Below are 248,517 nucleotides of genomic sequence, written 5' to 3'. Positions count from 1 at the left end.
GATGCTCCAGGTTCTCTGGTCCTGAGCAATAATTTCAGTTACTGATTAATATCATACTCTGTTGTTAGGGCTGTGTGACATGACCAAATCTCATATCCCGATATTAAGACATCTATCGTCCGATAACGATATAAATCACAAAAATGTAACATTTTCTGTAAATTCTGTGAATCTCGGGCAGCTCAACTTGCGTGAAGTGTTTCCAGTTGGGCGTTGCGTACCTGGAGTCGAGTGTTTTAACTGATGCATGAAACTATACATTTTTAGACATAGGTTGAAACGGCCGCCGTTTTCTTTGTGAGTATGTATTACACAGCGTGCTGCGGGGAAAAGCCTGTTCTAACGTTTGAGTCTAAGGTTTATTTTTAGCACCTGGCGGCTCTTTTTTACTTCTGATCCGTAAAAACTCTGCATCTTTCACGTGATTCAGTTTATTTTGAAAAGTCTCAACAGGATCTTGAGCTTTATTGTGAAAGCTTTATGTGGAAAATAAACAAGCAGACACGCGGTGGTTTTTCCGTTGTTGTTGCTAACGACAACACATAAAAACAAGCGCTTGTCTGTCTGTAGTGTGGTTAAATATAAGAGAAAGAAAGAACTTTAAGAAATTAATATAGTCACTACAGTGGTCGTGTCCAAATTCATGGGCTGCATCCTCCTGAGGACCCAGCCTTGGCGGTCTACGTGGGCCGGGTCCTCAGAAGGTCGGGTAGGGCGGAAGTAAACGGCTGGGGAAATTGGACGGTCTAGCCTTCAGATTAGCGTCACCGCTGTCTCGGTGGAGTTTAATAAACTCAGCCGTCTGCTCCTTGCTATCTAAAATATAACAGGACACTGGCGTCAATTCTCGACCGTCTCACACTTCTGTTTAATAAGTTTTCTGTTTGATGTTTATTCAGTTGTGTAAAAACCGAGGAGGAACCTACCTGGGGATTAATAAAGTTTTATTTTATCTAATCTAATAACTTTAATCTCAGCCAAACCGATTTACTCACGAACAAACAAAACACTGAAAAAAGCCCAACAATAACATTTTTAGGTTTTGTCTTGACCGGGACAACAGGGCAGTTATCTGAGTTTGCCTACATTACAAATAGTTTCTGCTGTACAATTTGCAACCATGTCATTATCTTTTTTTCATTTTTGTTTTAACCTGGACTATGAGTTTATTTTGTGTTAGATTTAAAAGACAGGCTGGTTATAGCATGCTTGTAATAAATCATTTTGACAGCAAGTCACAAAAATCAACATTTTGTGTGTGGACTTCAAAATTGTGCATTTGTATTTGTCAAATATCTAATCAAGTCTAATCAACAGTAGTGACTCCCAGCAGATTCATCCAGGGAGGAGAACGGACAATTACTGTTGTGTTACTGTTTTGGTATTGTATTGCATTTTTAAAATGTTGTGCTCATTAAACTGTATTTTTAATTGGGGACAGTCATTTTATGTGATGTGTTACAACTGTGTTGACTCAAACTTTGTATTTGATATTTTAGTCTTGCTTAAAAAGTAAATTAACTGTGTGGTCTGGTTAGGTACTGGGCTTAAACAAACAAGATTTCACTTGATTCAATTTCATCTGGCTCTTCTATGTTTTACAACATAGCCTTGATATGAGGTTTGCAATGCACTACGTAGATTTCTACACTTTCTGATAATAGCAAAAGATTTAAAAAAAAAAAAAAAAAAGGAAAAAGTGTTTGAGGCCAATAATCTGCTTTAAAAAACAAAAACACAAAGAAACAAAAAAAGGAAGGTCGAGAGCTGTGGCCAATGCATATAAAGTGTCACTTGGCTGTGTACCCAACTAAAATGCTAAAATACTGTTCTGTTTTTTCTCCATGAGGACAAGGTTTCCTGCAAACAGCTGTATTATGAAACTTCCCGTTAGCGCTAGCCTTTCCGCTGCTTTTAGTTTCATTTTCAGGGAAACAGAAACCTAAAGTGAGTTATGTCTGCTCCTACACAGAGAGCTCAGACACTGGCAGAAGCAGGCTAAGGCAGGTAAGCTCTCTTACTTTCTGCTGCTAATTTGAATCATTTGGAGACTGATTAACTCTAGGTTTTATTGTAAAGGCTTCTCTGCTTAGAATTTATTCTGAATGGAAAATTATTTACACGACAGTGCAGCTAACAGCATTGTACGAGGAATTTATATGGAGTAAGTTACAATAAATACTGAGAGTCGACTGTCTCTTTGAGGATTACACACTTCTAATGCACCCTTTCACACAGAAGAAGAAAACCACACAACATACATTCACAAACATAAATTCACCTCGTTCTATGGCTTTATTGACCCACTGAATGCATTTCAATATTTGAAGCAGGCTTTTATGTGATGGATTGTTACTATTGGTCTCTATTACACAGAGTCTACAGAGGACTTTGCGATATTTTGTGTTGTGGATTGTTTTACTTCCTGAAAAGGCAGCAATCATAATAAACACTCCATGAGCAGCAGCATCATTAGAATTGCAGCACAGCTATATCAGTAAGTATATTCTGTGTTAAAAAAACCCAAAAACTGTCAATACAGACATTAATTTGATAATGCTTTTGGAAATATTCAGGTTTACTCATGCAATTGTATTTTAGCAGCTCATGAGCCCACAAACAAACATCAGGACAAAACGTTCTGGCTTAATTAGAAGCAGACAAACTTGTACTTAAGGACCAGGAAAGCTCAAAACGTACACACACCCGGACACACTCACACACACCCGGACACACTCACACAATAACTAGCAAAGCTTACTGCAGGGTTCATATGGAAACATGTCTAATGTTTAAAGACCACTGGGAAAATATGAACAAATGTAAGGTAAAGATGCAGAGATGAATAATGAAACCAGTAACTTCTTAAATCTCTACAGGATGTTGAAGATATCAGGACAAATCAGCTGCTGTGTGGCTCTCCTCCTGACCCTCTCCTCTGTGTCAGCTGTAAGACGAGCGCTCAATTCAATCAGTGACCTGAAGACGGTAGGCTTTGGCCAGTCTGTGCCCGAGTACAGCCTCCGCTTGCTCCACTGGTTTGCCAATGAAATTGACATTAACAACAATGATGATATCCTGCTGACCTTTGACCCAAACAGTGGTGCTTATGGCTCACATTATTATCGCAACAATGAAGAGCTGTTAGACCCACTGCTGAGGGGATACCGATACTACACTGTTGGTAATAGCTACCAAGATGCATCACTGGGACTTCCAGATTATGTCGCCGAGTCAGACATTGAGGACAGTAACAGGGTTCGCATTATAATTAGAGTCAGGCAGCAGAATGCAGCACGGATAATAGATCAAGTCTATATCACACAGCATTATGAGACATATGAAGATCAAGGGACAGATTATGATCCACAACATACATATCCAGTCACCGTCTGCCTCCTAAGAGCGATCAGAAAGTTTTCCTTGGACCGCAATAACATCAACTCAATGAGGTCTCTCAGAGACCACTTTGGAAGCAGTGCTGATGATTCCCAGCTATGGGGAAATTATGGATATCTGGGATGAGCTTGCTTGTCTTGGGACTGTTTTTGTTTATTTGTGATCCCAGAAAAGTATTCCTCTCACAAACACAACAGCAGACGTCAGCCAGCACCAAGAAGGAACACACAACCTGATTTGGAGAGCAGGCAAAAATGTCACTTCTGGGATGTCTGTCAAAAGATCAAGTGGATCATAGAAATGGGAATAAAACTGAAGGTGACAACAGGCAAAAGTGGAAACGCCAGAATTAATTTGGAGCAATGTTCATAGTGACCTTCTTAAACGAAATGTGATGGTGCTACTTACCAGAAATAATCAGGAAGAGAAAGCCCTGACTTCTAAATGTATTGAGAACAATATCGTCAGCAGTTATGACACATCAAGCCGCCCTCCCCTGAATGAAGGCCTTCAGGTACGATTGCATGAGGTTAGGACTCGATTTTTCTTCTGGATTTCAGTAGGAAAGGAGATAGACAGAGGCAGTGAGTTTAAAAATCCCCAAAGCTGTGAATATAACAGGATACAATGCCTAACCTGCAACTCTTTGCAAATGACGGCAAGGCTTGTGCTCGCCTTAACAGTGACAAAGTCTTTCCATAACTGGAAGTCTGAATTTAAAAACGCATGGGGTAGGTTTCTATAGCTCTGAAATAACGCACAAAAACTATTGAATGGTGGCAGTGGCAATGGGCAACAAAATTCAAAGAAAAACAATTCTCAGGACAATTATAATGTATACGAGTTACGAGTCAGACATGACAATTGCCCGGGAGTGCAAGCACGCTTCATACTGCAGGATGAAATTGAGAAAGCAAGAACCTCACCCTGGGCTGAATGAAGAAATTTACTCCTTTAAATACTGATTGAATAATGTTTTTTAAAAAGCCAAAGAAAGAAAGTAGAGACAAGTGTTAGCAGCAGATTTTAATTTCAGGTCATTACCAGCCTCTTAAGAGTGATCAGAAAGGTTTCTAGAGACCACTTTTGAAGAAACAATCATGATTACCAGCTATGGGACATTACAAACATATGGTTGTTGTTTATTGTTGTCAAGAGGCCTGGCCCTATACTATGAAGCAAACCCAGAGTATCTTTCAATTACCTGGATTCAATGGTGATCAGGATACATAGTCATACGAAGCTGTTTATCAACTTGCCAAGTTACCTCCCAGCTTCTTTCACATGAAAAGGGTGGTCTTAGCATCTGATTGATCTCAAAGGAGCATTTCATGGATCATATACACAAAATGATCCCTACGCAACCTAAACCAGACATTATCAAATGGTGATTAAAAATCTGTAAACATAGTAACATTGAAAAAAAAATTAATAAAATTGTATAAATGTTTTTATACTTCACTTTAAATGCTGCTAAATCTTATAATACAGCCACTGGGACACAAAAAGAAAAACACCAAGAATACCTATTCAACAAATCAAAGTCACTTTGATCTGCAGACAAACTGAAGTCATTTCAACTTACTGTGGGACAGTAAGTTTTAATGTTCAAATGCATCTAGTGTAAACAGCTGTAATGTGCATCCATCACCTTAGAAATAATCAACAGCACAGAGCATGCACTCAGCCATAAAATAATTAATGTGAATTAAAATGTTTACTTTACCACTCAGTGCACTAAGTCACAAGATTAATGAGTTTCTCTCATCCTTTTTGCAACAGTGTTGCATTTTACAGTTTATGTTCTTTGCATAATTTTGATCAACATTTATCATCATCTGATAAGGTCTGTGATAGCAACACTCGTAGGGATCATTTTGTGTGGAGGACGAGTCATATGACCCGTGAAACACCCCTTTTAGATTGGTGTTGGCAGCATCTGACCAACCGTTTTATGTGAACATGCAGTGGAAACCCTGGAGTTAATGAGTTGATAACTAGCTTCGTGTAACTGTTTATTCAATTGCTGATGTTAGAGTAAGTAAATCCAAATAACAGAAAGATACCCTGGGTGTGTAGAACTTGCTTCATAGTACAGGCCTCTGAAAAGCTACAACTCTAACCTAAATAACCTATTGCAGGCTGCAACACAAGGAAACAACACAACCATGAGATAGCACCTTTGGAATCAGGGCTTCTCCAACATATGTGTGCAAGGACTAATTTAACTAAAATCAACATCAGCACATAGTTTAAATCGAGCTTCTCTGTTAGAATTGACTGTTACCGACTACAGAATCCTGTTACATCATTATTCTTACTTGCTGTCTTGATACACTCCTAGCAAGTTTTTACTTTTTTCAGCACCTTAGCTCCTGAACGTTTTTTCCTGGTATTTCTTCTGCATCAGTGAAGACTGTATTTTTCAAAAAGGACAAATTCAGATAGTGAGGCCATTAGTAATTATTGGCCTATTTCAAATCTTCCATTTATTGGCAAGATTACGTATTACGATTAAGTAACTGCTTGAAAACAAATTTCTACTATGAAATTTTCCAATCAGGATTTCATCAATGTCACATCACATAAACTGCTCTCATTAAAAAGGTGTTCAATGATATTTACTATCATTGTTTACCTGTTTTACACTATATTTACATATGTTTTTAAATCGGTGTTATATATTTTTTTAACATTTTTAAATTTTAATCATACTTTTCTGTTCATTCATCAATTCATTTTTAATACATATATTTTCTTCAAAAATAAAGTTATTTTAATCCAATTTCGTAAAATACTTTGAATGACTGTTGAGTAAACGCTGATATTTAAACACATTAGCACACTGCCTTGCCTTCAAACCAGTAAATAACACAAAGAGGCACAACATGCTCTAGATATCAACTGAACCAAGCTATAGTCGCCTTACTGTTCACCAAGAAAAGGCCCCGACCACCAGCAGGATGTTTAATTAAACATGGAAACAAAAATCCAGCAGGAGTTGTTACATTGTACGCTTTGCAGCCATCTGTTTAATTTTACTTTGTGCTGTATGGATTTGCTTTCTAAATCTTGCATAGAATGCTTGTAATGAAATGTTTGGGATTTCTAAATATCTTTTTAGCATTTGAACTACATAAAATTGTGCTTACTGTGTATGATGTAGTTGCTCGCCACAGATTTGTAAGAAAAATGGACAATTGCTCTGATCGATGAATCTTGAATAAGACATGCATTTTATAGATGTTTTTTGTATTTCTTCTGTCATCTTGAAAAGTGTGTGTTCATTAAACCATTTTTTCAAGTGTGCAATGGTTATTTTGTGATGTGTCATAACCAACTTTAGAAACACAAACAAGCAGATGCGTAGAATGTAAGGCTCATCAGTGCCTACGCTATAGGGCTGCTCGATTATGGCAAAAATGATAATCACGATTATTTTCACTGAAATTGAGATCACGATTATTTGACGATATTTATTTAACCCTTTAAGACCTACCATAGAACCAAGTCCACCAGAGCTTATATTATTTTTTTTACATGTTGTAGTGCCATTTGTGGGAGCATTTCAAGTTGCTATACATCAATACAACTGTTATAGCCCATATTTTAATAATATGTATGCATTAAGTCCATAGTAACTACATAAATTGCAAAAAAGTGCAATAAACTACAAAAAAAATTGAAAATCGCTTTTGTTTTGTTTACATATATTTCTACTTGGAGAAATTTAAGAGGTTTATCCCTCAAAACTTTAAATACAATAAAGTTGCAAAAAAATAGTTTCCCACCACAGGAAATTTATTTTGAGTGTCTTCATAGTTTTATTTTGGAGATACAGCAATTTTTATATACTGCAGGAAAAACAAAAAACAATCCTATGATGCAAATTTGCAAAGAAAACAGCATGTGCATCATTTCACTGTGGGAAGTGTTACGAACAGCTGATAGGAACGGCAAAGCGTGTTTCTGGAATATTATGTTTTTGTTCCTGCAAGCGCTTTTTATGCAATTTTTGCAAAGCTATATGTGGAACGAAACCGTGACCTAGGACAAGCTGATGGCATCAGATGTAAGTACAACTCCTCCGGTTTCATATGCAAAACAAATTATTGCGCTAGCTTACACGGTTCAGATTCTACAGGGATTTAAAAATAGTTACGCAAAACGGAGCGTGCTGCTCTGACCGGCTTTAAAGGGTTAACAATAACTTTTAAAAAATAATATAAAATAGTGTGCAACACCACTGAAGTTTTTTATTTTATTTTAAACTCTCTTTTCAACCAACGGCAGTCACTCTCCAAATAACTTCTGCTTAGCTTTCCGAGCTTCCCTCGGGTCCTCTTAATCAGCGGTCTCCAACCTTTTTTGCGCCACGGATCGGTTTATGCCCGACAATATTTTCACAGACGGCCTTTAAGGTGTCGCGGATAAATGAGGGAGGGGCTAATAATCGGCTCAGTCATTTTTAATGATCGTTGAAAGCCCAGATCGTAATCGTGATTAAAATTCGATTAATTGAGCAGCCCTACTACGCTATATGACCAGGCTCTGGCTGCTGGGCTGGGGTCAGCATAGAGTCAACTTTATGATCACGATGTGTTCTTGGCTAGCTGTGTGTTATCATGTCATCTGTTCAGATGCTTGCAAAGAGCTGATGATGTGTTAATAGCATAATGCGATTGTTTCTGACATGGGTGCAGTTTACCCTGTGGTGTATGAAATGCATGTCTGTTCCATTTTGCTTCTCAAGCACACGAAATGAATTCACATCCATTTCTTTTATCCGCTCTATCCATTCAGTATGCAGATAACTGAAGAACCTTTGCAACGCAAGTAAAGACAACATTGTAAATGTAATATAATTACTGAGCTAAGTGTATTAACCCATACCTGCCTTGAAGCAGAAGTGTCATTATGTTTGTATTAGATATATTATATTCTCTCAAACATAAACTAAACAAATTAAAAAAAAAAATAAATAAATAAAAAAAAAAGACAAAACAGTGTCCTGGTGACCTACTGACCTAAAAACAATGTATGATTCACTTGCTTTAAATCCTTCTGGGAATGTTCGTTGCACGTCTTCCATGTTTCACAACATGGTTACCTGCTATTTGTTATTCACTAAGTGACTCTTTCTGTTGCCTAATGATGGCAAACGACCAAAAAAGAAAAAAAAATAAAAAATAAAAAAATAAAGAAGTCAAGTGTTTGAGGCTAGTATTCCACATACACATACATATATTAAAAAAAGTGAATAAAAATTAAGACACTGACGTGCAAGTATTTCAATCCACTCTAGGCGGTCAAGAGTTGTGACACATGCATAGAAAAGTACTTACAAAGACCTGATAGACTTGATAAGGCTTCAGGCAATACTGACTAATATTTAACCAAATTTGTCTCAGTCGCTCTCCCAACAGTCACACACTTCATCCTAAACCTGCTCTTAAAAATGACAAATAATCAGTGTTTGTATCTAGAAGCGTGGCTGTAAACCCAGCTAAAATGCTGAAACAGTATTCTGTTGCTCGCTATTACAGGAGGTGGTTTCATGCAGACAACTTCCTGTTAGTACCAGCCTTGCTGGCTGCTTTGGTTTCATTTACACGGAAACAGCAACCTAAAGGGAGTTACCTCTGCTCCTACACAAACAAAGAGCTCAGACACATGACAGCAACAGACTAACGCAGGTAAGTCCTCTTACTTTTTGGTGGGATTTTGAATGAATTTGTGACTGATTAACTCTAGATTTTATTTGTGAAGGCTTCTCTGCTTCTCACGTTATTTTAGTATTGTATGTAGCAAGGTACAAAAATTGAACATTGACAGTCTTTTGTAGCATTATGTACTTCTAATATATCCTTTATCATAAAAGACAACCACACAATTAATATTTACCTCACTTTCTACAGCTTTATTGACCCACAGAATCATTTTCTCTATTTGAAGCAGGACGTTATGCAATTCACTGGTTCTAATGGTCTTTATTACACTGATAGTCTACAGAGCACTTTGTAGCAGCTTGTGTTGTGGATCATTTATTCATTTGACAAAGGCAGTTATCATAAACATTGCATGAGGAACACTGTCATTAGAATTGTAGCAAACAGCCAAGTATGTTCAGTATTAAAAATAATACAGACATTGGTGTTAATGTTTTCAAATTCATGTTTGTAAAAAAAAATAATAATAATTTCAGGTTTACTCATGCAGTTAAATTCAATAATTCCAGTAGTTCATGAGCCCACATATAAAGCTTGGTTCAAAACTTTCTGGCTTAATTTTAAAGAAAAAGCAAAAACAAAAACAGAATTTGTACTCAATGACGAGCCAGGAAAGCGCACTCCTGTTGTTTAACCAAATGATCTGGCTCATGAAAAACACACTGAGACACGATCCTCATGTTAACTTAAGGCAACACTGCATTATGGGATTAGCCAAAGGAAAGATAACTGGCAAAACCTGTTTCACTGTTTATATGAACATGTCTAATGTTTAAAGACCACCAGGAAAAAGATCATCAAAATATGAACAAGTGTAAGGTGAGGATGTAGAGTCTAGATGAATAATGAAACCACCAACTCTTAAATCTCTCTACAGGATGTTGAAGACAGGAAGAATCACGAGCTGCTGTGTGGCTCTCCTCCTGACCCTAACCTCTGTGTTGGCTGGAAAACGGGCACTGAATTCAATCAGTGATCTAAAGTCAATCGACTTTGGACAAACGGTGCCCAAACACAGCCTCCTGTTGCTCCACTGGTTTGCTAATGAAATTGACATAGACAACAACAACATCATCCTGCTGACCTTTGAGCCAAATAGTGGAGACTTCGGCTCACATCATTACGGAAACTACGAGAGGGTGTTAGACCCACTGCCGAGGGGATACCGATACTACACTGTTGGCAACATCAATCAACAAACATCGCTGCCAATGCCATATTATGTCATCCACCCACGGGCGGAGTACCCAGCGAGAAACAGGGACAGGATCATATTCAGGGTCAGAGAGCAGAACGTGGGACGCCAAACTTCACAAAGGATCGATCAAGTGTATATCACACAGCATTATGAGCAATCTGAAAATCAGGGCACGAGGTATAATCCAGAGCATACATATCAGGTGACTACCAATCTGCTGACGGAGATCAGAGAGTTTTCTGTGGAAGAAAATGACATGAGCTCACTGACGTATCTCAGAGACCGCTTTGGAAGCAGTGCTGATGATTCCCAACTATGGCAGATAAGAAACACATGGGGTGAGCTTGCTTGTCTTGGGCTGTTTTTGTTTATTGTGATCCAGGAGAAATATTCCACTCACAAACGCAACAACAGACCTCAGCCAGCACCAAGAAGGAACACACAAACCGATTTTGTGATCAATATCCCAGAGAGCAGGCATAATAATCCTGTTGGAATGTTTGCACAAATTCAAGTGGATCATAGAGATGAGATAAGACTGAAGGTGACAACTGGAAAAAAGGGAAATGCCAGAATTATTTGGAGCGATGTTCCTAGACATCTTCTTAAAGAAGGTGTGATGGTGGCAATTTACAAGAATGATCAGGAAGAGGACGCTCTCACTTATAAATCTATTGGGAACAGAGAGTCGGGCATTTATGATACATCAGTACCCCTGAATGAAGGCCTTCAAGCACGACTGCATGAGGTCAGGACTGTATGTTGCTTCTGGAAATCATTAGGAGATGAGATAGACAGAGGCAGTGAGTTTAAAAACCCCAAAGCTGCGAAAATACCAGGTTATGATGCTAACCTGCAACTCTTTGCAAAAGACGGCAAGGCTTGTGCTCGCTTAATAGTGAATGAGTCTTTCCATAACTGGAAGTCTGAATTTAAAAAGGCGTGGGTAGGCTTCTATAGCTCTGAAAATAAAGCCACAAAAAACCATGAATGGTGGCAGTGGCAGTGGGCAACAAAATTCAAAGAAAACACTGATTTTCAGGACATGTTTTATGATGTGTACGAGTACGAGTCAGGTATGACAATCGCCCCAGGAGTGCAAGCACGCTTCATTATGCAGGATGAAATTGAGAAAGCAAGAACCTCACCCTGGGGGGAATAAAGATATTGAAAAAAAATTTAAGATAGATATATTAAATTAACCTGTACATACGCCCTTTCAAATAATAGCTGAATGATTTTTATTAAATAAAAAAAGGCAAAATAAGATACCAGACTAGTGATGTCCATACTGTATATTTAAAGGTAGATTTTTAGTAAAAACAATCATATAGTAGTAGATGTAAAGGTATTTCAGGTCCTTCATCTCATCTATGCTGTCTTCTGCTGAAAACAGACATGAGCCTGTAAGAGCTCATTGCAGAGATACTGGTACTAATGTGCTGTACTTCATGTGGTCAGACGTTTTTGTAAAGCAGTGATGAACTGGGTTTGAGTCAATCAGAAACAATGTATTCATCAGCCCATAATCACAGAGCAGTGTTAAATGTCCATTTATGGAAAAAGGAAGAAATCCATGGGATCAGAGTTAAGATTTCTATGGGGAATTTTTTATATGTATGTAACGAGATTAATGTGACTGATTTTTTGTTTTTTTACCTAATGGAAAACGGACATAATGGCCATGCTTTTTGTAAAGACTGATTTCAACTGTGTATGGCATGCTTATGTTGATGACCCCTTTACAGCAATGTGGCACTAAGATTTGACTCTTAAGGGTTCAAGCTAAAATCCTGCAGACCTCGCCTATACGGAGAATAGACTGGCCTGGATATCACCTGCTGGGATTAAAGGTCCTAGTGTGTAAATGCATTTTAAAAAACTGTACAAAGTCTTCTGTAACAGCCTTATCGTTCATGATAAAGTGCTGCCCTGCAAAGGCTTTTCAATGCTCCAGCATATCTAGTCAAACAAGCCGCACCTCTGTCTCAGCTGTTTGCACAAGATTGCAAAATATGAATTGCCTGAATGAATAAATGTCATGTGTGTTAAGCTGTAAGTGGGTCTAAAGTTTAATGAAGAACATCCTGTGAAAAAGACTCAAAAATTGTGTTTGTTAAACCTAAGTTTTTTTCTAAAAGTTAGATGTGCATAATTACAGAGACAGGTGTTTCTCTTTTTTCTAATCACAAGACGTTTTTGGGGGTCAGGGATAAATCCTTTCCATCCCTTGTGACATGCACAAGTCGTCGTTTCTAGCCAAGTCCCAGGCAGAACTATCAAAAGGCCTTTATGCTTGAGTGAAAGAGATAAATACTGTTTTAATGCGGTGAAAAGAGGATAGCACTCAGAGGGCCAAGACAAGACCCAAAAGATCATAAGATAATGACTCATCATTAAAAGTGTTGCAGGCTCAGCTTTGCAAAAATAGTAGTACAAAGAACTCTCTAGTGAAGAGACCAGAGCCAAGTTTTAATGACAAACACACTTATTTGTTCCGTCTCTAAAAGTCTGAAAGCTGACACATTTGATCAGCTACTTCCACCATTTTGTAAGAAGAAAGCAGAAGAGCATCAATTTCTGCTATGACTTGAGGTGATTCGGATTAGGAAGAATTAGTAATCGATTAATGACACCTAATCCATGCACATTCGTTAATTTAGTTTTGCTAACAACATTAACAGGTTTCATTTTTGTAAATGAAAGTATGCAAATTCAAAACGCATAGGTGTTTATATAAAATATATACAACACACACACACACACACACACACACACACACACACAAAACAACAAAAAACCCACCCAATATCCAAAAATAAAGCTGCTGTGGATTCACTTTCATACTTCCTCTTTGTACATCCTTTCAATCACATTACATAAAACTAAACACATAATAAAGCAAAAACTGCCTAATGTGTCATTACTGTCCTAAATTCACGCCCCAGTGCATGAAGCTCACACTCAATTACTATGTTAATCTTTAAGCAACCTTAAAATCAGCAAATAGAGCTCACTGCATCAACAGGTTTTTTGTTCCCTTCCTGTGTTCCTTTGTTAACCGAAACATAATGGAATTTTTTTTTTCGTTTCAAGCAAGTAGCAGAAGAAATTATGTTAAATACTTCACAATCCAAGAGACCTCATTAATAATAAGGGAGCAGGTGCACGGCATGGGATGCATTTCAGCATGATGCTGCAAGTTCCGTGTTTGGCTCCACACCTACATAAACACACACCTCTTCAGGAAAGATAGCACATGGAAAGATTGCATTAGAGAGGTGTAATCAACAAAACACCTTTGATATTCACCATTTACAACATGTAAATCATTAGCTGTAAGGCAGGCAGTAAGTATTATGGAACGTGTCGTAGCTATGGCTCCCAGTGGCTCAACAGCTCATTAAACAACAGTTAAAACGCCTTTTTTAAACGGAGTATTTCATGAAAATAGAAATTGTCTTCAGGCCAGTTAAGAACTGGTGTCATCCCTTAAGCAAAACATAAGACAGCGACATAACAGGACAATCAGTTTTGTTTAACTTAAGCATGGTAATCAGTTTTTATATAAATTAGCTCTTATTACTTGAGATTGGTTGTTTTCTGGATAATTTTCTTACAACCAATGTTTTATGTATTTTATATTTTATTTAGGTCGACACAATATTAGTGCCTTAAAACATGCATCCAAAACAGCTTTTTTTCAAGCTGCTTGCTGAAGTGCAAGCTGTTAAGCTCAATGCTACACAATGAATGTGTGACGTGCAGCCAGGACATGGAGATATCTATATTTCTACAATGTTTCTATTTTAGATTTTTTGGGGGAAGATCTAAATGTCAATCATAACAAACGAATGCATCCAGCCAAATAAAACAATAACTTGCCCTGTTTTTTTAATGCTGAATTGCATTCACTTGCCATCATGCCAAGGTATGACATACTTAATTCTGGCCTAAAAAATGGCTTTGTGAACCACAGGTTATTAACTTATTTTTAAACACCTGTACTACGAAGTTTTTGACTACTTAAGTTTAATTTAAAATGACCTGTGGTAGTGTGAATGAGCTGGACTGAGGTTGCCTTTAAAAAGCAGAGGATGGCCTGAGAAAAGCCAAAAAATGTAGCAGGAAATGCAAGTAAATCAATGGCAGGAAGCAAGACACAGCAGACATAACCTAAAACAGTAGATTATATAAGAGTAGATAACAGAATATCTTCAAACTTTTCTTGTGCTTTTTCTCCTTTCAAACTTTCTAGTATTTATGCATAATCTGATGTGAAAATTCTTCTCATTAAGTTAATGCATTTTAAAAGACACTTATACAAACTCGCTGCTGTCAGAGTGAGGCATCCAAAGAAGACCGGAGGCACAAAAAAAAATAAAAAATAAAAGTGAATGGTGTAAAATTTAAAATACACCAAATGTAATATGCACTGATTAACATTGTTACTTAACCACTTATAATTTTTAAATAATGCTATTTATCATTTTTTAAAGCAAAAAGACAGGAAATACCAGTGGTGATATTATTTTGTTGTTTGTATGCATCACAGTGGCTAAACTAATGTATGACAATCACAAAGCAGCAGGTTTAAAGGGATTTCAAGCCTTGGTCTTCCAAGCCTTGGTCTTCCAAGCCTTGGTCTTCCAAGCCTTGGTCTTCCAAGCCTTGGTCTTCCAAGCCTTGGTCTTCCAAGCCTTGGTCTTCCAAGCCTTGGTCTTCCAAGCCTTGGTCTTCCAAGCCTTGGTCTTCCAAGCCTTGGTCTTCCATTGTTGTTTTCTCTGAGAAACAGACCAATAAATCAACATCCTATATAAGGTCTACGCAGCTGTGTGCTGTATGTCAACAGCAAGAAACTGCAGTAAAGTAAGGAGAAACTGGCTTTGAGCCATATAGAAAATGATTTTGCATGCAATAGTTAGTTAATCATAGAGCTCCAACAGGTTTTAAATTGTTAAATATCAATTTATGTCGCAAAACCTCTAACAGATCGGTGTAAAGATACTTCTGTGGTTTGTTTATGGCTGCAGGCATCATCATCAGCAGATAAATGTGATATTTAAATTTAGAATCAGTATCCCCCTCAAAAACACATTACTGAGGGGTGCATTGTTTTGCATCCACAGTTTGAATTCTATTGCATTTATGTGTATTTCTTTTTTCTTACACAGTCCTTCCACATGAAACACATACTCACTGTATTTTCTTTTGCGCTATATAACCAGCAGATACAAATTTATAGGACAGACTCTGTATTGCCTTGCCTTGAACTGTGATCATCCCTTTGTCCATGTAAAGATGCCTGCATTGACAATAAAAAAAGAAACCTTCTGAACTGCCCCTTTACATTGAGCTGTTTGTGAATCAGGGAGCAAAGCATACATGCTGAACACACTTCCACTACATACAGAGTTTCTTTAGATTACTATTTCAAATTTTAAGTCCTGCAAATGTGTTAGCAAACCCACTTCCTGTCAAGTTTTCCATAGCAGCTGGTTCTCTGAAAAGGTGCCTACTGTTGTTGTGGCAATCCTCGCTATCATTCATTAATATGCACGGTGAGAGCAGCTGACTAATTTCCCAGATATTTTTCATAACGCCCTTTGCAAATAAAACTTGCAGGAGAAACTGCATGCAAACAGACATCCCAACCCACAAACTGAATCTAAATCTGGAAATACTATGAAAAAAAAATTGCAGTAAGTTTATGCAAAACAAAGCCTATTTGACTGACTCTGCAACATGTATCGCAGCATCCATGACAAAACAAATCAAGGTCAAGGCCAGGAACAGGAAACTGAGCTGTGTACACAATGAGTGTGCATGTGTGTGTCTCTCTGTGGGTAAACATGAGATCACATCCTGCTTGAGACTGAATACAGCTGCTCATCGTTACAGGCGACAAATCAGCCGACACAAAGCATGTCATTACTACCTCCTGTGCTCTCGAACAGCCACCACAAAACTTCTTATCACCTATCAGCATGTCCATCAGTCACTCTCCCCTGGGCGTGAGGCATTCTTAACCCTCGTCATCCACACAAGGATGAATGTATGCACTCATGGCATGTACATACATGAGCTGACACCCGAAGGTGAGTACGTCCCACTTCATATAAATCAGAAGAGGCTTTAAGTAATAATCTAATGGGTCTCAGAAAAAACACTGACACCCAACTGGATGCAGACCTGACATAGGCGGCAACAGAAGTAAACAAACTGAAAACATTCCCCTTTTCCCCTTCCAAAATAAGTCAAAATATTTACCAACAAAAACAAATGCTTGGCCTGCATCAAAGCTGTGTGGAGTTGTTGAGAAAATGGTAATTAAAATCTGGTTTTGGGCACGATGTTGAACCAGTGTGGTCTAACTGTTTAGATTTATTTCCAAATGACGGGATGCCAAAGTGGGCTTTTCTCATATTGTTTTCTCCCTGCAGACAAACTACAGGAAGCACATCGTCTCTATCCACGCTTCACATCTCCATGCATTTGGCTCTCTCTTTCCTTCTTGTCCACAAACTCTAGACTCTTTCTCCGCCTCCTATCTGCTCACTGCTGGAAGCTTCCCAAGCTTCTTGCAGGGCCTCCCACCACATGCATGGCTGAGCAGGAAGTGTGTAATCTGAGCCAAATGTGGCAGAAGCTGAGATCTAATCCTCTCCCGTTTCCTTGCTTATTTTACATAATTAGAATGCACATGTGCTGAATGATACAACAATGCTGGTATCTAAGAAACAAAAGTTTTAAAGGTCTTTTATATCTTTAGGTAGAAGGACAACCAAAATAAATCTCTAGCTGCCTGCAAGGGAAAAACAGTGGACAGAGTCAAAAACAGGCGAGACACCATGTAAAAAAGTGGAAATTGGAGGCTTTCTATTTTTATGTAAAATGTTTTATGACCTCCAGATTTGGAATGTACCACCTCCCAGCCGCCTACGCCTGCATGCTACTTAAGCAGTGACAGCAACCTATGAGCACAGCTTTCTCCAGATAGCAAAGGCGCACACACACATACCAGTATAGCGATGCGCTGTTTTAGTTAGACAAGATAGGAAAGCAAACAACCAAAACTGAAAAACAAAAAACGTCCTGCACAAATACACATGCTTTCTTCCATTTAAACCAAGAGCCAAGAAGAATATTACAAAAACAAAAAAAACAAAAAAACAAAGCATACAATGACAGTTCAAAAACTGAAAACAGACACTTCCAAAGGCTGACATTTATTATTAAAGCACAGGGTTAAACAAACATATCGGGGGGGGGAGCAGTTCGACTTGAGAGTGGCAGTAAAGAAAAGGTCATAGGTTAACCTTAAACATTAGGTTTAATTAATCCATTAATGATGAGGCATATCCAGAAAGTGCCTCATGGAAATCCACATTCAGTTTTTGGGAAAGTGTTACTGTAGCGCTAAATTCTCCCTGATAATGTGATGAAAGAAAAAGAACATAAGAAAAAGTTCAAAGGCAGTAATGTGTCATCTTTGGGTATGAACCAACATGCTGGATGAGCTGCCTAACCAACCTCTGTCATCACTTTCCCCTGATCGATTGCTCAAAAATGGTCAAGCAAATTAAAAAGTCCTCCATCAAATCATGTTATGATCAACATCAAACACTTGAACTGGTCAGGTTGAGTGGTTAGTCCAAAAAGTGACTGTTTCTCCCTCAGTAAAACCAATACTTAAAGGCACAAGTTACTAGAAAAACATCTGACGCTCAAGTTTGGGCTTGGCATCATCCCTGTACCACATCTGAGAGGTTAGTCAGCTGTGGGTGAAAAGTAAAGCCTCTGAGTGGTCTAGACAGGGATAAATTCACTTGCGCAAATATCCTACTGAGTTTATGTCACAAAAATCCAGAGAATACACAGAAGAAAAAAAAAAGGAGAAGAAATCACAAACCGCACGCAAAGGTCAAAAAACAGCGGCTACCAGACTTCCTCCCGCGTCACATGCATCTTATAAAAATAACAGACCAAATTAACTACAACTGCCTGCTTGTCTGAACTTACAAAGGCTTCAACCAGACTGTGAGTGCTATAAGTTTTTAACTTAAGTTCAGGGAGAGCCAACATATTCAACCGCTTGCCTGAGTCTTTTCTTGTAACCGCTGTCCTGGGAGAAGCTCTGGGATTCTCATCATCACCCTCGCTGACCTACATTTAGATAGTCTATAATGACAAGCTCACAAGGACTGTGAGCTGTATGCCTCCTCTTAACATGACTATGAGTGTGTTGCAAGATAAAATTAAGAAGAAACAGTCAAGCGGAAGAAACAAGTGAAAATCAGATATGGTGGCGCTTTCAAACAAACAAAGAAATCAGAAACAAACTGTTTGATCTCACTGAGGAGTTTACTTCTATAAATCATACACAGGGGTTAGTTTGGAAAACAAGCCCAACTGAGCAGGTACTCACTGTCTGCTGGTCGGCTTGCGGACGCCTCTGTGACAGGCGACTGCACCCTCTCCACCCGGTGCTCTGCAGGTGAAGGCAGGGGGGTGACGGGTGCAGGCGGCTGGTGGCCGTTGTTCTCCACAGGAACCTCTGGCCTCTTGAAGGCCACATCAACTGGGCTAAGGTTGGGCGACGGGGGTTCCGCCCTTCTCTGGGGAGGCTCGGGGATCCTAGACACCGGGGTTGAGGCCATCTGGGAGTCGATCCTCCGGGGAGGGGCGGGTGGCTCGTGGGTCCTCGTCATGTTCAGCTCCCCTCGCCTGCTACTGGTGCTTGAGAAGGAATTGGAGGAGCTCTCCAGGGAGGTGCTCCTGTTGCTCAGGCTGACCTCCGGCCGTTTGAGCCCAAAGCGGGTGATGCCGGCACTGGGCGAGCTATCTATCTGCTTGGAGGAGACTTCAATGGACATCTCGGCACGGCGGGAAGAGGCTGTATCAGCATTACGACCCCCTGACAACTCAATGCGCCTCATGCCGGTCTTCGGGGAGCGTAGACTGGAGGACTCAGAGGGTGAAGATCTGGTGGAGGAGTAATCAGAGTTGCGGGAGCTCAAGTCGTAGCTCCGCTGGCTGGATGTGGAGGAGGTGGATGAGCGGAGGGGGTTGGTGGTCCGGCGAGTCAGGGGCGATGGGTGTGTGGATGTATCCGCTTCCTCCACCTCAAACGAGCGTTTCAGCGCTGAAAGACAAACAACAAACATGGTTACATAAGAAACAACAGCCTGAGCTGACAGATATGGACTTAAATCACTGTTGCACCATTACAGTGTTATCATATGGAGCAAAAAGAAAGTAAAAGCACAAATAAAGAAGAAAACATGAGAGCCAGAGGACACAATAATGCTCATCACTTCCTCTCCAACCCTGTAGCAGGACTCTATAGAGCCTACATCCATTTCTGGTACTTAATGGCCTAGTTTTAGACCATAAATTTTATTTCAAATACTCATTACATTTTTCTTTGAAGCTGAAAAGTTCTGGGGAAACTGCAGAAAAACCAGAGGCTCTAGAGGCCTGGAAGTCCTCAGGTTTACCACTTTAACAAAGGTTTAAACAATAATAGCAAAAACACATGCTGAACAATAACCTATAGAGAAAATAATCAATTTTATCGGAAACATATAAGTTATTAAACGAAATGCAGCGCGCAATGTTAAGGATATCAGCTAACGAGTTGGTTAGCTAACAAACCACTGAAATGAAATAAAGAAAATCCAGAAGAAACTCATCTTACTCGACTTGACACGCTTCATATAGCGCGATAACATGGCGTTTAATTCACTCGATAAAGATACTTCTTTTTCCCCACCAAGCACGTTTTAATAGGATTGCCGAGCTTTCCACTCACACCCAGCCACTGAAAGGAAAGAGTTCAGTTTAACCGGCTACCTACACATCTCTTGCGAGCCTCGCGCACCTGTAGCCAGAACAGCGTATCAGGATGACGTCGTCAGAGCCCAGATTGATCACGTGACACTTAATTCTGAAGCGTTGACGTATGTTCTACCGGAAGTATCAAGATTTTGTAATTTATTTATTTTTTTATTTTATTTTTGCCATAGGGAAAATTTCCTTTTGCTATTATCTCAAAATTCAGATTGGAATTTGCATTTATTTTTTTATTTTACATAATAAAACTTTTCCCAATTTACAATGATTTTCTTAGAAGTTTGAATTAGTAAGTCGAAATACTGATATAATAACCTGAAATTTTGATTTACTTGTATTTTTCCCCAGTAGTCAAAATAAGCTTCCATAGATTTTATTAAAGGATCTATTTAAAACAAAACTCTCACTAATAAACTAACAATGAAATATAGAAATATTTTCTTATATCTACTTTATGTTATATTACCATTTATTCTACACCAAACTAAGCCTCGGAACCTTTGGACTACTTTGAATTTAGCAAGTAATATGTTTTGAAGTTTTGTTAGTTCAAGAAAAGATGCCAAAGAAACTTGGATCCTGCTTTGGTGAGTGGAATTTTAGCATTTTAATGGTATAGACACGTTACAGCAACAAAAGGGTCAGAAAGAAAAAGTCAATAAGACATATATTAGAAAATCATAAGAATAAAATAAAAATAAGTAAATAAAAATGTTGTACAAATAAAATATGTGACTATACAGGCAGTTTGGTAGCTATGCAATGACTTAGCACATCAGTCTCTTTTCTAAATATAGTCAATTCTGGCTCCTGAAAACAAAGATGAGGAAGGCTACAGAGCAAAAGTTGCTCTGAAAAATCCAAATGTGTATATTGACAAACTAGTAAGCCCCTTCCATATCTTTTGAATGAGTCAGTATTTCACCAGCAGCTGTGTTGTTACTGGTTGATAAATTGCATTTTTTTCCTCACTGCAGTGAGCTGCATGTCAGATGTCGATGGTGACACCTGGCTCACCTCAGCTCGGCCCAGAGACAAGAGCAGCCACTAAAATCTGGACCAACACAGCCCCTGTCCCAGATAAACACCCGAGCCCGATCAGGCATCTGGCGTGTTTCAAAGCTGACGAGCCAAGTACCAGCATGGGAGAATCCTCTCTTTCCCCCAACTCAGTGTTTCCACATCCTCGATATGTTTCTGCAGGTTTCTGTGTCTGATATCACAGCGTGTACCGAGAAGAAACTAACAAATAACACTGCCCACCACGAGGTGCTGGGTTAGCTGGTCGTCTGCAACGGTAATGACCTTTTGAGTTGCTAAAGCATGAAATATACATCGCTGCGATCATTTCATCTGTGTCTGACAACAAGCTCTTTGTGTAGAAATAATGAGAAAACTGGCCTTTGAAATGTTCTCAGAAGCAAGGGTAGCAATGCCTGATGTTCTTCTTTAAGTACAAGCACACAGATGGCACACTAGTCACACTGAAGTTATACTAAAATTAATCGAATGCGGTGGGAATTTCTTGTCAGAAATGGAAAGGAGGGGAACCATTAACGAAGCGGCTAATTTAGTGGACATGACTCGCTCTGTTTATAGAGGCCGAGGAGTAAAAGTAAGCACAAAATAGACGCCAAAGATGACTTAAAACTGCATCTGGCTGCTGGTTTGATAAACAGTAATGACCCGTTTGCCTGAAATGGCGCTGAAAGTGCGCTCTGTGGTGACACAAAGCCAACGCAGTGACGTCCTCACAGACACTGTGGAGACAGTGTCAGCTGAGTTACTCTGCGTTATCTCTCACTGGATGTGCATGCATGTGCGCGTGCGTGTGTGTTTAAAGTAAAGCAAACACAACTGGGTTTTTTTTTGTTGTTTTGACGGTCAGTGGGGATTAATCCCTTTTTTTGGTGTGAAGACGATGGCACCATTACTTCTGCATGTCTCAGTGACTCCTTATGTGCCTGCATGTTTACACATGAACGGCGTTGAGCGCGTGTGACGTTTTTAGCTGTATTCCTATGCGTGATGGCTTCAAGCTGCTGCTGCTCTGAGGCGATAGCATTGATCACATACCTTCCAACGAAGCAAAGATATTGACTGATAAGCCCCAACGGGGAACAAAATGCAACCCCTTCTTTTTACCTCTCATTTGAGCTGAATTTAAAGCAGGTTTCTGAGTCCTATTAATCTTGGAAACCCTTCTCACAACCTTAACTGCCAAATAAGGAAGACACTGAGCCAAGCGTGATGTTTTCCACCCGACACTCGGTCAGACATGGGCTGGATCCATGTAGTGCACTGAAACATAGTTAAGCTGCCAGAAAAATCACATGACGCTTCTCCTCTAGCATAGCATGTACCGAATGAGGACCACATTCGATACGCATCTCTGAGCGTGACAGCGGATGAGCTGGACAGGTCAGCAAGAGGTAGTTTGGTCATCTGGAGGTTGACAGTGAGCAAGCTGACAAAACCTAATTAGAGCACCAGCATACCTCCAAACAGACAGTCACATGACAAAGTACCAGCATGCTTGAGGGTAAGTTATAATCCTTGTATCTGTGCATGTACTGTCTACTTTATCATACAGTTGCTGCAGAAGAGTTGGTGGTTTGGTCTGCTAGCAATTCTCAGCAGCTTCCCGCAGTCCCTGTCCTTGTTTCCTGCCGAATTAAGATCCTGCTAATGCAAAAACAATATTTACTTTATTTCAACTGAAGACTTTTTTTGTGAAGTCACAGGAAACACAGCTGAGGTCATCAAAAAGAATCCAGTTATATATATTTTTCATTCTCCCTGACATTGTTCTGATTGGGTCAGCTTATTGGGATTTGAGCTGAACACGCTCATGTGCCAACGCATTCAAGTAGAAAAGCACGTAAAAAAGTGATGAGTATGGCCTGCAGTCATCTTCCATCACAAGATAAGGTCACCTTCCTTATCTTATCTTCTTCACGATCATCTCCCTGAAGGTGGAAATCTATCACCTGTTCCAAGAAGAAGTTGCAGGTATTTATTCTACTTAAGCAGTGTTATCAAAGACCAAATTTTCAGCTTGCAGAGGTTGCCATATGCAGAAAGAACACAGCCAAAGAAAGACAAATCAGGTTAAACTGTTTACCTGTTACAATTTTCATGTGATCAGTTACACTTATTCCCCTGAAATTTTACTTGGCTTGGACCTTTCTAGTCCTACTGAGGTGTTTAAACCAACTACAATAGCAATACTTGGCTCCATGCAAATGTAGCATGTGAGATATTTAACTAACTTTAAACATATTCAACTAGTCAGGCACATCCCATTGTGTTAATGGAGCTGCTCAGTAATGTCAAACCGGAGTGCTGTTACGCTGACAATGAGTGGATACGAATGCTGCAGCCAGGTCTGAGGTCTATAGTTTTACAACTTTAAAGCAGAATTTACAACATTAGATTCAACTTTAGAGATATTTTAGCAGCCTGTTACTTCGCACTAGATACTGCTCTCTTATTTCCCAAGGGGAAGCCACAGCAGATAAACCTTCATGTTTGATTTGGCACAGATTTTGCGCCGGATGTCCGGCCTGATGCAACCTTCCCACCATGGGAGGCCCTGAGACCGGCACTAAGAGTACACTAACTTCCACCTCCCCGAGGCTGGGTTTCTATCTCCTCTCAGTCTTTCACCAGGGATCTTTGGCGTAACAGGCAAACATGATAACCACTACGCCACTTGGGCATGTATGTATCGATGTGATATCCCCGTACAGACACACACCCAGCTTGTTAACCAATTCTTCAAGTGGCACAACGTAAATGGTATATGAACCAGGATTTTATAGTCTTTCTATGCAGGTGATCATCAAAGCCTTGATTTGTACCGCAAGTCTCATTCACCCAATAAAACACACATTCAACTTTGGTAATGTGAACTGAAGGAGTTTGGGAACGACCTTTCAATTGGTAGACAGCCTGCTCTATCATCTGAGCCACAGTTGCCAAATTTCACAGTCCCCCATCTCATCCAAATTTGGTCACTGTTGGCTCCAAAAGAACAAGATGGAAACTACAAAAGTGTTAAAGTAAATGCTTCAAAATGCCAAACGCTGGGTGACATTAAGGGGCAGCATGGCCGTGCATCGGTCCTACACAGTTTTACAGACCATCATTTATGTACATCTTGTAGTTTTTACTGTCACCAGAGGCAGCATATATATAAGAAAAGACAGTGTAGGATAGTCTTGCTTGTGTTTTTGCTCATCTTTCAGCCAAGTAATGCATGTAATAACAGGACAAATAATCATGAATCCCCAACCACCCTGGTAAGAAAAACTGCATAAAATACATAGATACGTAAACCAAGAGTATGGAAAAACCTATGGTTGTTGCCCCAGAACCAACAAGTACCTCCATCCCCTCACAGGGAGTGGTAGGAAGGATGAATCAGCTGGACACAAGCCAGCTGCTGAACAGTAATGCTCATCCACCTGCCCCCAATGTCTAAGATGCAGATAACATTGAGGGACATATAGCATCCTTCTGCACATTTTTTAACCAATCAGCATTGCATGCTGTTGTTTTTCTTTTGTTTTATTAACAGCTGTATGTAAGCACATGTCTGTAGGTTGCATATAAATAACCCTTCACTCTGCAAAGCCAAACGCCTACACAAACGAGTTACAGTGAATTCTGCTGTCCATGCCCATTTTTTATTTACAGCACTGTTTTCGAGCACTTGAGTTTTGCACTCCTCTCTTAAAGACAGGGTGGCCTGCAGGTCAAAATGTTTCTTTGAAAGAGCTGGCATAGGATCATTTGGTCCTTAACGAATCTCAGTCAAAGACATTATTCATTCCCTTACAGGAAAAAAAAACATTTTAGTCAAAGAAAATCTTTCATCGAAGACTAGCTGTTTTTAGCTGTAGCATGGAGTGTGTTCATAACTCTCGGATCTTGCCCGGGGTTGGAATAGGTGCAGCTTTTTTACTCGTCATGTCCAGCTGGGAGGGACAAAAAACTAGGATTAGTTTTAAAACTTAACAAAGACCTGCTGTGTTCACTCTGCAGAGTGACCCTCTGTGGCTTCCAGCAGCACCCCTGCAGTTGGCGTCATTAGCAGGAAACCTGTTGGAGCTGGTGAATACAGAGCAGCCTGATAGTGCTGATAAGGATGGGGACTCCTGAGGGTGGCTCATCAGCCTTTTGTCAGAAAGTTACTTCCTTCCTCTCACACACTCTCTGTTTAGTGTGTCTACTGAGCTTTAATGCTTGCAATCAATATCGTACTAGCCCAGCATACAGTATCTGTTTCTTTGTAGCACAGTTTCAACGCTTTGCTGGCTACAGAGCACCAACTAACACGGTTCCTGAAAAAATCCAAAGCCACATGTAATTGGCAGTTGGCTTACTGTATAATGACTGTTTTCATTTTGACAGGCATTTAAGTTCCTGCTATGATTCCTCGTCGGATTTCTTTCTGTCACCATTAACGAGAATTATCCCACAGAACAAGGTGGGCCGCCTCATTTAGAAACAGATTGTTAAAACTGCCGCACAGACGATGAAACAGAGACTACGAAGCCCACGAATTCTGTAAATGTTAACCTTTTTTTTGTATTACATACCAGGCATACTATATATCTATAGGCTTTTCTTTCAGTTGTTTATAAAAGCCTGCTTTCTTAGCTCGAGATAAGATTTTCCTTTGTCTTATCACCGACTGTCAAAACAAAAAAAAAGTGCCATGCAGGCTGGGCCCCATGCACAAAAAAAAGAAACCCGGCTGTGCTCTGATCCACTCCTCCTCTCCGGCCTACCCCGACATTTTCACCCACCGCAGAAATGTACTCCTGTGGAATTTCCTCTCATTGGACAAGCAAATGCCCTTAACATGCAGTTTGGAGATGCAGAGAGACAAGAGTAGTAGACAGAAATCGCTAAATCACGGTATATCTGGCTATGAGACAGAAAAATAGCCAACTTTTCCCAAGAGAAAAGACAGCACAGATCTCTTGCGATGACCCTGAATTGAATGTGTGTCTGTTTGTGTGCATGTGCTCCATCTGCTCGCAGAAGAGGAGCCCAGTGGCCCGGTCAATGATCTATGTCAGTTAGGGAGGCTGAGGTCACAGCTGAGGTCACCAGCCTCAGGGGCGAGTAAATCCTCTCCTCTGTCTGTTTCAGCCTCTCAATGGTGTCATCAGCCGAGGGCGTGGCAGGCTGAATCACACTCACTGTCCAGCACCAGTGACATGGCAGATACACACACTGATACATATAACGTTCTTGTTACTGTCCGGATTACACAGCGCAAACTCTTTTTCCATCCCATCCAAGCAAAGAACATAATCCGAAGATGGTATCTCAGAGCACTGGGGTTTGTCAGCATATTAATAATTAGCATATTTGACATAAGATAAAGTAAAGTTAACCTATTATTACAGCGCTCATTACACTTTGTTCCCATGTTCAGTCTTGACGTCGTCTCAACTCTGTTTTCTGTAGAAAAGCATGTTTGATTTCCCCCAAACCTCTTGCAACACTTTTGAACAGCTCAACAACAGCGTTAGTCATGTCGATTGGCTCACTACTTGGCTGTTAAACTGGCTGACTGTCTTTTAACCGAGAAATTCCTGATTCATGTCACAGTACCAGTCAGTGCAATGGATGCATTTAAGGTCTGAACCCAGGAAAGATGGGTCCAAACCCAATCAGAGATGTGAAATCACTATGAAAAATGCAAGCTTTCCAAACTTCTTCCAATCTTTGTAGGTGTGATCTGTGGTGGTTAAAATCACCCCCAACTGACCTAAATCCTAAACATTCCCAGCCTTGTGTCTTTTAACCGGAAAAGACCAAAAGCTTGGATGCAGGCCTGTTTTGGAGGCTTACAGTGAAAAGTTCTTGCAGCACACCATTCACCACGTGCCACTTTAGATTACAGAAAAGGCAACAGACTCTTATTACACAGTAATAAACTACCACTGCTGGTCTTTGTATCATAAAATGATGTAAAACCTGAGACAGGGGAGGCTAAAACTGTGGCTACAAGATACAAGCGGGGTGTAATATACTATGCTAAAATAAAACTAGCTGACTCGATCTCACTGGTCCAAGTAAAGTTGAGGCAGCTAAACTCCCCTCAGGGAATAAAGGGTGTGTTGTGTTGCTTTTAAAATTCATCTTTTCAGTCAGAGAAGTGTGTTACGTTTTCTCTCTAAAGTCACAGAGTCTGGCTTTAAGGAGAGTTTGTGACAAAAGCATCATCTAACCTTTAAGGGGGAGATGCCTGTGTTTCCTTGCTTCTGATTTTAAAAGTTCCTCTTACAGCAAATTTCAAATCAAAACCCCTTTGATTGCAGACTGCCCAAAAGCTGTTCTCAAGTGAAGTACAATGTTAAAAAATGTACCAACAAATGAGCTCATTATAATGAAATCTTATCACTTACAGTAAGAGGAGAACTTGTAGTTATTTTTTTTCCAACCCTGATACATATCGGCTCCCACAGGACTCCCGTGCTGCATCGGTGCCATGCTGTGCTCAATGAGCCACACAGAGCAATACATCACGGGGCATGGTGGTGACACAAAGGTATTACCACACAGTTAGCCCAACCACGGACAACACACACACATGCACCACTGACAACCCCAACAGTAGGCCATTATACTGGTGTTACACATGAGCGAGGACCGTCTGAAAGCATGACTTCGAGCTACATGGTTGGAGCACACCTCTTGTTTTCTGAACGCCACTTATCTTTCCGCTCGGTTGCACTGTGTAAGCCGGTGGTTTAAAGACCTAAAGATAGGAAGAGAGCGCGGCAGAGAGATTCCCAGGACATACCACGAGCAAACTCGTGTTGACAGAGACGCAGCTCTGGACAAGTGTGGATGCGTTCCTGATGGCTGTGAGACAGGAGGCATCTAGTGAGACAGGCAAACGGTTTCGTGGGGGAGAGATGTCGGCCTGCCTCACCCATCCCTCTTGTAACCACCACCGGTTAGGCGAAAAGGGGAAGAGGAGAGGGAGCTGTGAATGGACAAGCTGCTGAGAGAGGGAAAGGGGAAGCACAGCCAGAGGACGAGTGGGAGGGGAGAGATGACAGGGGGAATCTGTGTGCCAGGGGCAGAGAGATGAAAAGGAAGAGGGGGGAGGTGGTCCAGGTGTTCACCTCGCAGCCGTACGGTCAATTCGTGCTTCCTGAGCGCTTAAAATATAGTTTCATTTTTTGCCTTTTCTGTCACACGGGTTTGTTGTAAAGTGAAGCAAGAGAAAAAAAATCAGTTACTTTAAAAGCACAAATTTCTCTCTCACACTTCAGAATAAAACACACTCACTCAACACGTCTCGCGACAAAAGTTTAAGAGCAGTTTAAAAAGCAGCAACACTTTCACAAATTTCACTCCCCCCTCCCCTAAAAAAACACCACAGCTCACCGCAGACGTCAACAAAGCCCTCACAACACCCTCCATTTTTCCAGATGCGCTGGGCTCCAATCAAACATGTGGAAATGATCTATAGTGTCCTCATGGCAGGGTTACAGGGAGCCTCACTCCACAGTGACAAGGAGAAGAAGAAGAAGAATCAGCAGAGCACATGAGAGAAACAAACTGACCTTCAAAGTCTGATATGATCCCTTCCAAGTGAGCGTTGACAGTGGAATCAGACATTTTGGGCGTCAAGTGTGTTTGTGCGTGTGTGTAATAAATGCGAGAGAGAGAGAGAGAGAGAGAGAGAGGGAGCAGGGTTCCCTTTCCCTAGCAAGGAAAAGTCTTCCTACGGCGCAGTCCCGCTTTTAAACAAATCCCAAATTAGGAGCCCGAGTAAGGGAGAGGTGGGGAAGGAGAAAAAAAAAGAAAAGAAAAACACACACATATATATGCACACACACACACACACACACACACCAGGCAGGTCACAGATCCAAAACGCTCTGCCTGTCCTATCTCTCCTCTCTTTCTTAAAGCAGCAACTTATTTTTCTCTTCTCCTCCTTCTCAACTTCCAGAGTTTGGAATGAGCAACCAATGACAACCCCCCACCCTCCCGCTCTCTCCCTCCCTCTCTCTCTCTCTGCAGCTCACTGCCTTCCCTCCCTCCCCCCTCCTCCTCCTCTTCCTTCCCTATCTCCCTCCCCTTCTGCAGCCCTCCTCTCTCTGGCTTGCCTCTTCTCTGCGAACCCTCTCATTTTCGACCGGGCAAGTCGAATTATTCACACACCAACGTTCAAAACGCACTTCCTACAGGCCCGATCACATGACTCACACGCTCCGGGCAGCACACTGAAGGGCCTTTGGAGGCTCTGAAAGGGTTGGAAGCCATTAGAGCAGCATCCTGCAAACACGTAGCTCGCTCAGTGTATAGGAAAGATGAGCTCTACGTCCAGTCCTGGAGCGAAAGCTTGCAGACGACACATGAACGACCCAAGAGCGAAGACACAACCACACAATGGACTAATATGGTCAGGACGGGCCCACGCAGGCAGTTTGTAGGTCGTCTGACATGCTCAGTCACTCTGGAGGCAGACATCAATAAATAAGTACCCTAATGACTTAATGACCATGTGAATGAGGCTCTCTGTGGGACAGGTGGGCAGGGGCGCTGGTCAATGTGATCGTGTGTGTTGCTCTGTGCATGCACGGGACCAGGGGGAGAAGAAGCGAGCGGATGTGGCATTTAGGGGCATGTGGATGAATGCATGTTAAGAATGACTGCGCACAGTCGCAGTTAGTTTACTAGAGTGTCTTGGAAATGTTTTTCTAGTAAAGCGCTGCCGCCTAAACTGACAGCTCGCTGCGAACGCAGTTACCTTTTGTGTAAACTAGAGTTACTCCACAATGCTATCACACCCTCAGGCAACTGCTCAGCCACAGGCCTGCGGTGAGAAAACACTGCTGCTGGCCTCGCAACCATTCATTAGTGAAGACAATAAACACCAAAAGTATTATAGTTATGTGTGTGTGTGTGTGCTGAGAGGATCTTTTCTCATAAGGCTCATAACTCTTTCCAATCTGCACGGATGTTGTGCTTGTAAAGTAAAGAGGCAGGCCTTAGAGACAACAGCTGAAGCAAAAATGATTAGGATCTAAACGGCAGTAAATCTTTTCAGAGCGTAAAGGGGCAGGAGACGTTAAGAGGCCCCCTCAACCCCCCCAGCAGTTTCTGCCCGGCGTGTGATTTATCTGGAAAGCCAATTGGTTGCTTACACTAGAATCAAAGTTTGCATTTTCTGTTGATTTAAGCGTGTTTACCTCGCCATAAACACAGATGTGCACGAGTGGCCAAACACACACTAAACACGCTGATTGTGAAAATAAATACGGCGCTTTACTGTACCAAAACCTGCAGTCTGTGGTTAATCTCCACGTCCCCCCCCCTCCCCCAGTGAACCATGAAAACAATTATGTAACCGGAAAAATGTCAGCGAATAATTTTGGTTAATACAGAGAACTTGAAAATTGTGGGACATGTTTTCAAAAGCTTCAATTTTTAATTTTTGGTTTTTGCCCAGATGAACAGAATCAGAATCACTGCCTTACTCACAAGTTTCATAGGGGTTGTTCTCGTCTTACTACCGCCCCACACACTTAGCCTATAAATACACCTAAATATGTTTACTTGAAGTGTGTTTTCCTGGAGATATGAACCCTACAATGTCTCAATTGTGTATCACTTCCTCCAGCAGAGGTCAGCGTTGTACTTATAAATAAAACGTGTCACTATACCAGTCACTATAGCACCCGGTAACATAATCTGGGAACAAATAAAGATGGAGACACGAGGAGAATCCTGCTCGGGACACACCCTCCACCCACACAGCTAATCCTGCCCAGCATGTGTGTAGTGGATTTCTACTCAACCTGGCATAAAAATACACACTGAGCCTTTCTGTGCACACACACACATGCACGCACACACAGATGACTAATACGCGCACAGCTGATGCATGCAAAACCACGAACATGCATGCACACTCAGCACAGCGCCCAGGCCTGTCGCCGTAGCAGCTTTGTATAAGTGTGAGGACACTTACCCCTCACCTTGACTTTTAACAACCCCATACCCAAACCTCACTGTGAGCTACACCCCGATTCTACACAAAACCCTGAAATCAAGTGGTTATCACAATGGTTTTAAGCAAAAAGTGAAGAAAAACAAATGTTCACACAAAGCTAGAAAGACACACACACACACACACACACAGCAATGCACACTTCCTTCCACCACATATCCTTGCAAGCCCCAGCAAGCCCAGACAGCTCTAATCCAATCTGCTGTAACAACTGTCACACTGGGTGAAGAGGGGAATGCTTTTCGCCCTTTAGAGAACTTCATTCACATCATAGCAATCGTGCACTCGCGCTCAGCACATGCAGAGCACTGAGAATCATTTTTATCTGCTTTTTTGCACAACATATGCCTTGGATATGGTATGTGGTAGCCCAAATGTGTGTATGCGTGAGTGTGTGTGGGTGTGTGTGTGTGTGACTGGAAGTTTTTACAAGGACATGTTGTTTCCAGATATCGGTGCAAGCTTTGGGGCCTCCTGTGGTGTCAATTCAGCCACAGCGCCTCTTCTTTCTAGTAAACGTGGCATTGTTTTATGAGCAAAGATGATGTTTTTCATTAATCAGTCATAAACATGTGCATTATTTTCCACAGAATAATTAAATCATCAAGTTAGTCTTGGCAGAGCTGCGTATTTGTTGTAAAAAAAAAAAAAAAAAAACTCCTAAAAAAACAGCAATAATTAGGAACTGGGCCTTCGGGCCTTCTGTACATTTTTGAACTGTAATACATTTGAATAGCGAGCTGTTAATGAAATGTTGCACTGCAGCAAGAAGACAAAGAGTCTGTCGCTTAAAGAAACCCAGACCACCACCACGCTAAAGAGGGTCCTGTCCTTCGAGGAGCTGAAAAATGAGTGGAGCCCAGTGGGAGGAGAAGACGATTGCTTCTATAAACAGATGCCAGCTTGGCGAAGCAGTTGCTGGGGCGATGCCAGGGCAACAGCAGACTGAGATACGCTCCTCTGTAGTCTGGTGAGTGGTAAAGATGCCCTGAAAGTTCAAATCTGAGATAAAACTCCAATAACAATTTCAATAGTAAGCAAAGCCACACTCATCAGGAGGATTCAAGAATGCACCTTAACATCATTGATGACTGCAGCTTTGTTAACTTTTTTTCTACAGATGGCATGTTTTCAAAGCCGTTCCTAAACCCCTCGTACCAGCTTCGATGCGTGAATAATGATCAGTGTTTCTTTCAGCTTGTGTCAGTTGTTATTTCAAACATTTCCAGTACCAGATACAGAGGAAGCTCTGGCTTCCTGCTGAGTTCACTGTATAACAACAGAAAAGCTTTGTCGGCCTCAATGCAGACAAGTCGCCCATGAGTCAGACTGCATCAAACAAGCCATCTGGAAGAGGTAAAGTCGGTGCCTTGCTTGCATTGATCGCGTGTGCTCATTTGTCTGTATTTTTTGGATGCTTCTGTCTAGTTACTGCAACTCTGTTTACATGGCAACCCCCATAATAAGCAGCTGTACCTGGCTCGGGGCTTGAGAGAGGGGGAGAAAGGTGGGGAAAGGTGTGCTTGTTCTCTCTCCCTCTCAGGCAGCGAGGGGAAAATATATATAAATATGTAAAGAGAGAGAGAGGGAAAAAGGGAGATGTGGAGTGACAGTGAACCCCCCATGGCTTTATTGGAAACTAGAAAGCAGGAAGATATCTGTCAGCAGTGTTAGGAAAAAAGCAGTAAACCCCACTGGAAGAGTGCTTTTAGCTAAAAGTGGGAATGAATGGCATGGGAAGGCATCAGAGTGAGAATGTGTGACGGTGCACACACACACACACACACACACACACACACACACACACACACACACAGTAAGAATCTGTAAAGGTTGCCACATTAAAACACACAGATGCACACGTGCACATGTGCACACGGAGCCTGTGGCCCCAGAGATGGCGAAGTGACTTCATGTAAAGTAAAAGCACAGCTGTAGTGATGGCAGCTGCCCCTTAACCAAAATGTTAAACATCAGCACCCGGCCAGGCTCCCCGACCTTTAATCAAAAGCAGCACCTGTTGGAAAATACACGCACACATGCGAGGGAACCCCCCCCACTCGAAAAAACAACTCTGTGGTTTTCTCTGCAGTGTGCACAACCTGTATATGTGACTGCACATGGGGCTGGTGGGGTGATGGCTCGGTAAATACAGAGAGCAGCTCTCCTTCAATGGAGATGACTCTCATTACGCTCGTCTTTCTTTCTCCCACCTACGCCTTCTGCGCCGTGTCACCACTGGGTCGGTAACAGCACTGTTTAATAGGTCAACAAGCCAGCACTGTCATCACGGCCCTAGTTTTTCCCCTGCAGGCATGTTTTGTTTTCACCAAAATCAACTCTGTTGTTTCCTTAAAACCAGTTACTGCGCAGCAGCCTGAAGATGCAGAACAGCACAACAAGTCTCTGAGACTCCAGTGACCGTCGTGTAACTCAGCGCCTCCACCTGGTGGTGAGTGTGTAAATTACACATCAATCAGAGCGCTCCTGCCACAAACAGCCTGCCTGGCGTCTTTCAGTGAGTTACCGCATTGATCACAAAAGCTTGTAGTCACTGTGAAAGTCATGACCCTGAGACTTCAGAGCGGCGTTGACTATGGCTGTGTCATGCAGATGTTTATCAAACCTCATCAGCTGACTTCACTGTGACTGGAAATGATGTGAAACATCAGCTCTGAGGTTCATGGAATGTTTCTGTTGAGGACATCACGGTCGTTGATTCATGAGGGGGGAGGATCACAGGAGACAAAGGGAGCCTTGAAAATCAGCATCAGCACCAGAGGGGTGGGGAAACAGAGCGGATTCATTAAGTGGGGTACACATGATACATATAACAACAAAAAGGGTCGCAGCCTATCTGAGCTAAGATTAAGGCTGCGATAGTCCACACAGAAAGGCCACAGCTGCTTTTCAGAGGCAACTGTGCCTCAGGAGGACGTGTAGGTTGTCTAGTAATTCCAGACATGAGCTTTGGACAATTTCAAGAGAATCAGGTCGAGACTCTTTCAGAAGTCCTTTCTTATATGTGGCACGCGGCAGGAAACTGTCCACTTCAGACACGCTCTCACTCCTGGAAATACTCCGTGGTTTAGGCAAGGGTGGTGCCTGAATGCCACTGCCTTGGATATTTGTGTTTCCCATGTGCCCAAATGCTCCCAGTGGCCGGGGGGTGGGGGAACTTGAATGGAAATTCTGCCACCATGCATCGGTGTGTGAATGAGGAACACACTGTAAAAGGGCTTTTCGGAAGGTTAAAAGGAACTGAATACATAAGCGTGAAACAGCAGGCAACAGAAAAATGAGTCCAGCGCGATACAATGCTTACTAAAAGAGAAACGAGAGGAGCTGTTCACGGGGCGGGAGAAGTGCGATAGGTGTACCACTACTTTACACTTCCACCAAACACTTGTCAATAATCTGAGCTTACTTCAATTCGATTCAACAGACCCTGTAGGTGCTACAAGCTGTGCTCGTTCACACACACACACACACACACACACACACACACACACACACACACACACACACACATATACACACTACCGCACCAACCACATGTATGCTCATTAACATAGACAGTCCCACACACACTCATATAAACATGCTGCTGCCACCACTTGAACGTTTCCACCCTACGTCTCTTGAGCTTTTTTACAGCTCTCACACTAACACCTATAAAAAATACCAGCGAGAAGCAGACAGGGTTCCCTCACTGATGACTTTAGCATAATGTCCAGCTCACATACCAGCACCTGTGCACAGAAAAACGGTTATCAGTTCACTAATGTGTATTGTTTGCCGCATCCAGCAAAGAAAGACATGGCAGAGGTGCAAATTTGGAACGTCGCTGTCAACTGAAAGAGGGACTGACCGATGGCCAAAGAGGGATCAAAGCCACAAGGGACAAGAGTAGTACTGTTCAAACAGAGCTCCTTCCTGTTTTCACACTAAAGAAGAATGCAGGGGATGGAGAGAAATATCTAAGAAATAAGTTCTGTTCTTTGTCACTTTAGCACAAAAAAGTAACTCTCTAAAAAAGTTGCAGCACTCTTGCAACAAATGAAAACGAAGCAAACCAGTCCAAATCCTGACCAACAGCCTGTAAAGACAAAAACATCTAACAGAGGTTTGGTGATACAGATGGTGAGGTGAGTGCAGAGAGACAGAAATACATGAAAGGAAACAGGACAGATAAAAGACAGATAAACCAAAATCGGGTCCGCTAAGCTGCTCCACAAACCCTGCAGAGCTCCTGGTCCCAGCTTCCAAACCCCAAAGAAAACATCCAGTCAGCAAACAGCCCAGAATGAGAGAGTGGAAAATACCATGGAGGGGAAAAATAGACTCTGGCTCATGGAGAAAATAACCCAGCAAAAGAGCCGACGAAGAGCCTTAAACTGCGCTAAAGAACGGATGGCACGGACTCATCTAAGCTCCCCGAGAGTTTGGGCTTACCTGAGAATTTGTCCCCCTCCATAACCGGATCACTCCCTCCACAGCCACATGTAGTGTCTGCTCTTTGACTCCACTCTCCCTCTCTCACCCTCTCCCTCTCTCTCTGCCTTTTTTTAGCCTTCCCTTTCCCCCCCCCCCCCTCTTGCTCCCTCACTCCTTCCCTTTCTCCCTCTGTTCCTCTTCCTCCTCTTCTTACTCTCTCTTTCCTTTCGGGCTCTCTCTCCCTTTCCCCTCCTCCCTCAACACTGATTCCTTCAGTGTGTCTTGCTAATGAATTCAGAATTACGACATCCCCATGTGCTGATCATATGTTGCTCCCTCTCTCTCTCCCTCTCCTTCTTCAGAGCAGACCAAGAGACTGAAGCAGCATTGTGTCTTGAAAATAGAAACCATTAGCTCCACCATGTGACACAGACAAGCTCCTTACAGACAAAAATAAACCGCTGGACTTGAAAACTCCTCTGTCAGCCTGCTTATAATGCTCTCCTCGCGTGTGCGTGCGTGCGCTCCGGCCCTGATTCATTTGATACCAACTGCGATCTCGTCGAGCTGGTAGGACTGTCCTGCCTCAGCCACGTCTGGACTTCCCCACGATGAAACAGTTCTGCCGTTGCGTACGATGTGAAAGGCTGATAGAAATAACACTGAAGCGCGAAAACAATAAGAGCTGGAAGCAAGAAGGGGGAACTTAATTAAAACTTCCCAATTAAAGCTTCCCAGTAACGAGCCTATATAGGTAACGCAGAAGAAGCGCTTGTGCTTTGCTGGTGTAGTGGAACAGCAGCCGTCGTGCTGAAATGTGTGCTCAGGAAACTAAAATGACCTGCGACTGTTGGCATATCCCTCACGCTGCGCCGCAGAGGTCAGGGGTCACATGGCAAGCGTCTGAGCTCTGATAGAGAGCTCAAACACACTTAGACATGCCAGTCAGCTGTCTTGTGCAATACGTAACGTCCCCAGTGACCCAGTATTTGTGCCTTCATAGGAGGCTTCGGAGTGCTTGTGTGTCCTTTGTTTGTCTCAACTCAAATCACTTTTAATCCTTCAGTTAAAACCAGCCTCATTAGGCCCCGAATGGATAAAATCTGGAACTCTGATTAGCTGGAAGCCGATGTAAGCAAAGAGGATAGAGCGCACAATTCTAGCAGGAGGCTCAGACATGATTAGTATTTGTTGCCAAAATAATTAAACGACTAATTAGATGCTGATAGACAATCTAAACAATGGCTGAGCAGATCAAAATTCAGGCCTACTTTCAGACACAGATACTATATATTAGAGATTGACGATGTTCACCTACTCCTGCTGTTGCTGGTTTGCCGATGAGAGAATCTATCAAGTCATTTAAGCGAAATCCGCTCCTTTTGACAGTTCTTGTATATTAATAAGATGATTGTAAGGCTATTTATCCATCCAGACTGATTTTGTACACTTGACTGAGTAAGGTACTGTGCAGCAGTCTTGGCTCACCCTTTATTTCTTTAAACTTTGCTTCTAAGGAGACAGATTTTTTTCAAACCTTTTAAAAGTAGCTTTCTAGAGATCTTTCAAGCTTTTTATTTAGAACTTGGCTCTGCCTGACTATTTTTAGAGGAATGTTTTTCTTGTTTGTTAGACTACTTAACACTGACATGTGAATAATTCAAGGATAAAAAAGGCACCTGTTGTTGTCAATACAAAACAGACAATTGGAAACAAACCATCTTAAACAGTATCTTGAGGCACTTAATTTCGTTAGCTGAATATACAAAACTGCCAAAGATAACAGGCTGATAGGCACCGACTGTATTTGTGCAGTCAAAAAGTTGGCATATGTTAGCACGATGTGCAGTGTGTCCTTAAAAAAAGTGAGGAAACAGGACGAGTGGGGGAACATCTTGACAGAGAACAGAAAGAAAGTGAGCCAACATCCAAGGAAGAACTTCCTTCAGGAAACCTGGAAAACTATTCCTGAAGACTGCTTCAAGAAATTAGATGAAAACACTCCTGGAGGGGTTGAGAATAAAGGTTGTCTTTCAAGCTCATTAGAATTTTACAAACTCTGTTTTGGCCTTATATACTCTATTTACATGTATGTTCGCACATTTCAATAAATCACTGTACATACTTCCCATTTGACAAAACATTTTTGCACAGTACAGTACATCAGGAAACACACATCTAACTGTGGTGAGAGGCTGGTGCTCATAAAAGGCTACAGGATGTAAACATTAGTGGCCCCCTCTAAGCTCAACTGTAAAGTTAGCTTGCTGCATGCTTCTTTGCAATGTTAATAGATAAGAAAGAAAATAGTTCCTACAACCTGAACCTGCTCACATTACAGTTTGCTTTTGAAATGTATTTTGTGGCACTTTGAAAAGACAGGAAATGTGCAGATTTGATATTTGGGTGAACTGTCCCATTAAGTTTAAGATGAGAGTAAATGTCACTCAATGTGTTGCTTTTGCCATAAAAAAATGAAGTGTTAGAATTAAATCCTATCTGGGTTAAGTGCATGTGATTATCCTTCTGGAGGGCTATATCTCTGTAATGTCTCTGTGTGCATGTCCAATAAAATAGGATCTGCTGACTAATAGAGGGGAATTAACCACACACAGACAGACAATGGCAACAGTGTTGGGCAGACCTGTGTGTATGTGTGTGTGTGCTCTAATTGAGTTTACAGTAAAGCATCCTCCCAAACACACGCCTGCTGGCTCGTAAATCTGCTCCGTTGGCAGATGTTTTGTACGGAGCATCTCCCTGTGAATGCCTACACAAACTCCTGCACGCACACACACACACACATACCTGCACACACACACCCTGTGGCAGCTGCATCAGCGTTGGGGGGGGTCTGCTGACAAGCAGGGCCTCTTCTGGAGCCTCAAGCACTGTTTGTAAGTACAGCATGTGGGTATGGAAACATCTAATCAGCCAATCATATGGCATCACGTCACTCTGTGTGGGCATGGTCAAGATGACGTGCTGATGTTCAAACTGAGCATCAAAATGGGGAAGAAAGATGATGGTCGTTGGTGCTTTTCTTTGTTCCCTCAGTGACGTGCTTCGCTGTCATGTTAAACGAAACACCGTCCTTTTAAAACTGAGAGTGAACAGCGGAAAAAACAAGTACTACTGCTTAAAAAGAGCGAAGCCTAAAATCATTGATTACCCTCATGTTGCTGTCCTCACTTGACTCTCTCTACGCTTCCTTTTTCTCTCTTCTCTTTCTCTATATCTCTTAACCGATTGCATTAGATGGCCGCCCCTCCCTGAGCCTGGTTTTCCTGGAGGGTTCTTCCTGCTAAAATGGAGTTCTTCCTTCCCACACTCTCCAAGTGCTTGCTCAACGGGGATCGTTTGGATTTCTGGTCATTTGGTTTTTCTTGAATGATGCTCTATAATTCAACAGAACAATTTTTCAGATACTGTCTGAAGAGTCATTATTCCCCTTTTGTTTTATCCCTTGCTGTCTGTTACACAGAAAAATCCTTTCACAAAAGTGCTGCTGACGCAAAGACTGGTGGGAGAATTCAGTTTGTGCGACTGCAGACTGACGAGTTTCTTTTGAACAGTTAGAGGTATCAAGATAAACAAGTACCTTATCTCATCTTCTAAGCCACAGTTTGCAGCGTGATGTAATCCCCCCAGTCTGAGATGTGGTGTTGATCACGTGATTAGTTGATGGTTTCATAAACAGCCGTGAAAGAGACGGTCAGTATGTGTGGATGTGTTTTTTCTTTCTGTGAAATATTACACATTTTATTTGTGCAAGATTTTTATTTTAAATCTGAAAACTACCATTTAAACAACACTGCAAAAACACTGCTGGCATTGAAGCAAATAAACTGTTTTTTAGGGCTTATTTCTTATAACCTGTATTTTTTAAATAACCTCTAACCTTTAAAATTATGCAGTACAGTGGGAGTGGTCAGAGCCAAGATAACTTATTTTGTTTAAGTATGAAATAAGATCTAAAATAATAATTAAATGACAATCCTTTAAATGTTTTTTGCTAGAGTTTCTTACCCTTGTATGTGTGATCTGCTATTTACTGACTATTAGCCGTTATCTCTGCAGGAAACACGCAGTGTTCGCACCTTCCTCAGCTGATGGTCATTGACGTCGGCTTACATAACACTTCAAAGTAATAGAGAGCAATTTATCGAAGTGGGAAAAAAAACGTTTTTTGCGTCTACCTCCGCCCACAAGAGACAGATTACAATCGATTCTTGGAGATGAATGTACCAAATTATGCAAAACTTTTTAGGCTCTCAATGTTTAGATTTTGTCTTGTCCCTGACTCATTAACAGCAGGGAGGGGTGTGATCAGTCCACACAGTCCTTTCACAGCTCTGAACATGCAGCTAGTCTTTTTATGACTCAGTGATGAGAAGAATAAACGATGTTGCAACAGATGCCACAGAGATCACATCTCTGGGATTACCCGAAGAGAGGCTAAATCCACAGACCAACAGCAAATTCTGCAAACGCTGTGTGCAAGTATACCTACGAGAAATGCAAGGTACCCTGTGGGAATCTTTACCTTATGTTGTTTAGTTTAGAAGCTTGGATGTTTTGAATGTGCGGACACTGGAGTGGTGGAGTCTACTTACTGGGGCTGGTGATGCCGGAGGCCTCTCTCTCGGTTCTCCTCGCTCGAGCACTGGAGGCTCGTGCTGTGGATTGTGACAAGGAAAGAAGGGAAAATGAGTGAAATCTCCTCATCTGGAATGTAGTCAGCATTAGGAAAGAAATATTGCATTACTCACAATTCTCGGCCACAGTTATGGAGTACGAGCAAACATACAATAAAGTCTGCACAAAACCACAGTTTAGGGTTACGCTGTGAAATAATAAGCATTCTCAGTGGCAGGTCTGGTTATGCAGTTTGCCCCTATTCTTCAAAAACGGCAAATTATCAGGGAAAGTCTGCAGTTTAGCTCGCGTTTGCCAGTGTTTCCTTTTAATGGCCAAATCCAAAATGACACATTCGAGCGGATTCACTTTTCCCCACGAGGAACACCTGCTGCCAGTGGCGTTTTGAAAAGACGGGCACCAAATGGAAAAGCATTACTTCACATTCTTCATGAGGCCAAAATAATCTACAGTTGCTATTTGGAAAAACAAAGTAAACCAACAGTTTGAAAGACTGCTATTATTGTCCGACCACAGAGAGAAAAAGCCAGGCTCTTTTTTTTTTTTGTAAATTAGTTTGTCGTTTGTTTCTGGTTTTATAATTGTGTGGATGAAGTAAACCCAGAAGACCAAAGCTGCAGTTAGGAGAAAGTGCATGACAGAGAAGAGAGTAACGGCACAGTGTGACAATTCTACTACATGCGGCCTGTTGCATGTTTTGTTTGCGCATGAATAGACTAAAATTGTGCTGATGGAGTGAATGTATGATGCTTTGGCAGGTGGGTGGAAGCAGTTTGTTTAAATTTAGTAAAGCCAGAGAGAGGGGGGAAAGGGCGTAAACAAAGCAAACCTCAATGGTTAAATTAGAACAGCAGCTGAAAGTATAAATCAGTGCTGATGAAAGTGTGGAAAGATCTGAAAAGTGCAGCTGAAGTTATGATCTCCTGATCCCGTTAAGTGTTCTCCCCGGGGTACCGTATGCTTATTTTCTGGAAAATAAAAGGTTATTCATCCCCATTCATGTTTATCTAAGAGAGATCTCAGTGTCAACAGTCTTGTTCTACATGACGGTGGTTGTTTTAAGAATCAGAGGAATGTTGCTTCCTCTTGGCAGACGGTCCACTGTGTTACTCTGGTGGAACGTTGAAGATAATCTCTCATTGATCGACTCCGGTGTGTGTGTTTGCGTGTGTGTGTGTGTGTGTGTGTGCGCGTTCAGTGCTGCTGAATCACCAGCAATGGCTGGTGGCGTACTGAGCTAAAAAGGATACAGCTGTTTTCTGTTCAAACAGGTGATTCAGCTCCACTACAGGAACAGGGGTGAATATTTTCTTTAACGTACATGACTAACACGTGACTTCAGCCAGTCAAAGGAAGAATGATGTAGAGAGTAAATGAATTATATGTGAGATTAATATTTAAAAATAGTTTTATTCATCACTTAAAATCATGTGTAACATTTTCAGACTGAAAGTTTTGGTTAAATAAACGGCAATGGAGTTTTCTAAAAGATCTCATAAGTGAATACAGCAGCCATCTTTGACTGCTGTCTACCAAAATGGGTTTGCATTGCAGTAACATCAAATGGACCTTATGAGTGAATAACAGATATGCAGACTCTCAGCTTTTATTTAAGGCATTAAAAACAATTGTTGCATTAATCACAGATGAGTTATGGCCATTTTTATACACAGTCCAAAGCTTTAGGGGCTCAAATGTAAAGCTTTTTGTCCTTTACACAGTACTAAGGTCCTGATATTCAGGAAGGAAAATAGGAAGTAGGTGCAGGTACTTATTGAAATGTGTGCAACCATGCATGGAAATACAGGAAATGAGTTTTTATAGTGAAAGTGTAACTCTAATGTTGAGGTCTGGACCCGTTTATGACTGATAGCGTTCTATTGTGTGTTTGGAGTCATTGTTATGTTTAAAAATGAAGCCGTACTTTGCAGATGGTGATGCATGCTGGATCAAAATGTCATGGTACTTTTTTGCACTCATAATTCCATCAGTTGTGACCTAAATAATGACAGAGCCTCCACCTACTTCTTCTTTTGTCCTCCACTCATCCAACTTCCTCAATATTTAATTATTTTAAAGACAAACTACACACCTTTCAGACCCATCCCCAGTTTTCAGCTAATAGCTCTTTATGAAAGACATTAACTTGTGCTTCTAAAACTGTATCATCTTTGGCATCTTCAGGTACCTTTTCATGTTGAATGATTCACAGGTCAGAGTTAGGTGACATAACAAACAAACACAACCAAAAAAAAACCCTTCCTCTGAAACACATTGCTCAAGATTACTTTAGCAATTACAGATAAGCTTAAGAATCCGTTGCAGGCAATGACTGCCTAAACTAAGATACATAAGAAAACATGCATTTCCTCCACTGTCATGTTTATTGCAGCTATATTCAGCTGCTATTTCTTTGTGGGTCTTCCTGCCTTCTGTTTTTTTATCTTCAGCATGTCAAACGCACTGAGATCAGGTCACTGAGCGTTTCTTTAATCACGATCATCCACCAGTGTTTGCTTCACTCACTAAAACCACATCATCTCTAACTTCATTTCATGTGTAGTCAGATTTAATCTCAGAGCGCTCATAGGTTTAAATAGAGTCCCAGTGACTGCGGACTTGTGTTAACCATGTTCAAAGCTTTGGTTGTGGCTTCTCATTTGCTTCATGCAAACAATACAGGATTTACTTGACACAAAATAAAGCATAATAAAGAATAGCTTTGGTTACAGAGAGAATAGCATGATAAAAAAGTGTTGTCCTCCTGGGTCATGCAGTGGCATGGAAACAAGATGCTGCATCTTTGTCTGATCAACCACACTCTCGTCTCCACTTCCCTTAAGCTTCTAGACGTCGCCTGCGTCGACTCGCTTAACGCAGATCAGATGAGGTAGTTCATCCGGTGGATGATGATTCAGTCGTCCCATCCTGTTTTTAATTCTTAGAAGTACTTCCTTCCACAAATTGGTGCACAACATGGGCTTCGTTTTCTTCTAACGCTGCCAGCCAACATAGCGGTTTTCCCTCCTCTGCTGTCACTGATGAACACAAAGACAGCTGGCCCGAGGGAGAGGTAGTGAGTGTGGCGGGTATATGACTGGAATACATGAGTAAAGCTTTTGTAATACGCGAGTGTGCACATGTAGCAGAAGGCGAGAAGGTGCGATGGAGCGTTTGAAGTCATTCCTCACAATGAGGAGAGTAAATGCAGGAAGTGATGATGCAGCCCAGCATCGTCAGCATAATGAAAACAATATGACTGCTTTGTTGGCAAAAATGTTGCCGTCTGCAGATACATTACAGCAGAATTGTATCATTTAGAACAAATCATTAGGCTACAGACAGCACGCTGGTGCGGTGGGGAGCACTGTTTCCTCATAGCAAGAAGGTCAGGACCTTTCTGTGTGGAATTGCATGTTCTCCCGGATACTCAGGCTTCCTCCCACAGTCTAAAGACGTGCACCAACAGACTTTTAGTTGTTAGATTGTCTTGTAGTTAAGCAGTTTTCTCATGTTTTTCTGTGCACACTTGTCCCAGGTCTCAGTAAGTTTTGTTTGTTTGTTTGTTGTTTGTACCTTTGGTTTTCTCATGGTTGGATTCAGCCTCGCCGACTCTCTGCTCCTTTGCCTTTTATTTAAGAATTCAATTTTGAACTTTTACCTGCTCCCAGTGTCCCAGTTTGATTCCCCGCACCCCCAGTCAGACCAGAAAAAGCCCAGGTTTAGCATAGATTATTATAAGCATTTCAGAATTGATTTAACCTGTTTTACACTCAATATTGAGCTACGGTCGATGTAAGTAGCACTACTTGCGCATTCAATGTTGATTTAGGGAGGAAGTCTTACTCTTTAAATCACCAAACAGGAACTCGGGCTGACCATTTGCTGTGAGTGTGAATCATTAATCAGCAACTTTTCATGTCATGACCCAATTGGCCTGCTATGCTGGTGTGTGCACAGAGCTTCAGGTTTGTGGAGTCAAGTCTATCAAGCCTCGGAGCTAAAAAACATGTCTGTACTTATTTATTCTTGGATGCACATGCACACCCTTGCAACTGAACCTCTCCTTCAAATGGGGCGAGCAATGCATATCATCGCAACAAAGTAAAGCGGCACAGAAGCCGCAAAAAAAGCAGCACGAAGTCGCTTTGAAACGCTGGCATTTGGCATAAAGGTGATATAATTCAGCGTAGTTTAAAGTGAGGGCAAAGTACTGACAGACATACAGCAATACAAAGAAAAAGAGGGACACCTGCCAAGTTTACTTCTACACTAGCACAAAAGTGTCTGTGTGCCGAATCTGTTTGTCCTCCTGCACAGTCTTGTCTGAGGCAGCAAACAGAAACGTATACATTCACATGCATCTTTTTTCACCTTTGAAGGCGAGTTTTAATCATCTGATGTCATATTTGCAAATGATACTGTGCGCAAAGGAGGTCAGCGCACGCACAACGCATACATATGAATGTTTGCACAATGTTTGCACATTGACAAATCTGTCTGTGCTTGTGAGTTCGCAGTAAAGTGACTGATGTCAAAACGCAGTGTTTAGCGAAGCCGTGTGTGCGTTCGTGCCAGGTGGCGTTTTTTTAAGCATGACCAATAAAGTGCACGGCTATGCTTGGACAAATGTTTCAGCTGATTGGTTAATGGTGTCAAATGAGTGGAGAAGAGTAAATAACAGAGGAGAGGGTGCAGCACTTCAACATACTTGAGACACAAGAGTGATCGCATGCGGTCACACACGAAGGACGGCCTGCACAGAGACCGGGTAGAGGGATTTACTAAACGTAGGCTATAATTAATGCCGGGACCTGAGATTTTAGTGTTTGCTTAAGGAGGCTGTGCAGAGGAGGCTGTATTGATATTTGTGCAGGAGGACAGAGGAGGGGACGGATCTCCCCCCCCCCCATCCCGTGCTTCTTTGACTTCACTGTTTCCTTTAGTGGTTTGATTTATCAGCAGTCTGATGCAAGACATGTCTTTAGTCACTTTACTAAAAACAGCTGCAGAGCAGTTCCTGAACAATTAATTATCACTGTTGCTTGGAACAGGAAATTATAAATTAGTTCTGTGACATGATACCAGATTTTCACCTATTGATATTTGCACTCATATAAACCAAACACGGACACTGTCTGATTATGATTTTACAAAATATCAGAGTTCCAAAATAAAAGCACTTATAGAGAAAGTTGAGGCGATTTTGAAATGTGCAACCAGATTCATGTCTGCTTAATGCTCCCTTATACACTCGCCAGCCACTTTATTAGGTACACCTTGTTAGTACTGGGTTGTACCCTGTTTTACCCTTTTTTACCGAGCTGCCTTAATCCTTCGTGGCACAGATCCAACTAGGTCCTCCAAACATTCCTCAGATATTTAGTACGGTGAACTCATTGTCGTGTTTAAGAAGGCAGTTTGAGATGATTAGAGCTTTGTTACATGGTGCGTTATCCTGCTTAAAGTAGATGGAAACACTGTGGTCATAAAGGCATAGGCATAGTGAGCAACAGCAATACTCGGGTGGCCTGCGGTGTTTAAACAATGCTCAGATGGTACTATACTAAGGAACCCAAAGTGTGCCAAGCAAATATTCTCCACACAATTACACCACTGGCAGGCGGAAGCATTGATACAAGGCAGGGTGGATCCGCGCTTTCACGTTGTTTATGCTAAATTCTGAGTCTCCGTTTCTTGTTAGCTGACAGGAGCGGCACTCGGTGTGGTCTTCCGCTGCTGTATCACATCTGCTTCAAAGTTTTGTTGTGCATTCAGAGATGCTTTTCTGCATACCTCGATTGTAACAAGAATTTATTTGAGTTACTGTTGTCTTCCTGTCAGCTCGAAGCAGTTTAAGCAGTCTGGCCATTCTCCTGTGACCTCTGACCTCAACAAGTCATTTTTCACCCAGAGAACTGCTGCTCACTGGATATTTTCTCTTTCTTGGACCAAATCTAAAAAAATGGCAGTGTGGGGAAATCCCAGTAGATCAGCAGTTTCTAAAAGACTCAGACCAGCTCATCTGGCACCAACAACTGTGCCACATTTAGAGTCACTTAAATCACATTTCTTTCCTATTCTGATGCTCAGTTTGAAGTTTGCGTTGCCAAATCCTACAAGACTAAAAGCATCGAGTTTCTGCCACATGACTCCCTCGTTTGATATGTGCATTAACAATCAGCTGAACCTAATAAAGGATCCAGCGAGTGAATTACGCTGTATATGCAGGCGTATCATGTTCATTGCTTCATTTACTACCGGTTTATGATTACAATGACTGAGTCTGACAGACACAAGAATACCAGTGTACCTGCACTGCCCTGAACTGTGTACACAGCAAATAAAGATTTTCACTGTGGTGTGTTTGCAGACCTGCATCCATTACTGGAGGATCCACTGGAGAAGTTGACACTACATGAATGAACATCATCTTTTCTTTTTTTAATTTAAATTATGATGTCAAAGAAGGTTAAGCTCACTAAGCCCTCCTTCCTCCCCCTGTGTCTCTCTGCTCAGCCATCTGTTCCACTGTGTTTTATGACCCTCATTACGATGCTGCAAACAGTGTTTCACAACTCTGCCTGTGAAAGAGCTGGGAGTGGATGAAAGAGGGCTGAAGTGAGCGAGCGGAAGAGCTAAAGAAAAGAAAGCAAAGCTGACTGAATGGCTCCACGTCCATTTTTCAAGATTGTTTTTACAGCCCAGGTAAGACCTTTACCCGGCTGCAGGTCTGCCCACACATCGGCAGACTCAACACGCACGCGCAGACACTTTTATCATTTTGGGGAAAGGATTATCCGTGACCCTAAACTGGAACCCATATGAATGGCCGCTGTTCTGATGGCGCCCAAGGCAACACTTTTTCCCAACCTTCTTCTTCACTCACTCCATTCATTGAAAAGCAACACCGTGTTGCCCAACACACAAAAGCCTCTCTGTACTCCTCACAATGCCACACACACAAGTCGGCATTAAATCATATCAAAACGTGTTCTAGACAGCAAACTCATGCAGTCCATAAAATAATACCAGTGTGGTAGATAAGCATCAGCCTTCCTTTTTCCAAGGCTGTTAAAAGCCACGGAGTTAGTCAAATAGCCTGTAGAGCTTTATGAGCTACAGCCTCCCCCAGGAAATACGTGTCACAGGTGAACAGCTCGGCGAGTGACTGGCTGCACAGACGGGATTCTTCAGAAATGTGAGAATGACGGGGAGAAGGAGGAAAGTTTTAAGGGCCTCAGTGTCCGCATGTTTTCTGGGATTTTCTAATTTGTATGAGGGACTTAAGTTCTTCAGGAACTAAACAAACACAGCCACTCCACCTTAACGCTGAAGCCTTAAGCATCATGTGGCCAGCGCATGTGCTTGCTCAGGTGTGTGTGCAAGCAACAGGTCACGTTAAAAAAAAAAAGAGCTTCATCGACTAAAACAAAGCTGATAAACTGAAATAGAAACTAAAAAGCAGATGAAATCCTCTTGCAGCCATGTTATACAGAGCGGTTGTCCCGGAAACTGATTTTCAATAAGAGCAAGACTTTGTACCGACAGCAGAGCTCGCATGCATTTAACATGCATTATCTGGCTAATTCACGAGGGCATTGCCACCCTAATAGGCTCTCCGAACAGATATGAGTCACTAACACTTAAACTGATTGCTACTTGCAATAAAATATTTATTCATGTCACGACAGGACAGGGCTGTTCCTGCCAAGCGGAGGAGCTGCTATCTGTTGCATGGGCTACTGAACAGCATGCTTTCCCCACTCCCCCTTATGGGTTTTGTTTTTCTTCAGGTCTGCATGTTAGCCAGATAACAGTGCAGTAAAAATCTGAAATCTAAACAAATGTACGCGAGTGTCTGTACTTTATCACCCTAATACCCGTCTCTAGATGTCGGCGCACATGTTACTCCACGCATCAGAATGTCTCCGAGCCTGCCATTATCTTTTTACAGGCTCGCTCCTGGCCTCGGGCCTACAGTACAGGCGGTCTGTTGTATCAGTTGACACCCCCAGCAGCAGCACAGCATCACAGAGCTGCATTCTTGGCTGCAGATGATAAACACAAAGCAGAGTGGACACTTCAGAGCAGGCTCTATGCGCCTGAGAGGGGAGGACCATACACAGCGCAGAGACAAGACATAGTAAGTATAGGTCTATGATTTCACACGGAAGTCTTTATTAATAACACAGTGCTGTGGCCTATTTGCCACATACATGTTTATCAGTCTCAAGGTTGCTAAACCTCCACAGAGTTACACAGGTTAGAGATGCCACAGGTCCGCACCCTTGTTTAATAAGCCTTTATCTATGACAAAGATAAAGTGTGTTTCCTGTAGTCACCACCCTTTGTATTTGTGGTTATGGTCAGGTTGTGGTCCAGAGTAGGAGTATTAACTCGTGAGAACCTCCAAGGCCGAAATATAAAGCCACATGAAGTGCAAAATGTGCAGCAGCTCAAATTCGCATAAAACTAAAGATAAAAAGCTACAAGTCTCTAGCGCTAATGCTTCCACTTTTGGCTAATTTGCATAACCCACAGTGTTTATGGTGCTGTTGCCTTTTGGATCATCCATCCATCGTCTCCTGTTTATTCAATTCGGGGTCACATGGTGGGCTGGAGGTTATGAGCTGTCATAGGGCGAGACGCACTGCTAGACAGGATGCCAGTCTATCGCAGGGCTAACACACACACACACGCGCACACGCACACAAATATTCATTCACACTTTGGCACCTATGGTCAATTTAGAACCACCAGCTAAATTAACAACATTTTTAGGCTGTGGGAGGAAACCAAACCACTTAGGGAGAACAACCACACAGAAAAGCCCCCAACTAGAGCCAAACCTTTCTACCTGTGAGGGGCTAATGAGTGCTAATCGCCCCTTTCAGAGGATTTTAAATCAAATTTGCTTTTAATAAGAGGAAGTCTACGCTCTAATTTTGGTGAGAATTTTCACAGCTGACTAATCAGCAAGTCTCAGCAAAGCATAGATATAATCATTTTGTCACTTCTGCTTCTGGAAAACATGAAGATGGAGGTGGCCATAATGACAGAACTGAGGCTTCAAAGTGAGCCTTCACATTCAACTTTTATATACAGTCCATGGTTGGGGTTAGTGTAAAACTGGACCCAGGATCAGGCGAGGGAAGGCACATGCTGACACAACGGTGATATATGAAAACTTGATACTACTAGTACATATGCATCAAGTTGCAAAATCAGTGAACACTGAGTACTTGATGGACCTGCTGTTTCCTACACTGTACCTACAGTACTCAGCGTGGTAAGAGCACTTTACCACGCAGGGTACTGTACATGCATGTCCACATATCCCAATACCTTATCTCTCCATTATCCACAGGCTTCCAAATTGAGGGTTAGACCATCGGCGGCACGCTCTGCTAGATGACAGGGCGAATATGTCTCAACACAGTTTATAGCTCGACTTTCAAGTTGCCATCAAACAATAGCTTTAGGCTCTGAATCAAAGCCCGGCTGACTCTCCAGTGTAAACAGGCTAAAAGCTGTAATGCAGCGGGGAGTGAGGGCTTTGTCACACAGGTGAGAGGAGTGGAATTTGAAGTGTGTGTGTGTGTGTGTTTGTGTCCTGAAGTGAGCTGTTATTCATGCAGGTTACTCATTGATCCAGACAAATTGAGGGAGTGGTGTACAAGCCAGGGATTGGCTCCAGGAGCGGGGTTCATCTGTGCGGGGTTACATGACGGAACACATACACAGAAACACACACACATTTCTACACTGTTAATGTCAGTCTTCAGATGAGCCAGATACACGTTGTACTTGTTTGTGTGTCTACAAGGGTATTTGTGTGCGAAATACACACACACATAAGCTGACACACGGGTCCACCTTCCTCTCTCAGTCACCTATCCACATCTCTGGTGCTTGTCTAAACACTGCTGCGCATTTGTAAGGAAGGCCTTCCACACATGTCAGACTTACAAACACACTTTGTTATTAGACCGCTCCACGAGTGGAAGCTCTGACAAAGAATGTGACAGCTCCGTGCACGTCACATGGCAGACAAAGAAAGAGAGACAAGAAGAGAGAGAACACGCACACACACAGAGGAAGAGGAGGAGGAGAGGCGGCATGACCCAACATGTGCTTGGCTCCGATGGAAAACCATCGGATGCTCCATCGCACAAAGGCTCGGGGAAGAGGAGCCGGGAAAACTGGCATTCCGCGGGATAGGGTTGTGTACATTGGACTGAGCCACTGCTAAGAGAGACAGGATTCATGTGTGTGTGTGTGTCTTGGTGGAAGGAGGGGGTGAGGGAATGTAGAAGATGTGGGCGATAGTAGGCAGTGCCTTAAGAAGAAAGAGGGGGGAATTAAGAGGAAAGCTGCAACAAAGGAAGGTAAAAAAGAGAGCATAGAGGAAGGTCACATGCACTTATGGTGTACTTTCCTTGCGACAGGGGGCATTGTCCTTTAAAGAAGCATCCTCGCTTCAAGTCTTTGCCTCCACAGTGTCACAACAACCATAATCAGGTCCAGCCAGTCCCAAAGTAAACTGAACCACTGAACTTGTCTGATGCACAAATCAGATCACTCTTCAGGCATTAGTTGGGAGGAGTGAAGGAGCTACACTGTAAAACTATCAATCAAGCAGATTAACAAGCCAACTGACGTATAATCTGACTGTAGGGTTTTGTAGTATTTCACTGTGAATGAAATATGACCTGCTTTGGTGACACACAGAGCAGCTTTCATCTTGTTCGTCTAAGCATGAAAGAAACTCACATTTGAAAAAACAAAAAACTGGGCCAGGGTCTGTGCACCACCTTTCTGTCATGACGTCGTAGCCTATTTTTGAAGGGTAAAGTCTGAGAGCACAAACATGCAAGAAATGCTTTACAGCCACACCCACAGATCCATGTGTGGGCCCCCCTCTTTCTTTCTTCTTGCAAAGGGGGAATTCAAAAGGAAAACTTTTAGAAAAAAACGTGGGTTATTAATTGTTAGAGCTGTTTAATGTTTACCTTGTCTCCCTCTTTTTTTCCCCCCATTCTACAGTCACACTGGCACCTAAGCATGCACAGTTTATAAGGCACAGCCTCCTCCCTGCAATCAGGCTATAAAAGGATTTGGTGCTATCTCACGAGATAACGAGTTCCTGAAAGCTGTCACCACATTTAAGAGCTAGACTTACCTGTGAATGAAGATTTCTTCATGATTCTGTGAGATGTTTCCTCTCCTGGTGGTTAAGGGGGTTCTTCACTTTGACAATCTAAGCTTGATTATCCGCTCTGGTTTCTCAGAATGTGTAAAGTTCACTTTTGCATCCGTAACTTTTGCAGGTTGTTTCTCTTTGTGCGTCTCTTGTTCGCCACTGATAGACGGTATACTAAACAACTGCAATAGAGCCTTCGTGGTGCAGCTAATACTAAATTTATTCCGCCTTTATGTCTAACTCTAACTCCTTGGGAAGACACTCTTCTGGAAGTGGATACAATCACACCTGCGCTCCTAACGCACGCCCAATCCATGAGCGGGAGTGGTTTACTGTAACAGTGAGGGCTTTCACCTATCAAAGCTCAGAGGTGGAATAACTGAGCGCGATATTTGGGGAGGTGTGGAGAAGAATTATTTGAAGCACAGTTAACTGGTGAACTGGGAAGCTTGGTGATCCGAAAATTCACCAGTGCGCAGGTTTGGACTATTGCGCAATATGGCACGATAATGAAAAATCTTACAATACCCCCTATCTCTCATTTTCTCTGTGTGTGATAATTTATCAGTTGCTGGCATCTCTCTCTCTCACACACATACAAACACACACACACCACCTCAGGTACTGTGTGGGCAGCTTTGTGTGTGTGTTTCGTGTAAGGATGTGGCCGGGTGGTGCGTGGAGGTGGAGGCGGAGGGGGGGGCTTTTGTTTGTAGTATAAATCTTACGGCTGGGTAGAGACACGCGAGCAGTGGAGCCCACATCAATTCAAGTACTCAGCTGCGCCCGTGACCTTTAGCCTCTCTAAATTCCAAATGTCAAACTGCAGCAACCTGCTTCGTGTTCGTGGGGCCTGACTTCACATCCTGCCTCAAAGACCCGCACGTCTGAGCTGCAGAGACCTCTTGTGGCTGCTGCTGGCTCCTCCTCCTCCTTTTCCGCTCAGGAGTCTGCTCTTATGTACAGCTTAACGTTATTTATTTATTTATTTTAAAGGACGTGGCCTTTCATATCCGGCATGCTAGAGGACACAAAATCTCTGTCCATCTGTGTGTTTGCTTATTTCTTTGTCTAACCACTGCCTTTACACAATAAAGCGTTAAGCAACCAGACTTGGCACACAGGTACCCAGTTGGCAACTGAAGGTTTTTATCTAGATCAGATATTATGGCAGCATCATGTTGTGTGGTAACCTCTTGCAATGGGTTGAAATGACCTGTTTTTAGCATTTACGCACATACGCATCTTATGAAAGCACCCACTTGTTTGAGTTTCACAACAACATCTCATTATGTTCACAAAAGGTGAACTATGCATTATGCATCATGATGCTATTGTGTTGCCTAGCAGCCACCTTGCAGCAGACTATAATGACTTAATTTTAATCTGATAGAAAAAGATATTGCACTCATAAGTCTACCGTGATTAGTGTGTAACTTGTAGTCCAACAAGCTAATACATTCTCATAAACTCAATTCATTAAAAATACACAGAGTTCATGTGTGGAAGCCACTAAGTTTCTCTGCCATCTTGAACACAGCAGCCGAGATGGACATCACTCATCTGCCTAACGTGCCTGGAGACCGGCCGAGGACACAATTCAGCAAAGGTGGAGGTGAAAAAAAGTTGCAGGCGTTCGTGTCCTGTGGAGGCAAATTTTAATTCATGCCTCCTTGATCACCAAATAAGTGAAAATGCGAAGGAAGGAGACAACGTGACAGATAAAACAAGAGTAAATAGTGGCACAGTTACGGAGAGAAGGATTTTAAAAGTGACCTCAAAGTCCCCCGTCTTCTGCTTGACCGCTAATTCAATCCAATGGTCTAAATGTCATGTTTTTGATCATTTGAGGGGATTAAAGCACAGTCATAACACTACAGCTACAGCCATTAGAAAGATTTGTTTGTTTGTTTTTTAAGCAAAAAAATGTTTTTAGCTCCTAAAAATTCTAATTTGCAAATATAATTTCCAAAAATCTAGACAATTAAAACACGTCTGTCCTACACCAGCCACCACAGCTAGGATTACGCACTTAAATTCGGGAGAGGTGGGAAAACAGAACTCAGCTGGATCTACTGACCTCTAGTGGTGGGACTTTACACACTGTACCTTATAAAGTAATGATCAAAACGAAAAACGAATAAAATAATGTTTGTAAAAGTATGTTTGTTTAGAGGATGTCTAACAGTTGAAATTGTACCTAACAGTATGGATGAATACTATAGTAGCTAAATTGCTAAATAAAATTATGAATAAAATAGTAAAAGTGTGGATAAATAAAAAAAAACTGTTAGCTAACCATGAAGGGTAAGTTAAAGTGGTCACATTGACTTAGTGTTAAATGTTGTGGTTATTAAAAGTGGACAAATGGTTTAAATAGTAGTTATACACCATGAATTTTTAAGGTACTCCAGATGAAACTAGTTGAAAAAAGTCTGTCTGTGGGCATAATACCAAAAGTGCTTTAACTGTCAAAACGAGCATGACTTATGTCACATGTTAGCTAATCTTGTACTTCTTGTAACTGACTTGTTGGCTCAGCAGCTTCCACCTTTACCAAAACTGTCCTTTGATAATATTTTTGTTTTAAAAAAAGAAAAAAACAAGGTGTTTTTCAGTGCCTGTTTAAGAGCACCTTTGCTCACTGCGGAAACACGCCTTGCTGATGCTTTGCACTGTGCTGACGGTGACAAGTGGGTGAACGTACAAGCTGTGTGACCCAGAAAAAAAATAAGACTGAACTAGATATATTATCCATCACAAGAATAAGTGCGTACTCTGAACAGATGGGGCCCTATCCTGCATTTTGAGTTTTACTGTAAATTATAGTGTGGTTACATGTTTTTAGCAAGCACCTTTAATAACTACAGCGTTAGAAATGAGGAACTAGAGTGGTGTTATCCTAAAATAAAAAACTGCCAGTCACACTAGACCGAGTAAGGCCAAACCAGCAAAACACAGAAATAAATCTAATAAGTTAAACTGCTGTGTTTTTCACCGCTCACAACTATCTTTAAAATGTAGGTTTTCCAGAGAAGTGGCACAAACAAGTCAAATGAGTCATCTCTGAAACCAAATAAATGTATGGGTGATGCACACTCATGATCAAGTGTTTCTGTTTTTTTCTTCACTTCAAAAGGTTGATGCAGCTCTGTTATGTCAGGTCTCGGAGGCTTTCTTTTTTTCTTTTCTTTTTTTGTCGTCAGTATCTATGCAGATAATAACCTTGGAGAACCCTGAGCCTCAATCACCTGGGTTTAAGCTGCCACTGAAGGTTTGAATAAGAATAAATCTGCAATGTAGGAAAACATAACAGCTTACAGTAAATAAGAAGATAACCAGGTCAGTTTTTAAGTGCTTTAATTTAAAGCAGTTCACTCTGTGTGCGCTGATGTCTTGGCTCACATTAGGAGACATGACCCCTTTGTTTGCCTTCAGCGGCCACAAACCTCATCCGGACTTCGGCAGTTAAGGGATAATGTTCCATAAGTGCTAATTCAGAAGCTCTGTGTACCAGATGGAGCAAACTCGATGGGCCTTCAGGAAGAAAGTGAACTCCACTGTTCAGTGGGATCTTAGACTCCTGCTTTGGCCTTTAACTTTGCTTTTAGTGCAGGACGTTGTGCTCTTTGAGTCGTGAGACTGAACATATCAAACCATTGATTAAGCAGCTTCTAAGAATACAGTTGGGCCGGATGCACCCTCCCCCTTGTTTAGCAATCACGTGATTTTCGCACATTGCATGCCGGGAACTCGTGGCAAAACAATCCAAGTACCGCATCAAATGCAAGCATTTGCAGCACCGCAAAACGTTCATTCTCCGGTTCCAATACCTTCTTGTTTTTTCTTTGCCGCACAACAAAGGAATGTACAAAACAAAAGGAGAAGAATGGAAGAATGACGGTCCGTACAAAGACAGACTCGACGAAAAGACAAAGAAAAGATACGAGGAAAAAATCAAAGGAGTGAAAGGGTCAGACCCTTACGAGCACACAGAGGGACAAAAGACGTCAGCGTGCTGCCCAACTTTCACCACGCTCATATTTATAATTGTACGGTTCTTGGAGTGAGTGCATACACTCATGAAGTTTAGTAACTTCAGGTCACTGCAAGAAGCCCAGGTACAGTTTACCGACGGATGGGTACAGGACCTTGAAATGCACTGTGTAGAACGAAAGACCATCGTACGAACAAAGGTAAATTTACCAGTCTCACAAATCGTCGTCATAAATACACATTCGTTAACCGTTTATTAATAGGACCTTTGAGCTCAATTAATTAGTAGTGGAAATAATTTCTGGTAGCATTACAGAAATGTAGCAGTGACAATAATATTGTATGCTGTAATCGTACTGGGCAATTAGTGATACAAAATACCTGTTTTATCCTGTGAATAAAAGTATATGTTTTTGTCAGTGTACCATGGTAATAACAGAAGCGAAACGCAATATTGTGTCAGGACAATTTACTATTTATGCACAATAAACAAAGAAGCATAGCGCGACAATTTCTGTTCAGCGCCAGACTTGCTTGTAACCTATATCACCAATTATGTTATGAAAATGACGTATTAACTACTACAAAACTCTGACCTTTGTGGGAATGCTTGGAGCAGACTAACCTGTGAGCTGGAGTGTTCTGGGACGTTATATTTGGTATATCCAGACCATCCGTCGGCTCTTACTTCGGATAGCTGACTAACCTGTGAAATATTAAACCGAACTGTTTGCCTTGATCTTCAATCCTTATGCAATATAGACATGACATGGTGTGGTCACACACACACACACACACACACACACACACACACACACACACACACACACACACACACACACACACACACACACACACACACACACACCAGTCTACAACACTATGTTTAGACCATTTTTTTTTTGTTTGTCTGTGATCTCAGCCTTGCTCTCTGCTTCTATTTGCCCCACAGCAAGCTTCAGTTTCACCAATAAATCAGCTTAAAGCTGCTCCAGTCTACCTGCTTTGGCTGCTTTTGGCTGCTTCATCACTGCCAAGTTATCTCAGCAGCACAGCTAGGATGCAGCGTAAAACGTAAATAATAACCAAATGTAAGATGTTAATAAAATGACATGAAACTTTGACACAGACATTGTTTTTGAATTCTGGTGTGTTACATCATCTCTTCCTTTAACAACACCCTGTAAGCATTTCAGAGCTGAGGAGAACAAATGAGGTAGTTCTTTATAATGCAGTGTTTTCCGTGGCTGACAGGTCCGGATGATAACAACACACATAGACTGCTGCTTTTATAACACTTGCAGAATGTGGTTTTGAAACCACAGCATCTTCTTCTTCCTCTTCTATATTTTTTGCTGTCTCCATCTTAAATTGTTTTCTTTTATTCAAAATTGAAATAAATGTATTACAAAATAATTAATAAACAGTTGTATCACATGTGAATTCAATACAAATTTCAAATATTTTAAAAAAGCATTAAAAATGCATTGTGCTTTATTACTTTCCACCATAATAACCCAAAACGACTGGTAAACACTGATGTGTTACGGTTAAATCACACGCGTCACATTATATGGCAGCCACTGTGTGCTAATTACTAAGAAAACATCTCCACCACAGTATACACCGACACAAAGAAGAATCAAATGTCACGGTGACAAGCTTTGCAGCTTTCCTGCCGAGCAGAATCGAGTCGAGCATCTGCAGCAGACACTTTGCCCCAGCTTTCCTGGTTATACGATTGAACGCGCACATGCTGCATCAGCACAATCAGGATAGTGTAAAACCCACACTGCTGGATGTGTAGCTGCTTAATAATGAGTAAATTGTTTTTCTTATTCAGAATCAGAGGAAAACTAATAACAGTGAGTATAAAATTATGATTATACACATTGAATTTTTTTTTAAAAAAAGATCATATTTATGTTGACATTTACAAAACTGGCTGGGCCTCCTCTGGTGTTAGGCCAAAGCCACATCCTGCTACTGAACTTGAGTTCCAGGTGAGTGTTATCGAGGCTGGATCTGTGGGTTCACAGCTGATGCACAAATGAGAGAGCGTTAACTTGAAAACATGGAAAACACCGATCCGAGTGCTATTTTCAGCCACACAGTGCAAATCCAAACCATTCACCCTTCAACACCTGCCTACACATCTTAAAAAAAAACCACCGAGTGAATGTCACCGGTTTCCACTATTACCCTAATTACAGAAAACAGCTTCTGACAAAATGCTGAAGGAAAAAACAAAAAGCACGAGAAGTGAGTAACGAGTTACGTGTCTACAGTTCTTTTATTCCTCAGCGTCTGATCAACAGCTCAGACTCTGAAACCTGAAAGGGAAGTGGGAAGGAGGTTATGTTAAAGCAGACTGTCTGCAGATGGAGCTTCAAGTCGCATCCGTTTTTGTTTTTTTGTAAACACCCACTGGCAGTGTAACACTGCAGCAGATTATTATCTGTTACTGATGTTTTCAGTATTTTAGGACTTCAGGTTTAGAACACATGCTGTTTCCTGTTACAGGTTATGACAGGTACAAAAACCGCCGCAGTTGCTCAATAACAAATTTTTTGTACTTGTGCAAATCTGCCTGAATTCATCCACACTAGTGAACAAGACGGAAGATTGTATTTTTTATTTTTTATTTTTTTTGTAAAGGCCATATGAAACTGTGGTGGAGGGTGCTCTCGGGTTCTTGGCTCTAACTTGTTTTTCTTCGAGCAGTCTCAGTTTCCGTCTCATGCTCACCTCAAAAAGCATGTTTTCCACACCTCGCTGGACTTCTTGAAAGTGGTCTGCCTGTAAACACACACACGCACGCATGCACACAACAGCTTCCACGAGCATACATTGACATTTAACCCACAATCACTTAAACCCAAATTCACACTTGCAGGCTTCGGTTGCCCTTTCGTGCTTCAGAGGCAGACTCGTTTTGTGACCACAGTCATGCTACACAACTACATCCAACTTATAGCGCTTGCACAATAGTGCCAGATGAGATGCTTTCTTTTGTTTTTCTTAGGTTATTGTTGACTCATACGGCACATCTCATCCCTGTGCTTAAGTAAAACTTGTCTTGACTTATTTTGTTTAAAGTGCCACTTCAGTTACAGTGCTTGAAAATCCACCGCTTGCTTAAGAGAACACATGCACTGGCTTGACTCAATGCTGGCAATAAATTATCATGCTGAAGTTTACAAATGGCTGTTTTTTCTTTATTTGGTTTGAGGTTAACTTTAATTTTCTAGGATTTAATACTCTGAATACTGATTTATCCTCGAATAATAAATGAATAGTGGGAGAGGCATTAAAATAAGAAAAAAGTTGGAAAAAAAACACGTTTGATTTGATTTGGGATGTCAGTGACTGAAGACGGGTTTAAATTCAAGCCATGGGACAGTTGTAAAATAGTTATGAAATTATTTAGTATTTAGTATTTATTTATTTATTGTCATTGTCAAGAACAATGAAATTGCGTTTGGGGCTTCCATACAACCCAAAAAAAAAAAAGAAGAAAATAATAAATACCCCTTAAAACCCAAGTGTACATATTTAACCCAGTGTGACTCCAATGCAATAAGACAATCCTTAGCAATAATGTTCGTAGAAATTCAGACAAAGACCTGAGAAACATGACAAAATACAACAATGCAACCCATTCAATATTATTGTACTGTGAGATATGATATCAGATATGATAGTTATCTATTTAAGAAAGAGGGGGGGGGGGGCAGGAGGGGGAAGAGAATAAAGATATGATGCACCAATGCAGACCAGTTCATTGCTATTAAGAAGTTGGATATGGTTATTGTCCGTGAGAGGGGGGCAGAGAGTTCAGGAGCCTCACAGCCTGTGGATACAGGCTGTTGGCCAGTCTGGATGTTCTGGCCTGTATAGACCTGTATTCAAACCTGTATGGCAAGTTGAGCGCTGTGAAGGCAATTTTAGAGATTTTAAAGATTTACCTAAGGATGATGTAGTTAACGTCTAGTAATTTCTTCAGGTGCCCACGTTATCCTGCATTCTTATACCACTTCATTGCACACTGCAAGTCTGAGCATAAACTGAGCTCCGTTTTGCATTAGACCGTGATGCCTGCAGTGGTGTGAAAAAGTGTTTGCCCACTTCCCGATTTTCTTTTTTTTGTATGTTTATCACACTTAAATATTTCAGTTTGTTAACACAAGTAAACACAAAATGCACTTTCTAAAGGAAGGTGTTTATTAGTAAGGGGGGAAAAAATCCAAACTTACATGGCTTGGAAAGATGAGTTCAATTTCTCTAGCCGAACCCAGGCCTGATTACTGCCACACCTGTTCTCAATCAAGAAATCACTTAACTAGGACCTGCCTTACAAAGTAGAGAAGACCAAAAGATCCTCAAAATCCAGACGTCATGCCGCGATCCAAGGAAATTCAGGAACAAATGAGAAACAAAGTAACTGAGATCTCTCAGTCTGGAATAGGTTATAAAGCCATTTCTAAAGCTGTGGGACTCCAGTGAACCACAGTGAGAGCCATTATCCACAACTGGCAAAAACATGGACCAGTGAAGAAGCTTCCCCGGCAGACCAAAATGACCCCAAGAGTGCAGCAATGACTCATCCAAGATATCTCAACAGATCCCAAACCAACATTCAAAGAACTGCAGGCCTCACTTGTCTCAGTTAAGGTCAGTTTTCATGAATCCACAAAAAGAGAGACGCTGGGGAAAAAATGGCCTGCATGACAGATTTCCAAGACTAAACCACTGCTGAGCAAAAGGAACATAAAGGCTCATCTCAGTTTTGTCAGAAAACATTTTTATAATTTCCAGAACTTTTTTGGAAAAATACTCTGACGACACAAAAGTTTTTGGAAGGTGTGTTTCCCATTACATCTGGCGTAAAAGTAAAACAGCATTTTCAAAAAGGAACATCATCAACATCATACTGACGGTAAAATACGGTGGTGGTAGTGTGATGAGCTGGGGCTGATTTTCTGCCTCAGGACCTGGAAAACCATGAATTCTGCTGTCTACCAAAACATCCTGGAGGAGAATGTCCAGCATCTGTTGATGACCTCGAATTAAAGCGCACTTAGCTTCTGCAGCAGGACAATGATCCAAAACACACGAAAAAGTCCCTGGATGGCTTACAAAACTAAATGAAGACTTTGGAGTGGCTTAGTGAAAGTCCTGGCCTGAATCCGACTGAGATGCTGTGGTGTTGCCACAGCATCTCAAGTGGAAACCCTCCACTGTGGCTGAGTGGGGCAAAATTCCTCCACAGAGCTGTAAAAGGCTCATTGCCAGTTATCGCAAATGCTTGATTAAAGCTGTTGCTGTTCAGGCTGGAACAACCAGTTATCAGGTTAGGAGAGGGCAATGACTTATTCACACTGGGCCATGTAGGTTTGCCCCCCCCCCCCCCCTTCATAATAAACACTTTCATTTAGAAACTGCGTTGTGTTTACTCGCATTATCTTTTTCTAATATGTAAATGTGTTTGATGATCTGAAAAATATGACAAATACTTCCCCAAAAAAAGTAAATCAAGAAGGGGGCAAACACTTCTTCACACCACTGCACAGTAAGATACTGTAATATGTGTAAACAGTAAATTACTGCAAATGCCAAAGGAGTGTGGGAAAGTACCTGCTCACTACTGTGATTCCATTCACCGTGGTAACCTGGCTGAGAAAAAATGGCCAATGAGAGAGAAGATTTCTTTTAAAATACTAAAAGGTTGGTATAAAGTATTATTGTTATTCATTTACATGTATCTGAGACATTTGTAAGTGCCCTGTCCTCTGACTTGTTTTGTTGCCCTCTGCCTTGCAGTCTGTGACTATAAAGGAAGCAGGGAGAAAAAAAGTTTTCATGTGGTATTTTGATTAGATTTTTTTCCTCTCAGGGTTGTGGTAGAGAGGGTTTCACAACATCTGATTTTTTTTTAATTACTGTAAATGAAAAATACAATATGTTACTGAAAATACTTTTTACAGTAAGTTACTGACATCCAGCTGCCTGTAAGTTAGGAAATTACTTTAACATTTATAGCAACCCTTGGTAATTTTTTAGTTATTTAATTTTTTTAATTTTTAAATTAACAACCATTTAGAAAAATGACGTTGGTTGTATTATAAATCTTTTACAGTGGAAATGAACACAAGCTTTAAGAGCTAAAGTGTTACTTCTTTGGGATATGATGGAAACATTTTTAAAATTATAACAGTTTTTATCGTCCTAGCATTGCATTAGTTTGACTAGTTTTTTGACTAGTCCTGTTGTTAAAATCACGCTAATGTATGAAGACATGTAGACATTGCACACCAACATATCTGGTGCTGTATTAACACGTGGTAACACTGTTGTATTATGCTGTGAGTTTGTACTGCTGTAGTAATCTCAGTGCCACGTCTTACTAAAAATAAATAAATAAAAACTAACTAAGATTCATATGGATGGCAGATAGTTTATTAAGATGAAAATACACAGTATTTTACAAGACATTCGTGTCTTCATTTACACTAACTGTTTTCTGGCTTATTTCCCTCTTCAGATACTGGAAAAATCAACACATGTACACAAACACATATAAATTCAATTCATTCAGCCCACCCCACCCCAAGTGAATGTCCCACCCACCCTGCCTCACACTGCAGCGACTGTACACCCCAAAGACATCACATATTGCATTAAATTATATATATATATTTTTAAAAACGTTTAGTAAAAAAAGCAAAGTTTTTGAAAAACTGACAACAACGATTAACATATTTACAGTTACAAACAAAAAAAACAACCTCTCCGCCTCCGTCTGGGTACATCCCAAAATACCACTGACAAGCCTCAATGTTGACAATCCTCTTATAAAGATTACAAATAATCTACAGAGCAAGTGTTTTTGTGTTGCACCATTTTACCTCACTGTTGCTCTTTAACAGACACCCACACAGGGCATGAAGCGTGAGAACAGACCGAGCTTACACCACAGTGGTGCCGAGAGTTCACGGAGTTTGGCGTCGACTCTTCAGCGCCTGATTGTGCCGCGCATATCCTCGTAAACATCGTTGACCGGGACTTGTCTTTTTTTCACTGTGCTGCGCAAGGGCTTGGTCTGGGAGGGAAAAGACAATGCCGACTGTTATTTGCAGGTCACGTTAAGCGATTTGATTATTATTCGCTGAATTTTGTGAAGCTTGTTGTTGCTGAGATTTCAGTCTCTCTTCATCTTTGTAACAATACAATTTCTAAAGAGGAATTGTATGATTATACGACTAATGATGTTTTAACATTTACACACAAACACAGATGCTGTCACATCAAAGCACATACCTTGATGATGATCCATATGAGGAAGACCGTGAGGACGACAATGAGCACAGCAGCACAGATGACCACAGAGACCAGGACCAGGTCACCCTGGGACTGCCCAGTGCACACAGGCCGTGGACTTGGTGCTGGTCCGCTTTCTAGAAATTATATTCATATGTTATTAAATTGTTTTTAGTGTAAAGTTGTAAATATTTCTGTTTCATTAGGATTTTTCCCTCCATCTGTATTTTTTCATTCTGACATCACAAATTTAAAAAAAATAATAATTCAGAGAAATCAAATTTAGAGCCACACAAAAGCAGAAACGCTCCATTTCTGTAACACCAGTCTGTTTAAAAATGAAACACTTTCTGCCTCTAATATAAATAACAATAAATATAAACAGTCTGATATTGATTGATCACATGAGTGATTAGTTCTACATCTTCCTCTACAATACTTTGGTGGATTTTGTTGTAAAGCACATGTTGAACTCTTACATGGTTTTTGTATAACATAAATGTCCAGTGGAAAACTTTCAGCTCTATATAAGCTATATATAAGCTCTAAATAAATTGTTCAGACTCACCTGTCACCACCAGCAGCACAGACCCATTGCCTCTTGAGGCTTTGAGCTCATAGTTGCTGCTCACTTTGTACACGCACCAGTACGGTCCTGTATCATCCAGGGTCAAGTTTTTGAGGAGAATATCCACATTGGTGACTTGCCCATGAAACTGAAGTCTGTCAGTAAATTTTTGGTTAATAGTAGGTTTTTTTGAATCTGTCAAATAAAAAATGTCCTCCTCCTCATTGAGGCCTCTCTTCAAATACAGCATCTCCTGATTGGAAGCACTTTTGCACTGGATGGTGACTTGCTTTCCAACTTTTATCCGTATCACCTCATAACCATCTGCATAAAAAAAGACAATACTTACAATCATATCTCACAATACAGTTTGGTCAACATGAATGAACTCTTCCTCCTTACATCATTTACTGTAACACACCTGTCTCAGCCTTACCTGCAGCAGTCCTAGCTGTGCCATAGAAGCAAAGGATGAGAATGAAGAGGCAGACAGCAGACATGCTGACAGTCAGTGTCACTGAAGGCTCAGTCAAAGTCTAACTATTCAACAGGAAATGTGTGCATGTTTTTACCACAGCGCCTGACACACTTCTTGAAAGCAACACGTGACGTAGTGGTAACAGTGAGTGAAAATGAAAATATAAGCACCGTGCATTCATTATCACTGGCAGAGCATTAAAGCCACCTTTAATCTGAGGTCAAACCAATTTAGCATTTTAAACTTCTCTGGTTTTCAGGCGGGGTATTGTCACTGCTTCATATGTTTTAGGAGCTTGCAGTTGCTCAAAGGGGGGAAAGATGCAACAGGACAAAGACACCTGACAAACAAATACATTAATATGCTTTTCTGCAAAAATAAAGAGCTTTTATTTAATGATAAAATTCCTCAGCTCCTCGGGTCACTATAAATGTGTGTGATCTGAATGAAAACGAAACTGTTCTACATCAAACATTTCTTAAGTATTGTCTCTGGGTGATATAGACTATGTATGTTTATGCAGTGTGCACAAATCGTGTCAAAGTAGGCCAGGATATTGTCAACAGAGGCTGGAGGGCCATTTTTAGAACACTTACATCGCCCCCTAGCAGCAGAAAAACAGATATTTGGTGTTAACCACAGACTACTGCAGACTGATATTTATCTTGTGAAGTTTTCACAGCCCTCTGAGTACTTAGCAGGAACTAAGCTCACTGCACAATTCAGGAGCTCATCAAGCCACCTTTTAAAACACTAACTTGAATTAATTGTTTCCTGTATGACTGTATCAGTATTGCACATTGTTGTGGAGGGATTTTGGCCCACTGTTTTTTGCAGTGTAGCTTCAGTTCACTGAGGTTTGTAGACATTTGTTTATGTACAGCAGTCTGAATTTCCCACTAAGCATTTTGATAAGCTTGAGGTCTGAACTCTTACTGGCTCATTCCAGTAGCACTGTTTTCTTTTTAAGTCATTCTGCTTTACATTCTTCCTACTGCATGATATCATTTCAGACGAGCCTTAACAGTCAGACACATGGCCTCACATTTGACTCTAGAATACTTTAGTATACAGAAGAGTTCATGGTTGACTCAGAACAACCAAACCCAAGTCATCACCCCTTCAACAACATGCTTTGTTAAAGATGCAACTTTGCAAACCTGAGCCATGCTGTCACGTTCATTTTACATAGAAGAGACCCTGGCAACCATTTAACACAGGTCATGCTACTGTTAGTGCTTGCTTTCTTTGCAGTTTCTCTGAGCATTGCACAGTCTGACCTTGAGATGAATTCATTGGGAAATCCACTCCAGGAAAAACAATTAATGTGTGCTTCAGATTTCACTAGTGCTTGCCTGGTGGAAGCATCCTCTTTCATCAGTCTGTCATAAACTCCCTGCCTGCTTGCAATCAGCCTTTACTTTACTACCATCTTGTGGCTGCAGTTGCTATAGTCACAGGAAGCAGGCTTGTCTTTGACCCTACTGAGATCCACAGGGTGTCCCGTCAACAAAGGCTTAAGCTTTTCAAGCTGAGATGCAAGCAGGTTTTTTTCTGCTTGCTTTGCACGTGCACATTGTGGATCAACCTCTGGTCCTTGATGGGAGACAAGTAGCTGCTGGCTCTGACTTCACAGCCTAAAGGGGAGTGTCACAGTTAGTGCAAAAGACTCAAAAGCTCTACAAGACTTTAATTAAGACTTCTGTATTCATAACAAGTAAGAATTTATTGCTAATATTACATAATAATATTATCAAAATATTACCAAAGCTGCTGTCCAAACAGTGGTTTTCAAGTCTTTTTCTTTTTGTCAGTTTAAGGCCGATTACCACAGGGTGGTATGACAGGTAAGATTGACTGTTCTCACGGGTTGCTGGCACGTGTTCACTGAGGTTACTTTCATGGGTGTATTCCCAGATGTATTTACTGGGAATGCTTTTCTTCTGCTACTCAGGCTCCAGGTACAGACAAAGTCTCTCCAAATCCACATGTGATTATGTCTTCGTGAGTGCAAAAGCAAGAACAAGTGATTAAAACGAGTCTGAAAGCTGAACTTTTACGAGCCATGGAGACAACCCTGTTAAAACCTCTGCAAAAAACTTCCACCCAGATAGAAATCCACAAATGTTTCTTTTGTTTAATAAGCAGGGAGATTTAAGAACTGCACACATTCATATCCACGGATGACTTCATGGGTATCATAAAGAATGAGTTAATGGTAAAAACGCCACTGCAATTATTTTTGTCCCTCAAGTCTGCTTTGGTCAGGTTTCCCCTGCGTCTTTGTTTGAATTCCTGATAAACGACTTTAAACAAAAATAACAAGAATTTCATGTTTTATTAGAAAAGCAAGCAACTTTAAAAGACAGGGTGCCTGACTCTAAAAGAAAAAAGAAATACATCTCAACAATGAAACAGATTCGTGAACAACACAGGGTCAGATACATAATTAAATCAAATGTCCATCTGAACAGGAACATCTTTGGCTGTTTTGTGTTTTTTTAAAGTTACCTCTAAATCATAAAAACCAAGCTAAGTTTTTCTTTTCTTTTCTTTTCTTTCCTTTTCTTTTCTTTTTTGAGCCACTACCCCAAAAGGCCCAATCTCGATCTGTCCTAAAATGAGTCCTTGTGTTTCCTTACTGAACTTATGCATAAACTTTATGCCTTCAGTATGTATCTACAATGTAGAAAGTAGTAAAATAAAGAAAATACATTGAATGAGAAAGTGTATCTAAAGTTGGTTTGGTTTCTGGATTATTTAAGATCTCAGACGTTTTCAGCGCATCATGACACGAGTGGTGCACACGGGGACTGACACAACCAAGTGGTTTCTTGAGTAATGATTTCAACATGTGGCAAACCCCTGACTTTCTCTGTCTATGTGTGGTTTGGATCACATAATTATTATCACTGGTTTTCGTTTCTACTAGACATGGACCAGCGAACTTGGCTTGCAAGCTGGATCCTACCATAGATAACAACACCAACACTTTCTCTCCAGGCTGGACACTTCTGTTACAGTTTTTTTTGTTTTCATCATAATGAGCCTTTATCTTAGTCTGTGCATGCGTCATATTTTCCTGTGCTAACTGACATGCAAAGTGGAGTCTCTCGCGAAGACTGCTAACCTAATCGAGAGGAAGTTAAGGAAAGTTATTCCTTGGTCAGAATTTTGGGAGCCCAAAGGTAGAAAACAACTTACCGGTAATCAGGTCCTTTATAACAGTTTTGGCTTGTAGTGTACATAATGGGACAGCTTTTGGGAATCTTTTCACTGAGCACCTAGCCATAAATGTTTGAACAATATCAACAACATCATCAAATTTACACGATCGCTCAAGAGTAACCACACAAATAGGGAACACACTTGACACAGGGAAAACTCTCCCACCAGCCGAGTCATTTCCCAGAATAAATGAGACTCCTTTAATCAGTAACTGGTAGGTCACGATGACCTTCACTCTATTGCTATGGGTGAATCTCATACCAATACGTCTGAGTTACAAGCAGTTTTATCCAACAATGGCAGGACAGTGTGCAACATAAATGACTGATGCACACCTGTCAGACCTGTTGAATAGAAAAATCACCTAAACAAAAGCTGTCTGACAAAGTGAGATAGGCTCAAAGATTGAAAAAAATCAACACATCATGCCACAATCTAAAGAAACAAATGAGACATAAAGAGACTGATGTCTATCAGCCTGGAACGGGTTCCAAAGCCATTTCTAAGGTTCTGGACTCCAGAGAACTACGGTGAGAGCCATTATGCACAAATGGGAAAGACCTGGAACAGCAGTGCATCGTCCCAGGAGTGGTCAACCTACTAAGATTATTCCTCACTGGGCTCAGTTAGGTCAGAGTTCACAATTCAACAATAAGAAAGAGACTGGGCAAAAATGGCATCTACTGGAGGATTCCAAAGAGAGAACCACCGCTGAGCAAAAACATCAAAGGTTCGTCTCATATTTGCCAAAAAACCATCTTGTTGATCCCCAAGACTTTTGGATATTCTGTGGACTGACGCTATTTGAACGTTTTGCATCTTGTTACATCCGGTGTCAAATTAACAGCATTTCATAAAAGGAACATCTTGCCACCAGTCAAACATGGTGGTGGTAGTGTGATGGTCTGACGCTGCTTTGCTGCTTCAGGATCTCAGTAAGTTGCTGTAATTGATGAAACCATAAATTCTGCTCTCTGCCTGAAAAGATTATTTCTGGCTATCAGTTTTAAAAAGAACAAAACAAAAAGGTTTTGGAATGGCTTAATCAAAATCTGGACTTAAATTAGATTGAGATGTTTTGGCATGATCAGCCAGGACCTTCATAACCAAAAATCATTTCAACGTGGCTGAATTAAAACAATTCCTGCACAATACGGTTACTGTCACATATTTCAGGTTGGTTTGGATGGATTTTTTCCTTTAATTAAATAGATCATCATTGAAAAACTGCATTAAGTGTTTGTCTTTGTCTATTACTAAAATTTATTTGAGGATCTTAAATAACATACGTGTGAGAAATATGCATAAACCTAAGAAACCAGGAAGTGGGCATACATTTTCACAGTATTGCAGACCACAAAAAACCAAAAAAAACCCAGAGGTCCTCATTCTTTTTAACGCTGGTCTGTTTAATGCTTGCAGACTTGCTGAAATGAAACTCATTAGATGAAACACAGTGACATCCTCTACAATACTTATATTTTCTTGTAAGCCCCTGTGTTGAAATCCTACTTGGTTTTTGGACAAAGAAAAGGTCTGGGGGAATATGTTCAGCTCAAAAGGTCTCTCTAGAAGAATAAATGAACGAATGAGGCTCCCCTGTCACCACGAGGAGCACAGACCCTGAGCTTCTTGTGGTTTTAACTGCATAGTTCCTCTCAGTTATTTTGTACACGCACCTGCACAGTCCTGTATCTTTTAGGGTCATCTTTTTTTTGATGGGGAATTTCCCATGAAGCTGGAGTCTTTCAGTAAATTTTTGGTTAATTGCAGATTTTTGTGTAAATCAGTGAAAAAATGTCCTCTTCCTCATTGAAGCCTCTCTGTGAAGGCTCTGCGCTGGCAGACCTTCACAGAGAGGAGGAGGGACCAAACGCAGACACTTAGAACAAATTATAATTTAACAAGAGGTGAGCCTTTATTTGTGGCTGGGGAAAAGGTACAAAACAAAAGACAGATGGAAAAATGTGGATTCATTGTAACTTTCTGTCAAGTAGTCACACTGTTCTGATGGCAAAGGCAATAATGGAGGAGCTACTCATTACTGAGTTCAGATCTCAGATATGTAAAGTCCACAGAAAATCGAATTCCTCAAAGAAAAACCACTTTTGGTTTCACTGCTTTTTTCACAAAGCACATCACGTTGCAAAACCAGACACTGACTTTAGCTGTAGTCAAAATATACGCAAGTGACAATAAATATCTTTAACTCCAACTTCCAGGTCAGACACTTCAAATTACAAATGTATGTGATGCACATGGACACAGATTATGTCTCATTACACCTCTAAAATATTATCATTGGGTTATTCGGACTATGTTTAGAAAGTCTACAAATCATGCTGGTAGGATGACAGTAGTTCAGTGTCTGAGTCTCCATTTGGGTCAGATTTGATTTCTTGGTTTAAAAAAAAAACAACCAGATTACATTTTATTCAATTAAATATTTATTTTCCATAAACCACAATTATTCAACTTACATAGTTTCCCCTCATTATTTCCCCCCACTCACAGTTGCTCTGAGCCCAACAGAGGGACCCAGGCCACAATCTGAAAACCGCTGATTTACAAAATTAATTATCCACAATCATTTATATGTAAAAAAAAACATGAAATTCAAACCGTGAAAGTGACATGAATTTAAACATGTTCATGTCAGTTCAATAATTAAAAAAAGAAAACAATATTTGAGCTAAACTGTGATGGAGTTATATATCATCTATTTTCATACAAAGCATTTCGAAATATTCTGCAGCGTCAGTGCCAGTGGTTCTTTTGTTGTACTTTTACGTTCTAATTCACTGTTACCCATCTTTCTCTGAGACACATACAAGCACCGAGGAGTGAAAATAGACTGAGTTACCACAAAGCTTGATCTTCAGCACTCTGGTGCAGAGTTTACATGGTCTCATCTCGTCTTCTTCTTGCTTTGTTGTGCAAGCGGTTGTTCTGGAAGAAAAACATATAGTGAATTGTGGGGCTGTTGTACATTATTAAACTATGATTATTAATATAGCCACCAATGGTCTGTGCAAGCTCTGTTTGCTGAGGTTCTCTCTTTTCCTCTTTTTTTGTCATTAGTCTATCTTCCTAAAAGATAATGTCTGGCCAGCAAATTTTTATACATTTGGTGGTCAGACATGTTGTAAAATTGGGAAATGCAAAAAAAGAAAAGAAAAGAAAGAAAAAAATCAGCTTTAATATGAAATTTGTTTCTGGCATGTTGCTGGTCCAGCTGTACAGTCATTTATTGTAATACGTTATTATTCTATTACAGTGATGTGTGGTTCTACTTCTGTGGTTTTAGACATGCTTATACCTTGATGACGATCCAGATGAGAGAGGCGATGAGGATGACAATCAGCACACCAGCACAGATCACCACATAGACCAGGACCATGGGCGTGTCACCCTGTGATTGGTCACACTTAGGCACTGTAGGTGAAGGTCTGTTTTCTAGAAAATATATTTAGATATTACTTCAGTGTTTTTATTGTGAAGTTGCAATTAAGTCTGTCTGTAAAATATCTGTCCACTTCTATTTTTATGTTCCTACGAATACAGCAAATACATTTTGACAGCACTGCCGGCCACACAAAAGAAGAAGTGCTCAGTTTCTGTAAAACAATTTAAGAACATGTGTGAACTTACTGACTCACTCACTTGGTGGATTGTTGCACATATTGTACTCCTGCACAGCTTTTGAATAAAACAAACAAACAAACAAAAAACACTCAGACTCACCTGTCACCACCAGCAGCACAGACCCATTGCCTCTTGAGGTTTTGAGCTCATAGTTGCTGATCACTTTGTACATGCACCAGTACGGTCCTGTATCATCCAGGGTCAAGTTTTTGAGGAGAATATCCACATTGGGGACTTGCCCATGAAACTGAAGTCTGTCAGTAAATTTTTGGTTAATAGTAGGTTTTTTTGAATCTGTCAAATAAAAAATGTCCTCCTCCTCATTGAGGCCTCTCTTCAAATACAGCATCTCCTGATTGGAAGCACTTTTGCACTGGATGGTGACTTGCTTTCCAACTTTTATCCGTATCACCTCATAACCATCTGCATAAAAAAAGACAATACTTACAATCATATCTCACAATACAGTTTGGTCAACATGAATGAACTCTTCCTCCTTACATCATTAACTGTAACACACCTGTCTCAGCCTTACCTGCAGCAGTCCTAGCTGTGCCATAGAGGCAAAGGATGAGAATGAAGAGGCAGACAGCAGACATGCTGACAGTCAGTGTCACTGAAGGCTCAGTCAAAGTCTAACTATTCAACAGGAAATGTGTGCATGTTTTACCCACACCACCTGACATCATTTCTAAAAATACTTTTCATACACAATAGTGTTTGTGGGTAGATTTGTTACATATGTTGTCAGTGGCAGGTCATTAAAATAAGACTGAAGATCCGATTGGTTACACTAGAAGTGAAAGTGGATGTTAGGCTGTCTGTGCTTTTCTTTTGTGCTTTTTACTTGTTAATTTTTTAGAGATTTGGGACATTTTTTAGAGTTTGGAGTAAAGCAAAAGGCCAAAAAAGGAGAAACAGTGTCATGTAGTGATAGAAGCACAAAACAGGTTTCATGCCATTCTTTCAGTTTTCACACAAGGAAAGCAGTTCACTGGCTCAACACAGCTCTACCCAAAGAAAGGCATTAGGCAACTCTTGAGTAAAAGTCAGTCTTACCTGCTCTGCTTGGGGCTCCAAAAGAGAGACAGAGGAGGGTTATCAGCTGTAACCAAACGACAGACATGTTGACACTGATAGTTATGTTTCACACAAAATCGAATTCCTTAAAGAAAAACTGCTTTTGGTTTCACTGCACGTGACATTGTGAATCAGATATTAACTGGTTTCGCAAGTAAGCAAGAAAAAACAGACCAACTGATGGTTTTTTTCAATGTGTTAAATTGTGTTATACTGAATTGCTCATACCTCATATTTGACATACATGAACACAGACCATGTTTCATTAAAGCTCTGAAAAATATCATCATTGAGTTATTTATGGGGGTTTTATTTCTATAAATCATGCTGGAAGGAGTTTAGTGCCCACAGAGGAGCTTGTGCATCGCCCTCTAGTGGCACAAAAACTAACTTTGTTAACTTTGGCACAAGCAGTAATGCTGAATTAGAAGTCTTGCTTTCAAAATCTGAAAGTATTGTGCTAGCAAAGACCTGTTGATTCATCTGCTGTTCACTGAAATGGTCTCAGAGGATGGGTCGTTGTTAAGAAGTCATTTTTAAGAAAGTGAAACAGGGAGAAAAGGGTGACGTATGCCAAATTGCACAACAACTGGGCTGAAAATCTGCTTGAACAGGTCTTATGGATTAATGACTCCAAATTTGAGTGTACTGAGGTCAGGAGAGAAGTGCAACAGTGAGTGTTTTACAGTTATCTGTAAAAAACCGTCGAGGTTCTGTCTGGGCTGCATTTCAGCCAATGATGTTAGGGATTGATTGATCCAATCATGAACACATGAGATTTGTTTCATCATGCAGTACCACCTGGAAAGCATCTGATTGGCCTTCATTTTTCAGTATTCAAACTTGTTAGAATTATACAGTCTTGCCTGTTTGCCTTATTCATTCTATTTCAGTGTATGTTTGCACAGGTTTCAATGAATCACTGATTTCCCATTGTCCAAGGAAAATATAAAGAAATTCGTTTTCTATTAGCATTTTAGGTGAAATGTTGATAAGATCCTTTATTCTGGATTTATACGCACCAAATGTATGTTTTACAAATCATTCATTTAAAGAAAAAAATAGACAAACATTACTCAGTCATAATTTGAAGACATGCTTGTAGTAGGTTTAATATTTTTGAAGTTGGTTAAATGTTTATTGTCACACGCAACAACAAAAATGATTTAAAAAGAATGTTTTGAACATCCTGACTGTCTTTGAAGTAACCGTGTCACGCTCACACTGTCAAACCTTTTTCAAAGGAACAGCAGATTATGTTCACTTTAATTCAGAAAATCGACAATGGCAAATTAATTATTTAAAAAGTGCTTTAAAGCCGACGTTTTTAACAAGCAACAAACAAGATCCTGCCGTTAAAATCCCCACAGGGGCCTCAGTGCAAACCACAACCACACTGGGAAAAAAATGGTTGTGCGTATGGGAGCTCGCCCATAGACCGTTAAATCACAGGGACCGGAGTATGAAGCAGCAAAAAGCGTTAAAAGAAAAAAATCTAACATAGATATTAAAACAGACATATCCAGCCACGTTTTTCAAGGACAGATGGAGAATCATCATTAAGTCCTGCTGCCAAGCCTGTCAGCCATCCCAGGGAGAGTGTAAGATATAAAAAGATGACCTCAAAAAGCACTGACCTGAGAGAACTGTAGGCTCAACCAGTCAATCAATAACTACAGAAAACAGTCCCTCCCCTTTTTGCTCTGTCTGTTTCTCCTCAGGGACGGGATAAAAAAAAAGGTCCCTGTCCACCCCATCACTCTTTTCTCCATCAGTTCCCTTCCTCCAGTCTCATCCAGTTAAGCAGGTTCAATCTGATTGGAAGCAGATGCTGCGAGCAGGGCTTTTATGTGGCCTTTGTGCCTGCGGAAACAGCCCTGCCCCATTTGCCTACCAGTGCTTCCTGTTTGTGCTCCTGGTGAGTGGGAGGTTTTTTGAATTTGCAAGATAATCAGGATGATTTATTTCTGTTCACAGCGACTGCACAAAGGCAGCTCAGCACCTTTAATCGGCTCTTCCATGTATAGTTTTGTGATAATCGCACAATCTTCCTTTAAGCAGCCTAGAAAGGTTGCTGAGTCAGGCCAGTATGACTGCACGGAGGTATTGATTGCCTGATTGTCACTCAGAGATGACTCACCTCACTTTCCCAATCTGCTTCCGTGCTCACGCAGCCTTTCGGATCCTCCCGAGACACAGGAAGGCCTCATCTGGACTGCACATGCTTTAATGGTCCTGTCAATACACTTAAGTTGCAAATGAGCAAGGATGCTGAAACATTCATCGCAGGCATCAGTTAAATAAGTTGGCATATGGCTGTGGGGGAGGAAAATGTAATCTCCCGTCTTTCTATAAAGATTAGTAGGATGATCGGGGGGGATAGAAAGGGGAGTCTGTTTCCAAAGCAGTTTTACTGATTAGCCGCTGACCAGGAGAAAAAAAGGGTGAACCACAACGCTGCAGTTTTTCTTTGCTATGACTCAAATAACGCAAACTCCAAATGAGTGTATTTCTAAAGGGTCTATGAAGTATGAGCACCTCTTGTTTGTAGAAGCAGGAATGTACAGGTAAGAAAATGCAGGAATCCTACATGAGAAAATCTGATAGAAGTATTAGTAAATATTATAATCTCAAAGCACCTGAAGAATTATTATTACATGTGTTGTTTTATCATTAGTATTTATGCACTAACACACTGCATTGTCACAATCTAACCCTCTGCAGCATGACTCAGTTTTATAAACTGTTAAACGTCACTGTCTATGCTTCAAAAGTCATTAGAAATATGTGGTGGAAGAAATATCTAAATGAGTGCACAGCACATTGAAAGACAGTGCTTGAATTGTGTCTTGTTACTTCCCACCGGTGGTCATATGTGCATCAGAAGTAAACTGTGGAAAACACCAAGGATCTGGGCTGATTCTGTGTGATAGGCTGTAACAAAAAGCACAGGACTTTCCCTGTGGATGTAGCACTTAGAGAAAACAAGCCTTCATTGAGTGCACTCCGGCATCCTGGCATTTCTCCAGGGCAGGAAGTTCTTTTCCTGATCTTGAGTGACCCGTGCATGCCTTTCTTGGCAGATGAGGGCTGAAACATACCTCTGTGCCACAGAACTCTACGAACAGCTCACGGTTTGGCTCTGAAGGAGCCAGCGTTGTCAGAAATGCTCGAAATAATCTTGATAACTTGTATTCGGGTCGTAGACCTGCGTAGATACGAGCGATTCACTAAAATGTTGTAGTCTGGTTAATCAGGTGGGCCCAGCAAACACACTAGCCTCAAATACTCTGGTGTGGTCGCCATAAACTTTAAAATGACCCATTTTTGTTGTCTGTTATGGCTGAAGCGTGCTCTGAAAGCCAGAAACTTCAAGTCAGTGAGTAAAGATCAGATTAATCGTGTCTGATCTGTACAGAAGGATCTGCCTTCTAGACCCCCACGGATTCATAGTAAGAGGCTTAGAAAGAGTCATCGAGTCCACAACAGACCACCATTCAATCAAGGCGGGCTGCTGTAATGTATCCTCCCGTATGTTTAGAAGGGATCATTACAGGTAGTGATGTTTCTAGCACCTCATGGCTCAGAATCATGGGTTCTATGTATGTGTGATTATAAATTCCCCTCTTGCACTGAGTGCTCCGATTACCACTGGGCTCACTGTTGCCTTCACCATCCACATCTCCTTGAGCTCTTCTCTCAGCTCTTGGTACTTTTCGAGCTTCTAATCGTCCTTTTTCTCTGATGTTGCTATCACTTGGTATCACCACATATACCATGACAGCTGTCTTCCTCGGCTTGTCTTCCACTTCTATGTCCAGGTGGTTAGCCATCACCACTTTGTCCATCTGGCTCTGTCATTCTTAACCACCCTAGGGCGCGTCTCCCATTTTGACCTCGGGACTTCCAGGCCATACGCAGTACAGATGTTTCTGTATACTATGCCGGCCTTTGCCTGCTAGCATCTTGCACCCTGCTGTGTTGTGCTGAATTGTCTCAGGGGCATCTTTACACAGCCTGCACCTGGGGTCTTGCTTGGTGTGATAGACCCCAGCCTCTATGGATCTTGTGCTCAGAGCTTGTTTCTGTGCTGCCGTGATTATTGCCTCTGTGCTGTCTTTCAGTCCAGCTTTGTCCAGCCATTGGAACGATTTCTGGATCTCAGTCACTGATGTATTTGACAGCACATACCGTGCATGGACGTGTCCTTACATGATGGTCCTTCTCCTTGCTCCGCTTCGGTCTCAGGTTTCTGCTGCCTTATCTATTCACTGAAAAAGTGGTCATCTTCCTCATGTCCTCATGGATGTTCGTTGTCTCATCCTGGATGGTAGTTCTGACACTCACCAGTCCTCTGCCTCCTTTCCGCTTATCGTACAGTCACGGGCTGCTAGACTTTCATTAGTAGGCTGTGGTGTCTACAGCAGCCTGAACCGTTGATCAAAGGCAGGATGTATCCATGCATTCAACCTCTTAATGCCGATTTCTGCCCCTACCATTCAAATGCAGCAGACTCATCAGACCAGGCAACATTTTTGTGATCTTGTCCAAATATTATTGATATCATGCGAATTGTATCCTCAGTGGCACATAGAGTGATCTTCTGCTGCTGTAGCCTGCCTGCTTCAAGGTTGAGCTGCGTACTTTGGTCGTAATGAGTTGGGACCTTTTTTGGAGTTATTTCTTCCTTCTGGTCATCCTGAAACAGTCTGACATCTGGTACAAACAGTATTTTCACCCAGTGAACGGCTTTTAGATATTTGCATTAAAGCGCAGCTAAACAGGTTTTCCTGTATTCCAGGAGAGGACTTCTAATCACTGAAAAAGCAACTGTACTTGCATAGTTGCTGTTAATAACACTTTGAAGCCAGTTCTATTACACTGCATGTATATTTTTACTGTATACCACAAACATCTTCTCAAATACAACAGAACTGTAAATTTCAAACCACTTAATGCGTAAAGCTACCTCTAATTGAGTTGAAGGCAACTTTATTTTCCAAAAAAAAGCATTCCAGCAAATCTAAATCCCTGTGGGTGCAATTCACCAGAACACAATAGGCGAGGTATTTAATTCAGGAGTAAAAGAGCGGAGCTGATATTTTACAAGTCTGATGTGTTTAACAAAACCCCCAAGTGCTTTTTAAGAGAATTACTTCTGTGCTTTGTGTATTACTAATGATGCTTAAGTTAAAGTGCTCAGGTTAAGACCAAATAAAGCCATCTCTGAGCAGTGCTGGTAATGGCCGGGTTCTAAAAGTAACATTACGTCTTGTATGAATCACTTTTCACCTTTCGGGAAAAAAGACTTTTGCTTTAAAAAGTTGGAGTCAGAGCAAAAACACCTCTCCTAAATCAAGCACACTGTAACCACAGCCAAATATCCAGTGTATGATGTCATGAAGAGATAGTGCAGTTTCTCTTTTGACATAACTGGCAGCAGCCATAGTCATTTTTTTCCCTTTTTTCGGCTGGGCAGATTTCCAGACCCAGAGCCTTTCTTTGCTCTCTGTGGCTGCTGCCTTCAGGCTCCATTACAATGAGTATAAATAATACTCAGCGCCTTGCTTTCAGACATCTATGCACTGAAATGGAGACTTAGCAGATCCTTTCATGTCTACATTTTCTATATCTTATCCTAGACTACTATTACAAGATAACAATAAAGAAAAAACAAAACAAGCCACAGCAAATTAATATGAATCTTTATTGTATTTAGAAATCCACGCATCAAATCTTTTTTTTTTTAATCTTTTTTTTACCATTTACACCAGGGGAGAGAATGAGGGACAAGCTAAACGTCATGCCTTTCCCAGCAGGCGAAATGCGCTACAGGATGGGCTGAAATGGAAAGGGGAGATACATAAAGTGCTTTTGTCAACAGTTTTCTTTTTTAATAGAAAAAAGGATCAAAACAAAAGGTTTGCAGGTGGAGGGAGAGGACACGGGGGTCCATGGACGTGACGGCATGAGTGCATGTGAAGGAGGTGGAGAAGGTGGTGGTGTTGGAGGAGGGGGGGAGAAGCAGAGATGTTGATGAGGAGGAAGAGAATGGTGGTTGGGGGTATTTGTCATCAAAAAAACCAAAACAAAAAAACCCAAAGAAAAACAAACTGACTGGTCTCAACCCAGGATGAGGCTGGACTTGCCACCAGGGGGGTTTCTTCGGCCGCCTGAAGCAGCGCTGGCACCTCCCGACGGGTCGGAGGGCTGTGGCACCTCCTTCTGCTGCTGATCTTGCTCCTCTTGCTGATCTTGCACATCTTCAGGATACTCTACAGCAAAAAAAAGAGGGGGGATAATGTGTTATTGTGCAGACCACAACAATGGGTGATGTGGCTCTTATTTTGTTCTGCAGTTTTTCCAGATGTTGCAGTTTGGAGTGGACCTCAAGCTCACAGCGGCTCTCCAGAGCAAAATATGGACTACTGTCAGCAATCTTAGACAGACTATGGAGCAATAACTGGCTCAAGGTGACCCCACTTTTAATATACGAGTGAGGGGACTCTCCAGTAGTAAATGATTATTTTGGATGACTGAAAAACTAAAAAAACAAAACAAACAAAAAAAAAACAAAAAAACAAACCCAACAAAAGCAAACAAACAAAACCCATCCTTCTATCACTGGAAAAACTGGGCCCTATGACAGGAAATCGACATCTATCAAAATTTGACAAAGCAGGCAAAATGGTAACAATAAAAATAATAAGGATAATAATGAATTCATACATCTGTGTTAAATCTACACTGCAGACATGAAATGTGCAAAGAAACATAACTACACACTGGTGATGACACAGGCACAGGTATAACTGCTGCCAATGGCTTGAACTAGATTCACTGCAGAAACATAATTCTTCTGTCCTTTTACTTTTAATGTTGGCTAAGATTTCAAACTGTGTCGCTTCTTTTAAGTATTGCACTTAAGCAATTATGCAAACACATAAATATGATCCTCCTGGTTGGAGCCAGAGCAAACTTATCAGCTAGCTGGATCTATCAGCACTGAACACTGCTGAGATGGAAAGGGTTAAAGCTGGTTTTATGCAAATTCTGGCTAAAAACAGTCTCCACACTTCAGCTCTGTGGGCTCAGCGGAGTAGTTGAGGGCAGCCCTCTTTAAATGAGTAAAATCACAGCATTAAAGCATCGCCGTCTTTTTATCCATTACCGCCTGAATTGGTGCAAAAACATTAGCACATTGCATGGAGACCTTTCATTTAAATCTTAGAAATGAGGGCAACATGTTCCTTTTTGGAACATTTTGAAATCTTTTTTTTTTTTTTAGAGGTATAATACACACTCAACTGCTGAATGTGCTCTGTTTGAACCCTCAGTGTGGAGGGCCTGTAGCGTTAACTCGGGACAACATCAAAGACATTAGGTGTGCTGAATGTCGATCCAGAAGCTGATATATTTAATCTCTGTTCGCCCTTGTCTTATCAAAAGTGTGCACTACTGGCTCGTCTGCTGGGAGAAGAAACTAACTTAGAGGGCAGTAATGAACTGGCTTAAGTGCTTGAAAAGTTTTTGATGGCATGTAATTGCGAATATTTATACACAACACACTTCAAAGTGCGCACACACAAACGCACGTGCATTCCAGTCATTCAAAGGCCGTGCAGAAAGTGAGCTTTGATTTAATTTTCATTATGGTATGCGGTCGAACCTTCCCATTAGCTGTGGAGCCAGGAATTCTGCTGCAAACATGCACCTGGAGGTTAATAAAAAGCTTTTCATACTCAGTGGAGCTTGCTATCAAACAACAGCTGCTCGACTACACACCGACATACCATCATGACAAGGAAAAACCACATCAAAGAGCCCACGTTGTGTTGACTCAGAAAGGGAGAACATGTGTACTCCATGCTTAAAAAAAACAAAAACAAAACAAAACTGTATGCCAGCAGCAGCATACCAGACCAGATCAGTCGCCATAATCTGATCTTTGCAGAGGGGAGAGTGAAATTAACGGATCTGTTCTAGAGCTATACCGAGGAGCTTCTCACGACCAAGTCATGCAGTTCTGTTTAGACATAGTCAGACTGTGACAGAAACCTGAAAGCCTTTTTATAAAAACACCCAAGTGCTCAAGACACTTACCATCATTTCCTTGTTCTTGGCCGTTCTCAACCTGCAATGAAAACACAAGACAGGAATGTCACATCTCTCCCCGACCTGGCTCCTCTGCTAACGTTTCTTCGTTTGAGAAGAAGCGTTTTATATACAACCACAAACCCAAAAAAGAAAAGGAATGCTGCCAGGAAAATAATACTGAACATCCACAAGGCAGTTGCATATACAGGAACTTTTGTGCAAGCACTTGTAATTGCGAATGATTAATGACAGCACTGCTGTGATTTTTGACCCTAGTGATATGTTTCTAGGTTGGCAGGTGGAGTCGGCCGTTGTGTTTTCTCTGCCTGTCTTTATTTGGATTCTACCCATGTCGACAAAACGAGGGCCGCCTCATTCACACATTAAAAGGGATTACAAATGTCAGTGGAGGATATCTACCCAACAACATATCCTGGGTCTGTTTCAAACAGACGATAAACACCAGGGTTTCCACCAATGTATTAACAGCTCGGCAGCGCGCTGGGGACAAGCTGGGGACAAGCTGGCTCAATTGCCAGTCCTAACCACTGGAAACTGGTTTTTTGGACCCAAGTTACACTGATCGAGTTAATGCAATCTTACCATTTCTGTTAATTACACATAAAAACAGCTTGAAAGAAATAAAGTTACAAAAATAAATAAAGAATGAGAGCAGATCTTGTGACTTTTTAGATAAAGTGAAGCGAATGATTCGCGGCTCTCATCTCTCGCTCTCTGGGATGCCGTGCTTCGTTGTTCTCTGTCACAGACTTAACAAAACTCTCTTGGCAGCAGTTGTGAACTCATCTTTCCCCCCAATGACTTTTTCCACTGAACTGTTTAGAATTAAAGTTAATCTATGACAGTGTTTTTTTCAGCCTGGTACTTGGCTGCGGCTCTGTTTTGGAAACAAAGTCTTGAAAGGGTGAACGGCTGGTACCTCTCGTCTCTGATTCCAGACCAAGGCGGCCCCAGAGTTGTGGATGGTGGTCAGCTCCGGCTCAGGGTTCTTGGGGAAGAGGAGAGGCTGCTGTACTCGCCTCAGCGGGGCCGACGGCTCGCCGCACAGGGTTCCTGTAGGCGCCCCGCCTAGGCAGATAAGGGACAGACAAGAAAAATATGCTTTCAAACTATTTAGAAAATAAGCTAACACTCTAACACTCATGGCCCTTTAATTGTTTGGGGTTTTTTCGCTCCTCTTTTTTGGTCAGAAGATTACACTGAAGCTTAACAGGAAACCCAAATGGCAAAACATGAGTAAGGCTCCAGAGCAGCACAGTCATACCATATGGACACTAATCCAATTAGTGACAAAGCCACCCCAGACCCAAATCTCTCTAGCCCCACCAATCTACCATGCTCATCACAATACTCATTTTCTCAGATTTCTCAGATTCACTGATAAAACATCAGCTTGATTAGAGGCTCAAATAACACAAGACAAGAAAAAAAAAATCATTGGGAACTAAACAGGAAACATCACTAAATCCGTTTGAGCGTCTGCAACAGACCCAGAAACGAAGTGGAACGCTTCCAGGCAGACAACCTGAATGCCAAAACTCACAAAACCCTGCAGCGCCTGCACTCTCCTTTAGCAGAAAGAGCTTTAAAAATCCTGTGTTGGCCCACTGTGGGGAGGCAGGCTGTGCTAGCTCAAGCCACATAAGGTAACAGCTATAAACCCCGAGGGCCAGGGAGGGGACAGACCGTCTTTGTCATGAGGAGAACAACGGAAAGCAAAGAAGAAGAGGAGTGGCCATTGTTGTTAATAGAGTGAAGTGATTCAGCACTCAACAAGCGCGTCTTCATTACCGGCTCCACATTAAGGAGTCTGATAAATTCTCTGGACAGTCAAGAAATATGAAACGGAAGAGGATTTAAGTAGATTGATGGACCAGAGAGATGCATTATGTTGTCATTGCTATAGGCTTCTACTTAACCTTATAGATCTCCTGGGTCTATGGCATAAATATATTATAACGCTGAGCCTACTGAGCTTTGAGACAGCAACAGCAATCATGCGGCTGATGGTAGTTTCGTTTTCCCCCTCTTATTTCATGTAAGCACTCATGTGGTCAGAAGCTGAGGTTACTTGCACATACCCACAGCTTTGGTATCTTTAAACCTTAAATTAAATTTTACTTGCCATACATTTTCTTATTTTCTCACATAAACATGACCATAATGAGGTCAGTAGTTTTTTTTTTTTTTTCTTCTTCAACTCTTGGCTCTTTATGACTTCAAAGAAAGCCAACATACCTAATATGGTCATCTCAGACACATGGCTCTGGCTGTGGGCCAAGAAGCCTCACCTGCCATTTGTAAGTTCCAACCAATCAGAACAAAGGCAGCTTAAAGGAAACGAGGAAGGAACTAACAGAACTTTCAGACAGTGGATGACCCCAGAGGCTTCAACGAACCCCAATACAAGTTAAATAATGATCATTTCTCTTGTATAACCCCAATAATAATAAGAATTAGAATAATGAATATTGCTGAATGTTAGAAAAATAGGTCCCCTTTAAAATCCTAGGGAACATCCTGGCTGAACAACAACCTGCTTCTATGTCAGTAAAACAGAATACAAGACAAATCTTTAAAAGAAAACCATCAAAGTATAGTTAAAACAAAAATAAGCTACATTTTTAAAAAAAAAAAACAAGTTTAATTTTTTTTCTTACATTTGCCACTTAGTAAAAAGACACACCATGAAAGTGAGGATTCAGATTCAGGCATTAAAGGACTACCTTGGGAAAACCCCCACCGCCCTCCCACCTCCTAGTTTTAGCCATGAGGACAGCGCTCCATTTATTTTGTTTTCTGAAAACTGTGGCGCCACCATCTCTTGTTTAAAGTAACGCTTATAGCAGCTAATCCATGCTTGTTTTCTGTGCTCTTATTTTGTCAAATGTTTCTAAGGTCGTTTGAGACTGTGCTATCATAGCTAAACTTATAAATTGCCCAAAGGCAAAAAATACTTTACAAAGTGGCTCTTGATGGTTGAGACATGAAAAGGTGTATTTGATCTTAACAAAACAAAAAAAACAAAAAAAATGTACACAGGGCTGCACGCCAAAGCAAACAATGAAACCCGTTCATCTGCAGCATGGGTTCAAACACAGGCCACATAATAGATCGCACAATGCTTATAAGGCTTTAGATTGTTATTAACCTTGGTCATTCAAGCAGAACTTTATATCCTCCTCATCCAGTTGCATCCGTTAAAGTGGGACAGCTGTGGTAGGCTCTCCTCAACTTGACCCAGAGTGAAACAATGCAAGCAGGAAAAGGCTTTGCTGTAAGCAGCTGCTGGCTGCAGAGGTCAGAGGCTGATGTAACGATTTTAGGCCAAATTCTTCATCGTCCACACTCACCCAAAAAATCTGACACGCCATGTAAACAGTTTTCCACAAAGTGCCCAGTGTGAAAACATGTGATCTCAGGCTTGTGAGGCCCTGAGCTAAAAAGCAAATCTGCAGAAATGCCACAGAGCTCGAATTTTTTCCCCCTTTATGCAATGTATTAAATCACTGACTAACTGGACCATCTTTAATTACAATCAGTGAAGCCAATGCATAATAAAAGATCCAAACCTTGCCTGGCACTGTCAGGCCACATTAATATTTCACCTACTTCCTCTGGCTGTTTGCGGTGACCTTGAAAACTCACAGTGCCACTCACAGGTCTCGTGGCCCCGGCTGCATTTTTCTGCGTCTTCTTGCACACTCAAAATAAGATGTCCTCTGTGGCTGCAGAGGGCCGCTAATTTCACCCACTGACACATTTTTAACTGACGCATTTCTTTCCATAGAGGACTGATCCTCAGCCCCATTTAACAAACCCTCACTTTGAATTACCCTTACGTAGTACTCTGGGGATTTTTCTCTTTTTCTGTGCTATTACTCTTGTGGGATGCTCTTTCTGACAACCCAAACGGAAAAATTTGGGATCTCTATCTGTTCCTAGCTTAAGTTAGAACAATTACTTCCATGGTGTGTGGGGTTTTTTGGTTTTTTTTTGCTTACTTAAGGCTTCTGGTAGATCTGTCTGCTTTTGCAAGATAGAACTTGCTCTTCGTGTGTGTTTATACAAGCTCCCTGATGTAAAACCACAGTTTCGTGTAAATCAAACCTGTAAACCTTGATTTCAGCTCTGATACAGTCACATGGAAATTCCATCAATCAAGAAATAAATGTTAGAGTGAATTACTAGGTGGATTGTTCCTCCGATGAGCGTGAGGGTCATCAGGTTCTGCAAAGATGCTGGAGGCCATCTTGTTCTTGCGCTGGGGCGTTGTGTTGTCATCTGTGCCAAAGGAGAAGCTGGAGTCCCCACCCGGCGGTCGTAGTACCCTTAGAAGCAACAAAATGACAATTTTGACGTCAGCTGGAATGACACCCCGTCTACCATGCTCCTATCTCCCTCCCCCCCCCGCCGCTCCATAACCTCTCGCTTCAAACTGCAACACAAGGCCTTCACGTCACACACCACTGATCAGATGCACAGCGCAAAAATAGGAAAAAAAAGAAAAAAGAAGATAAAATCAATAGTGAAATAAAACATGAGGTAGCCCCAAGCTACATTCAACCTTCTCTCTACTCCACCCTAAATCTTTTATAAACATACCACACAAGAAAGAAAGGAAAAAAAAAAACAAAAAAACATGAGAGATACCAGCAAGGTCCCCCCCACTCTCTAAGCCCCGGCTGTCAGCCTGTCAGACAGACAGTCCCAATCTCTGCCCTGCAGCTGACTCCAGTCGCATATAATCACAGAGTTAGCTGGCTAGCTGCTGCCTCTCTTCAGCGCAGATTCCTTTGCAGTGACATATGAGGGCTTGTGTCTGCTTCTAGGGGGAATAATTACACAATTATCGCATTTATTCATCAAATCTGACGTTTATTTTGGTCACAATCGCACAATGGAAGTGAAAGGTCTGAGGTTTACGCTAAATATAGGTCATGTAATATTGGGACTGTTCTAGAACAGCACAGAAAGCCAGGATCCAGATACACAGATGACAAACAAAGCCTACTTTCCACAGACTTTCTTCCACCATGAACCAAACAAAAGGAATTCAACAGCGAGTAGGGAAACCCTTTTTCTCCTCGCTGTGCTCAAGGGCAGCTGGGGTGGACGACAGACACCGAGGTGCTTGCAGAGCCACTGCTGGACCCCTCCCTCTTTTTTTTTTTCTTTTCTTTCCACCATCAAACTCTCCTCTCCTGGAGCCCCCTAAAGTCACCAGCTGACACACCGAGCAGCTGTCCGAGGGCCAGGCAGGCAGATGGGAGTAAAAAAAAAAAAAACAACTCTGCTCTTGAAGCACAGCTACAAAGAAAGCAACCAAGACGAGGGGGAAAAAAAACAAACATCTCACACAGCCCAATATACAACAACGTGAATTTGCACATTTAATTCTTGGCTGTGACAACATATAATGCCTAAACCAGACTTCACCTCCCGGCCAGAGAGGATGAGCTCATGCTTTCCACATACACACACAGATTGCGACGGTGGGGGAAAGCTTTGAGCTGGCTGGCAGCAGACCCCACCCTAGAATGAACCTGCAAATAACATGAGTGAAATGGCAGTCATGTTTGGAAGCCTTAGGCCACTTTAAGGCAGGTGAAGCTGGGTAGGATACTGCTAAGGTCCAGAGCCAAAGATGGCATGTCTGATAAGGCAGGATAGGAGGCCTTTGATTTTAGCCTAATTCAAGCTGCTGCTCTACTGATCTACTTGGTCGTCCAGAAGCAGAAATGACCAGCAGTTCGCTAAAGGGGGCTTTAAGGGGGAAAAGGCAGAAGAGCTAAGGAAAGATTTACAGGCTTAGCTAGCTCAGAGCCCCCACCCAAGCCCCCTGCATCATCCGAAAGCAGCATGCGGACTGACCGACATTTGACATGCTCACTCAGACTCAGCAAGGGCTAACAGTGGCAGTATAAAAATCTCTAGCACGCCCTGAAATCATGCCTCGTTATAAAGGCGGCCATAATTTTAAGGTTTGCACTCTTCCCTGTAAGAAAAAAGAGAAAAAGGAAAAAAGGGAGGAATGCACGAAGCCGACATATCATCACTTACAGGAAAAGACTCAGCGCATGCTTGGAGGATGACTCTTAAACTGAGTGTAAAACCGGGCATCAGGCTCGCGACCCCGCTTAATGAGTTTCCCTAAAACTTCCTTGAACCAAAATTCAAGAGATGATGACATAAGCAGACCGCGGTCTAGTCTGGGACCTTTCCTGTAATCAATCAAATGGACTCTATCGTTTCTTTTCTTTCTTTCTTTTTGTTTTGTTAGATAAAATGCAACAAAAAAAAGAACAAGTTAACAAGACGTTAACAACTCCAAGAGCAGCACACTCACAGATCTTTCCTTCCATAGAAGGAAAGAAAGAAAAAAAGTGGTGACTTGAACTATTAAAAAAAGTTATTTCGCAGTCTAGAGCAGCCAGCGGGGAGCTGACGTTAGGCTTAGGCAGCTTTGTCCACTTCTCCTTAAACAGAAATGTGGAAAAGATCCTGTCGAGCAGTTTGTTTCCGAAACCCAGGCATGCTAACCTCACTAACTTCGTGTAGCTAAAGGGTATGGTGCATCAGACACCCAATAAGATTATCTTAATTAGCTAGATTATGTGACAGTTTAGCTAAATCCAGAAAAATCCCTCGCCAACCACCACCGGGCTAACACAGCCTGTGATATTCTGTAGTAAGCTGTCTTTGAGCAAAAACGAATAAAAGAGGCGTTTGCTAGCTGAGAGGCTTTGCCCGCATCCTACTTCTTTTGTTCCTCCGTGAAAAGGCTTTCGGCTCCTTTTTACCTGGAACTACTTTTAGCACCAGGCTCCACTCCTTGAAAGGTGGTTGTCGTCGTCATCTTTTTTGGAGTATTTCGATGTCTGGCAGTAAGAAACAGTCAATTAAAAAAGTAATGGTGGGGGGGATAAATCCTCCTCCTTGCCCGCAGGGATGCGACGGGATGTAGACTCCACCCGACACTGAAAAACATAACGAAGAACAGATCCGCTGGTTCTGCGGTGCCAGCCCACCAGACCCAACCCACCAGTATTAGACACGTTGTGATTGGACAGAACGGTACAGAACTCGCCTCTCATTGGACAGAACTTTAGCAGTCGGATATCTTGTTGGTGGCAGGTCTCGGGTTCCTGTGAGGGATCGGACAGAAAAGACCACAACCCCGAGGGCTCTTTCCCCCCCGTTTTCATTTAATAGCGCTGATTGCGGCAATCTGCAAAATTATTTTAAAGAATAAAGTTAGAAAATTGGTATACTTTAAAACTTCTTTCTTAACTTCCAAGCCACAAAGGCTCCTCTCACATTTGCCAAAAACATCTCAAGATTTGAGAACATATCCTCTGGACTGATGGAGGTTTTTGAAGATAAAACTAACACGTTTTTGTTTTTTGTTTTTTAAAATAACATCTACCAACAATGGTGGCTGCTTTGCTGCTTTAACCCTTTCACGCATAGTGGTCACCACAGTGAACAGGTATTCAAAGGCTGTTTTCTTGTATTTTTGTCAGTGTTGATGGTATGTTTGCACATAAACCACCTCATTGCGCACTGATGTGTCACTCCATACCAAACTCATAAGTCAAAACCTGTTGTCCACCTAAGGACGTGTAACAAACTCTTTGAAAAGTACATGTTTAAAAAATGAAGTTCAAAAAACTTTTTTTTTCATGCCTAAAGATGAATAAAAATCCTTATGAAAAAAAATCTGCTCTACCAGAAAATCCTGCAAAACCATCAGTTTGTGCCATGAAACTCGTTTTGTTTTGGACAATGTAAACGCACCAGCAAGTCCTCCTCTGAATAGCTTAAAAACACAAAATGAAGGTTTTGGTGTGGGCTAGTCAAAGTCGATCGCTACTTTATGCAAACATTTGATTGCAGTTCTTGTCGTCACTGGTGGCTCAACCGTTTATTAGGTGTAGGGGTCAATTACTTCTTCACACAGGGCAGTAAAGGTTTGGATAACTTTGTTCTCATAATGAAAGAAATAATTTTTAAAAAATCTGAATGATTTGAAACATTTAAGTGCAACAAACATGCAGAACACACACACACACAATTATATTGTTAAATAATAGAAAAATATGATGAAAGTTTGGAAAAAGACAATAGCTTTATTTCAACAAGCATCTTAATAGACAATACAGATGTTTATTTTGCTGGAACATCTCTTAGGGCTTCCCAAAATTTGAAGTGGCCTAGCAAAAACGATTTCTCAGAACATTCCTCTACACATCCAGTACTATTTTTAAAAAATGTAAAAAATCAAATATGTTTTGTGAATATGACAGAACCCAAATGTCAGCATATCCCGTGATCCCCATACTTGGCATATGGTTCACTAAGTGACAGCCAGTTCCAAAAATGGTACACTTTAAGAACAGATTTGCTGGCCACCGACCAAGATCAGCTGAGCAGATTTTGATCAATAAAGTCAGTTTTACTTAATGCTCACTCTATCACCAGTCCTAACAGTCTGGAAGGGAAGTCCTTAACACTTATCACAATACAGCATGGAAAAACAAAATCTGAACTCAGGGTGACGTGGATGTGGCTTATGTACAAAGACAGAAAAGTAAAAGGGGCGCGAATGAAAATATACAGCAGTTATGTGTAGCAGAGAAACGGGAAACTTCTTCTGCGTGGAATTCTGTTGAGACGAGCTGCGAAGAAGCAGGCGCTGTGTGCCTCAGAGGCCAGGAAAGTTGGTGGTGTCCAGGAAGAAAGTGGTGATGCACGTGGCCGATTAAATCCGTCCGCCCGTCTGTTGTTGAAACACATCGATCGTATCTTCATCTTCCATTTCCAACTGTTAAGGGGGAAAAAAACAAAAAAAAAACATATAAGCCCATGAATTTCATAACGTTTGAGTAATTTATGCAAAAAGTGATATGAGGGAAAATATCTGTACTGCAAAGAGGAAAAGGAGGATGCTAATTTGTTGACCTAGAGGGTGACAGTATGCCCTGTACAAATGAAAAACTTACCATTTGCATACACAAAATAGCACCACTGTGACAATAAAATGACGCACTGTATTTGGCTTTGAAGGCTGCACTGTGGACAAGGTTGGATGGCACTGCAATAACATGCAAGTTGTGGTTACTCCAGCCACAAACTGCAGTGAATACAACTGGCATCTGCACAGCGACATATTCAAAAACAACTTAAAATTAGCTTGTTGTGACAACCCGAGGCTCCTCATGGCAGCACTGTGACTTTGAACGAACATCTTTCAGCCCGGAGAACCCCTTAATGCCCAGTTATTAAGAAATACTGTTATCACAAGCACTAATCATTCAAATTTCAAATTCAAATTTTTATTTGTCACGTACACAGTCATACACAGTACGATATGCAGTGAAATGCTTAGACAACTGCTCGTGACCTAAAGAAAAAAAAAAGGAAAGGGCTATGAATAAGATAGGAAATAAATATGAAAAATTAAAAAGTGTAAATTTAACTAGGAAGGAATAAAATATAAGAATATAAAATATAAAAAATGAAATAACTGTACAACACAAATTAGAATGAAGGGTAAATTTAACTGGGAAAGAATAAGATAAAATATATAAATTAAAGTTGAAAATAAAATAACTGTACAACAAAATACACAATACACAGTATAGAACTATATAAGAATGTATGAAGAAATATAAATTATATATATATATATATATATATATATATATATATATATATATATATACACACACACACACACACAATATCATCATGGGAAGTGCATGAAGTATGTTTAACTTATTGACACGGCCTCACCTGTGCTGGTGTGTCTGTCTCGTTTATTGGCTGCCCGTCAAATCTGAACCTGATTTGCCTCATTGACAGTCCCTGAAAAGAGAAACGTGTAAAATCTTGTTGTTAATCTCATGTGAAGCTCTGTATAGGCTAACGTGTACAAAATAAAAATGCAGACAATAATATACTCATGCTAAAGATAAGGCAGCTGAGGTTTGAGAGACATAGAAAAAAAACATGTCTTGCTGTGAAGCAGAAATGAAGAAATAATGATAACCATCTGGTTCTGGCTGTACTTTAGAAAAAAAGAGCTGTATGACAAACATCTCTTTTACCCTGATGGGAGTCCAAGGAACAGATAACACCGTGATTGGGTTTCCATTCTTCCACAGAGTTGAACCCTTATTTGACTTTCAAATAAAAAGGATCTCAGACCTCGTGTTCTATTACATATTTCTTTTACTTTTGTGCACAGCTCTTTTAGAAAACCTTGGGAATTGCTTTTGTAGCAATGCAAACACAGCTGCAATTAATAGAGAACCAGAGTGATGCTCAGTGCAGTGCTAATTCATACAAAAGTCAAAATTCCTGCATTCCATTACAGCAAGTAGCTTGGCAGAGAACAGCTTAAAATCTGAGCTAATCCATAACAGCAGGAGGAAAAGATTAGATGTCTTCTGCGATTACTGTGAAATCACAGATGACGATAAGGGAGGTTCATTTAAAGGATGCAAGAACCACGTAAAACGTTAAAGCTATGCTATCAAGTAGGTATTTGCATTAAAGCTGTAGACCCTAACTGCATTTGAGGAGGAAGAGAAGAACTGCAACGGAAACTTTTTCAAGGAAAAGTGAAACAACAGCCGTGATGAGTTACTGTCTGATGGATGGATGGACGGATCGTTTAGCACGTGATGTGTCTGTTAAATGTGATTAAAGTATTTGAGACTCGAGGACAGCTAAGTATGTTCTCTGTCCAACACACATACATTTGGCCTAACAGTAAATATCTACAAACAAGTGGAATATTCGATTTAACTAATAAGAACACCCCATGATTCAAGCTTGTAGAACCAACTAAATCATATTCTGTATAACTTTTATCAGTATTTACCAGGTGACTGAGGCTTGCAAGCATTTGTTTATCCTGCCACAGCATTTAAACCAGGCTGAGGTCTGGACTTTGAGTGGGTCATTGCAACACCTTGAGTCTTTTCTTTTTCAGTCATTCTGTTGTACAGTTGCTGACGTGCTTGGGATCACTGTCCTGTTGCGGGATTTAATTTTGGCCAAGCTTTAGCTGTCAGACAAACGGCCTGTGGCTCTGTGGCTTAAAAACAAACCCAAATCATGACCCCTCCACCTCCGTGCTTAATAGTTGGTATCAGGTGCCTCTCTGTAATGAACAGTATCTCTGTTCATTACGGCCAAAAACCTCTTCTTTGCTCTCCTCTGTCCAAAGGACATTGTTCTACATGTCTTGTTGTTTGTGCAGAAGCAACTTTGCAAATTGAAGCTGTGCTGCGTTGTTCTTTTTAGAACCTGGTAACCCTTCCAAACAAGTCACACTTGTTCAGTCTTTTTCTAACATTTAACATCCTAACTGAGGCTCTTGGGTCATTTTGCTATTTCTCTCAGGACTGCAAGGTTTGACCTTGACCTGAACTTGCCTGTAGATCCACTTCTGGGATTGTGGCATTGTGTTACCACACAGCTGAATACTCCAGATCTACAACCTACAAATTTCTGCTTGTATAGAGGTGCTCACACGCGCTGATAATCAGTTAATCAAATACAAGTTGATTAGTAACACCTGGCTGCTACTTGTCCCCTTGATCCCTATTGAAGTAGTAAAGGTGTACTTAGTTTTCCAGAGGATCGCACAGAGTCCTATGAAAACCTTTTTAAAATGCCTGCATATATTTTATGGTAAATGGGATTTTTAAGATGCCCTGGCATAACTGCTTGTTTTGGCATCTAGAATACAAACATATAATCTGCAGTCATTACATGCATGTGTGAAAAGTGTCAAAGAATTGAAAGTAAATGGTTTAATTGTATCCTATTCGGTTGTAAAACACGATTAACTGTGTGCAAACTTCAAAGTCTGGCCTCTAAAACATTAAGTAACTCCAGTAATGATTTCCTTATGATGTTAAAACAGCATAACCTGTAAGCACTTGCAAGCCTTGCTCCACAGAGGGTAGGCAACTCTCCCAGTAGATGTAATTTTATACACCCGTGTCTTTTTGTAAATGGTGTGTAGCGATGCAGGGAAAAGGTCAATTAAAAGAAAGCAGGATTATTGTTAATAACATCTAAACATGTTATTTAGAATACAATCCAACAGCTAACTATCAATTACATCAAGTGTATATATGATTAGCAGCAGAGGTGTACAGAGGAACACTCGACAGATATTTCTGGGGAAATAATACTTAAAGTCGAGTTCCCCTCATGTGGTGAGAACAGAAAATAACAAGAAGTCTATTTAACTGTAGCTACACTCTGCTTATAAAGATCTATGCCCACTCAGGAAATGATCAGTGTTAGTGTAATGCCTCAGGGCCATAATCACCTGTCTCTCGCAGTAGGCCTTCATGAGTTTGATGAGCGGTGTGTGTCTTTTGATCTTGAACTGCACTACAGATCCATCCTGACCCGCTACCTTCAGGTTTATGTGTTCATTGTTTTCTGTCTTCACTGATTCCTGAGGGATAGAAGCACAGATAGAAACACAGTGAAGGAACAAAAGAAATGACTTTGACTAACCAGAACAACACAGTAGTTACAGGTTTGCAGGGGGAAAGCTCTGCACGGTATTTTCTGTTATTATTACATGCGTAATTTCAGTCCCTTTAGTGCCTCCGGTGGCCTTTTAATTTTGCAGTAGCGTGATGAAATAATGAATTCAGACTTAAACAGCTCACCAGGTGGCTAGGGAAGGATATTGGCAAGAGCTTATTAATATCCATGACATTATCAGTTGTGCTAATTCTTTATTGATTCTTGATCAATTTTCTTTGGGAGGAAAAAAGCAGGCAAATGTCAGTATCAACCCAGCCGTGTCATTATCGCCAAAACAGAGTAGGAAAAGACTGAGCAGCACAAAAGCAGCACTGCTATGAGTTTGACTTCACTTTCGCAATGTGTAACTGCCAGAAAGATATGTCAGCATCCATAAAAGGAAGGTTGATGAGCCCAAAGGTGTAAAATTCCCCAGGACTTTTGCGAATTTGCATATTTTGAAATTGTTTAGATATACAGTGCTGTGCAAAAGTGTTGAACCACCACTCATTTCTTAGATTTTGTTAGGATAATGGCAAATAGTTGCAGCAATTTATTGAAACATGCAAACATACTTGAGAATACAGTATGAGCTTGAAAATTAATGTTTGATATGACCAGACTTTATTGTTCCAACACACCCTGAACTCTCCAAGGAGAGCCTTCTTGTAATTTCTTTAAGTAGTCTGAGCAGTTCTCCAAGGTTCTTGAAGGACATTCAAAGCTCGTCTTTGGATGTTGACTGCTTTTTGGTCTTATCTCCTTCAACATGATGCAACACTATTTCAATAATGGTGAGGTCCAGGTTCTGGGGAGACCAATCCATCACTGACATTGTGTCCCACTGTTTTTTGTTTTTTTTTTTTTAATCCAAGGTGTGCTTTTACTGCACTGGCAGTGTAGTAAAAGCACTTACTGTGCTCGAAAATGAGCCTTTTGCCAATCAGATGCTTGCCAGATGATATTACACGATGGATCAAAATCGGTACTTTTCTGTGTTTCCATCAGCTGTGACAAGATCCCCAACACCATTGGCTGAAATGCAGACCGAAACCATGACAGAGCCTCCACTGTGTTTGACAGATGGATGTAGACACTCACTGCTGTATCGCTCTCTTGACTTCCTCTGTACATATAGATAATTTAAACCCAAAAAATTATAAATCTCAACTCATCACTCCAGTACTTGTCTAATTTTGATACCTCAGCTTTTTCTCCTCATGTTCCTCTTCCTTGAAAATGGCTTCTTGACAGCCATTTCTGATGAGGCTTCAGAGGACAGTACATGGATCATCTGAACGTCCAGGTGCATGCCTCAGGTCCTGTGTCAGGTCTTTGCCGAATTTTTCCCATTTCTTATGGGCATGAATTTCAGATGCTGATCATCTGTTCATCTTAAAGTCTATAATCTTTTTTGTCCTCCACTTGTCCAATTTCCTAAAATTTAAGGACACACTGCACACAGTCCTGAGATATGCTAGGTCTCTCTTTGGGAATCACTTTGTTGGTGCAAAAATACAATTTAAGCCTTTTGTGGCATAAAAAAGTCAGTTAAAGAAATGTGTTTTCTAAATAGGCAAAAACACGAAAGACCTGGAAAACTTGCTTATAACCACTGAGTAGGCAAAACAGAGAGTACTGAGGGATGGCTCAAGACTTTTGCACAATACTGTATACAAACTATTTCTCAGATTTAAACAAAATTTAAATCTTAAGTCCCCCCTTTTCGCTTCGCCTGCAGACCGAGATCACCACAGTGATGATTCATAGAGTTTCAGTGGCACCAACAGATTTTCACCGGTACACTCTCCCACAGTGGCACAAGCCATTCACACATGGAAGCACGCAAAAAACACACACACACACACACACACACACACACACACACACACACACACACACACACACACACACACACACACACTGGCGAAATGAGGCATGCAGTGGGGATGACACCAGCTGGTTGGCTGTGTGTTATCAAGCAGAAAGAGGTCCGCGCGCCATTGGATGCGCGTTCACAAACCTTCCGGTCTATCAAAGTAGGTACAGCTAGTAGTTGAATTTCAGCTTGTAACTTTGCAAAAAGGCACAGCGGAACATGCGGAAATGACCGTATTTTTACACACGCATGTGTCAAAAAAAATCAAGCGGAGTAAACTGGCATTTCAATCCACTGTGAAGACACTCACCTTTGGTTTTTCATCAGCCATGGTCACTCTTTTGGCGCTTCTCTACACTGCCACACAAAGAACACGAGTACGCGCACGTACACGTGCCCGTTTAGTCTATTGCAACTGAACGTGCGCGGCCACGCGCCCGTGCGCGTCCACCTCAACGAGCGTTGAGTGGACAGCGAGTAGTCACGAGGTTGAAAGCGCAGTCTGGGCAAGGGCGGGAGAGTCACAATGCGCGTTAAAGAGGCAGGCAGATGCACGTGCACGCGCACAGCGATGTTTTCCCTTTTGTTTTTAGGTTTAGAAAAGCGGTTATCTCATTAAATGCTCCTTATCGCCCCGCTGACCTCGCATGGGTGCAGCATAGTTCAGTCAGCATCACCACACATGATCCTCACTGCATGGGGAGAGCGATATGTGCACTTTTCCATTTCCTTTTTCGTTTTAACCCTTTAAATACCAGTGGCCATCTTGTTTTTTTGTTTTGCCTGATGGTGATGTGTAGGTGTACTGAACCAATGGTGGCCTTTACGAACTCAAACTGTAAGAGTACAGGGCAAAGCTGCACTGATTCTTCACAGATTCAAGTGGAGACATTAGTGGGGGTAGCATGTTCGTGGATAGCAAAAGACAAACCCAGCTTCTTAATGCTGGTAATGACCTTTCGTAGGTGAGTCCGGGCAGGCAGTTATAAGGTTAGTGATAAGCTGTGTTATCTGCATTTGTCGCGATAAATCCAAAATCCCGAGTCAAGCTCAGCCGACGGAAAAACAGGCAGGTAGACGGGCACCCCTTTCGGTGACATCTTAACGCATGCGCAGCAGGTACTTTCGACTGAAAGAGCGAGGCGCGTAAGCAGTACCGGTCCACATTTGCAGTTCATGGCGTGTTTATAGCCAAAAAAGTTCCCATTGTTGTCTTTTCTGTGTCGATGATATTGTTCACATATGGAGGAGGTAGACGTTGAGCCCACTATTACTGTAAGTAGCCATTGTAGCTTAGTGTTTTTAATTCCTTATTGCCACTAAATGGCTTTGCTAACAGGCTAACTTTCGCAAACACCTATTTCAACGACCCGTTTGAATATTTATATTGTACGTTGTCAAGAAATGTTAAGGGGCACACACTCAGCCATGTCACAAGTGTAAAAGTGGCAAGATTATAAGAAGATGAGTTAGAATTACTAGCAGCATTAATTACAGTTTGAGTTAGTAATATAGCTAGACCATGTCCCAGTCACCACTCAACCTTCTCACATAATATTAGAATTAAATATGAAACGGAATCATTTAATTTTAACTCTCGTCATGTTATTCACATTATTTTCAGTGTAGTAACAGTGTTTGTATTTTTTATTTTTTTTAATTGCAGAATATCCCTGCAATCAGTGATGGAAAGCACATGGGATTTGCATGGGGTCCTGGTGATATTCTTGTATATGAGACACGATACAAAGCATCAGGTATGCTTCAAAATTAGTACAAGGCACCATGTATACTTTCCCAGTTTTCCTCTATCTCTTTTTCTTTTTAAGAGAATGAATGGTTTAGTGAATGCCTGTAAAATGCTGTCTTAATTTTTGTGTGTTTGTCACACTTTAATGTTTCATATTATCAAAAACATTTGGATTTTTGATGAACAAAGATGACCAGATTAAATATAAAAGGCAATTTTTAAATGACGGTTGCATTTATTAACAGAAAAAATGTATTCAGCGCTATCTGGCCCTGTGTTTTTGTTTGTTTGTTTTTTAAAAAAGATAATTGCCCCCCAAACTTAATAACTGGCTGTGCCACCGTTGGCAGCAAGTAATGCAATCAAGCGTTTGTGATAACTGGCAGCAAGTCTTTTACATCGCTGTGACCCACTCATCTTGGCAGACTTTATTTAATTCAGCCACATTGTAGGGTTTTCAAGTGTGAACGACTTGTTTAAGGTTTTTCCAATTCATCACAATTGGATTTAAGTCTAGAATTGCACTCCAAAACCTTACATTTGGGTTTTTGTGAGACATTCAGAGGTGGACCTCCTTGTTCAAATTCAAATTCAAATTTTATTTGTCACGTACACAGTCATACACAGTACGATATGTAGTGAAATGCTTGGACAACTGCTCGTGACCTAAAGAAAACAAAAAAAGGAAAGGCTATGAATAAGATAGGAAATAAATATGAAAAATTAAAAAGGGTAAATTTAACTAGGAAGGAATAAAATATAAATTAAGGTTGTGTGTTTCGAATCATCATAGAGTGATTAGAATTCATGGTTTCACCTAGCAGCTCCACACCATCACATTACCACCACCATGTATGACTGCTTATATGATGTTCTTTTATGAAATGCTATGTTAGATTTACACAAGAGGTAACGGGATTAAAAACATGCTTAGCCCTGGGACAATTAGGTTTGGATAACCTTTTTTTTCCTTCCTAATAAATGAAATCATTTAAAAACAGCATTGTCTTTGTCTAGTATTAAAATTTATCTATTTATCTGATCATGTAAGTGTGACATGATCAGATAAATAGACAAAAATAAGCAATCAGGAAGGGGGGGGGATTATTTTCCATAGCACTGTATGATGTGTTTTACTATATTTTTTTTTATGGTTACTTTTAGAGATGTGCAAATATATGTTTTCAGTAAACATATTTTGAGCCGTCTTTTTCAGACATTTAAATTTTGTTGCATATGTGCAATGACAATAACTATAATATTGCTGTTGTTCTTTCACCTCCTGCCTTTGTTTCAGGTGCTTCAGGATCAGGTTGCTCGTTCATCCATGAGATCAGGAAAGATGAGGACATATATTCCCCCATTTTACGCAAGCTTTTTAACGAGTCTCACCACATCTTCGTTGGCCTGCAGACAATTAGAGAGGACCTCCCTAGCAAGAGTAAAAAACCCCAGTAAGGGCGCGTGATGCAATCCCACCTCTGTTTGTTCAAATTGTTGGATTGCATATCAGTGGCATAACAATAGTTGCAAAAGTCACACAAAGCAGCACCCACATTGTATGTTTTACAATTTTACCTCTGCCTTACTCCTTAGATTTGTTAGTATCAGCAAAAATTATCGATCCGTGATCCGTGCTTGTATGGAGGAACTTCAGCAAGTTGCAGGTAATACTTTTGAAAATATGCTTCTTTTGGCAAAAATTTTGAGTTGATGTAACCATAAAAGTTTTGGCAGTTTTTTCAGATTTCTATTTTATAGTCTTGTTTATACAATAAAAACACAGGAAAGGTGTGTGATTACTCAGAAAAGAACTTTTCTTTTTTGCAGTTTCTACCAAAAATACAGAGTTGGCCACGCAGTGTGGAAATCAGGTAAGTACTAATGTTTGTGTGGCAATAACTTTCCCTGGACTAGTCCACATACAGAGCATGTATGATTTAATTGAGTAGCATGTCACATCTCTGTGGGTTTTATGACCACAATCAAACAGCCTGTATTTAAAAGGGGACGTTAATGCTCAGTTAGTGAGGAAGAATCCACATTCAGTTTTTTACTCGGATATACATTTCATTACATTGTTTAGTGGCACTATCCTGACCCTGATCTGCTTTTTGTTAAAGGTGTCCATTCTTTTGGCCATAGAACTGATCTGGAATCTGTGTGAAGTGCTGTTCATCGATGCTGCTCCAGGTTAGAATCTGCATCTTATGACTGGATTTTGGGGTTGGAGAAACACCCAAACAAATGTATGTGCAACATGGGTGTGTCTGTATTTTCAGCGGGCTCCCTGTTGCTCCACCTGCTGGACTGGGTAAGGTTACATAAGGCTGACGTGGACGAGAAGGCCAGGGAGGTGCTCCAAAGTGAGAGCCCTGCCGAGCACCGCGACTATTGGGACGTGGTAGGTGCAGCATGTGCGCACAGTTACATCTTTAAAGTGACATGTGCACTGTTGGTGTTCTGCATTTGCTTCTTCATCTGTGTTTTGTCTGATATGAATTCTCTGGAGAGATGTGAGTGATCACATGGCGTGTGTGTGTGTGTGCTCAGGTGGTGAGTTATGTGCTGCAGGGCAGGTTGGAAGAAGTCAGACAGATGCTGGTGAAACAGGCCAACCTACAGCCTGCTGCCAGGAGCATGTACAAGCAGATGGATACCTTGCTCAGCAAGATGCCCTTCTACAATGTAAGATAAAAATGCAGTGGTTTATTTCCTTTGAACGATAGCTGAAATTATTTTAATCATGCTTCTAAATGGGATTATTGTGAAAGTGTGCACTGTTAATTTTACAATCAGAAATTAATCACACAGGTTCTTGATGTTTTCTTAATGGGCTGTGGATGTGACATTAGAGGAAATTATCTCTAGGCTGCAAATACACAGTATGATGATATAAAATGATAATAAATGGTCTCCTATAAGTTAAAGTGTATCAAACATCAAATGTGCTGCTGTGGACTAAAATGAATTTAAGCCTCTTTATTTTGCTGGTGGTGAAATGAAAATCTACAAATCTGTTCAAAACTTCTTTGCTAAAGTTTCTGTTGCTTTCACATACATCATTCAGACAGTAAAAGTATTAAGTACAACATGTTTGTGTTCATTCAGTGCAGCGATTTCTCTAACGCAGCCTAAACACAAGATGAGCGCATGAGCCGACCCGTGCTGACTCACACCTCTGAATTTTCTGTAATGTTCCCTCAGCCTGGTGGCACTCAGACGCTCACAGAGTTTGATGTAAAGTGGAGGCACTGGCACGAGGAGGTGGACCGCTGCCTGCAGGACAACTCGTTCGCCAGCAACCGACATCTGGAGCTCATCTGCAAGGTGAGTGAGGAAGTTCATTATTGAAGGGTCAGTGCAAACATCCAGCAACAGTTAGGCTATTTTTTTTTTTTTAAATGTCCCCACCCCATTTCACCTTAGATCCTTCTGGGAGATGAAGACACTTTGCTGGATCACAAGGAGCTGCTGGGTACCTGGTATCACTTTCTGGTCACGAGACTTCTCTTCTGCCACCCCACAGTGAAACTCACAGAGTTGCATTATTATGCTCAGGTATACCATATTCTCACATCATTCAGCATTTTAGAATCACTGCTGGTTTAGTCTTAAAAAGTATTGCATTTTTTTTAAAAACCTTGTCAGATATCCTGTAAATACTGTGGTAGAATAATTTTTTTAAAAAATATTTGCGTGTTACATCGTCTGTCGCAAATTTCAACCAGTTCATGTGGCTCTATGATTTACAGTTTGAAATTTGATTGTAAAAAATGTACAGCAGCCCCTGATTTATTGTTTGTGTATCTTGTTTGTATGTGTGCGCACTGCAGTCGTGCATGACGATGTTTCTGGACTCGAGGAGCGTCCCAGAGCCCCTGGACAACATCTTACTTGCTGCCTTTGAGTTTGACATCCATCAAGTCATCAAGGAGTGCAGGTAAGACAACTTTTTTTTTTTTTTTTTGCATCCTGCCATATGTGTGTGTGTGTGTGTGTGTGTGTTACATGCAGCATACGAATGTGGGGTGGTTCATAAACTACCTTAATTGTTTCCTTTTAGCATTGCTCTCAACAACTGGTGGTTCGTGGCCCATTTGACAGATTTGTTGGATCATTGCAAACTCCTGCAGTCTCATAATCTCCAGTAAGGATGCCGATTGTCTGTTTTTGAACTTGTTTACCTTTTAATTTGGTTGTACACTTCATTAGCCAATATTTACCAAACCGTGTGTGTGTGTGTGTGTGTGTGTGTTTAGCTTTGGCTCCAACTTGAGAGAGTTTCTCCTTCTAGAATATGCTTCTGGTCTCTTCACTCATCACAGGTACGCTCATCCCAAGGTTCAGTGTAATGATGTATAATATATTTGCTTTTGTTTAGATTTACACAGGGTGTGACTAACGTGGCTCCCAGAACAGTTATTTTTATCCTGTTAATCTAGTTAAACAATCATTTCCTCTAATTGACCTAGTACAGGGTAAGCTGAAGTGTAGGTTATCACTGTCATGATTGAGCATGTTTTTCTGTGTTTAGCCTTTGGCAGTTGGCTGTGGATTACTTTGATCACTGTCCAGAGTTTGGTCGTGTCTACCTGGAGCTTCAGATAGAGCGCGTCCCTTTAGAGACGGAGCGTAAAGCTCTCAAGGTGCTGAGGGTTTGTGAGCAGAGGCAAATGTCAGAACAAGGTAACATGTTGCTTCTTAACTCTTAGAAACAAAGATGGGGCTGTTTTTGTTTTTCCAGTGCAGGAGAGACCTAAAACATTTTTTTTTGTGTGTGTGTGTTTATGCAGTACGGAGTATTTGTAAGATCATGGCTATGCGGGCTCTGAGGAACAATAGGCTGGGCTCTGCTCTCTCATGGAGTATAAGAGCCAAAGATGCTGCATTTGCCACCCTGATTTCAGAGAGGTTAGTTTCTTTCATTATAATTGTAAAGATCCCAGATACTGTTACTTCACCCCCCCCTCTCTCTCTCCCTATTGGCCTTAGCAGGAAGTGTGGTCTCTTCCTGTTTAGTACTGCTTCCACTGTGAACATGTTCCTATACCATCAAACAGCAACCAACCCTTCTGCCCTCTGAATGTTTGTGTTATGGGTTCTGTGGTGTGTTTATGTGTATACTTGTGTTTTAGGTTCCTACAGGATTACTGTGCCAAAGGGACCTTCTCTGATCTGGACCTGATTGATAACTTGGGCCCGGCAATGCTCCTCAGCGACAGGCTGACTTTTCTCGGTATGCTCGGGGAATACACAGTTACTGGAGGACTAGTAGCACCGCCCCACTTGTGACTCAGCCACTGCGTCATTCTCACAAGTTCAGTCAACACATGAAGTGACGGGACATTCAGTCAGACCAGCTTCAGTTCACATGAGTCTCAGACACATAAATGTGCACACAGACGTCTAAATAAAGCTAGCCTGTTGTTTAGTGCAACAGCATGCCATGGTGCGTTTTACTACTGAAAAATCAGTAAAAATATGAGATAAACACAGATAAAATACGTTCCTATAGATTATTGCTGTTTGTGAACTGAGGAGGAACATGCACAAAACCTCCTGGATAATTTGAGCACATCTGAGTGTGAAAACTCTGCTTTATGTTCTTTCTCAGGAAAGTACCGCGAGTTCCACAAGCTGTACGGAGAGAAGCGTTTCAGGGAGGCGGCAAAGCTGCTCCTCTCCCTGATGACTGCAAAGATTGCTCCACAAAGCTTCTGGATGACTCTGCTGACCGATGCTCTGCCACTGCTGGAGCAGAAAGAGGTTAGTCACCAGCAACAAGTCCAGTTTTGGACAAAATTAGTGTGATAATTACAAGAAATCTAGGGCTGCTCAATTAATCGAATTTTAATCACGATTACGATCTGGGCTTTCAACGATCATTAAAAATGACTGAGCCGATTATTAGCCCCTCCCTCATTTATCCGCGACACCTTAAAGGCCGGTCCGTGAAAATATTGTCGGGCATAAACCGGTCCGTGGCGCAAAAAAGGTTGGAGACCGCTGATTAAGAGGACCCGAGGGAAGCTCGGAAAGCTAAGCAGAAGTTATTTGGAGAGGAGAGTGACTGCCGTTGGTTGAAAAGAGAAGTAAAAAAAACTTCAGTGGTGTTGCACACTATTTTATATTATTTTTAAAAGTCATTATTCAATACATTGTTATTGTTAACCCTTTAAAGCCGGTCAGAGCAGCACGCTCCGTTTTGTGTAACTATTTTTAAATCCCTGTAGAACCTGAACCGTGTAAGCTAGCGCAATAATTTGTTTTGCATATGAAACCGGAGGAGTTGTACTTACATCTCATGCCATCAGCTTGTCCTCGGTCACGGTTTCCTTCCACATATAGCTTTGCAAAAATTGCATAAAAAGCGCTTGCAGGAACAAAAACATAATATTCCAGAAACACGCTTTGCTGATCCGATCAGCTGTTCGTAACACTTCCCACAGTGAAACAGACGTCAGCGCGAACTATCGCATGTCTGCCATTTCCTGCCCGAAACCGGAAGTGACGTCATTTTCGCGGAAAATGTAGTTTTTTACTTGTAGGCCTTAAAAGCCTATACTGGTGTTTTTATAAGTCATGTTTGACTCTATACTTTTCTGAATAGTTTCTGGGATGCTTAGAACTCGAATTGCACTGCTGGAAATAGTTTATTTTGATGCACATGCTGTTTTCTTTGCAAATTTGCATCATAGGATTGCTTTTTCGTTTTTCCTCTAGTATATAAAAATTGGTGTATCTCCAAAATAAAACTATGAAGACACTCAAAATAAATTTCCTGTTGTTGTAAACTATTTTTTGCAACTTTTTTGTATTTAAAGTTTTGAGGGATAAGCCTCTTAAATTTCTCCAAGTAGAAATATATGTAAAAAACAAAAACAAAAACGATTTTCAATTTTTTTGTAGTTTATTGCACTTTTTTGCAATTAATGTAGTTACTATGGACTTAATGCATACATATTATTAAAATATGGGCTATAACAGTTGTATAGCAACTTGAAATGCTCCCACAAATGGCACTACAACATGTAAAAAAATAATATAAGCTCTGGCGGACTTGGTTCTATAGTAGGTCTTAAAGGGTTAAATAAATATCGTCAAATAATCGAGATCTCAATTTCAGTGAAAATAATCGTGATTATCATTTTTGCCATAATCGAGCAGCCCTAAAGAAATCTGATACTGAAATGTACGACCGAGATATTTTCTACTGCAGTCTGCATGATACCACCACAATAAACTGCAGTGTCCCCCAAACTGGTGCGGATTTAAACTGAACAACATAAACTTTGATGTCCTAATTATGGTGTAACCAGAGTTGTACGTCTGAATCAGTTGTTGCTGCCCTACAACAACAGTGATTTCTTCTTCTCAGGTGATCTTCACAGCAGATCAAACCTATGAGCTGATGTTCTGTTTAGAGGAGCTCACCTCCTCCCTGAACATTACTGCATCCAGCACAGACAGGCCTATGCAGGTATGCATGTCCTCACATGGCCTTATTCCCTTCCACACAATCAGACTAAAAGCTCTCTAATAGCTGCTTCTAACCGCATGTTTAATATTTGGTGCTGCTATCACCACTGTTTTAATTTTAAGATGACATGTAGGCAGATGTCACTCTGGAAGCCTTACTAGATTGCTTCATCTTTTTATTTGAGTGTTTTTGTCGTTGCAGGAGGAAGACGTAGAGGTGACCAAAGTGGAGCTCCTGAGACTCGCTCTGGCCAGGAATCTGGCTCAAGCGATAGTCAAAGAGGGAACGGTGGAAATATAAAAGTTTGACTGCATTTTTGTACTGTATATATTAAAGAATCATTAATCACAATGTGCTCTTTGATAATAAAACACTTCATGATACTCATTGAAATCTGACCTTTTTGGAGATGGTTTGTCAAGCAAAATGACTTCAGAACATCAAACATCCATGAAGACTCTTTATTTTTTTCATGCAGCAAAGAAATGACACATCATCCCTTTATATATACAGTCCTAACACTCTCCCCAAATCTACAAGTCACATTTTCACAGAAGTTGTCATACACCAAACAGCAGGTACATTACATTAGATGCTATGTACAGTAAACACACTTCTGTACATCCAGTATGATGAATAGAGGACTATCAGAGATGGGGCGCAGTGAAGTCAAAGCGTTCAGACCCCTGAATGTTCTGAGTTCATTTTAAATGAATAAAATCATGAACTCAAGTATTCAGCGCCTTCAGTGTAGCGCTTTAAATTGTAGGTTGGTTGGTCCTTTTTATGTTGAGATGTGGGAATATGAATGGATCAAACATTGTCTAAATGTGTTTTAGAGCGCATGTAAGGTCCGAAAAAAAAAGCTGAAGTCTTTGATAAAACATAATTCTTAGTCTGGGTATAAAAATATTTAAAGCTTTGAGATGTCCCTGGATAATACTGGCCTGGGTTACTGTAAAACAAGAAAAACTGAAACAACCTGGATTCTGTTTTTAAATAGCTCCGCCCACGTGACAATTTGGGAAGGAAGATGGCCGTGAACCCAAAGACCACTAACAGAACCTGGTAATACCTCAGCCCAGATTAGTGAACCTGTCATATGGACGACCATCTATTAAAACATGTTACAGCAGCAACACGAATGTCACTCTTCACTATCAACACTTGACAGACTGTTTGTAGTTGCCAAATTGCATTTGGTAAATCACTCTATGCACAGGTTATAGTCCACAGAGCAAGATTATCTGCTCTACCCTCTGTGAAGCAGGCCTGAAAGAAAAGTGACTTCATCCAAATATTACAGAAGTTTGTTTAAATTTCAGCAGTTTGAGTTATTACGTTGAAATTTTGAGATAACTTAAAAAATGTAAACTTATCGATTGCAAAACAGGCTGAGGTGGCTGCAGGACCTTTTTTGTAGCAAAGTCCAAGTTTTAAAGCCGGCAGATCTGCCAAGAGGTCTGTAGATGACAGTTCACAGATTCTTCCTATTGAATCTGATGACGGCTTAACGGGATCTCAGCGTGGATCACTAAACAAATATAAATGTATCCACATCTTCGGTGTGCAGAAAGTGAAAGGGGTCGGAGAGGACCGAGTACAGTTTCCCTCCATCCCACTGCTGCATACTGGATAATAATCTGCTTCGTTCTGGATTCAGATTCAGGTTGGTTCAGTTCACATTTGTTGGGTTTAGCGATCCACTGTCGTACCAGGAACAGAAAATAACTACGACAGAAATACTCCCAATACTGAGCCTGGTAGGAGGAGCGTAAACATGTTTAATAATACAAAACCAAACTACGGACAACCACTAACTGAGAATCATTTATCTTAAAAATGAAAACATGAAATAAAACCAGTGTTGGACTCCTAACTGCATTTCTGCAATTACACATTACCATCTAAGTCCTGCTGCACAACGTTTCCTTCATAACCTAGCAGAGGGCTACATTAGCAACACAATTTACTCACACATATCCAAAATCCATCCATAGAATAATCCAAAACACACGCCCCTCTTCTCTTTCTGCAGCAATGATATCTGACTGAATCCTTCATGTCAGCCTAATCTTCAACTCTCAGGATATATTCAAGTATAAATGTTCAGCAACACGAATAAATAGAAGCACATCTGCAGCGCAGGCTCTGCTAACTTCAAGGTTATTTTCTTTTAAAATATTTTTGTGATCAACCCAACATTTTAAGTCTCTAATGCATTATTCATTGCAGTTTCAAACCATTTCCCCTAGGGGAAAATGCATTAAAATATCTGTCAATAGCCTATAAGCACCAAGGCCTTACATACCAGTGTCTATCTTTGCTATGTTAGCTATCTGCAAGCGCTGCATCAATCATCAATAAAACTTTTAGTGATTGCTGTTGTTATTGCTGAGATGGACGTTGTCATCTCAGCAATAACAACGTCCAAAACATGAACTATTGTAAGGAATGTAAAGCTGAAGTGAAGAATATAACAAACGTTCCCCCTCCGGTCTCTCTGGGATGGATATGAACACACACACATGCGCACACTCACACCCCTTCATGGAGTATGAACCAGCCTGTCCCTGCTGAGCAGCCGGTCTCCACCGCTGCTATAGATGACCCCACATCTCTGGAGGGGGAAACTGGTCAACCTCTCCGACCTCGTTGCATGGGCGGTCTCCGAGAGTAAAAGCCAGCTTGTAGCGCAGACGCACCTTATCCTGCGAGGACAAGCAAAGAACATGCAAATTATACACACTCCCGCAGAAGGATTGGCAGCTCTGAAAATGCACTATTTGGACAAAAGTGTTGGGCTACCTATACGTTAGAGGTACAGGAGCTTTTATGGCATCCCATTCCAAATCCATAGGCATAGATTTGCAGTTATAACAGCTTCCACTCTTAGGGGAAGACTTTGTACAGGATTTTGGAGTATCTGTGATGTGAGACAATGATGTTGTCTGGCAATCTTTGCTCTAGTTCATCCCAAAGGTGTTCAGGGGGCAGGATTCTCCGCTGGCCAATCACCAAACAGATCCTGTATGCACTTTGTTTTGTACACTGGGGCATAGTCATGCTGGAACAGAAACTGACTTGTTGCAGTGGTCACACCCATCACAGCACCACACTGAAATTTAGAATAACCAACTTGTAAAAAAAACTGCTTAAAACACCTAAATTCAAAGATAAAACGGCGTAGTCCAACACTTTTGTCCACATAGTTTATGTATTGTTTGTATATTGTTGCCGCTGGAAGTGTTATTATGTAATCTACCTTTGCTGGATTGGCCAGCAGCATGATCTGAGTAATGGAGGCTGGAGGTAGAATGGGGTTAAAGGGTGCCAGCTCTGTTCCCGACGGGGGCTGCAGCTTCAGCTTCATCGACTGGTGGAAGACAAAAGGAAGAGTCAACGCTGTTCGTTTACGCCTTTATTAGAGGATTCACAGTTCTTCTTTTTGTTGCTGTAAGTGGCAAAGGGACATTTTACACTATGAAGACTGTTGAAGCCTCATATCAGCTTTGCATGAACTTAGATAAAGAGGAATGGAACTGATTATCCATCGTGAAAGATGACTTAAGGAAAGAGACTGAGCAACAGATATCACAAGTGAAAGATGAACTTAAGACATTGTGGATTAGTGAACAATTAAAGTTTCTTTCAGTTAAAATAGTCCATCCATCCATCACTTTTGCAGGGAAGCAGCAGCCTAAGCAGTGCTCATCCAGCGGAACACCAAGGCATTCCCAGGACACCAGAGAGGTGTAATCTCTTCATCATGTGCATCAAGGTCTCCAGTGCTTCCCAGTCAGACATGCCCAGAACACCTCAGCCAGGAGGTGCCCAGGAGCATCCTCGTCAAATGCTCAAACCGCCTCAATTGTCTCCTTTTGAAGCAGAAGACTAGCAGCTCTACTTTCAGTCCCTTCAGAATCATTGTACTCCTCACTCTGTCTCCAAGGGAGAGGCCAGTCACCCTTCACCCAGTCACAGAAATGAGAGAAAGCTCATTTCTGCTGCTTGTATCTGCATAATTTATTCTTTCTGTCAACATCCAAAGCTTGTGACTACAGGTGAGGGTAGAGACTAATCTGTAAATCAACTCAGTGTCCCCAAACAGTCTATTTGGGCGACCGTGGCTCAGGGGGTTGGGAAGCGTATCTGTAACTGGAAGGTCGCCGGTTCGATCCCCGGGCTCTCTGTCCTGGTCGTTGTGTCCTTGGGCAAGACACTTTACCCTACCGCCTACTGGTGTTGGCCAGAGGGGCCGATGGCGCGATATGGCAGCCTCGCTTCTGTCAGTCTGCCCCAGGCCAGCTGTGGCTACAACTGTAGCTGCCTCCACCAGTGTGTGAATGCGAGAGTGAATGAATAGTGGCATTGTAAAGTGCTTTGGGTGCCTTGAAAAGCGCTATATAAATCCAATCCATTATTATTATCAATCTGCAATAATGCAATACTCTGCAGTGAAGCTTGAGAAACAGACCGAGAACGCCCCTCTATGGCAAAGACATTCCCTCCATCAGCGTTCCCCCCCAGCTGGACAATGCACCCTGACACAGTGCAAAAACTGCCACGAACAAAGAGCTAAAGGCACTGACCTGTTGCTAGTTGAGGAACTGTCTATGCACCAGTGGGTCAGAGCTATTTTAACGGCAGAAGGAAGACATTCACAACATTAGGTAGTTAGTTTTAAGATTATTGGCTGACTGGGGTGTGTTCTTGGAAAGGTTTTAAAGCTGTGTTAAATATTTTTAGAAGGTGTTATTGGACAAGAAACATCCAATCATCCAATAACATTTCAGCATATGAAAAATGAAGTAATCTGATAGAGCTAAACTGCCACTTTGGATTTCAATCAAACCTCTACTCATCACAAATATCTTGAATAGTACAAAAATAATAGAAGGAATGAAAACATCCATAAAAAGTACTTTAAAGCCAAAATCAGCACTGACTTACATATGAATCCTGTGGTTGGAGGATAAGACAAAACATTTCAAGAGATCTAAAGAGAGACTTTTCCAGTCATCGCTCAGGAAATGAGTAGGTGATAGGTCACAATGTAGGAGCCAATCAAAAGCAAACACTAGGTGATGCCCACAATGAAAGAACAGATGTGTTAATGTCTTTACCTTGGGCACAGCAGCTTGTAGGACCACATTGTGAACAGGCAGAGGTGCTGTATTAAGCATCGACACCACCATTACCAACACGTCAGGCCGCCCAGGGGGACAGTCAGAAGCAAAGTTGAGCAGCATGCGAACGCCATCCTTGTCATATGCAGTCACAGGTAAGACTTTACCTGAAGACACAGAGAATAGCCAGTCAAGCAGAGGCAGCCATTAACTACCCTCTCAGGTGCTGAGCCCTGTCTTTGTCTCTTACTCGGTCTGATGGCCTCCAGAGGGACGTGTACGTTGCTCAGGGAGATTTCATTGGCTCTAGCCGGGCTGCCCTGGAGTGGAGGGTGGCAAGGGGACAGAGAGCGAAACAGCGGACTTCCTGGGGCTGAGTCAAAGCTGTGAGCCTTCACATGGGACAAGGCTGGGGAGCCAGGCAAGGGTCCTTGGAGAAGAGCCGCTGAAGAGGGCGAGCCCTGCACAGGTACGAGGGGCGGTGCTGCTGCAGGCACTCCAAAGCTGGTTCCTCTGGCCGTCGTCTGGTTGGATAAACTGAAAATCCCATTTAATAAATGCCAATAAGACCTCACAATGCTGTTCTTGGAAAGTATCGGATATTTATGCCAAAATATCCTCAGATTAGTGCTTTACGAGACAGAATTGCAGAAACCTTGCTACTTTGAGAATTTAAAATACAGGTTTCAAATAAACAGTGGACGGAAAAACATGAATAGATCACCTCTTGTGATCTGAAAAGCCCATCATGGCCAGATCCTGCAGGTTCTGTAGACTGTGGGTGACAGCTGGCTCAGCTGGTGGCACCACTGGACCTGAACAAGCTATGCTGCCAAACATACCAACACTTGTTGCTGGGGCCTGTGGAGGACAGGAGGAGGAAAGATAATTTACACACTGTTACACACTGACTACATATCTGCAGTTAGTTATCCTAGAGTACCTGCAAGGAACTCCACTGGTTGGAGATTTCATCCAGCTTTGGTTTTGATTGGCTGCTCTGAGAGGTAGGCGGGTCATTCAGTCCTGGGAGATGATGCAGGCATTTGTCATCATACAAGACTTTTTTTTCTTTATCTCTCATAAGATACAACAAAAACATGACTCGTTAGATGGTTTTCTCATTTAGCGCTTCACTAAAACACAATAAAAGCACATTTCCAAAACTGTCAAACTGCTCCTTTAATTCAATGAGACACGTTGGGGATGCTCTACCAAGAGACAGTAGCTCATCATCCAGGAGAGAGAGTGCAGTGGAGGCCTTGCTGGCAGGGGGATGACTCGGGCTGCTGCCCTGACTGCCAGCGAGGCGTTTGGGGGGAGGAGGCAGGACGGGGATGGGGATCACTGTGAGATCAGCAGCGACAGGATGTGAGGGCTGGGGCGGTGGAGCAGCAGGCTGTGGAGGGCTCGGAACATCAAGGCCGGCGAGGTCGATCAGTGTATCTGTGGTTTCTGCTGAGCGACACAGACATGAAAAGAGAATGCAGCAGATGTATTAGATACAAAAGGGCAATCAAGTTTTTAGCAAAAAACCCCCCCAAAAAACTGACCGCTCTCGCTGTGACCAGCTGTCGATAGAGGTTCTTCACTGTCGCCGTTGATTGGTTGCCCCTCAACAATCTTCTTATAGGCGTTGATGACTCTGGAGAGGTCATCGCTGGCCTGGAGGATGTCACCTGAGGAGTCGAAGGTCAGTGGTTATAGATTTTACGCACAAAAAGTGAAGACAGGGCTCGCTCAGTCAAACCAAGACCAATGTGACAAACCTAAACTGGTGTCATTGTCCTCCGTCTCAGTGGCCATTTTGAAAGCAGCTCGTCTCAGCTTGTCACAGCGCTCGTAGAGCTCCTGAGAGGTGACACAAAGGACGTGCTGTACGGTTAGCGTGCAGATGTGACACCAGCTGCTGTGTACTGCTGCTGTTAGAAACTTGGCAGACATTAAAGAATTTGAAAATATCAAATGAAAACATCAGGTTCAAACTATATTTGTTAAAAAACGCGGTGCATTCAACCCACAATGAAATGATAAAACAAATTACTGGAGTGCAAAATATGAATTACTTTATCTGTGCCTTTAAATACTGAATTGAAAATATCTGTTCCAACTTTTTCCATTTTCTGATTGTTGAGTAAAGAATAAAGAAGATGATCCTGTTGAATTGTATGTGTGCTTTTTTCCCCTGCAGGGACCAACCAGCAATTTCCACACAAAGTGCCAAAAACTGCAGTTCCTTAAATGGCCACTTGAGGCTGGTTCCAAATATGAGGTTAAAATTTCAAATTTTTCAGTAGAAAAAAAACGTGCATGGGTCCTGTAGGTCATTTTCCCCCTTCACAACAACTTTAGACATTGTTGTTGTACATGTGCTGCTGTGCTTGGGGTCATTGTTCTACTGCATGACCCAATTTAAGCCAAGCTTCAGCTGTCAGACGGATGGCCTCCCAACTGTGTCCAGAATACTTTGGTAAACAGAAAGGTTCATGGGCAAAATGACTGCAAGGTGCCTTGTGGCTGCAAAACAAGCCCGAATCATCACCCATCCACCATCATTTGAATGACAGGTGGGTCATCAACACAGCAGGCTTTAGTTGTTAGCTCCTTGCTGAGCTAAATCACATGACTGAACTGGAAGTGTCTGCTGTGTTTATGGTGTTTGTGCGTTTTTGAGCATTTTAATTCAGTATAGCATTGCATAGCTATCCATTCGGTTAAATGTACTCATACAGTCCAACAAGAATGTGCTTCCATTTTTTAAATGAAGATATTATTTCATTTGCAATAATTAGCACGTGACTGTGTCTGTGCGATTCATCTCGCAGTCTATCGATGTAGTTTCCGAACAAACCTAGCTAGCTGATAACTCAAAGCTGCACCATCTTGTCCAGTTATGGCCACTTTTGGTGACTAAAATCAATCTCAAAAAGGCAGCTCACAAGCCAGTGGGTTACATCGCAGTGGTCACCTCCATCTGTTATATACAGTCTATGGCATGGACGCACACCTTGATAATCTCCTTGTCTGAGTCAGTGGAACTGTCTTTATTGTAGTGGGACAGCATCTCGGTCAGTAGCTTGACGTTGATGTTCACCTCCTCCAGTGTGTGAATTCGCTTTGTAACCTTCTGCACCCGTGCCTCATCCTGGCAAAATATAAAACCCAATAAAGGGTTTTACATCAGAAAAATAGTGCAAAGTGCATTTGAAAAAGAACTCAATGGCTGCGGTAAATAGTCTCATTCACAAGGGTCTGACATGTCTCACCTCTTTCACCATGTTTTTGATTAATCTGTTGGCTTCCTGAAGATCTTCTGGGTTTTTACTCCGGAGAAGCTCAGCAAGCAGCTACACAGACACAGACATCAGTCTGCTTGTTGTAATAATATAAGTATACGGAGTATATTTACACTAAAACAAATGATTTCAATAGGATGAGGCAATCTCTCACCTTGCCCATGTCCTCATTGTCAAACACAGGATGTTTAGGTCGCGTTGGAGGAGAAGGGATCAGAGTCCTATCCAGCGGTAACTCTGGGTCATGTGCCACAAGGCCTGTCAAAGAGAGCAAGGACAGGACTGAGGAAGATGTGTCTTTATATCCTTTATGCTAATCTGACTGATCCACATCCACACATACCCTGTCTCTTCAGCGTCTGGTAGGCTTCACCGATCTTGGTTTCACTGGGAAAAGCGACGGTCCAGCTGTACAGCATTTCAACAATCTTCAATTTCACCTTCTCAGGTGCACTGTCGCCCATGTACTGGAAATACAAAGCAATGACTCATTAGCCACTCAGCACGTGTTTTATCAGCACGAAACCTACCTGAAGACGACCCACCTTTGGAGAAACAACTTTAATCAGCTCATTCAAAAATCTATATTTTCCGACTTCATTGTGAAACCGTCTGCCGCAGTTCTTCATACACGCCTCCAGCACCTGCCCACACGACATTTATGTGAATGGTTGGTTTAGCAGTTCGTAAAAAATGTGCTTGCTGACGGTTCTGTGCAGCATTTCTTACTGTCAGAGCTTGAAGTGCTTCCCATTCTTGTGGAGAGTGGATTTTGTGTACGAGCAGCGTTACGGCTATCTGGGGACTGCAAAAAAAAAAAAAAGAGAGACCGGAAAGAAAAAATAAATCCATAAATATATTCCTGTGCTAGTTGAAAAAAATAAAAATGCATTAGACGTTACCCTTCCAGTTCCTTGTTGATCTGATCACAGAAGCCAATGATGTACTCCCAATCCTCTTGCCGGTTTGTTGGATGGGTGGCTTTATCTGTAAGAGAAAGACCATTGCACCAACTAAACATATGCCTTTAAGTAGCATCTTCTTCAGTGAATCTGATGGGTTCCTTCCTGTGAAAAGGGAGTTTTTCCTTCCCACTGTCACCATGTGCCTGCTCAAAGGGGATTGCCTGATTGTTGGGGTTTTCTTTGTATTATTGTACGCCTGGAGGCCACTGTAGTTGTGATTTTGCGTTATATTAATAAAACAGAAATTGGATCAGAAAACTGCATATAACATAAAGCTTGACATTTACTCACTCCAAGTAAAAAATCCTGCTTACAAAGTCAGAACAAGCAGGCTAAAAAGGAGTTCTGCATTAATTATCCTCTCTGACCAATATTTCTAAAGAATCTGATATTATCGGACTGTTGATAGTGGGCATCAGTGATGTATTATTATTAAGACTAATCAGCTGAATACTTTGTATACACAGAGTTTAGTCTGACCCATTGTGATGATGAGGGAAAAAAGAAAAGCTCTGAACCAAAAAAAACAAAACAAATAATAACATAAAACAAAAAAAAAATCAACATAAATATCAGGATTTGTTATTGGCCAAAATGTTCATTTAAACATCAGTATCAACACAGAATTCACAACCACTGCGTCCCTAGTTTTATATTTGATGTATTTAATATTAATCTGTTTTTATTTGGTAATATGCGAGACACATAAACACAACACTTGAAGTCAACAGACTCACAGACATCCCACAAGCATCTACACCATCGCCTCCTTATTCTTTCTCTACAACCAAGTTTTTAAAGACTGAAACTAAAAACACAGACCTGTACATAAACAGCCCCAAACACTCCCCTCCTGGTCATGCGTCTATAAATAACTACTTGCGCCACACACCTGTTTGCCCTTGTTATCCTGCCCCACCCCACCCTTAACCAGTCTAAAGGTATCTGGCATCAATCCACAGTGAAAGCCTCCCCCAGTCCAAGCCTGAGGCCTTGCTCACTGCTTCATTATCAATAAATATTTATCATTCACATTTGGGGTTGGGGGTCCTTAAGTTTCTGTGGCTAATTACTAAGAGAAATCTGAAATGTGATAAGCTTTGAGGGCTCAAACCCCTTGCTTCCTTCTCTGCAATGTTTACTCTGCAGATTGTCAAAAGACGTGGCTGATCCTTTTAGTTTATTCAGTCCTTTATCCACCACCTCAGATTTCCAGTCATCCACATACAGCACACACTGACTCAACCCTGTCTTGGGTAAACAAACTTATTGAGTAACCTGGGTTACCTGGTTTAATCTTCACAATACATTCTATTTAAATGTTTGCAGAATCCAAATCTCAAAAGCCAAAAAAACCCCCAAAACAAAACAATATTTCTTACATTTATATATACACACACATGTATGTATATACATTAACTATATACACACACATGTGAGTCCCGTGTGCTGACCCCGACAATGCAGTGACTGTTACAACTCCTCCCCTGTGTAATAACAGATGCATTGTCCACAGTTTCCAGTGTTGTGCATTCATCTCCCACACCCATCTGTTTCTGCCATGAAAGCTGCGCTCAAGCTGTACAGCGAGGGGTAACTATCCGCGGAGCTCCGCGCCTCTGCACAATCACTGCACGCACTGATCTGTCACTGGCAAAGACTTGTGTTTATTACAGCTCTCCACCCATTCAGCTAAACATGCAGACAGTGATTGGACTGGGCTGGCAGCCTGGATCTCTGCTCAAACTGCAGGAAAGACGCTTTCGGCGAGGCGCTGACAGCTTCTGCACACGCTGATTTTCTCCTCCATCACAGCGGAGCAACACGTCTAGCTAATCAGCCATGCTATTTAATTAATAAAAATGGGATTAATAACTCACTGAGCCAAGATTCAAGCGACTCCCCTTCCTGGTACGCCATAGCACTACAAACATCGCGTGATGTCACCGGCGTGTGCGCGAGAGTCCGAAGAAAAAAAATATTGTCGGAATTAATTTCACAAAAAGACAAAATCTAATTTTAAAATATATAGTTCTTCAATTTTGGCACTAAAAATGTAAAATGAGAATTTTCAGAAAGGAGCTTTTTTTTTTATTCCAAAGGCACCTGCGAGACTACTAACCCGGGGTCCTAACAGACGCTCACACTTTCAAGATGGCTGCTTCCATCTCAGGATTATTAAAACCTTGGACGCCGAGGTAAAAGAAAAACAACCCTTTTACTAACACGCACACATTAGCAGGCGGTTTCGAGTTGTACGTTATTTATACATTAATATAATTTGAGTGACTACAAATTAAACTAACTAGCTGTGGTATTACATTTAAACCAGTGCCCCAAAGAGGTGAAGGGTGTAATGTTTAGCACATTTTATTTTTATTAAGACAGAATTGACAGTTTTCTTCTTTATCAACAGATTATCTTATCGTTTTGAAAATAATGATAAATGGATCCCACATGTAATTAATATCTGCATGTTTTCACTTATTATTTTATATTATTTATAAAACAAATCAGCAAATATACGTCGGCCGGTTGTTTTTAGGTACACCTGTTCAGCTGCTCGTTAACAAAATATCCATTCAGCCAATTACATGGCACCAACTGAGTTCATTTAGACATGGTCAAGACGACCGGCTCAAGTTCAAACTGACCATCAGAATGAGGAAGAGAGGTGAAGCAGATGAGCTCCAGCTGCAGAAGTCCACACCGGCTGCCATCTCTGTCAGCTAAGAACAGGAAAATTAGGCTACAATTTACACAGACTCAACAAAATTCGATAAAAAGATTGGAAATACGTTACCTGGTGTAATGAGTCTTGATTTCTGCTGCGACGTTTGGATGGTGGGGTCAGCATTGGTGTAGTGGATATTTTTCCTTGAGTACCTTAGCACCAACTTTCATTTAAACACCACAGCCTACCTGAGTGTTTTTGCTGATCACGTCTCTTTATGACCAGAGTTAATCATCTTCGGTTTGCTGCTTCCTGAATGCTCCAAGTCACAAAGCTCACATGATCTCAAACTTGCCACAGTCACCAGATCTCATCTCCAATAAACCATCGTTAGTTTGTGATAGAACAAGAGATTCACATAATGGATGTGTGACAAATCTGCAGCAACTGTGTGTGCTGTCATGCCAATATGGACCCAAATCTCTGAGGAATGTTTCCAGCACCTTTTTGACTTTATGCTAAAATAATTGAAAATTAATGCAAAAGGCAACCCAGTACTAGCAAGGTGTGTCTTGCTTTGTTTGACCAGCAGCCTGTAATCCAGATATTTAGTTCACAGCTATATAATTCTGGGAAGAAGCTGAGAGTGCCTAAATTTAAAAAAAAAAGAAAAAGAAAGAAGAAGAAATACTAGAATATCTGGTGATTGACTGACAAATAATGAAGAAATTCCTGATTCACAGAGACATTTCTGATGTGTATTGACAGTCTGTTATTGGATTTATTTAGTGGTGCTGTTTACTGTGTACTTGGGTTTTAGCCTTGTGCTTTACAGTAGGGTTTTCAAGGATACGTGACCATAGGAAAGTGAAAAATGTTTGAACAGTTTTAATGTGATAGATTACTTGTAAATGGTCCAATTGATTAACTCTGAGTTATAATTGGTGATGACCTCAATCATAACCATTTGCTTCAGCGAAACGAAAAAAGTTATTTTTTTTTTTTGATAGATTAGGATTAGTTTAATTTTTTTTTCTTCAGCTGACAGTGAGACACTGTCAGCAGACACAAACTACCCAGTAACTTTGTGAAACTCAGTTCTGTCATTTGTTTGCAGAGTGTTCCTGGTGAGATGGAGCAGATACAACCCTTATTATCTGGAACCTGAAGTCAGCAAGGAGGCCTACAGCCGACCAGCGACGGAGCTGAGTGCAGAGGAGAAGGAACAGCGCGAGCTCAAGACCCTCAGGCCCATCAAGGCAGCCACCAGCGGAGTCTCAAGCTCTGTTTTTGATGACCCAGTCATCAGGTAGACTCACATCTCAGCTCACAACAACAGGAAAGATGTGTGCATAGGAATGTTCATGTCAGGTGATGATTTTTGTCTTTGTTTTTCAGTAAATTCATCAACATGATGATGGAACATGGAAACAAGGTTTTGGCTAGAGAGATAATGACACAGGTGAAAAAAAACATGTTAATAATAAATAGAGGTGTCAACAGCAGTCTAAATAAACGGTAAATAGATAACTACTGCTTGTCTTGTGTTTAGACGCTGGAGAACATAAAGAAGAAGCAGGTGGAGAAGTATCACAAAGCTTCTGAGGGGGAGAGGGAAGCGATCGAGTGTAACCCCTACACCATCTTTCACCAGGCTCTGGAGAACTGCAAGCCTGTGGTTGGGCTAGCCAGCATACAGAAAGGTGGAAAATACTACCAGGTCAGTAATGAGACACACCACTGCCTGCACAGAAAACACAGAAAAATAAGATTCAATTCAGTTTTATTTATATAGAGCCAAGTCACAAGTTGCCTCAAGGCAACATAAAGACTCTACAATAATATAGAGAGAAGCCCAACAGTCACATGACCCTTCTGAGAAAGTATTTGGTGACAGTGGGAAGGGAAAACTCCCCTTTAACGGGAAGAAATCTCCAGCTGAATTGGCACCGGGGAGGGGCATCTATCTGCCATAACTGATGAGAGGGAGACAGGACAAATGATGCTTTTCGACAGCTTCCACACTTTAAAAATGGGACACACAGTTTGTCTTTGTGGTTTGGTTTTTAGACACATCTGCTGATCTTATATCTGCGAAGCATAAAGGCAAGTAATTGCATTCCTCTTGGCCTCTGACCCCACCCAGGTGCCCATTCCACTCACGGACAACAGGCGGCGCTTCCTCGCCATGAAGTGGATGATCACAGAGTGCCGGGACAACAAACACAGACGCACGCACATGTATGAAAAACTCTCCCAGGAGCTGCTGGCGGCCTTTGGCAAAGAGGGCAACGTGATGAAGAAGAAGTACGAGCTGCACAAGATGGCTGAAGCCAACAGAGCCTATGCTCACTACCGCTGGTGGTAGAAAGCAGCGAAACGGCGTCGACTGAAATCTGATGACTAACAGACTGGAATGAAGTCAGGTCAGCCGCACAGAGCCGCAGCAGCTCAAAGTGCTGAGACATAAAAATCATTTGGACTGTAAAATGCTGTCTGAGGGATGAAGCGTGTATAAAGAAGAACTGAACATGGCTTACTGTCACTGTTGTATTAAGGAAGCTGTACTGTGTACAAGTGTGTTGTATTTGCAATAATAAATGCAAATAATACAAACTTACAAAGATTTATTAGAACAAACTTTCATTTAATGCACAACCCAATCATAAAAAAGAAAAAATGGAACGTGTAGTAAAAAATAGATTCATGTTACAGTCAGGTCTGTGGAGTCATTTAGGGATTTGGTTAAGTCCTTCTTTGACTCACTGCAGTTTAACACACAAATGCATTTTTTTCTTGGTTTTGTTCATTTGACCCAAGAATCTGCAAGAAAAAAAACCTGCAACGGCTGAAATTTAAATCTCCCTACACTAACAAAGAAAATGATTTCAGGAGACAAAATACTTCAGTGCATCTATGAGCGGCTTTTAAGTAACTTCTTTGTTTTTATCATTGTCAGACTGCCTTAAAGTCAAATTTCAACATACATTCTACAGATCGTGGTTACAACAACAACCACATTTGAAAGATGTAATATTTTAACAGCACGGCACCTGTGCCTGAGCAAACTCCTGAAAGCCATGGTGGACTATCAAACGTAGTGTTGCTGGTGTAAAGAGAAGTTAAATCGTTTTGAAAAAACACTTTTTATGAGCTTTGCAATCATAACTGACCTGCAAAAGGAGCTCCGATAAAGGAGAAGAAAACAGATCCCTCTGCCTCTTAAGGTAAAAATAAACATGTCAGTCTTTATGGAGTTGTTGGTACCATGTGATGGTATTCAAGTTATATCGGCACAGCTTGTTTAACAAATATTTTATATCAAGGAATCTGATGTTTCTGCAGAAAAGTGGTTTAACCAATCGCTCGGTCTGCTGTTAGAAACAAAAAAATAAAATAAATCCCTGAATTGAGACTCTGCCAAACTGATCGCTAACAGGATTTTACAGGACAAAGTAAGCAGAAACTCTTCCCATCGCAATTTAAAACCTTTTCAAAATTTTAAGTTTACACTAAAATATCAAAATAATTAAATCAAGTTTTATCTGACTGGAATGTTATTTGGATTTGGTAAACTAAGGTTGCCATATTCTCTCAAAACAGGAATGCTAGAATGATTAAAAATGTAAAAAACAAAACAAAAAGTTGCCTCAGCTCCTCTGGCTGCATCAAACCTGAACACAAACGTCTTTGAAACAAAGTGAACCTGAATGTGGTCAAACCTCGTTAACTCAACTTCAGCTCCGCGTGACCTATTGCACATTCCACAGCACGCGTCAGGAACATTGTATTAGTCTTTTTAGAGAAATCACCATCTTCTCAAACTCCTCCTCAGATTGCTTGGAGGATATTGCTATCTATCCTCAAAAAGCTGGTTTTGTAATCAGTGGCGCTTGAGTAGTGTCCAAGGTGCTTGAAGGCTCTAGTGCTCAGCGCCCTGCTCCTTGAGTCCTAGTCAGCTATTTCACTGTAGTAGTACTTGTGAGCGGTGCTGCTGAGCATCCAACCTCCGGCCCTGAATTCCAGGATCTCCAGCAGCAGCAGGCGGGCCATGGACGAGAGGCCCTCCTGGAGCAGAAAGCCGTCCCGCAGCAGGAAGAACAGGTCATTCATCCGTTGGTTGTCCGCCTTCTCCAGCTGCTCTCCGATGCGATGCAGCTGCACCACCAGACAGTCCACCTGTGGAGAAAGGTGGAGACGCCTCAGTAAAAACGAACGTCACACTAAAAGGGAGATTATGGTTTCGCTGTGGTTAGGGTAAACTGTCGGCAGCCATGGACTGCCCAAATGTGGGCAGTATAAATGTTACGTGCTACAACACATCTGTGGACTACACTTACATGTGCTGTTATTGGTTCACCACCCAGCCACAGAGAAGAGTGAAGTTGAAGCAAAACTAAAAGAGGCCATGCTTCTCATACTGCATTTTTTTTTTTAAATCTTTGATGGGGTTTTTTGTGCTTCTCTGGCCCACTTTTCAACTAATCAACACAGTGTCATCCATGTCAAACAATGTGCAGTTAGGATGTTGGAGGATGGCCTGGGAGCACATTTGAAGTGGCTGAAAATTGTCTGTGTCGGCGCTTCATAGGCAAATACGCACACAAACGTGCTAGCATAAATTAAGCACCAAAAAGTATGCCTTTCTAAAACCGTATCTATATTATATAGAATTTAAAATTCAATTGAAATTAAGTTAAAAGTCAAGAAATAATCTCTCTTCATATACACACATATTTGTAAACATTTGTACACAATGTGGAGCCAAAAACTGACTGAGGCCTTCCTCAAAATTACAACCCTTTGGCTACTTTATAGAAAAATGGCTATTTAAGTCTTTTTAACCTTTAAAATTAAAGGTAACTGTTCCACTATGCAGAAAAAAGTGGAGGTTCATTGGCCAAAATGCAATTATGAAAGCTTTAACAATCAATTTTTCAGTTTTTTATTAGCCTTTATAGATTTATATGCATTTGTAGTCAGACAAAAACCACCCAGTGGAACAGGAGGTATATCGACTGACTATACAAAACAACCCCACTCCCCCAGTCAGTCCTGGAAAACCACTATAGGACTTTTACACTTATATGCAAATGACTGATAAACACTTTCTCCAGATATCTTCCTCACCTCATCCTCATTCATTAGAGCGTCTGGTTTGGCCAACCTCATCAGGCAGTCATACACAGGATGAACCAGGGCCACCATCGGCATGTTGTTCACCTAAAAAACACAGTGTGGAGAGTCCTTATATATATTTATTAGTTTCAGATGTAGCCATTCTTGTATTTTGCTTGTTTACATTATTGTATTTTGCACAACTCTGTTGCTTGTGAAGCTCGCACACAAGAATTTCACTCACATGTGCTGTACCAATGTACCTGCACATGTGATGTCACAATAAAAGTGATTTGATTTGATTACAGCAGCTCAGTATTATCAACATAAAACAAAAGGAAACTGTGTTAAGTCCTTGACTCTGATTTCTCTTACACAAAAGCCAGGATTGAGTAGTCTTACAATAAGGATCACTCTGTTTAAAATGCCAGTGGCTCCAAGCATGGATGGAACCTGAGTGTGTTAGCACCACACCTTTCAGGCTCATCTTTACACTGCCAATGAATAAACACCTTACTAAATGAGACATGACCTAGATTTTAGAAGCAGCATAATTAGGATCTGTTCAAATTTTAGTGGCTGTTCCTGGACACTTAAATGTGCTGCAGTTAACATATTAGGACCCCCAAGATGCAGCTAGAGGAGGTGTTTGTCTGCAGTGTGGACATACAAGAAAAAAAAAAAGCAGCATGTCCTCTTAATAAGGACAATGAAAAGGTTCCATTTTTAATCAGAGTGATTTAACAAAGCTGCTTTGTGTTTCCCTTTCCTAAATTTTAATACTCAAAACTCTCTCTGCCTCTTACTTTGAGGTAGTCGAAGATGTTGCAGATGAACGTGACATAGCACACCCACTCCTGCAGAGAGCGTGCCCTCATCTCCTCGCGTTCTTTGAACTCCTGCTGGAGTCGGTTCAACAAGTGTCTCCTGAACACGTTTCCATTGCTCTGCTTGGCTTCAGCCTGCAGAAAGTGTCAAGCAAAGTGTCAGGCAGATAACAGTGAGAGGGTGGACAAAAAGTGGGAGCTTGAATGTAATATATAGGTGGGACTTACTGACCTGCACTATAGTGTAGCAAATACGCCCAGCCTCTTTGCTGAACACGGGGTCCTTCAAAGACTGATCCACAATGATGTTGGATACTTTCTCCAGGTTCACCAGAGATGGATCTGAAAAGAGAGAATATGTTTAAGTGCTTTTTTTTTTTTTTTTTACAGCACCCAAAAATGACACACATGAAGAAGTTAAGGGTTGACCTTTCAAGGCTGTTTTTAGTAACCTCTGCGTGTCCAGGTCAAATGACTGGATCCGGTAGTCTTCAGCAGAGTTTTCCATTACAGATGCAAGTAAACAAATTACACGGGAGGGCTGTCACCTGTGGAAATCAGACAGTTACTGCAAGCGTTTTCATGCAGAATATAAGCTTTTCAGAGACAGATCAAAAGGCCACAGTCGGAGACATCCGGGCACTTTTGGTGACCACAATACATGCAAAATCCTGTACAGTCATCAAATTGGCTGGCCCCGGCCGCGGCTCATTCACTGAGGGATGGAGGGGATTATACAACCCAGGTCAACTAAAAAGTTCACCGAACACCCAACCAAGCATGAGCCAAGTTATCTTCAACTTGTGATGTGACACACCAATGTTACTTCCATATTCAACTAGGTAACGTTAGTTTAGTGTAAGAACACGTAAAACTTCGTCTAACGGTAGCTTTGTTTTCAACAACATTAACATCCATTACAGCTGTAGTGGAAACCAAACGTTAACGGCTAGCATTGACGCTAACGAATCAGAGTGGAGTTTAATACTCAACCTACACTTGCGTTATAACCGCCCGCTGAAAGATACAAACGGGTAAATATTTTCCCGAACTGAAAGAAAACGGTAGTTAAATAATTGACCAAAAAATGGAGGATAATTATGTGACAATTATACCTATTTAATGCCAATGTGTCACATCTACGCTCAGGTAGAGGTATGCTCTGGTAGGCAGCCTTTCCTCGACGCAACCCTAACCTTTCGAAGATGAAGTATCAACAGAAAGATGAGTCCCTCCTCTCTTTTCTTCGCCGCAGACCCTATGGTCTTCGCCTAACCCAAAGTTAACGTAAACGAAGGCCTTAGTCTTGTACTTTCGAGGCCTGTCTACGCCATAGATGTCCTAAATAAAAGAGGATGTGAGTTTTAAGTAGTTACTTGCTGAATTTGACACGGTGTAGTGAGGTAGGTACTTATCTTGACGTGATATTTCGTCTTGGAGAGACTCTTCCGACCCGGCAGTAATATTAGGAGCGTGCTAGCAAGAAGTAGAAATCTGTTCCTGTTCTACTAATTTTGAACTGTACCAGTTGAGGTTCACTGTTGGAGCTGATGTGGTATTCATGAAGGTACGGTGATATTTGTCTGCTTCTGTTACCATTATAGCCAAGTTAATGCCTGCTCTGTTCTTAGTTTACCTTAGCTTAGTTTAGCTAGTTCCAAGGTCTTATTATATGTCCTCCACATGTCTTGTTTTTTTTTCTTTTTAATTTTTCTGGTCTTTATGGCATTTGATGGTTGTGTTATAATTTTATAAATGGTGAACATGGAAGAAAACCAGCCATTAACAGACACCTAACAAAACACGAATGACGTGGGTGAAGCTGTAAATGTAATGTCGTGGAAACAGCTGCTAGGAAAAAGTCTTGAGCCACCCGTCGTTTCGTTTTTTTAATACTTTACTTCGGAGGAGCCAGACATAGTTGACATTTTTTCAGTGGTGTGAGCAATAGTTCTCCAGGCTTATAAAATTTTGTTTTTTAGTTTGTTTGTTGAACCACTGAACACTAGCATATGAAGTCATTCAGGCATAAAATGGCACACTAATTAAGTTATCAACCACTGTTGTGTATCCTTAAAACATTTGAGGAAACTGGACTGGTGGGTGGCAAATGAAAGCCATGTCCTTAAGAAATAGTAAAGACCGACACAGGGCGCGAGAGATCCAACTGGCCCTGCAGGTGATCCATCAACTTTTCACTGAAGTCTCCTTGTAAATAGTCTCAGTGTAAGGGTCGATGTCAAGAAGCCATGCTTAAGGAAGGGAGACAAGGAGAAAAGCCATCTGTAAAACATGGTGGAGGCTTTCAGAATGACAGTGATCCCAAACATGCATGGGGAACTTCTCCGGAAGACTACTTAAAGAAATTACAAGAAAGCTTTTCTAAGAGACTTCAGGCTGTGATGTACAATAAAGGTGGTCATATAAAATATTGACTTTCAAGCTTGTTAGAACAGTATAAAAAATCTACAGAATATATACTGCATTCCCATGTATGTTAGCACATTTCAGTAAACGAAATGTGCTAAATGGGGAAACACCCATTTCTCATTTTCATGAAACGTATATAGGAGTTATATATTACTGTGTATTGTTCTAAAGTCCATCCCCCAAAACCAAACTGGAGGTTTTATAACATCTAGCATGTAACTGTTGTTATAAATATCAAAATACTCACTTTAATACAGTTTGGAAACACCTGTGCTTAAGATTATACATACAAAACAAGCTCATCTCACCAAACGTGATGCAGTTAAGATTATCTTTATCTATTTAAACTCGAATTAAAGTTTGTTTTTAACTGTGTTAAACTGAACAAAGGGTTCGTCATTTGTCTCATTAGAGTTTCTAGAAACCTGAGGCTGTAGAGACATGGTGGGCTATGACCCTGGTGTCCAGGGTGCACCTCTGTCCCCAAAGGAGGCGGCCTTCGCTGGTTCAGCTGCTGGGATGGTCACCAGAGCCCTCATCAGTCCTTTTGATGTCATTAAAATCAGATTTCAGGTAAGGATGTGTACTTGTTTTGGAACATGTGAGACTTGCGTCCAAATGGTGAGAGAAGAGAGCCCAGAAGTGAGAATTCGTGCTCACTTTGAAGATTACCGTGAAGTAGCAGCTGTGACCTTCCAATTGGTGACTGTACTAAAAGCATGTGCAAACATTTGCATTCAGTTTAAAAAAAAAAAAAAAAAAAAACAAAACCCAAAAAACAACAACTTTAATCAAGAGATTTTTGAAGCCTGATAAATGCAGGTCATGTGTTGTGTTCTTATCTGTATTTTCCCCCCTGTAGCTGCAGATAGAGCGTGTGTCTTCAAAACACCACAGGGGAAGTACTATGGGATATTTCAGGCAACACGCTGCATTCATTTAGAGGAGGGACTGTCTGCTTTCTGGAAGGGCCACATCCCAGCACAGCTCCTCTCTATCTGCTACGGAGCTGTCCAGGTACAACCTGCAAACTGTGAACTGCAGGCTAAGTGGAACAATTGTATTACTCTAAACAATCTCAACAACACAGTTGCTTTTATTGTGTCCAATTTGCAGTTTGCGAGTTTTGAGTTTCTGACAGAGTTGGTCCATCAGAAAACGCTGTATGACAGCCAGACAGCAGGCGTTCATTTCGTCTGTGGCGGCTTGGCAGCCTGCTCTGCCACAGTGGTTTGCCAGCCTCTGGACACACTGCGGACACGCTTTGCAGCTCAGGGAGAACCCAAGGTGGGACTAATCATTTCTTATCCTGATCGCTGTCAATGTTTGACAGAATTTCATACATCAGCTCGTTATACAGGTTTTTATTTTACAGTCCTACTTTCAAAAAACTTGGTGCATTGTGAAAAATGTAAATAAAAACAGAATGCAATGACTTGCACATCTTATAAAGTCACATTTTTTCACTAAAGAGTACAGAAAATATAGTAAGTGTTTAAACTGAGAAATTTTTAAGAAAAATGTTAAATCATTTTAAGTTTGATAACAGAAACGTATCTTATAACATATTGTTTACCACTTTGGAACAGGCTGTTCAGGCTGTAGTTGTCTGAGAACTGAAGAGACCAGCTGCCGGATTTTGTATGGATGGGAGCATATGTTGTCCCTTTTTTTTTTTTTTTTTTTTTTTGCCATCAGAATTATTGTCTAAAGGCGAAGAAAGATGCCCAACGGATTTACTTTACCAAATGGATCATCCCGGCCTTGCCGTATTGGTCTATTTGATTCAACTTTGTTTTTATTCTTTATTTTATTGTCAGATGTTACACATGGGACAGACATGACTGGGGGAACGAAAGGGGAGAAAGAAAGAGAGGTAGGGAAAGAAAAACAGCAGGGAAGAGGAACGGTGATAAAGGGGAAAAAAAACAAAAACAAACAGGAAAAAAAAAATACATATCAATCTTCTGGATCACCTGTTGAGAAAGGGGGGAAAAAGAGAGCAATATAATAAACAACATCATTGCAATGATCGATGTGAATATAACAGTAAATACTAAATATTGAATATTATTGTGCAGCACGTAGGATCGACAGCACACCGTGTGCTTTGAGGTAGGAGCCAAAAAGGGTGTAGTTTGTGTCTGTGAGCACCTGTGTGTACACCTGTGAGCATGAGTGCGCTTGTATTTAAAAGGTTCCTTCATGTAATGATCTGCTAGAGGGTGTGGGGGGGGGGGGCCATAGCCCCGTCCTCCAGGGCAAGAAGCAGGTATGGAGGAGATCCAGGCTCCAGACATCCAGAGGCCCTCAGAGCACAAGAGCACATGTTGTTCTAAAACCTTTACATACAAATAGATGCAGTATTTAGTTTAGCATATGTCTTGCTGAAGTATGCAGGACCTTCTCTGAAAAAGACGTTGCCTAAGTGGAAACGCATATTGCTCCACAACCTGTGTATATTTTTTTCAGCATCAGTGGTGTCAATTCCAGAGACACTAACGCACCGTCATACCAGAGGTGCAGACTTGTGAACTGAGCTCTGATAACAATGCAGATGGTGCCTCTGCTCTTTAGTCTGCAGAATGCAGCATCAATATTTTCCAAAAGAAGTAAAAAGTTTTGATTAGTCTGTCCACAGAACAGGTTTTTCACTTTGCCAAAGTCCATTTTAAATGAGCTTTGTTCAGAGAACGTGAAGGTGGCATTTACATATGACTTTATCTTTGCACGAGGGAGCTTTAACCTACATTTGTGGATCATGTAATGATTTCTGGAAGTGTTCCTGAGCCCATGCACTGATTTCCATGACAGAATCATGCCACCCGAGGACCCAAAATGATCACGGGCATCCAGTATTAATTTTTTCTCACTTGTCTGTTGAGGACAGAGATATGCAAATACGTTTAATTAGGCAAATGTAGAAATATTTGAGGATTTGGAAACAAGTTTTTGTTTCCCACACTACCAACAGCATTGAAGACCATTTCAAGTCTTACAACGATGAAATATTCATAAAGCATGTTAAATATTCTCGAATTCCTGCCTTAGGCAGAATCGCTCGCTGTATACTGCTGAAACCCAGTTTTCTATTTCCAGGTGTACAGGAACCTGCGACATGCTGTGTCTACAATGTGGCGATCAGAAGGAACTCTAACATTTTACCGCGGCCTGTCACCAACACTCATGGCTGTGTTTCCTTACGCTGGCCTGCAGTTCTTCTTCTACAATATCTTTAAAAAGTTGTTGGCTCCACAACCCGAAGCTGGGAACTCAGGAGGTGAGTGGAAACTCTTAATTGTGCAGCGTTTACACCTGCACAGGGTTCAGTTTAAAATCCTGTCACTTTTTATGTTCAAGGAAACTTAAAAAGCCTGGTCTGTGGGAGTGGAGCTGGAATGATCAGCAAAACAATCACGTACCCATTCGATCTGTTCAAGAAGAGACTGCAGGTGGGGGGCTTTGAAGCAGCCAGAGCTCACTTTGGACAGGTAAGCTCCTCAACAGCATGTTTCATCATATTTGATTAAGCGCTCTGGGTTTGATGCTGAAGCATTGCCTTCTGTCCTGTGCAGGTGCGGAGCTACAGAGGTCTGCTCGACTGCATGGTTCAAATAGCCAAAGAGGAGGGCTTCCGAGGATTCTTCAAAGGCCTGTCCCCCAGTCTCGTAAAAGCTGCGCTGTCAACAGGCTTCACCTTTTTTTGGTATGAATTTTTTGTCAACGCCATGCATAACTTCAAGGAGAAACGGGGAACAAATGTCATCGCCAAAGACTTTAACAGAAGATGATGAAGGTGGAGGGGAGCAACACACACAATCACGCACATTGGAAACTAACTTATGCCTTGTTATTTTCTTGCACTGAAAAAAATGTGTCAACTGGGTCAATATCATCATTTGTTTCTGTTGTGTTTACATATCACGACAGAAAAATTACTACATTATGTTTTTTGTGATGTCATTTGAGTGTGTGTCACAAAAGAGCTGGATTTTTTTTTTTTTTTTAAAAACATGAATTTAATGTGGGATTTCAAGGTTTGTGGATACTTGCTTTAAAAAGATAAGTGTTAGCATTGAATATTCAAACTGAACTTTGCACACTTTGAGCATTTTGTGTCATTTTACACAAACTGTTCGACTTCATTAAGTTGCAAGAAAAGAATACAACAAAATTAAGCTTTTGTGTTGGTTTTGTGCACAGACAAAAAAAAGCACTTAATATTTATTGCATTATATACTATGGAGGACTGGGTATGTGAGGGACTGCTAACTGAGAGTTCAGTTAGTTTGTTGTGTTACATTACACTGTTAAAGCAGTTGTGTCGATGTGTCTGCTGAACACTATGACGTTATTATTTTTTCAATAAAGTTTGGATTAAGGAATTGTGTTTGCATGTGTGGTGTGTAGACCAGGATGAACATAGTGTTCACTAGAGGTGTGCATATGAATCGTATGCCTTTTGACACCTTTTATTAAAAAAACCATTTACATATTGAAGTTTGGCACATGTGCATGGGTCATCACATGCCCCCTAAATGATGAAAAATGAATAAGTGAGGACAAAGAGCTCACAACAGGGTTTACATATTTAAAATAAATAAAATAACTGAATGTGAACATGTTGGATGCATGCTCTGTTTGCATAAATGCCCACATACTGCTTACTCTCTTACAATTCCTCCATCTAAAGCATAAGTACACTGCACAGCAGTTGCATCTCTTTAATATCTGCAGGGAAAATACCAAAGAGTCCATTAGCTGTGACAACATCCTCATTTAGGTTTGACAGCGTTTCTTGCAGATATTGGCAGATGTCGTGGGAAAGGCCTCAGAGGCGATCGCCTGTACTAATGAGAAGTGTATGAATTGAAAAAGGTAGCAAAAGTTGAGCATGTAGACAGAACAGAAAGTGGCATGTAGGGGGGTGTGGCCTTGCTCCTGAAATTCAGATAAATTATCTGCAGTATGATGAGAGGGGGAACTCAGTTTCAGCTTCATCTATATACAATTTCACGTAATATGTTGAGATATTTATATATTAGAGCTATTTTGCAATATATTGTCTTATTTAATACTGCTGATTTAACTTGTTAGTTACTGTTCTTACTGTCTTGGAGCATATCTGGCCACAAAATTTTCTCTGAGATCAATAAAGTATTCTGATTCTCATTCTAATTTATACAGCATATGTTGTAACTTTATTGCAGTTTATTGTTTGATAACAGCATTTTGGTTATTTTGTAAGTGATTTAAGTGTTAGCCACATGTTTAGTGAGTGCTGTTAATTATAGATTAAATTTTCTGCTAAAAGGGAGCATTTAACAAGTATTTTCATTAGAAAACTGTGTTTCCCAGAATCCTTTGTGGTAGACAAAAGTTACTCTGGGTTTAGCTAGCAAAGAAAGTTTCAGGAAGCCATTATATGTTGCTCTGATGTCGAGCAGTTTATTTGTTGTACATCCCCTTTTGAAGCCCTATATAAAGACTATCGTTTCTGCAATTGATGTCTGATCCGTTTTTTGTTTTGGCTAAGTGGATTCTCCACAATAACATGACTTGATTTCCAAAGTTGCATTTGAATGAGCCACAAGCCTGTCTTTCCATTCAGATAGATCACATTAACAAACTCTCCACACAGTAACGGATGCAGCAGTATTTACTTTCCTTTACTGAATACAAAACCCATCAATAGTATGACAGTAAATGAACACAATAAAACCACAATGAAGTCAATACAGCAGCAAAACAACACCACATGACCAAGTCTGTAAAAACTCCTGTAAAACACGACATCACATATAAGGCTCAGATAAGGAAAACATTCAGTTCACAAATATTTAAGGGCAGCCTCGGTAGTCAAGAATCATGCTGTTTCATGAAGACATCATGGCTGCTGAGACACATTACAGAAATGTCAAAGCAGCTTCATCACTTGATATGATATTCTTTTTGAGTCACATTTATATTTTTCATACAGTATATACAAGAATACACAATCACCTTACATCAGACTGTGAAAACCATAATACTCGACTGTTACAGTGGCCAACAAGAGTCCCAACTACATAATTCAGTTACCAAATAAATGAACAAGCCAGAGATGTTTAAAGATAAAGCAGAAAACAAATGTTAAGTTTATGTGCACTGAGTCTCTCGATATCTTTTCACCAACACACCCTGAGCTTGGATGAAAACAAGGTGACACTGTGGGATAAAACGATTTCAGGAATGTATGCTACACTCAGTCAGGCTAATTGGACTCCATACTGATTAATGAAAGGTGCAGACTGGCTGTTTTCTAAGGAGAAGTGAAGGATGAGGAGCCTGCAGGTGCTTTTGTTGGACTCTCACTGGGATTTACTACACCTTTACACTTGGCGGGCCTTGCTGTGGATGCCTAGCTGTACCTGTAAAGGCAGTCTGAGAGCTGTTGGCTTTGCTGGAACGCCGGCGAGTCGGCTGAGGGGCTGGGATCACCAGGACAGTCACTTCTTCTTCAGATGGCTGAGGGAACATTGCAGGATGTGCTGGGTAGGCATCCTCCACTAATACGCAGGTCAGGGGTGTTTAACAGCGGCTTAGCCCCGCTCTCATTCTGGTTGCGGACTGGAGTTCCAGGAGAAAAGCTTGGAAGCTTGAAGAGTGAATCCCTGCGGCCTGGATCAGGTAGGGTCAAAGTCTCTGGAGCTGACTTCTTCCGGGGTCGCTCTTTGGGCACTGACAGGAAATCAGGGGCTTCGGTGGAGAGGGGAGTGGACGGGGCGCTGTTGGGTCCGCTGCGGGTGCTAGATGGCAGGGGGTTCTCTGAGATGGAAATGGTAGGGGGGAAAGTGCCAATCTTCAGGTTGGTGGCTTCCTGCGTGGCACGCTCGTACTCTCTTACTTCATCCATGGTCATGTCTGTTGGGTTGGAGCAGTGACATAATATTAATAATAATACCTACTGAGCTATCCATGTCCCCATATATGAGAGACAAGGAATCTTTAGAATTGTTTTTATTAGATTTTAATGCAGTTTTTATGTGATATAAGCACAGAGATGTGCAATTCTAATAAACACATAATTTATTAACAATAAAACATAGAAAACACATCAAGTATTTAAACAGATGTGTTTCAGAACAGAGCTTAGTAGTAGTAGAAGTGGGGTGCTGAACTGGCCTGCCTGCGGTTCAGGCCTTTCACCTCTTAAAACCATTTGACCCATCATGAAATATGAAATGGAGCTATGAAGACCCAGGACTGTTAAAAAAGCTAGAAAATCAAGCAGCTCATATCCTTAAGTTAACAGATGTTCATGGTTAAAAAAGAGAGGATGCTACACAGCAGTAAACAGGGCCGTGTCCCAACTGTTTTGAGACGTGTAGCTGCCATCAAATTCAAAATGAGCTAATGTTTTTCTTACTTTGGTACATTCGATATGGTTTCTGTGTTCTACAGTGAATAAAATATGACTTTAAGATTTACAACTTCTTTGTATTTTCAATGTCCACAGCATCTCGAGCTTTTTGGAAATGGGACTTTGCAGATTTATTTAATGTGGTGAGGCTGCAAATGTGGAAATATTGCACACAGGTTTCTCAAGGTCTTACAACGAACTGCTTCAAGGGAAATACGTGTCAGGAGAAAACTGTACTCTCAGTTTCCCGTTCTTAGCTGACAGTAGTCACACCTGCGGTCTTTTGCTGTTGTCCATCTGCTCTACAGTTTGACATGTTGCACAATCAGAGATGTTGTTCTTCATACCTTGATTATAATGAGAATTTGAGTTAATGTTCTCTTCCTATAAAAGCAGTCTGGGCATTCTCTTCTAACCTCTGACATCAACAAGATGAAAAATCAAAGTTTCTAAGACAGTTTCAAAAATACACAAACCAGCCACATTTCTGTAGGAGGAGGTAGGATGTGGCAAAACCAATTAGCAGAGGTGACACTACAGCTAACTGGAGTCACCCATCTAGTGTGGAACATTTTATATGTTATCATTCGTGGTTAATTGTCCTAACAGGCCATTCAGGGAGTCTTTTCTCTGTTTTTGGTGGTGGAGGTTCTAGCATTTACCCTATTTAGAATTATTAACAGGTATCTGTTCCTGTGCATGGTACCCATACACTGCATGCATACACCCTGCTAAAAAGAGCTTGCTAACATTTAGTTGATAACTTAGCACACTATGCTCATGTCCAAATATGACAAATATATCCAAATATTTCCAACTCCAAAAACACCAGATGGAGATGGTCACAAAGCTAAAAGTTGATGAAATTAATAAACAAATTGATAATGTCATGCTAGCTATGTCCATCCTTTGCATACAGTCTATGATCTCCATCTTAAAATGGAAAAATGTATGTGAAGTGGGTGCAATCGTGAGATGAGTCAATGCCTGCACATGAAACTAACCCAAGTTTTCTAAAGACTGTCATCTTCTGCGCACTTACCAATCCACTCATCCACCCAGGCAAAGGCCTGCCTGTGTCCTAAAAGCAGCACATCTCGGATCACCTGAGGAAGATTACAAAAAATAAAAAGAGAGAAAAGGGAAGCAAAGGAGGCAAGCTCACAGGAAAATGAATTCAGGCAGGGACAGAGGCAGGGAGGAAGTTCAAGGAGAGAAACTGCAAATCAGACGGCATTCGCTCTAAAGGATACAGAGAGTTTCACTTCATTTCTCACTTCAAACATTTTCTGTTCACCCCTAGAGGATTATGATTTATGTGGGACACTCCTGGTGTTAGCCTGTGAGTAATGAACCTGCCTCCAATGTGTGTGTGTGTGTGTGGGTGCCTTGGGCAAGGATAGTGCAGGGTCAGCTGACCCGAGGGACAGATGCTGTAGCAAAATGGCTTTGGGAAATGAGAGATACAAAGTTTAAATTCTGCAGCCAAGAAAAAGGGAGGTGGTGCTGCAAGGCAAGCTGTGGGATGCGAACAGGGCAGATATTGTTGAAGGTGATAATAGAACTGCTGATCTAGCTCACGGCCGTGTATCACATGTTTTCAGAGCAAAAGATAGGACGCCTCTGGCTCAGACGATGATATAAGCAGGCTGAAACTCATCTACAACGTGTCTCTTGCCCCCAAAAATGGTTTGTCCTGACCTTGTGTACAAACTGCTCCACACGGGTTTGCAGGCCCCAGACTTCAAATTTGACAGTGACCAGTTTGTAGGAGCACATGATGGGGTCCTGGGTGTCGAGCCATCCTTCCTGCAGAAGCCCTCGGTTCGTCTTCTTTGACTTAAAATACCGAAGGTCCTGCAAGGCCACAAGAAACCAGGTTCAGAAAAACAACTCATTTTTCCCCAGGAGTTAAATAAACACAAACAATCTTATGTCGATAATCCTCATAAAATTTACATAAGACCATAAGGAAAATTTGTTGAACTGTTTTCAAACCAATACTTCAAATTAAAACTATACTTCCTGCCATCTAATCTCTCTCACACACATCAATTTCCTCCTCTCTGCCCACAGGACAGGATCATCTGCTTTTATTTACGAGGCTAATGCAGGGTATAGCTAAGAAGCACAGTGGGAGTCTCAGAAACTTTACACGCATTAATCACTGCTCCCAGTGGACTAATTATGCTGTGATGCTCATTTGTCTTAGAGTCATGCATCTGAGTGTGACAGAGTGTCTCTATCCCTGCTGGGAAAGTACTTGTAGAGGAGGTGGAAGACGTCTGTTATATTCTTCTCCGCATAAAATGTTTCATCAAGTGTATTGAGAGACGGAAAGATGAGAAATGCTAATGACAGATTAATCGCTTTTAAGCACATTTTTTAATAAGCAAATATCTCTCCAAAAGATGTTTTACTTCACTTACTTTTCCTCCTGGTTTTGCTGAACAAGTTTCATTAACTGTAGATTGTATTTCAAGAAGGTCTAAAAAGTGAAGTCAAAGTCAAAGTGCTTTAAATATGATTTCTTTCTGGTGACCAGCAGGGAGCAAATCCTCTGGCTGCAAATAGTTTGGTTCTATATACTGCATCATATATGCTGCATCCAGTCAAATCACCAGCAAGTGTGAGGATCTCTATAAAAACAGAAGGTTTTGGTAGTTTGCAGGTCTGGAGCATTGCCACAGTCTTGCCAGGAGTGGACGATGCAGCAAACTCACCCACGGCCAGACTGTGCCATGATCATACAAACGGCAAAAAACTCAAAAGCATTTGTCACTTTATGGTCTCAAATGTTATTTTAATACCTTCTTTCATACATCATGAGGTTTATTTTGTAAATTATGTTCATAAAATAGATTATAACACAGACGTGACTAAGTTGTGACTAAGTTGTGACTGTGAACAGCATCTCCAGGCTTTAATAACAGCAGAACACAAACACAAAATAGGTGACATCCACCTTTTCTATACGAGCTATGGCTTGAACTAATATCAGTGGGGCAGAGAGGCTTTTTGTTGATTAAGATTACATCAAATTCCATTAAAATCAAGCATCTGACACTCATGCATGTGTTGAGCCGTATTGAGCCAAACGTGGTTTTAAAGATCCTTCATTTTTTTGTATTAATTGATTTCTCAGTGTGATGCATGCTGGTTTTATTTAGTTAAAATACGTTTAGACACTACAATAACGTCTTTTTATCTTCAGCACTGGAAATTCTTCCTTGTCTTGTGGACGCTGGTTGCATGTGTTTGCATCATGAGCACCTGCTGTCAGACCTTTGACTTTTTTCTCCTTTGTTTTTAACCCCCGACATTTGACACAGTTCATCTGTTTTTAAAATAATATTTACATTAGACATCTGACTTCTGTGTTTAGCTCTGGACAGCATGTCTGTGCTATTCTTAGCTCTCAGTGGTTAAAAGCAGAGGATGACAGAGATCGGTGGGAGGTGCGTGTGTGAAAGTGAGGGTGTCAATAACAAAACTGCAGCGCTGTCATGACCCCTCTTGGTTATTAATAGCTCAGCTTTTTATGACCATCACGTCCTGATAGATGAGCGAACGCACGCGCATACAAATGTCAAATCTCCACAGCTAATGCCCATCACCTCCCCCACACATAAACATGTGTTTCCCTTCCTTCCATCGCCCAGAGGAGGCAGATGGCCAGCTGGTGGTCAAACACGAGCTGGTGCTGGTGGAGAAAAGATAACACCCTATTCTGTTCCCTTCTCCTCACATCTCAGTTGTTGACTTCTCTCCTCCTCCCTCCTATTCACCCTTCTTTCCACTTCCTTCCACAGTATCTGTGCCGTGGCTGCAAGTATTCATTCACTCCTCATCCTGAGGTCAGTGACGTCGCTCTCCTCACCTCCGACTCCTTGTAGTGGCGCTCGGGGATCTCATCGTAAGCGATGTCCAACAAACACACATCCATCTCCTCTTCTCTGGGCTCACTGCCAAAGATCTGAGGAACAGGGAACAGTTCAGTATGTGAGGACAGCTCAATCAGTGGCGTTGACAAATGCTGTGGGATGAAGTGCCGTCACTTGGTGGATTTATAAAGGCAGCTTCACGCATCACGTAAATGCTGGGAGTCATTTTAGTCACACATCATATTGCTGTACAGGAAAGCAGTGGTTGAAAGGGTTTACGTTTGACAAAAAGATAATTTCCTGAGCACGTCCCGTCCTTCTAGCTTTACCCTCAAACAATAGGCCAAACAAACTGTGAGTAGGAATGTGAGTCACACCAAGTGGTCAATGATTTCCTCCTGTGTGACTCACGGGACGCAGCAAAGCAATGTTGACTAGTTATCCGCTCCTTTCAGAGCAGTGAAAGCGCTCTTGAGTCATGGACATTAATTAAACTTCCTGCATTCTTTGAATCTTTTCCATGGGTATAGGGCCAGGAGCAAAGGGCAGGGAGTCAACTGCCAAGGTTATTACAAGAAATGAGGGAGGCTGGAATAAAGAGAGAATAGCGGTGACTGCACAAATGGTGGGACCAGTGGGGTGTTAACATGAGAGCGGAAAGACCCTTCTATTGAGTTTGCCTGCACCCACATTTGTTACAATCAGTTTCAAATGTGAGATTTTGACCATCTGTGAAACCATCGTGATGTTCCTGCAACTCTCATAATCCACCACTAGGTGGGGCCGCAGCCTTTTCCTTCTACTACATTGTGCATTCGAGTAATATTGTGCAACAGTCAGACTTGCCTCCACTGCCAATACCAAGTGTTGCTCTGAAGGTGAGGTGGAGATCAATTGAAGTGCTTTTACCTGGTTTGAAATACTCAACACAACCAGCAGGACCTTGTCAGGTTGATTTAATAAAAGACAATTACAGTCAATCTATTTTATAGCTATAGTTCTGTGCAAAAGGTTTTAACCAGCTCTTATTTCTTCATATTTTACTTTAAAGGAGCCAGACTTTCTTGTAATTTTTAAAAGTGGTCTTAAACATTAGTTCTGCAGATTGTCTGAAGGTTTGTTAATGTTGGTCTTAAGACAACAGGCTGCTTTTTCACTTGCTTTCAGTCTAGTCCGTCTACGTGACCATTTTCAGTGGATCATTTGAACCATTGTTGTTTCTACACATAACAAACAACTTAGCAAAGAACCAATTTTAAATTTTGTCTTTAGGGACTTTCTTACTAGTCTGTCTTGAAAAACACATTTTTCTGTGAATTAATTGTATGAAAAATGCCAAAGACACTGAGGTTTGACAGGCATAAAATTGTATCTTTGCACCAACAAAGTGATTCCCAAAGAGCTGTTAACCAAAAACGTTGCTCGTTATAGAGATTCAGACTGTCCACCTATTGTTCAGATGTGTCTGGCAAAGTATCTATGAGAAATTATCATAATGACAGATTGAAAAAGATTGTGATTGTCCAAGATACAAATGAACGAAGACAAAAACATTCATGTTAACAGTCGCAATCACTGCCTGAAGAAATCAGAACAGCAGAATGACTGATAATTCTCCTGATGTCCTTGGCACACAATGATGCAATAACCCTCTGACAAAGAGAATTCATTATTTTTGATTTTGGGGAAAAGACAAGAAGCAACAAGATGAGGCAACAAAGCAGACAGCAAAGAGCACAAAAGGGCAAAGGTACATGAAAAGAGAACCTAAATTCTATCCTCTTTCTTTTAGATGCAGCTTTGTTCCTACGATTCACTTCCAACGGCACGGCACTCGGAGCTTTACTCACATTATCATTGTTCCCTTTGTTATCCTCATATTTGGTCTCAATATGGATGGAAAACTTGGGCAGGAAGGAGCACTGAAGGGAGGGAAAAGTGAGAAATAAACAACGTGTGAGTTTCTCTGTTAATAACTGCATTGCTTAATGTTGTTTGTTCCAGCCCCTTTTTCAGAGATTTTTAACATTTTAAGCTTCATCGGTCTGCTAAAGTGACAACATCCTGTTGTTTAGGTCAATATGTGTGCATGTAGTCTTACAGTAGCTTACTCTTTAGCTTCGCTGCATTTTAGCTGCTGTGCTGAAAGCACAAGAAGCCGACACGCTCAGATGCCAGATCAGATTAATGGAGAGGACCGTGTGTCTGACAGGGGCTTATATCTTGGGTTTTATTACACAAAACCAAAGCAGTAATGGTTATTCTCTCACTCCGGAGATTTAAAACCACATCACACTTTAGTGTTTTCGTCCATTTTTACTGTCTTTAACCAAATTAAAGCTCAACACAATCATTATACAGTGTAGAAGGATGAATACTGGATACATGAAATGCAAAAGCCAGTGTTTGTGTTTATGCATGCCATCAATAAGTGATGCTACACATGGTATATTCACAGTGATGTGGAGCGAGAGGCCTTATTGTAATTACTCAGCACAATTCAGTGGCCTTGTGAGTCTTAAAGAGAAACAAGAAAACTGTCTCTGTGTTTCTGATACTGATTATGGTGACAGAGGATAAATGTCTACACACGTAAAGCAGCTCTAACATGGATTAGTAGGTTAACAAGACTAATTTGAACCTACATCAGTAACAACTGACCTGCTGTTTCAAGTCAAACTGGTCAATATTAAAAAGGTGTTTGTCATTTACAGATGAACAATGAAGATATTTCTTTAAAACCTAATTTGGTGCCAGAAATAAATGTCCGAGACCATCACAGTGAGCAGTTTTTTGCTCCGTGCAGTCTGCCTTGTTGTTACAAGTGTGGTCCTGTAATAAGATGCCACCACTGCAACAAGTCAGCTGGTGAAATGTCTTCCATCTTAGATCGCAATCAGCTGTAAGTGATACAAAAACCATGGCAACTCAGCCACGAATGACTGCAGAGCTCCGAACCTCCTGTCGCATTAACATCAGCACCAAAACTGTGCACTGCTGGCTTCGTGGTATGGGTTTCCACATGGGAGAGGAGCTCCTGTAGGAGTAATGTGTTGTACTCTGCAGTCAGAGTAAGAGGTAACGATGTGACATGCATCCAAAAATCACAGTAGCTGCTGCCACAACGCTCATATTCTTAAGGCTGTTAACTCAAGAAAAGTTTCACAGTTTCACATGAGCTGGCGTGACCTCCCTGAAACATCCAGATGCTGCAGAGGCAGTTGCATAATCTCAGCGAGGCTAAAGAAACGGCCTGCTGCTGATTTTATATGTGGTTCACTGATGCATTCCTGCTGCTTCGCACACAGAGAAGCCGTGTGTGTGCGTGCATATGTGCATGTGTGTGTCTGGGCGGGCATGTCTTAGGGCATGTCTTCTTAATGTCCCGGTGCAAATCATTAGTGCTTTTTGTTGGCAACAGTCAATTAAACATTCAAACAGCTGAGAGCTGTGGGGTTTCTGTTAATGTCTTTAATGAAAAGTTCCCCTGATTAGCTCATATTGACAAACAGGCTGGAGCAGCAGGGGTGCGGCTGTTGTTGAAGCAGGGATCTGGACGCGAATCTGAAACTCTAACAAGTTTGATACTCTCATGTGCTTGGAAGTATTGAATAAAACAAATCAATTCAGATATGCGTGTCTGGGCTCAATCTTAGGGACAGACTGAGGAGCTAATTTATCCAAAAGCAACTTGGATGATTTTTTTTTCAGGATTTGTCCTGAGCTTCTCCCTGTGGAGATATTCCACGTCTACCTAACTGGAAGCCAACTTCAGAAGAGATCTCTGCACGCTGGAGGGATTACACTCCTTCCACAGGGATGCCTCGACATCTGTGTTACCCTTCCCTGCTTTGTGCCATCAGCTGCCAGCAGCGAATGATGACTATTGCTGTCTCGCAGGTTCACTTTTAAAGCGACAGTTGAGACGATATTCATAATCTTAATTTCCATTTTTATCCCATTACTTGGGTGTAAATTAACCGTGATGTTTTTGTGTTATTCTCATTTTCCGAAATTATCCGCAGCAAAAAAACCCCAACGTCAAAAAGAGAAAGAGAGGTGAAAAAAACAGATGGTAATAATAAAAGAGAATAAACTTTGTTTGGATTTAATCGAGGTATCAGATCACACTGGGGATCGGACGTGAAATTACATTTGTTTCAGATATGCATGGTGGTTTTGTTAAAGACTTCACTTGCTGTGAGCACAATCTGATGAAAAAAAGGACAGAATGATAAGATGGGCACATTTCCCTTTCTCTTTTATTCTTGCATATATTCTTATATTCGTATATACCTGCAATCACAACATGTTATTCATGGCAGTCATGATAACTAAAAACTAGATTTGTGTGACTGAAGAGGTTAAACTACTTAAACAAACATAATGCTTCAAATTGCACTGAGCTGTATGGTGTAGTGCCACTTGTTCTGGGTCCTGGGTCTTTAAATCTGAGGTTTTTTGGTTCTTAAGTTTAATGTTTGTTGTCATATTTGATTTTCATGTTCCTTTTTAGCTTCAGCTTTGGCTCTTTGTTCCTATTTTGATTTCATAGCAGACTTACTCTTCATGTTGAGTTTAAGTGCATTATGGTGTTGTTGTTGTGCAAAGTTAGTCACTACACGTTTTTATTTTGGTAATCTTTTCTCTTTCTGTCTTGTTTCTAATTTTACTTCCTCCTGTCTCATTATCCTTGATTAGTTTCACCTGTCTGTGCCCTATCCCCCTGATTAACATTAGTGTATAATCAACTTTTACAAATAATGCTGTCTCCCCCTCAGTCTGTGTCTCAGTGTCTGTCCTGTTCCAAGCTTAAGCTGGATTCATTTCACTTTGTTTTCTTTGTACGCTATAAAGTAGTCCAAAAGTATTTACTCACCCATCCAAATTATTAAATTCAATCCCTTTCATCAGCACAGTTGCATAAAATTAAACACCTAGGCATGCAGACTGCCTCTACAAACATTTGTGAAAGAATGGGTCGCTCTCTGTGAGTTCCAGCATGGTACAGTGATAGGATGCCACCTGTACAATAAGCCCGGTCATGCAATTTTCTCACTACTAAATATTCCACAGTCAACTGTTAGTGGTATTATAAGACAGTGAAAGTGATTAGGTAGCAACAGCAAATTAGCCTCAAAGTAGTAGCCCATGTGAAATCACAGAACAGGGTCAGCGGCTGCTGAGGCACGCAGTACACAGAGGTCGCCAACTTTCTGCAGAGTCAATCACGACAGACCTACAAACTTCATGTAGCTTTTTGATTAGCTAAAGAACAGCGCACAGAGAGCTTTATGGAATGGTTTTCCATGGATGAGCAGCAGCATCCAAGCTTTACATCACCAAGTGCACTGCAAAGCGACGGATGCTGTGGCGTAAAGCCCATCGCCACTGGACTCTAGAGCAGTGGAGACGTGTTCTCTGTTTCTCTTGTTCCAGGAAGTAAAGCTGAGACAGTTCCAGCTCAGCACCCACATTTCTGATATTTTCTAATATTAAAGTGAATATTTGCGCCCATGTATTTTGAGAACTCACAGGCAGGACTTGGGTTAATATGGACATTGCTTCATGCTGTAAATGCCCTGATGATTGTTACAACCAGTAAATATCAAATATCACAATAAAGTAAAGTATTACAACTGTCTTCTAGCAGTACATGCTGCTCAGCATGCACTGATGTCCTTGATACTGATAGTGTTGGGTGTTGTCAGAGATGTGCTCAACAAACATAACCCGCTCCTCTTCTAACACTCACCCTTAAACTCTACAACACGAGATCTTCCAGGCAGCTGGTCGATCAAAGTGGTTTTGTGTGTGTATGAGTGTGTGTGTCTGCGTGCAGGTACACCAAAACTACTCACCGTGTACTCTGACCATATCATCAGCAGAGGCCATCAGTATAATGGATGGGAATGGGAGTTTGAGGGGGGTGGGGAGGTGGGTGGGGGGACAAAGGCATGAAAGAGAATGAGAGAGATAAGACGAGAGGAGAGAAGAAAAAATACTTCAGCTCACAATGAAAAAAAAAGAACCATTAAGCCTCAGCTCAGTAGCACTTCATTTCCAGTAAAAGCACATGAGAGGAGCCCATTTCACTATGATATTGCCCCATTTTTAAAAAATCTGTGTGACACTGATTGTTTTTGACATGCACGGTCCTGCTGAGCGCATATTTAGTCTGTCATATAAACACACTGTACATACAAAAATCCCAAATGCAATATGATGTTTACTGGTTGCCATCTATCGGTATTTTTGGGACATTTAGAGCTGTTCTAGCTCTGCTATAAGCTTTTTGAAAACCTTAATGCTATCGCTTTAATTTACACATTTGATAGAAAGCACATTGCAGCTAATATTTTTAAATAAATCAAAGAAAAACAATCTGACAGATAAATAGCGACACCTTGTTGGTGCCAAATTTATTGTGGAAATGTAAAAACGGAACGATGTTGTAGAAATGACCAGATGGTGAAAAACAACACTTGACAATGAAATAATTATTTTCCTAATGAAACAAACAGATTAACCCATCATTTCATTCTATATGTAGGTATTATATGTTTACATACTAAGAAACATGACAACCAAGTTTAAAATGAATCTTGTTTCGATGTGATCAAAGCGGTAAAGAAAAACGACACAGTTGTACACTCGTGTCTTTGACGCAGCTACGGCGGCACAAGGCAGCACAAGGCAGCAGGTTACAAAAATCAAGATGTGCTTGACCTGCAAAAATGGCAACTAGCCAATCTGTTGTCAACTTTCTCATTTGCAAAGCTCTGCATAGCAGGTGTAAAATGGCCCTGACACTTTACTCAGCTCAGCTGGACGTTGTGTTGGTGCCATTTCGAACAGGCCAACAGGAACGTTGCAGAGTGCCCTCTGGTGTGCAAACTATCTAATGTCATCACTCACAACATGGTTGAACGGTATTTCTCCCACGTCTTGTTTACTTTTAAATTTTTCATTTATCAGCCCTACAAATAACAATACTGATATTGGTTTTAGCAAATATCAGCCAACATATCAGCCTAGCTCTAATGTTGTGGTGGAATTAAAGTGTGATTTTTATCATCCACACAACAGTGATGCTAATTATTGAGAACAAAAACAGGCAGATTACCACCTTTACGGCAGTGTTCATTCTAAATCTATTTGCTCTGGACAGAGTTGTGATCCTATATCATTGCACCAATTCTTCTAAATTCTTTTAGAGCACACTAAGGCGTATAATTAAAGCATTACCTGTGATAGTGTATGGGTAATAGTTCCAAGCCTTCTCTGTGACATAGAAGATCTTGGGGACCACTGCTCTGGCCCAACTGGGGAGCTTGCTGTCAAAGATAGACGAGTGGATAGGTTAGTAAAGTGAAGAAGAAGAAGAAGAAGAAGAAAGAGAACAGCTTAAATAAATAGTTTGTGTGCAGCCTTGGTAGTTTCCTCTTAAAGTTTCTCCACTCTTCTTCTTTAGGCTATTATCTGGAACAGGCAACAAGAAGCATCCAGCTGTGTGGAGTCATAATGGAGGCTATACAGGGCAGCCATGATAGTCCCTTGGGGAAGTTGATTACACCCTGTACCCTGCAGGGGAGTTTCACCAGCGTTCATTGTGATAGATATAGAAAAGGGCATGGAAGGCAAATAGAGGAAATACAGGGGGAGGGCTATTACTCAGCACAAATGGATTCTAAATGCTGACAGCTAAGTAGTTGAGCACCTCATTGGATGTCTAATCAAAAAACAAAAAGAAGAAGAAGAAAAAAAAGATTGCTGCGGAAAGGGAACATCAGGGCTTTGGTGAGCTGGAAGGAAATTGCCATGTCAGAAATCTGAGAAATACACAAATTTACCAGTGAATACCAGCGAATGGAGAAGATTGACTTTTGAGACTTTGACATTTGGAACAGTAAGTCCTGATTGCCAATAGACGCCGAGAGAAAAGAAGGGTTGCAGACAGTCATTACTGAGTGCCATCAGACAAAAATTCACTACAGCCCAAATCACATTTAGTCCAGATTTCTGCTCCCTGAAAAGCAGACAATCAAAGCGCAGCAAATAGCAGCATAATTGGACTCAAAGTCATCATTAAGTTGTACCTTTCAGAAAAATTCTCTCTTAACCACTGATTATTTAACTCTCACATCTCCAACTTCTTCTCTTTTTCTTTTTCTATGTCTGCTAGATGTAAGTGAATATGGAAATTGAGCTGGTTTGTCACTAAAGCCATTTTACACAAGAACTTTGGATCATTTCAGAAGAATAAGATCAGGATATTTTAAAAGTTGTCGTTTTTCACACTGGGCATGCAGCAGGAAACGCTCTGCTACTGGAGATACTCTGTTTTAGGAGAGGGAGCTGCCTAGATAGAGACAGCAGGAGGCAGGACACATGACGCCCACTCACCTGCAGGCAGGCAGAGCACTAAATTATTAGTGTTTGCAGAATGCAACATTATGCATACATTTTACAAAAGGTGCAGGCAGGTTAAAGCAACTGACTAATGTCCCGTGTGACTGTGCTGGACATTTGAGTTCTCACGTGCACCTCTATTAGATAAGTCCAATCAATGCTCAGGGCTGCAGTGTGTATCTGCAAATGGCTTAAGACTCTGTATAAACTATGGGAACATGAGGCAGACAGTTTCCTTCAGTCCCCTTCTAATAACCTGTCAAACAGCCAAGGGAATGTCCAGACACAGCAGACTAGCCACATGTCCTCACACTGCCTTATTTGCAAGCCACGCATACACATACACACAGACACACAGACACACACGCACAGAATGCAGCTATAACATACTAACAGGTGGTTTGTGGGTGGAGGGATGCAGGCTCCGCTCGGTGTCCGACAGCGACTGCTCAAATTATCCATCATTTACACTGACCTCATCTCTCTGTGCACACACACACACACACTATCACACTCGGCTAAACGCACACCACACTCTGCCCTCCTCTTCACTGAGTTTGTCAGTGACACTTTATATTTCCCAAAGGCCCACTTACTTGTCACTTCAGAGCACAAAAACTTCCACCTCAGCCTTCTTTGGTATTCTTCGCATGGATCGCTTTTTATCTCACAGTCTGACTTTTGGCAGTGAGCGGCTCAATCTTGTCTCACAGAATCTATCTTACCAGAATAAGACTATATGAAATAATAATAATAGAAAGTAACATCATTGCTTTACCTGCACAACAATTCAGTAAATTTTAATGGATTAATGGATAGACTCATTTAGACATCGAGTTTATGTAATAGATTGTTCCAGTTTAATCTCTTCAAATACTGCATTGTTGGTGCCTTTTGGAGCTTTTTCATGATTATAATCAGGGCTTAAGCAGACCGGAAGGATCTGTAACAGTGAAAAACTGTTTCACAGAATCACATCCAGTCTTGTAGAAAAGTAAGTACAATTGCCCCAAGGTCACGTATTTTCCCTGGTCATACTATCCTCTATACATTGTATTGTAGTGTGTTTATATTCTAGTTCATTGCTGTTTTTACTGCCTCTGTGTGTTTCCATGTGTAGTCTGTCTTATTGCTGTGTTTGTATTCCTTTCTGTCTCGCCAGTCATGCCCCTGTGTCTGTCTGGTCTCAGTATTCTGTTCTCTGGTTTGCTGGTTTGTCCTGTCAAGTTACCTACATGGTTTCTGTTTTATTTTGACAGTGTCTCTTCTTCTGTGCATGATGTTCGGTTTATCTTCCCCTGTCTTGTCAGCCAGATTACAATTACTGTTTTTGGTTTTTGTTTAATTTGCCTTTTTGTCAGCAATAAAATAAATCTGTGATTTTGAGTTATGTCAGTCTACTGAGTCCTGCATCTGGGTCCACGTTCTTTTTGTCACACACCTGTTCACATGACGCAGTCAGCTAAACCTGTCTTACAGCAGGAAAATATTCCCAAGCAAAGCAGAAAATCTACAACAGAATAGTTGAAAAAAGAAAAATTCCCAAGGTACTGCAATGGCCCAGTCACATTACAGCCACAAACATGAATCAATTTTATTGGAATTCCACGTGAAAGACCAACACAAAGTGGTGTACATGTGAGAAGTGGAACGAAAATCATACATGATTCCAAACATTTTTTACAAGTAAATAACTGAAAAGTGGGGTGTGCTTAATAATTCAGCCCCCCTGAGTCGACTTTGTCGAACCACCGTTTGCTGCAATTCCAGCTGCCAGTCTTTTAGGGTTTGTCTCTACCGCTCTACAGCTTTGCACAGAGACTGAAATCCTTGCCCATTCTTCTTTGCAAAACAGCTCCAGCTCAGTCAGATTAGATGGACAGCGTCTGTGAACAGCAGTTTTCAGATCTTGCCACAGATTCTCGATTGGATTTAGATCTGGACTTTGACTGGGCCATTCTAACACATGGATATGTTTTGTTTTAAACCATCCCACTGTTGCCCTGGCTTTACGTTTAGGGTCGTTGTCCTGCTGGAAGGTGAACCTCGGCCCCAGTCTCAAGTCTTTTGCAGACTCCAAGAGGTTTTCTTCCAAGATTGCCCTGTATTTGGCTCCATCCATCTTCTCATGAACTCTGACCAGCTTCCTTTCCCTGCTGAAGAGAAGCACCCCCAGAGCATGATGCTGCCACCACCATGTTTGACAGTGGGGATGGTGTGTTCAGAGTGATGTGCAGTGTTAGTTTTCCGCCACACATAGCGTTTTGCATTTTGGCCAAAAAGTTCCATTTTGGTCTCATCTGACCAGAGCACCTTCTTCCACATGTTTGCTGTGTCCCCCACATGGCTTGTGGCAAACTGCAAACAGGACTTCTTATGGTTTTCTGTTAACAATGGCTTTCTTCTTGCCACTCTTCCATAAAGGCCAACTTTGTGCAGTGCACGACTAATAGTGGTCCTATGGACAGATTCCCCCACCTGAGCTGTAGATCTCTGCAGCTCGTCCAGAGTCACCATGGGCCTCTTGGCTGCATGTCTGATCAGCGCTCTCCTTGTTCGGCCTGTGAGTTTAGGTGTACGGCCTTGTCTTGGTAGGTTTACAGTTGTGCCATACTCCTTCCATTTCTGAATGACCGCTTGAACAGTGTTCCGTGGGATGTTCAAGGCTTGGGAAATCTTTTTGTAGCCTAAGCCTGCTTTAAATTTCTCAATAACTTTATCCCTAACCTGTCTGGTGTGTTCTTTGGACTTCATGGTGTTGTTGCTCCCAGTATTCTCTTAGACAACCTCTGAGACCGTCACAGAGCAGCTGTATTTGTACTGACATTAGATTACACACAGGTGCACTCTATTTAGTCAGTTAGTCGTTCCACTTCTCACGTGTACACCACTTTGTGTTGGTCTTTCACGTGGAATTCCAATAAAATTGATTCATGTTTGTGGCTGTAATGTGACAAAATGTGGAAAAGTTCAAGGGGGCCGAATACTTTTGCAAGCCACTGTAGCTGGCATTGCTTTTAGTTGAAAAAGCATTGAGAGGGCTTATTTACAACCTCAACACACCCTTTGTCAGGCATTCATTTTAGATTTTAATTTCAGCAGAGCAGATCATTAGACATGTCACCAGTGGCTAATCGTGTGTTAACACGCTGAAAGAATGAGTTCAGTGACAGCTATGCAGAGGCACATAAGTGAGCTTGTCTTTAACTTGTCAAATCACGTAACAACTAAGCAGCAGAAGCTCAATACATGGAAACTGCTTCAATGCTGAGAATTATTATTGTCAGAGAAAGTGCTAGACAGTCAGAGTAGCCTTTTATTATCCAAGAATGGGTACACATACAAGGAACTGGGCTTTATCTTTTTCTTCGCTCTACGCATTAACAGAATAGACAACACGGACAACAGCAATATGACACAGACAATAACTACATATATAGTGTATTTATATTTATTTGTAAAATGATGCTGAGTGCAAAGCCTTTGGAAAAATCTATGGAATAAATACAGGATAGATCATTGGTTACTATATATACAGTATATAAGCTATATTCTTTACATATATACATGGAATTTGACAGTATATATGTTAGTATATAGGTTTGTGCAAGTTAGAAGCCCTTATGAAAGTGATTTAGACGTTTGCTCAGTGGTTTATAGTCCAAATACTTTTTTATTTATTCGTTTTTTCAAGCCCACTGTAGGTGGGAAATTACACTCACTTGTTAAGGTAGATCCGTTTCTCTGTGAACTGGCCCGATCCGTGCTCTGGGTCCTCATAAGGCTCATTCTGCACCACCTCAACACCTTCTCCACGTTCACTCTGTTCATGACTGTGTTTGCTGATCATATACAGCTGGCCGATCCGGTACTGAAAAACAAAGGAGGACCAAAAAGAAAAAGGAGACTTTATCAAATATAGGGAGGCAATTAACATTTTACACATCTGAATCAGCATGCTGCTGCGGCCGAAGTTAACGGAAACAAAATCTTCTTGGTGAAAGTCCAGGAACTGACCCAATCGTCTGATTTTATGGAAGCCATAAAAATAAATGCGGGAGAGAAAATACCAGGATTACAGCACCTGCACGCTCCTGACACCTGGGGGCAGTCACCATAGCAAAAGAAAACTGCTGGATTAGGAGCCGTCTGCAGCACAGTGATAAAGGCCTCGTGTCAGGTCAGGACCAAGTGGCACAACAATAGTAACAGTGGCAACAGACAGTTACACGAACCCATCCCATGGTCCCTTGTGACACATCAGTCAACACGCACAATCCTTCACTCATCACTCACTGACCCACTTGGGCCAGTGACAGTGTCACTTTCGGCCACCTTGACAGACTGGGTGGGGGTGGGGGGTTGTCACACGGCAACTATTTTCCATACATTTCGAAAACGACGAGCACAGGAGCGAGAATTTCTAACTGCTCATGGGACTATTTACGCGCTGGGGAAACTGATACTGCCCTGATGGTGACTTATGTCGCGCTGATGGAATGCCAAGGGCTCATGCAGGACTCTATACACACCCACACACACACACCCACACACACACACACACACACACACACACACACACACACACACACACACACACACACACACACACACACACTGCTCCAACCAAGGATAGCTGTGTTAAGCTAATGGAAAATAGGATCGTCTGGGCTGTTGACTTGTGACTCTACATCCAGCCACATAAAGCAAGGAGTGGAGTGAAATGTGATAGTGTAGTGGAAAAAAAAACAGAGCTCATGTATATCAGTAAACTTCTTATATCACAATGCCAAATTTTTCCATCTGCTGACCATCAGAGGAGAGCAATGAGCTGTGACAGAGAATTCCCAGCTGAAATGTGGATGGCTGTGAGTTTCTGACAGCACAGCTGTTGGAGTCTGGCATAGTTTTTCCACTGCAATGACACAGTAACAGACCAGGCATAATAGATGTGGAACCTGTATTTAGTCGCACACAAACACACGAGCCTGCCCACATTTTGAGCTCTTCTTGCAGCTGATATGGTAATCAGCACATCAAAAGAGGCAAAGAATGAGCTGGTTCCAGTTTAAGAGATGTGAATATTTGTTGCTTCTTTTCATCATACGTGCGAGCTTATACTGCGGGATTTTGAATTGTTGCTTAGAGAAAAAAAACAGTTGAGCTACTTGGACTTTGGATTTCATCAGACATTTGAGTTTCGGTGTCATGTTTTGCAGGACAAAGGGCATCAAGAGCAGGCAGAGTAACTGAAAATAAACCTTTTGCTCAAATGGATGTCAAAGTCCAAAAACAGCCAAAAGTCCAGAGCACTAAACGGGGAGCGCACACAAGCGTGCTATTGTAGACAAGGAGTTGACAGGCGTATACAGTGAGATTTTACAGATATGTGAACATTTACCATGTGACATTAACTTGACAGCCACTTTGTACGGGACAATCATGGTGACAATTTAAGATCAAGTGAAAAAGGTCCTGTTTACACAGGTTTAGACACAGATCCTTGACCATCTGGCAACCGCTGGTCGTAAGGGAAAAATAAAAGCTCACCAACATGTTGTAAGTGGTTGCTGGAGATGGATGAAGATTACCAGGAAAACTAATGCTAAAGCTCCAGTTACACAGGCCTAGAGACCAGTTAATGACCCCCATTTCCCCCTAGAAACCCACAGAGATAGATAGACTTTTATTATCATATAGTGGATATGCAAAAATTTCAAGGATAACCTGTCCCTAGTGAAAAATGTGTATTCCACATGAATTCCCATGCGTATTTCACTCGCAGATTGCTGCAGTTGCCTGTAGTTTTCATGGAAGCGCCAGGCTTGTCCACAGAAACTGTCCAGCTATGCTGTCCAAGCTGTAGTGAAACTGTGAAAAAGTGCAACACAAACCATTTTACCTCCACAATTAAAATTGTGCATTTTAAAACATGGCTGCAGCGCCGAGGCACAACTTCTACTATGAATCCAAAGCTTCTCCTTTTCTGGAGAAATTTTTGTGTTGCGTTTTTTTCCAGGAATTCAATATGTCCAGTTTCTCATAATGCCTCCTTTGTTTCCTCATCTGTGTTTGTCAATGTGTAATTTCCGGGTCCTAGTTACGGTCTGTTTATCCTCTTGTCTTCACCCGCTGTGCACTTTTCCGCTGACATCAAACAACTGTTTTTGTAGATTTATTATCTTGACTCCTGCATCCTGTTTTGCGGTCCTCACGTTTAAGTAAGTCTGTCAAAATTTGCGCATAAAACAACAAGGAATAATGTGATTCATAAAAAAAAGTATCACTGGTCAAAGCTGGCTGCTTCGAGTAATGAACACACAGAGAGTTAAGTTCTTCATGGAGCTTTTTCCTTGTCTGTTATCTAATTGTTTCATCTGTACAGCCTGCTAGTGCTGAGCTCAGTGGAGCAGTCAGCAGCTGAAAGGACACATATTTTCCCCATGATTTTCCCTTCTGAAAAGGTTTTTCTTTGGACACTGGCTGCTTTTGCACTCATTTTAATTTAAAAACATGCCATCATATGCCGAACATATTTCATGACCAAATCAACCCATGATAACCAGTTTACAAAAGTGTGTTATTCATTTAAAATACAAAGAAAACCTGAGAGATTCTTTTGTCCAGTCTATGACATGAAATCCAGAATTCCGACACTGAGGCAGCTAAAGAAGGATAAAGGAGATTGTTGTACATATCAAAATATTCCTGTTGTAGCTGAAACATGAGAGATGGTTGAAGAGCTGACATAAATCTCCACGCTGGATGAAAAACATCAAGGCAGAGTGCCCACTCAAGAGGACCTCTGAACATCCCTCCCATCATACTGATGACTAGCAACAGTGTATTACCATTAAGCACCATGTTTTCTGTTTCCCTCTTTGACTAATTTGAGTTTGGACATGTTGTGTAAACAGCCTGGCCATTGTGCTCCCTGCCAGGCATTGTATCCGGCTCGCCGTCTGCTGGCTACCTGAAAGCTGCAGCTGATGAATGAGGGGCTGCTTTTCATTGTTGTCTTTGGAAATCTCGCTCTAATGACTAGAAGGGAGAAGTGGCCCTTGCCTTGGTTAGAGTGGCCATGAATAATTTCTTTTTATCTCTCTCTTTCTCCCTCTAGAGCCTCTGGGCAGGATCAAGGACAGCAAGGAAAAATATGAGCTCTCATCAGCCGAGGTATACTTTCTTTTCTCTCCTATTTACACCTCGTCCTGTCTCATTCCTCTTTACCTGGTCTCCACCTATACACTAAAATCCAACCTTTTACTTTCTGAACTCCTATTCTTGCTCACCTCCAAACTTTGCTCTTAGCTCATTACCTGGTAAAAGCCACGTAGAGTTCAGTCACCTTTGGCACTCAAGTAATGGAAACCTTGAAATTAAAGTAGTGGACCGTGATTGCTCATGGAGCTGCTCCTGGTGCTGGTGGCAAAATTTCAATTTTTTTGGTCAGCGTGACCCAAGAAAATGGAACAAAATTACCGGTACAGTAAAAGTGTAGGATGAATCGTGCCTTATTGTACATATCAAAAGAATAGAGTTGAGGAAGAAGAGGGCTGCAGTAGGCGGGAGAAATTAAAGAACTCTAAAGCAAAAATTTTTGAGCTTCTTTTTCCTTAAGCTTTAGAAATGCTGATAGGTGGATTTTGCTACCTTCGGACAGAGCGAGGCTAACTGTTTCATCTTGTTTCCAGTCTTTGGTTGGCTGTCTGTGGTCATGCATTTAAAAGACAGAGTATATTCATTTTAAGATGAAAGCATTAAGCCTTTTACTGTGATCACACTCTGTGTGTGTCTCTCTCTGGTTTTTTGGCTCCCTGCTCTAACGCAACAGCAGGTGTTGGGGAACTGTGGTCATTGTGCTACAGTGTGCTACTGTAAGATAAGGACACACGCAGACACAATTACACTTACACACATGAGACAATACCGGGCACAGTGCTAAAATGTAATTAAAATTCAACCACTGACAGAGTAATTGCTGCTCACAGCGCTCAGTATTCTTGGATAACTGACTGCGCTCCTGTCGAGATAAATAGCTTTAATTTTTATGTCCGTTTCTGGGTGTGCATGTGTGCATCTGGACACATGCCAAAGAAGTGGATTTGCTTTTTGTAAACTCATCTAAGCTGATCAATAAAGCCAGATTTGATATATCCATCCATCCATCTTCATCCGCTTATCCGAGGTCGGGTCGCGGGGGTAGCAGCCTAAGCAAAGAGGTCCAGACCTCCCTCTCCCCAGCCACCTCCTCCAGCTTGTCCGGGGGAATACCAAGGCGTTCCCAGGCCAGCCGAGAGATATAATCTCTCCAGCGTGTCCTGGGTCTGCCCCGGGGCCTCCTCCCGGTGGGACATGCCTGGAACACCTCGCCCAGGAGGCGCCCAGGGGGCATCCTTGCCAGATGCCCGAACCACCTCAGCTGGCTCCTTTCGATGTGGAGCAGCAGCTGCTCTACTCTAAGCCCCTCCCGGATGGCCAAACTTCTCACCCTATCTCTAAGGGAGAGGCCAGCCACCCTTCGGAGGAAGCTCATTTCCGCCGCTTGTATCCGCGATCTCGTTCTTTCGGTCACTACCCACAGCTCGTGGCCATAGGTGAGGGTAGGGACGTAGATCGACCGGTAAATTGAGAGCTTCGCTTTTACACTCAGCTCCCTCTTCACCACGACGGACCGGTGCAGCGTCCGCATTACTGCAGCCGCAGCCCCAATCCGTCTGTCGATCTCCAGCTCCCTTCTCCCATCACTCGCGAACAAGACCCCGAGATACTTGAACTCCTCCACTTGGGGCAGGAACTCATCCCCGACCCGGAGTGGGCACTCCACCCTTTTCCGGCTGAGAACCATGGCCTCAGATTTGGAGGTGCTGATCCTCATTCCCGCTGCGTTACACTCGGCTGCGAACCGCTCCAGTGCGAGCTGGAGGCCCTCACCCGATGAAGCCAACAGAACCACATCATCCGCAAAAATCAGAGATGAGATTCTGAGGCCACCAAAGCGAAAGCCCTCCGCCACTTGGCTGCGCCTAGAAATCCTGTCCATAAAAATTATGAACAGAACCGGAGACAAAGGGCAGCCCTGGCGGAGCCCATCACCCACCGGGAACGAGTCTGACTTATTGCCGGCAATGCGAACCAAGCTCTTGCAACGGTTGTATAGGGATTGAATGGCCCGTAGCAATGGGCCAGACACCCCATACTCGCGCAACACCTCCCACAGGACGCCCCGAGGGACACGGTCGAATGCCTTCTCCAGGTCCACAAAACACATGTAGACTGGTTGGGCAAACTCCCATGCACCCTCAAGTATCCTCGAGAGGACAAAGAGCTGGTCCAGTGTTCCGCGACCAGGACGAAAACCGCATTGTTCCTCCTGTATCCGAGGTTCGACTAGCGGACGAACCCTCCTCTCCAGCACCCTGGCATAGACTTTCCCGGGGAGGCTGAGGAGTGTGATCCCCCTGTAGTTGGAACACACCCTCCGGTCCCCCTTCTTGAAGATGGGGACCACCACCCCGGTCTGCCAGTCCACAGGTACTGCCCCTGATCTCCACGCAACATTGCAGAGACGTGTCAACCAAGACAGCCCTACAACGTCCAGAGCCTTCAGGAACTCGGGGCGGACCTCATCGACACCAGGGGCTCTGCCACCAAGGAGTTGTTTAACTGCCTCAGTGACCTCGCCCCCGGAAATCGGTGGGTCACACCCCTCATCCCCAGACTCTGCTTCCTCCCCGGAAGACGTGTCAGTGGGATTAAGGAGGTCCTCGAAGTATTCCTTCCACCGCCCGACAATTTTCTCAGTCGACGTCAACAGCGCTCCGCCAGCACTATACACAGTGCAGGTAGAGCACCGCTTTCCCCTCCTGAGACGCCTGACGGTTTGCCAGAATCTCTTCGAGGCAGTCCGAAAGTCTTTTTCCATGGCCTCTCCGAACTCCTCCCACACCCGAGTTTTTGCTTCAGCCACTGCCCGAGCCGCATTCCGCTTGGCCTGTCGATACCTGTCGGCTGCCTCCGGAGTCCCACAGGCTAACCAAGCCCGATAGGCCTCCTTCTTCAGCCTGGTGGCTCCCTTCACCTCTGGTGTCCACCATTTGGTTCGGGGATTACCACCACGGCAGGCACCAACCACCTTGCGGCCGCAGCTCAATGCAGCAGCTTCGGCAATGGAGACGCTGAACATGGTCCATTCGGACTCAATGTCCCCAGTCTCCCTCGGGATGCTGTTGAAGCTCTGCTGGAGGTGTGCGTTGAAGATCTCGCGGACTGGGGCCTCTGCTAGACGTTCCCAGCACACCCTCACTACGCGTTTAGGTGCACCAGGTCTGTCCAGCGTCCTCCCCCGCCACCTGATCCAACTCACCACCAGGTGGTGATCAGTTGACAGCTCAGCCCCTCTCTTTACCCGAGTGTCCAGAACATATGGTCGCAGGTCTGGTGATACGATTACAAAATCGATCATCGACCTACGGCCTAGAGCATCCTGGTGCCACGTGCACTTATGGACACTCTTATGTTCGAACAGGGTGTTCGTTATGGCCAAACTGTGATTAGCACAGAAGTCCAATAACAAAGCACCGCTCGGGTTCAGATCAGGGAGGCCGTTCCTCCCAATCACGCCCCTCCAGGTCTCGCTGTCGTTACCCACGTGAGCATTGAAGTCTCCCAGCAGGACAACAGAGTCTCCAGGTGGAGCACCTTCCAGCACCCCCCCCAGGGACTCTAAGAAGGCTGGGTACTCCGAACTGCCACTCGGCGCATAAGCGCAGATGACAGTCAGGACCCGTTCCCCGACCCTAAGGCGCAGGGAACAAACCCTCTCGTCCACCGGGAAAAACCCCAATGTACCGGCAGCAAGCCGAGGGGATATAAGAATACCCACCCCAGCCCGCCGCCTCTCACCAGGGGCAACTCCAGACTGAGACAGAGTCCAGCCCCTCTCCAGGAGACTGGTTCCAGAGCCCAGACAATGCGTAGAGGTGAGCCCAACTATATCTAGCCGGTACCTCTCAACCTCACGCACCAACTCAGGCTCCTTCCCCACCAGAGAGGTGACATTCCATGTCCCTATTGCCAGTCTTGGCAGCCGGGGGTCGGTCCGCCAGGGCCTCCGCTCCTGGCCGCCACCCGGCTCACAGATTTGATATATTTACAGAAAATTATCCTTTCATTTCTTACAGCAATGGTATGAAAAGCTTTAAACTCTTTACTTGTGAAATCCATCCATGTTGTTCTATCTCATCTGCACATATGGTGGATGAATTATTATAGCATCAGAGGGCACATGCAGATATAAACACCCTCTGTCAGCACACAAACACCGGCCAAGAAAAGCATTTTCAAATGTACATGGAGATGTATTTAATGATTCTGGCAAACGCTGCTGCTAATTTATCAAACCCCGCCTAACAAATATATTCAGGCTTGGACCACAAATGCTTTCAGCGCTATGAATAAATAACAAGGCATTTTTAAAACACACCAGCTCTTCCCTGAGGTCACATCCTCGCCTCTTAATGGTCAGAAATGGTCACAAATCTGTGGCTGTCGGACGACTGCAGCACTTTTCGCTGTTAGTGACTCATTGCAACTGGTTACCCAGCGGCGGAGCGTGCAACAGCCTGCGTTCTCTGGAGCCATTTTTCATGGCAAAGTAATTGCCTTGCAGCCTGGCATGTTGCAGTCAGTCAGTCTACATTGTTGAGTAAAACTCGTCTGTGATGAGTATCTTTGAATTAGGAGAGTGACTCACTTGATGACCACCTGGTTGTATTCTGGTTACATAAAAGCAAAATTGCCATGTGCCTATGTCATTGTGCAGTTAAATTGCTTTTTGTCCTATTTGTGGGGGAATTTCTGTTTCAGATCTGGAGGTTCTGGCTGTGCTTGAAATCAGTAGTCATGTCTTTACCGTCATGGTACCTGGGTCTTGCATCCAGGGTTTTAAGTTTTGGGGAAGTTTAAGGGTTTTTCTGGTTTTGTATCTTTGTTTTATGGTTATATTTATCTCTCTGTTCTTTCTTCGTGTTTACATGCCTTGTTTCTTATTTCTTTATGCCCGGTACAAGCTCCTTTAGTGTTCTGGTTTCATTCCTTTCGCTGTGTTTGTAAATCCTTAGGGTTAACATTCTGTCCCCTCAGTCTTGTCTCAGTATTTTGTCTGTCTCTCTGTCAAGCTCATGTGTCTTAGTCCTTGTCTCGCTGTTAGGTAGTTCCTGTTTTATTTTGATGACCTATTTTCTCTTGTGCTTTGCATATATACTTCTCCTGTCTCATAGTTTCAGCTGCTTTCCCACTTGTTATCCTGTACGTGTTGTTGCATTCTCCATCACGGTTGTGATGGTTTTTCTCCTGGAAGATCTGGTTTTCTTGTTTATTTGCAGTGAAGATGGCAGCTGACTGTAAGTGTTCGTTGACCATATCCTTATCATTAAAAGGCAACAAGTTCATTGCACACGGTTTCATTAATTTTGATCATGCTGCGGCCACCAAACACTGTTTTTCCAAGTCTGACTATCACGTGCAACACTAGTACATTAATATATAAGCTACTGTACAAACTTGGAGAATTTATCTAAAACTATATGACAAAAGGACATTAGGTGACATTACATAATAATCGCATCATAGTCACATTTTTAAATTCAGCTGCAAAACACACACTCAAAATCCTCCAGCAGAAGAGGCACAGAAACACATACTGCATTGTGCCTCCAGGCTACGTGAGACAGCAGCTTCCATTTTCTTGCTCATCTCACAGAAACGAGCTAGCATCAGAGCAAATGCACAACTCCTAAATATCATACATCAGATCAAAGAACTCCATTAAAAATACTATCAGGAGGACTGCTGTGGAGCTGCCTGCGCTCATATTCTGTCATAAAGGACATTTGGCTCCAGTGCAGAGCTGTTTCAGAGGTGTGGGAGTTCCATATAAGACCTGTGCCTTAAAGAGTCATACAATCACGATAAATGCATGGTGAATCTGCAGTAGATGTTACTAAGACGGTCTCGCTCACGTCCAATCAGTATAGGGATAGAAGCATGCTGAAAACAGAAGGAGAAAGAGCGCCACATGTGATGCTGCTGTAGACTTAAAAAGCAAACGAACAGTCTTTCTGCTAGCATAGTTAGAAACAAAGCAGTGGAAAATATTTAAAATGGACAATTTCACAGCAATAAAACAAAATCACAAAAACTCTATTACTATTAAAGAGAATGACAGTTTACTAGCTTACATGTAATGCACAACTGATGAAAAGATGGCCTAAAAAATCCTGTTTAGAGCTCACAGAAAATATTCCTGACATCAGGTTTCTCCTCAATTTGAAATTAGGCGAGAGAGAAATAACGGAGGCAGGTTAGGGCATAAAACAGGTTCAGCTTCTTATTAAGCAGCAAATCCTACAAGTCTAAAAAAAATTAATTGCAGTTCCTCAAATGACCACTTGAGGCAGATCCCCAAAAAGAGAACCGATAGATGAAATGTGCAAAGGCAGTGGGAGGTTTTCAACCCTACTCAGTTTTATCGACGCTGGGACCCAATATGCATTTTGACTCAACCTGACACATTAGACTCAACTAAACTTCAACTAAACTACACTAAATTAGAAAACTAATAATCCAAACCTGTCCTGAACTGGCTTTCAGTAATTGCTTTAACTTTAAATCAACTTATTCTGCCTTATTTAAATCACTGGGCAAATCATACCTGTGTTATAAAACACTAATCCTATACATCTCAGATGAATACTTTCTAACAGCCTAAACAGCGTCTCTCTACTCCAACATTTCCTCGGTTTGTAAAATTTCTTACAGCTCTAAAGCTGTAACTGCTGATGTACACACACACGCACAGACACTGGCACACATTCTGCCGTTTCAGCACAAACGTGGGCATGCTGTCGAGAGTAAGTGCATATGAGTGACTGTATTTTCTCCTCTGGTGCTGATTCAGCAAAATGTGAAGGTGAGCTCAAACTCCCTGCAAAGGTTTGATGAATTCACTCTCCACAGAGGTGACACAGGCAGTGTGGGAGGATGCAAAGGGTGGCAGCTGGCTCACTGAAGCAAACTGTTACAGTAGCTTAACACTAATGAATTCTGTGCCGCACACGGGGACAGCTGCCTTTCGCAGTGTGATAGCCTCACTCGAGCACTCGGGCAGTGCAGCCGCTGAGAGAAAAGTAGAGTGACAGAGGAAGAGAGCTGGTGTTAGGGCCTTTTCTGCAGGGAATACAGGAGGTTTCATGCATGGGTTATTGTTTATGCCCTTTAAATGTATTAATAAATTAATGGAACTAAACATGGTATGTTACTATCATGGATCAGTTAATAAAAGGAAGGCTGAGAGAAGATGTCTAAGCACTTTAAAGACATTTTTCTCACTTTTGGCTGTGAATCAAACTGATTTCCCCCTCCCCTCCCCCCGCATATTATAGTATATTATATAAGTATACTGTTAGTATGTATACTTTTTGCACTTTTCTACAAAAATACAGAGTGAGCAGAAGTTTGAAGTAATTAAGAAGCCCATACTAATCCCAATAAACACTCCAGGTGTGGTCCAGATGTGATTATCTGTCTAAAATACAGGCTCAGAATGGAAAATGGAAAATTACCACCACAAACTCTTTTCTAGCCCGAAGGCTAAGGGCTATTGTAAATCTATATTTGTTTTTATAACCTGCTGACATCAGCATCATTTTTGGAAATCCCCAATAACAACATCTGCATTGTTTTCATAGATAATTTGTGCTGTTGTCAGCATTTTTAATACTGCTAATCTAGTGTAGTATATTAAGCTTTTTGTGCCATTGCGAAGTCATAATGTTTCATTAAAAATGTTTTAAAGAGCTAACAAAAAAAGTGTTCATGTCTCCCCGTTGACTAATATATTGACTAATATAATCCAGTGGAAACTAAAGCATTTTCATGTAACCCTGACCATTGGCCTTGAAGCATACGTACCAAAACGGTGTATTTTTTTTATTTATCTTAACCTGTATGATTGGAGAAGAATTGGCTGAAATCTTGGCTCCATAAGCTGTAAAAATGTGAGATTTTAAGATATATTCATGCAGTGTGTGAGTATAAACATTTTGTGGCATCACTGTGAGGTTCTAGGGCATCATGTTGAAAAAATAAAAAGTGCGTTGTACAGCTCTCTCCATTTCGTTTCATATGACATATTACTCGATATGGTTTCTTGAAAATATTTTCAAGGTCAACTTTGACCTCAGGCACTCACAATGAAGGTCAAAATCAAATGCTTAGCCAACCAGGGTCACATTCCCTGAGGCGTAGTATGCTGTAAGTTTGAAGATGATCCATAAAAGATTGGACATTTTTACAGATTTTCACATTTGTGGCCTAAAGCTTGACCTTGACAAAATTAAATCAGCTCGGGCCGTTATTGGTTTCTGTCATCGCACAAAATTTGAAAACGACATCTTGAAAACTCTGGAGGCTAAATCGCTAACAAACAAACAAACCGACTACATACTCCCTCCCTTTGGGGGGGGGGGGGGGGGGGGGGGGAATAAACAAGCAATAATAGAAATTTTAAACAGAAAGCAATGTGAGCAGGTTTTATATAACCAGCTTTTATTTTTTCACAGTCTATAGATTTCAGCAGATTGCAGATAATTAATTTTTAATTTGTAGTTTATAAAACAAGCTCCACTGGGTGAATTTAGCCGTGGAAACAGCACACCTGAAAAACAAGCTTTCTTACAGCTCCTGCTGAGAACAAGAGTGTGTTGCATAAACTATGTCAAAGGTGTGTGGTGAGGTGAAATTTATTAATACTGATTGCTGCAGGTGGGAGAGAGCACTCTCCCGTCGTGCTTCCCCTCTATAACATCTTTTCCCCCCACCTCTCTAACTCGTTAGCTTCTCCTCTTTCTCCAACTCTGCAGCGTCTGAGGTCAATGAACCAAAGATTACATAACATCAAGATCACTCACTATGGATCACTCCGCTATGCATCATCTTTACCCCCTGCCTGGCAGCACATTGAGTGGCTGATGAGAATAATGTAATGATATCCAGGCATGAAACAGGAGAAAGGACTGTAAGAGTGTCCTTAAAAAGTAGAGATGATGATCAGGGATGGGAGATTTAAAAAAAAAAAAAAAGTAAGAGCCGCTGAAGAAAGATGTTTGGGAAGCTGACAGATTGTGAGACATTACATAACCGGCCTTGATTGAGTGCAGCTGTTTCTTGCCCTCCCTTTTACTCCTGTTCCTTTCTGCATTCATACCCTCCTCGATGCATATCAGTTTCTCCTTCAACTTTTCCTCTACTGACACTCCTTTATGTTGCTTTGCCAGTTCCATCCTCTGATGCTATTTTTCCTCCCCCTCTGTCTCACAGCATAAGCATGGTTGAACACAGCGCCTCACTTCAAACCCTGTAACAACACTTTTGATAATCTGAATCGGTAACACGTTTGACCTCAGCAGTACTGCAGTCACTGTGCTGGCAGAGGCAGCAGTGAAGTCGCAATGCTTTCAAAAGGATGACCAATACATGGATAAAACAGCAATGACAAATGGTTGATGTTTATGTGTAGCTTTCTAAGTGGTTTAAGTCATCTCCAGTAATATGCCTTCACCCCTATGTTAGTCCTTTAATGCATGTATGTGTGGGATATCATCTAACATACAACTGTGTTTGCAAGTGTTACTACAGTCCAGCGATTATTAAGGCTGTAAAAACACAATTGTGAAGTGATAGTGAATGACTTGGTGTCACAATTACAAATTTGGCTTTATAGTTTATGAATAACACAAAGACATCAATCACAGCAATACTTTTGGAGCAATTCAAATAAGCCAATCCTCCCATTTAGCCTGGAAATGCCATCACTGTTTGCTGTGCTGAGCACTTTATTTTAATTTCATATTGGAAATGCTGATTTGCTAATGTAACAGAGTGCTAATAATAGAGTCAGAGATTTCAGACAGCTCTGTAAAAGTTTTTACGTACGGTCTGACAGTGGATCTAATCTAATTGATTTCCATGTTTGATGAGGGGACTGGATTGTGTCAAACCATCCATGAAATATCAAGTATCCACCTGAAACAGTTAAAGTATATTTCTCTACTCCATAATCAGTAGCAATGCTTTGGCTGTGCCAAAAACAAGTGACGATTGGCCATTTAAATCATCCCTGCAGCAGCACATGTTTCACCAAGCTCATGCAGCTCTGTGACGTTCAAAGTCCAGATATGGGCCAACATTCAGTAGCTGTGGTGGAGAGATGCTCAGATAGGGTAGCAATGCCATAATCTATACACTGTTAAAACTTTATTGCTGGTACTAGCATCAAAATGTATTTCATGAATACAAAATTAAAAGTAAAGAATTATTAAAGTTTAATATGAGCTGGTACTTATTTGGGAGATAAAGTGGTTTCCACGGGCATCACTAGAGGCATTACTGGCCCATTTAACCCAACATTCACACACTCACATGTTGATGGATGCATCAGACGCCACTGAGTGCTCAGTATCTTGCTCAAGGATACTTCGACATGCAGGCTGGAGGAACAAGGGATCAAATCACCTTCCAATGAGTAGAAAAACTGCTCTCCTGAGCCACATTTGCCACATTATGATGTATATTTTTGCATTATAACTGTTAATAACTGTTATATTTAATGTTACAGTTGATGTGGTTCATTTTTATTACTGTTTATTAGAGGTACATCCGTGAAGGATCTTATCTATATCAGTTATTATGATGTCATCATGCTGCTTAGGAGCTACCTGCCAACAGGCAAAAATTATTCATTTGCAGCTTTTATGCACTTGTAACACTGCATTGTATCATTTTAATTTCACAACAATATCTAATTTATATCCACAAAACTTTTATTATGAATAATATATTATGATGTTGTCATGTTGCCTAGTAAATGCCTACCAACGGTCCAAATTTAACTGAATTACACAAACTTTATATGACACTATACCGCTTAAATAAATGCACCAGGAAACATACTGTTTTTGGGTTTTTTTGTATAGAGGTCTACACATTTGCCTGCCTGATTCAATCCCAGGAGGACACAGAAATCCCTGTAGGGGAAGTCAGGAAGGGCATCTGTTGTATAAATCTGCCAAATCAAACATGTGGCACTACCTGCTGAGGTGACCTCTTGTGAATAAGGGCACAGCTGAATGTAGCAAAGTTCCACAACCTTGGTTCACTGGCAAATGCTTCTACTGGATTAAATCTACAGGGTGGGCCATTTATATGGATACACCGTAATAAAATGGGAATGGTTGGTGATATTAAAGTCCTGTTTGTGGCACATTAGTATATGTGAGGGGGCAAACTCCTCAAGATGGGTGGTGACCATGGTGGCCATTTAGAAGTCGGCCATCTTGGATACAACTTTTGTTTTTTCAATAGGAAGAGGGCCATGTGACACATCAAACTTATTGGTAATGTCACAAGAAAAACAATGGTGTGCTTGGTTTCAACGTAACTTTATTCTTTCATGAGTTATTTACAAGTTTCTCTTTGTTTACAGCCATTGACATGTCGAAGAGGTTAACACGTGAGGAGCGGATCGAAATTGTGTTGATATCTGGTGAACGCGGTAACCGGGTCATTGCAGCAGATTTCAATGCAAGACAGCCTACGAGATCACCCATCTCCCATGCCACAGTTAGCAAACTGCTTGCTAAGTTTCGTGAAACTGGTTCAGTGTTGGATTTGCCAAAATGTGGATGCAAGAAAACTGTCACTAATGAAGAAACATCAGTGGCTGTCCTAGCTTCATTCAGCGAGAGCTCACAGCGTAGCACTCGCCGCATGTCACTGGAGAGTGGCATTAGTCGAACATCCCTTTGGCAGATATTAGCTACTCACAAATGGCACCCTTACAAACTCCAGCTACTGCAGCATCTCAACGAGGATGACCCAGATCGGCGCACAGAATTTGCAGAATGGGCAAAACAAAAATTGGAACAGGACCCTCAGTTCATGCAGAAGATTTTGTTCAGTGATGAGGCAAACCTTTATGTGAATGGTGAAGTTAACAAACAAAACCACCGCTATTGGTCTGACACTAACCCACATTGGATGGATCCCTCCAAGACTATTGGAACAACAAAAGTGATGGTTTGGTGTGGTATATGGGGCACAACGATAGTGGGTCCATTCTTCAACAATGGAAACCTCAAAGCCACTGGATATTTGAAATTGCTACATGATGATGTGCTTCCCTCTTTGTGCACTGAAGCTGGCACGTTCCCTGAGTTTTTCCAGCAAGATTGCACAACCACATTATGGGTGCCAGGTCCAAGCATTCCTAGATGAACAGTTTCCTGGAAAGTGGATTGGTCATCGTGGGCCAGTTGAATGGCCCCCAAGGTCTCCCGATCTGACCCCCTTAGACTTTCATTGGGGTCATCTGAAGCATTGGCTGCTACACTGATTTTTGATTGATAATAAATAAAACAACAATAAAACAACATTCACAGTCAGTTTAAATCCATCACTCTGTTCACTTCCAACTAAGCTTTGAGGCAAGAACCAAGTGGTTTTCTTAGAGAAGTCATTTCTTGTTTTGGCAAGCACCTTATTGTTACATAAGCCTTTTGTCCCTTCTGTTCCAGTCTGGAGTGTTTTGGTACAACTTGAATTTCAGATTGTTTGGGGAAAACTCATCTCATTCATTATGCATGGAGAGAGCTTGGTAAACTCACAGCAGTGGTGAGGTAGAGAACAATTGGACACAAAAAAAACAGCCTTTGTTAGCGTGTCATACTGGGAAAATCAGAAACTTTACTTGAATAACATTTGACTAATTGTTATAATTTTTAATTAGTCAAGGAGTTTCCTGTGCGACCACTACTGAATACAGTGAAGATTTACATGTCGTTTCAATAAATATTGTAGCAAAAACACATACACACAGTAACAGTAATAATGTAAAGGACTCTACAGTGAGCACTACAAAACCTGTGTCATGTTTCAATTACTAAAAAGTCTAAAATGTCACGGGACAAAAATATTAACATGCCGAGAGCCAAGCTGCACTAACAAAACCCTAAATTTAAGTTTACTTATATTTTTGTTTGTTTTCTTTACCAGGAAAAGTATCGGGAACCTGTACTATGATGCATGTTCAGCATACCGAGGCAATTTTTTTGTTATTTGAGTTCACCTTCCCAATCTGTACCTAAAAAATGTTTCCTGTTCTTGGTACAAGCATAAAGGGAACAATGTTGGTTGCTTCCTTTTAGGCAGAGGACGTTGTAAAGCCCCACCCGACACCCCAAACAGTAACCTAAAAGTGACCACACCAAAACTTGAGATACATTCATCACACTGGCAAATGTTTATCATTAATAAATACACTTGATAATACATTGAACTTCCTTTATAGCTGACACTATAGGGTGGCTGTAGCTCAGGTGGCAGAGCAGGTCAGCCACAAATCAGAAGGTCGGTGGTTCGATCCCAGGCTGCCTCCTGGCTGCATGCCAAATATCCTTGGGCAAGATACTAACCCCGTGTTTGCCTACTGGTGGTGGTCAGAGGGCCCGGTGGCGCCAGTGTCCGGCTGCCTTGCCTCTGTCAGTGCGCCCCAGGGCAGCTGTGGCTACAACGTAGCTTGCCATTGCCAGTGTGTGAATGTGTGTGTGAATGGGTGAATGACTGAATGTAGTGTAAAGCGCTTTGGGGTCCTTAGGGACTGAGTAAAGCGCTATACAAATGCAGACCATTTATAGGGCTTTGGAGCGTGATGTTACGGGAGGGGGTGTGACCGCCGAGGTGCCATTTTAGCAGGCCAAACAAAGGGCTAAAGGAGCGAAAGCAAACGGATATTCAACTTTTGAACAGTGGTACTTAGTAAGTACATATTCAGTAAATGCAAATTATTTACATGGCAATGTACTTCAGGCACAAATGTAGACCCCCTAAATACAACATTATGGGTTATTCAGAACAGAACTATGCTTGGAGAAATATTTTCCCATCAGTTGAGACAACTCCTCCACAGTAGCAGGTGGAACTTTTCTTTTCTGTGGACGGCTTCTTTTACCTGTCACTACGGATGGTCTGTTTATGTTTTATTGAGAGCCTTTTTTGGGGCAGCTGAAGAGGAGAAGTCTATCTTATGGCCAACCACTGACTGTATCTTGGTCATATTACCCAGCAAAACTCAATATGCAGGTTCATCTGTAACAGTCCCTATGCCACAGAAGAGCAGCAACATGGCTGCAGGTATCTGCGACTCCGGCCATACATCTGGGCGGCTTCAACCTTCCATGTGATTCTCACAATGACCCAATGCTGGTTCATTCAGAGTGCAGTACCTGAAACATACACAGACAGGATGACACAAATGTATTTATCTACTTTCAAATCCATTCATCACAAATGTATCAATGAACGTGTTTAGAAAGTACATACATGTATAATTAAGATGCAAGATGTATAATTAGGATTTTTATAATAAATATGAATTAATTAGTGCAATTTCTTTAACCATAGAGAATAAGTAAATTCTTCAGGACAATGTTATCCCTCTAACAGCCTCCACATGTTCTCACTGTAATTTCCCCCTCATGAATGAATTTATGCTGCACTAATCTGAATGTTCAGAGGGAAATCAAACGCATTTTACTTGCAGTACTCAAGCTGACTTACCTTTGTTTGAATGACGGCGTACTCACAACGTGGAGGCTTAAAAATAGCCAAATCTTGTACCCAATCCTTGGTGAATTGGATGTGCGCCTCCAGAGATTTATAATTGCGAAATTGGTTCGCCGTGTATGCGCTGACTCCACATACAAGGTACAAAAATATATCATGCTAAGTCAATAGCGGTTGGTCTTCAGGGTTTCTATTCCACTGCCGTATTTCATAGAGGTCCACATTTCCAATGCACTCTATTTTTTGCAAGTACCGTCTCTTTGCATCCGGACGCAATCTGTCTTTATACTGTCCTTTTTCTTTTGAGCTGCTATTCTGTAATGGCCTTTCCGTTGTTTTTCTTGATCAAATGAAGTAAATTATGTGCAATACATACAGAAGAGTACATTTTTTACTCCTTCCCTTTTTATATACAAATTACTGCAGTTTTTTCTCTTCTTATAAGACTAAAGGTAAAGCCCTTTTTTTTTGCTACAATGTAAAGTTATCACAGTAATTTGCAGGTGTTCCTCAGCTTGGTTATGCATGTTTTCCTTTGACAATAAAGAATATCCCTGTGACAACTCCAACAACCCACAAGTCGAGGCAAATCCAAAATAGATGGTTGAATCCATAGTGGGCTCCACTGTGTTTGCATCAACCTCTGTTGAAGAAAACAAACAACATGACAATATGAAACTTAAAAGCAGCCTCAGCAACATCTTTCAACACTCCTTTATATTCATCTGAAAACATCTCATCACATATTCTTCATTTTGAATAGCTCTCTGATCTCTTCAGTCTCACTTACTTGGATTTAGTAGGATTTATTATCACTTTCATCATAAGATTTATACTGCACATGTTTCTACAGCATAGCAAATTCATTAGCACAAATTAACAGGTATCTTTGTCCAGTTCCATTTATGGATTTCGTTGCTAACGCTATCATTAACTGTTAAAAAAATAAAGTACGGTGAAAAAAAGTCTGTGTAGATATGTAATGGGATTCGCCTGTTAAAAAGCGGATTGTAAAAATAAGCTTAAATTAGTTTTTCTAGCTATTTGTAGAAGTCTTTCTCCGTAGTTTATTATATAAATATAGCATCAGACAAGATAGTTACATTCCTTTGTGCACAAAGCACAGTTGTACTATTATTAACTTATTATCCCTGGCATGGAGATGGGATAGATTAGCAGTTAACAGCAAATTAATTCCCTAACTACATGTAGGACATGATCTCTGTAATTAAACAAAATAACGAACCTTTTTTCATGCTGGCTGATGGAAAGCGAATCTTTGTAGAACAATGCTGCAAGAGCTTTGTAGCTTAAACTCTAAATCAATCAATCAATCAATCAAGGCTTTATTCGCCACGTGCAGGTTACCCTACAGTGAAATAGGACCCCCCCTCCCCCCCCGACCTTACACACACAACACAGACATCACATGGGGATACAGGTCGGAGATCGGTAGCGTTACAGAAAAAAAACACTGAAATATACACTACAATGGGAAAGTACAATAGGAAAAGAAGAGACCTCTACTCATGCTGGGCTCCTGGGAAGACAGCATGAGAACAGGAAACAAAAAAACTCCTCTGCACAAAAAAGCACATAAATGTCCACAGCACAACAGTATGGAACACGTGACAAGCCACAGGGTCGGGTGGGGGGTGAGGAGTAATCCGAAGCAAACACAGCAGCCATCCTGCCCAGCGCTACCTTTCCAGCGCGGGCTCAGACCCACCGTGTTCCCAGGAGGGAACAAGCATCGAAGGCGTTTGGAAAGGGAGGGGGGATGAGTGTGTGCATGTCAGTGTATATGTATGTGTGTGTGTGTCCAGAGTTCAGCTGAGACAGTGTCCTTTGCCCTGCTAGGCTAAGTAAACAGTCTTCCAGCCAACCCAGGTGGCCTTGCATGGAACGGGAAGGAACCAGTGTTGGGTAAGTTACTTTAAAATAGTAACTTAGTTACATTACTAGTTACTTCTCTCCAAACTAACTCAGTTACTTCAAGTTACTCGTTACTTTCAAAGTAACTAGTTACTAGGGAAAGTAACTTTGGTTTTACTCAGAATTCTCTTGTTAATGTGTTTCTTCCATAACTTTGCCAGTCTTCTAGCTTGCTTACTTGCCACAAGTGCACTGTGCCACCTACCAATAGAAAGGAAAAGATAATGTGCATATTTCCACGAGAGAAATCCCACGCCTGGACCGTCATTGACTGCTGCCATGATTCTAGCCTACGTCACAGCGTCATGTGCGCCTTTTACATCCAACACAAAAACTGCAGCCGTGGTGCTTTCGATTGTACTCAGACCTCGGAAATTCTGCCTTCTGAATAGGAAGATGTAGGTAACACCAGACTGAAGATGAGCTGCATACAGAGCTGGACTGGGACAAAAAAATCGTCCCGGGCATTTTGACTAGAGACTGGCTCACCATTATAGGAAAAATCTTAAAGCCTTTGAATGAAAATAAACACTGTTGTGACAGTGATGTACACTGTTTTGATGGTACTGTATATATGCATCAATCTATCAATCGTTTGTTGTAAGATTCAGATAATTATTTTTTAAAAGCTAGGCATTTTAAATGAGAATAAGAAAGAAAAGTAATGCCCTACATGCCCCCCTGGCAACACTTTGCTAGACCCGCCCCTGCACAGTTACCTGGGGTTATTTGTCTCTCAGAAACAGTTCATAACTTCCCTTCAACTCATTCATGTCACCTAAAAGGTAAACCTGTTTCTCCATCACCTGTTCAGCTCTGATGATTCAGTAAGGACATCTCCTGGTTTCATCTTCATGTTTCCCTCTCACCAGATAACCAAACCGACATCATGACCAGCAGCTTTTTTACAGCTGTGGCTCCAGCAAACATCAGCTGATACTAGAAATTAATATTAAATAAATTCTAACAACAGCTGATCAAGCTTAAACGTGCTGCTGTTGTTTAGCGCGACATCCGCTGGTTTCCTCTTTCGGCGCAAAGTGAGCGATAAACAAACAAGAGAGCCGATCAGCTGATCATTGATCAGTTTTCATGACTGAAGTAGAAACGGGAGAGGGAGGGGAGAGGATGAAAGAAGAAGAGGCAGCTGTGCAGCGTAAACACAGAATAACTCCAGCTTTGTGCCTTTTTCATTGTAGCTGAAGTCCGGGACAAACTGTTCCTTTTCACCTCAATAAGAAACGCGTAATATTTTCTCTGAATACCAGATGGGACGGTTGGCAACTCTAATAACTTATGAACAAAATAAAGTTCAATATCATTAACATCATAGCACCCACCCAGCTGTATAGAAACTCCGTCACGCTAGCTAGCACGCAGTACGGAAAAAGTCAGAATAACGAAAATAAACTCCACCTAAACTTGGTTCATATCTGACCCAGAGAGACTGCAGGTCATAACTTCTTACCTGAAGTTCAGTTCACACTTGGACCGGCGGCCGCCTCGGGTCTCTTTTCCTTCTGCGTCCCTTTTCCTTCATCCACCTGCTGGCCTCCACCACTTGCTAATGTTACTGAATCTGTGGAAGTTCCGCGATAGCCACCACACGAAGTAACGAGTAACGACCCTATCTAAATCCCAGTGGAGGAAAAAAAGACAAACATTAAAGACACACAACTAGGGCTGGGCTATATCATACCGTTCACGTTAATAAACCTTCCCAGAAGAGTGGGCTGACATCATATTATACCTATTATACATATTATACCTCATATTATATTATGGATAAAGAATTGGAGGTCACTCAAGTTCACAGACAGACAGACAGATAGATAGATAGATATCGCATGGACACAAACAAACCTATACCAGGAATAACAAAGTCATGGCAGACAGGCATAAATACACACTGAGACCATCTGGTGTGTTGGATGAGGTTTCGCTGCCAGTGCTGAACTTTCCAGGTACACGGTCGCTGTCTCATTTGAAACAGCTGTTCACCAGATTTTCAAGTCTTTTAAAGAACCCCAATAAAATCATTAAATATTAAAATTAAAACACCTTTATGTGAAATAAGTATTATTGTTACTGTTAATGTTAATGCAGACTCCTGAGCAAGAACTTGTACTTCATGTATGCTGGTCAGTTGGACTCACATCTACACACACAAACACACATACAGACCTTGGCGTTTGTCTGCTCACAGAACACAAACACAAAGCCACTTCATCATCAAAGACATTTCTAATCAGTTGCGAGCTGCTGATGTTCCCATAGTAACCAGGGACACTTGTACCTGTTATTTCGGTATGCACATCATGTAGCTGTGCACACAACCACATATGGTAGATGACTTTAGATATACATTTGCATGTGTGTGCACGTGCATGTGTGTGTTATGGTGATTATATTAAACAACCTGTCTCTAGTCTTCAGGTTTCAGCTAAAGTAGCCCTTTGACATGCTGTGGTTCTAATACGGTATACACAGAGACCCTGTAGTGAAGGTTAATAGTATATGCAGCAAGAGCTGTGAATGAGACATTTTTAACAGTGTCGGGTGATGACCAGGTTAGGGGAGCTGATTGGATTTATGCGTGTGGGATCAAGTAATAATTATGCAGCTCATTGACTGAATCAGTCACATCTCTTGTGCTGACTTTCCAAGGAAAACATTTTTATTGGCGCCACAGACATTGATACCCGAAAAGAATTAATTAGCATCGGCAAATTCAGTGGACAAGAGAGAGTAATGAGGTCTGCAGGTCTGAGAGTCCAAACTTAAATCTGAGACTTTTTATTGTGTTCACAAGCTCCAAAGCTGTAATTGTGCTCCTAAAAAAACGAGGGTTTGCATATATTTTGCATATTTCTACAGACACATAAACAATAATAGTTGACAGTAACAACTGAAATAAGTTTGGCTTTATCTACAGGAATGGACAGGATGATGAAAAACAACAGCCATAGTGTCAAGTAGCAATATGAGGAAGAGCGTGGATTAGAGCTGGGCGATATATCGAGTTTTTAAAACATATCGATATATTTTTATACGAGATATAAGATGTGACAATATCCTTTATATCGATATAGTCTATGTTACGTTATAATTATAGTTGTGGAGCTGCAAGTTTGCCTCTCTTTCGTCCACTTTTGTCTCTACGCAACGTTACTCCACCTCGCCTTCACTGAAGACAACTCCCCCTCCTCCCCCATCGCTTCACATGCAGGCAGCGACAAGACGGACACGGCAAATCTCCGTTAACGAGTTACTGCGCATCGCCCCATGCGTGGGGCTGGACGGCGTCAACGTGCTAACGAGCTAAACATGCTAACGAGCTAACAGCGCTAACCCTAAAATCCTTTCATTCTCTCAAAAGTTGATAGCGCGCCTTATGTATGAATTCTGGTTGTGCTTGATGGCCGCGAACTGATTTTATGTGGTACACGGCGCTCAGCAATCTGTCAAAAATGTTTGAGTACGACTTTGGTAAGCTACGGAGCTGCACCGCTTGATAGATTGTCGGCGCATTACGGCTACCGAGGAGCTTCGCGGAGTGATACGTACTGTGCATCAACGTAATATTACCGTATTGTGTGTGGATAAGGACCATAAATGGCACCTGTAAGAGACGTGGTTATGAAGCGGATTTCAAACTCCAGGCTATCAGTCACACAGTAAAACTTGGGAACAGAGCAGCTGTAAAATCTGTCTGTCTTTGTTATTACGCTCAGCGTCTTTTAGTTTACATTTTGACTGCACAATTGTGAGCTCTTTGTTTAGCACAAAAACAACCTTGTTTTCTTTTATTTATGGAGCATTATTATTTAATGAATGCTCATAATTTAATTTTGAGTAATTTTTCATGTACATCTGTGCTGTATGTTAATAAAAGTGCCTGTGTGACATCTGGGACACAGCTTTGACTAAGAACTCTCTTTTTGTTCTTACTTTATGGCTTAAAAAAAAATCGAGATATATATCTTATATCGCCATCCAGCTAAAAAATATCGAGATATGAATTTTGGGTCATATCGCCCAGCCCTAGCGTGGATAAATGGTGATTAAAAGTAATAAAATCTTCTGAACAGGTTTCTGTATCACTGTACTGTGCTTTTCCGTGCTCTGCAACCTACATATACTGTGTAGTTCTGTTTCTAGTTTAAACTAGGGTCTGGATACAATTATTAGTGTGGAAAAGAAAATCTTCATATATACACAAACAGAACAGCCTAGCATGAAACAAAAATTAGTACTCTTTTTGCAAAGCAATGCTCTGCTGGAATATCTTGGATCTTGGGATTCATCTACATGCTGACAAAATACCCATTACTGTAGAAAGAGTAATCCTTCATCATCACTTCTTTCCCATCCCCAGCCGGACAACTTGCCAGCGCCACATGGTCAAAAACTGTCGGAACAGCTTGAGGAACACGAGAGCCAAGGGCGCGGCGTTCACCTACCTTCACGAACAACCACGGGAGAGGCAATCGTTATCCCGTGAGACACCACCCAGAAAAACACTACACCCATAGGACAAGCTAAAGCATTCCCATTTTGCAAAAACCAGAAGTAAAGCTAGTATCTTAGTGTATTTTTATTTTCATCACTGTCCTTCCCAAACTAATATGACCTTCAGGGGAGCACATGGCTTTACTCTACAGCACTGCCCCAGCTGTGAAGTGAGCTCTGCTAAATGTGCTCTAGAAATTTCAAAAAACAAACAATTGAGGAGAAACTGCAGTGCTGGAAAAAAAACAACAACTATGTCGCGACTAGGATTGTTACAAAAATTGATTCTCATATACTAATCCATAGTAAAGCTATCAGATTAGATACTCCTTTTCAACAGTAATTACACCAATAGCACCATCTTTGCCTCCTCCAGTTGGCAAACAACTTCGCACATCAGCTGCTGATGTGGTTGACACAGGGTAATGTTAGCTGCTTAATTATTAGTAATTGCCAGATAGCTACAAACCCAGGCACCGGGAGTCCCACGTGGATCATGAGCCTGGGAAATCGGGTGGGTTGTGTCACAATATCTAATTTGCAAAAAATCTTTGCAAAGTTATTATTAAATTAAGTTATCATTAAGGCTACAATTAGGGGCTATGACTAAAACATTTCATACAAGAACAAGGCAGCAAACATCATCTGTCCTGAAAATCTGTAAAGTTAAGAAAAACAGTGTTAATTTAACAGGATAAAAAAGTTACTTGTCTCTAAAAACGTTTGTTTCTCTCAAAGTCCCAGACTGAAATTGAGAAGTCAGAAACAGCGGCGGTCTACGTTAAAAACTGAAAATATGGTGCCAAGTCACTGAAGCCCAGCACTGTCTCATACAATCTAAAATATTGTCGTCTCTTTTGTTTTTTGGAAAGACCTAAAAGAATATCACTGAGTGGTGGGTGGGCCTAAGGGGGCCACCCGCAACAACGGGCAGACCATTCTGACTGCTCACGAGAAGCAGATCTTAAGTATTTACATAAACAAAAGACTGAATGTGTTTTCCTTTAAAAAAAAATAAAAATAAAAAATGTGGCAAATTCTGACCAATCACAACAGCCCATGAAGAAACCTTCCTTAATTTTTATTTTTATTTTTTTACACGCCTTTTCTTGAACTAATTACTCATAACTTGTATTTTTTATTTCTGTAATTTCAACTGCCTTTAGGTGTAATTTAATTTTGAAAACACCAGTGACAGATCGCGTCACATTATCATATTTATCACATATAGAGCCCGATCACATGTACAATCTGTCCCATAATGGATTATGATAACATTAGAGGACAGCAAGCCCAGCTGATCCCCTCTTTCACCACATCTCTTCTTACACCTGTCCCATAACTCTACTGACGCATTAACAATGTGCCAGTCTAGCTTCTATTCTCGGGAGTCATTGTTTGTTCTTGTTTAGATAGCATGTTGACGGTAAGTGAGGTTAAATGGGACAGGAAGAGCAGAAGTGGGCTGATGGCAGAAAATGGACTGAAAATGGTGGTTAAGATTTTCCGGATCTGATAAGATGAATGTAGTTTTTTATGCAAAGGTCTGAGATACTGTCAGCTGAATCCAGTACATTATAACAAATTAAAAAGGATAGAAACTATATCATCAATATAATGTGCAGGAATGTCACCATGTTCATGCAAAGTGAGCAGAGATAATCTAGTCAAACTGAGCTTTTGAGCTTTCTACATCATTAGTGTCATAATTTTTCCAACCAAAAAAAACATATGAATATATATAAATAAATTGCACAATACGTTTCAAAGTAATAAATCCCCCAAAATGTCTGATGTAGCAAAATTAACCGTTTTTTTGGGGACACATTTCCACAGTGTCTGTCGTGGGCGTGCAGAGGTTCTACTTAAAAATGTCTCGCCACATTCTCTAACCTCACGGGACCTCTGTTTGAAGCTCGGTGTCGCCACGTGTGAGTTTCAAACGCATAGCCGGAGGCAGATGCAATAAGGCAGAACTGTTACAGATGTCAAGTCCCGGGCTGACAAAAGCCGTTGGCAGAGTTACTGGCGTCAAATAAATCAGCCACATATTCACTGATGCTGGATAAGAAAGTCTTCTTCTGGCTGCATCTCGGCAACCAAAGAAAACTGTTGTGCTTTTGATATTTTGTGCAGTTCTCGATGGCAAAGTAAAAAGCATATTCCCTATATTTATGGTCACACTGCAGGTTGGTGTTTCCATCACCAATCACACAACAGTATTGTTTTTTTTAACCTATTTTTCCTCCCTGCTAATTCCCCTGTCCCTTACATGCTTTAAATAAAACCTTTTTATTTATCAGGCCTACCTTTGTTGGTTTACTGACCCTTCATGTTGTCCTCTATTTTCACCTGTAAAGCATCAGCTCCAGGGTTGCTTAGTGATGCGGCTGAACACCAACTTAATTGATAGCTCACAAGGTGGAAATCGACAGTCTGCGTTATCGACCGTGCTTGTGGAAGTCAGTCTCTCAATATAGCATCATCATCAGGTCATCAGTTCCTTGTGAAAGGATAAGCAGGTTTGGAGGATAGGATGATAATAAGAAAAATGTGGGTATTAAAATAATTAGAAGCTAATATGACTTAGTAGAAACATTTTTCCTTTAGCTTAGGATAAATTGTCAAATGTTCAAAGATCTTTAAAGTGTGTTTTTGCACAGTATATTCTACTTATTGAGTCCTTTTATGACATGTTGCTCTCTGCACGTCACTGTGAGCTGCCTGCGTCTTTGTTTGTGTTTTCGTTTTCTCTTTGCCTGTGTCATATCATCTTATTAATCACTGTGTTCGTCTGTTATTCTTCCCGTCTCACCTCCATCTTTGCGTTGCCCTTTATCGACCATGTGCCTTTAAATGAATAAATATGCACTCAGTGGTCTGAGATTCAGTCAATATTAAAGGTTACTTCAGGCCTACACTAAATCACATGTCTAAATGCTTTCCTTGTGCCATCGCTGGCACAGGCAATGACTCTTTGTCCCCCCCTCAGGACTTATTTTATTTCTCACCTGTCCATTAGTCACCCAAGTTCCCACAACCTCTGGACTCCTGACTGAGAGTGTTACTGCTCTTAATTTAGTCCACTGCTCCAAACTATAAATAGAAAACCGTTGACCCTCCACGTTTAACAGATCATTAATGTTGCTATGTAGCTGCTGTGGTGGGGTCATTTTTTCCTGCCCGCCTTTTCCACTCAGTAACCTTCTCAGTATTTTGCCCTGAAAGCGTGCCTAGTTCAACTTGCACCTCTATCCCTGGATATTTCAAAGACCTCGACTATATATTGTGTCTGGTTTATTTTGATAAGATTACCCGAAGAACTCATCTGCATGAAGGCTGTGATTAGAGTCTCAGTGGCCAGGCAGGTGCAGGCAGCTGAAAACACCATTTATGTGTAATAAACATCTTATTATAATACACCAAATCTCTTTCTATCTGTCCACAATCAGGAGCTGAACAACCTAACTTGGCACACAGGTACATCTTAGGCCCCTGAAGGTTCCCATCCATGTCAGATATTCTGAAAATATCATGTTGCCCAGCAACCACCTACCAACAGGATAAAAGAACCAATTTTTAACATGTAGTCGCCTATAAGACCCTAAGAGAGCAGCATATCTTTTTCACCTCATGACAATAAAGTTTAATTTATATCCCAAAACATGAAAATGAAAATATTATGATATATATGATATGTTATGATGCTATCCCATCGCCTGGCAGGAGATTAACAGGAGATTAAAATGTATATATACTACAGCAGGAACTCTGCACCGAAGAGGACTCGCAAAAATTGTTTAATGTATTTAGAGATTATATGAGTAAATGTATAACTGTACCTTAGGGAAATCTATATTAAGCATTATTATAAACAAGCTCTAAGTCATCATTTATATAGCAATAATCCTCTTTAGTATGCCATTTATAAATACAGATATAGGATTATGACTTTGATTATGATCATTACCAGCAATGTTGTACTCGCAATGACAACTGTACATGGTGTAACAGGAACAGATGGACATACATATCAGTATTTATAAATTCTGATGCTTCATAGTGTGACATTATTATGAAGTGCTACCGAAAGTTATTAAATCTTTTTTTACTATATGGGTGTAGAGTTGGTAGAACAATATCATGCATAAGAAACATTTTCACTATACAGTTATGCATTAACTCAGTATCTGACTGATGAGTGTAACAGTACACTATTTTCTAAAACAATGGATGGTTAACATGTAAATACATTTTGCTGTATATCAACATGCAGTCAGTCCCATATTTCTATTCACAACAGAGCACACATAGACCAACACCAGGCACCTTCAGGTTTGACTCAGGGTCAGGGAAAGCACAACATTTGAGAATATTGGTTTCAGCCTTGGAAAAATGTGATACAAATGGATTCATTGAGAAAATAATCAGGAGTTGAAACTCTAATGTTTGCCGCCTGCCATCTTTAGTCAATTTCTCCTTTACCTTCGAAAATGCATGACTCTCACAGAAGAGATTCTTCAGTGGAGTATGGAGTCCACCGTGCACCTGTTTATCTTATCAGACAGTTACATGGCAGTAGCTGAATACATTTAGGTATGAAAAAGTGACGACTGTACTCAAATGGTCAGGAGATGGTATGTGGTGGAAGAGGAGATTCACATCATGGATGTGTGGTCAACAAATCTACACCAACTGTTGATATAGACCAAAAGCTCTGAGCAATGTTTCCATCTCCAAGCTGAATCGATGACACAAAGAATTAAGGCAGCTCTGAAGGTAAACGAGGGTCCAAACCAGCACTAGTGAGGTATACCTAATGAAGTGGCCAGTGAGCGCATAATCACAGCACTTTATACATCACTTTTTTTTTGTTGCATATACTATTATATATTGTACATATATTTATTAGTTTCAGATTTACCCATTCGTATATTTTGCCTGTTTATGTTATTGTATTTTGCACAACTCTGTTGCTTGTGAAGCTCGCACACAAGAATTTCACTCGCATGTGCTGTACCAATGTACCTGCACATGTGATGTGACAATAAAAAGTGATTTGATTTGATTTGACTTGATCACTTCCAGCGCACACTCTGCTGTACACCATCTCTGCGGGGACTCGTCTTTGGTGCACTAACCAAGTGCATACAAATCTGAATCCTCCAAATACCCAGATCACAAAATACACAAACGCAGTGCAGCAACATTATTATTTAGCCAGAAGACATTTAGGGTATTTAGCCTTAATTTTTCTCCTCACCCAGAAGATTAGCCCTGGCAGCATGGGGGAATTAACTGAAATCCCTATAATGCTAATGTTGCAAGACCTCCAAATAATGCACTACGGAGCAACAAACAAGTAAACCAAAAAAAAAGCAGACTTTGGAAGAAATGCTTTAACGGAGTAGCAGCAATTTGAGCCAAAGTGAAAGAGCACAAATTCAAACATGCCACGAGGATTTTAATGAGACCCCCAGCGGGACCATTAGATGAAATGGTGTGCAGATAAATAAACAGCCATAAAGCAGGTAAAGAGCTGACTGATCACAGCAGCAATCAACTTACAAAGAATCGACGGTTTTTGGAAGCAAACAACCATAAAAAAGTCAAACAAACTAGAAACTAGAAACAGAGTACATGAGACATTTTTTTCACTCATACAAAAAAAGCATTAGTGAGTTAAAAGATGGACTCATTGACCAGATGGTGCATTAAAAGAATATCTGGAGATAAACATTTGAGTCAAACTGGTGACTTCACCAATTATCCTGCTTATTCAACCCTCTCACAGAGATGCGTCAGGACAAAAGAGAAAACTGACAAGCCACTTGAACTTTATCTGACTGAAAGCTGGGACGGTTATCTGACTGCACAAGAGACTGCTTGATAATCGGAGGGGATGTTCTGTGGAATTTTTAAAGCACGCGGTATTTGAATCGATATGTGCTGCATGTTGAAATTAGGCTGAAGCTTTCGGCCATACTGAGTGTAAAAATCTTCGAAGGTGAAGCAGCTGCACAGAAGAGCCTCCAAGACTGAAAGCCTGGAGGCATTTTGTTCTTTTCACTCTTGCAGTGGCTGATGTATGCGGTGCACACTGATTCAGTATTAAGCATGGGCCCCTTTATACAACACCAAAGGTGAGAAACTACATGTAGAAGTAAGCAAATATGGCTGCTGCTGTTGTTCTTGTATTGGTATCTTAAAATTGTTTATGCTGATTGCATTTGTCCTTTGTGTGATGGTGTAAAATGTGATTCAGAATGGAGCGTCAACCTTTGATTATCATTTTCCTCAAATCTGATGCTCTACACCACTAAAGCTGTTTAACCCGTTTGATCCACAGCAACAAAAACAAATAAAATAACAAACAAAGCACTTAGATAATACTTAGACGTACACTTAGATAATTACCAAAAGCAATCAATCTCCTTCTCAACACACACACTCTCTCTTGGCAGACTGTCCGAGTGAACATGTTTCTCTCCATCTGGCGTTTGTGTACCAGGTCACTTTCTGGCTAAGCGGCGAGTCCCTCAGGGAACAAGGGGTGAAACGGGCGTCTCGTTTATCAGAACGCAGAGCTTCCACTCTGAGGACGTAAACAAGATCTTGGGCCTGGGCCTAGATGCGGCGTGGGGCAGCTCTGTATGAAGGTACACAAACAAACACACTTAAACTCCCACAGAGCCTGATCTTGCACTGACAGCTGCAAGACGATGGAGCGATGTTTGGTGTATGCACTCACAAAAGTTATTTATTTGGCTTAATAAACACGAAGCAATACTTTTCAAGTAAAATGCAACTAAAATATGGAAAATCAAAAGTTTATTTATTCAAATAATTAATCATTAATACTTTATCACCCATATACATAAAGGCCATGTGGACCTTGAAATTTTGACTTGTCCCCAAAATGGTCGAAGAGTTGGGTCAATGTGAAGCACACATGGTAAAATCTAGGTGGAGCTGATTTTCAAATTCAAATTCAAATTCAAATTCAAATTTTATTTGTCACGTACACAGTCATACACAGTACGATATGTAGTGAAATACTTGGACAACTGCTCGTGACCTAAAGAAAACAAAAAAGGAAAAGGCTATGAATAAGATAGGAAATAAATATGAAAAATTAAAAAGGGTAAATTTAACTAGGAAGGAATAGAATATAAATTAAGGTTAAAAATGAAATAACTGTACAACACAAATTAGAATGAAGGGTAAATTTAACTGGGAAGAATAAGATAAAGATAAATATATAAATTAAAGTTGAAAATAAAATAACTGTACAACAAAATACACAATATAGAACTATATAAGAATGTATGAAGAAATATAAATAAATATATACACAATAACAGCAGCTGTACAAGTATTAACCGGAAATGAAGAATATAGTGACCAGTGTTGTGCAAAACCAAAGTCCAGAAAGTCCAGTGTGTGTGTAAGAACTGTATGTGTGGGTCAGTACTGTGTGGTGGTGTGATTGAGAGACCGTATCGCCTGCGGGAAGAAGCTCCTCCTCAGTCTCTCTGTGTTGGTCTTCAGGGAGCGGAATCGCTTTCCTGACCTCAACAGAGAGAACAGTCTGTTGTTGGGATGGCTGAGGTCCTTCATGATCTTCCTGGCCTTGGTCCGGCACCGCCTGCTGTAGATTGAGTGCAGGTCAGGGAGCTCGGAGCAGATGGTGCGCTCAGCTGACCGCACAACCCTCTGTAGAGCTCGTCTGTCCTGCATGGTGCTGTTCCCGAACCAGGTTAAGATGTTTCCCGTCAGGATGCTCTCTATGGTGCACGAGTAAAAGTTCCTGAGCACCTTGGAGGGCAGTTGGAAGTCTCTCAAGCGTCTGAGGTGGTAGAGATGCTGTCGGGCCTTTTTCACCACGGTGTTGATGTGACAGGACCATGACAGGTCCTGCGTGATGTGAACTCCGAGGTATTTGAAGCTGTCCACTCTCTCCACTGGGCACTCGTTGATGACGGGGGTCTGGTAGTTCCTCTCCTGCTTAGTGCTGAAGTCCACTATCAGCTCCTTTGTCTTACTGACGTTTAGAAGGAGGTTGTTCCTCTGGCACCAGTTCTCCAGATTCCTAATCTCCTTCAGGTAGGCCGTCTCGTTGTTATCAGAGATCAGGCCCACCACGACGGTGTCGTCAGCAAACTTGATGATGGTGGTGGAGCTGGTAGTGGCCACACAGTCATATGTGTACAAAGAGTACAGCAGGGGGCTCAGAACACACCCCTGGGGGGCTCCAGTGCTGAGAGTGGTGGAGGCTGAGACATGTCCGCCCATCCTTACTGCCTGTGGTCTGCCAGTTAGGAAGTTGGAGATCCACTGACACATAGATGAGCTGAGTCCCAGATGCTCCAGCTTGGTGGTGAGTGTGGAGGGAATTATGGTGTTAAATGCAGAGCTGTAGTCTATGAAGAGCATTTTAACATAATTCCCCCTTCTAGTGTCCAAGTGAGTGAGTGATGTGTGGAGGAGATGAGAGATGGCATCGTCTGTGGAACGATTTGGACGGTAAGCGAACTGTAGTGGGTCCAGTGTGTCTGTGTTTCTGTCTGTGTTGAGACACCAGTACTTTGTGATTGCCTTGTGCACATACACCGAATATCCCCGTAAAGCTTGTCTTAAATATATAAATAAAAATTTAAAGTTAAAGGGAGAAACACTCTTCAACCAAATCGTGAGGGCGTAAAATGTTAGCTTTTATGGCAGTGCTCAAACTTGGTGATGATGAATGGCTGCTATTTGTCCTCTTAATTTCTACAGAGGCAGTAAATGTGTACCTTCCTTTTTTGACATGACTTCATATCCTGTAACTGAAGATTATACTCTCATAATATGACTGTATAAACATTATGTATAACTCTTACAATTGCAAGAGAAACCCAAAACACCATTTGAACTGAAACTCATCTAATCTGACTGTTGATAGCACATTTCAAAATAAGATTCCACAACAAGTGTAAGTGGGTTTTCTTCCTTTCAAGGTTTAAACACCCAAAGATCTGTGAAGAACCTTAAACAATATGTATGTGGTGGCACAATTATGTTTTCACTGCAGTGGTTCAACTTCATTGCTATTTGGAGGTGAGACTCCCCAGAAGAAGCCTGTTGATGTCTGTTGGTGATAAAACATTCTTTAGCTCTTCAAGTCCTTGTCATATTGATGTGAAGAGAAACCTGTTGCCCTCACGCTGCAGTGCCATTTGAGGAGACTGTGAATCGTGAGTGAGAAATGCATTCAATATATCAGCACAGCACGGCCCTACATGAACCGTTCCTCATCACGAATCTATGAGAAAAAAAGGCAGTGTACTGATTCTGGGAGGTGAAGATGTGTTTTTATTATACATCCAGTTTTTACAGGAACAGCTAACAGTATGTTAGGCAGTTTGCACCACTCCGGGTGACTCCACTGAAAGACAATGCTTCAAATCTGACTGCTGCTGCACTGAGTACTCGAAGAACAATAACCTTATTGCCTTTCATTTTATGTTTGCCTTTAAAAAAAACAACGACTGTGAAACAGAACTGATTTAAAATGATTGTCCGGGCTGTGTAGAGCTCATATAAAGAGTTGTGTGTGTGTGAAGATGAGTGCGTGATTTATGTATCTTAGGTGTTCAAAAGAATAGATTTCACGTGCTCATTTACCAAGTCACTCTCAGATCGATGGATTAGGCCGGGCCACGTTATTATCATTACAACAAAAGATGTGATAGCCTTTAGTCTGCCACTGAGGACAACTGTGGCTCTTTTATCACCACTGGAGCGATGCAAAGCAGAAGAACCAATCAGCCTCAGGACACGATGTGATAAAGCAGCGCTTTGGCAAGAAACATAAATAGACCTCAGGATGGGCTGTTAAAGCTGGCTTTCTGATTAAAGGCATGTACAGATGACTCCAATTTCATCCTCACAACAATGGGCTTCGCCTGACTGCAGCGATGAATCAAGTCTTCACAAACAGCAAGGCTGACTAAACTACCATTTAATGTGGCCAACTCTACATTGTGAACCTGTGTGGCAACCCAGGTATTTAGAACTACGCAACACCACATGATTAACTGCACACTGTCAAACTCAATAAAAGTCTTCAGGTGGAACATCTATTGTGCCGTTTCAGGTGTGTATGGATTGAATCATTTGAAGACAATCAGCCCAAACAGCAGGAAAGTAAGGGAACGAGGATTTCACAAAACCACTCTGCTGTGTGATCGATTATAAGCATGAAGACTGGGGGACCTGGTTAGCAAAGGTATCTAACGTGATCACTGTGTGCAATACATCATTTCTGTTTGACCACACATGCAGCAGCTGCACGGGTGTGAACTTGCGCATTAGGGAGATTGCATGCAAACAAAGAAAAAAAAAAGAAGAAGAAGCACATTCTAGTTTCATTATAATATAATACAATCACCCTGCCCGGTGGCTCCAGGAGGGGAAGACGCAGAAAGCAATCTGTAGCTACACATACTCACAGAGCACAAGCAAAACAGAGACATGATTCACTACCAAGATTAATCACACGACTCCCTCTGCTGCTGCTGGACGCAAACAAGCTGAGTGGAAGGAGAGACAAACAGCAGCTCCACCCCGCGGTGGCTGCCCGACTCCAGCTCTTGCTTGTATGAGGCTTTGGTGCAAAATATTGTGAACTTCCCTAAAATACTGCGGCGATCGCTTTTGCAATAGAACAAGTGCAGCAAAGCAAAGCAGGCAAAACTTGCTGATCTGCAAGTCTGCGGCTCGCAAAAATCAATAAAACTTCCCCTACCTCCTCCACTGTGAGAGGCATGCAGATGCGGTACTCCTTCATCAACATAGTCCAAGCACAGTGACGATGATGATGATCGAACTTTCCTCTGTGGGGTTCTCTCCCGATGAAAGTATTCTCTGACTGCAGCTGAGGTTCAGAAAAAACACTCAATGCTTTTCTCACTTGTGCATCAAGAAGACCTCCTGGAACGCTCCGCTGTGCCTACGTGAGTCTCCACAGACACGAGGTGTACTAGAGGTCCTTCCAGTACACGAGACGATCCCACTGTGATCAGCAGCTGTCACTTTCCTAAACTACTCCGACGACTAGTTTGTGCGACTGGGTAACAGTGTCAAAAGTCTGAAATTCAAAACAAACTTCAAAACAAGTCGCCCCTTTCAACCACAGCTTCAAGGGGGCTGTGTGTCCGCTCGAGTCCCGAAGAAGAACCGAGACTTTTTGGTCTCTCCGTGACTCTTCACGTGTAAATAACGTCCACTGAGCCGCTCTCTACCAGTGTGTCTCCACGCCCTTTGAGTTTTCTCCTTACTGTTCCGTCCAGGGATGCGCGGCCGTGCACAGAAAAGCTGTGTCAAGCACTAGAGAGCCAGCCAACAGGAAATGCAACCGGACCTGACCTTCAGCGTAAAAGCATCGCTGCAAAACAACCGCACAGCGGCCGCTTCACTGCGCAATAATACACACCGCAGTGGAAATCTGTCATAGTTAGGAGCAGCTTGAACCACTTCTCGAGTCCGACTCAAACAATGTTGGAGATTTGTTTATTATTTTTTCTAATGAGCGGAAGTTCTGCGTGATATCTGTTTTATTTTTTTACACATTTGTACCCCGCAGAATCTGCGCGTGCTAAGCGCTCGATCTCAAAGATTTCCAATCACAGTAAATACAATGATAGCCTACACGGAAACAGAAAATCGAAGCGCATTAAAAACCATTCAAAGAGACACACACACAGTTCAGATAGGACGTTACAGAAAACCATGTAAACTGCATTGCATAACTACGTTTCATAATTGTGCAGATTACTGATTCTGACCCCCCTTTATTTTTATTTTTTTTTTATTATCAGTAAAAATATATTTGGCTCAAGTGGCACATGGGAGGTCATGCAAGCCCATATACAGCATCCAGGCCATTCCACCCTGTTCTGTTTCTCAGCCCGTTGTGGAGCTGACCTTGGTCTGAGTTGGAGCTGACCAAGGTTCTGAAATTTAGCCAGGTTACAAATCTTTATTTTTTCCCACAAAGTCATCAGACTTTGAAATTATGACTTTAAAAACAGATTTAAATTATTTCCACTGTCCTTAAGCGTCTCTCAGCAGGGCATTTTTGACTGAACGGTTTCAGTATTTACTTTGTTGATGGTAATTAATCAATTACTATATTTTTTTATTAAACAGTTAGAGGTCATCAGTGACACACAACTTGCTACCAGATTGTGGAAACTTTATATTCTTTCACAAGTCTTTCTCATAAGCCAAACAAGTCCAGGGGCTAACCTGAAACATATTTCCCTAAGACATTAAGAGTAAGACACTTCTCGTTTTCTAATATTGCCACAGCAGTAAGAACTTTAAATGTCAGTGAAGAATTCACATCTGCACTTCTGTACTTCCCCAAGCTGATTTAGATGAAGTCTGGTCTGTGTGATTTGCAGGTTCTTTCCAGGAGGTCAAAGGTCACATTCTTTATGGGAGAAAACTTTTATTTAATTGGTATCTGTCACTCTTATCCTCTACATCCTTGCATACTTAGAAATGTGTGACAAAGCACAAACCATATCAATTCCACCTACAGTAAATTTACCTGATAACATGTGAATCGCAGATCCATTAATCGTGGCTGTTTCATGCAGAGCACACCCACCGTGCTGAACAAACTCAGAGTTTCCTGTACTGTTTTCTGGCCAACGTGTCTGTGGTTTAAGGTCATCATGCTCACAACAGAGCACCTGCATATCCAAGTTACTCATTCTCTAATTTTTATTAACCAAAATAATTTATTTAAAGTTATATTTGACGTTTCAAAATGTAAAAAGAGAAGCAGAGGTCTACATGCAGTACCATTCTTTTCACGATAGATGTCAGTAGAGATCTTCATTTCAGTTGTGATACAATATTTACAGTTTTTCTCAGTCGCTTTGGTGCGTTTCTCAGATCAGAATTGAAATTCTCATAACTATTAGTTCAACCTCCACAACACTCAGTCATTTGTACACATCATAGTAGCAATTTCTCCTCTCTCTGAACAAACTGCAAATGATTTTGGACATGAATCAGTTGCTTCCATACATTTCCCTGCTGCTTTCTGACATTTCCATTTGCTTATGTCATGTCAGTCAAAAGTAATCATACCTATGGATGCTGAATAGTCGTTCCCAATAAAACTATTAGTCATACATCCATTGCTTGAGTCATCACACACAAAATTGTTGAACTAGTTATCACATGCCAAATATTGGCCATCTGTCAAGCAAATCCTATACCTTTCTGTATCATTGTTCCTGGAAATGTCTCCGAAATTGAACAATTGATCTCGGGTGAATTACAGCTGTCACTCATGAGGAGGCGGGTGAAAGTTTAGTTGTAACCAATGACAAACAACTTGTTCACTGTCAATTATGGATGAATCCTGTGAATCCCCAATTGGCAAGCATATATAAACTGCGCAGGGGCTAGTGTGTACCATTTCTACACTTCTGTGACACAAAATGGAAGGTCAGCACCGTGAAAGAGGGGTGAGGATGCAGGGAGGAAGGGGAAGGGGAAGAGGGAGAAGAGGCAGATATAGGCGGATTCCTAATGAAATAAGGGCTACAATTGTGGACCATGTTGTCAATCACGGCCTCACCATGGAGGAGGCTGGTCGAAGGGTGCAACCCAATATTGGAAGAACTACTGTCAGTTCAATCATTCAAACATTCCGTAGGGAAAACAGGTATGCAAACAGTAATACACTGTACTGTACTGTGCCATCTCAGACACATCACATGTTACTGTACTGTATTTGCAATTTCACAAAAAGTTCACTCTGCACCACATAGGATTGTAAGACAACCTCGCGGAGGCGGAAGAGGGCCCCTTTTTACCCCACAGCAAGAAGAAGCCATTTGTGCAATGGTCATTGCAAACAATGCAATAAAGCTGAGAGACATACAAAGCGCTGTCATAGAGAATTACACGGTATTTGGCAATATTGAATCTGTTCCAATTTCAACAATTGACAGAGTACTCAAGAAAAATGAAATCCACATGAGCAAATGGCCCTGCTAGCAGCCATGGATGCAGCATGTGACGACATCACAGCAGGGTCCTGCAGAGGATGGATTCGCCACTCCAGGAGATACTTTCCTCGCTGCATTGCGAGGGATAACATCTGTTGTGATGTAGATGAAAATATGTGGCCAGACAGACAGGAACGTCTGGATGTGCCAGAATGATTTACTGTACTGTTACATGTGCTGTTTATTGTTCACATTAGTGCACAGCTCAAGACTGGTGTCAAGACTTTTCATTTTGATGGCACTGACAGTTTCATTGACATGGATACTTGCTTTTGAGGTATGGATAATCAATTCTGTGCATGTGACGTGCTTTTGCAGGCTATCCACTAGGTTTTGCAGTTTGCACTAATTGTTTTGGGAAATGCACTAACTGCTGTGCAAATGTTAATGGTGTTCTGAGAAACGCACCAAAGCGACTGAGAAAAACTGTAACTACTACAAATGATAAAACCTACCGGTAACATGTTATAATGTCATTAAAAAGAACTATTCCTGACTCTTGGAGTATTTTGCATATTAAACAGTACATAACAATTATGATTTGGTTCAGATAGAGGGGGAGGAGGTGGAGGTGGTCAACAAGTACAAGTACCTCGGGCTGTGGGTGGACAACAAACTGGACTGGTCATGCAACACAGAGCACCTGTATAAAAAAGCCCAAAGCCGACTGTACTCCCTCAGGAGGCTGAGGTCTTTTAACATCTGCAGGAAGCTCCTGAGGATGTTTTATCAGTCAGTGGTTGCTGGAGTACTTTTCTATGCTGTGGTGTGCTGGGGGAGCAGCACAGCAAAGAAGGACTCATCCAGGCTGGAAGAACTGATCAGGAAGGCTGGCTCTGTGGTCGGCATGAAGCTGGACACTCTGGTGACAGTGGCAGAGAAAAGGACACTAAAAAAAATGATGGACATTATGAACAATGCTGGGCATCCTCTGCACACGGCCATAAACAACCAGAGGAGTCTGTTCAGTGACAGGTTGCTTCTCCCAAAGACAAGAACAGACTTAAAAATTCCTTTGTCCCACACGCCATCAGACTGTTTAACTCCTCTCTGGAGGGGAGAGGAAACAGGAGGACAAAGGAGGGGGGAACAACTAAGCTGTAGTGCCTCTTCACTTCACTGTGCAATTACGTTTTGTGCAATACTTTTGTTAATAGTCAACAGTGCAATAGACTTCCATACTCAAAATGTGCAATTTCACATGTATTTTTATTTTTTTATTTTTATTCCTATTTATTCTATTTATCCCCTTTGTATATTTTATTTATATTTGTCTCTGTATTTATATATGTGTATATATATATAATATTCTGTAACTCTGTAACTTGTGTCGCTGCTGTGCTTTTTTGGAAACCGAATTTCCCAGAGGAACCCACCCGAGGGATTAATAAAGTTTTATCTTATCTTATCTTATCTGATTTTATTTTAAACTGTAGAACAGATCAGATACAGCATGCTGGAAAGAAGTATGCAGATCCTTTAAGTGAAAGTACCAGTGAAAATATTGATTAGTAAAATATTTAAGTAAAAGTACATAAGGAAAATCACTGAAACTTTAATTAAAGCATTAAAAGAAATTGTACCCAATGCAGGAGAATGTTCCTAGAGATATTTTCTCCTACTTACGTATTAATATGCATTATGTTTATATTTTCATCCAGATTTCGGATACATATTTTATAAGCTCCTTATATGCTTTGTGTGCAAACAGATTAATAGCAAACGTTGTAATTAAACACATCAAATGAATCTGTTAAGTAAAACTTTCAGCTGATCCCTTTAGGGGTCGCTACAGTGACTCATCAGTATCTTCAGTTATCAGTATCAGTTCTTCCTTGTTTTCTCCTGCCTGCCAGCTCCTCACACAGCATCCCTTCACTCCACTGTCCCTCCTCTGCACATGTTCAAACCATCTCAGTCATGTCTTTCTCATTTTGTATCCAAACTGCTCAGCCTTACCTGCCCCTCAGATGTACTCGTATCCTGGTCATTCCCAACAAAAATCTTAACACCTTCAGCTCTGCTTCCTGTCTCTTTGTCAGAGTGGCTGTCTCCAAACCATCACAGCAGATTTCCCTACAATCTCGTAAACCTTCCCTTTCACTCTTGCTGCTATCCTTCTGTCACAAATTACCCCTGACCCTCATCTCTACCCACTCCACCCTGCCAGCACTCTATTCTTCACCTCTTGTGCACTGTCTGTTGCTTTGGATGGTTTGGATTTGTCCACCTTCACTAACTCTGCATCTTACAACTTTATGATTCCACCGGTCTCCCTCTCATTAATACATAGTGTATTCTACCTTGCTGCGGACTTTTATACCTCCATCTCTCTAGACTCTTTTTCACCCGCTCCCTTCTCTCACTACAGATCAGAATGTCTGCAAACTTCCTCACACACTGCCACAGTTCCTCTCTTGGCACCCTATCACATGTTTTCTCTGGACTCACAAACAGACATTGCATCTATAGTTCTCTCTTTTGACATGAAGCCATATTGCTTTTTGTCACCTCTCTTCCTGTCCTAACTTAGCTTTAGCAGCTCTTTCCCATACCTTCATGGTATGCCTCATCAAACGTATCCCTCTGTAGTTACTACAGCTCTCCACATTACATTTGTGCCTGAAAATTGGCACAAGTACACTTCTTCTCCAATCCTCAGGCATCCTCTCACTCTGTAGGATTGTGTTAAACAATCTGGTCAAAAAAGCCCACTGCCCTCTCTCTAAGCACAGTACACATTCTCAATTACACTCCACCCCCGTTTGTTATACACACACAGGGAGAGCTCCGAAGTCTCCGTGCTTATTATGAATTTTTAATGCCTAAATGCTTCAAGATAGTCACTGTGGGTTACCTCTAAGAGAATATGAAAACCACCGAAGCTGGGGAATAAAAATGAACATATACTAACTGCTTTGTAAAATTAATTACTTTGGGTGATCTCTTTGAAATTTATTATCATTGTGCAATGGCATAAGTATGTTGTGGAATAGCTTAAATGATATCTGGTAGCTATACTCCCTTTTTGGTAGCGATTTGTGGGAAGAAGAAGACACACCCACAGAAAACGCCAGTAGCCACAGGGAGAACACAAACACTGAATGTACCTCAGCAGAACAAGAAGTTCAGAACTGGAGGATTACTCTACCTCCCTTTAGGACTCATATTAAATGATGAAATCATTAAACCTAATTATTAGCTTTTTCCCAAGACAGTAAACAAACAATAACCAAACAGCCTGAATTAAGGATACTTGAAGCTACTTTAAGCTCAATAAAACAGATAGTGCTGAGGCAAACAGGAATCATTAAACACAAAAACTTTGCAACCTCTGTGTAGGTTGCAAAGAAGCAAAACTGAAGTTGTCATGCCTGAACACAAGAGGGTGCAACGCGCTTGCACGTGCTCTTTCGCATGTTGGCGTCAATGAGTGCAAACGCATTGGTACACACTCAGACAGTACCAAAACATGCCAGCATACACAGTGCAGCTCTCACACCCCTCCTGAAAGCACATATAGAGAAAATGAAACCTCGCACATGTGCAACTGAGGCAACAATTGCTTGGCGAAAAGACAAAATGGTGAACTGAGCTCTTGTTGCCTTTCAGGAATCACCAACAAATGTCAACAAAGGTAAAAGTAGCTACAGAACAACTAAAATCACAATTTAACTGAATGAGATTGCAATATAACAAATTTGCATACATATTTGCAAAGTATTGGTTAGCTTGGTGATGATCGTTTACTTGTTACTGTTGTTACTTGCTACCACTTCATGGTGTGGAATACAGTGGAATTTTACGAAGGTGCCTGTTTTCACTGGTGCTGGTGAATATGGTCAAAGTGCTTCTAGAAGCAAGTCTCACAACCCAGCCGACATGTTCAAATGTTTCTCGATATTTTTTCACTGTTAATCTGCATGAAAATAAGTATGAAAACTCTTTTTTTCTCTTGATAGTCATATGCCTACAACCATGTAGGCTCTCTGGAATAGTCTGCTAGATTTCAGTTCAGGAGTGTTCGATCGCTCTCTTACAATGTCTCTGACATGATTGTTGTTTTCCTGCATTGATTTAATTTGTAATTAAATAACCTTAATAAAAATATTAAAATTAACTACGGTGAGCCAAAACATCAGGCTTCATTCAATTCTTGTTTTCTGCTTTTGGATCTGTATGATGTCAGCAGGAGCAGACATCTCAACGACACAGGTGTGAATGTTAGCACAGAGTCCCCACCCACCCGCTGTCACATCCTTGTGTTTGTGAGGGAAAGCCAATCAGAACCAAGTTAGTTTAATTCAATGGTTGTCTTAAAGGGAGGGAGGGTAAAACTGATTATTTTGATTGAACTAAGCTGCGACATAAGACAAGCACAGGCTAAGTAGGCTATGGATTATTTTGAACATCGACTCAAACAAAGCTATTTTACTAGAGTGCTCAGAATGAGCATAATACTTCTCATTTAACAGTTGGCTGACAATTCATACAGTATTAAAGTTGCAAAGTTTTACTCGCATCTTCAACAGATCCCTGGAGCTGTGTGAAGTTCCCTCCTGCTTCAAACGCTCCACCATCATCCCTGTTCCCAAGAAACCCACCATCACAGGACTGAATGACTACAGACCTGTCGCCTTGACGTCTGTGGTCATGAAATCCTTCGAACGACTGGTGTTAGCCCATCTGAAAGACATTACAGGCCACCAGCTGGACCCTCTGCAGTTTGCCTACCGGGCAAACAGGTCGGTGGATGATGCAGTGAACATGGGGCTGCATTACATCCTGCAACACCTTGACCACCCGGGAACTTATGCCAGGGTCCTGTTTGTGGACTTTAGTTCGGCTTTTAACACCATTGTGCCTGAACTTCTTTCCTCCAAACTCTCCCAGCTCAGCATGTCACCAGCTACCTGTCAGTGGATCACCAGCTTCCTGTCAGACAGAAAGCAACAAGTGAGGCTGGGGGAGATCACCTCTGAAACCCGGTCCCTCAGTATTGGTGCCCTCAAGGATGTGTCCTCTCACCACTACTGTTCTCCCTCTACACTAACGACTGCACCTCCAAGAACTCGGCTGTCAAACTCCTAAAGTTTGCAGATGACACCACTGTCATTGGCCTCATTCAAGATGGTGATGAGTCTGCATACCGGCAGGAAGTTGAGCGGCTGGTACTCTGGTGCAGTCAGCACAATCTGGAGCTGAACACTCTTAAGACTGTAGAGATGACAGTGGACTTCAGGAGACATCCCTCAACTCTGCTCCCCCTCACCATATCAGACAGCCCTGTGTCGACTGTGAAGATCTTCAAGTTCCTGGGTACAACCAACTCCCAGGACCTGAAGTGGGAGACCAACATCAACTCCATCCTCAAAAAGACCCAGCAGAGGATGTACTTCCTGAGACAACTGGGGAAGTACAGTCTTCCACAGGAGCTGCTGATCCAGTTCTACACTGCGGTCATCGAGTCTGTCCTGTGCTCCTCCATCACAGTCTGGTATGGAGCAGCCACTAAACAGGACAGGAGCAGACTGCAGCGGACTGAACGGGCAGCAGAAAGGATCATCGGCACCCCCCTGCCCTCCATCCAGGATCTGTACCTCTCAAGAACCAGGAAACGGGCAGGGAAAATCATCGCAGACCCCTCACACCCTGCACACAGACTTTTTGATCTGCTGCCTTCTGGCAGACGGTACAGAAGCCTGCAGACCAGGACCACCCGACACAGGAACAGTTTCTGTCACGGCTGGCGGAGAGCCATGTGGAGTGGAGGAAAAGGAGGACCCAAAATGCAGCAAACTGATGATACGAGTGACGTTTATTTACAGGGTGGTAGTGGCAAAAACAGGCAATGAAGCATGAGTAATTACAAACGGAAACCTAAACTGGGAGAAACTAAGTGACAAACCTGGGACCATACAAAAGGGGTGCGGGGCAGAGAGACGCAGAGACAGGAACACCATAGAACGCAGACGAGCCGACAAAGAACACAGACCGACACCCACTAAATATACACGCACACAAGGTAATCAGGTAATCACACACAAGAGGGAAGAACAGCTGAACCTAATACACATGAGGACCTGTCTTGTTCTGACACAGACTTTCAGAACAAGACAGGAAATCTAGACCCGAACCGGACACAAGGGGGGAGGACACAGAATAGCTAGAACAGAGGAAAATAATCACAAAACACAAAACGCTGGGTCAAAATGACCCAGAACCATGACAGTTTCTTTCCCCTCGCCATCTCCCTTCTTAACAGTTGACCTGTCACACTGCTCCCACTGCCAGACTGCAGCTGCACCTTATGTACATTTTGTAGTATTCATTCCACCTCATTCATTTCTGTATTTTATGTATATAAGTTTAGATTCGTTATTTATAGTTGGTTTACACAGCTTTGTGTATGTATGTGTAATGTGTATATATAGACACACGTGTGTGTGTGTGTGTGTGTGTGTGTGTGTGTGTGTGTGTGTGTGTGTGTGTGTGTGTGTGATTTACATTGCTGTGCTTGAGAGCCACCATCTACCGGAACCAAATTCCCTGTATGTGTCTGCACATATACTTGGCCGATAAACACGATTCTGATTCTGATGTGAAGTCTCTTTATGTCTTCTCCAGATTAATTCTTTATATACGCCCCCCACACACTTTGAAGAAAGTTAAAACACAAACACACAGAGAGCACATGATGTTTTGGGCTCTGCTGCCATAGGACAGCTACAAAACTATCTATCACCTCTAATTGGATTTTAAAGGAAAATAATATGACATTATGCTAAGCTGTTTGTAGTGTCAAACTGATGACACCTGCTACAATTAAGCAGACACACACACACACACACACACCAAACTGTTTATTCCCGATGATATCAGAGCGTCGGCAGAGAGGAGAAACAGTTGCTAAGAGACCTGGCTTCCTTGCCTCTTGCCGCTTAACATCATTATCTGGCCTTTACTGTCACTTTCCTATCCACTCAGCCCCGCCAGTCCGCTGTTACTGTGGAAAAAGGAGCTTGTTTCTCAGCTTGTTCGGTGGTGTAGGCTGTGCCGAAGCCAAAATTAATAAGGGGTTTATTGGAGCCATCCGTCTTGGAAGGAAAACACCGGTGCTAGATGGGCGAGCCAGGCAGCTTAATGACTGCATTACATCCAGGTGAAGACACAGGGGAGGGGTCGGGGAATGGAGGTGGGGTGGCGGTGGTGGGTGGTATCTATGGTTTCATTTGTCTTAATAGTGGGGTTTTTTTTGTCTTTCTTGCAGGGCACTATTTAATCCGTGTGAAGTCCAAAACGGAGCTGCTTTTCAGAACAGTCAGTATGAACATGAAAGATTTTGGTTCAGCCTAAAACTGTGACATCTTTGATCCTCCTACTGCTCGGTGGGAAATTTCTCTGTGGGCTGTTCGGCTTTTCATCTTTTCTTCTCTTGCTGAGAACACATTACAGGTCATCAAAAATGAAAAGAGATGGTATCACACATTCAGAGGTCCTAAACCTTACATTTTGTCATGATTTGTCACCGTAAGTGAATAATAGTGCTGTCACACTTCCACACAGAAACAAAGACATTTACTAAGGTTGCAAGAGTTTGGCTAGTTTTACATGACGTGTTTCTTTATTTCTGATAGTCTCGGTGCTTTCTTTAGTTGGATGCAGTGTGCTTGGCTTAGTTTGGGTGAAAAATCAGTGTCACATAGACAAGTTTCAGCATCTTCACAGAGGCAACCAGGAGGCAGAAAGCACCATTCTTCATGGCATAAAACAGAGCCAAGCTCCAAAGCAGAGATGACTCAGAGCTGTGCAGTTAACTGCTCAAAAAAGATGGATGGAAAATGTTCCATGTTCAGAGGTAAACACATGCTGCCTTTAGTTAACACAGAAGATTATGAATACACTATTAAAACTGCAGATTAAGGTCCCAGTAGTCCTGAAAGCAGTGAGATTCTGTGTAGCCCCCTAACCTGCAGGTCACCTGCTCTCAAAATGCAAAACTCAGATCTTTTAATTAGTGCACATGACCAAAAACACACACTTAAAAGCATCAAAAAAATTTAAACTGAGTTCCCTGTAATCAATAATTTTAGGCTAAAATATTGGGATGCACTGTATAACTACTGGTTATGTCTGGCTTACAATAATGTAAGAATCAGGTAACTTTACACCATTACTGAGAAATATTTATTGATGTAGTTGGTGACAGATATTTCCGCGCTGCTTACGTGTTTGTAGTATCTGTCAAATGTCTTTCAAGTACCATGAATCCGTTTTACCATAAACATTTTTACAGTAACACAGTCAGGGACACAAATGGTACTGCTGTGCTCCCGATACCTGAGAAAGAATACTCCATCCTGCTGTAGTTGCAGTGTTTTACCAGGAGGAAGCCCCAGGGATACCCAGGACAAGCTTCAGAGATTATATCTCCAAACTGGCATGGGAATACCTCGGTGTTCTACCTCGGAAGAGTTGGGAGAGGGAGGCCTGGACTTTTCTGCTTAGACTGGTGCTCCCAAGATGAATGGTTGGATACTTTATTAACAACACCTACTGATGGGCCATAGTTCTTAGGACTCTAATAGCGCAATGCAGACATAGACAGCTTGATTTGTTTTAAATTAGTTTAAATTATGATTGTTTCTGAGTGGCAAGGCTGAGCGCCCTGAGACGAGAGATTGACTCAAATGGAGATTCAACCCGAGAGCCAAGAAAGTGATGAATAAAGAACTTTATTTAACAATGGAGTGATGCACAAGGTGAACAGAGCTAAGGCTATGAACTGAGCAAAAACTCTAAATGTTAACTGAGAGACTCAGTTAAGGGAAGATTGCAAATAACATCAACTGTGAGGGGACACTATGATGGCTGGGTGCTAGAACATGACGGGGGATGCAGAGATGGGTCAAGGGCACTGTAATAGAAGGACAGGAGAGCCAAGTGGGTCCAGAAACACAGTGGACAGTTTGTCCAGTTAATTAGCTTTGATGCCTCAGGTTAAAGCCAATCTATAGAGAAATATTTCTGATACTGTTTCAGGTATTATGGTACATGTTTGATTTTGTATACTATGTTGTTAGAGAATATATGCTGTGTGTTTAATTTGTGTCGAGTAAGAAAACATTACAGCGCATGGGTGGTAACATGTTAGAAGGAGCCAGCACAGCAATGGAAATGTGAGCTGTAGCAGCAAATAGTTTTTTTTGACCGTGACATCGGTTGTTTGTATGTACGAGTCAGAAATAAATCTGGACAGCTCACATTAAGAAGGGGAAGAATTCTTTTTTCAAAGCTTGGGACAGAAATTCACCACTACACCTTACTTGTTCACAGGAGAAAATCAGGAGGGGAAAGTGAGCGACTGAGGTCTGGGTGAGTCCAGGATTCCAAGCTGAAGCGCGGGAGGCAGGTGATAGTGGCAGAAACTGAGAGGATTTTACTGGCAGCAGCAGTATGAAGAAGACCAGCGTCCAGGTAAGCAAGGCTATAGCGAGGTTTGAAAAATGACTTCTGTGAAACGACTAGGAGACAGGAGAACAAGGTGAGTACAAACACTATGAATAGCAAGGCTGATGTAAGACCACACACTAACATGGGCTAGCTGATGTTCTGTCAAAAGGTGGTTGAGAGCGCCAGTCTTGAATACTGCTGCCTTGATTGCCATCAGATGGGAGCCCCAGGAGGAGCCACGAGGGCGCCACCCAGAGGAGGAGGGCAGAGGCTGTGGAAATTTACTGTGACTCACCCAGACTGACACTAAGGGCTGATGGTCCAGCGAGGACTCAGTGAAGGGGCTTCTTCCAGGGAGTGAACACATTTGGGAATACTCAAAGAAAAACACAAGTAAGAAAGTATGAAGCAACTAGAAGATTGCAAAGGTAGAGACGTCTGGAGAGGAGAGTTGTGGCTGGAGCTGGTTCTTTTCTTAACTGCCAAGATGATGAGACTCACTGACCTCAACTTTAAGGTCAATGTCAGAGGTCAAGTTTTCTGAAAACCTTGTGAATGTGATAAGGAGTTACATTGGATTTTCAAATTTATACCATATGTGCATCTACCAGGAGGCTGAAGGGTGCCGCTGACATCCAGCAGTATCTTTAAGAAATGCAGTTGTTCACTTCATTCAAAGAGCCTAATATTTTTTCCTTCATGTACAGTCAGACAGCGAAACAATGTCTTTAGAGTTAGCAGTTGCATGCAGTTATCAAGCAGTTGCATGATTATCGTGCATGCTCACCTGTTCAGTGTTTACTGGTGAAAAGTGTTCAGAATCTTTAAAATTAACAAAAAGACAAACATGGTTATTTGTTTAAATGTAACAGCCTGCTGGGGTTTAATAATAGTCTCCTGAGAAGATTTATTAGGATGTTTATTAAAAGTGTGAACTTAGGTGCTGTAATACTACATTATCACAATCTCATTTTCTTATTAGGTGTAAACCTATAGGAAGTCAATCTGATTAGCTCAGTCTGAGGATGCTGACTGAACAACTCTATGCTTTGTGTAAATCAGACATTAAACACAATGAATACCCAAACCGGTCCTCTGCAGAGCACTGAAACCAGTTCATTAGTCCGAGGAGACTGATGATGAAGTAGCTGAAGGGTGCAAAGTAATTATGTCATAAATTTTGGAAATTGTGGAGAATCCTTGTGGTGCAGTTTGCTGCTCCATATGATATCCACATGTGTATGTAGCACACACATGTATGTATCCCATGCTGTATGCAGTCAGATACTCGCTTACACATACACATGCACACACATACACACTATAGCACACTTCAATGCACCTTTTCAACATGGCCTCTCAAGGTTTGCTGTCAAGGTGGCAGTTGAGAGATGCCACTACGGGTGACACTGACAGCAACTCAAGACAAAACACCTTTGAGGGGTTTTATGAGATGAGGTGACAAAGTTTGTCTGTAGATAAATTGCAGTCAGTCTTCACAGGAATGTCAGACTTCACCGCTTTCTGCAGCGGCACCTGTTCGTTACTGCATAAAGCCCAGTGTCACCTGATGCAGCTTTAGTCTTGAACGGTTTGTGTGAATAACACGCATGCCAGCTGTAGAGAGATATAAACTCTTTCATAACTCACTGTAGGCGTCTAAGTCCATGTCATTCATTTATAATCTTTGCATAAAGGAACATATAGAAGATGCAGTAGTTTGTGATACATGTGGGGATTTACTTAAAACGATCGATACACAAAAAAAGCCGAGAACACATTAAACAAAGATGTTAACAGATGTTACCGGTTGTTCCATCCAGATGGAAACTTGAGCTTTGATTAGCACAATAAAGTAATAATGTGTCAGGTTACCACTGAATTAAGACTGAAGCTAATACAAAAATGTAGGATTAAATCAGTGTTAATTAATTCAGGGTAATTCATTCCAATTAAGATGATCTTCAGATCAGCGAAATTAACATGGGTGTAGCCACAGGCTGGCTTGTGACAGTCAGAAGTGCTTCTGTGTTGCAGGTGGGTAATGTGCAGTTATCTTGGGGACCTCAGGAGTCCTGCAGGCTTTTCAGCTGATTTGTCTGTCCTGCCACAGTGTATGAAGATGGTTCAGATGGGACACAATGTTAGACTGTATGGCAAACAGAAGAAGTAGCCTGGAAAACAGGTGATGCTGGTCCTTGATTCTGTTGAACTGTTGCTTTCTTAACTTCACTGGGCTGGCTATTTGATTATTAATGTTTTAAAAAGTAATACAAATCATTACAATTTTAGGAAACTTAAATTTAACTTTAAAAACTTCGCAAAAGGTTATAGTAAATCTAATTAGACATTAGCAGTTCTGCTTGGATCCAATGATAAAAATGGAGACGAGAGAGATGTCACAGTGAGTGGGAAAGAGAGCAGGGCCTGATGTGGACAGTACTAGATGGTGTTGCTTGGATATCCTCTGAGGTGTTGTTGAAGTTATTTGCACCATTTTTAAATCCACTTCCAAACCCTGGATGAGTAAATCTTATCTGCATCCTGACATTTCAGGAAAATAACAAAACTTTTTTAAAACAACACTTTTTTTGTTCGATACCGATATTATAAATTTGGATATCTGTCGATACCAATACGAACCCAATATAGTGTATTTTATAATCAATAAAACTGTTTTTTTAAATATCTTGCTGCATTTTGTAAAATTTCATACTCAAGTTTTAAAAAACAAAACACTAAAGCTATTCTGTTATACCTTTATGCTCAAAATACACAGCACACAAAATATTTCATAGTTCAGCAATACTGATTAATCTAATGAACTTAAACCTGCACCATCCTCCCTATTCTGGTATTTTAAAGAGTACTTAGCAGAAATATTAAACAACCTAACTTATCTATCTATCTATCTATCTATCTATCTATCTATCTATCTATCTATCTATCTATCTATCTATCTATCTATCTATCTATCTATCTATCTATCTATCTATCTATCTATCTATCTATCTATCTATCTATCTATCTATCTATCTATCTATCTATCTATCTATCTATCTAAATTGTAACATATGCTAGAAAAAAAGGAGATGGTGGGGTGCCCATGGAACTGTTCTACCAAGGAAGTTAGGAGTGGCAGAGACGTTTGAGAGGGTGGTGCAGGACATGCATGATGACAGCGAGACAGTGGTAGGAGTGACAGATTGGTTCAAGGGAGAGTAGGGAACAGGTGGAAGAGAGCCTGGATGTATGCTCTGGAGAGAAAAGGAATGAAATTAAGTTCAATAAGGAGAGATCATTGGAAAGAATAAACATGATTTATTGATGAACATAATACAGATAGGTGTTTGGCGGTTAGACTCCAATGGTCTTAGCGGTCTTAGCGGACCGGAACCCCAGCTCTGAAAGGGATTAGAGTAGGACACCCCGGAGCTTAGAGGCTGATGGTGGAGATGATGACAGTGGCTTAAATGGAGCTTTAGTGATGAGAGCTGGAGATGGGGAGGAAGTGGGTTGCACAATGGCATCTGCAAAGGAGAATGACAGATGCACAGTGACATTTAAAGTACGCGGCATGCATGCTGATTGGCCTGTAAAAGGCTGGGAGAAGGTGATTGGACTAGACCATTGATGACACAAACAGCTTGACAGCGTGGGAAAGTGGGAGTGATAAGGCTTAGATTTAGTTGGCAGCACCTGGGAAGAGACAAATGTGAGGCCAAAGGTCTTCCTTATTGAACGTGCGCATAAGCTTCATTAGAAGCAAGACAGAATACATGTGTATGAATGAGAGGGAGGCATGTGTAGCAGTGAAGATGCAAGGAGCAGAGGCAGGAGCAGGCTGATAAGTTTAAATACTTGCAGTCAACCATCTAAAGCAATGGACAGTGTACAAGAGCAAAGTGCAAGCAGGGTGGAGTGGTTGGAGATGAGTATCGGAGTGATTTGACAGAAGAATTGCAGCGGGAGTAAGAGGGAAGGTTTACAAGATGTTAGTGAGACCTGCTATGATGTTTGGATTGGAGACAGTGGCACTGATGAAAAGACAGTAGGTTGAGCTGTTTGGATTTTCACCGGTCAGAATGAACAGCATTAGAAATGAGTTCATCAGAGGGAGAGCTCAGGCTGAGGTGGCCTGGAAACAAAGTTGGAGAGGCAAGGCTGAGATAGAGGTGGGACAGTGGATATGTTGGACAAAGGATGTTGAATATGGAGCTGCTAGGCAGGTGGAAAAGATGAAGACCACAAGTGAAGGTGACATGCAGTGGTGTGAGGAGGTAAGAGAGAAGGATGCTAGGCATATAGTGATATGGAGACAGATCGTTACAGACACCATCTCCGTCAATAAGGAAAGTGTAGTTTAGTTTTCTGGTATACTTACATACAGATTTCTGGTAAGAGTCAAGGTATCAGACGTGTTTTTGAGCATGTAAAAAAGAACTACAAATTCCATGAACCAAAACTAACAATAAGGAGAGAAACACGAGTCCAAAGATGGTACAGAGTATAACAGGACCTCCTGGAATCTAGATGCTGGTGGTGGCAGTGGTGAAGCAGGTGGAGACTTGGATGACTATCACTGTCTGGCCAGGATAAAGTGGAAATGGCAAACGACGAATGACAGTCTTAAAGACAAAATGACAGAAGAGCAGTGAGATTTAAAGCACACAGAACAGAGGCTAATTTGCTCACAGAGGGCAGGCAGGAAAAAGACACCAGAGTGATGAGGACAGAATTAAGTTTGGCAGCATGGGGACGCAGAAGTGATGAGTGAATACAGATCTTCCTTATTGAACTTACACATTAGCTTCACTAAAGTGGCACTCATGTCCGTGAATTGCCTTTTCCTGCACACGATGATACCTCTGAAAGACTTTTTCTCATCTTTTTTTCAGGTCTCACTAGTGAAACATGCTTTTATCGTGCAATTTCCGCAGCTTTCTCACATTTTATTTCATTTTTGCCAGAATTCAAACTGGAGTTTAGATTATTTTTTTTTAAGAAGAGGAAATATTCTTCTTATGATTGTGAAGGACTGCTAATGTTAATTCTTGCAATGTATAGATCTGTAAGACAAGAATGATTAATTAAAGTGCAGCAAGCATTTTTTTGGTGAATGCTGTGGCGCGATTGTTGTTTTTGTCCAACGATGCTGATGTTAAGAAAATCATCAGAAAATCAACATCGCTTGAGAAGCGGAAATGTCTTTTTTAGGGGTGGTTGTGTTGATTTGCCATGAATGCAAGATTACTGTGAGAAGAATCACCTGAGCACTTATCAGCAAACAGAACGAAGAAGCACGGACAGCAGAGAAATATCGGGGACTATGAGAATGCTGGTTCAAGTGGCATTACCTTTCATCACTTTCAAATGATAATTTGCAAATTATCCATGTAGAAGAATGCACTTCTGTCACCACATGTGCTCTCATCCTTATCAATCATGCAGATGCAACCTTTTAGAGCCGTGGTTGATGCTTCAATGTCAAGGCTGTTTCCATGGATACACTGAAATCCAATCTCATCTTCTGCTATTGCTGGTCAGAAACTCAAACATGCAGGGCGTGGTGGTGATGATGGTGGTTGTGGGGCTTCAGGACCAGCATTACAACGAAGAAAATGCCCCATCCTATCAAAGAGGCAGCCATAATGTGTCTTTTTATTCAGGCAATTTCAGACTTCCCATTTACCAATCTACTGGGTCAGGCAGCCATCGAGGTGTCATGCACATTTCATTTAGAGGAGAAGATTTTCTCTTGCATAATGTATAATGAAATCTGTACTTATTGCCAGCAGAGAGATATTGCTGTGAGAGATGTGGCATCTTTTTTTCATCTTGGGGCTCAGCTTGCGTTTCTCCTCCAAGATTAAACAGCAACTGCTCAATATCACAGCTATTAGTGTGTGATGTTCGACGGGGGGTTGCAGGCATCGTGGTGTGCACTTTTGTGCATATGTGTTTATTTCTTGTGCGGTTCCGTGTGTGCTCACACCACTGTGTGTGGTTGTGTGCCTGCTGTGTGTCAGACCTGCAGGCTTTTACAGACAAAATGCTTTTTTCCCCTACCCCCCCACTTTTTGTTGTTGTTGTTGTCACTATGGCCCCAGCATATTTTGGGCCTGCTGATCATCTCCTGCGCATAGCCAAACTGCTGCCTCCATGTCACTATGGAGACACTGGTTGCTATACATCAGCCAATCAGTGCGGAGTAGAGGATGTTAAAAAGTTGCCAGGTTTTTGTTTATCACTTGGAAAGTTAATCCCTGTTTTTGTGTTTCCTCGTTCATCTCTGTTGTTTGTGTTTCTTGTAATATTACAGTGGGCAAAAACAGAAGGCTGGAATGGAAAGACAAACCCCAACAAACTATTCTCAGTATTGTAAAAAACAAAACATGCCATATGCCACACACTAGCCCTACAGTATATGAGAAGAAAGTCCCATGAGTTTTCCCTAAAGATCAAAAACCATGGATGACTCCCTGGAAGACCACCTGCATGTCTGTAAAGTGTACTGGATCTCATAGTGGAAAAGCAGGTGCGTGGCCTGGAGGTTATATGAGTCAGGGACACAAATTATTGGCGTGCAACCTGAAGAATGTTAAAAATGAAATAAAATAAAAGAAATAAAGACATTTGCTCCTAGCCAGCAAACCCTTTTAGTGAGGAATTGCTGTGGTGGTTTTTGAGTATCCAGAAAATCCAGCTCTCTGTGATGAGCTTCAACTTGATGTCAGTTTGGGTTGTAGAAGTCAATGTTTGATGAATCCACGGTGGAATCAGAGAGGCACAGTTCATCGTAAGAAGGTGACTTTGCAAAGTAGCATAAGGAGACGGCCTTGAAGGGGAGAGCAGTTAAAACATTTTTTTCATGGTTTTGATCCCACTTCAAGCAAATAAATAATGACTGACTTTCCACAATTAGTTCTGTTAGAGGTCAAATTGAGCTGAAAGCTGTATGGAAACTTGAATTTCTGTTTTTAACTTTCTCAAGTCTTTTTCGTACTGTTTCTTTACTCGAGGAGATCAAACTACCTGAAAGACATCCTGGCATGAGATAAAAAGCTCATGGTACTCGAACAATTTCACACCTGTGTTGAATTTTTAATTACACTCCTGTGGATACATTTTTTTGCACGTCTGCATTAAATGCAACAAAGTGCTGTGAAGTCAGTTTTTCAAGGTATGTTCCTCATTTTTACTGCAGGTCTCCTTTGGACTTATTCTTTTTCACTGTCTTTAGTTTGTTCATGATATACCAGACTGACACTATGATGCTGACATTAGGGACCCGTGATATTGCAAGGCTCTGAATTTGTTGTGGGTGCTTTCATCTGGGTGAATGTTCGGGGTTATTGTCATGATTCTGTTCTCCATGACTGATTGTCATCCGCTGTGTTTTTTTCTAACCAGGTATGCTTTGAGTGCATTGACATTGTGTTTGGGATCATTATCATGCGGAAAGAAATCCAAAACACCACTGCCTGAAATGCAGCTCCAAACCAATGACTCAGCCTCCACCATGCTTTACAGATGCATGTAGACACTCACTGCTGGACCTCTGTGCTGACCTCCATAAAGCCTGGAGAACTATTGCTTGGGACCGATTACAATGAAGTCTTACAAATCCATACAAACATATTCAGATGACAGAAAAAAAACTTACAAAGACTTTAATATGTGGGATCGTCAACAGGTACATGTATGAATAATACCAGATGTACATTTGTTTCTATTGCCCTGTTTTTAACCATGATTTAACATTCTTACTATAATTCCTGGCACAAGCATATGTTATTTCGGTCATATCGAAGATTTGGCCTTTGATAATACAGTTGAATTGTATTTTCTAATGGCTTAACCAACTTCCTTGTAGTACTGATTTCCACACTAGCTGTGCTGCACCAGATCTTGGCAGGTAACTCGGTAAATTGTTACCATAATGTTAGAGAAGCACAGCCAAAACACTAACAAGGCTTCTTTCTATAACCTGACCATTAAGAAGATTATGGTTGCTTTTAGAACAAGGCCAGCATTAGCAACAAGAACATCTGTAACAAGAACAGCATTAATGGCTGAAAGCAGAATGAAAGAATAGAAGAGGAAGGTGAGCGGGCAGAGTTCAGAGAGAATGAGAACGGTGAGTTAATGATCTTTCAGATGGAGGCTAATGAGTTCATTTGAGGAGCTCTAAGGTGGTGTCTAGACTGCGATGAAAGTTAGACACACGTGCAGACGCACGCACGCACGCACACACACACACACACACACACACAGCCTTCACCTCTCCTCTTTCTTCTCACCTGTATAGTGAGAACAAAGATTCACTATGAATTGATGAGTTTCTTCCCACAGTATTACGGATGTTAACAGCCTGCCTCTAGCTTTTCCTCTCAGGCACTAACGTCAGCTTCTCGTTAACAGAGTTCTGGTAAGCTTTAAAGTTGAAACTAAAGCTAGGTGAAAAACTTTATTATCCTGCTTTTTTCAATTCACTGATAGTGCCAATAAAAATAAATAAATAAATAAATAATAAGCAGTCTTATAATCTATTGCTTCCTGCTTTCATTTGCTCTTTGCATCTTTGCTCTGTGACTCACCTCAGATTGCTTTGCATTTTACCTGAATATTGGCTGCATTATCTTGGGTTAATTTTGACTCTGTAATCGCCGCGAGAATAATATATAATAAAAAACTGAGGAAATGTTATGACATGCACCGCTAGTTTTTCCCCACATTGCTGTAGGGCTGGCCTCTGAAATTGCATTTGCATGTATGGAGGTATTGGTGGTGTGCACTGAATCCATCTCCTCATTGTAAACCCTCGTGGTCTTTGATAGCCGGGCTTACTCACCTGCATCAGCCTGAATTGCGGCAGATTAATAATGTAGAGGCCCTGCTCCCAGGAGGAACACCACTGATTGAATGGAAATCAGCCCCTTAACCAATGCGCACCATATACACATACATACAGAGAGTTACACATGCCCGTCATACTCTAACTGTACATGAAAGACATACATAACCACAGTGTCACCTGTTGCTTTTTGAAATCCTGTTTTAAAACCTTAGGTTGAGGATTTTTGCAACCACTCTTAGTTTATTGAAACAAGACACCCTGAATCAGCGGTGTTTCTTACTCAGTCTTATTGTATACTTCTACAGTAGCAACTTCTAAATGTATGGTATGAGATCCTAATTAACAAAATGAGCATCAAATTGTATTCACTAAGACCACAAAGCAGCGATTAAGAACACAAACTTCATCTGAAAAAAGTTTCAGAGGCTACGTCCATCTTTTATATACACTGAATGGTTACCACACACACACATTTTGTTATACTTTGTTTGTTTTCTCACAAAAAATAATCTGTTTCCAGACATCGGCTTTCAACTTTTTCACTACTCTAATTTTTCCCTCCATCCATCTTTTTCCATTTATCCAGTTCAGGATAGATGTTCAGGGTGAGAGGTGGGGTACACCATGGACATGCTGCCAGTCAATCACAGGGCTAATGCAGAGATACAGACCTATGGCATATTTAGAGCCACCAGTTAACCCCACAAACTAAACGTCTTTGGACTGTGGGAGGAAGCCTGTGTACTCGGAGAGCATGGGGAGTATATGCAGACTCCACACAGAAAGAGACCAGTTGGCCAGTAAATGTGACGCCAAGACCTTCATGCTGTGAGGCCAAAGTGACAACCACCAAACTGGCATGCCACTCTAAAATTATATATAATTTTTTTTTTAAATTTAGAATGTCAGCTTGACCCTTTCAATTTTGTATGAAGTGCTAACAATGAAAAATTGTTGGGCAGACGAAAGAAACCAGCAGATGTCTGTATTAATATTCCTTTATAATCCCCCCCCCCCCCCCCAATCCAGTCTGTAGTCTCGGGTTGTGATTCCATTTTATCTCATTTGCTGACATACAGCAGTCGTTTCTGATCATGTGTGTAGATGTTTGGCCAGCAATGCAAACATGACATGGTTGATCCAGTCATTCATCTATCCATCCAGGTTACAGAGGGTACTGGAGTCTACCCCAAGGTGACAGGGTACACTCTGAATATGTTGCCAGTCTGTCACAGGACGATCATATAGATACGGAGAACCACTCACACTCAGTTATAAGATTAAAATAATAATAATAATGGATGGGATTTATATAGCGCTTTTCGGGACCCCTCACAGCACTTTACAATACCACTATTCATTCACTCTCACATTCATACACTGGTGAAGGCAAGCTACAGTTGTAGCCACAGCTGCGCTGGGGCAGACTGACAGAGGGGAGGCTGCCATATAAGATAAGATAAGATAAGATAAGATAGAACTTTATTAATCCCTCAGGTGGGTTCCTCTGGGAAATTCGACTTCCAAAAAAAAGCACAGCAACGACCGAAGTTACAGTTACAGAATTGTTATATATATATATATATATATATATACACACACACATATACAGAGACAAATATAAATAAAATATACAAAGGGGATAAATAGAATAAATAGGAATAAAAAATAAAAATACAAGTGAATTGCATATTTCAAGTATTGAGTCTATTGCACTGTTGACTATTTACAAAAAGTATTGCACAAGGTATTGTACAGTGAGGTGAAGAGGCACTACAGCTTAGTTGTTCCCCCCTCCTTTGTCCTCCTGTTTCCTCTCCCCTCCAGAGAGAAGTTAAACAGTCTGATGGCGTGTGGGACAAAGGAGTTTTTAAGTCTGTTAGTTCTTGTCTTTGGGAGAAGCAACCTGTCACTGAACAGACTCCTCTGGTTGTTAATGGCCGTGTGCAGAGGATGCCTGGCATTGTTCATAATGTCCATCAGTTTCTTTAATGTCCTTTTCTCTGCCACTGTCACCAGAGTGTCCAGCTTCATGCCGACCACAGAGCTAGCCTTCCTGATCAGTTTCTCCAGCCTGGATGAGTCCTTCTTTGCTGTGCTGCTCCCCCAGCACACCACAGCATAGAAAAGTACTCCAGCAACCACCGACTGGTAAAACATCCTCAGGAGCTTCCTGCAGATGTTAAAAGACCTCAGCCTCCTGAGGAAGTACAGTCGGCTTTGGGCTTTTTTATACAGGTGCTCTGTGCTGCATGACCAGTCCAGTTTATTGTCCACCCACAGCCCGAGGTACTTGTACTTGTTGACCACCTCCACCTCCTCCCCCTCTATCTGAACCGGCAGTGGACCTGCTCTGGACCTCCCGAAGTCCACAACCAGTTCCTTAGTCTTTGAGGTGTTGAGTTGCAGGTGGTTTGTGTGACTCCATGCGACAAAGTTCCTCACCAGACTTCTGTACTCCTCTTCCTGATCATCCCAGATACACCCCATGATGGCTGTGTCGTCTGCAAACTTCTGAATGTGGCATAATTCAGAGTTGTAGCAGAAGTCAGAGGTGTACAGGGTGAAGAGAAGAGGGGACAGCACAGTTCCCTGTGGTGCTCCTGTGCTGCTGACCACTGTGTCAGACGTGATGTCCTTCAGCCTGACGTACTGTGGTCTGTCGGTGAGGTAGTCGGAGATCCAAGCCACCAGGCAGGGGTCCACCTCCATCCTGTTCAGTTTTTCCTGAAGCATACAGGGCCGGATGGTATTAAAGGCACTGGAAAAGTCAAGAAACAGTATCCTGACCGTGCCTTTTCCCCCATCCAGGTGTGAGTGGGCTCTGTGTAGGAGGTACAGGATGGCATCCTCCACTCCGACACCCGCCTTGTATGCAAACTGTAGTGGGTCCTGGGCATGTTGTACCTGTGGTCGGAGGAAGTTGAGGAAGAGCCGCTCTAGAGTCTTCATAAGATGTGACGTCAGTGCCATCGGTCGGAAGTCATTCAGCTCATTGGGCCGGTTCTTTTTGGGGACCGGGACGATGCAGGATGTCTTCCATAGGGCGGGCACTCTCCCCAGTCGCAGACTGAGGTTCAAGACTCGTTGTAGCGGCTCCCCAAGTTCAGCAGCACACGCCTTAAGCATCCTAGGACACACCTTGTCTGGGCCTGCTGCCTTTCTGGGGCGAAGCTTCCTCAGTTGCCTCCTGACCTGATCCACTGTGACACTGGGAGATGTTTGGGAGGAGGGGAGGGGGGGAGATGTCTTGCTGCTGAGAGAGGGATTGGAGGAGGGGGGTGTCATGGTGTCAGGAAGGGGGGGAAGCGAGGGAGGCAGGAGAGTGGGGAGAGGACTCTGTAGTGAAGGTGAGGGTGAGGGTGGGGGGGGTTGTGGGCTGGTCAAACCTGTTGAAGAAGTTGTTGAGTTCGTTTGCCTTCTCCACAGTCCCCCCCACTGTGCTTTTCTTGGTGTTGTGGCCTGTGATGGTTTTCACACCATTCCAGACCTCCCTCATATTGTTCCTCTCCAACTTCTGCTCCACCTTCCTCCTGTAGGTGTCCTTTGCTTCCCTCAGGCAGCGTTTCACCTCCCGCTGTGCTGCTTTCATCTCCTCCTTCACTTTGCTCCTGAAAGCCTTCTTCTTCATGTTGAGGACAGCTTTGACTTCCTGTGTTACCCATGGTTTGTTATTAGGATAACACCGTACCGTCTTAGCAGGGGCGACTGTGTCCACACAAAAGTTGAGGTAGTCTGTAAGACAGTGTGTCGCCCCCTCTATGTCCTCACCATGTGGGCTCAGGAGCACATCCCAGTCTGTGGTGTCCTAACAGTCTCTCAGAGCATCCTCCTCTTCTGGGGTCCATCTCCGGATGGAGCGCGGTGTGACAGGCTGCCTTTGGACGAGGGGTGTGTATTGTGGCTGTAGGTAAACCAGGTTGTGGTCTGACTTCCCTAGTGGGGGGAGGGGGGTGGCTCTGTATGCATCTCTCACATTAGCATACAGTAGGTCAATTGTCCTGTTGCTCCTTGTGGGACAATTCACAAACTGGTGAAAAGCAGCCAGAGTAGAATCCAGTGTGGCATGGTTAAAGTCTCCAGATATAATAATGAAAGCCTCGGGGTTTTGTGTCTGAAGTCTTGCTGTGACTGTGTGTATTTTCTCACAGGCAGCTGTTGCGTCGGCCCTCGGAGGGATGTAAACACACACACAGATCACATGACTGAACTCCCGAGGTAGATAATATGGCCGCAAGCTAACAGCTCCAGGTCCAGACGGCATACCAAAACTTTAACGGAGACGTGTCCAGGGTTACAGTATCTGTTGTTAACGTAGACAATCGTATATCGTGCCATCGGCCCTCTGGCCAACACCAGTAGGCGGTAGGTGAAGTGTCTTGCCCAAGGACACAATGACCGAGACTGTCCGAGCCGGGCCTCGAACCGGCAACCTTCCAGTTACAAGACGAACACACAACTCTTGAGCCATGACCGCCCCACGATCTTGACTGTTGTGCATCTCGTGTCTGCTGTACAAAATGGATCTGCTGTGCTCGTCTCTGTTGCATCACATTAAGTAGTTTTTTAGCATCCGTGTTTACATACTGATGGTGATAATTATATGAAGACTGTTATAGGAACTTAGAGCATGCAGTTCACTAAAAAGTGAAGCCAGAGCAGAAGTGGCAGAAACTGCAGGGAGGTCAGTCCTAGTTGACCCACAGTGTTAAAATGCCAAATTTTACAGCATCATACATCATATTTACAGCCTTGTATGATAAACAAGCAAACAAAAATATATGTATATGTGTCTTTAGCTCTGTTTGAATGACCAACATTTCTATATCGTTAAATTTAAATCATCACCTGTTGCTTTGACATGAGATGCACAACAGTCAAGGTCGTTTTCATGTGGATGACGATATTTTTCAAAACAAAGACATCCACTTGTTACAACAGAACAAGGGCCAGAAGGAAAAAATAATAATTAGAAAGACAATTACTAATAAATAAATAAATAAATAAATAAATAAATAAATAAATAAATACAATAAGACCCCCAGAATTAAAACAAACAAACAAACAAACAAACAAACCATAAATCAATAAAATACAACACAAGTGTGATGGAGCCTTCTGGAGATTGCTGCTTGCTGTGTAGTACAAATCATTCAAGGAGATTGTGTTTCTGTTTTGGTGAATGAATTTTTTTAGCCTGTTACTAACTCTATTTAGTTAAAATGTATTTATATGGTGCCAAATCACACCAACAGTCTATTGTAAGGTAAAGACACTATAATAACACAGAGAAAACCCAAACAGTACGATAACCCCTGTGAGCAAGTACTTGGCGAAAGTGGAAAGGACGAACTCCCTTTTAACAGGAAGAAACCTCTAGCAGTACAAGGCTCAATAAGGGCAAGCCACTAACCAGTGAAAAATTGTTGGGCAGAAGAAATAAAAATCAGCAGATGTCTAAATTAATATTCCTTTATATGACTTTTCCCCTCATGCATATTAGTCTTGGGTTGTGATTCCATTTAAAGGACAAAAGACGCTGTGGAAGAGAGCCGGAGATGAATAAAAACGAATTATTAGAGATGATGATTAGCTGATTCACATGTCTGTGTGTTGCACCTGCATTGTGCATGAATGCAGCTTGCTAACCAAGCTAACAAGCAATCGCCTATAAATTAACACTCCACCCTTTCATCCACGTAAAGTAACTTCTGGCTCCAACATGATGGTGGCAAATATGCGACTTCTGAATTTTCAAAATGCATGAACAAAGTCCAGAAGTCACTGTGCCCACATCCATCTTTTATATTAGTTATGAGTGGTTCCCAGAAGTTAGACCCTTGTAAAATAGCTTTAAATACTTTAAATAAGTGTATATCCCTTTAATATTTGATTAAAGAGACAGGGCAAACAAAAGAACCACACAAATCAGTTCTCATTATTTTGTTTTATTCCTTGAGTCCTACAACATACCTTTTGTGGAATAGTGGATAATTGTAAGCTTATGAGTCTATTATGTTAATGAAACCATCTGGTTGGATTGCTACACAGATAAATGTTGTGGAACAAAATCAGCTCCACCAAAAAATATATCTGTGACATATGAACTAGAGGAATAAAGTGGAATAAAAAAGGAAAAACTCACAGTTGCGTAAACTCTGTATAAGAACAGTACTTGGGTAAATGTGCATAATTATTCTCCACCAGTGCTGAAGGGCATCTACCTGATGCACTTAATTAACTCTGTTATTGTTCAGTTTGGCTGTGCTGGGTAAATGTCATATCTCTTGAAATAGAAAGGCCATTTCATTGACACAGTTTAAAATAACTTTTCTATAACCGCTATAACATTTTAAATGACAAAATTGTCAATTTTCTTTCAAGGTTAGAGACTCGAAAATGAACTAAAAGTGAAAACTGGAGCAGGTTAATGAATAGAAGCTGAATGGGAGCCTTAAAAAAACACCTTGAATAGTCAGACAGACAGAAAGAAAATAAGACGCGTTAAATAACTATGACGCACAGGCCTGATGCAAATTAAGATTAAGTTAAAAATAAATCAGAAGAGGACTGATCACCGGTGGGTGGACAGCCTAACGGTATAAAGCAACTTGATAGTGAGACAGCATTAATCCCATTCATATTTCTTTATTGGACATCACACACTTAACAGCTGCTGCCAGCCATGAAACAGCTATGCATGTTATGAAGGAAATGTCCTTTAGCCATGGTTGCCATGCCCCCCTTGGCGGAACCGGAGGAGGCTGTAGGATGGCTAATAAACATGAGGGGAGAGTGCCAAGCTTAATCACTGTCAGCTGCAGTACCACACACATCTGATCAGCTAAAGGCAAACCCAGTCTGCTGGGTCGACTCCTGAAAAAAGTTTAGTTTTCTGGAAGAGGTGTATGGTGAACATGTGTGTAAGGGGAAAATGTATTTTTCCTGTCCAGAACTAAAAAATGAAGCCAACTCCGAGGGGCTAAAAAAATACAGCTTTTGCCTTAATGGCCACGAGAGGCTGGTTTAAAAGTGAACCAGTCCCAGGAGCTCATCTGTAGAGCAGAAATATAAACCTTTAAATGACCTCTCTGGCTAATTCTCTCCTTTATAGCTCACCCAACTAAACTTTATTAAGTTAAAGCTATCATTATTAGTGCACTGGCAGGTGGCTGTAGGCGTTAGCTGTCAGCTAGGCATCACCTCACCTTATGTGACTCATTAAACTGGATGTCTCAACTATGTTCGTGTTATCGGTGCTTTTTGGATGATTTTTAATGTAAACTGGGCACAAGCAACAGAGGGGTGAACAAGAGTTTCATGGTAGTGACCAGAATGGGCAGCTCAGGTTGATTGGTTAGGACACAAAGTCAGACAGGGAGGAGATGTGTACAGGAAGGATCGTGGATATATCGGATATATGGAGTTGTGGAACACCACAGCTGCAACTGAAAGAATAAAAACTAAAACGTCTTTTAAACATTAATTTAATAAAACACCTGATTACGGTCCATCAGATTCTCTCATGTCTTAATGACAGAGTTGTGATATTACTAAGTGTGATAACTTGTAAAGTTGGGATTTTTGCCAGATTTCCTTCCTGGCTATTTAGAGAAAGAAAGCCTATTTTTCTGTTATTCAATACTGAAGAAATTTAAACTTTATATGCAGAACATTGTAGAATATTTTTAAGGTTATCTGCTATAAAAAGCCAGACCAGGAAAATCTCCTTCATGTTTTTCTGTTTTATTCTCAGTTACTTTCACACAAAGGCATCTGCTGTGATGTTCACTGTACTGATAAATGATCAGAATTATAATATTTCTGACTGTCTGAGGCTAAGTTGAATCGAATCGGGACTTTGAAAACCGGAATCGAATGGATTATAGAAATCAGTGATGATACCCAGCCCTAGTGAGCAGCCTAGGCACAACAGAAGTGGATGTAGCTGTAATAGGAAAAGAACTATTGCTAACTTTTCTGTTAAGTTAAGGCCTGATCCTTCTGAAATTCATAGCCAGTGCTCTGACACGGTGTCATCAATCTTTGAATGCTGAAAAGGCACAGTGTATCCAGAAAAACACATTATATTATATAAATTATTATAAAATTTGTGTACGCCTAACTTTTGTGCCGGTACGCCTAACTTTTTAAAGTTAGGTGTACCGGTACGCCCATGGCAAAAAGTTAGTCTAGAGCCCTGCAATGTGATAGTTTTATCTTTGTTTGTAAATCATACTTACTATAAGTGATGGGATTGGTCAGATGGCGCCAACACCACCACTTTCCTGTGATTAAACCTGGGTTAACTCAACGAACTGATAACCAGCTTTGTGTAGCCATTCATAATGACTGCCAGCGTGAGGGTAAGTGAATCCAGCTAACAGAAAGATACTGGGGGTATGTTGAACTGCTTCTGTAGGACTCTTTGTTTTTGATCAAACTAGGACAATAACACATATTTTGGTCACTGCCCATCAGTGTTGGAAAGGTTACTTTTAAAATGTTTTCCACTACAGGTTACAGATTACATGCCCCAAAATATTAGTCAATGTGAGTAAAGTATTCTGAATACTTTGGATTACTTAATATATTTTCATGCTTTTAATGTACTATTGCTGTGTGATTTGTTACTATTATTACAAGGCTACTCGCCATGCCAATACCAACTAGATTTTTAAATCTTAATATAAAATGAGTAAAAGTAGGGTGGACAGTGATGCAGTGTATCTCATATAGAAAACTATTTCTGTATCAGTAAGATGATTTCTTTCTGTCTGCTTTCAGAACTGCACATGATTATCTGCAGCTAGCAGGTTGTTAATGCTATCCATCAAGTGTAACAGTCTGCAGTCTATGAACTGACCTCAGCTAACGCCACCTAAGAATGTTAGCTTGGTGGTGAGTAGCCTTCAGTAATAGCAATAAATTACACAGCAATACTACTTCTGTGGTAGAATTTGACCTAAGCGGCTAAAGAATGGCAGGAGACAGATGCTATCCAGTGTAGCGAGTGATTTATTCACCACTTTGTGACCAAACAATATTTACAAAAAATAAATAAGAAACTCAACTCCACAGTTAACTTGCTTCAAATAAACTTAACTGAACTTAAATCAACAGAAATTAAGGCCAAAATGCACACAGCTACACTAACCTGATCCTTTCCCCCGAACACCTGGTTCATCTGCTTAAATGGTCCGCTCACCCCTGGACTACTCCATACTGCTACTCCTTCCTAGCAATAAAACTCTAAGGTATAGTCAATACACATTACAACAAATCCATCTCTGTATAAACACACTCTAAAATCAACTTTATTAAATTACAAAGATTCTCCCTCTTCTTCACCTGGTCTCTTCCTGTGACCTCAGACTAACCAGGAAGCTATAAATACAGGAAGTGAAACTGCATTTCCTCCTTTTGTTCCTGGAAGACATGTAGGTAAGGTGAGTTCAAACTAAACCATTTAACAGTTGAAATAAATAACATGTTAACTTAACAAACTTGTATCAAGATGTTATGTTATATAATCTGTAAAAGTGCAAAACTTAAACAAACCCGGGATAGTAGATGTTTCCCTATTGAAGACTACATATAAGATATGAGAAATCAAAACAAGAATGTTAACTAAGAATATGGACAAATGGTCTTCTCACCTACTTTGTCACAACATCAAAGATACTGAAGTGGCACATAACTCGTGTAGCTACCACAACTAAAACAAGGTAGTTGCAGTAGGCTAACATTAGATCGAAAAAAAAAAACAACAACAACAAAAAACTAACTTCCAGATGTTTCTTTAGGGTTGGAGGTGGAGTCTTTTGATGCTGAGAGCAGCTTGGTTGCTGGCAAACAGTTTGCACTGCACGGTCATATTTTGCCCCATCCCTTTCTTCTTTAAATGTGAAGTGGTGTTTCCAAGTATAAAATGCATTCTTGCCTGTGCCATTGTGTAACTGATGCCACCAACATTACCAGGACGCTTACATTAGAGCCTCTTATTGGGTGTTTTATTTGGGTTTCCACCAACGTGGAGTTACCAAAATTAGAGAGGGGAAAGAGAGGGGATAACCTGACGTATGAAACAGGAAAAGATCGCCCTCTAACTGTAACTGTATTCTAATTATAATCTTTTTAAACAGTAATTGTAATGGAATACAGTTACTCATATTTAGTATTTTAAACATTTAATGCCGGTAGGTGTTTCGACAGTTCCCAACACTGCTGCCCATACTTTGGACTTGTACTTACAGCCTATTCAGTAGGTCTTTTGTGTATAACGCTTAACAGTAATTAGCACATGTCCGTCTGCATGAAGTGCTGATAGTGTATGGATGCAAACTGCTTACCAAATTACTGTTAGACGATAACTGTTGTTCAAATATGTTCTCTTCTGGCTCCAAATAAGCAAAAAGAAAGTGACTGTGTCTGCATCAGTCTTTTAATAACTGCCCGCGTCTCACATTCTCCCCATCTTTTCACTGGCACCAAAACAAGCACAAGACCCATGCTTCATAAAGAAAGTTCAACAGGAACTTTACTCCTCTATATGTGCAGAGCATCCAGCAGCAGCAGCGACATCCTATTGAGGGAACCCAGAAGGCGCCTAACCACTGTGTCCAATTTTTCAGCCTACATGAGAGCTCGATCTCTTTCTTTGAGTGGTCAGTAAGACTAGAAAAGCACCGTATAAATGCCAGTCCATTTCTGTCTTCATTTTTCATCTGTGATAGTCACCATGGTGATTATGAAACTCATACCAAAGAGCAAGCATATACTATAAATTGAAAAAAAAAATAATTTAAGATTGAGAAACTTTGGCTGTACTTACGTGATTTCCTCCCACGTTATGCACGAGTGAGTCATAGATGCAGATGAGAGCTTTTATCGAGCAAGTGAGAGAAAATGGTTATTCTGCGTCATTCGAAGGTACAACCGGCGGCACAGAGCTGCACACGTCAGCTAAATGTGTCTGGCAAGTGTAGTATGTCTCCTTTCTTTTGTTAAAGTTAAATATGTCGGTCATGTCTCCTTGTTTACCTTTAACAAAAATAGCAGTGACTCAGTTGAATGTCAAAATAAAATGAGGAACTCAGGTATTTATTTATTTTTTGTCTATTGTGGGTTGCAGAAATCCTGAGAATACACCCATTTCAGATCTGGCCTTTCATTAATGTCTGATTTTTGAGCACAAATAAAGTTTTGCTAATTCTCCTGAAATGCTCCGCTCTAGGAATGTTAGACAACAGAGATTTACTGTTTCTTAAAGTCATGACCTTCACATACTGTTCATCAGTTTTAGGCAGTTTTCTAGGCCTTCCAAGTCTTCTTTTGTCCTTCGCTCCCCCACTTTCTTTAGATTATTTAAACACGCTGTACACACGCCAAGTACTGCAAAGTTAGTTCTTTAGGAATCACATTGTTGATGCAAAAATACAATTTGATGCCTGTCCAATTGTGTTATCATGGGCATTTTTTTGTTTTTGGAGTCTCAACTGAAGAAATGGGAACAATTGATGTGGTTTTGCAACAGGCTGCTAGTAACAAAGTGCCTAAAGATACAATTTAGGACAAAGCTGGTTGTTTGCTCACACAACAGTGGTTCAGCCCTCGAGTTAGGAGCGTTTTTATGCCTGCTTGATTCATAGGTCAGTGTTAAGTGGTTCAACAAACCTTCAACAAAGCCTGGGGAACTAGTGCTCAAGATGGCATTGGAAGAAATCAGGGGTGACCAAGACTTCTACACAGAATTGTATCATAAACAGAACAATAAGACAGTGTGTCATTATTTTATATAAAACAGTAATATTCCAGTGTTGAGAGGTTTATGAGCACACCAAGATCAAGGTGCCATTACTGTTTTTATTTCTAAGTGTTTGCAGTGTTATTGTGAACAAAGAAAGAGCTGAGTGAAAGAAAATAGGAACAAGTAAGAAAAAAGTCAGAGTACAGGGTACACCTAACAGCAACTGGTACCACAACATAAAAGCCAAAGAAGCTGATAAGAGGAGAAAGAAACTGTCTGTTACTGTTTGCCCAACGCTTTTCTAAAATATGTTGTCCTCTGCGTGATTACCCGGCGCTGGCTTTGTCAGTCTGAGTACTATTCATTTCTCCTCTTCCTGTCACTGCTCTTCTTACATAACAGAAAAAGAAACATAATGGTGATGCTCAAATCTATTTTCCTGCGAGGGCTGGCCTGAATAACGCCTCCATGCTCCTCATCCTAACAACTGTTTCCTGTGTGTGTGTGTGTTTTAGGTAATTATTGCCTGACCTCTTCTTCCACCTCTCCTCCCTATTGATTGTGAAAACAGACTTGGATTAATAATTCACAAAAAAAGAAGAAAAAACTCCCCCCAGTGTGACTTTTAACTACTCCTTGTTGCCCATGGCAGCAACCAGAGTATGTGTTTGCTTGTTGTAAGTGTGTGTGTGTGTGTGTGTGTATCCCTGGTGCTTGTGATCATTAGTGTGCAGCGGTTGTATTTTAAAAATATATTTTGCTTTCTGCTCAAACTCAAACTCTTGCAGCTCTTTCACTACTGATATGATGACTTCATTTCTCTCCACTGGTTTCTCTTCTTCTCTTTCAGTATTGGGACACAAAATTGGTCAGTGTGAGCATCATCTTTGACTCTTGTCTCCCAGCTCAATCTAGATCTGTAGAGGCATGTTTAAATGAGAAGCCTGATCTGTACCCTACAGTTTGCTCTTTGCTGGACAGTTGATTGTTGACTAGCAGGCACCGAAGTTCCCTATGCTGTAAAGCAATAGCTATATTTCTTGCTTTTATGCTTTTATGCTTTTTTTTTTTTATGGCAATACTTAAATAATGAAAAACATATGATGGATTCATACTGAGATTTATGTTTGTAGCTGCCATACCATCTGTATACTGAGCTGAGTAAATGAGATGCTGTTTTGTTTGCTTGACAAGCAGTGGAAATGCTTCCTCCGAATGGTGGAGGGGCTCAGAGTAGAGCTGCTACTCCTTCACATCGAAAGGAGCCAGCTGATAGAAGTCGGTGAATCGATCCAATTTTTTTTTTTTTGTTTGAAAATGAAAAAATATACCTCAAACATGCACATGAAAAATTTCCAAACCTTTTATTGTTGACGGTATTTTATTTATAGTCTATAGCACAGTTTCCCAAACACCAGACTGTGGATCGTTTTGTTCCGGGGAGCAAAGAAAGAACAAATTTGTAAAAAAAACATTTTTTTCTTATTGCTCTTCTGGGAGTTTTACTTTTTAAAAATGCCACTTTTGTCCATACTTAAATCAGCTGTTTGTTTTGTTTTTTTATTTCCCCCCCACACATCAGTAAGTCTGCAAGATAAACCATTCACAAATGACACAAAAACAAATGTCACTATTGAGGGAGAAAGATGAGACACTGGGATCTCAAAATGACCTCAGTAGTTCTTAATTTTTTTCTTAAACAAGACAATGAAATTTTTGATGCTCCAGATAGATTTTACAGCCGCTCGTTGGGCAGCATTTAGGGGGTTAGCGATGATATTTGGTCTGTTTAGGCACAAGCAGTGAATGAAAAGCACAGTAGGGCACGAGCTGCTGAGTAAATAACGTTTCCCCTTGTGCTACTTTAATTTCAAGTGAAGGGATAAATCTGGATTAAGGTTTTTGTTTTATACACACAGAGCTCATCTTCCATATTTCTATATACACAGTAGCTCCTGCAAAAGCTTAGGGGAAGCTTTCAATATTTCTGGTCCCTGACCTAGTTTCTTAGTTTCAGAAATAAAGCCTTTTATACTCATGAATGGAGCACAGGTGCTACACCTTAAATATGATAAATTAAGAGGGAAAAAAATATTTCTAGACCCTGGTTATGGCCCTGCTCCCAGGCGAAGTGTTTCTGTATCTGTGCTTAGACTGATGCCCCCACAACACTGCACCCAGATAAGTCTCAAAAAATGGCTGGATGGATAAATATAAGAGGTGTACCAGTCTTTTCACTTTCCAACATCATAAACCCATCCACTTTACAAAATGATTAACCAGGTGTCCAAGATTGAGGAAAAAGGAACTTCTCCCTGAAGCCTTTCTTTTTTTACACAGCTATTTTGGTTTGTTTTCATGAGGACAGACTCTTTCCTTCAAGTGTGTTTTAAAATCTATAAAAGATTTCATCTTTTTGGTGTTTGGATGTAGCTGAATAGCAGCTGTTGTGTTCAAACACAAAATATTATCGTTATTTTCACAGAGCTGCTGACAATCTGAGCAAACTTGCTCTATGTCATCAATTCCCCAGGGGTCCAGCGATAAAAAAACAGTCACATTTTCACACCGATCCACACCAGAGAGGAGGGTTGAAATTACATTTTTTTCCCCCAAGCTAAAACTGCTTAAATATTAATCATTTTTCGTTTGATTCTTTTTATTCTGTGACAAAAAAAGGCAACTTGAGTGTCCAACTTTGTCTCCAAAACGCTCGATCTGAGCTGTCCTTCTGATGTCTTTTTGTCCATTCTGGTCATTCTGTTAGCACCAGAATATACATCATAACAGATCTTACTGCAATCTTATAAACCTTCCCTTTCACTCCTGCTGCCATCCTTCTGTCACAAATCACCCCTGATACTTGTCTCCACCTGCTCCACACTGCCAGCACTCATTTCTTCACCTGTCTTGTGCCGTGGCTGATGTTTTTGAATGGTTGACCCCAGGTAATAACAGCAACAAATGTAAGTTTAAATATCAGCTTTCTCACCTGGGTTGAATGAATATCAGTGGTATCAATTCATGAATCACAAGTGCTTGTCAGATACAGATGCAGACAGTGCAGCAGTGTGTCATCTCTGTTAATCCTTTGGCACAAATATGACAGTTTTGGTGTTCTGTTTAGACTCCACACAGACCCCGAAGTTGTTAATTTAAAGGCTTAATCCACCAGACAGGATGGGCTGATTAAAAAATGTGCTGCTGCAAGATTTGGCCTGAATAAAAACACTATGCAATAAGATGCAACAAAAAAACTCGCAAGTACATGAAAATTATCTTCTTATCTCCAGAAGCTTTATTTATTAAAATACACTGCTCCCATTTTTTTTTTCTAAAATTATACCACTTGTCCTTCTCTTTTCTTCTTCACTATGAAAGCAGAAAACATATGTGATTTACTTAAGGACTCTCTACCCAGAGGACATTTTACTTTTTCATATATGCGCCATCAGCTCCTCTTCCTCCATGCTGCCTCGAGGCTGGAGAGCAGTGTAAAGTACAAACAGATGAAGCACCGGTAGTGCTTTGCACTCTTGTGCGGGGTTGGATTGCCTTATTACAGGTCTATCTCCTCTCAACAGTCACTACCGATCCAAGTCATTAGACAGCAGAGTGCCTGCTTGAGAGCGCACTGGAGCAGAAAGATATGGAAGGAGGGTGAAGGGTGAGGTGGGGGAGAAAGAGAGAAAAAGCAGATAAAAAGAAGGAGGAGATGAACCAATGCCTCACTGTCACTGCCTGTAGAGGAAAGGAGAAAGGAAACGGGAGGAATATGAGGGGAGGAGAGAAGAAGAGAAGATTGAAGCTGACTCAGAGGAGGCAAAACAAAGAAACAGGGTGATTAATGAAAGAAAAACAGAGGAGAAAAGGGAAAGGGAGCGTAATCTGCTCTCAGGCAATAGAGGGAAACATACAGATGAAGGAAATAGAGAAAAAGATCATAAAGCAAAGATGAGAAATGGGAAAAGAAAGGAAAGATAAAAAAAATCTGGCTGAAGATAAGAAAAAGATAAGATACAGAAGATATGGAAGGTGTGGGCAGAAGGGAAAGACGCACAAAAGAATGACACAGTGATGAAGACGTATAGAAAACGACCATGCATCAGAAACAACGAGACAAAGGCTGAAAGGAAAAAAATACAGCCGAGTGGAGAAGCAGAGCAAACTGTGGTAAAAGATGTACTTCAGGCCAACTCGAGTGTTGGTGTCACTGTCTCTGAGGTGAAGAGCCTGTAGTTCAGTAGAATAAGTGAACTATCCTGGTAAACACTGCTCTCCCTTATCTTTGGACTGAAGTGTGCATTCAGCCAAGCACTAGGAGAGTGTGTCTGACATCTGAAAAATGCCAACGGGCAGCATACTGGATCCCTGAAACAGTTTGGGTGTTGAAACTTGGAACTTGCAGTGCAGCACGTATAAGATTTTTATTAGGACTAATTAACAGACATAAAATCTGTATGTGGGGTTCAGTTTCAATATATTTATGTTAACAATCTGCCTTAAGGCATTTGATTATCTAAGCAGCCACTTCTAGATATTATTTGTTGTACTTCTCCCTTTAAACGTGACTTTCTTTGCCATCATCCTTATGTAGCTGTGATGCTGTATGGATGCCTTTATGGACATGAACTGTCCATTCCAATCCCCACCGTTAGCGAGTCATCAAGTGTCTACTTGTGTCATATATTGCAAGTAATTGCCACAGTGCCCAAGGGTCTGTTAAGACAGGGACACACATGCATTAATAGGGACAGCTTGTCACGCCCACACATACAAACACTGTGCATGACACATTTCAGCTCTGATGATTTTCTGGGATAAAGAAGAATGATAATGTTACTGAGTCTGCAGCTCCGCTATAGTCGGGAGAATAAACATATTAGATTACTGTCTAATGTAATCAAAATTAGTTATAAAGCACTTTATATACTGTTAGGCATTTGTTAGGTACACCTATTCAATTGCTTGCTAAACCACATATCTAATCGGTCAATCACATGGCAGCAGCTTAGTGCATTTAGGCATGTAGACATGGTCAAGATGACCTGCTGATCTTCAAACTGAGCATCAAAATGAACTTTAAATGACTTCGAAGTTGGCATGGTTGTGGGTGCCAGACAGGTTGGTCTGGGTCTGTGGGTCTCGGATTTTCAAACACAGTCATCTCTAGAGTTTACAGAGATGACTGTGGTCTGAAAAAAGGAAATATCCAGTCGGTGGCAGTTCTCTGGGTAAAAATGCTTACTTAATGCCAGCGTTTAGAGGGAAATGGTCAGACTGCTTCTAGCTGAGAGGAAGGGGAAATGGTAACTCAAATGACCACTTGGTACAACCGAAATTCGCAGAAGAGCACCTCTGACACACAACACACAACACATCGAACCTCGAAGATGACCACTAGTGTTGCTACTCCTGTGATCTAAAAAAAAAAGGAAGTGAGGCTACAATTTTAAAGAGCTCACCAAAACTGGCCAATAGATGGTTGGAAACGTTGCCTTGTCTGATGAGTCTCGGTTTCTGTTGTGACATTCAAATGTTTTTTGTTTTTTTTTAAATCATAAACACTAAAGCATGGATCCATCCTGCTGTGGATCAAAGGTTCAACTGGTGGTGGTGGTGTAATGGTGTGTGGCATCTTTCTTGGCACATTTTGTACCCTTTGTTTTAATGCCACAGCCAACCTGAACATTGTTGCTGACCATGACAATCCCTTTAAGACCAGTGTACCCATCTTCTGATGACTGTACTCAAACAGCTGACACCGTCACCAGATCTCAATCTAATAAATCACCTTTGGGATGTGGAGAAACGGGAGCTCGACATGAATGTGCAGCAACTGTGTGATGCAGTCATGTCAATATGGACCAGAATCTCTGAGGAATGTTTCTGGCACATTTTTACATCTGTGCCACAAAGAATTAAGGCAGCATTGACAGTACAAGAGGGTCCAACCACTAGTAGAAAGTTAAAGTGAGTACAGTTAAAAGACAGTCAGCAAACACTGATAGACAGAAAAGACTGACATCTTTAGTTTTGCAGACTGACCTAGACATACTGAGTTGCGAGTAGATTCATAGATCAGGTCAACCATACATTCTGGATATAACTCTCTAAGAACCTTAAAATTTATGTTTAAAAGAATTAAAAGTATGAAAACTACTGGGAGAAAGTGAACTGAATGCTCTCAGCTCCTGAATCTGTGTGTGCAGCCTTGACTGTGACATATTACTGTTAGGATCATGAGATCACATGAGCTTTATGTGCAGTGTTTGGACCTGATAGCCTATTACCTTTGTTTATTCATTTCATTCTCGCACAGGCATTTTTCTTCTGGTACAGGTCATATATACTTGGATGAGAGATGTTTGTAATTCAGTATTGTGTGGCAGTCTTACTCTTGTTTCTGTCTGCTTTGCAGCGTTTGCTGCTGGCAGTCTTTAGGCGCTCGTGTTTTCTTTTGCCAGTCAGTCTCCATGGCAAACTTGTGTCCATCTGTGCTTTTCAGGTTGTTATGTGTTTCTCTGCGCTGTCCTCAATTCTGTTTCTTCATTTCATCCTTTTTTTTCACTTCTGTATTCACCCATCTTGTAAGAAATCTAACCCTGTGATTTTAGCCTTTTTGCCTGCTTGTACTCTCTGAGGAATAAGGCTGAATGGGAAAGACTGGTACTGTAATGGTGGTGTGTAGAGAATAGTAACAGCTTTGACAGCACTCAGTCAGAGGTCAGGAAAGGGAATGACAGCTCTACATTCATAGCGGTGACTCAGAGGACCGGATGACTGCTGCAGACGTCAGCTTGTTTTTGTCAACTAAGTGAGACAAAGGTGAGATAAACTATGGCACTTCTTTGACCACATCTCTGTTTGGTTGCACCTTTTGAGGGTTTCTAGCAAGACTTTTTTTTAACCACTGACATTTAACACTTACACTTATTGGTCACTTCATATCTCACAGCTTGCTAGTACTGGAGTGGACCATCATTTGCTTTCAGAATTGTGAAGAATCAACAAGACGCTGAAAACATTCCTCAGAGATTTGAAAGGTTCTTCACAGGACTGAGATTTGGTGACTGTGGATGCCATTTGAGCACAGTGAACTCATGCATGTTCAAGAAGCCAGTTTGACATGATTTGAGCCTAGTGACATAATCATGTTCCAAGCATCAATCAGAAGATGGGTATACTGTGGCTATAAAGGGATGGACATGTTTAACAGCCATGCTCAGGATGTGGCATTTAAGCAATGCTCAGGGGCCCTCGTGGTTTGTATTGCAGACCAACTCTGGATGGTGCTGAGACTGTGACAGACTCACTGCAGTATTCTCCTGAGCATTAAGTGTCACTAGTCAGACAAAAAATCTGCATCAGCGCTGGAATAGGAGTATAGGAAGCTGCAACAAGGAGCAATCTAGTTTCAGTTTTGCTATATTGTATTTGCCTTGGGAGTCAGATGTCAGAACTGGGAGTTACATCACTTCTGAGAGGGGTGTGTTCCAGTAGAAAGGCCACAAAAGCAAGGAAAAACAGGATTTCTTTTGGTAAGCTAGCACCACTCATGCATCACTAGCAATACAAAAAAGATGCTTCTTTTGCTTCTGCTTTTTTCTCTGTGCTTTAAAACTTCAGCACATTCACTGATAGATGGATGGACAGCGATCTGTGTATGGATTATTTAAGGAGTCACAAATCACAAGAGTGGCAGAACAGCTTTTCACTTTTACCAATGTTTACGTGTACTGCTACCATCCTGAAATCAGGATGAAATCAGGGTTGGTGGGGCTTCCTGGACTTTCTGAGTTTGAAGTGAGGACATACTTGAAAATTCTTCTTCAGAACTTGGAATTTCTGAATTCCTACTTCAAGTGGAATGCTGCATTTTTCTCCTTTTTCAACATCTCCATCTGTATAATATTTAAATATGATATAAATCTATGCGCTGATGCACTTATATATTATGAAATGGTAGTAAAAAACCACCACGATTGTACACTTTAGCACACCTGCACTGGTCAGTCTGCCTGGGGGACATTACAAATATTGAGAGATGTAAGACCAGCTGAAACAACACCAAAGCATGGCTCACAGCTGATGTTACATTGCTTCTGGCGGTCACCACAGTTTGTGATAGTGACAACAGCAGGTATAACAGATCCTTAAGACATCAAAAGACATCAAATTCTGTACAATTCAAATCTCACAGAAGAAAAGATGACTCATCGGATCAAGCAACTGTTACTAATTTGCTCAATTTTGGTGAGAATGTTGCAATTATTGCCTTTGTTTTCTGTATTTAGCAGACAGGAGTGGCACAGGTACAGCAACTAAAAGGAAGACAAGATACTCGTCTTCATTCCTCGGTTATTATAATAACTGTTGCCTTCCTCTCAGCTTGAAGCAGTCTGACCACATACTCCTCTGATCTCTGGCAGCAACAAGGCTGAATATTTTTCTCTTTTTCAAACCATTCTCTCTGAACCCCACAGATGGCTGTGTGGGAAAATCCCAGTAGATCAGCATGTCTGAAATGCTCACACCAGCCTCTCTGGCATCAACAACCATGCCATGTTCAAAGTCTCTTAAATCACTGTCTTTCCTACTCTGATGCTCAGATGTCTAAATGCATTGACTTGCTGCCATGTGATTGGCTGATTGAATATTTGCCTTAACATGCAGTTGGACAGGTGTCACTAATGAAGTGACTGGGGAGCTAAATCAGTCCAAGTTCAGTTCTCACTGGACAGTTGTGCTTCTCTACAATATAAAAGCAGTTCAACAAAGATTGTATTAATTTTTTTTTGTAACCAAAGACAATCGAAAGTCTAACTATAAGTGGGATGCAATGATAAAGTGGAATTTTCTCCTAAAGGCATCATTGCAGTTGCTTAATTAACTATGACGGAAAATCTAAAATCAAACAAATGTAGGATGTAGAAAGCACATGGGTGCTCTTAGTATATGCTCTACCAATGCTGTTCTCATTCTTGTAAGGTAAGTATGTCATGAATGATTTAAAGATTTTCATCCATCCATTACATCCACTCCTGAAAAACCTTAACTTGCTGAATGTTAGGCGTCTGAAGACTTTCCAGTAGGTTTGTCTCTCAATTCAAGCACATTTTCTGGTTGAAAGCTTCCCTGAACGCAGTGTGTGAATGTGTGCGTGAATGGGTGGATGACTGGATATGTAAAGCGCTTTGGGGTCCTTAGGGACTAGAAAAGCGCTATATAAATACAGGCCATTTACCATTTACCATTCACTATTAATTCAGTGTTATTATGATTGTACCACAGTTACAAATGTCTCAAGTTGCTTTATACTGTAAGGTAAAGACTCCGTGGTGCTGAAGACACTGTAATTGTAAAGGCAAAGTGAAAAAAACAAACAAAACGGAAATACAATGAAATGTTTGGTCAAGAAATGACTTAAAATACCACTTTTATTTTGAAATAAATAAACAATCCACTTTGTCACTCTAAAGCTAAACATATCAAAACATAATAGGAGGGAAAGGCCCTGTTTTATTAGTATTGATATGATTTCAACAGTAATGTAAGTACAGAGGCACTAGCATGATTAAGCATGAGTAATAAATTAGTAGACATTTGAAGGTCAATGTGGAAGAATATGCCCCCCAAAAATGTAAAAATTCAACATTTACTTGCACAGAAACAAAGAATTAAAAAGCTTTACTCAATTTTTTGATGAACATGATCTTATTCTTTAAAAAAGCTAATCACTGACATATAAGAGCAATTTTACAAATCAAAAGTAAAAATCACCTTGTTTATATAATTACTGTATTAACACTGAGTCAGGCTTTTTTCACAGAACTGGTATAAATGCTTTATTATACATATTATTATTATTATTATTATACATGTCTTGAGTCATTCTTTGGCTGTTAATTATTTTAAAAATGTGATGTCCAGATTCAGTCACAGGATCATTTCACATCCTCATTAGTGGTTAACAAAATGAAGATACATGCAAGTTTTATTTAATATTCCTAAAATACAAAGGTGGATATTGTACCGGTGAAAGGAAAATGGGATTGTTCTTTCTCAGAAAGACCTCAGAGATAAAAGCAATAATGTCTTCTTGTGTTCTTGAGTGAAGCATCATCATTCAGGGATCTTTAATTTTGCTGTACCTGCACCAGCTGAATAACTCCGTGGCTGAGTGACTCACTGAGAAATAACATATAAGATGTAGACAGTTTTTTTTTTTTTTTTGGTTAACATTTTGTTACAAAACGACTGCCGTCAGGTAAAATCAGGCATTGGAGTTTTTGTTGTTGCAGAGATCATCTCTGATTCATTTCATCTGTGAAACTGAATAAAAAGCCACATCTTTCCGATCACGGTTTTCTTTAGACAGCTAAGATATAAAATTCTTCATCATTCGAATTACTATTTTACATTCAATGACAATACTTTAAAAAAAACACGACTTATTCTAAATATTTGTGACCCCATAATGGAAAACAATCCCAACAAAAATGTGAATACTGCACTGGAATGAAAAAAAAAAAACCAAACAGAAATCTTAATGGTCTTCCTGTTTTGTTTTGTTTTTGCTTTTAAAACAACATTACTATCTGGAGCAAAACTGGAACGATGGCCGATCCCGTTTAAAGGTAGACAAAAGCTTTGGCTCTTTAGTTTGGACAGTTTTTGTCACTTGTTAATTCAACCAGCTGTTGTTAGGTAGCACTAGGACTATTGATAAATTATAATTATTATTATTAAATTAATGTAGATTTTTAAATGTTCACAACTGATAAGTTGTAAGTGACAATCCCCTAAATAGTTAATAAATAAGCAGTGGATTGATAGGCTGGAGCTGCTGTTATGGCTTAGTCACACTGGAGTAAAAATAGTATGGCAACCTGTAGTATACTCGTAAATGACTGGTTAAAATCAGTGGTTGCCTGGTGATTGCACAGATTTTTATCTTGTTTGGGGGGGTGACTTGGAGACTAAGATTGCAAGTAGCTGTGATGACCAGCTGGTTGCTCCGAGGTTGAACGTGCAACACCCTAAACCTCTTGGTGACCACTCTCCGTGACCACTTTCAGGATGATCGCACAGGCTACCTGGTGGGAGGAAACTGGTCTCCAAGTAACTGCGGTCTAACTTGGACTGAGTGCAAATAATTGCCTTCTAATTCATAAACACAGACAGATTGCCAAAACATTTCAGTCAACAGGGGACACGACTCAGCTGGTTGCCAACTGGTTTTATTCTGGTTCTATTCTTATATAAACGTGAAGTTGCCGAGGGCGTGTGTCATGCTGCTGGTAGATTGCTGTCCAGCAGCAACTATATCACTATTTGTGAATGTCTCTTTCATATCTACGAGGTTCTGGATGAATTCTGAATGTAAGTAGTTAATATGAATTTCTGTGTACATAAACAACAGGTTTGCAGCATACGGTAACACATTTGTGATTGCCATATTATCACAAACAGATGTAACTGCCAACTTGAACCTATTCAGCTGCAAACTGATAACAGATTGACTCAATCTTATTGCCATTTTATCACCGTCTTGATGCACCAAAGAGTGCGATTGGTTGCAGACCTGATCCCCCAGTTCATTCAATAAATCATACAGCACTCATTGAACACTGTATAATTTTGATCTTGCTGTGTTCTGCTGGTTCCCATAATGTGACTGCACAGACACCTTGCCCATCACTCATGCAGACATCTGAAGAAAAGAAACCACATTGTTCTAGTGTGTCACTAGTTTTCAAGTTTAGAAGATCAGTCCAGCATTTTATTCTAGGATAACTGTTTAGTTTACATACCTGAAACTAAGTATTGGGACCACCACCCAAATTCTTTATATATCGAGTAAGATATTGCTGTTATATATAAATAATCAGCGATGTTCTTAAAATTGATGTTTGCAGTGTTTTAACTACTTTTTTCTGGGTCTCGACTGACAACAGAACATTTCTAACATACAAAGCACAGGCCAGAGGTTCAGCAGATATTATTGACAACAGTATGGATCAGAGCTGCTAGACCTAAATCACCAGACATCTTGAACAGTGACTCAAAAATCAATGACTTATGTCAACAAGGGAGTATCCGGGATGCGGTGTCTCTCTCACGATGATCAATGGCACAGATCGATTGTAGAAAGTTGGAGGAATGAAAAGGCTGCCGACCATTACAACTCATTAAAGCGTGTAAGCTCACTCTTCCTATCTGTTGTGGTGGGGTACAGATTTAGTTCAGTCTTTCTTAAAAGAAAAAAAAGTCAGTCTTTCTTTTTCTGATTTATTTGTTGAATTTCAGTATAATAATGCATTTGAAAATGATCTTACTTTAATAAGGACTCGATTTACTGCAGTTGGACAGTACTGGTGTCAGATAAATCACCGATGACCAGATGCATTATGAATGTATATGTAACTGCCCAGCAGTTTGGACTTCTTTACAGGCTAATGTGTCACAAACAACTAAATGTGATGTGCAAATGAAAAAGAATCTGTCTACACAGGACATAAAGAGCATTCCAGATGTTTTTTTTTTTTAATGTGTTACTTCTTCCACATTTGTACAAAGCATACCATAATACTTTAGGCTGATTCATTCCTCAGTTATAGCCATCCACTTGTTGGATCCAATATCCAGTATTAAAAAATCAAACTGCTGATCTATTATATTTACACCTCATCAAAACCTGGCATTATATAGGCTCTTGACAGTGACCCCTGAAGACCCAGTCACACAGGCCTTGAGACCAGCTGGTGACGGCCTAGCAACCACTGGTGCCTGACTGATTGGTGAATTGTTGCTCGAGGTTTCTGGCTGTCACTGGGGTAAATTGGTCACACAGAACTATACAGTGTTGCACCAAAATCCTCCTTACAATTGCTTTGGTCAGTAAGACACTGTCTTGGCTGCCTGTAGTTTGTGTGAAAGATGCTGACATGTCGGCACTAGCCAAATATAGGCTAAGCAGAAAAACTTCAGACTTAATTTCCTTTAATGCAGTAACATTTCAGGAATGATTTACTGGTTGACATACAGACAAAAATGACGAAAAAAAAAAGCCTGGGACTGTTTGAAGGAATCCAATCTTCAGATGTCACACAGCTTTTGCCAATCATTGATTTATTTATTGTCACAACGATATTTACTTCTTTCTGGTACTGTAACCTAAGTCATAGTTACTTGAAAATATGAATTTTAAGAAAAATAGGAGCTTTTAGAAATACAGAATAAAGATGAGTCTTGGCAAATCAGTCTCAGATCTCAGATATAACTTACCAACTTTTAAACAGTTCTTGGTCCCAATTGTTCTACAACGTGTTGATATTTTGTGTTAATATTTTTGGTAAACACTGAATGAAACCAATGGATGTGATCATGAGAAATGATGCAGAAAATCTTTTAATGCTTTGGAAAATTGATCGCAATAATAACAGAAAGAGAAAACATCTCCTTTCAGAGTAAAGTTGGTTATAGTTACAGTTGTTTGTGTGTGTGAGAGTGTGTGGGTTTTTTTCTTTCTTTTTTTTTTAAAGATATAGCTGTTACATCACCTGTGGCTAATCTAAGGTGTCAGGCTCAGCGTCCATGCATGTCTCCCAGGGGTTACGTGGCATGTGAGGCATGGAGATGAGGAGCAGGGCGACTCCACTGAGGATGAGCAGCGTAAAGGAGGCACAGGCGCAGGTAAATGACCAGGAGTAGTAGTATTCAATCCAGATGGTCTCATCACTGGCGATCATGCGCTTCACAGACTGGCGCATTACTTCGACAGAGATGATGATGCAAAGGCCTGCATGCCAGAAAGAGAGAACTGGTTATAATCGGCTTCAGAAAAAGCAGATGCTTCATTTGCATTCATGCCATTTGTGTTGTCAAGACGGTTCAGTCAAACGCTGTCACAGTTTCTCGTTTATACTAGAAGATTGTCAGTTTTATTTTAAGTTTGGAACAGATCGGCGCTCACACCAATCATAGGTAATTTAACACTTAGATATTTGAAATTGTCACCTCAGAGAAACATCAACTCTATCGGCATTTGACACCTCTCTCTCTCTGTCTCTCACAAACATGAAACAATTTTATTAACTCTGCATAAGTAACATTTATCACCAGTGAAGAGGGTGTGCAACACAATGACAATGACACAGCTCATATTGAGCTGTAAATACAAGGCAAAATCATCTGTAATAGCTGACCTGCAAAGGCAAAAAACATCCCAGCAGGCCGGAGCAGATAGTCCCGCCCTTTCCCAAAGGAGAAGATTACACACAGGGTTCCCAGGATCATGAAGAACAGACTGAAGATGGCAATGGCTGCTGCTGAGATATTGTACTCTGCAGAAAGAGAAGAAAAAAATTAGTAGAAATTAGTAAGAAGTAGATGAACGAAAAGGGGAAACGAAGAGAGGGAAAAATACAGTAAACACGGTCGTCTTTGAGAGCAGGGGAAGAAGAGAAAGTGGAGGTGATTAAAAACCGAGACAGTGGGTAGGAACAGAAGGGGAGGATTACAGTATCGTTAACATAATAATTGTTTCAGTATTGCGCTCAGCCGAGTTGTGTCACAGATAATTAGCCTTTAAATTAGCCCCACTTTTAAAACAACAGCCATTTATCCAAACTGGCAATAATGCCGCTTGCATGACAGATAAGATACTGAAGGCTTATAACAAGATGATTAGAACTTGTCGCTCTCTTCCCGCCCTCTTCTATTTTGTCTGTTTTCCAGATAAAGACAATCTATTCTTTTCTTCTCTGTAACACTCCAGCTGTGACTCAAATGATCCTTGGAGCGTCCTATTCCATTTCAGCACCCTGGCTGGGGAATAACACCGAGTGTAAAACAACCTTACACTCCGTCTTTCCAGTGCAGGTTGTTTTTCAGGACTTTTGTCTGTGTGTATGAAGGTATGTGAATGCATCCCAGTGTTTGTACATTTCAGACACAGTTACCTGTTTGTGCCTCACTGCTGAACAGGTGTTTTCAGACAGTCTGAATTTGATGTTGTTTCTTGTATTTTATTCTACGTAAAGTTTTCTGTTATAATTTCTTTTTAGACTTTAAAAAATATCATATATATTGTTTATTGCATTTGGGGTTTTTTTGGTCTCAGTGTTGTAAGTGATGTTTCCAGCCATACTTGTATGAAACATATTATAAATGCCTTTACATGGAGTCATATAAGCACCATAATAAAGCATGAATCTGTAGAAGTCAAACACGGCTCAATACACCATAAAAATCCACACATAAAGCAGCAACTATACCCATAAATATTTTACATATATTTTTTTCATGTATTTCTGCACATATTATTATCATATGAAAGTATATTTATCTTGTATTATTCTACTACAAGATAAAACTATGAATTCTTGTTTTTCCCATTCATCTATTTTTTAAAATATTCTTGATATTAGCAAATTTCATTAGTGTTTACAGGTTACTGTAAATGTCCTGCCCTGTCTTTACACTATATGGACAAAAGTACTTGGCAAGCTACAAATTACACCTACAGGAGCTGCTCAGCCATTCAAACCCCTGCTACGAAGCTCCTGGCAGACAGTTTTGCCAGTGTTAAGGCTGCAGGAGGTTTGTCACTCTGCAGTCTTTGAGTCAGCAGAGTAACGGTGACTTATACACACCATGGCAACCCTGGTTTGCCTATTTGTGGCTAAACACTTCCATATAACACAGCACTCAGTTGGTGATGGAAAATCTAGGAAGAGAGAAATTCAATGTGCTTTTTAGAGTGACCCATTTTTTAATAGATGTTTGTAAAGGCTGACTTCATGGCTAGATGCTTGATTTCATACACCTATGGAGATGGGACCTAAAGCACCTGAATTAAAAAACTGAGAATATATAGTGCATACTGTGTAGTGCATATATACATATACTGTACCCGTGGAGCGTACCTATAACGTTTATCTAAAGCAGTGTTCTCTAAATGTATATCTTTATGTCTGTGTGCAGTGTGTCTTTCTCTCTACCTGAAGTTAAAAGCATCAGCTTGTCATCATAAGAAGAGAGTCGCTTTTTCACTGAATCACATTTACTTTGAAAATACAAAAGGGATAAAAAGATCAAATCTGAGGCTGTAGAAGATTCATTTCTCATCTGATTTCTGAGCGAAATGGTGTACATTGTATTTATGTTAAAGCTTTATCTTATTATATGGAAAGTCAAAAGGCAAACCACAGCGTTCTGCCTGTTTTTTTCAGAGTTGGATGCTGTTGTAACACATGTAGCCTGTGTGGCTTTGAGGAAACACCCACCTTTCTGGGTCTTGACTTCAAAAACTTCAGCTTCCTCCCCCGACGTAAAGTGTTTGAAGTAGGAGCAGTTTTTTGCTGCAGAGTAAGAAACGATGGGGAAAAGAGGTGAGAGAGAAAGAAAGAGGGGAGATGAAACAAGAGGGTGAGACAATAGTGCTGACTGAATCCTTGTAGTCTGTTAGAAAACCATATGAATTAATTACACACACACACACACACACACACACACACACACACACACACACACACACACACACACACACACACACACACACACACACGTCTGGTTTGCTATCCTCGTGGGGACATCCCATTGACATAATGCTTTCCCTAGCCCCTAACCCTAACCATCCAAAATGAATGCCTAACCCTGACCCTTACCCTAAACCTAACCATAACCTAATTGTAACCCTGACACTAAAACCACATTTTGAGTGTGAAAATTGCTTTCAACCCCGAGGGGACCTGGATTTTGGTCCCCACGGTGCAGAAACTCCCCACCAGTATAGTAAATGTCAGATTTTGGTCCCCACACATGCACACGCGCACATACATATACAAAACTATGACAAACTAAACAGGGATTGTGGTTTGTTGCATTTCTACTAACCTAAACCTAGTTTTTGTCCATGCTGTGCTTTAAACTACCTTATTTATCAGCTATTATTCTATCAATAGACTTTATGAAACTCATGCCTTGTGTATCTAGAACTAATTTCACACGCATGAAACACCTGATAATCATACTATACTGTAACTTGTAACTTTTTTGGAAGTTAATTATTGTTAATATAAATCTGTGTTTTGTGTTCATATACAATGTTCTTGATTTATTACTTCTAACGAGCAGTATTCTGGACTTAAATCTTTATGTCCCTTTGCTGTGAAGGATGGCAATTTTCACAGTACAGTCTGTGGGATGCTCTAACGACTCCAGTCCACACCAGAGCTGCCGATTGATCACACTGACAAAGCTGAACAGCTTCCACCTACGTAGATCTGGTAGCAAGGTAACATTACTGACTGACATTTTACAGTTATGACTGATACACTACATTAAATGGTGCATAAGACTATTGTGAGCACTGTGTGCTCACAATAGCAAATGTTTCTTTTTGTAATACTGTTGTGACAATGAACATCTAAACATCTAAACTCTGTGTGTGGCTATATGTAAAGTGGCAGCCCACAAGGGAGGTTGAGAATGAAGATCCTGTGGGACTTCTAGATGCAGATGGATCCAGATACAGATGATCAAGCTGATGATGGCTAACCAAGTGTGCATAGTAGTAGTCGACAAGCAGAGGAAGAAGGTCATAGTGACAGATGTAGCTATAACGAATCATAGCAACATCAGAAAAAAGGAAGATGTAAAGTCTGAGAAGTGCCAAGTGCCAAGGGTGAGTGGTTCCATCAGATCCCACAAACGACATCTGAGATCTCTGTCCAGTAGAGCACAGTCCTAGGAACAGCAAAGATGCTGTGCAGGACCCTTAAACTCTCATGCCTCTGGCAAAAGACCCGTGTTTGAAGGATTAAGATTGCCCACAGGGTGAGTGGAAAATCTGATATATATTGCAAATAAAATGCTGTTAGGCTTTTAGGCATGTACATATTGTCAAGAAAACATACTAAAGCTCAAACTGAATAGGAATAAAAAGGAAATCGAAGGAACAGATGGGCTTGTCTACTGGCATTTTCTCACACAACCATTTCTATGATTCGCAGAGAATGTCCAAAAAAGAGAATATATCCAGTGCCCTGGGTGAAAATGTCTCATCGATGCCAGAGGTCAAAGAAACTTGTTACAAACAAGGTATGCAGAAGAGCACTCTGACCACACAACACATTGAGCCATGACGCAAATAGACTACAGTAGACAATTTATATGGGCTCATCAAAACTGGAGAATAGAAGATTGGAAAAACTTTGTCTGGTCCGATGAGTCTCGGTTTCTCCCCCGAAATTCAAATGGTCAAGTCAGAATCTGACATAAACACCATGAAAGCATGGAGCCTTCCTGCCTTAGTTCAAAGTTTCAAACTGCTGCTGGTGGTGTAGTGAAGTGGGGGAAAGAGAAAGAAAGTAAGAGCTGATACTTTAACTTGTGTTCTTACTGTCTTGGAGCAGCTGTGACCACATAATTTCCTTCCGGATTAATAAAGAATTCAGTTTCTGATTAATTTCTTGGCGCACCTTCGGTCCCTTAGTACCAACTTAGCAGCATTTAAACACCACAGCCCACCTGAGTATTCTTGCTGACCATGCCCATATGGAAAAGTTATATACATAAATCCTATAAAGTTTGTATCTGTCTTGTGTGAAACTTGTATGAAAAGCATACAAGAGTGAAAACAGATATAAGATCCCTTGGAAAAATTATATAAATGAAACTTGTATGTTTTGGATACTTACTAAAACAGTATATGAAAGTAATGAGAAAGTGGCCCCTTTTATGATTAAATCATATAAGCCTTACATGAAGTAGGCCACATCTGATGCAAGTCAAGATTTTTCTTTTTCTTTTCCATATGGGTGTCCACCCATTTATAACCACAGTGTACCCACCTTTTAATGGCTGCTTCCAGGAGGATATTGAATCACTCAGATCATCTCAAACTGATTTCCTGAACATGACAATGACTCCACAGTCACCAGATTTCAGTCCAATTGTGCATCTTTGGGATGTGGTAGAACAGGAGATTTGGATCATGGATGTGCTGCAGACAAATCTGCAACAACTGTGTGATGCAATAATGTCAATACGGACAAAATCTCTGAGGAATGTTTCCAGGACCTTATTGAATCTATGGCATGAAGAATTAAGGCAGCAATGAAGTCAAAACGAGGTCCAACCTAGTACCAGCTAGGCATACCTTATAAGGTGGCTGGTGAATTTATGTAAATTAAATAAAAAGAAAGTAGTCCCAAGTTTGCTTCTTTCTTTTACAGGTAAGCTAATTTAGACTGTAAAATGCTAGCATTCTCCAAATTAATGCTAAGTGGTCGATTAAGGACATATGAAAACAATTCAAAAACAAACAAACAAACTTAGATGTATAAATAAGAAACAGCCCTCCATGTCGTTTGATGGTGACCACTACAAAAAGGTTGGCGTCAAATATTCTCTGCTGCACGGTTCTGTGGCGTCCTTAATACTCACAACACTTAAAAAATCAACAATGATAATGGCTGAAGTTCCTCTTTGGCTTTATGATCCCAGTGTGCTCAACACCCCCTCCAAGTCATAGCAGTGTTCTGTGGCGTGCCATCATCTTAGAATAAAGTTTATACTTAAATCCTTCACTGTCTCCCCTGTTGGCTGTATTCCTCTGAAATGAGTTCACACCGATTTCTACAAGGGAATGATGCATCTCTGCACTTTGCTTGCCCAAACTCTGCTCCTTTGACCACAATCTTCAAAATAACCTCATAGCTGTAGAAAAATGATTCCTGGGTGCAGTCATTTCCCACACATTTATCTATTTGTTGCCTCTGAAGGCAGCTTGGCTGAGAGCGAGAGGTGGAGTGGACCTTAAAGGCCAAGCGAGTGTCCCTTCGTTCCCTTCTCGCTGAGATTAAACCCATAAAGCAGACAGGTGCTTTCTCTGTCTACACAGAGATGGACAATGTTTGTGTGCCGGTGTCTGCCTATATGTCTGCGTGTGTGTGTGCATGTACTACGTGTGTGTACCAGGCAACAGTGGGGCTGTTTGTTACTCGGGATGAGAAAGAATCACTAAAGAGGTAACCTAGCAACAGGCTGCTGCAGGTCTTGGCTAGCCTGAATGCTATTTGCACATGTAAAAGCATATCAAAGGGACTGTGCTCGTATGTGTGAGCGTGTGCATGGGTGTGTGTGTGTGAGGCTGGAGGTGGGGCCGAGGTCAAAGAGCAGCACAGACATTATACAGATATTATTAAAACAATATATTATATAATACACAATAAATTCTTTTTATCGGTCATCTCTCATTAAGCGTTTTTATCTCTGAGGCTAATCTAATCTGACTTAATATGTGTTTGTGTGGCTGTGAGATTTTCTCCTGTCTCTCTGAAGACCATTATCTGCCTTCCACACAAAGATAAGACAAATAAAAGACCCTTAGAATTACGCAAAGAAGCTCCAAAAGACAAAACCGCTCTTTAATTGTTTTATCCTGATTGAGAGTTTCAATGTTGAAAGTCATAAAAAATGGTTGTTGCTAGTCCTCTGAAGCTTCCCCGTCTGTTTGCAGTTTATGTGGATAACAGTGATTTATCCCCTGAAATTTGCTGCACTTTTAAGTAAGTCTTTGATTTCAGTCTGTTTTCTTCTATTAGCTGTCACTAGCTGCTCGTCAAAAAAACAAAGTTGAATATTGTCCAACTGCTGCCCCCTAAGCGCCAGACATTCGCAGACATTTTTATAGCCTGTGTTGTGTTTTCAGGCTGTTGCAGACTTGAATTCAGACAGATACTTCCAATAATTAAGTGTTGATTAGAGATCTAAAACATCTCATCATACAAACACAGCGAGTCAGGTTGAACCCGGTTCAAAAGCAAAGTTCAGTAGATGCTTGATCACACCTAGCTGTCTACATTCATCTAATGCATTAAACTGATATTTTGTTTATTGTGAAATGGTCATAATGACACAGCCACTCCATTTCAACATAATAAATAGACTTGAGAACGCTGGATACTTTCTCTGCTTTGGGCCAGATTCTGCAAACCCTATAGACTGTAAAGTATATAGTCACGATGCTGCTTTTACATGAGCAAGACAGCTTGGAGAAATAGCTTAACAATCTAGATGGAACACAAATGGTGACAATACAAAGTCATTAAAGAGCAATGTATTGTTTTTCCCTCCAGTGTGGGCAGGATTTAACAGTGCTCAGTCTCCATTCTAACAAGCTGATGACCTCTGTGGAAAGCATGGAAATAATAGAGCCTCATTGTTAATGTTGCAGCATGGAGCTGTAGCTACGCACAATGTTACGACACTTTCAATTAAAATTTAATCTAATTCCAGTAACCCTTGGGGAGTGAAAGTTTATGAAACACACTGTAGCACACAACTATAAGTGGGATTTATGTATTTTAAAAATAATACACAGATGTATGTGCAATAAATCTGGAAAAATACAGGTTGATGGTTAACAAACTAAGTCATCATTATGACTTGTATACCTAGTACCTAACAGATATTTCACATTATGATCTTTCAACTGCATTTTTTTATAATGTAAAAGCTTTAACAGAACTTGTTTGTAGCTTCAAAGTTAAATCAGAGCCTCAGATTTTTTGTTGTTGTTGCAAAAGTAGCATGCCAGTCTCCACATAATCATTTTTGTTACATTATGTGATTTGCTGATTCATTGAACGAAAAAAAAAGATCATACCACATAACTAGAAAAACTCAAAGTGTTAGAAGATGAAAAGTCCAGAGAATAAATCTCTCTTTTCCTCATTGCTTAAAACAGACAGAAGACAGGGCGGGCAGCTCAACACATTTTCTATCCGAGGTGTCAAAAGCCGCCGGCATCGTGGAGATATGCATACGTGATTCATCAAAACAATTTAACCGCACTGCTGCTTTGTGCGTGCCAAAAAATTGTAACTTCTGTTGCCAAGTTACGGTTACCCTGTTGTTAGTATGATTGCAATCCAGCACAAACATTAACATTTTGAATTTTAGCAAAAGCACGCTGTCCACAAATAGTTAAAAAAAAAAACCCCAAATCAAGCACGATGGTTAATCTAAACAGTGAGCATTCACAGAAGAAGAGAACATCTGGGTGCGTATCATCGACCTTGCAGTCAGGGTAATGTGGAGATTTAGTTCCAGAGGAGAGTGATTAGGACGAGCTATCACCTGTCATTTTAGTTTCACCTCTTTCCATTAAACTCTGCTGCTGCCACCTTCTATCTTTGATGTTCAGCTTCCAATTTACCCATTCCTTACTCTTCATCCTCCTCGCTCTACCTGTCACTATGCCCGTTTCTTTCTTCCACCTTAGCTCTTCCTTTCAGTCTTCCCCCAGTTAAGCATTCCTGTGGTTTTTGCACTACGGTTAAACAGAATTGCTTCTATGTTTTTAAACATAATAATCTAGAAGATTGTACAGAATTTGCTGCAGGATTGTCAAAGAAAACATAATATTAGGTAATTAGGAAACTGTTCTGGTTTTCTAGCTAAACAGAGCGACCGGGTAGTTCTGGGTCAATGTGAATGGGATGTATCATGGTGGTATTTGAATGGCTATTCTACCTGAGCACCAGTATCTGGGACAAAACAGCACAGGAGAGTCCTCACTACCCTCATGTCTCCTGTGTGTGTCCTGACCTTTATTATGAAATTTAAAACAGTAAAGTTTCTTAGTCCTCTGCTCATCCTGCAAGCGACACCAGCCCTGAGCTCTGTAATTTCTTTTTATATATTTCTAATTTACATATCGTGGAATGATTCATCTGAAATTTTGAAGCTGTGAGTTGTTTTCTGAATACCAAATTCCAGCGACACACCTCCGCAGTTTTGGGCTCTGCGCTCAGAGCGTGGTTGGAAAGAAAGAGAAAAAGGGTGGCTCAAGGGGATGTTGGTTCTACTGTGTCTATGAATCGAGGGCATTTGAAAGGCACTGTGTCAGAGGCAAGCTTTTATACTTGAAGGTGTTTTTTGGAGCTCCAAAAAAACACCATGATGGTTGACCTCTTGGAAGTAGGGCTGGGCCATATTATACCGTTCACGGTAATACCGGTATAATGTTAGGCAACGATAGGAAAATGAAATATCGCGATAGAATGGGAGTAAAATGCGCATGCGCAGTGCCTTTGTTTTCATACGCACATGGCCGATTGTTGAGTGAAACAGATGAACCAGAATTGGTTTGTAAAAATGGTGCAACTTCAGTGATGTGGAACTGGTTTGGTGTTTGTCCGTCAGATACACGACAAAGCACATTTTTTTGCAGAACATGCAAGCGGCCGTTGTTATTGTCATATTTGTCGGACTAAGATGCTCTTAAATCTGGGAGTAATCTGGGTCCTAAACTCCGTATCTTCAGGTCAAACAACACTGCAGCATCACTTAGAGTTAAAAACTGTCTAAATTCTTTCATCTTTAATAAAACGATCAGCATTGCTGCTTTACCAGGTGTAACTATAAAGTTTAACTTCCAAGCATCCATGAAAACAAAAGTTATTACATTTAACGGAGTTAGAAGTTAGCAGGAAGCTAGCGGAAGTTAGCTCGCTAGTTTCGCTAGTTACCTAAGCATGATATAGCATGTTCTGACGGAGAGATTTCTGAAAAAAATCAAACGTACAGCTCTGCTATCACTTCCAACATAAATGAAGACGGGAAACTAAACAGCAGTGACGTTTGTAGGGTTACTGAAGTTGGGCTAGCTGGTATATAATGATGTGCTACGTGATCGCTAGCGACACAGCTATGTTAGCATAACATAAACAGTGAAGCTGGAGGACGAACACTAACACTTTTCCACTTATAAAAGTTAACGTGAAGGTTCTTCATGGTTAGAGACAAATGCAATCGCATGGCAGGATACTGTAAACGGACCAAACTTCAGTCAGGAGAACAACTGAGATAATCCATCCACAATACGAGGTTAGTCATTAATATACTGCAACAACATGGGAATAGAGCAGCTGCCAGAGAATTCAACATTAATGAATCAATGGTACAGAAGTGGAGGAAGCAAGAAGAATGAGTTTAATAAAGTTTGATTTATCTGACTGCTTTGTTTCGCTTAACGTGCCTTATAATCCCGTGCACCTTATGATCCGAAAAATACGTACTGCACACTGCAGTTTAATGTTGCAAAGCACCTCTTTTTAACTTCAGTGGATATTATACATGGTTATGCTCAGGATATGTCAGCCCATTTCTACTGGAAATGCCTTTTGGTTAAACTTTCAGCAAGGAATTTGCATTTGCACTGTTACATTTTTATAAAGCTTTAATGTACATAAAAACCAGCTTCTTGTTTAAGTGAAAATAAATGGAAGGTTGTCTTTTTGCGCTAGTAATGTTGTGGAGTTGTATTTTGTCTCGCATCAATTATATCGTCGGTTATATCGTTATCGCAAATTTTCAAATATATATCGTGATAAATATTTTTGGCCATATCGCCCTGCTCTACTTGGAAGCACTAAAACATCATTGATAATGAACTCTTCTCCCTCGCTTCTCTGAGCACATATGTGAAGGAACACATACGTGCGCACAAAAGCACCATTTGTGCTCTTGATTTCCCAGCCGAGCTGCATGATACGATCCATAAAGGGTTTGTTTGGTTTTTACAGCACTCAAGCTGTCATGCGTCATTTGTGGGAAGCTAATTTCAAAAGTCATTTGGGTTCACTGCTTTGCTGCCGCTGTTACGCAACCCCTTTCGCAAAAGCTGTGTAATTGTGTCTATATGAAAAAAGGGGTTTGTGTACGCTCCTCATGACGACTGACTCCCCCTCTGTTTGGGGAAAATGCAAATCTGTGTTATTAAGTCCAATAACTGCTGCTTGCTTGGGTATACTCTTCATCAAGGATGTAATCTGTTATAGTGCACTCATGAGCAACCTGTTTTTTTTCTTCTTTTTATGCTTGACACATTAAATTTAGAAGCAGATAAGGTAACACAGGTGTTAGCCAGTCAGCCCCTCTGCTTGCTTTTGCTTGTCTTCAGAATCTGGCATGCTTGTACATATTCCACATATTTTGGTGTCATATTTGTCGCCTGGACTAATAAATCCTAAACTATCAAAGTAATTAATTAGAACTGCATGGCCAGCCACACTAATTGGATTTTAGCTGTTGTCTGCAATCAATTAGAACAGTCAATTTTACTTTTCAAGGCAGACCTAGTTGCACGGTTTTGTTGCCTGGCTTTTTAAATTCAAACAAAAGCCCCCTTATGTAAAAAAAAAAAAAAAGACACTCGAGTATTTTAGGCACATACAATGTGCGCTCTACCTAAACCCTCACCGCTCAGCCTCATAGCACTCCATCAAGAAACAAGAAGACCTCTGAAGGCAGAGGACGGCTGTTTCTTCCGCAGTCCTCTCTCGCCTCATGTCAAACTGCGCAGACCTGGCAGACTGATCTGGTGGATGGAAGTGGAGAAAAGCATCTCAGAGGATGCGTTTTGACACCTTTTCCTGGGCACTGGAGCGGGTCAGTCAGCCTGGTAAGGATGTTCAGTGACACAAAGCACAAAATAGGCTGACCAATCAGCGTCTTGCCCTGCGACGTCTTTGGATTACAGTGCATAAAAGGAAGCTAGAACTAGAGAAGCACCGCCATGCCTACAGAGAGCAACAGGGTCACAAATGAGAAGAGATGGGCTTGTGTAACCAAAACTATTCAGCCTGTCGTGGGAGTAAAATGCTAGGGCAACCACACACCAAAATCTCTTAATCTTTTCAGTTGATATAAGAGTGACTCATTTTCTCTCATTACCCAGATGTGAAAGCATCATGGTAGTTGTGGGAATGTAGCCAAGGGGTGTCTGACAAAACAGCTGGTATATTTTTTTTGTTTCTCACTGCAGACCCGGAGAAATGGAAACAAACTTAAGGCTAAGCTGAACTCTTGGTGTGGCGCCAGAGAAGCACTTGAGATTTCGCACAAATATTCCGACACTGTTTTAGTGCTTCTGTCAGGCTGTGATGGTTGTGACTGGATCATTTGTCATACTACATGCTGCCCTTCATGCATTCCACAGGTGACTGACTTGTCCACGACGAAAACAAATCCCCAGCAAAGGTCTTAAAACACAAAAATGTATCTGTGACTGTTTTTGCAAGGTGTTCAGATTTTTATGACAGGTAGCTGTCACACTTCTTTTCCACCTGCCTTTTGCCTCCACCTCAATTTGCATGAGATACATGCAGTAAAATAAGGTGCAGCATCATCTTTCCTGACAGAAAGTCCCATCTCTCTCCTCCATCTTCAGACTCTCTAAAAGAGCACCCAGTCTCGCTCTCTCCACATGGGCATTCCTGCCTTTACACGCCCAAGCAATCGTCTGTTTCTTTCCCCCCAAGTCTTCTTCATTCCTCCTGAGTCTCCCAGGTGTACTCTAACTCATGAGCTGGAGCGGGAAGCCACACTTCATTAAGGCCTGCGCTGATCCTGAGGTGCTGAAGCCGGAGGCAAAGTCAATGACAGAGTCAGAGCGAAATCTTTCAGTTAAGCTGCAAGGCACGCACACACAGCCAGAGGCCAGGGAGAGACACTCTTTACCCCCAGGGCTGGCTCTGTTCAGAGAGAGTTTCTAATTAAAGACTTTTTTTTTTTGGTGGAAAAAGAGTCTTAAATAAAAGCTTGACTTGTGTTTTTGACTTATTTTCAGAGTTACAGTATGAAATGTTACGCAAGTATCCAAAAGGACTTCTAAAATGACTTTGAAAATTACCTGACTTTTTGACAGATTTTGCACCATCTTTGGCTCTCTTGTACTTTTGCTTTCTTTTTTTTAACAGCTTGCAATTAATGGAGTTCTTTCCACAGCTGAGTGAATTTAAGCATCCTTCAAAACGCTGTTTATCAGCGGCATCAGAAAAAAATCCTTAAAAATGGCTCTCTAGACAGTTATATGTCTATTTTGATCAAAGCCAGTTGCAAATCTGTTTTGACACTATGAGTCAGACAAGACAAAAGAGGTATCAGTTAAAAAGCATCCGAGCTTTCATTTTAATATAGAAAGAGTCAGACTGTATTTTGACAAATGATGTAAGACTATGCTGTTTTCTGAGAAACAGCAGGGAAATTAGAGGAAAAGGCTGTGAGATAAACTGACTTTTATTTCTCTTTGTACTCTGAAGGTTGAAGAGCCCGAACGGAACAAAATCAACAAAGTCGTGTTAACTGTGAAGTACGGCAAAAAAATAAAATAAAAACTCCATTCGCACTTCCGTTGCGAACTTGACTTCAGCCGTTGGAATGTGCTTAATTGGCAGTCTGTTCAGTGACTTCCTCTGAGGAAGATAATAATGGTTCGCTGGGAAGCTGGTCATAGAGCTGTTAAACATTCAGTCCAAGCACATGTCCGTGTGTGTGTGTGTGTGAGTTTGTGTGAATGCATGCACACATGCCAGCACGTGCCAACATATGTGCTGGCATGTGGCATTGTATGCGTGTGAAAGGAGAAAATAGAGAAAGGGACAGCTGCACAGATGGAAAAAAAAAAAGCTGACCAGCACTGCTGCAGGCTCACACTGACACTTGAGCCTCACACGTTTAGAGAATGGGTTTGTTTCCAGTTCCTCCTAAAAATAGTTTTAGGAGGAATGAATTTTTTTCTTGGTATTTTATCTATTCAATTATATGGTTTTATAGAGCTCTAATTATTATTCACCAACTCCAATCCACATGTCACAAAGTTTTCATCTTCTCACTATAACTCCTGAAAACTCAAGCCAGGAAAGCTTTCCATCAGCTACCACACAACAAATCCACAAATCAGATTAAATTAAAGATAAATAAGACATGAAGATCACCTTGACCTCAACTTACCTCCAGGTAAGCTGATTGGCCCGCAGCCTTTGCCCTGAGGGTCCTCTTCCACGATGAAGATGCTCTTCTTGCAGAGCCTCCAGAGGCCAAAGTGGGCCGCCTCGCAGGTGGCGTTGAGCTTCTCCACCCGGGGGCTGAGCACAGCCCAGTGGTCAGTCACCACCGCCGCCAGCATTGCTGACATGCCGACGACGATCACCACGGATGTGATTTTGACCTTGGTCGCCTGCTCCTCGAACATGTTTGTGGTCTTTTCCGAGCCAATGACGCAGGTTTGCACGTCCCTGCGAGTGTGCGAGTCAGTCAAGGTTGTCTTTGTGCTGTTTTTCTTCAGGTCCTTGGTGTCAGATGTTGACTCTGGAGGTTCCCACGTCCAGACTAAAGCTTCACTTCACTGCTGGTGTCCTCTCCTTCTCTCCAAGGCTCTTTCTTTCTCATTCTCTGCTTTCTGCCTGGTGGTTGGTAAAAAGGGGCCAGATAACAGTGCCCTAGTTTCTACCTCGCTCCTCTCTTCCTCTCCCTCCCTTGTCGCCTTTAGTGAGCTGAGGCCATTCAAATATAAGTAGACGATGTACCTGATAGAGCTGACACCTGTACACTAAACACTACCCACCAAGTGGGTTAAGATCAGATGCTTTCAGTTTAAGTTTTGCTACAGTCTGTTGATCATCTGTACTTTTGCAGTTTGACTGCAACATCAAAGATGATACAGTAAAAATCTCTAGCAAATGTTGACAGTGCTTTTCAATATTTCACTGATATGCCAAATACAGATCAATCCATCATTTATCCAGAACATTCACTCTCCCATCTCTCTGTCATATTCTTATTCAGTCCAATCCATTTCCAGCTCAATTGTCTCAGGCTCTCTGTGCCAGGGGACTCCCGAGGCAAAGATGTCCTCTATTAGTTGTCTTCTGAATAAGCTGATCTACTTATTTAGCCAATCAGAAGTCAAGGTTTGACCCAAGGGTCCCACCTGATGCCAGCAGCTGATCCAGATACAGAAAAACACAAAAGAAGCCTCTAAAATTTGGGGTTTATTCGACTGACAGAAGAGTGTTATTTAACACACGTGTGTGTGTGTGTGTGTGTGTGTGTGTGTGTGTGTGTGTGTGTGTGTGTGTGTGTGTGTGTGTGTGTGTGTGTGTGTGTGTGTGTGTGTGTGTGTGTGTAAAGACTGAAATCCTACAGGTGTCTTTGGAAAGCTGCACACAGAAGTGTTTTCATCATACCCCAAATCTGATTTTATACAAAATGCTTTTAGAGGTGTAACCAAAAAACAAAATATGACACTGTTTGAAGATGGGGGAAAAATCTGGTAAAGCCTGATGCACTTCAAAGGCACAATCAACCATTTTCCTATGAAAGGCTTGAATAAATGGACATGCTTTTAATAAACCACTGTGACCCACATTAGACAGAACTCTGGCCCATTTTCTGTCCTGCAACACTCACACAGCTCTGCGCTATTAAACCACTGAAAGGCAAAACATTAAACCAAGAGCACACAAAAAAGAAAAAGTCAGGGGAAAGTCGCTTGAGAGGATGAAGGATATAATACTGGCACACCAGTCTGATATCTCATCTTCTTAGAAATGAACTTAATGTGTGAGGATCAGAGTGTTTTGTAGCCATCAGTAACTAACTCAACCTAGAAATTGATCATAAAAGATAAATCATCTCCTATCTGTCTTAAATAAAGAACACCCACTGTGGGGGGCCAGAGGAGATGAAAAACAGTTGTGTTCATTATCGCATCTCACCTGCAGCGAAAACTGCTTTTTCTCCCAAAGGGCCAGTCGCTCGTCAAGTCTGTGAGAGCAGCCACTTGTCTCTAACTGTGTAATAATAGTGTCTTTTGGTGCTTCCTGTCTTGCAGCGTGGCCCTCTGACCTGCTTCATTTGCTCGCGATCCCCCGGTGACTGTGGAGAGACCAAACACCTCACAGCGGCGCAGTCTCTAAGCAACAGCCGTGTCATACTGGAGGGATCACCCCATGCCAGTCGACCGGCGGGGAGAGACACTGAAAAGAGATGACAGCATCTGGCAAGAAGGCAGCTCTGACTCACTTGTGAGTGCCACTCGATGGATTGTTATCAGCATTACCGGGAGTATCACATGTGAGCCGTCAGTGCTGGAAATGTGCAATGACAGTAACGAAACGTACAAAAGCACCTCTCCTGAAATCAGGACTGCCACGTCTGAGCTCAGCAGTGATTAACTTCAATTATGGCAGCCAGCTTCCTTGTTAGAGTTTTTATTCCGGGATGAAAAACAACCTTAATTGGTGGCTAATTTTACCCATACCAGACTAGATTGCACAGCCTTCAGAGGGACCCAACTGTATTCATTTCCTAATGACAGGCAACATTACTCAAGCTAAATTAGATTACCCATGCCCCAAGGCCATTTCTATGAAGGTCATGTTAATATTCTTCTATAAAACGATGGGATTGGATACAACGCACGTTCGCCTCGGTGGCACCACCCTCACATTTTTGTCTTGTTCCAGCAAAAGCTTTGACCATCGATTTATGGGGCAAGGTTTAGCTAAGGGGATTTGGGATGGTGAATTGTGAGTTAATTGTGAGCATGGGTTGAAGAAAAATGAAATTAGACTGAAATTACAAAGGGTTGGTTTAGCTGCTGTACAGCAACATCAGATATTAACATCTGAAGATAACTCCCCTAATTAGATTAAAATGAACCAACACCAGTGTGATTACACCTATAAATGAGTAATGCAGTTTTCATTTTGGATGCGAAGCTAAATGTGGAGTATCTCACTGTGTATCCACCAGCACACATGATGCAGATATTCCATATATGGTGTATTGTGCAGTAATAGCAGCTACAACACATTTGACAAAATACATAGCCTTTTGGAAATGAGGAAGAAAATATGGGCAGCTTTATTTAGCATCACCAATTCATCTCCTTTGCTCACAGACTGAATCAGCCGGGTGACTCTTGATATATATATTCTTAAAAATTGCTTCATATGTCCAGGTGGTATCGCCGTGAGTGAGAGTGCAGCAGCTTTTCAACATTTTGATCTATAGAGCTCTGCCATCAGTGTGATTCCTGCTGATTTATTTCTTTGTCAAACAATGTGGATCCTCCAAGGCTGAAGTGGCTCATAGTTTATTCAAGATGACAGTGATTCAGTCTCATGCAGCTGAATAGAAGAGGCATTTAGGACTCTGAGAAGGTCAGACAAACATCTGAATGAACCATTGAACTTTCATTGAAAAACAAGCTGCATGAAGAGGATTGCATGTGGCTGTAAATAGCTGATAAATTTGCTTTACTTGCCAGCATAGCAATGATGCAGTTGTCTCTTAAAAATCTGGTAATGTTTTGATTTTGTTTGCTGCTGTTTCCCCCCCCCCCCCCCTTTTTTTTTTTTTTTGCTAAACTGTGAATGTTTATTATCACAAAATCAACAGGTTCAACGTCAGAATGACTAATCAACGAGAAGGAAGAGAAGGCAGTGTAACTGCAGCAAGCAGTGGAATCACAGCTGTCTGCTAACATGTCGCAAGTCTCTGATGCAAATTCTAAAAATCAGATCATCAGCGGCCACATGACAAATAAGCAAGGATCGTGCTTGTTAAGTAAACTCATGGAGACTAAATCTCTGTGTAAACTTCTTAAATGGGAACACAGACAGGTGGCACTCAAAGAAACCTCAACAGAAATCTCTGACAGAAGATTGTCCCTATAAGACTACTTTAAAAAGGTATGAAATTAACTTGCAAATAGTAGATGACCAACTCTACCTCCTGAACTATAGTACCTAAAATGCACTTGATTAACTGATCCTCAGCTTTTATAGTGAGAACCACTATAAAAGCTGAAGTTTTGACAGTTTGCTGCTCTGAAGCATTCAGTTATGCATTAACACAATACTACAATCTTCCCAGGAGTGGATGTCTCAGCAAATTTGCCCCAAGGTCAGACCATGCAATGTTCAGAGAAACTGCAACAAACCCAAGAGCTTTATCTCAGACTCTTCAGGCCGGTGTTAACACCTTGAATGTTAAAGTTCATGACAATCAAGTCAGTAAAAAAAGTCAGTTTGGGAGGGTTGCAGGAGAATGCCTCTTCTTCTTTAACTTTGCAAACCACAAAACCATGAGGCCAAAAGTGGAGAAGCACAGTGCTATGTTTCGTGAAAATCAAACACAGCATATCAGCACAAACACATCATAACTGTCAGGCACACTGGTGGAGGGATGATGATTTGGGCTTGTTTTACAGCCACAGGACCGGGGTACCTTGAGTTGACTATGATCTCCTCTGTATACCAAACTATGCTAGAGTCAGCTGTGAGGACAGCTGTCCAACAGCTAAATCTTGGCTGAAACTTGGCCAGGTAACAGGACAATGACGACAAGCACCGCAGAAAAGGAAAAAAAATTGCAAGGCCCAGTCAAAGTCAGGACCTCAACTTGAGTGAAATGATGGCGGGACAGAGAGAGCTGTGCATATGCAAATGCCCCAAACCTCAATGAACTGATGCAACACAAGATAAGTGGGTCAAAACTCCTCCACAGTGATGTGAGGGGCTGATAAAAATCATGATTATGCCAGGTTACTAGGCAGCAGTTCATAATAATAACACACTGTTGAGGAATGGTTAAGCATTAC

General features: G+C 41.3%; 13 protein-coding genes and 1 long non-coding RNA gene across 24 annotated transcripts; 6 read left to right on the top strand and 8 right to left on the bottom strand.

Moving 5' to 3' along the window:
* The first annotated feature begins 1,929 nt into the window (after positions 1-1,929).
* Positions 1,930-3,525, top strand: LOC113021536 (uncharacterized). The gene is made up of 3 exons (XM_026166295.1): positions 1,930-2,007; positions 2,377-2,497; positions 2,880-3,525. Exons 2-3 carry the CDS (start codon positions 2,457-2,459, stop codon positions 3,523-3,525), a joined length of 687 nt encoding a protein of 228 aa, XP_026022080.1. The 5' UTR covers positions 1,930-2,007; positions 2,377-2,456.
* Positions 3,526-8,417: 4,892 nt separating this feature from the next.
* LOC113020882 (uncharacterized) lies at positions 8,418-12,385 on the top strand. The gene is made up of 2 exons (XM_026165161.1): positions 8,418-9,095; positions 10,006-12,385. The coding sequence occupies exon 2, from the start codon at positions 10,007-10,009 to the stop codon at positions 11,486-11,488; it is 1,482 nt and encodes a 493-aa protein (XP_026020946.1). The 5' UTR covers positions 8,418-9,095; position 10,006; the 3' UTR covers positions 11,489-12,385.
* Positions 12,386-18,616: 6,231 nt separating this feature from the next.
* Positions 18,617-51,827, bottom strand: LOC113020879 (septin-9-like). 5 transcript variants are annotated; one of them, XM_026165153.1, is made up of 3 exons: positions 51,519-51,827; positions 40,291-40,353; positions 18,617-19,471 (listed from the first exon to the last, which is right to left on the bottom strand). In XM_026165153.1, exons 1-3 carry the CDS (start codon positions 51,538-51,540, stop codon positions 18,717-18,719), a joined length of 840 nt encoding a protein of 279 aa, XP_026020938.1. In that variant the 5' UTR covers positions 51,541-51,827; the 3' UTR covers positions 18,617-18,716. The 5 variants fall into 5 exon arrangements, with proteins under 5 accessions (XP_026020938.1, XP_026020939.1, XP_026020941.1 ...); XM_026165154.1 differs by lacking the exons at positions 40,291-40,353; positions 51,519-51,827 and adding an exon at positions 28,782-29,132 and having other exon boundaries at positions 18,620-19,471; XM_026165156.1 differs by lacking the exons at positions 40,291-40,353; positions 51,519-51,827 and adding an exon at positions 35,693-35,800 and having other exon boundaries at positions 18,624-19,471.
* A 10,151-nt stretch (positions 51,828-61,978) lies between these two features.
* LOC113020881 (uncharacterized) lies at positions 61,979-63,946 on the bottom strand. 2 transcript variants are annotated; one of them, XM_026165158.1, is made up of 4 exons: positions 63,845-63,946; positions 63,424-63,747; positions 62,856-62,992; positions 61,979-62,637 (listed from the first exon to the last, which is right to left on the bottom strand). In XM_026165158.1, exons 1-4 carry the CDS (start codon positions 63,921-63,923, stop codon positions 62,551-62,553), a joined length of 627 nt encoding a protein of 208 aa, XP_026020943.1. In that variant the 5' UTR covers positions 63,924-63,946; the 3' UTR covers positions 61,979-62,550. The 2 variants fall into 2 exon arrangements, with proteins under 2 accessions (XP_026020943.1, XP_026020944.1); XM_026165159.1 differs by having other exon boundaries at positions 63,860-63,946.
* Positions 63,947-77,591: 13,645 nt separating this feature from the next.
* LOC113020878 (jupiter microtubule associated homolog 1) lies at positions 77,592-87,003 on the bottom strand. The gene is made up of 5 exons (XM_026165152.1): positions 86,776-87,003; positions 84,161-84,303; positions 80,892-81,040; positions 79,958-79,988; positions 77,592-78,129 (listed from the first exon to the last, which is right to left on the bottom strand). The coding sequence occupies exons 1-5, from the start codon at positions 86,829-86,831 to the stop codon at positions 77,978-77,980; spliced, it is 531 nt and encodes a 176-aa protein (XP_026020937.1). The 5' UTR covers positions 86,832-87,003; the 3' UTR covers positions 77,592-77,977.
* Positions 87,004-88,078: 1,075 nt separating this feature from the next.
* Positions 88,079-95,128, bottom strand: sumo2b (small ubiquitin like modifier 2b). 3 transcript variants are annotated; one of them, XM_026165148.1, is made up of 5 exons: positions 94,726-95,128; positions 92,328-92,459; positions 89,771-89,842; positions 89,025-89,130; positions 88,079-88,799 (listed from the first exon to the last, which is right to left on the bottom strand). In XM_026165148.1, the coding sequence occupies exons 1-5, from the start codon at positions 94,744-94,746 to the stop codon at positions 88,783-88,785; spliced, it is 348 nt and encodes a 115-aa protein (XP_026020933.1). In that variant the 5' UTR covers positions 94,747-95,128; the 3' UTR covers positions 88,079-88,782. The 3 variants fall into 3 exon arrangements, with proteins under 3 accessions (XP_026020933.1, XP_026020934.1, XP_026020935.1); XM_026165149.1 differs by having other exon boundaries at positions 89,025-89,069; positions 94,726-95,124; XM_026165150.1 differs by lacking the exon at positions 89,025-89,130 and having other exon boundaries at positions 88,084-88,799; positions 94,726-95,116.
* A 59-nt stretch (positions 95,129-95,187) lies between these two features.
* On the top strand, positions 95,188-104,035 carry nup85 (nucleoporin 85). The gene is made up of 19 exons (XM_026165141.1): positions 95,188-95,690; positions 96,082-96,172; positions 97,463-97,619; positions 97,762-97,832; positions 97,996-98,039; positions 98,289-98,358; positions 98,448-98,569; positions 98,719-98,853; positions 99,373-99,495; positions 99,595-99,726; positions 100,002-100,108; positions 100,232-100,315; positions 100,428-100,493; positions 100,703-100,854; positions 100,962-101,079; positions 101,304-101,404; positions 101,783-101,934; positions 103,547-103,648; positions 103,850-104,035. Exons 1-19 carry the CDS (start codon positions 95,658-95,660, stop codon positions 103,946-103,948), a joined length of 1,959 nt encoding a protein of 652 aa, XP_026020926.1. The 5' UTR covers positions 95,188-95,657; the 3' UTR covers positions 103,949-104,035.
* Positions 104,036-104,095: 60 nt separating this feature from the next.
* On the bottom strand, positions 104,096-115,927 carry gga3b (golgi associated, gamma adaptin ear containing, ARF binding protein 3b). 3 transcript variants are annotated; one of them, XM_026165139.1, is made up of 18 exons: positions 115,842-115,927; positions 115,693-115,767; positions 112,976-113,060; positions 112,803-112,878; positions 112,619-112,717; positions 112,417-112,540; positions 112,228-112,331; positions 112,044-112,124; positions 111,785-111,922; positions 110,547-110,628; positions 110,331-110,456; positions 109,993-110,235; positions 109,721-109,803; positions 109,502-109,638; positions 109,028-109,314; positions 108,775-108,944; positions 106,914-107,024; positions 104,096-106,359 (listed from the first exon to the last, which is right to left on the bottom strand). In XM_026165139.1, exons 5-18 carry the CDS (start codon positions 112,700-112,702, stop codon positions 106,249-106,251), a joined length of 1,881 nt encoding a protein of 626 aa, XP_026020924.1. In that variant the 5' UTR covers positions 112,703-112,717; positions 112,803-112,878; positions 112,976-113,060; positions 115,693-115,767; positions 115,842-115,927; the 3' UTR covers positions 104,096-106,248. The 3 variants fall into 3 exon arrangements, with proteins under 3 accessions (XP_026020924.1, XP_026020925.1, XP_026020923.1); XM_026165140.1 differs by lacking the exons at positions 115,693-115,767; positions 115,842-115,927 and adding an exon at positions 114,919-115,044; XM_026165138.1 differs by lacking the exons at positions 115,693-115,767; positions 115,842-115,927 and adding an exon at positions 114,919-115,000 and having other exon boundaries at positions 109,993-110,232.
* mrps7 (mitochondrial ribosomal protein S7) lies at positions 115,154-118,247 on the top strand. Its single transcript, XM_026165144.1, has 5 exons — positions 115,154-115,236; positions 116,830-117,021; positions 117,111-117,174; positions 117,265-117,432; positions 117,859-118,247. The coding sequence occupies exons 1-5, from the start codon at positions 115,193-115,195 to the stop codon at positions 118,078-118,080; spliced, it is 690 nt and encodes a 229-aa protein (XP_026020929.1). The 5' UTR covers positions 115,154-115,192; the 3' UTR covers positions 118,081-118,247.
* Positions 118,248-118,322: 75 nt separating this feature from the next.
* On the bottom strand, positions 118,323-123,014 carry mif4gdb (MIF4G domain containing b). 2 transcript variants are annotated; one of them, XM_026165145.1, is made up of 6 exons: positions 122,773-123,014; positions 122,087-122,205; positions 121,890-121,999; positions 121,637-121,792; positions 120,843-120,935; positions 118,323-119,891 (listed from the first exon to the last, which is right to left on the bottom strand). In XM_026165145.1, exons 2-6 carry the CDS (start codon positions 122,163-122,165, stop codon positions 119,664-119,666), a joined length of 666 nt encoding a protein of 221 aa, XP_026020930.1. In that variant the 5' UTR covers positions 122,166-122,205; positions 122,773-123,014; the 3' UTR covers positions 118,323-119,663. The 2 variants fall into 2 exon arrangements, with proteins under 2 accessions (XP_026020930.1, XP_026020932.1); XM_026165147.1 differs by lacking the exon at positions 122,773-123,014 and adding an exon at positions 122,655-122,759.
* A 6-nt stretch (positions 123,015-123,020) lies between these two features.
* Positions 123,021-128,472, top strand: LOC113020874 (mitochondrial thiamine pyrophosphate carrier). Its single transcript, XM_026165143.1, is given in 8 exon segments — positions 123,021-123,224; positions 124,500-124,660; positions 124,950-124,968; positions 124,971-125,104; positions 125,204-125,374; positions 127,187-127,367; positions 127,448-127,578; positions 127,663-128,472. Coding segments are annotated over 7 exon segments (984 nt in total). The 5' UTR covers positions 123,021-123,224; positions 124,500-124,528; the 3' UTR covers positions 127,879-128,472.
* Positions 128,473-129,728: 1,256 nt separating this feature from the next.
* On the bottom strand, positions 129,729-183,330 carry pitpnc1a (phosphatidylinositol transfer protein cytoplasmic 1a). Its single transcript, XM_026165142.1, is given in 10 exon segments — positions 129,729-130,715; positions 130,718-130,990; positions 132,532-132,595; positions 133,191-133,346; positions 135,370-135,465; positions 137,224-137,295; positions 141,235-141,242; positions 142,622-142,710; positions 147,508-147,656; positions 182,703-183,330. Coding segments are annotated over 10 exon segments (990 nt in total). The 5' UTR covers positions 182,751-183,330; the 3' UTR covers positions 129,729-130,680.
* Positions 183,331-226,600: 43,270 nt separating this feature from the next.
* Positions 226,601-244,303, bottom strand: LOC113020868 (voltage-dependent calcium channel gamma-1 subunit-like). Its single transcript, XM_026165137.1, has 4 exons — positions 243,861-244,303; positions 232,343-232,417; positions 230,261-230,398; positions 226,601-229,854 (listed from the first exon to the last, which is right to left on the bottom strand). The coding sequence occupies exons 1-4, from the start codon at positions 244,099-244,101 to the stop codon at positions 229,622-229,624; spliced, it is 687 nt and encodes a 228-aa protein (XP_026020922.1). The 5' UTR covers positions 244,102-244,303; the 3' UTR covers positions 226,601-229,621.
* Positions 233,236-234,197, top strand: LOC113020869 (uncharacterized). Its single transcript, XR_003272240.1, has 3 exons — positions 233,236-233,352; positions 233,522-233,894; positions 234,071-234,197. It is a non-coding gene; the product is annotated as an uncharacterized LOC113020869 (long non-coding RNA).
* Positions 244,304-248,517: the final 4,214 nt, after the last annotated feature.

The sequence above is a fragment of the Astatotilapia calliptera genome, chromosome 4 (genome assembly GCF_900246225.1).
Source record: "Astatotilapia calliptera chromosome 4, fAstCal1.2, whole genome shotgun sequence".
In the NCBI taxonomy this organism is placed as follows: Eukaryota; Metazoa; Chordata; class Actinopteri; order Cichliformes; family Cichlidae; genus Astatotilapia; species Astatotilapia calliptera.
This window is presented reverse-complemented; position numbering and strand designations above follow the sequence as displayed.

What these genes read in the sequence shown, in the direction of transcription:
- mrps7 (XM_026165144.1), top strand. Translation starts at nt 115,193, where the DNA reads ATGGCTGCTTCCATCTCAGGATTATTAAAACCTTGGACGCCGAG. An exon ending in TTAAAACCTTGGACGCCGAG is followed by an intron (nt 115,237 to 116,829) that starts GTAAAAGAAAAA and finishes ATTTGTTTGCAG; the next exon opens with AGTGTTCCTGGTGAGATGGA. An exon ending in AAGGTGGAAAATACTACCAG is followed by an intron (nt 117,433 to 117,858) that starts GTCAGTAATGAG and finishes GACCCCACCCAG; the next exon opens with GTGCCCATTCCACTCACGGA.
- LOC113020882 (XM_026165161.1), top strand. Translation starts at nt 10,007, where the DNA reads ATGTTGAAGACAGGAAGAATCACGAGCTGCTGTGTGGCTCTCCTCCTG.
- nup85 (XM_026165141.1), top strand. Translation starts at nt 95,658, where the DNA reads ATGGAGGAGGTAGACGTTGAGCCCACTATTACT. An exon ending in CCACGCAGTGTGGAAATCAG is followed by an intron (nt 98,040 to 98,288) that starts GTAAGTACTAAT and finishes TTTTTGTTAAAG; the next exon opens with GTGTCCATTCTTTTGGCCAT. An exon ending in ACCGCGACTATTGGGACGTG is followed by an intron (nt 98,570 to 98,718) that starts GTAGGTGCAGCA and finishes GTGTGTGCTCAG; the next exon opens with GTGGTGAGTTATGTGCTGCA.
- LOC113021536 (XM_026166295.1), top strand. Translation starts at nt 2,457, where the DNA reads ATGAGCAGCAGCATCATTAGAATTGCAGCACAGCTATATCA. An exon ending in ATTGCAGCACAGCTATATCA is followed by an intron (nt 2,498 to 2,879) that starts GTAAGTATATTC and finishes AAATCTCTACAG; the next exon opens with GATGTTGAAGATATCAGGAC.
- LOC113020868 (XM_026165137.1), bottom strand. Translation starts at nt 244,101, where the DNA reads ATGTTCGAGGAGCAGGCGACCAAGGTCAAAATCACATCCGTGGTGATC. An exon ending in GCCAATCAGCTTACCTGGAG is followed by an intron (nt 232,418 to 243,860) that starts GTAAGTTGAGGT and finishes CTTACTCTGCAG; the next exon opens with CAAAAAACTGCTCCTACTTC. An exon ending in TGAAGTCAAGACCCAGAAAG is followed by an intron (nt 230,399 to 232,342) that starts GTGGGTGTTTCC and finishes CTCTTTCTGCAG; the next exon opens with AGTACAATATCTCAGCAGCA.
- LOC113020879 (XM_026165153.1), bottom strand. Translation starts at nt 51,540, where the DNA reads ATGAAGAAATCTTCATTCACAG. An exon ending in GAAGAAATCTTCATTCACAG is followed by an intron (nt 40,354 to 51,518) that starts GTAAGTCTAGCT and finishes CACAATCCACAG; the next exon opens with CACGAGCCTCCAGTGCTCGA. An exon ending in CTCCGGCATCACCAGCCCCA is followed by an intron (nt 19,472 to 40,290) that starts GTAAGTAGACTC and finishes TTTGTCTTTCAG; the next exon opens with CGCTGAAACGCTCGTTTGAG.
- mif4gdb (XM_026165145.1), bottom strand. Translation starts at nt 122,165, where the DNA reads ATGGAAAACTCTGCTGAAGACTACCGGATCCAGTCATTTGACCTGGAC. An exon ending in ACTAAAAACAGCCTTGAAAG is followed by an intron (nt 122,000 to 122,086) that starts GTCAACCCTTAA and finishes CTCTCTTTTCAG; the next exon opens with ATCCATCTCTGGTGAACCTG. An exon ending in CTCTAATGAATGAGGATGAG is followed by an intron (nt 119,892 to 120,842) that starts GTGAGGAAGATA and finishes CTTTCTCCACAG; the next exon opens with GTGGACTGTCTGGTGGTGCA.
- sumo2b (XM_026165148.1), bottom strand. Translation starts at nt 94,746, where the DNA reads ATGGCTGATGAAAAACCAAAG. An exon ending in TGGCTGATGAAAAACCAAAG is followed by an intron (nt 92,460 to 94,725) that starts GTGAGTGTCTTC and finishes TCTATCCCTCAG; the next exon opens with GAATCAGTGAAGACAGAAAA. An exon ending in AGACAGACACACCAGCACAG is followed by an intron (nt 89,131 to 89,770) that starts GTGAGGCCGTGT and finishes GTCGCTGTGCAG; the next exon opens with ATGCCAGTTGTATTCACTGC.
- LOC113020881 (XM_026165158.1), bottom strand. Translation starts at nt 63,923, where the DNA reads ATGTCTGCTGTCTGCCTCTTCATTCTCATCCTTTGCTTCTATGGCACA. An exon ending in TGCAGGTAAGGCTGAGACAG is followed by an intron (nt 63,748 to 63,844) that starts GTGTGTTACAGT and finishes TTTTTTATGCAG; the next exon opens with ATGGTTATGAGGTGATACGG. An exon ending in TGTGCTGCTGGTGGTGACAG is followed by an intron (nt 62,993 to 63,423) that starts GTGAGTCTGAAC and finishes TATAATTTCTAG; the next exon opens with AAAGCGGACCAGCACCAAGT.
- gga3b (XM_026165140.1), bottom strand. Translation starts at nt 114,958, where the DNA reads ATGGCGTACCAGGAAGGGGAGTCGCTTGAATCTTGGCTCA. An exon ending in GTCGCTTGAATCTTGGCTCA is followed by an intron (nt 113,061 to 114,918) that starts GTGAGTTATTAA and finishes TTTCTCTTACAG; the next exon opens with ATAAAGCCACCCATCCAACA. An exon ending in TACAAGCTGCTGTGCCCAAG is followed by an intron (nt 107,025 to 108,774) that starts GTAAAGACATTA and finishes GTCTTCCACCAG; the next exon opens with TCGATGAAGCTGAAGCTGCA.
- LOC113020878 (XM_026165152.1), bottom strand. Translation starts at nt 86,831, where the DNA reads ATGACGACGACAACCACCTTTCAAGGAGTGGAGCCTGGTGCTAAAAGT. An exon ending in GGTGCTAAAAGTAGTTCCAG is followed by an intron (nt 84,304 to 86,775) that starts GTAAAAAGGAGC and finishes GTTGCTTCTAAG; the next exon opens with GGTACTACGACCGCCGGGTG. An exon ending in TCGGAGGAACAATCCACCTA is followed by an intron (nt 81,041 to 84,160) that starts GTAATTCACTCT and finishes TTATCTGCCTAG; the next exon opens with GCGGGGCGCCTACAGGAACC.